This window comes from Trichoderma reesei (assembly GCF_000167675.1).
Source record: "Trichoderma reesei QM6a unplaced genomic scaffold TRIREscaffold_2, whole genome shotgun sequence".
Taxonomy (NCBI): Eukaryota; Fungi; Ascomycota; class Sordariomycetes; order Hypocreales; family Hypocreaceae; genus Trichoderma; species Trichoderma reesei.
In genome coordinates, this window is record NW_006711149.1 from 1,447,979 (window position 1) to 1,718,848 (window position 270,870).

Below are 270,870 nucleotides of genomic sequence, written 5' to 3' on the forward strand. Positions count from 1 at the left end.
ATGAGCACAATGGCTCAACCCTCGGATCGTAAAACGACTTGATACAACCTGGTGATGTATATCGCCGGATGATTACAGAGAGCGTGGACAAGGTACATACTCGCTATAGGGTCGACGTAGCTGTGTGCGAGTCACTTTCGTCTACACAAAAAGCACTCGGGTTTCCTATCGATCGTCAAAAGAAACAGAGTTGCCTGAGCGGCATACAGATATTCGCCACAAAAGTCGAGGCTTATTGCCTGGACTCTGGGCCTACGCCGCAGCCAACGTGCCCACGGCGACGTGCACTCCTGGCATCGGGAGTGCCTTCACCATCTCTAGTAGAGGGAATTCAGATCAGCAGACACGCTCGATTCACGTTCGAGGTGATGATCAATAACAGGGGGGAGTCTAGACGAAGAGAAGTTTTCGACTCCCTGGAGGCGACGATCTGGGCAATAAGGTATGGAGATCTGCCATGAAGCAGCGTAGTTTCTACGAGGATTTGAAGACTGATATAGTTGGTAGAGTTTCCAATGAAGCCAAACAACGTTGGGCGACGACATATCAAGCGACGACGAACCAGTTGTTCAACAGAGTCAATACCGGCTGGGTGGTCTCGACACGTCTATCAACAGATGGCTACCTTACCCATGTGCGACCATCCAGGTCGAGCAATACGACAAACAAACTCGAACTGGAATGACAAGGATCCTTCCCATTTGTGATGACTCGATAAGGAGATCACGATGTTAGCGAATTGCCTTCTTCGCCTATCACGACTCCATGTTCTTGAGTCTCTCGTGGAGGCTCACGATGGGTGACCCTCGAGCAACCTAGAGCACTTTACTCTCAAGCGAACATTTCCTCTAAACAAACACTTACAGAAAGCCAACCGCATGGTGTATGGCAGATACGGTTACAGACCATACGCAAGACGTACGGCAAGCGAGCACCGACACTTGATGGCCATTTCCAGGAGATCGATGAGAGACTGGGAAATTGTTTTGAACAAAGGCATCTCACGTACATGTTCTTCGTGGGTCCCCAGAACTTTCGATCCAGCCTCCAGGGATCTGTATCTACGGCTCTCCATTCAGGCTTCAAGGACGACAGTAATGATGGATCCCGAACTTCTCAAGGAACAGCAAATGCGAATACCTCCGCCAAAGAGGACAGCAGTACCGATATCGTGACCCGTGCACCGACAGAATGAGGCACTTGCGTCCATCTACAACATCGCCTCTTTCCCCGATATTGAAATGCGAATCATTCGGCATGACGAGAACGCGAGCCTTGGGCAGGTCCAATTTTCCCAAGGGCCCTGTTGGAGAAACGGAAGGGCAGAGATCGGACAGACAATTGCGAAGTCGACTCTTCCCTCTATTCCAAGAGCACAAGACCAGACATAAACAAGGGTCCTATGACTATTGCACACTCGAAACAACTCCCCAAGATGGTCTCGACACAAGGCGAAAAGCTCATCTTACGTTTGGACTTTGGAAAAGATCATTGGTATCCCTGCGTCACGACCACCCATCAATTGACGGTAAACATCAACGACGGCGAAGCATCAGACGCAGCATTGAAGCGCCTCTCAAACGCTATCAACGTCATTAGGCAAGAGCTGGTCTAGGCAAAAGAGCTGATGCGGCAGACACTCACACGATTTCCCTCTTGTAGCGGGAACACGTCCGTCAGTCCCCCTTCGTCTCCCTGACAGCTGCTCTATGGAGACTCTTCTCTCTTCAACATCATCACCCGAGCTATTGGCCTATAATTACTGAGACAGGAGGCTTCGAGACTCCATATTGCGAGGGAGTTTTGCGCAGTGATTACCAACGTGACAGCTCCTCTTTAAAGGGTGGCAATCTACAGACCTCAGACGAAGGCATCTCTCAACAAAGGACTAATATGGACAAGACAGCAACAGAAACGAAAGTCAAGCAATATGAGCAACACCAACCAATTACTTCTGTTGAATTGCCAAACGCCATCTCATAGCAGACGCTTCACAGAGCGCGCAAGGCGTCCACATGACTAGGGAGAATTTTACAGCCCTCTTGAGTTCGCTGTGAACTACCTGTCGCCTTTTCCTGACGAAACCATACATACCGAGAGACCGGAAAGGAACGTTGTCAATCCCTCGGCGTGGTCTACAGGAAAAACCGTGACCGTTACCGCGCAATGTGGACGAGTATGGCTCGATGCATGCATCGAGGGCAATCAAACAGACTGATGACTCGGCGGTTTTGTCTATACAGAGAGATGGACAAGCATTGTTGAAGTGGTACGTTTGCTGATGTTTTTTTCTCCAATTTTTCCTATTCACTGATTCTTTGCTCTTATAGGTTCCAGGCTTTATACTCTCTGTCTTGATAAGTACAACATGTTTACCACTCCGAAGCAACCATGGGGCAAGCATTCCCTTTCATCGACACGCGGTGCCTTTCGACTGGACGAGAAGAACAGTGGGATCTCGATGACCCCCAAGAAGAATCTTCCGCTGTCGAGAGATGTCAAAGACACAGATGCTCAGAGAAGATTCGAAAACACATTCAGCAAAGCATGGCTCCCAGGACTTGCAGACGCCTATGACCTACATCAACTAGAGCGACATATTTGGATGGATTAGAGGTACAATGGAAGCCGAGGCATGAGAATGGACACACAACTCCGACGCCGCAAAGACTGCAGCTTCAGAGCCTGCCGCTGGAGAGGTCATGTTGGAGAGAAAGAACTGATCAAATACACCAGCGCTGGACACTCATCCAGCGCAATCCAGGAGCACCTAGCCCTACACTCCACGAAAATGATGGCCATTTCTCTTCCCATGAAAAAGGGAAAGCTAATCGCTGACGTACAATACTGGGAAGACAGATTACCTCTTTGGCTCTTTGCTTGAGAGTGTATGAAGAGAAGAGCAGCACATTTCTTTACCCAATATATGGCGAGGAGGCTCCTGGATATGGGATATGAAGCGCATTTTCCTTGGGGGTTGTCAGCCGGAAACGAGTTGCCCTCGCAACAGGACAGTTGAACCACATGTCTACACTAGGCGGTGATGTCTTCCATCACAAGGCATGTCGACGACGATGCGCTATTCCGCTCCAGTCTGCATGGAGAACAAAGCCAACGATCAATACTCCGAAGAGGCCTCCTGCCATTCGTCAACATGATGAGGCATGATCTGCACAAAGACAAAAGACCCTATGTCTCGACCAACGGATGGGAAACAATAGCATCTTTTGATGTGAAGCACGGTAACGACCCTCTCGACGCCTTAGCATCCGAGAGGAATTTCCTTTGAGATAGTCCATCCCTCCCGACAATTGACTTACTATGTAAGTACACCATTATCCAGAAGTAACAGAGGCGAAGTCTCAAGCCGGAGTAGCTAATGTTTCGATAATAGAGACGAACGAGCAATATTAGACGGGTGCAAGGATGGCGTCTTCAGAGATGCCGAATACACACCCTGGGCTCCGACTCGGCTCGCTGCCGGTTACTGACTCCTTCCAACTGGAGGAAGCGTGGTGCGTCTTCAGCATCACGTCCCTCGAGACGTGGGCATGGGCCAGGCTTCTGATGGCCGGGTCCATGGACCCGGTCTCCAAGATTGAGTGCGGGCTCTGTACACTTTTTCAGTCTCTGGCAAGGGGACAATCACAATGCGAACAGTCTTTCACGCCTTCGCTACAACGCCATGTTTGTTCAGAAGCAGCTGCTTCCCAACTCATTGACAGTCATCGGCCATGTTTCAATTTGTGGCCGCGCAGCCTTCAGGGGGGGGGGGCTTAGAGCATCCGACGGCCAAAGGTGCCAAACCAGAACTAAAGACAGCTCGAGGATGAATGAGCTTCACAACAACAACATCTATCGAAATAAGAGGCCCAGAGGAACAAACTTACCAGGGCCAAGAGAACGACAATGGGAGAGGTGAAGAGCCATGTGTACGAATCTGCGCAGCATAGTCGGATGATTACCAGGTTTCCAAGATTGCCACCGTCTTCAGCTACTGAGTTCAGCTACTGAGAACCCTCCTACAGTATCTTAACAGCAAAGGAGAATACACTTAGTATGACGAACTACGGCACCGAACAACGGCCTTCAACAGCTGCTGGCCAGACTCCCTGATACCGACTTACCTGGTGCTTCAGTCTGCGCATTTCGCAACCGCCCCTCAGACTCACTTGGCTTGGGCCCAGGTGAGTTCAAGGAGTCTTTTCCTGCTTCTCAAGCCAAAACTAACTTTGTACAGTTGACACTCATCTGAGCGGCCGTAAAGAGCCACTATCTGATTTCCTCAGCTTAGCGACGAACTATCGTGGAACCAGCGCCATGAGTCCGAGCAGAGAACCCCCCATGGACATGGACTCTTGCCCTCATCTCCATCAACGCATCCTCTTGACGCATCAGCTTGGTTGCTGTCTGCATGTTCTACAGCATTGCGTCAGCAAATGCAAGCCACGAAGGATTGAGAGAAGCATCAGCAAGCCGGCTGTGGGAGAAACGAAACTGAAACGAAGAGGCCACGCAAAGCCACATCAGCAAATCATCCATCGTGATCATGGCTCAATTACAGACCCGTTCTGTCAAGCAATGAGGTACCACAAATCACACCACAGATCCATCCGCCCATATAATGCACCGTCGACAGGACCTTGCCCCAGCAGCGAAGGAGAAGAGAGTTGGGCAAGTCTCGGGGTCTGCTTGCTCGCGAGATGGCGCAGATCATCAGAGACACCAGCAGCGGCGATCCAACATTCTTCCGCGAGTCGGATATCTATAATGACCGTCAGAAGAATTTTGCGTCAAGGACTCAAGGGTCTCTCCGCAACGCAGCCCTGCATCAGGCAGCTTCAGGACAAAGATCTTTGCCACTACATCAAGCTTGACGACGACAATGTCTAGGCCGTCTTCTGGACATACCCATGGTGTGAGACGATGTGGCACTGGTTCGCTGCAGTCTTTCTCCCGCTATCAGACGACTTCATCAAGCATACCGACAGCCTAGAGAGCTCCCTCCTAGTCTGCATGGGGAGGATACAGGGCCGTGAGACAAGACGCTCCTCTTTCAAGAAGCAGTCATGCTGGGATACACACTAGCCTTGAATACATCAGCGAGTCATTGCCCTCGCACGAAGAAGAAGCCTTCGAAACAACAGGGGCATGTGCATGGTGAGGCAGCATTGCCTCTTATCGACTATCACCCTTCAGGCTCTCCTGAAGACATCTCTTCGCAGCACCATCAGCGCCAACAAGGAGGAACCAGGCGCTTTTCTTGCTAGAACATCAGCAATTCAAAGTGCCGCAACAGAATGCTCCTCACTTCACTCCGAGGAGTGGGCAACCCCAGCGTCACACACGGGGTTTGGGGGGGCCGCCATCGCAAGTCTTCTTCTCTACGCCTCATCAGTATCATATTCCAGCCTCGTGGTATCGACAAAGCATGGCCTGCGATTGGCACCATCATCCGCTCATACGATGGGTAAAGTAACGGAGTACCCCAGCCTATTCAGGGCCTTTGCGCAGTCCCTGGACTTTGGGACTATGGCCTCGACTCTCGCCGTCAAGCCCACTCTCAACCCCATGTCTCTCCGCAGAGGAATGCTTACCAGAATGAAGCTGCCGAATGGGCGGACGAAGTTTAATAGGCGAGGCTGCTGACATACCAATCACTCATCGGCATGCATAATGGAGGAAGCCCAAACGCAAATGCACCTGGGAACGTCCAACTGATACATCATCGCTCGCACGTCAGAGATTTTTTTTTTTTTTTTCAACAAGGACAAACTTCAACAACGGTTCATCTAGCCTCCCAGCGCCCACATAACAGCCAGGCAGGCAGACAGATAGGCTTTACAACAGCAACTATTCCTTTCACTCGTCGTCATCTGCTGTTCAATCCCACGCGGAACACATCAAGCGAATCATGCTACTCCATCCTAGACTTCATCCATAGGTAAGCAACAGAAAGATGGTCAAGAAAGGCACACCAACCCTGCAAGCTTCCCGATATATGGATGGGCACGTCGGCTCTCCTTTGGTCAATGGAATCCTACCTTACAAACACGAAAAGGAAAACCAACAACATACACAATGGGCAAAAGAGCGCTCCCATCGTCGCACTTCCCAACTGACAAATGCGTCTTATACAACAATAACAAACAAACTTGTTCGCGACCAACCCCCCGAGGGAAACCATTCCTTTGAAACTCTCGGAAACCTTTAGCACCATCGACGACTACCCAAGACCACCGAGCAGAGATTGTCATCTGCGAGCTTGTTCGGTGTGAATCGCGCAGTACCAAACAAAGATTATGAGCGCACTCCTTGGGTAGAGAGAGAGACTGGCTTTTTGTCGACGGTCCATATTCCGGGGCTTTGACATTTTCAGAAGAGAGAACGAATGGCTCTCAAATAGAAATTGCCGACGAATTAACGAGTTATCAGAAGGGCGATAAAATCATATCAATGTTTCCACGCGATGGCGCCCGAGGAGTAGCCTGGCTACCCGGGCCATTCTATACCTGTTGAGTGGTCCCTACTCTGATGAGTCGGGACCGATCCACAACACCACAGGCCTAGAGCCGCGATCCGTTTGTGGTTGTTTGTTTGTTTTCCTTTCTTCTTCCTTTTAGCTACTCTTTCAGATAGGAAGAAGGTCACATCTTGTTGCCCACTTGTCACTACCAACTTAAGCAAGCATACAGAGCAACTCATATCATTTACCTCATCACAACCATACAAGGCGTCAGAGACGTCTGCAATTCAAAGATAGCTGGGGGGGAGAGAGTCATGGTAGCAAGCACATTAGACCAAAATAGTATTATGCATTATGATGTCCGATCTATACGGTGATAGATGCCAGGCTAAATCCAACACGCTCATGTATGTATCCACTGTAATGCCAAGAATATCCAGCCCATAAGCACTATCCATCGACTTCGTACCAGGGGCATTCAGCTCATTGTTCTAAGAAAGGGTATCTCATGACTGCTTTTCACAAGCACCAAGGCCCTGATGCAATCCGTCTAAATCTCATTCTAATCTTTTCTTTGCAATAGGGCCCAACCGCAACATCTCAAATCGCCATCAGGAAAGCAAGGCCCAGGGCACCAAGAGAAACCGACAAAGAGACGCTGCCGGAATCCTTGCCGTCCTTGTCGGACGAGCTGTCTCCCGAGCTGCCGCTCTTTCCGCCGCTGGAGCTTCCATCCTTGCTGTCGTCGTCGTCGCCGTCGTCGTCGTCGCTGCTGTCATTGTCGGCAATCTCGCCACCATAGGGCTTTCGGCCGGGGGTGACGCTCCGGGCCAGCGCAGAGGCTCGCTTCTTGTAGTCGGCGAGAGTCTGGTTGGCCGAGGGGTTGACGATGCCAACCATTCCACTGGCGCACTCGTTACCCTGGGAAGAGTAGAATGCAATGGGGTCCGTTCCGTTTACCTCCACGCGGAAGACCTTGTCCTAATATTGCATGTTAGCACGTGCATTGAAAGAAGTGACGTTGGGTTACTCCTTGTAAAAGGGACAACGTACCGCTTCGCCGCTGGATGTAGGGAAGAAGCCGGAGAAGAATCCGGTGCCGAGCTCGAGGGGAGAGCAGGGATACCGGTAATCACCAGCGACCACGGAGTGGTTCTTGGGCTCGAAAACAAACTCCAGAATGTCGCCATCAGATGCCTTGACGGTTGAAGGGTCGAAGGTGTTGTCGGACGTGGCCGTGATCTTGATGGTTTTAGCGTTGGCCAGATACGCCAGAGCAATGGCTGAAACGAAGCTCTTGAGAGAAGGCATTCTCGATGCGAGTTGGCAAATACAAGTACTTAATCGCGACAGTAATGACTGAGATGCTGGTAGGCAAACAAGCGACGAACCCAATTGCTGGATGTCAGAAAAGGGGGGGAGTGGTTAGAGCGCAATGCAAGCTTACTGCTTCACGGAGGAGAGCAAATGAAACCCAAAGGGAAGCGCTGACACCGGTCTTCTTATACAGAAGCCGACCCAAAAGGCCCTGCGCAGCTCCCTCTCGTATCGCACGTTACATGTCGTGAACACGAGGGTCCATTTGCGCAGATCTTGGAATAAACACGACAAACAGGCCAAGCAACGGAGCACCAGCTGGCCAACGAGCGTCTGACCTGTGCTCAAATCAGTCTGCGCCACGCAAAGCCCCATGCACCCATGCATGTTTAGCTGTGTATGTTACCGCCATATTGGGAAAAGACCGCCGTGTTGGCATAGGAGTGTCTTGGGGGGCCGAGGCAGGGAGTTTGCCGTCACTGAAACATCACCGTCAGTGCGATGCGATGCGATGCGATGCGATTCTTGCTCTGGAAGATTCTAGTCGCCAAAGGGGGGGCTTAGCTGTAGCCCAGGTTCGCGTCTGCTGTCGTGACAGAAACAACCCGTGTCGCTTCTCATCCAACAGTCAACAGCCTCTAAAAAGACTTCAACAGTGGTGAAAAGTTGCAGTCTCGTTCCTCACAGCCATAGAGCGAGCTCGGTCCAGTAATAGAGCCAGTCGGGACATGGTATGTAAGGGTAAGCATCGGGCAGCGTCTCACCGCATCGAAATAGCATCAATGGCTAGTTTCCTGGTACCTGAAGATTATGTGACGTGCCAAATTTAGCATCTAGCTGGTTTTTTCCCTCTTCTGGCGCCAATAGCTATTATTACCTACACACGCATGAACAAGTCGGCCGCTAGCCGGCCTTCGCCCGGATCTCTCATGTGGCTGTGGTGCTTACCTAGTGAAATGAATCCTTCTGAGGCTGATACAACAGCTTTTGGTCACCGAGGACCTCGTGGGTTCGCTTTGGATGGACTCATCATAATCGTACGATGGAGTTGCTCGTCGGCAGCCTCGTAAACGGGCTTCGGCGACTCCTCTGCCCCTAGCTTCAGGAGGTCGCCGGGTGGCAAACAGGGACAACCGCGTTGCGCCCGGGGGATTTGGTGGGGAGGCGCCGGGTCTCCTGGCCGGCCGGGCTTGCATTGCCATCGGAGCGGGGCCCTTCGCCGGCTTCTAGTACCATCGCCACGCGGATCGAGTGTATGTAGCACGGAGGATGCTCCGATCGAAGGGGGGAGGTCACCATGGAGAAGGGGGGAGGAGGGTGGGGGTTTGAGAGGTTGAAGGTAGTACGGCAGCTGATATCTGCCACTTGGCATGCTCTGTCCAATCCTCATAGCCTTCCAAACCCCGGCAGCGTTGGTCCGCGCAGCAAGAGGAATGTAGCATCGGCCTTGCGCAGCTGCGGCAAAAGCCGTTGTCCAGTCGCTCCATCCGGAGCCCCGTTGTTAGTGTCGTCGATAGGGCAACTTCACGTGGAATAGGGGTGCTCTATCGCTCCATTTGGCAAGACTTGTTTAAGCTTTTGGATCCAGATCGGCTGCCGGGCCAGAGTCGATTTGCCTGTCCAGGCCCTTTCAGATCACACCAAGTCGATATAAGATTTGCTGGCTTGGACGAGCTTGTTCAGCTCATACGTAATCAGGCGCTTCAGCCGCTAAGAGAGAGCCGAGTGTTGTCGCTCTGTTTTCCGTTTCTGGGCCTTCTGCTCACTCACTCAGCCCAGTTGTGGCGCCTCCTTGTTCGTACTGTTCCTTTGCCTGGGCTGTCAGCTCTCTGGCTCCTCTTGCCGAGGTGGCAGCGGGCAACAAGAGGCAATAGCAGTTGACAACTCCCGAGCTGGGCAGCCAACTGAGGGACGAGCCAGAGAGGGCGCAAAGTGCAGACGAGGCAAGGAGGAGGAACTTTATTTTCAGCAAAGATGGTGGCTCAGCCCCCAAAAACCCGGGTGGGGTGTCGGGCGCTGCGTCGTCGTCCGTCGACTCCTTGGACCGACCGAGGCAGTTCAACCTTTTGAGAAACGCAGGCCGTTGTTCCGAGAGACCAGAAGACGCCGTTGGCTTGGCCACACATGGCGACTCAACTCAACGCTCGCCGTCAACGTGGAATGAGACTAGAGTCCCCGGGACACAGTCACCCCCGCGACTCGAGTCGACTGGCGTGCGTCTTGCCTGAAGCAGTTCGTCGCGGTGGAGCAAGTGCTTGCGTAGTCGTGTTAGATCGTCCACTCGTGCTGCTCGGGAATCCATGGTTGTAGATGCAAGCTTGGCAGCGAAATTGCGGTCTCCCCAGTTGTCACCAGATAACGGCATCGTCTTCAATTGCGAGGGGAGCAGCCAAACCCGCTGCTGCGTTTCACGACCAGCGCCCCCTTGCCAAGCTAACGTGCCAGTGGGAAAGGCGCGCGGAACGAGCCCCATGGCATGCAGTGTGATAGGGAGCAGCAGCGTGTCGCGGCTGAATGTGAGCTCGAGCTGGGTCAGCGTATCATCGTGGGGAGACGCCGGGGTGAGCCGAGATGAGGAGCCAATCTACCTGGCACTCGGAAGCAGATTGAAGTACTAGGTATACTGTCGTTGCCAGAGTTCCTTTGATGTACAGTACCTTGGTAGACGATTTGTAGCCATGTCGGTACCCGTTCGTATGTGTGGACTGATGTCAGATGGAGAGCGCGTCAGAGCAGGAGCTGAACTGACAGCAGTCGAGCAGGAGATACGAGGAGACGCAAGCAAGAGGGCGAGAAGCTTTTCTGCGTCGCCAGGTGTTGGAGACATCCGCAGCGGTTGGGTGAGCCAGCGACAGCCGGCCAGGAATGTGAGATGCAGGGAGTTAGGGTAGACAGTGTCAACTCACAGGCTGGTCCAGCCCACTGCCAGAACACGCACGCACACCAGAAGCACACCCAGACAGACACCCGCAGCCTGGCGATGATGTGATGGAGGGCTTCCGCGCTCACCATGACCAATATTGCAGCGTCTCGTGATCAGGCGGTTACGAGGCCAGGCACCTCCAGCGCCAGAAGGTTTCGATGGGTGGAAACCTTGGGAGGTCGAGCAATCGGCGCGTCTGAGGGACCTGAGCAGGATAGACGAGTACCCGACTGGCAGGTAGCGGGTTCGTGATCACCTCATCAGGCACTGGGTCCCTCCAGATTCCGCCCAGGGCAAATTACCTATGGAGGAGCGCCAGGCTAGCATCAGGCGTCGACCCGTCAAGTCACTTAACCTCCGAGCACGCGCTGGAACAACGTGGCAGAGGGGCTTCAAGGGTCTCGAGCGCTAGCCCGGTCGCGAACATGGAGTACTGAGTACAGACCAAACTTGTACCGCGAGACGTCAGTTCAAGTGCCTCCGAATGAGATTTGGATGATCTGACGCCTCAGGTTCCAACAAGGTAATACCTTCCTCCCTACTGCGTGCTCATTGCGAAGGGGAAGGTACTACCTACCTACTTACTGTACTATGTACTCTGCTTCGCGCCTACCTTACCTTTTCGTACTCGAGTTCCTTCCAGGTCTGTCACCGCGACGTTGGAGGGTGGGCAGGCGGCCGTTCCTTCCTCGGAACAAGTGCAATGTAACTGCGGATGAGTGGCGTTTTTCATCGCGGTCCTGCTAATCTGCTGCCATTTCTTTTTTTCTCTCTCATCTCCCATGATAACACGAACCCGCAGACACGATTCAATTTTAACACCCCGGACCCGGACCAGAGACCACATGGCAAGCCAGCCGGGGGCCAAGAGTCCGCCTTTCTCGAATCTGCACTGTCCTGGGCTGTCGGAACGCGCCCCGGCTCCCGCATGTCTTTGGTGACCCGACCTGATGAGGTACGAGGTACCTGGTCGAGAAAACTCCCTCTCTCACTTCATGACTCTCGTCGCGACAACGCGGGCCGTTCGCATCTCGAGCTCCCCTCGACAGCTGGAGTCCGTGTGTCTTCGCACCGAGCTCGGAGTGCTTCCGCAGGGAGGGCGCCCACTGGCTCGTTGCCTGCTCGAAAACTATCGGGCTGGTGCTTGCAAGCGCGCGGGCACCAGCTCAACGAACAGAAACCCAAAATCCTTTCCTCCCTCTGACGGCTCTCTCCTCGCCGACCAGACACAGACATGGCGTCGCTAGGGCTAAGCAGCCTCTGCCCCGCCAAAAAAACGGCGCTGGCGTACCAGCATGGCTTGTCAGAATCCAGTCTGTCGGGAGTGTGGCTCCAGCAAGGGATTGTCTCATGATCGCCCATCTCTGCGTGCGGCGCACGCTCCGTCAAATGCTGTCACACCGAATCAAGTCCGCGTAACGACGGAGCTTGCTCCAGGTTGCCCTGTACTGCATTCTTGTACTGTGCGCGTGCCCGCGTGAGAGAGCGACATATCTGACCTTGCCAAGTACAGCGCACACAGAGAGAGAGAGGGCAGGGAAAAGCGGCCCTGTCAGTCTGTCCGAACGAACCGCAGGCACGGCATCCCGCTCGCACTCCCATCCCAGCTCAGCCCAGCGCTGCTGCTTTCTGTCACCCTCCGCAAAAAGAGGCACGACGATATTACGCCGTATTTCGCATGTCCACATCACCTCTATTGCGAGCAGGGGAGGCTGGTTTGACCAAGAGGGCAGTCTCGCAAGGGGGGGCAAGCGCACAGCACAGTCAAAACCTGGCGTTTCTGCCAGGCCCTGCTCTGGAGCATCTCAATACTACTACTGGCAGTTTTTGTGCGCACTCTCTGGTGCATGTACGAGTAAACACGCACCTCTACATATTAGATCCCGGACCCTCGACGAGACCCGCCCAAAGCGCCCACCATCGGGCACTGGGCTCCCAAGTGACGTGCCAGAGCGGCTAGGCGACGTCTCCCCTTTGATATCCGTCCTCCTCGGGGGTGCTTCGCAGCCCTACCATGGCGTCCAACAGCTGCTGTGCTCCCTTCTAGCAGCCCTCTTGCCGCTACGCCACGAGAAGACACTGGCCATCTGCACGTGGATCAGAGGCGTGGCCGCATGCCTTCCAACGACGCAAAGGCGAGGCCGTGGTGATATGGATGCTTCGCTCGACGAGGTGGCTTGCGCGCTGCAGAGACGTGGGCGGCATCGTCGACCCGTGAGTGGTGCATCTCGCCCCAGCTCCCAGAGACCCGACATCCATGGAGACACACACGAATTAACGTGGGCGGGCTAGCCTTAGTACGAAATTCTTTGTGGAGGCTGGAACCTCTCCATGTACAAGTAGCTGCATTTTGCTATCTGGGGCTGTCTGGTCGCCCACGCTGCCTCTCTTTTAGCGCGCTTCCCGTGTCCAACATGGCCATCCATACGGTACGGGTATGAGACAAGAGGGCCTGCTACTACTGCTACTTACTATTACTACTGCTACCTGCCTGCTACCTGCTTCTAACTGGGGGTACAAGTACGCAAGACAAGCAAGGAGCTCTTCTATTTCAGACTTGCCAAGTACATCTCCCGATTTGCCGCCTAATAAGCTACCTGGGTCCCCTCCAAATTACCTCGTCCTCATCCTTATATTATATCGGAACCGGGGACTCTTGAGTGCGTGTGCGCAAAGTGAGCTGTGTGCGCCCCGGCCGGGTTCGTTTCGTGCTCTCTCCTTCTTCTTCTCCCCGCTCGCTGCCCGCTGGGATAGCTCGTCTTATCGCCTTAATAAGAGGGCGAGCCAGGGAGGAAGAAGACGGAAGCAAGCAAAAGAGAAGGGGAAAAGAGGGATCGGGACAACAAGACGGCCAGGCGGGCGTATGCCCATGTTCGCCCTCGTTTCTCGGCTGCCGATGTTCAACAGCTCCGTCGTTGGAGGATCCGGATGTCCCTGAACCCATTCCCTTCGGGGGACTTAGAAGCAGACCCGTTTCCCTCATCTGCTGCTGTCGCCGTCCAGGGCCCGCGACTCTCCGGTGGATCTGCTGACCTTGTTTTCTCAATACTTTTTTTCTCCTCTGCCCTGGACCTCTTCAACTTTTTTCTACCCTCTCCCTGTTGGCCCCCTTCCACCACCGTTGACATAATATACCGTTACCCAGTATCCCCCTACCAAGCTCAAGGTCATGGTTGTTGTGGCTGTCGAGTATATGGATCTCACCCTCTGTTTGCTTGACGAGGCAACTTATTCAGACCCCTCCAATATCTCCTCCGTCAGTATATCCCACAGCCCAAAAAGCCCGCTGTCAGCGCCGCATAATTACGCCAGCTCCCGCCCTCCCCTCCCCCTTGCGGACCTCCATCCTCAACAACTTTCTTCCGGACTCGAGCGATAGGTCGCTACTTATGCGGCCAAATCACATTGGGCCCTAAATGTCAACTCCTGCAGTAAGTGGTTCACTCGGTGTATCAAGTTTCTCCCCCCCTCTTCCTCTCTTTCTCCTCTCCTCTTCCTTTCCCCTCCCCCTCCCTCCTCTACCTCCCTCCCAAATCACCGCTCGCTTCGAAACAGTGGCCGACTTACCTCTCCCTTCTCTCCCTTGTGTTCACCACAGCAAAAAGCCAACCTCGCTCGCATCCGAGATAACCAGAGAAGATCTCGGGCTCGGAGGAGAGAGTACATTGCGGAGCTCGAGCAGCGCCTGAGGGCGTATGAACTATCCGGTGTCGAAGCAAGTTCCGAGGTACAGCTCGCTGCCCGACGAGTGGCTGAAGAGAACAGACAGCTTCGGGAACTCTTGCACAAGCACGGCTTCCAAGACGAATACGTCTCCTCGTTTCTCCTCCAGCAGGCGGGGACGTCTTCGTCAACGGACCCAGTTCAGGCGTTGCAGCAGATCATCACTCCTCGACGGCCCGTGGCGCTGGAATCAGGCGTGCCCTTTGCCATGCCGAGCCAGGTGACGAGGGAAATGGCATCGGGAAGCTTATCAGCGGCCAGCGCGGCCCCCTGGGACCCTCAGCAGGTCGCAATGTCGCCGTTTGCACATCCTCACGTTGCGGCTCAGCAGCCAGTGGTGCCGCCAGCGCAGCATCCTTACACGTCGCCAGTCTTCACCGAGGGACCAGCGGCCTCCCTGAGATCGTCGTCCTTCCAGCAGATGAATCCTTCAACATCGCTACTCGACGACGTGTCCCAGCACAGCGGGACTACTCAGCCTTCCGTCGGGGAAAATCCCGCAGCGATGAACTACATCCATATGAACCCGTACCAAAACCCTTCAGCCCGTGATTTCCCCCCTGGACCTCCCCCGCCCCCGCCTCCTCCCGGCGGTGGCTATTATTGATTTAGCAAGAGAAACCGAAGACGGATTTACGCACGACGACCCATTCACATGTACGAGACGATCAGACGGACTACTCGAGCAAAGACTCGCGCCGTCCGCGAGCACACGGCACTCCATCGGCGTGGTCGTATGGACTACCACGTTATTAGGGTGCCCCATCTGCCGGATGGGTTGGACAAATCAAACGACCGGCTCCCAGTTACAATGTGCGCAAAGGCACGAAACTGCCAACAGACGGGCCAGGCCAGTACTTGAACGAACGTCGTTCATGGTCATACGCGATAGCTTGGATATACGGAACGGTCTTGACATTCAACAAGTGGCCAAAGGATATCTCAGATGTTTCCGGGAATGATCCACGATATACCAGACGCCAATCATATCCACCTATGTGAGGCTCAAGGACCCCAAGGTTGAAAATGATCCACGGGATAGCCTTTGGGGCATTTCGATAGGAGACAATGTGTGTCTGAAGGCAGGACCCATCCAAGGTTCCTGGCATCGAGCTGGGGAGCAGGCAGGCCGACTACAAAGCACATAAGCTGCCAACGCTGCATCTTTGTCTTCTTCAAGGCAACTCGAGCGAGGTCCATTTGGGTAGCACAGGAACAATGGTCAACGGCAGAATGGTTGGCTGATGGAAGATGAGAGATGAAGAATGCAGCAGAGAGAAATCACGACTTTGATTCTGGTGCTTGCTTGTAGGCAAGGTGAAGTAGACGTGTGAAGCTGCGCAGTGTATTATAAGTGGCGAGTCGATATACCCCGAGGGCGATGGAGTTGATACGGAGCCGGGCGGCAACCTGTTGGATATACTAGGTAGCTTTGAATGATTACTTGGCCCATCCGTTGCTGAAGGATGGAAGACTGTCAAGAGTACTAGTCTCCCTTGTCTGCTATTGCTCCGTCAAGGCAGTCTGCTTACCATTTGGAGCAATCTATTGTCGACCTAGTATATATTTACTGGTACTACGTCAGAGCAGATATTGGGGCTAGGCGAAAAGGACTGAGCTTTACTAAGTACCCTACCTACGTAAGCTACCTAGGTAGGTAGTCTGCAGGATCAAGATGGTTTATACGGCCTGGGTAAGATGCGAGAGGGGAAGTAAAGGCGCGCTGACGGAAGGAGTAACTTGATCGCGCGGCTAAACGGCTGGGAGAGAAGGCAAACGAGCTGAGGGTCTAGAAGGGTAATGTTACCGCGAAGATGGGATTAAGGGTGTATGTGTGGTGTGAGAAACGTACCGTTATCGAGACTTGAAGAGTGTTTGTTGGTTGCAAGGTGTTGTGTGGCTTTTGAATTGGCTGAATGGAGATGTCTATATTGATAGTACCTGATGGTTTGTCTGACATGCGAGGGTTCTTTTTGGAGGACAACAGCCCATGTACATTCTAGCAAATGAGAAACCTGCATGATTCCAGAGTGCTTATTTTGAGATATTTGCCTAAGAGGGGATTCGAGTAGAGGGAAGAGATGGCAGGAAATTCCCGATTAGTTGGACTGTAGGGTAACACAATGCACGCAGAACTGCTGCTGTGGTACTATGTACTGTAATCTAACCCTAGGTAGGTACCTTAGGTACCTAACATATCACTGGCCATTTGATCCAAATGCAGCAGAATATATATCGCAATACTTGATTGAGAGAGATGCTCATCACCTCAGTGGCATGGCGCCTAAATCAAACAAAAAAACAATTCATCACTGCTGTGCCCATCAACCAAAAAGACGTCCTGTCCAATATCCCGTAGCCCCGAACCTGCACCCGCAAAAACATGGATCTCCACTTGTCCGAGCAAAGAGCACGTGCCCGGCGCTGCCCCGACAAAAGCTCGGTAGTTCGGAATCGACCCGCCATGGCGTAATTCCGCCCAAGCCATACCTTTACCACCCGCCACTAAAAATCTACATCATCAGCCCGGCCTCGGTCTTCCAGGTTCTTCTACTACAAATCCCGTTGTTCTTCTCTCGCTTTGTTTTTTCCCTTCCAGCGCACACTCCCTTTGACTTACCGCATTCTCCACAAGATCTGTCAAAAGCAATAGACGGACTTCATCGCGAGAGCAAAAGGCATCGGCAAGATTGAGAGACAATGAGAGGAGGTGCGCGGCCGCTGAGCCGGCTGAGCTCGTCGCCGGCGTGTTGCGCCAGGAGCCGACGATTTGCCAGGGCGTTTCGGGTGCAGTCGGCACAGCGGATGGTCATGAGAGCAGGGCTGAACGGCGGCATCAGGAGGTTGCCCGGGACGAGAGACGAGGAATGGACGTGCTTGGGGTCTTTGGCGACGAGGAGGGCGATGGCGACGGTGTCCGACCGGGCGGTCGAGAGCTGGGGGCCGCTGGAGGAGTATGACCGGCGGGTGGAGGCTGGGATTCTGCGCAACGACGAGCATCAACGAGGTGAGCCTCCCCAAATTTGAACTCGACGGCGAGCTTTTCCCGAGGACACGTACTGACTGGGTTGCCCATAGGCATCATTGAGAACTTGCAGCACCTGCACAATGAGCTGCGCAACTACCGCGCGCCCCCCGTCGTCCACCCCAGCCTCGACGACCTCAAGCCCGCCAAAAAGTCCGTCTTATCCTCGCTCTTCGGCGGCGGCGGCGGCGTCAGCAGGAGGGCTACGATCAAGGACATTCCCGAGAACCTGCCCCGGGGCCTGTACCTCTACGGCGACGTGGGCAGCGGCAAGACGATGCTCATGGACCTCTTTTACGAGACCCTGCCGAGCTCGGTCAGGTCCAAGACGAGGATACACTTTCACAACTTTATGCAGGATGTCCACAAGAGGTTGCACAAGCTGAAGATGCAGCATGGAAGCCATATTGACGCCGTGCCGTTTGTGGCGGCGGACATTGCCGAGCAGGGGAATGTGCTGTGCTTTGATGAGTTTCAGTGTACGGATGTGGCAGATGCCATGATTCTGCGGAGGTAGGTTCTCCTCTCCTGGAGACTCCGACTTCATGCTTGCCATGAGTGCTGACAAGGCGATCACAAGGCTACTAGAATGCCTCATGTCTCACGGCGTGGTCCTGGTGACGACGTCAAACCGGCACCCAGACGACCTCTACAAGAACGGCATCCAGCGGGAGTCTTTCATCCCCGCAATCACGCTGCTCAAGAACCGACTGCACGTCATCAACCTCGACTCCCCAACCGACTACCGTAAGATCCCGCGGCCGCCGTCGGGTGTTTACCACACGGCGCTGGACCAGCACGCGGCGTCGCACGCGGAGAAGTGGTTCCGCTTCCTGGGCGACCCGGACAACTTTGCGCCGCACTCGGAAGTGCAAAAGGTCTGGGGCCGCGAGATCTTTGTGCCGCGCGTCAGCGGGCGCTGCGCGTGGTTCACCTTTGACGAGCTCATCCGGAAGCCCAAGTCTGCGGCGGACTACCTCGAGCTGGTGCGCAAGTACGACGCCTTCATCGTGACCGACGTGCCGGCCATGACGATCCGCGAACGGGACCTGGCGCGGCGCTTTATCACCTTTATCGATGCCGTGTACGAGGGCAACGCGAAGCTGGTGCTCACGACGGAGAAGCCCCTTGCCGAGCTCTTTGTCTCGCGGGACGAGGTCGCCGAGACGCTGCTGCAGGCGAACCAGAGCAACAGTGCCGCGGACAACAAGGACGCGACGCGGCATGTCCTGGAGAACATGGAGCACAACGTCGAGAAGCTCAAGGACACGGGCCTGTTTGCGGGCGAGGAGGAGGCCTTTGCGTTTGCGCGGGCGCTGAGCCGGCTGAGCCACATGGAGAGCAAGGAGTGGGTTGAGAGGGGCCTTGGCTTGGAGAGCCAGGGCGGGAAGGAGGACAAGGATAGCTGGACGAAGACGAGGAGTCGGCAGATGGAGGATTCGATGTGATTTTTTTTGTTTCTTCTCAGTGAATGCTCTTTGGTTGTGGGAGGAGTGAAGAGGTTGTGTAGGTATGTACTTGGGAGTGTGGCTGTCTTTGCTCTTGTTTCGAATACCCTGAGCGGCATTTTTTTCTTTACTTGTTTGAGTATCTTGTTCGCTTAGATGGACGGGAGGACATCATGGGTAGATACACTTGTCGTGTACGAAGTATATGTATGTATGTATGTATGTATATGTATCTGGGCGATGTATGAGCAGCATAGACGGAGCAGAGCGAACATGCAGATTGACGACTCGAGACAAGTGATTAATGATACTCTAAAAAAAATCCTTGAGTCTGCAAATGAATGACTGGTAAGATGATGGGTTTGGAGATCTAGTCTGAAGGCAAATCTCGACAAAGTACGACGCCGCTATTCAGGTTTCATTGACCAGAGACAAGTCTTTGAAGTCGGGGCTATTTCTGGATGTGAGAAGCAGGGAGGGAGGAAGCTAGAAGAAGAAGCCCTGTGCGGGAAACGGCGAGCAAAGATGCCCGTGACTGATACATGGCTATTTCGTTTACCTGTAGTTGAGACGGCGGAAGAGGCCGTGGATGGGCTGGATTCGAGGACAACGATGGAAGAGGCCGCCGATATGGAGCTTGACGGCCGTGCACATGTTTGCAAAGGGAGAAAGCTGCAACAGGCACAGGGCTTTGGGCATCGGGTATGGCGAGTTATAGGAGGGATCTTTGTGTGTTTTGTTCTGGAAGATGGGGATACTTTACTCGAAGAGAGGTACGGAGTTGTGGTAAGACGAGGCGGAGATGCCTGCTTTTCTGACAGCTGGACTCGTGTAGATTTGCTGGGATTCCATGCAGACAGCCATTGAACCCTGACATGTACGTAGAAACGCTTTGGTGCTCAAGGGCAACGGAACAGCCGCCTATGTACGTATCATCAAACCACACAAACTATCTATAGCAAACAGACAACATTCATTTACGTATGTACATCATGACATAGGTCCTTCCTTTGCGGATGGCCTGAGATGCAACTGATGCATGAGGCGCGGGACGACGGGACGGGCAAGGGCCAGCCTTGGATCCTGACGGGGATTCATTGCTCTGAGACACACCGACACGACACACGGCATGGAGCTTGTAAGCCAAGGGCCCCCAGGGGGGGGGGTTGTTTGTTTCGATCCTTGATTGCGGCTGAAGTGATGGGCTGACCGAGCAGGACTGTTTCCTGTTTTGTTCCTACAGGACTCTTGTTGTACGTACCTAAGGTATGCAGAATTGACTGTGGCCGCACCGCACTGCGGCGAGTAAAACGTGGCATTTCTTCTGCAGCAAGGATTGATACCTTACCTAGGTAGACCGAGTGTACTAGATATTGCATGGGCTGAGCAGCAGATACTAGTATGTACATTGTCGAATCCTTAGCGAGAGCCGGGAAGGATGAAGAAAAAAAAAAGCGCCTATTCCCGCCCTCCACGCGCGAATTGCCAAAAAGAGCGTGTGCGCGAGAGGGAATCGCCTGTCTCTTCGGGGGTGGTGTTGGAAGGGGATGGGATTGCACGGTCCCCTTTTCTGGTATATTTGCATGCACTCGTCCGATCTGCCCCCGCAGGAAGAACGAGGGTGTGTGTCTTTGTTTCGTTTTCTGGGTGACCTCCGGCCCGAGAAGCGAAATGGGCAGAGAGAGCGAGACGGGTAGTAATACTAGCATTGAGTGTTTTTTTGAGGGAGGATGCCGGAGAGTGTGTAAGTGTTGGCTTCGTTGTGATGCGTGCGATGGCTTGATTCAGCCTTGGATGTTAGTCCAGGGGAGGTGAGTGAGCGCTTAAGGTGACCGGATGTGGCGCGAATTTGGCTCGCATGTCCCTTGGATGTTCTATAAGCTTCTTTTCGTCGTCGCAGAGGTTTCCCCTTTTTGCGAGTGCCGAACAAGACGGGTGCAAGAGGGGATACTAGTAGTAGGTACCTACCTACATATGGCCTTTGAAGAAAAGAAGGGATACTAATACAGTAGAGAGAGAAAAATGGCGTACTTGCCAGGGCTGCATAGGAAGCACCACTGTCACGACGCAGCTTGCACGCCAAGGCGGAAGGGGACTGTTTCATGAATCCTGGCTAGCTCGGGAGCGAGTAGAATGCTGGTGGTGTTTAGTCGAGACGGGCAAAGCGAAAAAGAAGGTGAGTGAGGTCATGGTAGGGATTGAAGATGGGAGAGCTGGTCTGAGGCAGAAGAGGGCGAGGATACGAGACGGGAGCGCTCCGGGGGAGGGGAAAACGAGCAAGATGCCGTTGTGGTCGTCTGGGGCGGATGTTGGATGCTGGATCACTGCGTGCTGGTTGGTGTATCTGTGCCCGGGAGGGAGTGGTAATGGACTTCTCTGCAGCAGTGAGCAATATCCGGATGACTCTGCGTTGGTCTGGGTGCTTAACACTGTACAGTACAGTAGTACTGATTCGAAATCGTTGCGCCAGTTGACAAATCTGAAGCCACCCATCCATCCATCCATCCTCGTTGGGACGAAGCAGGGGAGCAGCGCATTATCGCAACCTGCTGAAGCCCGAGTACAGCTACCAGGTCCACCGTCACGCAACTGCTGCCCGTCGAGTAATGATACCTGCAGGCCGTTGTCTCGAGTTAACAAACAGCACAAAGAGCGAAACCTCGTTCGACAGAGCAGAACAGAACAGCACGACTGTGATCCGATGGTCCCGTCGTGGGCTGCGGCGGATATTGCAAGGGGAGACGAGCCAGGGAGAAGGCGGCAAAGGGCTCGATAACGCCATGATGGATGCGGCATGGCGCACCTTGACTTGCACCCCTGGCATCACAAGTAAGTTCTGCTTCTGCTTGTGCTTCGGTATCTGTACAGTACCTGCATGGATCTCTCGTCTTGGCTGCGTTGTTTCTGAGAGCAAAAAGTCAAGCAGACAGACAGGGCAGGGCAGGGCAGGGATTCATGCAAACCTATGCAGGCAGGGCCCGGGGTCCGAGTGACGAACTGGGAGCCAAGCAGCGCGCAGGCCGCCGCCGCACGGGCCAATGACAGCATCCGCTGCTGCATTCAGTGGCTGCGGTTCCTGGATTAGCGCATCCTGCCAGGGGGGGCCAGCAGCCAATGGCGGCGCCGCGGTGCCTGAGCCAGGGGGTCGCCGGTCCCCTGTGCGGATCCTGGCGGGCTTCCAGGCCTGTGGAGAGAGCTTTTGCAGGCTGGAGTCTAGGTACTGAGGTGAGCTTGGAGGGAGAAGCTGGGCCAACTGGGCAGCTGGAAGCTACTGTACCGACGGTTCAAGTTTGCTTGTTTGGTCGACAACGGCGCTGATCCTCATATGGGCTGCTTGTGGTGACAGGGAGGGGTCAATCGGCGTCTAATGCGCCGTTGGTACTCATACCCGTACTATTAGCATTTATCATAGGAGTACTGGTACCAGCTGTGTCAAATCGACTGGAGGCTCGACTGTCGGTCATGCAGCAGCTCTTGACAGCCCGCTGCCGTGCACGAATGCACAGCATCAAATCTCGTGTTCCCGCTGCCAGTAACTGCCAAGTACCGGTACAAAGCCGCCTCTCGAGCTGCTGCAGCTGCTCCGCCGGCACCTCTGTAGTGGAGTGCCTGCCAGCTGTGGCCTCGGCTGGTGATTCGCTCCAGCCAGCCCGCCTCTCGCAACGCTCATGTTGGGCGCTTGCACGGCTGCCAGGGCCTCGTCCAGATGGGGGCAGCCCAGCAGCGCGGCCAGGTACCAGTACCTCGTATGTACTCACGGAACCCTGCCCTGGACACCTCGACCTTGAACTGAGGTGGCCCGCCCAGGTTCTTCCCCAGCTGCCGCTCGCTCGCTTCCTCTCGCCTCTCCTCTTTTTTTTTCCTTCCTTTTCCTCCGCCTCTCACCACCACACAGCATCGCCTCTGCTAGCGAGCGATTGTGCAGCCTGGGCTCTGCGTCAGTTCCCCTCGAGAGCTGCGCTCAGTCCGTCCATTCATTCATTCGTTGATTGATTGATTTCGCCTTGCGATCCAAGCCATTCTTTTCAGCAGCGCAGCCGTCAAGCACCTCGACTCCTCTGTCTGGTCGAGTCTTTGTTCACTCTCTCTGGCTCATCTCGCGCTGCCATTTGCATCATCTCACCAGTCATTTAATCTTGAGTCAAACCGGGGCCTAGCATTGTTCCGTCGTCTTGCGCCTCGACTTCAGCTGGCCGTGGTTCCCTCATTTCCCTCAGCATCAGCATTCCCGAGACAATTTGTCTCTCCCCGCCGTCGAAGGACACGCTCCTTGACTCAATAGTCACCACCTTCGTTCTCCCTCCAATTGCTGCCGTCCGCGTTCCAGACGGCGACTTTCCCCCCAGCCTCGTTCGACTTTGCAACTCAGTCGCCAATATATCCAGAGGCTGCGGCGACCACTCACGACGTTTTCTGCTCGTGAAGCCAAAACTCTTTCCTCTTCTTCCTTCCTTGATACCCCGGACATCCCGCCTCACCGTGTCTGCAGCGACACTCTGGACAAGATGCCCAACTCTCACCGGCACTTCCACCGTCACCGAGACATTATCGACGACATCGAGAACATCATCAATGGCGTCAATCCCGACGACGAGCCTCATCGACAGAGCCCCAAGGTTCAGGCCAACAATGTCGAGAGAGGTAAGTACCTAATGGCTCTTTGACTCGGATGGCCCGAGGGCTTATTCCATCCAGACTTGTGTTACCTGCTTGACATGCTGACTCCCTCCTAGAGCAGTCCACCGTGGTTCAGGTCGTCTACAAGACCATGAAGCCGACCTTTTCTGGCCCAATTGGTGGTTACGTGACCATCCACTCGACACCCCCGGCCAAGGAGACTCCAAAGCCTGAACCTACCCCTAGCAAGAAGCCCGAGGTCAAGGAGACGCCCACCCCAAAGGAATCCCCCAAGGAGACGCCCAAGCCAAGCCCGAAAGAGACGCCCAAGGAGACTCCCACTCCCAAGGAATCCCCCAAGCCGACGCCGACCCCGAGCCAGGAAGCAAAGGCGCCCAAGGAGAGCTCTGCCGTGCCCAGCGCCATTTCCTCTCCTCAGCAGAGCCCCTCCTCCTCCGTCGATGATCTCGCCAAGGCTACCGGTTCCCCCACGCACGGCTCGTCGCCGACAACGGTGGCTGTCGACGGCAATCGAGCTCACAGCCCCTCTGCCTCGGCCACTCTGGACCCGGCCGCGGCGTCATCCCCCAGCAGCGTCAGCGACTCCAGCTCCAGCTCCGGCACCAGCGCCGGCGCCAAGGCGGGAATTGCCCTGGGTGTGCTTGGTGGTGTCCTCGTTCTGGGATTGCTCATCTTCTTCCTCGTCAGCCGCCGCAGAAAGCAGGCTGAGCGCGAAGAGCTTTCAGGTGACGATGAAAAGGCCCAAGCGACGCCTCCTCCTGCTGCTCCTGCTCCTGCTCCTGCTCCTGCTCCTGCTCCTGCTCCTGCTCCTGCTCCTGCTGCTGCTGCCGTTCCTGCTGCTACGGCCGCCGGAGCTGCCGTCCACCACCAGCCAATTGCGGTGGCTGAACCAAAGCCCGTTGCACGCGCACTTACTCCCGAGATCTCTCCAGCACCGTCACCCGAGCCTCTCGAGCCTGTTGAACCTGTCGAGGAGATGGTCCGTACAAACCCGATTGCGCCGCGCATCAGCCTCCGGCCCGCCTCCCAATTCGGCTGGGACCTCGAGAAGCAGGCCGCCGCGGGAGCCGAGGCTGCCGCCGTCGGTGTTGCTGTGACTGGCAATGCTGCGGATCGACCCGACACCAGCCAGAGCAACAACCCTGCGAATCCCTTTGGCCAGCAAGCCGAGCGTGTTCCCTCTCCTGTCCAGGACCCTCCCGCCGCTCGTCCCACGCCCACGTACAAGCCCTACTCGCCCACCGTCGCGTCCATGAGCGACAAGGCGCCGACCCCGGAAGTGTCGAAGGCTGGAGAGGCTGCGGTGGCTACTGCGGCTGTGGCCACCACGGCCGCGGTCGTTGCTGCTGGAGCCGCGACGCTGACTCGCAAGACGTCAATCCGAAACCAGAACTCCAAGGCTCCTGTTGACCTGACCGTGACCACCAACCTCGACACGGTTCCCCCAAGCCCCGTGGGTACCGACTACAGCGCCTCGTCAGCCTCTCCCGTCCCTGGCGCTGCGCCTTCGCCTGGTGCCGCCGCCATTGCCGCGGCCGGTGGCCCTGCCAACTCGACTGTCCACCGCGTGCAACTGGATTTCAAGCCCACTCTCGAGGACGAATTGGAGCTCAAGGCCGGCGACCTGGTGCGCCTCCTCCACGAATATGACGATGGCTGGGTGAGTACTTTTCTTGTTCTTCTTTTACGTCATCACTGCTCCAGCATTTGCTAACCTCACATGAAAAATCAGGCGCTTGTCATCCGTCTGGATAGGTCCCGACAGGGTGTTGTCCCTCGCACGTGTCTATCTACCCGTCCAGTGAAGCCTCGCCCGCCCCAGGGACGTCCTCCCGTCCCGGCAGCCGGCGGTCCCCCTCGCGGAACCAACTCTCCCACTGGCCAGCGACCGATGACTCCCCAAGGCCAGCGCCCAATGACGCCCCAGGGCATGCGCGGTCCCAACGGCACTCCCAATGGAGCTCCCAGGATGGGACCTGGCCCCGGATCGCGCCCCGCCTCGCCTGCCGGTCCGAGGATGAACGCCAACGGAAGCCGACCGCAGTCGCCCATGGGCCGCCCGATGAGCCCCGGGCCAAAGTTCCAGGGACCTCCCACCAGCCGCCCCCAGAGCCCCAGCGGAATGAGCCAACGCGGAAGCCCTCCGGTTTCCAGCCCATTGAACCCCAACTCGTCGTCGCCCGCATCGTCACCGACAGACTCTCCGTCGGGACCTTCAGCAGGGTCCATCGGCAGGAAGCCTGTTCCCGGCCAGGCCTATTGATCGGATAGTCAAGGCGCAGATCATTGTACATTTGCCATCCGCGTATTGGCCTTGCGCACAGATTTTTGGGCGTCGACGCAACATCTGGGTAAAAAGGGGCGGTGCTGGGCGTTTTTGAGAGGTATCTACGCGCAAAGCAAGCATCTCGGCGGCAGACTGGGGATGTGAGATTCCATTTCACTTTTCCATCTGCCGGCTGACTTGGTTTCTGCCTTACGGCCTTTATTTTCTCTTGTTTCTCATGTGTTGTCGATAATGGTTTTCTATTTTCTCTCTTCTCTTCATCATTCTATACGGCTGATCTCAGCATTTTCATTTGACCTGTGTATATACCATTCACATACGCAAAGGCTTAGCCTCGCTCTCACCTGTTGTACGTACTTTGGACTGCGGTGCGGTGGCAGGTGGCCCAACACCGGGTCATGTTGAGAGGGCGTGTGTGACACTGTTACAAGCAGGACTTGAGCCCGGCCAATGGCTGACTTGTATTCTATCTCTTCACTTCTTCTTGACCCCTTTTACACTCCCCCTTTTTCTTTTACCTTTTCACTTTACCACTCGATCCCACGGGATGTGACGAAGCTGCAGAGTTGGACAGCACTCATGTTGAAGATTACGATGGCAGGAAGGCAAGTCTATATGACCCGATGAGGGGACTGAGACGTCATGGAACGATTATGTGTTGGCCAGGAAGATCAAGTCCATAGTTACTGATATCAAGATGACATGTTCAAGATTTTGGGGTCGGTGCTTCTTTGTGATTCCGTGAGATGAAATGAGCGACGCCTTCTCGGTTTATATGTGTTGTTGGTTCGGAAGAGACGGTGCGTCCACGTGGGCTGAATGGAGAAGAGGTGAGGCTAGTGAGGCGAACCACGGGCACGGATCAGGTGGTATCGGGGTGATGAGGTTGGCCAACGACAATAGGCGTTGGTTGGGGAGGAAGGGGTCGAGTAATTTCCCAAGGTGATGATGGTGAGGCACTTGAATGGTAAAGTGAAGCCTTTGTTTGCGTTGGATGGTGAGATTGGAGATGTTGGCTTGTTGTAGTATTGAGTACCTGAGCAGGTCGGTAGTAGTAGGTATGTGATGCCTGAGGCAAGTCGTCAAAGAAAGGAAGGCATCGCGATATCGCGCTTTCCTTCGAGGATATCTAGTGTCTTCACCGCTATCTTGGTACATATGAAGGTTAAGTTATTTACTTAGGTTATTGACGAGTTTCGATTATCAAGCAGACAAGCCTCGCTTGGATAAAGCATCTCGGCGAAACACGTCACATTGTTGACTCTTTGACAATATAACCATTCTTGACCGCATGCAAACAAGAGTCATCCAATCTCCCCGCCTCAACAGCTTCCATCAATCAATCGAATGATAAGATACCTAACCTCCATCCCCAATCCCATCCGTGCGTTTTAATCGTTCTTTGCCCCCCCTCCTTGGCATCGGCATCAAGGCCTCGCAGCACCATTGATGGCCGACATTGTTCTCTCAAAGCAGAGAGCATCAAGACTGGTCTAGACCATCGCCTCTTTAAAAACCAACTCTATTCTCGCCAGTGTGTTAGTATTGCGATATATGACTGCATCGCAACTCAAATAGAGAGAAGGCTAACCCGACTTTCTCCTCACGTTTCACCAGAAAAACAGAGAGGACGCAGAGTCCATGAAACTAGGACCTGGGGTTTTTGACGCACGTTGAGCGGAGAGGTCAGAGAGTCAGGATAGCTGCACGCACGGATTCTCTTCTTTTTCTTCCACCCTCCCTCCCCTTTTTCAAACTTTGCCCACCCGACTGTTCATCCCATATCCCCCATTCGTCAATCTCAATCTCGTTTACAGGCCAGGTCCTTGTTCATACGGTACTTGCGTTTTTTTTTTTTTCCTCGAGATTTTTGGTTCTCGTGGGGGCGTTCGTTGTCTTTAGGCTTGGACAGCTGACCCGGACCAGCTGCCACCGCACTGTCTTTCCTCCCCCCCGTTTCCTCGTGCTGCATGCATGTCTTGGTTTTCTCGGAAACTTGTTTGCTCCACCCCAACTGTACTTGTTTCTTCTTCTTCCTCTTCTTCTTCATTCTCGAATTCTGGGGGGTGTCTGTGTGTGAGGCCCAGTGACTGGACTGGACTGGGGATCCTCGTGGGCTCGGGCTATTAAATTACGGGGAAGCCTGTCATTCCTTTTGTCGTCGTCGTTTGTCGTCGTTTATTTCCCTTTCTCCTTTGCTCATGTCAATCACTATTTAAACCGTTTTTTTTTTCTGCCACTGGGAAAACAGCTTTCATCTCGAACCCACCAGACAAACGGCACAAAACCACCAAACAAGATCGATTTGACACTCATATCCTCCATCATGAAGTCTCTCTCCGTCCTCCTCCTCACCCTGGCGTCCACCGCCGTTGCCGTTCCCGCAAACAAATACCTCCCCGTCATCACGCCGACCCCCGTCGTGGCTCGTCACGTCCCAGCCGTCGCGGTAATACATCCCTCTCCTCCTTTTCCTCCTCCTCCTCCTCCTCTTCCTCATCCCCTCCATCTCCCTGGCTTCAATCGCCTCTCTCACGACAACGACAACAACAACAACAACAGCACTAACACTGACAACAACAAGTCTGCCCCCGCTGCTCCTGCCAACGACGATGGAACGACGTGCGAGCAAATCACCCTCGGTGGCAACGGCAAAGTTGGCAAGACCACCCTCGAGGGAAAGTGCACCAACAACAAGGGCGAGTGGTGGAAGACGAGCATCAACCTGAATGAGTGCATCACCAACGTGGGCGGCAAGTTGCAGTATCTGCCCGAGTGAGTCTTTTCCATTCTTTTTCCTCACCCCTCACTCTCTCACCATAACTCTCTCTTTCAATTGTCCGTTTACGACTTGAAAGTTGGCAAGTTGGGGTGATGCATATGCTGATTTAATCCTGTGAATGAAAAAGTGGTGGCTTCGATGCCTCGTGCAGGCCGTGCACCATCGACACCGTCCCCGGCGGCGCGGAAATCAACCTCAAGTGCAACTGCCTCGACTGGAAGCGCATTCCCAAGTTTACTTACCTGGAGATGGGCGACCGCGGTAAGTTCTGGCTTCTTTTGTGTTCAATTCTTCTTGATGGCAATTAGAGGGGGCAAAATGCTAATGTGTGGCAGTTGATACTTCGGGGGCTGTCAAGCTGGTTGATGGGCGCTTTGTCTGCGGTGACCGCACTGGTGACAAGAGCCCCCTCTTGTAGAGTGAGGATAGTTTTAGAGGCTTTCTTTACCTAGGTATAAGAAAAGGGATGAGGATTGTACATGAGAAATGGATAGACTGATATGATACTGGGAGGTGCCAGCCTTGGCCGTACATATGAAGAGTACAAATGGAAGCTCGATTGATCTATATAGATCTGATTTCTGGGGATCGATAACATCGTCTTGTTAATTGAATTCTTCACTGTTCCATTGATCAATGATATCCCGTTCCCGACTCGTCGCATTTATGTTCTTCGTGTGCTCTCAGGCCAAAAACTTTGACCTTTCTTCTTCTGGGGGGATTCGGTTTAAGTCTGCTGCAGATACGGGCTGAGGGAGGACTCGGCGATTTGAGTAAATGCCATCTTGGAAGGTTTTGTGAAGAGAGTTGCGTGAATTGGGCTAGTTTGATGGTATCTTGGGTGAGAATGTTTTGACTGTTTCTTTTTTTTTTCTTTTTGCATATAGATGCATGCAACAAGGATGAAAGATGGAGATGGAAGGAAGATTGCTTCTTTTTTATGGATTGCAGAAGAAGTTGAAAATTGGGCAGTGACTTGACAGGGGGATCTAGGGTAAGGATAAGGGGGGGCCTTGCTGGATGACAGCCGGTAGTGCTGATATCGGGATGTCTGAGGTGTCAAGACACCTTTCATTGTGAAAGCCGTTTCGAGTACCTCGTCTTTTAACGTCCTTCTACTAGACCTATATGAATCTACTTACCCACTTATACATCTATGACGCAAAGATGTGCTGCAAGTCTACCAAGACACCCATCCTTCTCTTCACTCGTCCACTGGGCAAGGCACGCCTGGAGATTATGCTCGAGTCATGGAATAATTAGGTTAATACCTAGATACTGTTATCAGGTTTAACGTGGGAAAATTTATCTTAACTGATGGATGTTTATTTTCGTGATTCGCCAGAGCCTCATCTTGTTTTGGAACCTCGGCCGCGTGAGCCTCTTTAGAAGCGGACAGCAGGGCAATCGAAAATCGATGAAGTGTGAATTGCTCAAGTACGTAACAATGACCAGTAAAGTAGGTAGAGAGAGATCCGATCCCTTGATTACCTTACTGATAGGTGCGAGGTCGAGAGTAGCACGAGTATCAAGGAACGGAATAAGTTTCAGCGATGCTCAAGAATACGTTCTACTAAGGTAGACGAGATATATGTCAAGACTATCTAAGGTAGTGAGCATAGCCCGAAAGCCAAAGAGTCTCCTTGTATCGACAAATGTTGCTGCAACGCTCCTGCATGACTCCAATGAGCAGACAATCTCACCCTTGCTCTCACGAATCCAGCGAAGAGACGCCTATTTGCAGGTCCAACGCCCCCAAACCACGTGCCCCTCTGCCCGTCACGGCGACTTCGTCATCGAGATGAACATCCTGTAAACCAGAATTAGCCCGATGGTTTGTTACATGATCTACACAGCCCGGTTAAGTCGAGAGCAAAGAAATCCCCGAAAGGCGATGCGGTGCTTACCGAACCTCGTCTTGAACGGCGTCGAGACGCTCCGTCATCTTGTCCTCCATCTTCTCAATTGCCTTCAGCACACTGGTGGCGAGCTGCTCGAATTGCTCGGGCTCGCGCTCCTTCTCGCGCTGGAGGGATCTCTTGACATCCTTGACATGATCCTGGACCAACTTCTTCTGCTCAGGACTAAAGTCGTCCGCCTCCTCCTCCAACATGTTCAAGAAGAGGTTGGCGGGATGCCAACGGGACCAGACTTTGACGCCAGGAATCCACTTCGTCTCACTCCAAGTGACGGAGAGCAAGTCATCCGAGGCGTTCTTGAGCCACTGGAGGTACTTTTGGTCCTCTTGCTCGTTTATCCATTTCGCGAGCACAGTCTTGGAGCGCGGCGGCATCACCTTGAGCTTGTAGGGGGTCAGGACAGCTGAAATGTCGGCGGACAGCTCTGGCGTCCATTCGTCATCGCTGAGACGCCGGAGGATGGGCTTCATTTCGTCCATGACATCGTCTCGGGTGATTGTCCTGGTTATTGTCTTGATGGTGCCCGGTTCGCCAGAGGAATTCTCTGAAATGATATCTGGGGCCGAGAGATCTAGGGATGAGAATTCTTGGCCCATGTCGTAAGGTATGTCAAGTTGAGGTCTTGTTGCTTGTAGAGTGGCCTAATTCTCGAGAGTAGAGAGTGAGTTGACGAGAAGAAAGAAAAAAGAAAAGAAAAAAACGACGAGAGGAAACAGGGCAACATGGCAAACGCACCAATATATACCTAGACGTGGAGAAAATTGTGTGCCAGCTGTTGACAGCCCGGCAGGGCTGGAATGTCAATTCACTGTGTCGCCAGCACACGAGCTTATGGATCTTCTTCACCTTCATATTGCTTATCAAAAGCAGTTCTCCAGCCTCCTCGCCATCACAGATCAACACCTCAGTAGTACCATCCAGATCTATCTATCTACTCACTACTGCTACTGCTCAATGTAGAGGCAGATATCGACATGCTCTGCTACTCCCTCTACGGTGCTACCTAGGTAGTAATACTAGGTACAGGTCTCTTTATACATATTTACTGTAAACCAACCATATCCATAGACTACTACTCCCTTGCCAACACCCTACTCTGTGTTTGTAAACTTGAGATGTTGACAAAATCGGATGGCCGCCTTCTTGAAGAACCCGAATATGAACCACAGGCACGAGACGAAACCTGGTGTATCTATACGCTGGCCAGTCTCTGCAACGAACATTCTGTTGAGCCCACGGAATCCGAGCTATCGAGTAAAGGCTTCGGTGGGAGGAGTATATCGCGTCATTACGATCAAAGCCGTGATATTTAGAATGCTCACGTCCTTCCGATATCCGATAGGGGCGATACATGTATTTTTTCTATTAAAGGACGATGTGAGCAATTGTGTGATGCCCAGGAAACAAACTTTGATGATATGAAGTTGTCTCCTCATAGGCAGTGCTTCCAAAGGCGAATACTAGTGGCAAACAATCCAATGGTCCCTGCATCAAAAAGACAATCGTCCTTGTCTTGTTTTCTCTCTACATGCAGCGATCTCATGGACGTTACCCTTAAAAAGGCACACGGCATTCCCCCCCCTTTCTCATTGCCCATTTCTCCTAGTTGGTTCCGCTCTACGCTGAATTTGGCCCACACATTGTGAGCTATAAGAAGCCCATTGTCAACAGGTGAAATGAGACGGCGACCTTGACGCAAACGAGATGAAGTGTGAAAGAAGCCCGTCTTTGTGGCATCTACCGTGGTATGTATTGTATTCTTCATAATCCCCATACGCCAAAACAATAACTCGTTGCCAGACATGTTGGCCCTCCTAAACCAAAGATTATAGCTTTTCTCTTACTCTTGTACAGGACCAAGAACCATGACACTATAACAGCGCACCTGCGGAAAAGCAACAAGGGCTGCTCTGAAAGAAGACTCGCCAGACGACCTAAACCAAGACCGAAAAAATCCCCCCCCCTTTCACAGAAAGTAATCCGCCACCGGCTTCTTGGCAGGCATCCCCCGCGAGTCCTGCGGCGCAGCCTGGAACACGCGGTACCGCCGCGCAGGCCCGTACTTTGGCCCGCTCCTCGACTCGACGACACCGCCTGAGCTGCGGCCGACGTCGCCGTTCGTCCTCTGGAAGATGCCCGTGCCCGACTCGTCCTCGGTGAGCTCCAGCACGGCGGCGACGTTGCCGCAGCGGTAGCAGTAGTTGGGCGCGGACCAGACGGTGACGATGGAAGCATCAAACATTTCCTTAAAACCTTCCATGACAAGCTGGTGCGCGCGGGCAATGAGGCTGAGATCGTTGCGATGGTTGAAGACCTTGACGATGTCGGCGCCAAAGAGGAACCCGGCGCCGCGCGGCGAGAGGCCCCAGCCGTCAATCTCGTCCGGATCGGACCACAGCAGGTCACACATGGCGCCCTCGTGGGGCACTTCTTGCTTCCGGTCGATGAGCCGAATCTTGTCCACCGTGTCCACCAGCGGGCTGAGTCCGCCGTGCACGCAGAGAATCGCCCCCGTGGGGTTCCCTACGCTTCCGCTGCTGGATCCGGACGCCCCTGAGCCCGGCGGGCCGGTCTTGTCCGGTGTGCCTTTGCTGGGGGCATCGAGCTTGTCTAGGGGCGAACTCGGACGGGGCTGACGGGGGAACCTGCTGATGATGGAGCCTGCCTGGTCGCACACTTCGATCTCGGTGTCGTCGTCCTCTGGCGAGCCGGGAGACAGCGTGCTGGAGGCGCCCAGGACGATGGCGCCGAGGGCGAGGTAGTCGAAAACGTCGCAGCAATAGCGCCACACGTTTGCGCTGCCGTACTTGCGCAGGCACTCGTCATAGAAGCCGTACACGGTCGTGATCTGGCGGGACTCGTGGTTGCCGCGGATGAGCGTCATGCGGTCTGGGTATCGAACTTTGAGGCAGAGGAGGAGGAGGAATGATTCGAGGGAGTAGAAGCCACGGTCGACAAAGTCACCTAAGCACGAGACGTCAGCAGACATGGTGGCGACGGAGGATGAGGTCGGCGTCGTGAGGAGCAGCATACCCATGAAGAGGTAGTTTGTGTCGGGCACATCGCCGCCGACGCGGAACAGCTCCATGAGGTCGTGGAACTGGCCATGGATATCGCCGCATATCTATCGTTGCAAGGCGCATCTGGTAAGCATCCGTGTCTCTCGGTGTGCGTGTTTGTGTGTGTGTGTGTGTATGTCGATGGACTGACTGTTACCGGCGCCGTCACGGTGACGACGTTGCCCTCCTCAATAAGAAGCTCTCTGGCGCGATGGCAGAGCTCTCGAACTTGGTCCTCTGGGATGGGACGGCATGAGCGCAGTTGCGCGATCGCTCTACAGGCGGCAGTTAGCAGGCGCAGCGAGTCGTGGGCCAGCGGCTGGCATGGGATGAATACTGACTTGTCGAGGTCGCTCATGATGGGACGGCAGAGAAAGAGAGAGAGAGAGAGAGACGCCGCACGGAGGAGCGCCGGTCGAGCTGATGCGATTGTCGGAGAGGCGCAACAGATGGCTATGACATGTCGCGAGAGAGGCGAGTCTGCTGGAGCCCACAGGAATCGCCGCCTGGTGGGAGCTGGCAGAGTCACGCGAGGCGACAAGACACAGGCTGGAGATGGGAAAACTGAACTCGAGGCTTATCGCGTTTCTCACGAGGTGCTGCGGCCAAAAGAGGTTGAGACTTGCGCTGCCTCGGGGTGCATCGAAAGTGGCATGCCGCTTAGCCTCGTTGGCTCTAGCACGGCCGCTGTGATCGCTGTATTCCAGCAAACTCCAGCGGCTGCTTTAGCGCTCTGCAGGCCTAAAGCCCGGGATCGTGGGAGCTGAGATTTAGCGGGTTTTTGACTCCCGCAGTCTGTAGGTTGAACTCTTACAGCGACAAAGCTAGTACTAGTAGAGGAACTACGTTGTGCCGCGCTCCGAGAAGCTGCTGCTCATCCCACTAACAGCGCAGCCAATCAGCGCCCGCGCAATCATCGAACGTCAAGTGCCGATCGTGCCAGGCGCCTTTTTCTGCTGGCAGCTTGTCGAGAGCCCGGTTCCAGCGGGCCATGCGGTGCTTGTAGGAGCACAATTGGATGCGCATCGTGGGTTCTGGAGGATCATGCGACAACTACCAGGTGAGTCGTGCTCGATACATGTACTCGGCGTTACATGAAGCTATAGGGCACCTGCGTGTCGATACATAGTATGGGCATCACGAAGCTGGAGGGGCACAGCTAACAGGTTGAGCGTCTTGCAGCATCAACCACCACCACCACGACCCTCACCACCACAGTCAACCAATCCCCCTGACAAAAAGCCCGAGGGGATTCGCTTCCGCCATGCCGCCGCATCTTCACCCCCGGTCGCGCATGACCTCGTCGCTCTTTGCCACGACGCTCGTCGCCAGCTTCTTCGTCGTTGCGCTGCCGCACCTGCTGCCCTGCCCGGTGCCGCGCACAAAGTACGCCGACGGCGACATCATCATTGACGAAAACGGCCGCCGGAAGCGATGGAGGAGGAGGGATGCCGAAGCAAAGGACGGGCTGGTGCAGTTTGGCCAGGCGGCGGACGACGAGATTGAGCGCGTGACGAGGGAGTGTCCGGTGCCGAAGCCGGGAGGCATGTTGGGGGAGTGGCTTGGGTTCCATGCCACGGATAGGACGAGGGAGAACAGATGACTTGATACCACAGAAGAAAAGAAAGAAAAAAGGTCAACTTTGCAAAATTCGAGTTCGCAGATGGTTACGTGAGTGCATGGTGGATGGGAAAGATGAGGACCTCGACAAGGCTGGACAAGGCTGGGATGGGTTGGGGAGAGGATGAAGATACACAAGAGGGCCGTCTGCCTTCATTGTCGTCTCTCGATCTGCTCAACAGTGATTTAGGGCCTCAACAAACGAACCTTTGCCTCGTGGACGCCATCCATTGCTGCCAACTTGCAGGCATCACCACCCCAGCAGTGACTGAAACCACAGAGAGACAACCCCGGCGTCAATCACATACTTCCTCGAGACACATCGCATCTTGGCTTCGTTTTAGCGAGCAATCTACTGGCAACCTTAATGAAAACCCTGTCTGCAACGCTCGAGTCAAGCAACTTCCATCCACAGCTCCGCGTGGTTCATCAACTTTCTATGCTCATCACAACCAGCCCTCAAGCCCATACGTCGTGACGCATTGGCGCGACTCAACCCGCACGGCATCGTCACCAAAGGAAAACCACCCACTCACAGCCTCTATTTACCGCCATCCAGGCTCTTCTGGATCCTGCGGCTTTGCTCGTTGCCGGTCGATCTCGCGTCGGAGAATCGCCAACATGAAACCGGCCCCGCGTGTCTCGACTTGTTTAACCCCGGACAGACAGCAAACCCCCCCTTGCCATATTCAGCTACCTGTTTTCACTTCTGCGACGGCCTCACCTTCACCATCCAGCGTCTACTGCCACACTAACCAGTTTACTACTGTTTAGGCATTCTCGTCGCCTAAAGGCGTCATGTTGCGATACTTGGGCTTAGTGTTTGCTGGGCGGTCTTTTCTGGGAACGATTCGCGTTTCGAGTTGATTGTGCTCGACTCATGAGACTTGCTCACGCCTTACCGTACAGGCAAGCTATGCACATGGATATACGACCCGCGAGCCTATTCAGTCCTCTTGATACGCCACTAACAGCTCACAGAAGATACCTAGCTCTCATGACCATCACCGGACATCAACCATGACACCACAGTCAGCGTACCACTCCCAGACCAGGGGCTCCCTCTCCCTCTCCAGCCAAAGTAGCCTCCTGGATATCACCACATCCGGTCTCAGAACATGAGCCTCACACAAGCCACAGCCCCCCCATTTGGCATCGCTAAGCTTTCCCAAACCCTGGACGAAGATGGACACCCCAGAAAGCTTGTCTACGGCATCCTCCGAGTGTGATGCTCTCTCCACGAGGGTGTATATCATGCCCTGCCCTCCCTCTACCTTTCTCGGTTCTCTTCTCTTCTCTTCTTCTTCAGGGTCGCTGGGCTTCACTCACCTTGACAATTCATTCTTCTTTCTTTTCCCGAACAAGAGCTGTGCTCTGTTTCCATTTGATTTCGCTTCACTTACTGCTTGATCAGCCTATTCCTCCTTTACTATTCTCTACCCTTTTTCGTCTATCCATTTCTTAAGACTCTTATACACAAAATTCAAGATGAAGCCTTCTTCAATTCTCCTCCTCGCGGCCGCTGGCCTCTCATCGGCTATGCCAACCCAGCCTTTCACCAAGGACACCGCCGTCCACAAGGCCCGCGACACCCGCTCCCTCTTCGGCCACGCCATCCACGGCCTTGGAGCCCGGAATCTGGTCCCCCTCAACGCCAACACGGCCGCTCCCCCTCCTGCCGCGCAGCCCGATGTCATGCAGGAAGTTCCCGCGCCTACTGAAAAGAAGGCTGACGATGCTGCCGCTGCTACCACCACTACTGCCGCTGCCGCCACTACTACTGCCGCTGCTGCCACCGAGGTTGCCGCCACTACTGAGGCCGTTGCCACAGAGGCTGCTACGACCACTGCTGCGGCCACCGAGGCTGCCACCACGACGGAAGCTGCTACAACTACGGCGCCTCCGGCTCTGGAGACTGGATCCGTGGCCATCGGCAACGGAACTGCAGGCGACAACGGCAAGGGCAAGGGCAAAGGCAACGGCAAAGGTGACGGCAAAGGTGACGGTAACAACAATGGCAAAGGCAACGGCAGAGGCAACGGAAACAAGAACAAGGGCAACAAGAATAACAACAACAACAACAACAATGATAACGGCCTCGGCTCCTTCATCAGCGGCGCCCTCTCCCAGCTCGGTCTCGACGGGGTCCTCGACGCCGGCGCCATTGACAAGCTGAGCGCGGGCGACCAGATTTCCCTGCTCGCGCAGATTGTGTCCCTGCAGACGATGAAGGACCTGCAGATGGTGGGCGGGAAGGATATTGTCGTTGTGCTGAATCAGGGGTTCAAGAGCTCTGGGCTCAATGTTGGTATGTGTTCATCTTAGAACCCCTCCTTTGCTTTGGTGACTGGTGATTTGCTTTGGTGTTTTGGATTAGGAATAAGTGCTAATGTTTGGTTCGTTATTTAGTTATCAACGCGTAGAAGGATGCGAGGATATGTGTGGTGAGTAATTTGGGTAAAAAGGATGCTTGAGATGAGAATGGCATGAGGATTGAATAGGGACACGGTTGATCTCGGGCATAGTGATGTAGAATCATGACAACGATTTGGAAAGAAATACAGAATTGTCAGTAACCTTGTGTGCTCACGCAGTGATGAAATCACCTAGCCTTCAGGCAAGCTTGACCACTTGTATCGCCTGATACTGTGCTGTTAGATAAGGAGACTTTCACCAGGCTAAACACGGCCCCTATGTAATCACCTACGCATACCGTGTACAAGCTGAGGATCGATAGCAAGTATTGATCAATGGTCAAGTCACTCAAGGACCCAGATCGTTTGACGAGTATCAGCCCCACGGATGTCTTGCTGTTTGGATACGCATATAGCGAATCTCAGTATCAACTGAAGCATCTGTTTGTTACCCCCAAAGCCAAATGTGCGTGATCAATTCTGCTTACAACAAGTACCGTGCCATTCCCATGTTCCCTCTTGATACGACATCATGGAAAATTGAAATAGATGAAGACGGTTTAAATGAAGAACGCCTAATCAGACCCGGCCCACGGTCTCTCAAGACACAATTTGCAGTCACGACACTCGTACGTGCGCAATTCAAGGCGAATACCACAAAACCAAAGCCATCACACATCTCCAACAAAACCAAAAACCTCAACAGACTTCACACACACACACACACACACACACACACACACACACGAGAAAACCTCACCAACCAGACTCCCTAACCACCTCCTCCTCCACCCTCCTCCTCGCCACCGCCTCCCCCTCAATCCTCTCCTGCACCTCCGCCAACGCCCTGATCCTCTCCTCCGCAAGCCCTCTCCGAATCCCCTCCAGCTGCACCACCATCGTCTGACAATCTACCCTTCTCGCCAGCTCCGCCAACTTGGCCAGTTCATTGCCATACGTGGCGTACAGGTCGGAAATTTCCCTGTGGCGGTCGTCGGGGTTGCACTTGGGGCATTTTTCGTGCGAGGTGAGTGTTTCGATTGTCTTTTCGCAGCGGTTGCCTGAGGCGTTTGCGCAGCGGGATTGGTATGAGATTGTGTTGTGGCGGCAGGAGTATTTCGTTCTGGTGACTTTGCACATTTTAAAGGGAGAAGGTTGATGTTGATAATTTGAGGGAGTTGGAGGGAAGGGTTGGGGGTTTATGTTTCTTGGTGGTGTGATTGGTGTAGGATGGAGGGAGTAGGGTTGATATGAAGGAAATTGGAATGGGGTTTGAAATGTCGTGAGCAGCAGTTGTTATAGGTAGCCAAGATAGCATAGGAGAGTGAGAATGCCCTGAACGGTAATCTGTGAATGAGCCCACACGGAATCTGAACATGAGCAAACAGAGCCGAACCCGGTGAAATCAGGGCATGATATGCAGTCAACTGAGCCCAAACAGCGCCATTTGTGATGCTCATCCGGAAAGACGTTCTCACAGCGACACAACCGATCTCTTCAATGAATCCTAGAGTTTTCTTTTTTGAAGAGGGGAAGTGTACATTAAAGGAGAAGAGAGTAGGGTGTCAATCCAAGATACAAGTGGCCAGTTCATGTATGCTCCAATCCACAGTCTATATCGCCATAACGCCAATATTCAAGTCAAATGCTGAGCGAATCTACTCGCTATGCTTTTACCTGCTGATTCCTCGGTTTCTTGACGCTTCCCCATTCGATGCCTAGGGCAGCCACCAGCTGGGCACAAGTCAATGCCAGCGCAACCAGGAAGATGTGAGTGCAGGCATAGTTGTATGCGTCAACAACTGAAGAAACAAATTCTGATGGCACGACTTTGCTCAGCTCAGTCGCACCGCTCTTGATGATCGTCTCGGAATCCAGCCCCGGCACGTCTTTCAAATGGGACACGAGCAAGGTGTTCAAGACTGTTTGGCCAACGGACAAGAAGACGGCCCCTCCAAGCTGCTGAGCAAAGAACAAGATGGAAACACCAGTGGGTATCTCCTTTTTCGGGAGCGTGGCCTGGACAGCAAGGTTTGCCGTCTGGAATCCAAAGCCCAGCCCGAATCCTGCGAGAAATTGGTAGCCAATCCAGTGAGGGGATCCAGTGGTTGGCTTGAAAGTGAACAAGAGGCCCTCGCCCACGGCCATGATGCAGGGAGCTATGACCAAAGCCGGCATGTAGTACCCAATGCGCTGCGTCAAGATCCCAGACGTGGTTACAGCAACGACAAGGCTCAGCACCAGAGGAAGCGTATAGATGCCAGATCGCACAGGGCTGATGCCATGTGTGGTTTGAACTAGACAGCCGCGTCAGTACCAAAGCTCGTGAACATGAGGCGTATACACTTACACCACAAAGGAATAAAGTAGACCAAGAGCATCATGGCGCCTGCAACAAAGAGCATGTAGAGTGTTGCACAGAGCAGGGTCCTCTGGCTAATGACCTTGGGAGGCAGCGACGCAGTCTCTGGCATCTTGATCTGGACAAGGGCAAACGCCAAGGCGCACACTCCAAACATGATGAAGAGCAGGATGATTCTCCAGCTGTTCCATGCGTATACCGAGCCTCCCCATTGCAGAGCGAGCAAGAGGCAGACAGTGGATGGGATGAAGAACAAAGTGCCGAGAGGGTCGAGGCGGAGAATTTGTTCTTTGACGGAGGCGGGCGCCTTGGGCTTCGAGGGAACCCTCAGGAAGAAGAAGAGGAGGATGAAAGCGACGACTCCGACAGGCAGGTTGATGTAGAAGCACCATCTCCAGGACGCGTTTTCTGTAAAGGCACCGCCCATGAGAGGGCCAGTGATGCTTGCAACGCCGAATATGAGACCGAACGAGGCTGTTTGAGTAAAGAGTTAGTGTAAAGAACGCATACTCGAGCGTCTAGGGAATCTAGCAGTACCTTGAAACATGGGGCGCTTCGCAAGAGGAATCAAGTCGATGGTTGTAAGTAGAGACCCCGTCGTGATGCCCGCAGATCCTACACCTGCGATTGCCCGTCCTGTAATCTGTCAGATGCCTCATACTTTGTAATGCTTGTCCTCATTGTGACGTTGCGTACCAGCAATAAATACAGACGAGCTCGGCGCAGAACCACAGATGGCAGAGCCAATCTCAAAAATGACAATGCACGTCAAGAATGTCCAACGCAAATCGTAGAAGCGGTAGATCCGGCCCCAGATCAGTTGAAAGGCTGCCGTTGTAAGCATGTACGACGATCCATACCAGCCAATGTCCGACAGGGAGTGGAAGTCGTCCGTGATTGTCGGAATGGCAGTCGAGATGATGGTCCGGTCCAGGGCAACGAGGAACATGGACACGAAAGCACTGACGATGATGAGCCAGAACTTGAGGGACTTGGGCTTGTAGTTGTCCTCGGCGCTGTCAGGGGCCGGTCCCTGGCGCTTGGCTGCCTCATCGTCATTGTTGGCTGGCTGTGCAATCGTTTGTTCCTGTATCGGACTGGGCTTCTCGTCGCTGCTGAGGTCAGCCGTGGTTGGCGTGTTTGCAACCTCTGTCGAAGATGCAGAATTTCTCGGCAGCTGGATGGGGGCCGGTGCCTCTTCCGCCCCGACCTTTTCTTCGGGAACAGTCATTGCAGAGGAAGGATTCGATCGTGTACCAGATGTCGCAGGCGTACTCGGACGAGTCGAGATCCTTTCTACTGTTGAACGGGACAAGTTGTGCTTGTTGGACGAGCCTTTATGCTTGTCCAAGGCAGAACCGCATGGAAGACTAGTTTATAGGGGAATGCTGTTTGCATTCTTGCACGCCTACGGGCACGCGTACCCGGCATTGCGTCCAACCGGGCCCTCGACTCGGGCACGGTCGGGGCAAGGCAGCACAACAAAGAGCCAGACACTTTACATATCTGCGGTCTGGCTGTTCTTCGGGGCCGTAACTCGGAGAGCCTCCCTGACTTACACGCGACGGCCAGAGACATCGGACACGTAACTGGGCGCTAGTACGTGTTGGGCGGGTGGCGTCCTGCTCTCGGTCCCGAATTGATGCCCGAGCTGGATGGCATCAACCCGTATTGACCGGTAAGACCGAATATCTTTCAATTTGCCGATGGTTTGGGTGCACATATGCATTGGGCGGCGATGGTTTGGCAAAGACGAAGAGAGAGCGTCGGCAGGAACAAGTTGTTATAAGAATACGCGTACTGCTGACGGGCGTTGAAACGTTAGTCAATCGTCTCAACGGCAATAGATACAAGCTCTATGCAGATGCCACTTGATCGTTCTTGTGAAGCATTGACGGCGAAAGGAGGTGGTACCAAATAGCATGTACGTACTCAGCCTGCTAGGGATCGTCACATGTGTGAGAGACACGCTTTCAAGCAACCATGTAATAATCCCTCGTTCAGCGGGTGGCTTTGGCAGAGAGTCGAAGCGACACAGAGGCTCTATTGCCTGGTCATTTGAGCGAGGTGATGAAAGGTGTAGAAGCCGAGTTGCATCATGATCGTCTTGGTTTCAAAGAGCCGAGCACTGCTCCTTCCTGTTCTACAGAGTACCTACATAAGGTATCGATAGGAGTCGATAAGATAATCCAGCCCACAAAATTCACAAATACTTTGGGTCAGGTACCTACCTAAGGCAGTATCTGTAATCCTCCTCAGACGAGCACCGACAAAAGTCACGATGCCGCTTCGCTCAGCTCTTCTCTTCTCTTCTTCTTCTCCCTCAACACACCGAACCCAAAGCGATGCTCCGTCTGCCTACCTAGTCAATCCTCGTCCAAACAAGGTAAAAAGCGGCTACCACCCAATCTCCACCGCCCAGCCAGCCACGTCTGCCATTGGCCCTTCTCGCTGCAACGCCAATCAACCCCCCGCTTTCTCTCTCCTCTCTCCCTCGTCTTCTCGCCCTGACCGGCGCTGAACAAACCGCTTCCACCAAAGTTCAGGTTCTGGACCCGGGTCCGAAACGACGACCTCGCAGCCGACGGCGCCCGCCGAGACTCAGCCCTACAGGCGCTGCAAAAGCCGGTGGAAAACGGCGCTCCAGAGCAGCCCATCAATCTATCCAGCTGCATGCAGGGTTGGAGGACGCCTGTCAGCATCCGCCAATCAGTCCGTGCCAGCGTCACGCGGGGACTCGCAGCTTTCGTCGACTAGTAGCCCAGAGTATTGGCCGAAGGGCCTCTGGAATGCCGCTGGATCGGCCCTGGGACCTCCAAGATCGGACATTTTCTTAGCAGCCGCTCGCTGTCTTTCGTTTCCTTGGCTCAATGTCTGCTCAAGCCTTTACCGGCCTTGAAGGCCCCGGCCCAGCCCCGCCGCCGCCACCCGTCTCTCAGGGCCGGCCTCTGCACCACTCGCCTCAGCAGGCGATTGACCCGGCGTCAGTCAAGCTGACCAGAGGCACCAGCTGCGTCCTGTGTCAACAGCGCAAGGTCCGTTGCGACAGGAACAAGCCATGTGCCAACTGCGTCAAGGCCGGTGCAGAGTGCCGGGTAATTCCTCCACAGCCTCCGCGGCGGCGGCGCAAGAAGCTGCAGGAAAAGGACTTGATCGAGCGCCTGCGCAAGTACGAGAGCCTCTTGGCACAGAATGGCGTCAAGTTTGATGCCATGGACCCTGATTATAGGGGCGATGGCAACCTTGGCGACGATGTGGACGACCTAGAGACCGATTTTGAGGGTCTAAAGACTTCCCCAGAAGCAGCCTCCGGCAATCATGCAGGCGGGTAAGTTGGTCATCTACAAGAACAAGAACTACTAGTATACGCAAGGAAGTGAGATGTGATAACAGGCTGACACAAAATGCGTAATAGGTCTCATGAACCCGGAGCCTGGTTCTCACTTCACAAGGAGGTAAGCCTTCTTCAAGAATTAACCTCGCCTCCGTCATGTCTTGATCTAATTGCAGATATAGTTCAGAGCTAGTGAGCAACTGCTCAAGGACTCGTCTGAGGATGAGGACGAGGTCTTCAACAAAAAGTCCTTTATCCATTCCGCTTTTGACAAGATGTTTGAAAACCAAGACGGCTTTCCATTCATCATTGGAGGCTCCTTTGCCCCCGTCACGCACAGCCACCCTTCTGCCGTCCAGGTGCTGCAGTTGTGGCAGATATACATTGACAACATCAATCCTCTGCTGAAGATTACCCATGTGCCTAGCATCCAGAGCAGAATTATCGAAGCGACCTCGCGAATTCATGCGGCCCCCAAGAACATTGAAGCCCTCATGTTTGGCATCTACGTAATTTCCATTCACTCTATTGAGGATGCCGAAGCTCAGAGGATCTTTGGCGAGACGAAACAGGAACTGCTGGGCCGGTATTTCCCAGCGCTTCAGCAAGCGCTGGTCAATGCCAGTTTTATGCGGACTCCGGATCCATTGACTTTGCAGGCGTATCTTTTGTATTTGGTAAGTCTATCTTCTATCCACAACAAGGGGTTCTTCTCTTGACAATGTACATCTGGTTTAACATCGTCAACGTATTCCTCAGATGACCGTTCGGTGGTTCATAGACCCGAGGCAGGTGTTCTGCATGATGGGCATCGCTGTCCGCATCGCTCAGAGGATGGGCCTTCATAGAGACCCTGACGGGTATGGCCTCTCGCCCTTTGAGGTTGAGCAGAGGCGGCGGCTATGGTGGACGCTTGTTTCCTATGACCGTCGCGTGGGAGAGATGACGGGCTCGACGGTGACGGCGCTCACGTCGGGCTGTGACTGCAAGAAGCCATTGAACGTCAACGATTCGGACCTCCACGTCGACGGCAAAGAGCCCCCGACGCCACACACCGGGCCTACGGAAATGCTGTTTGCCCTGACACGCGTCGAGCTCTCCATGGCAGTGGCGAGCAACAGCAACCGAGACAGTTTCAAGCTGCACGCGGACAAGAATGGTGCCTCGCCCCAACCTGGAAAGCTGCCGCCGGTGACGATCCGCCTTGCTGGCCAGGACCATCCCCCATACACCCTCGAGGGGTTCTGTGCTCACATGGAGGGCACGTATCTGGCCCATTGCGACGCCAAGATCCCCCTCCACTTCTTCACCATGACGATGACGCGAGCGGCGCTCTGCAAGATGCGCATCATCAACTATCTTGTGCGCAGGCACAATGGCGAGGCGATGCCGCTGGACGACGTGGAACGAGACGCGCTCACGATACAGGCCATCAGCTGGGTGGAGCACGACAATGTAGTCATGTCGGCGGAGAGCCTTCGGCCGTACAGATGGTACGCGATGCACTACTTCCCGTTCCCGGCGTACATGTTCCTGGTCCAGGAGCTGCGCAAGCGCGTTGCGGGACCGCTTGTCGAGAGAGCCTGGGCGGCCATCGAAGCGAATTACGGACTCAGGGGCTTGCTGTCGAACCTTCACAGCCCGATGCATGGGGCCTTTAGCGGCCTGTTCGTCAAAGCATGGACGGCGCACCGCGACGCCCAGCGAGCGGCAGGGAAGGACATGCCCACACCGCGCTTCATGGCCGTTCTCCAGGAGCACGTCGAGGCGAGGCGAAGGGCGCGCTCGGAAAACCGCTCGGACGCTGGTCAACAGCAGCCGCCAGTGGCCTTTCCGCGAGCACGCTCCCGCGAGCCGTCGTCAACGTCGCCGATGGAACACGGCGCCATGATGACTCCGCCAGTGGACCAGAGCGGCGGGTTTGGAGCCACCCAGCCGACCATGGCGCCGCCGAGCACCGCGTCTGGGGACGACGGAGACATGGACTGGTCGTTCCTCATCGCGGGCTACCAGGACGCCGACACGTTTCAAGGCTTCAGCGCCCCTAATCACGGCGGCTTTGGGAACGGCATGGGCGGGTTCGGCGGGCCCGGGGGACCTGCAGGCCATGGAGGGATGTTTGGGAACTAGAGCGGGAGCAGCATACGCAGTATTTGCCCTGGGAGAGCGAGATAGGGAGGGGAGGAAGCGGCAGTTTTTGACTGCTGACATAGAGTCGGGGCCAGTCTCTCCCCCCTCTTCTCTTTTCTCCTTGGTGGTCATTCTTCTTATCGCTTTGGAATACGATCTATGATATCATCTAGTTAGAACATATGCACAGCAAGGTAAGGAAGCAGCAAGAGCATCATCACTCAAACCACAGCAGTTGTTATTTTCAGCGCAGTCAGACTCTAATAGAACCCTCCACTACCTACTTTGCATATCATCCTCCGAGCTCCTCGTTTCACCAAAAGACCCCGCCATAAGCACTCGACTGTCGATCTCGGCGTCGCCTGTCCGCTGTGCCACGCGGAAGCCACGAGCTGTCCCGACCACCTCGCGTGTTTTGAAGTTCGGCAGTCCCTTGGGGAGACAAGGGCCAAAGCATGAAAGATTGCAACTCCGTTTCCCAAACCTCTACCTAGCCATTGACAAAGTGAATTACCTAGGATTAGAAAACTCCGCCGCGGACTCGCGATTTTCCAAGTCGAGTTATTACAAGGTGAAAGAAAAAAAAGGGAGAGAAAAATAAGAATCTTACGCTTATTTCCCTATTGGTTGAAATCAAATGCCGTTTGTGACAAGTGTGAAGCCTCTTCCCCCCCTCCTCCCCTTTTCCCCTGTCATTGAATTGCACCAAGAGCGCGGTAGCCCGGCTTTTTATTGTCTGGAGGTGGATGTCCCTTTCTACCTACTTGGGTGGTCTGGTGACATACCTATCCTAGTAGTTAGTACCTTTGCCTGTGATTTGTACGGTACGATATCTTATTACTCTTTTTGGTATCTTGTCTGTGATTTGCGATTGCGTTATGCCGTCGCATCAATGCCTCTTGTCCCCCCCCTCCCTTCTAGTACCTATTCAAGGTTGCACTACCTACTTATTATGTTCATTTGACCAGATTGGGCTTTCATGGCATGCCATTACCCTTTGATAGAGGCGTGCGTTGTTGAAGCTCAGTTTCTCATCAGGTGCTCATGTTGTATTTCTATGCTATGGCATGAGGTGAGGTTAGGTAGGTAAAGTCGTGAAATGAGATGGAATGCGACTCACCTTGGGCCGGCTTACAAAGTAGGTAGGTAGGGTAAGGTAGAGTGACAAGGGGGCGGGGGGTATTGTTCATTCAACCGATTAATTCTCCAGAGGCATAAGCAACCTTTGCCGACAAGAGATATCAAGTTCAAGAGATGGAAACTTCAAGAGTAAAGAGTTGCACTGATATATATTTCTGAATAATTGTACGTATATGCAAGGTTGTTTATTCTCATCGGCGGAGGAGGTGGGATGTAAGTCAATGGAAGCCAAGGCAAAGCGCAAGGCAAAGGGTACCTTACCTTACCTTACCTGACCTTACCTTACCTGCAACTTACATATATACAAAACTCTCCTCCCCCGTCAATCCGGCCTTTGTCCTTACTAGGAAGCATCCAGATAGAAAAACGGCGAATATCATCCCTGTAGAAACACGTCAGTTGTGACCTATCCGGTCCGTCTCTCCCACATGCCGGTCCGAGTCCTGCTTAAACGGCAGTTTTCGTCTTACATACTATTACTTGCCTTGCCTTGCCTTACCTTACCTTTGTGATACTACCTACCATTCCAAAAGGCTACCTAGTAGTGCAACTAGAACAGGTAGCGATATTTCCACCCCAAAGGTTAGTTTGATGTAATCACAACAGCACGTCGCCTCATCTCGTTTTATAGATGTACCAACAGAATCCGATTTCCATTCCGCGCTCATGGGTTTTCTTTTTCTTTTGTTTCTTACTCAGTTTGTTAAATTCTTTGTTCAGTCGTCCTTCTATTCAAAGTAACAGGGAAAGTTTGAGATAAGTGTGTTTTGTAAGAACGTTGTCGTTGGTTCGTTCATCAGGATGAAACCGAGTTCAAAGGGGGGGGGAGGGGGGGGGGGGGAAAGCGGCCATACACGGACTTTAAGGTGGACAAAAGAGGTAATAAATCGAACATCCGGGGAGGGCAAAAGGCGTGTGTGTGTATTTCCGGCAACCCGATCGTGTCACATTGGGACATGCAGTACTCGTGGGAATAGAAGGCATGGTACTTACATATCGGTAGGGAGGTAGTAGGTAGTATGTACAGTGCAAGTGCATGAATCTTGGGTATCATAGGTACCTTACCTACCTACGAGGCCGGGGGTGGTTTTTGAACACTATTTTTGTCCGTAACTGTGGCATTAGAGCAGGCTCTGCTAACAGACCTTTTCATATTTCTACACAAGGTCGCTCTGTTACCGATCTTATACTGTTAGCGCTCTGAAATTATGTTGCAGTGCTGTTTCCTATTATTCTTTGGTAGGGAATACTGTTCTAATATCTAGACTTTCTCTGTAAAACAAGATAAAGGCTATGTTGGCAGAGCCAGGTCTAATGCCACAGTTATGGATAAAAATAGTGGCTGCAGGACTGTTCAAAAACCACCCCCGGCCTCGCTAGTAGCGAGGCTGCATGTGACGGACGTGCGCGGGGAGATATACTCAAACCCTCAAGTATTCCCGTATTGCATAAATGATGATAAAAAAAACAAGGAAGCAACGCAAGAACCAAGCAAAAGAGAACCATCAAGCGAAGCTACTCTCTCTCTCTGTATATATATATACCCCATTCCCGGCAACTAGCGAACCCTCATCCCCATAAACACCTCCCAGAGACGCTATGCAACAATAGAATCATACCAAAAAAAAAAACGGTAATACATTAAATGTCCCTAACCAGGCATCTTTGACATTCAACTCGTTGGCCCAGGTAGGCAGTATTATTGACACAACAGGGATTGGAAAGTGGGCAGCCCAAGTTGGGGTAGGATTGTTGGCCCATCTCGTGGTAGTAGTACATACATACAATGTACTACCGGCACGGGGAGGGGGGGAAACAAGAGATGCGTTTTATATCCGGTTTTGCAAGGCAGGTCCCGGAACGAAAGCGAGATCCAAAAAAGGGTTTGTTTGTTTCTGCATGGGGGTTCCGGGGGGGGGGGGGGGTTCGCTCCCAACGTTATTACCGTGCTTCTCTATCTACTAGGTATCTATCTACATGTACTTGGGTATTCAAACAACAGCCAAATAGGTACTAACATCACAGGTAAATCTACTCTGCAAAAGAAGAGAGTATATAGGGAAAAGGAGCAAACGATAGCAACGTCTTAACAAGAAACCATCTTTAAGGCATTGTACCACGTAGACTACTAGCAACAAAGCCTCTAGTAGTAGAGAGTAAAATTAGCCTTGCTTTTTTTTTTTTTTTTTTTTTTTTTTTTTTTTTTTTAAGTAATCCTATTTAAACTATAGCATATTCCTATTTAAACTATAGTAGTTTATGCCTATATTAAAATTATTACACCTATACTACTAATTTTATAACTGCATACCTATTTATAATATAAGCTTATAGCATATTTTATAGTCTATACTATAATACTAAGACTTTATTAATTTTAGCTGTTTTTTTATATAAAGCCTAATTTTTAATACTATAGATATTAATATTATAAAAATAAATCCCTAATAGCTAAGAGATAGTTATTTAAATATACTGCTATCTTTAAAGCTATCTTAAAGTGCTAGTCTTATAAAGATTTATGCCTTTTATAGCTTATTAGTGTTAAATATACTAAAGGCATTACTAGTATTAAATATACTAAAGGTATTACTAGTAGCAGAAGTTAAAGAGTTTAATAAAGAGGATCTTAATAAGGTTATATTTAATGCCTTAAAGTAGCTAAGGCTATATAACTTTAATAGTAATATTAATTATCTTAATAATCTAGCCTTTCTTTTATAAAAAGAGATACTATTACTGCTGCTGCTATATATTAAAAGAGTATTAATACTACTGCTTATATATACTATACTATTATAATAAGCTAATAAGGTTATAAAAGTTTTATAATAAGCCTAAGAGGCTATAAAAGCTATATAATAAGCTATAAAGAATATAAAGTTATTACTAAAGCTAGTAAAGGCTATAAAGTATTACTTCCTTATTTTACTATTATTAATAATATATAATATATTTAATAAGCTTTTTATATTCTTATAAACCTTTTATTACTTTTATAGCCTTATTATTTAAATATTATAATCCTTAAATCCTTAAATTATTAATAGTAAGTAAACTTTAATATATTATTTTCTTACTTATAACTATACTAGCAGCTAGGCTTTATTAAGTATTAGAATTTAATAATTATTAATATAAAGAATAGATTATTAATATTAAATTATAATATTAATAATAAAAAGAACTAGCTAAAAGTAGTCTTATTATATAAGCTATACTAAATATAACTATCTGCCTTTACTTAGTCTTTTAATATATATTATATATTATTACTAAACCTTAGCTTAATAATAATAAAAGTGTAATTTTATAAAATATTAAGCCCTTTCTGCCTAAAAAATAACTAGAATTATTAAAAATTTAACTAATAGCCTTACTTTTTTTTAAGACTTTAATATTTATAATAATAAATAAAGAATATGCCTTTAAGGCTTAAGCAGTCTCTTTACTACCTAAGCCTAGATTAAGTAATTCTAGGATAATAACTTAAAGTATTATATTAAGCTAAATAATAAAATAAAGGTAAAAGGAGTTATATAAACCTATTCTTAATATAAGGATATATAGTATTAGTTCTTAAAGGTCTTTAATATTAATAATACTTATAAAACTAACTGTTTTAGTATATTTTTATTTAAGGCTATTAGTATTACTAACTAGAAGTTTATTACTAATTTTATATTTAGTTTTATTAATTTAAAAAAAGAAGATAGCTTTTTATAGCTTTATAAAAAATTAAAGCAGCTTTATTAAGAAATCCTAGCTTTAATACTATTTATAATTATTATTAATAAGGAAAAAGCGCTTAAAAATGCCTTAACTATAATCTTCTTAACTTTATAGCAGTAACTTTATATTTACTATATTAATATAAATATATAGGTATAAATTTAAATATATTAAAAAAGCCTTAATAGCTATAATAATAATAATAATAATAATAAAAATAAAAATAAAGGTAATATTCTTAAAGGTAGTTTTTATAATAGTCTTAATAATAACCTTATTATTTAAGCCTTTTATATTATAGTAATATAATAAGAAGCTAAAGCTGCTAAGTGTTAAGCAGTAAGCTTATAGCTTTTAGTAAGCTTATAGCTTTTAGCAAGCTTATAGCTTTTAATAAGCTTATAGCCTAAGAAAGAGCTAATATATAAGAGTATGTTTTTTAACTAAAAGCATATTATCTTTATTAAAAATAAAAAAGAGTTTTATTTAGCTTAGGCTATAATAAAGTTAATTTATATTATAATATAAAACTATATTTTATATTATATTTTAAAAGAATATATACTATAGTAAAAATAGTAGGCTTATTACTTTATTAAATACTATTATAACTTTAGTTAAAAAGTTAATAGTTTTATAAAAATAGCTTATAAAAATATTAAGTCCTTCCTTTTTATTAATATTAGTAATCTTTTATATTTATATAATATAATCTTTTAAATAATAAAAAAGAAAAAAAGGGATTATAATAATAATATAGCTTAAATATAAATATAGTAATACTAATACTTTATTTAGTAAGTAAGCTAGCTTAAAAATATTACTTTAATAGTTAAATATATTAAAGTTAATCTCCTTACTTAGCAGTATTAACTTACTATAGCTATAATGCTTTTAAATATTAACCTAAACCTAAACTCTCTGCCTAAGTATATACACTCCTTTACTTAATAGTATAGCCTCCTATATAGCCACTTTATTTTTAATAAGCTTTAAAATAGTAAGGCTTTTTATAAAAAAGATATTTACTTATAATAATAGCTAGTTAAGCTGCTAGTAAGATTCCTACCTATTTACTAAAAGATTTTAACTAACCTTATATCTTTTAAAATCTTAAAAAGCTGCTTTTTTATATATATAATTTTAATATAGTTTAAAGTTTTTATAGCTAACCCTAACTCTTAAATAATAATAAAATGCCTATATTAGTAACCCTTAAGGTAAAGAAAGATAAGAATAATAAAGCTGCATTAGTATTATTACTAGCAGCCTTATTATAAACTAAGGCATGCCAGCAGCCTTATTAATAAGCTTTAATATACTAGCTTAATTTTTTAATATAGTAAGTCTTATTATAATATAAAATAAAGGGCAGTAGCAGCTTGCCTTTATTATTAGCTTAGGCTTAAAAATATAAATAAGGATATAAGTAAGGATATAATTATAGCAGTAGTAATAGTAAGGCTTTTTTATAATTATTTATAAGTTTTAAATTATAGCTACTTATATAAAGATTATAAGTAATATAAAAATAACTAAAAGCTATTACTACTACTGCCTTAAATAATAATAATAATAATAATAATAATAATAATAGTATTATTAAAAAAGTTATTATTATCCTAGCTACTTAGCTAGTATTAGCAGTTTAAGAGGATTAAAATAAGCTAGCCTAGTTATAACTATATATATATTTAATAAGAAAATAAAAAAAATGCTATTTTTAAATAAATTAGCCTGCCTTAATTACCTAGTCTTAACCCTTATGCCCTTCTTCTAGTAATATCCTTTTAATAGTAATAACTGCTAGTATACTATACTATATTTTAGTGTATAGGCATAGACCTTACTACTTAAGGGTGTCCCTTTAGTTATAGTATAGACTACTATAGTTTAAATAGGAATATGCTATAGTTTAAATAGGATTACTCTTTTTTTTTTTTTTTTTTTTGAGATGAGGTATCACAGTATGTAATAAAGGAAAGCGGTCCAAATTTGGTACGGATTGAGAATGGATGGGCAAATGGGGTACCTACTAATGGGACCGGGATGCCCTTCATGCTGCGAGATCACGCACGTTGACTCTGATCACATCCACTCCCCTTCATCCCATCCCACAGCCCCCCCCCCTCCAGCCAAGCGGTACCTAGGCACCCAAGGTATGACCAGGTTCGGTCGGCAGGGCTTCGAGTAGTACTCTGGTAGGTATTTAGTATCAAATAATACCCAGACCTGGTACTGCATGTAGTGCACCGTAGATCAATATAGTCTCGGGACTGGCGTAATGGAGTGCCTTTTTGATGGATCGATTTGAGTTGTTGATATGTATGTATATATTGCTTCTGCTTTACTCGCAGACAGGACAAGCACGCCAAGTATGGAACCCGCGACACGCGTCTGTCTATCCGTCTTCAAATGCACAACTCCCCTGGTATGCTAACACCTCAACCGATGCCTGAAATGAAAAGAAAGACAAGGAAACCCGTTTTCCAACAGAAAAAGACATCCGTAAAGACAGACTTGTGAACCCCTCTCTCGAAATTTCAGATGTATCCAGTGAGCCAAAGCGCCAAGATCAACAACAAGAACAATGGGGGCGACAGCTGCATTACCTGTTCCCCCTCCCATACAGACAAGGAAAAAAAAACCCCCTTTAGTTAAGGATGGGTATTTTTTTCGTAGTCCTTCCTGGAGATACCATGCACCCTCCCAGGGCACGTATTCCGGTTGAACAAGAAACACAATACAACAGGAATGAGCAAAAGGAAACGCCGCAATGCCGGACCAAGCCCCAGAATCCAAATCAAGTCAGAAACAACAGGAAAACGCCGTTTCTTTCGTCCGTTCCCAAAAGTTCCATGTATCGAGTCCCCTCCCGAAAACCTAGCGCCGTAAATCAGTGCCCCCCCTTTCGGAATGCCCTCTTTTATCCTCTCATGATGCAGTCGTGTTCCCGGTCAATGCAGGAACTGTGATGTTTTTTTTTTCTTCTTTGGTCCGTGTGGTTGTTTCGTTTCTTGCGGTCGAGGTGTCAATGAGATTAGTAGTTTGTTTTGGGGAGGGCGTGTGGTGCGGCCCCTCGGCAGTAGACCGGAGATGGGGGGGAGAAATTGCCAGCATGAGGTCAGTCGGATAGCTAGTAATGTGGTGCCTCCCCACCGTCTAATGCTCGTCCCGTAACCTTTTTAGCTCCTTTTCCCACTCTCCTCTCTTCTCAATCGGCGATAAGTCTCTTGAGAAACCAGTGCTTGTCTTGTTGAATCCTAGGCAAACACGTTTACCCCACTCAGGCAAAGAAATGTTGAGAGGGAAGAGGAGATGAGAGGGCAAAAAAACCGAGGGTTTAGCCCGCTGAAATGCTTGGATAGGTATCGTTTGCGAAGCGGCCGGCGGGTGGTTCGAGCTGGACACCGCCAATGCAGTCATGCTTCAACTTTGTGTCAATGCGCGTATCGTGCCGGGAGTGCTGTTGTCTCCTCCCTTAGCAGCTTGACAAATTCCACCCTTCTTCTTCTCTTTTTTTTTTGTCCGTCATCTTTTTTTCCCATTTGTGATGGTGATCATGAGGTCGTCATTTTTTGCTTATTTCTTCTCCTTTTCTTTGTTTTTTTTTTCTCCTCCTCCGTTTCCTTCACAACGGCTTCTGTGCCCAGACAATCCCCCAGTCCAGACGAGCATGTACCTTGGTGTTATCCATGGCCATGAGCGTCTCCTGGCACAACTGCCTGGCCTCTTCCTCGGTGATGCCCAGATCTTCGTGCCGGATGAGCAGCGCCGCGGTCCAGTCGATCAGGTTGTCTTGGTTGAACATGCCCATCTCTCGGTCTCTTGATCGCCGCCCCCACCGCCCCAAAGGAATCGGCGTGTGCTGCTCCTGAATGTTGACAAAGCCCATCTGCCGTAGGACTTGGGGAAGCGTCGGAGGAAAGTAGAGCTGCCAGCCGTACTTTTGCGCAAAGGGGCCGTCGTTCACGAGGTCGTAGAGGCGCTGAACGGGGTGGTCTATCGCTGGGGTGCCGTCTTCCCAGGTTACGGGTATGAAGAGATCATGACACTCAATCCATCCGCCGGGTTTCAAGGCTCTGTTACAAACATGGTCAGATACTGCTGTCTTGTTCACGAGGGGTCAATCAAGGGAGGAGGGCAGGGGTTGCGCATAGGGGCATTGTCGTACTCGTAGGCTCGTTGCAGAAACAGCTCGGGGTGGCGGACTGTTTGTATGACTGATCTGGTGTGAATAAGGTCGGCGCCAGAGTAGATTCTCGTCCACGGCCGATCTGCGTCGTCGAGATCTTCCACCCGGAACTCGGCGTTTGGCGGTGACCAAGGGGGCTGGATGGCGGAAATGTCGGTGCCAATGACGCGAGCACTGGGAAATCGCTCGGCCACTGTTTGTTGCAGCAGAGTTAGTTTACATGAAGTCGACGCCAAAGCAATGCAATCGTAGTGCTGCGCTTCGTCTCTCAAGATTGCGAAGAGAGGGGGTGAGGGGGAAGGGAGGATACGAACCATCAATGGGCCAAAACCCGGCGCCGGTGCCCAGATCAACAATCTTTTGGGGGTTGTCGCCTATCGGGGCCTTGAAGTACTCGCCGTTGAGCAGGTAGTCGGAGTAGACCCGGTGCTTGAGGTGCTCGCGGGCCTGCTCTGTATCGTCGTTTGGCAATCCATAGCGTTCGTCGAACCAGCCCTGGTATCGCCTGTGGCCAGGAGTTGGTCAGCTCTCATAAACTCTGGCTCGGCTTTCTTTTTTTGTTTTGTATTGTTCCTTCTGTGTCCCCTTCTTGTTCTTCTTTTTTCTCTTTTTTCCCCCTTCTCTCCCTTGTTCCCTGTTCCCTGTTCCCTTCTTTTTCTGGGGATTTGCCACCCAAAGGCTGTCGGCATCTTTTGGGGTCAGGGATTCGTGACATACCTCCCGTTTTTGTATCTATGAACCATCTGGGCAGTGTCGATGGAGGTGAACTCTGAGAAATCCACGGTTTCGGCATAATCCGACGTTGAGTCCTCGCTGGAGCCGTGCTGATCACCACCGCCTCCGGATCCCGGAGGCCCTTGAGAGTTGAGGGAGCTCATGATGGGCCGGCGTGGATACAGCAGTGAAGGGTTACGGTACGATTCAGGGCTATATCCGGAGGAGAGACGGAGCCTGCAGCTGGAGCTGAGGAGGGATGAGGCGAGAAACAGAGACGGAGAAAAAGCGAGTGAGCTGCGAGGCGAGGATGGGGTAAAAAAAGGGTCGACCAGAAATGCCTATGCCAGAAGAGTGACCCGGGCTGATTGGATGGAGGCGTCCACCAACTTTGCACCCGCAGCGAACAAGCCGCTATTTGCAGGCAATGGGCCACAAGCAATGGGCGGAACGTCTCCGGTTCGGGGAGCCAAGGTCGATCTGTTCTAGCACAGAACTGGACGGGCCCCGGAGTGATTTGCAGATGTGGTCCAGCAACAAGAGGAGAAAAAGACGGCTGACCGAGAGAGAGAGGATGCCGTACTATTAAACGAAAAAGGCAGCAGAGAAGGAAAGAAAGGGAAAAAAGAGGCGACCAAAAAAACGAGACGCCCCCCCAGAATGCGGACGCGGACACGGAAAGGGAAAAAAGAAGAGGTCAAAGGCCAAGTCTGCCGGCCCAGTAGGCTGGGTCCGTCACTGGGGATGGATGGGACTCGAAGGGTGCAAGGGCGTTCGGCTGGCCAATGCGAGGCGACACGGGGATGCAGGAATCGCTTGGGATGTGGTCATATAGCAGCAGCTGGCCGTGGCAGAGAGGGTGTGTGAGTCGATGCGGGTGCGGGTGCGGGTGCGGGAGAGGGTGAGGGTGCAGGTGAAAGGTGAGACAAGGCGAGACAAGGCAAGGCCAGGCAAGGCTTCGGAGCCAGAGAGACGGGACACAGGGCCGCAGAGCAGCAGAGCAGGGGAGCAGGGATGCGGAGAGTTTAAAAGACGAGGAATGACGAGGAGAGGACGAGGATGATGCGATGGATTGAGTTAGGGCGAGCAGGCGGCCTGCACGACTGGCCAGAAGCTCGAGTTCGAGGGGGGAGGATTTGGGGATGCAGAGCTGGAGCTGGAGCTGGAGGGACCTGGATTTGGATTTGGATTTGGGGGGGGAACTTGTAGGTCTCGGGGGCCGGATGGCGGGAGTCTGCTCTGTTTTAGCTGGGCCTGGGGGACCTGTTCAAGGTAAGGTACAGGTAAGGTAGGTACAGGTAGGTACGGGTAGGAAGGTACAGGCCCTGCCAGCGCGCTTGTACGAGTACCTGGGCAGAGGTACCGGCGCGGACAGGACCTTTCGAGGCCGAGGGCAGGGAGGATCCAGATCCCTTGGTGGGAAGGGGGGGCGTGGGCACAAGCAGAGCAGAGCAGAGCAGAGCAGAGCAGAGCAGAGCAGAGCAGAGCAGGGCAGCGGGCAGAGCAGAGCAGAGCAAAGGCAGCAGACAGGCGCGAGGACAGAGACGGGAGGGAGTGCGAAATGGGGGGGCGTGGCTCGAGACAGAATAGGCTCCGGTCTTTTGATATGCTGTTGGTCGGTGTCTGAGCCAGAGATCTGGTAGCGGGTGGAGAGCACTGGTGGCTGACTGCCTGCTGCTAAGACGCTACCTTACCGTACCGTTTTCCTGGGCGCCGTGCTGTCGGGACAGTGAACCAAATCGGCGGGAGGGGGGTTTTGATTTGATTTGGTAAGATTAGGAGGGAGGGATGGAGGGAGGGAGTTGGGCGAGAGCTGATTCGATGGAGGAAGGGGGACAAGATTTGGGAGTTTCTTATTCGTGACCGAAGAGAGAGAGAGAGGGCTGCTAAGCGACACGCACGCGGAAGGATTTTTGAGGGCAGATGGCGGGGGGCGGAGGAGCAGGAGGAAATAAGATAGGTACGAATTGGTGATGGCATGGCATGTAGCGGTACGAGGCCAGAATGCCAATGCCAGCACTGTCGAGCTACCTACCTAAGTACATCTTAGCAGCAATGACGGCGAGACAACGGCCAACAGATGCGGTCACTGAATGTTGCCAAATGTAACAGTTTCGATCGGATTGAATAATCACAGAGTAATGCAAAACGGAAATGACCAGATGAGCACGTAAATCACACCCACTAAATTGCAATGCAGCAAGCATTCCAGCAAGCCACGAAATGCCAGCGCCCAAGAGAGGGGTAGGCACATGCACATGTAGTGGTAGTACCTACTACCTGGTAAGTAGTAGCCATGACATGAGGTCAAGATTCCATCTCTGCGCCATCCGTGGCCAAAACTCTGGACCAGATGCGCCGGGGAAAAGCACCTAGCCAACACGCCAATAGCTCCTCCCTGAGAGCTTTCCAAGACGCCATTTTAGTCGTTTGCCTGAGCAAATGCTCCTCAAATCCCCCTCTCAAAGGGCCATCATTTGTATGAGTAGGCAACTGAACGAATGGATGACATACACACACACGGAAAGAGACAAGAGCTGCGAGATGATGGTGTGCGGCCCCCATCATGCGCGGCGCTGCTGCTCCGGACGGAACAAATCAAGTTACTTACCCAACAGCTCACCAACACCAAAATCACCCGTGGATAAGTACCTATTAATCACACAGATTGAACACAACTGCCAAGGCGGTGGACTTTTCCGCCGGGCATCGCTTGAGCTTCCTCAGCGCGGCTCGCTAAAACTTGGAGCAGCACGACCCTGAGGTAGGTACATAGATTTACGTCAAGTTTACCGTGCCGCGTACCAAGACCGACTAGACTCTTAACAACCTACCTTACCTGAACCTCCCTGGCCTAGAAACGAGGGAGTAAAAAAGGAAATCAAACATGCCGAAGCGAGGAGCAGCGGTAACGAACATAGTAACACGACGAGGTAAGCATTGCGGCTGTCGCTTCGCTCGCCAAGCTGGACCGTCATCAAAGTCCCCTGGCGAGGGCTCCCATCCAAGTCGTCTTGGACCAGATGCCTTCGGTGTCGACCAGTGCTAACGTGAACCGCTAGATATCTTAGGTACTACTAGTAGGGAGGGACCAGCCGGCTCACAGCGATTCTGGCCGTCCGCTCTCCCCTTACCTACAGTAGGTTACACTAACAGTACCTAGCTACAGCTCTCAATGACTGTTGGGTTGCATGTATGCAACACGTCCAGCCACCGCTGCCACCGTGCTGGTGCTGCTCTCCAGCTGTGCATCCTTCGCATAGAATCGTCTCCCAAATTCTCGTCTCACGCATCTTACAAGAAAAAGAAAAAAAAAAAAACATCAGGCTCGCACGGCCATTGGACCAGATGTGGCGCACGCAACAAGCAGCCGGACCCGACAGTCTGGTGCGGTGTGTCATGCCCTTCCGGCCTATCGTATAAGACGTCTCGGTAGTTCCAATTCGCTCCAGTCCCAGCGTCCTGCCAGCTGCTGTTTCCGGGGGGGCTGAGCGCAGGTACAGATACTCCCGCCTCAGGTACTTATCGCCGCTGGCTGGCTGGCGGGTTGCATGCATGTGAGCATCAACTGGAGTTCAGGTCCAAGTAAGTATTCATGGGCAATGTTAGCTCCTCCTTTTTTTTTCCTTTCCCTTCGCATTGGTCTGCGCATTGACTCCATCCTCAGTCGTACATGCTTGCAGGAGGACTTGTCATGCGCTTGCTGCCATACTGTAGGTATGCTTGAGGTTCGAATTAGATGCAAATACCCTCAGACCACGACGACTTGAGATTACTTTATATTAACCCGCAGATACACCTGAGTAAGGTAGGTAATTACAGTAACCGGTATAAATACGGACAAGAATGTACCAGCTCCGGCCAACCCACAACAACAGGTCTCGTCGTGGAGACTCATCATTCCATCATGCCCTGCGCAAAATCATTCGGTAGCCGATGCCATGGACAGCTGCCGCGTTGCGACGGGGCAGAAACGTCCAAGCTTTCTGGGCTGGCTGTCTGTCTTGTCGCATTTCACTGCGGAACTGCCGTGTCAAGGGTATCTAGATACCGCCGCATACGAGTACTACATGTACAGTAGGTACCTTACCTCCCTTGCGACACTCAAGGTACCGGCCGCCAGCATTTCGTTCCAGGTTGCATTGATCTGTTTTCGGTCTCTTTGATCCGCCCCCCCCTTCTCGGACCGCTCGCTCACACACTCGCACACACTTTTACTCATCCAGATATTACCGCGTATCACGCGGGAAAGATGAGATGATGGACGGACCTCGAGCCACGAAAGCAATTCAGAACACAAGGACAAAGAATCCCAAAAGAAGCGAACTGATATCGTCCTCTCTTTGTTTCCTCCTTCTTCCCTCTCCAAGCCGAGAGTCGGCAATCACGGGCTACCTACCTACGAAACCAGAATCATGCTTCTCCCCCTTCCCCCCATCCTACCTAATACTGTATGTATGTATATTTTCTATGCCTCGCAAGGGAAAAAACGAAGGCAGAATCCTTCCAACTGCAATTCGCACACCCCCCCGTAAGCCCTTACCGTCCGGTCGGTAATTGTCGTTGGGTGGCACCGGTTCTGCGGGATGTGCGCCGCTTTTTTTCTTTCCTTTTTTTTTTTTTTTTCTTCTCACTTGCTCTCTGCTGCCCTCTTCTGTACTCCTCAGCTAAAGGCTCGGAGATGGAGCCGCCAACTAATAACCTTGATTCATCTGATCAATACAGTAAGAGGAAGGATGTGCAGGGCATGGCCAGCATGGATCAAGGAAAGATGAATCATCGACAGGCTCTTCCGGCACTCGCTTGTTAATAGGTAGGTACTAGTGCATGCTCGACTTTGTTGTTGTATGACTCCCTTTCGGGGCGTTTATTCCATATGGTCAAACTGTTGCGGCCTCTGCGACGTCCGGTTTTGCCGCATTTGCCTGCAAGGCGAGACAAGGCGCCGCAAGCCAAGCTTTTTGCGTGCTGTGATTGTGCTGGCTGGCAGGTAGGGATGTCCAGTACTAAACTGCTACCTGCACGTATCCCTGCTGTAGGTATGTATGCGCAGGCAGTCTGGTAATACAGAGTACTGTACACTGTACAAGTTACTTTTCGTTTCGTCCAGATGCATCTGCAGATGTCGCCTGTCATGTCATGTCATGCCCATGTCCTGTCAAAAACCCTCACCGCCCCTTGTCACGATGCGATGCTCCAACCCGCCTGGTCTCGCGTGTCTGTCGTTTCGTCTCCTCCTCACCTACAATCCTTTACACAACTCCCTCGGCTTTTCACTTTTAAGTCCGCACTTACTAGGTTATTAGCAGTACCTGCATGCAAGCATTCAACTGGGTACTAGTAAAGAAGAGAACCAAGGGATAATAGGAAGACGAGCAGAAGAAGAGAAACAGGGACAAGCTTTAACCGGGTCTATGCAGCAGCGCCCTTGCTCGCGTCAGGCAATGGACGGCTGCCACGCCTGGTCCCCGTCTGTCTGTCTGTCTGTCTGTCCGTCTGTCTCTTCGTTTGACATCCCAATACTGGGGGTTCCCACTCTTTTTCATGTTTCCATCTTCGGCGATCTGCTTGTCGTGGCTTTCTGCATGCCCTCGTCTGCAATGTAACACCTACCTACTACCTCTAGTGATAATAGCCCGCCTGTCCACTCCAGGCTCGGCGAATGATGCAGCGGGGTTGGAGTCGCTCGAGGGCGACGGTGAAGCATCTCCGCTCGTGCCTTGGCTCAGCTCTTCGAGACGATTTGCAAGCAATATTACGGGTAGTACTACTACTTAAAGACGCCTGACACGCTCCGTTCTTGAACATACATAGCTTACCTTTCTTACACTGCTAATCTGGTCTATTATGCCCACGCCGCCAATTCATGATGGTTACCGATGATCCTACATCCTACTACCTAATTTGCACTATTTGTCGTCTCAATCCTGGAGACCCTGCTCTTCACATGTCTCGGCTCGAATCCCATTCAACCTTTCTAGCTCCGGCCGCCCTGTCAGCAATCCTCCATCTGGAAAGCATACCTAGTAATACCTTACCTTATTAGACAGGGGACCCGAGCGTACGGCTGCCTTCTCCCGCGCATGTACATACGAGTCCTGGTGGGTACAGCTAGGTACAGAAGGTAGGTAGGTAGGCTTGCACAAGACGCATATTACTCGTACAGCTAGATACCTGCCTGACCTCGACATCGTACCATGACGAGAAATGCCGGACCTCCCTCCCTCTCGCTTGACTGTCTGATCAGCAGGGACCTCTTTTCATTACCCTCCTTCTTACAGACGGACTGGCAACGAGCTTCTTGCCGTACCCAGATTTCTCTCCCAGTGGTAATGATTGACGATTGCCAAGTATGACTAGTTATAAACCTTGAGGACTTCTGAGCTTTCCCCTTAGCATATTACGAGAAAGCTGTCAAGTGCCCGTTGCCGCCTCTCCTGATGGCCATCTAGCCGCAGTATTATTGCTGGCTGGCAGCCAATGGCAAAGACACACCATCTGTGGGTGTTCCGTATTACGCCTCCCCTCCCTCTCTAGATCTGTTGTTCCTGTATGTAAGCCTCAAGCACGACCCATTACCACGGCCTTGGGCTCAGGTGTTCCGGCCCCCAACGACTTCAAGTTGGTGCCCCCTCCCAGTACGTGACGGAGGAGGAGGGTGTGTGGATCAAACACCGCATCGTCGTGCTTCTCACGGCGCCAATCCGAAACGTCTCCCTTCCTGCGAACAGCGCATCATACGTAGCATTATCATGGAGCCCGAAATCTACGAGAGAAGCGCACCAATAGGCAAGATGTGTAGTACTAGTATATCGAAGCTGACAAGAATGGTTTCGATCTTCCTAGGGGTAGTACATAGTAGTACCACTAACTTTGAACCAGCCGAACGGGCCGAGACAGGACATGCTTCTCCTTCTTGACGTTCGACGGGGATTTCTTGACTCGCATCCATACGCCGACGCCCCGTCTTACGAATCAGACACAGAAACGCCAGAGAAGAAAAGCTGGGAGTTCAAGCCAAGATCTGGAGAGATGGCGTCTTGGTTTTGTTTGATTTCTGGGCGGGCGAACGGGACGGATATGGCGTCCCTTTCGGGCCTGGGGTAAGCTACCTCTATAGGTAGTAGTAGTAGGTATTGACGAGAGTGTGTTGTGTGATTGTTTTTTTGGCGTGTTGTCATGCGTCTAGAACGTTGGATCTCCTTTGCCGCCTTTTCGGACACTACCTCTAGGTAGCAGGTCAGGTCTTGTTTTGGCCGTGCGTTGAAAGTTGCAGCAGGGCCACGCTGAGCTGAGCTGCATGTGGACAGTAAGCAGGACCTGGAATTGCTTGTGTCGGGCTTCTGAACGGCTGGATTCTGGTCGACTGATTCGCAATTGCTTGCTCAACGCCATAGTATTGCATCCAGATTGTCTGCATACTCGAGGCTTCTCCATCATGGCAATTGTCCCGTACCTTCCAGTTGATGACACAGACTCAGACCCTCGGATAAACAGCTTCCAGCTTCCGCCATGCCATGCCCCACCTGCCGGGACCCCTCCATCGATCCTTCCCACTCTGGCTCGTCGCGGTGCGCGTCATTCAATTGGGCGGTTTAATTGCCAGGAACGCGTTTCCTTCCTAAGCTGCAAAAACATCCATGCGACTTGTCGTGAAGCGTGCTTTGACACAACAAAGCGAAAAGAGTCCGTCACTTTTTTTTAATGAGCACAGCATAAACATAGAGAGCATCAGCATCTTTCTTACTGCCCATAGCCTTGTGTTTCTTCTTGTTTGTTCATTTTTTTTCCCCTTCTTCTTTCAATACCTCTCCGTACCTCGTCGCATTGATATGCTGCACATGGTTCTTGTTCGCATCTCTCGTTGGCAGTTTTGAAGCGAGATCCTCCTACGATCCGTGTGCTATGCGCCTTGACGAAGCGTGTCTGACGCCAGGTTCCTCTACCGTCACGACCGGGCTAGGATTGTGCGCGTTTCTCGACTAAATCAAAGGGAAAAGCATAGCATAACATAGCATAGCATACCCGATCTCGACCTCGTTCCACACCTCTTCACATCCGCTCGAGTTTTACGTTTTCGACACGATAGTCATACCTGCCGACTCGAGCCATGTACCTCCCGCGGTCCCTAATCTCCAAGCTCTACTCGCATCTCCAAAATACCCGCCATCCTCTCTCCCCGGCCGTCCTGATCCTCGTCGCGCTCGAGCCGGACGCTCTCTGCGCCTGTCGCATCCTCACCCGCCTACTCAAACATGACTATATTCCGCACAAGATCCAGCCCGTTGCGGGTTACAGCGACCTGGAAAAGGCAGGCAAGGAGCTTGTTGTACCGATGATGGAGTCGCAGGGAGGCAGTGGAGGCGTTGTCATCTGCCTTGGGGTCGGTGGCATGGTTGATCTTGGACCAATGCTAGGCTTAGAACCCGAGGGCGAAGAGTCCCCATACAGCGGCGTCGAGGTCTGGGTCTTTGATGCTCACCGGCCGTGGAACCTGGCCAATGTCTTTGGCGGCTTCCCGCTCGAGCCTGCGGATACGGCGTCGAGCTCATACCAGTCAAGGAGTCCGGTCGGGGTCACAGGGGGGGCCATTGGTCGATCATACAACTGTGGCAAGGGCGGCATCATCGTCTACGACGATGGCGACATTGAGGGCGACCTCACGGCCGAACGCGATGCGTATCTTGCGCTTCTGGACATGCCGGACATTGAGGAGCAGGGCGACGAGGATCTTAGCGAAGACGAAAACGATGGCGATCACGCCGACTCGGGCTCAGAGCATGCTCACGCAGGGCAGAAGAGGAAGAGCTTGAATGAGGAGGAGTCTAGCGATGAGGAGGAATCGCGGCCTCGCCAGCGGCGACGAAGCAATTCCGTACGTATGACACGGTTCTCTGTCGTCCCATTTCTAACACATGCCTTAGTCAAGCTGGATAGCCAGCTCTCCTCGCCGGCCAGAGCACAGAGGCTTGCTGTCGATACGACAAGCTGATGCAGGCCTGTCGAGCGATCCCGTCGAACCTCCATCAGGAGCTCAACCGCCGCCGGCCGCCTCAGCTCGCGCGCTGCGGAAACGACTCCTACGAATGCGACAACAGAACGAAGCCGTCCTACACCAATACTACAGGATGGGGTCATCCTACTCCGAGCCCATCTCAGCGATGATGTACTCGCTGGCCTCCGAACTAGGCCGCGATGACAACGACCTGCTGTGGTTGGCCATTGTAGGGGTCACGTCGATGGAGCTGTACGGAAGGTCATCGGCAGGCGTTGCCGCGCCTGTCCGGTCGGGCGCAGGCGGTAGGCCGTCTGGCTGGTTTGGCGTCCGAGGTGCTCGACTGCGACAGCTCCTGAGAGATGAGGTTCGGAGACTGAACCCTCCAGAGATGACTAATGGGCGAGTTGCTCCCGAGAACAATGGCATCATACCAACCACGGCCAGGAACCCTGAAGACACGGGCATTCGCCTGTCTCCAGAGCCAAGGTTTCTACTGATCCGCCATTGGAGCCTCTACGACAGCATGCTGCATTCGCCCTATCTCTTTTCCAGGCTAAGAACTTGGAGCGAAGCGGGCATCAAGCGGCTGCACAAGCTCCTCGCCAAGATGGGAGTCAGCCTGGCGCAGTGCAAGCAGAGCTACACGCACATGGACATGATGCTGAAGCGCGAGCTGAGGGCGAAACTGTTAAAGTACGGATCGCTCTACAACCTCGATGAGATGGTGCCCGCGGTTGATACGGACGGCAAGGATCGCGCAGGAGCCAAAGATGGATGGGGCTTTGTCCGCAGCTGGGGATGGCGCGCAACTCTCAGTGCCCAGGACGTCGGGGTCGTGATTGGCGCTCTGCTAGAGGTCGGAAAACATGCCCATGCTCTGGACACGACAAACGGAGGGCCGAGCCAGGTAACGCGTGAGATGGAGGACGAGTCGGAGCTGGCTGCCGAGGGCGAGGAATGGGTGCATCGCTTCTGGGAGGCATATGACGCGTTGGAAAAGTGAGTTGCGAGTTGGAAACGAACGTGGAAGACGAGAGGCGGATATGCTGACATGTTGACTGCAGTATCGATGCCCTCAAGGCTGGACTACCGACGGCACAGTTTTTGCACCGCGCAATCTACCGTACCGGGACCTCTCTGATCAACAAGAAACAGATCAAGCACCTCCGTGCTTTCCGCATGTGCGTCGTCAAAGATGGCCCCGACGTCGCGCTCTTTACGCACCCGGCTGCCTTGACGAAGCTGGCTCTCTGGATCGGAGAGGCGCTGGCCGAGCAAGAAAAAGAAACCCAGGGCAAGCTGTCACACGGAGGCCGCGGAACACCATTGGTAGTGGCGAGCCTCAACGAGAAGCGTGGAGTCTACACCGTTGTGGGCACGGGAGGCGGCGGAGGACCGGATACCCTATTTCTAAACAAGGCGACGAAGCAGGAACGGCAGTCAAAGAAGGAAGCCAAGGCACGCAAGAAAGAAGAGGCGCGCAAGGCCAAGGAAAAGATTCGCAAAGAGAAGCGTGCGGCTCGGCGGGCTGCGACCCAAGACAACGACGACAATGGAGACGATGACGAGCTGGAGACGGAGTCCGAGGCCTCTGAATCGTCAGAGTCGGAAGACGACTCGGATGATGAGGAGATGAATGATCGGGGCTACGGTCTCAACAAGTTTGGCAACGCGTTTCAAGAAGTTGTTGCCGAGACGAGCGCGCGTGTCCGGATCGATAGCTTTGAGCACTCGGTTGTGGAGGTCAAGAAGGAAGACTTGGGCGCCTTTCTCGAGAGCCTGAGCGAAAAGGCTGTTGTGGGCTGATTTGCCCCGGCTCGTGGATCTTTGGACGCCCTGATCCGGGATATGGACAGCGAATCGCGGGGTCTTCGAATTCAGGCAACGAACAGTGTTGGAAGGGTACCTATGTAGGCATGTTGCTGTTCTATAATTGTCACTTTGTTTTCTATTATTCTTCTTCATTGTTTTTCGGAAAGGTGTTATAGGGGGGAGGGGGAAAATGGAAACGGCACACATGATATCGAATGGATGAACGGTTTAGTGGAAGGAAGGGAGTTTCAAGGGTGGATGAAGAGACACCAGGTTGAGCGTCGGGGGTATTTTGAGGGTAGCTTGACTTTTATCTTCACAATGAATAGAGGACTATTAGGTATATGACCTTTTGTGTGAGAATTCATTGCTCTGTGTCTGCAGTGCTATGATCGCTTCGATTTGTTTGTAGACTGTGAAAGGCTCGAGGAGCAGAAGATGGCTTAGTCAGCACGATATGACATGCTGCGTCTCAACCCCACACGCGGGGCAGCTGCTGGACCTGCGACTCTCGTCATGTATTAGCTCTACAACCTCCCAACTCCCAACTCCAATCATCAACGCATCACGCATCCCTACCCGACTATATTTCTCGCCGAATCTCGCCTTCATAAACACACGGCCACAGACACAAAGCATCAAAGAGGAACTCGCGCCTTCGACAGATCCCCCGGCCATGGACGCTCCCAGCTCCAACCCTCTTCTGTCCACGCAGAAGAGCTCCCAGCTCCAGGCCGTCCTGCACCCGCTGGTGCTGCTCACAATCTCCGACTACATCACACGGCACACGCTGCGCGAGCAAAAGGGCCCCATTATCGGAGCCCTGCTGGGCCAGCAAAATGGCCGTGAAATCACCATTGAGCACGCCTTTGAGTGCCACGTCCAGGAAGCACCCCAGGTAGAGGGAGGCTACCTGATCAACGCAGCCAAGTTCAGCGCAAGGCTGGAGCAGAGTACGGCGAGACGGACCTTTTGGCCAACGTAAAAACCAGAAGTGCTTTGCTAACTTTTTATTATTCGCTAGTGTGTCTCGTGCACAAGGACCGCAAACTGGACTTTGTCGGCTGGTACACCCTGCTGTCGTCATCAGGCCCATCGCCCACCATCCTGCCGATCCACAACCAGATCCTCGAGAACTGGAACGAGTCTGCCGTCCTGCTTGGCTTCCATCCCCAGGAGGTCCTGCAGCACTCCGTAGGCGGCAAGCTACCGCTGACGATATACGAGAGCAACTACGAGGTCGACGATGTCCGGGGTGAAAACGACGGCGAGGACAAGAAGATGGACGATGGCGAGTCCACGCTCAAGCTCAAGTTCCGCGAGGTGCCGTACTCGGTCGAGACGGACGAGACGGAGATGATTAGCATGAACTACGTGGCCAGCGGCGGGGGAAACGCGACGGCCAGCGCTCCCGCGCCGACGACCAAGGAGGAACGGACGGCTCGTTCCATAGAGTCGAACGGAAAGGGGAAGCGGAGGCTGGTGGAGAGCGAGGTCGAAGACAACAAGAAGGACGCGGCGGTGGATGAGGCCTCTGCTCTTTCGCGGGAGGAGGAGGAGATGCTGGCGTCGCTGACGGCCAAGGCAAACGCCATCAAGATGCTTCACTCGCGGATCCAGCTCATCACCACCTACCTGCAGCGTCTGCCGCCTTCGTTCGTCAACGGAGATGCTCAGGACGGGGGGGAGAGCATGGACACGGACTCCAACAACACCGTCCCGTCGCTCAATATCCTCCGGCAGATCCAGGCCCTGGTGAGCCGCCTCGACCTCGTCATCCCCTCAGACAGGGAGGCCTTTGAGAGGGAAGTACAGAGCGAGACGAACAATGTCCATCTCCTGGGCCTCTTGAACTCCATCATGCAGGGCGTCGTCCAGGCAAAGGACGTGGGCAGGAAGTTTCACGCGATTGAAGCGAGCAAGACTGCGGCGAGGCGCGGCACCATGGACTACTCGACTGGATCGTTTAATCTCTCTGGGACGGGCGATTTGCACATTTAGAAGTGAATTGAAAAAGGGGAGGGGGGGGGGCTTATGGGTTGTTGCCCCTTTTGCATGCTGCTCTTTTTCTCTTTTTTTTGCTGCACTTTGCGAGAGGGCATGTTTTGGCGTTTTACGGTTCTTTTGCAGTCCCTTTTTCTTTTTGTCTCTGTTTTACACAAGACATGGTTGATAGATGGGTCACGCATGAAATACGACGAGGGCTCGTATGCTTTGCCCCGGGTCAATGAACGGAATAAATGAAAGCAGTCGGTTATAATGGCCAAATGGTTGATATCCATCACAAGTTTCCGGCATTCTCACGCATTGTATTGCTCATAAAGTGTTATATCGATAATAACATGGACACTATTTTCACGTAAAAAAAGCCGTAATCGTCCACCACGGCAGAAAAGGAAAACAAAAAAGTATCTACCTAGCAAAGGCAACCAATTCCATTGTACATCAAATAACAAGTAGTCACAGCCCGCTCAAAAAGTGCTCGTGGCCAACCGACTCGCCGCATTCCTAGCATCAATCCTATCCTCGTCATCCTCCTCCAGGCCGACCAAGTTGCCCAGGCCGCCGCCGAGCTTGCCCGCGCCGCCAGGCTCCTTGCCGCCGTCGCCTTCGCCGGCCTCGTCGGGGAGAAGCTTGCTGCCGGCGACGGAGGCGGTGCGGCTGGTGGCGTCCGAGCGGCGGGGGACGCCGCTCCAGGCGTCCCCCTTAGGGCCCTGGCTGGCGGCGAGGCTGGTCCGGCGGACGGTGGGGTGGGCTTCGCGGCCGAGGCGGCTGAGGCCGCCGGAGGCGTCGATGGACCGGATGTCGGCCCTGACGCTCTCGAGGAGGGCGAGGGAGCGGCGCTCGGCCTCAATCTCGCGCAGGACGAGCTCCCTGATTTCGAGGCGCAGGTCGTTTGCCGTCCGCTCGAACCACCTGCGGCGCTCCTGGACGAGGTTCTGCGTGACCCGGCTCGTCTTGTGGAACAGCTGGGTCTCGGTCGTGCGGGCCTCGTCCAGCGCGGCAATGGCCTCGTCCACCTTTTCCCGCCGCACGCTGGAACTGGCCTTGAGGCGGTCGGCGGCGTTGAGCTTGCTCCGCGTCACCTCCTGGGCCTGCAGGTACTCGCGGATGAGGATCTGGCGGTTGGTGAGCGTCTCCTTGACGATGAAGGCGTCCTGCGAGTGGTACTGGAACGGGTCCCCGATGGTCGTCGCCTCGGCCGTCGCCTGGGCGGCGTGGTAGTCGCCGACGGTCTGGATGACTCTGCCCAGCTTCTTGTAGGCGTTTGCCAGGCCTGGGTGCGGCTCCTGGACGTGCATGGCACCGAGCTTGACACCGTAATCAGACTCGGCAAGACCAAGACCTGCCGTATCGCATTAGTAAGGCGGACCAAGCTCTGAACCGTGATGTTTAGCCTACCTCTTCGAGCCTTGACGAGCTTGTCAACCTTGTGGCCGGCATCCATCGTACCGAGGTAAAACAGCTTGACAATGGGACGAGCCTCTGCGAGCTCAGGGGTATCATCAGGAGGCGGGGCGAACTGCTTCAGAATCTTCCTGCGGACACCGGTCGCGGGCTGCTTCCTCTTCACCAGCGGGCTATAGCCAAAGTCGCTTTCCACAAAGAGCACCATCTCGTCGTCCCTCATCAGAACCTCGTTGCCGCAGACGTAGTTGAACCATCGCTGCATCAGAGCCTTGACGCGATTCTCGTCCTCCTCGGTACCGGCGCCAGCAGACGTGATCGGGGGAGGAACAGCGGGAACTAGGGCTTCTGGGTTGGCAGATATCAAATGCTCTCCCAGCTTGACGAATTCGGAATGCAGACGTCGGACATCTCGGTACTGGGTGGTGCGGAATCGAGGCAGGTTTGTCTATGAGAGGGGATACTGTTAGATTCAATCCCATTCTTTGCAGTGAGACGGCATGTCCCAAACTTACGTGGACATCGAATCGCAGTATCGGATCCTTCTTTCCCGTGCGCTCCAGCCCTGTAATCTTGGCTTGCAGCCTGAATTGGGGCTGCGGCGGCTTCCGAGGCTGCTGCTGCGGCTCTTCTGACGGGGCCTCTGTCGAAGCCGTCGACTGGGCAGCCTCCGACTCGGCAGTCTGAGACACAGTCTCAGTCTCTGATGCCGCCGCCGCCGCCACGCCCGCATCTCCAAAGTCGCCCTCTCCACCCGCGGTGGGAGTTATTGAGCCCGACTGCGGAAAGACGTCGTCGCCGTTGGACGGCTGCGGGGTGTACGGAAACGCGGGGACAGGGGCATCGCCAGTGAGGCTCGCGAAGCTGGTGCGGTCGTGCTGGGGGGACGATCCGGGCGTGTTGCCCCAGGGAGACGCCGCAGGGTCCTCGGTCTCGTGTATGGAGGCGCTGTAGTCCATGGCGGTTGCGGTCGTAGAAGCAACGCTCTCTCTCTAGCGGCAATATATGAGGGCGTAGCACACAATGTCCGAGTGATGGCGGGGGTGCCTTTGCGAGGCGCTTTGCGAGGCGAGGATGATGCGGGCGAGAGTGATGTGAGCAGATTGTTGTCAATAGTGAGTCTTGTTCATCCCCGTGAGAGGCGCAGATTGGAGGCACGGCAAATGGCTGGTGCGCGAGGCTTTGGTTTCCGCCTGGGCGAAGCTGCGGATTCAGTTCGGCTACGTAAGTTGATGTTGCGACGACATTCAGAGTGGGGACCGTATTGAATGGCAGCAAGTATGGGGAGGCAGCGCTGATTGGCTGGACAGACGCGGGTTATCGCGCTTGGCTAGACGCTGCGAAGCTCTTATCGCATGGCTGAAAGGGGCTTAGCGCGGGCCAGTGGGGAACAAAAATTCGTTATCGAAGCTTACCAGTGATGCATCTTTCGAGAATATTGTCTTGGCTGGATCATTGCGCGCGCATATCTTGTTCATCAATCGTGGTTTATTATATCCAGAAAATACACAATGGGAAAGAAGAGGTCAAGAGAGGAGGCCAAGGATGCGCCGCCGGCTGATGCTGGTGCCGAGCGCATGGACGAGGACAGCAGCGATGACGAGGTGAGAGCGAAGAGAGAGAGAGAGAGAGAGAGAGAGAGAGAGAGAGACAATGGCTTCATAGGGACAATTTGCGCTGACGGGCCCAGGACTTTGACATGGTCAACGTCGAGTTCGAATGGTTCAACTTTGACCCCGAGATCGACTTCCACGGCACAAAGTCGCTGCTGCGGCAGCTCTTCGACGTCGACGCCAACCTCTTCAACATGTCTGCGCTGTCAGACCTCGTCCTGTCGCAACCGACAATCGGCTCGACGGTCAAGGTCGACGGCAAGGCCAACGACGCCTACGCCATGCTCACGGTCCTCAACACGTACGAGCACCGCGAAAAGGAGCCCATGAAGGACATTCTCAAGTACCTTGTCGACAAGGCGCAGACCAACCCGTCAATATCGGCCGTCGCGGAGCTCCTCGGCGCGCAAAAGCCCGTCGGGCTCGTCCTTTCCGAGCGCCTCATCAACATGCCGTCGGAGATTGCGCCACCGCTGTATACGATGCTCGTCGAGGAGGTGGAGGATGCGCTGGAGGACAAGGAGCCGTACGACTTTTCATACTATCTCATCCTCTCCCGGACGTATCAGGAGGTGGAGTCGACGCTGGACGTGGAGGATCGAAAACGGAAAAAGGCAAAGGAGGAGGCTTCCACCTACCACTTCCACCCCGAGGATGAGGTCCTGGAAAAGTACGCCGTCGCGCACGGCAGCTTCCGGTACACGAAGGAGGACGATGCGGTGGCAGACAGCAAGCGGGCGTTCCAGGAGATGGGCATCAAGACGTTTGGGCACATGATTCTCATTGAGGCGAGTAAATTCAAAGAGGCCGTCAAGGCCGTGGGCGATTATATAGCTGCGCCGCAATAGAAATGGACATTTCAACTTGCTCTAGGTACTCCCTACTCTTCGGGTATGAGCCTCTGCATCAAGTACTCCACCTCCACCTCCTTGGTCAATGGGATGACAAAGTCCTTGTACATGGACACGACGGCGTCCACGTTGATCTTGATGGGCTGCTCCACGCCTTCCAGCAGCGACGGGTCCTTGCCGTACGTCTCGACCTTGAGACGCAGCCGATCGAGGACCTGCTTCTCGACAGCCGCATTGGTGATGGATTCGCCAATGGCTTCGCGGTCCTCGGCCTGGATGAGCTTCGTGTAGTATTCCGGGTCCGACTGGAACTTTGACTCGGCGACAAACTTGCCAAAGTGGATTCTCCGCGACAGGGCCTGCAGGCAGGCAATGTCGCAGGTGGACGTCGAGCCGTAGTTCTCCTGCGCCTCGCCGCGGTCTTCGCGGCCAAAGTCAGGGCACACCTTGGGCAAGAATTTTTCAATGTAAAACTTTTTAATCTTGTCGTTGACGCAGACGGTGTTGTTGTGCAGGATCTTGGGGTAGTTGAGCGGCTTGAGGATGGGCTTCTGGACGGCCTCGGGGAAGTAGGGGTATTCATCGGGCGACTCGAAGCGGCGGATGAGGGACTGCAGCTTTTCCTGCTGGAAAAAGTACCAGTCGAAGAAGCTGAGCTTGCTGTCGGGGATGGAGATTGCGCCGGGCGTGTAGATTGTCTAAGGGCGAAGGGAGAAGCTACGTCAGTAACGCTCCAGACGGGTCGTTTGTTGGAAGCGAATGCTGGTCTCCTGGACAGCCGTGTCCCACCTTGTTGTAGGGGAATTGGACTCGCTCAATCAGATGGAACGTGATTGTGTCTTCGAGGCGACTGGATCAACGCGTCAGAAGGCTTGCGAAGAGCGTGGATCGGGGTCGCGAAAGAGCTCTTTGGAGCTTGGGATGGGACTCACATGAGCTGGAAGCGGATGTGGGTGAGATTCAGCGCGCGCTCGCTGTCGGCCATGTCGACGGCTGAATCCATGCTGAGCAGATGTGACGAAGAAAAGGGGGGGGAGGGCTATCACAAAGGGGATTGAAGTAGACGGCTATGAGTAGGTAGTAAAGAGAAATGACAAAAGTCTATCCAAATAAGCTGACGCCTTGGTGCAAAGAAGCTTTGTGGTATTCTTAGTATTCTTAGTAGTAGTAGAGGCTTCGATGGCTTGGAATGGATTTGGGTCCCGAGACCGGCGGGTGGCTCTGGAGAAAGACTCAGCCGGGCCCCATCTTTTAGTGCAGCCCAGCTTAGTCGTGTCTCGTGCGTGACACATGCCAGAGGGCAAAAAGCTGGGCAAAGCTGGGATAGTATGGCATCAGATGGGTATATAAGACGAGGGATGTAGGTGGACGGCTTTGGCAGCGAGATACAGGTTGGAGAGCTGCTGTAAGCCCTTTTAGATTTACGCGTAAGACGTGAAGCGGTGCTGCAGGACGGCTCGGAGCTGATTGTAGGCATTGTTGCTTGTCTGTATCTGATAGTACTGGCAAATGCATCGTTATCAGTCGACCTCAATGGAGCCATAGATTGGCTACCTTGGATATCATTTGCATCCAATGCTACCTGGGCAATCTCTGCACTCTGTACTTACATAACTCCAGAGCCTTGGAAATATAAGCAGCCCATGGACGTCGATGCCAAAGTCTCACCAAGGGTCCCCTGGCCTGCTTGATCTCAATCTGTCAATGTCATCATCAGAATCCTTCAGCAGCTCCTGGTCCCGTCTTATGCCCTGGAACCCTGGACAAGCCCCAGTGGGGGCATCGAGCCAGCCGCACAGGCAGAGGCTGAAGGTTCCATGGTTCTGGCCCTGTGCGAGAGCAGCGAGCTAACAAGCCAGAATGCCGTACGACAGCAGCTATGTATGCCAGCCAATGTCTCAATGGTCATCAAAAGGGGTCAATGGAGCTTGGGACTTGGTGTAACGACGCATTGAAGCTAATGCAGTTCAATGCGATGGAGGTGCAGAGGTAAGGTAGTGGTAGTAGTAGGCAGGGCAAGCATTTGATGGAAGACGCCGTACCTGAGGTGTAGTAATAAAGCGTGAGGTCTGGTGGGATAAGGTACATGTAGGTATGGATCGGGGCCCGGTATCAATGGATCCGTTACACAGGCGCTGCAAGTAGCGGTACTTGTTCCCGACGGTGCCAATTCGACACCAAAAGGGCAGCTGCAGACACCAACAGCTAGAGGGGTGGCGGCACAGGCCGCTAACAACAGCCGGTTCGCGGCAGCAGTTCAGCAGCTTGGCCCCCGCTTTGCGGCTTGTATCTGTACATGCCGTTGGCCCCCCCGGCTCTCCCCCAGTTCTCGGTTCTTGCTTTTTCTGCGCGTCATCCCAAAATTTCACACCCGCAAGCCAATGCCGGGATTTTGCGATGCAAAGCCTCCGACTTCGTTTCTTCTCTTTTTCTTCCTGCCTGCCTTGACCACGACGAAAATCCCGCCCCTGCCTTGCGCTGCCTCGAGCCCGATCTTGAGCCCCTTCCAGCGCCGGGCCAGCCGTTGAGTAATGGCCGACTCGGAGAGCCATTATGCCTTCGACGATGGCCCCGATGACGAGCAATCCATCATCTCTGTACGTCGCAAAAAAAAAATAAGAAGAATTCAAGAAGAAATTCGCTGCGTTGCGGCGTCGTCGACACTGAGCGCAACAGTCCAGCTAATCAACGACCCGCCTCCTCTCTCCGCAGACCCGAGGCCTCGAGGCCTTTAGCCGAAAGGTCACTGTAACAGCCAGCCAGCTCATGGGCCCGGCCGCAGAGGCATCCGGAGCCCATTACCGCGCCGCCATGGCCGAGGTGCACAAGCAGATGAAGCGCCCCAGCGTCCAGCGCGGCATGTTCTCCATGGCCCGGTCCAGCCCGACGGAGATTGTGCGGTCCAAGCTGTCCACGGCCGAGATCCAGCACCGCGCCCTCACCCACCTGCCCGACGAGCTGCTGTCCAACATCCCCGACCACCAGAACGCCTACTCGCTCTTCCAGGGCTTCCAGGCCAGCTTCCCCGACCTGGCCCAGGACGGCAAGAAGCACCGCCGCCGCCCGTCGAGGGGCCGCAAGCTGCTCGAGGAGGGCGAGGGCACGCCCGCGACGCCGACCAAGCTGGCCCAGCTCAAGAAGGAGAAGACGGCCATGGTGCACGAGCTGGAGCTGCTGGGCGTGCGCAAGAGCATGGTCAGCTGCGAGATTCGTGAGATTGACAACAAAATCGCCAACCTGTACGGCATGCGCCGGATCGTGCTGGAGCGGTTGGCGGGCTTTGAGCAGGACGAGGCGTCGCTTGAGCACGATGGTAGGTTAACATTGTATATGGACTCATCTTCCTCTTTTTTCTTCCTCTAGTCATCTTCCTCTAGTCATTTTCCTTTTCCTCCCCGTTATTCACAGTCAGATTGTTGACCTTTTCTCAGTCATGGATCTCGAGTTGAAAATCGACGAAGTCCAAGCCATTGTCGACGAGGCCGAGGAGCTTGCTCGCAATACCGCCACAAAGGACGAGCGAGACCTGGTGGGCGATGCCGACGACCACGATCCTGAATTCATGTCCAAATCTGTCTACGAAAAGCTACCCGCCACCGAAGGCAAGCAGCGCAAGACGAAAAAGGTTCATCGCCGGAAATCAATGGCCATCCTGCACGAGCACTTTGCGCCCGGATCCAACATTCGCGAAATCCGAGCCCACCGAGATACGATTACTGCCATGGACTTTGATGCGCCTTTTGGGACTTTGGTTACTGCTGCATTGGACGACACTGTCCGGGTCTGGGATCTGAATGCTGGGCGATGCATGGGCTATCTAGAGGGCCACACGGCTTCAGTACGTGCTCTGCAGGTCGAGGATAACATTCTGGCTACTGGTTCTATGGACGCCACCATCAGGTTATGGGATTTGAGCAAAACACACTACAACCCTCAAGGCGGAAAGGAGGTTGGCGACGAGGACGAGGACGCCATTGCCTTTGAGCACCCCGATGCTCAGCCGATTGAGCCGCCAGAGGGCAGCATGGACGACTGCGCGCTCTACACCCTGTCATCTCACGTCGACGAAATCACCGCGCTTCACTTCAGGGGGGATGTTTTGGTGTCCGGCTCTGCAGACAAGACGATCCGGCATTGGGACCTGGAAAAGGGCCGCTGCGTGCAGACGCTCGACGTCATGTGGGCGGCTGCGCAGGCGTCGGCCATTGCCACGACTGACGATACGTGGAGGCCGACCGGCCGGGCTCAAGGAACCTCGGCCGACTTTGTCGGTGCCCTGCAAGTGTTTGAGTCGGCGCTGGCTTGCGGTACTGCCGACGGCATGGTGCGCCTGTGGGATCTGCGAAGCGGCCAGGTTCACCGGAGCTTGGTGGGCCACACGGGAGCCGTGACATGTCTGCAGTTTGATGATGTGCATCTGGTGACTGGCAGCTTGGACCGAAGCATCAGAGTGAGTCTCCCCTATCTCTTACCTATTCTCATTGAGGTATCCCCACTGACGCGAGCCGCAGATATGGGATCTCCGAACGGGGTCCATCTACGACGCCTACGCCTACGACAACCCCGTCACCAGCATGATGTTTGATGCGCGACGGATCGTCAGCGCGGCCAGCGAGGACGTGGTCAAGGTGTACGACAAGGTCGAGGGCCGGCAGTGGGACTGCGGCGCGGGCATTGCCGCGTCCGAGGGCGGCAAGAAGGCCGCCATTGTCGAGCGGGTGCGTCTTCGAGACGGCTACCTGGTGGAGGGTAGACGGGATGGCATTGTGGGTGTGTGGACTTGTTAGAGTATAGGGAAAGCAAAGGCGGCGGCAGCACAAGCGATGTAACGAAAAATCTTGATGTCTTGTACGTTAAATGATGGGTATGGTTGAAGAAGGGGGGGGTTTTGTGTGGGAAAATTTGATGAATATGATGTTATCCGACCTTTTGAGATGTGTGAGTGAGTGTGAAGCTACGACTGATTTTGTACAATTTATCAAGTTGGAAATTGGTAGAAACCCAAGTATTTATTAGGAATAATACGATGCCCGAGATAATGACTTGATAAGATATCGCATCTGTAAGGTAGTTGCAATCGCTGAGCACAAGTTGGTACTCGTACGTTGACGTGTATTGATGCTACCATTTACCCTACAAAAGGTGGAGGGAGAAAATGACCTCAACTTTTCTTACAGCTAGGTACTGGGTAAGTCTTTACCCTTCAACGCCATCGCCAGAGTCTCATACTCTTTCCGTTGGCCACTCATTTACAATTCACATCTCATCTCACGCAATTGTATTCATCATATATCACATCATGTCGTCCCTCCGCGACCAGGTCCTCTCGCATTACCGGCACGCCGCAAACACCATCGCCTCAACCATCTACAATCCTCCTACCCCAGCATCCAACCCTCCCCAGTCCTCTATCCCCCCAGACTTAGATCCTAGAGCTCAAGCCCTACAAGCCCTCCTCCATCGCCAAGCCATCCTCCTCCTCAAACTAGACTCAACCGCCCAAAACGACAACACAAAGACACCCGACATTGACCAGCGCCTCCTCCAGCAGCGCCTGTCCGATCTCGCATCAATCTGCATGACGGCGTTTTACGCGTACCGATTTGATTTGCTACCGCATCACTGGCGATGGATGTACACTGACACATTAATCCTCATGTCCCATTACAAAGTCGTGCAGAGTATCCGACGGGCAAGGTTCAGCGAGGATATGCTGCTAGACGGGGTAGTGGAGGATCTGGACAGGGCGCTGATTGTAGCTGGAGGAGCGGGAGAAGCCCTGGGCAGGACGTGGATCGAGAAGACGCTGGATCTCCTTGAGCGTTTCAGTAAAGAAGAAGAAGAAGAAGCTGCGAGAACAAAACTCCCTCGGAACCACAAACAAGGGCTTCTTCTTCTGCAGCAGGATTCAAGGTTTTCAACCGCCGAACCATATGGTCGACCGACTCTTTCGCCGGAAAAGACGTGTCCCCGGTACGAGAACTGGACGCTGGATCGCTTCGAGAGATACATGAACGAAGACAGCCAAGGAAAGCCGAAACCGATTGTCTTTACGGATCTGATAGGGGACTGGCCTGCGTTTGAGGACAGGCCGTGGAGGAGTGCGGAGTATCTCCTCGAGAGGACGTTTGGAGGGCGGAGGCTTGTGCCTGTTGAGGTGGGGAGGAGTTATGTCGATGAGGGATGGAGGCAGGAGTTGATTTCCTTCAAGGCGTTTTTAAAGAGATACATTGATCCTACCCTGTTTCCCTCCTCCGAGGATGAAGATGACAACAAGCTCGGGAATAATCCAACAAAGGAGGCATCGAAAAGGATCGGATATCTTGCCCAGCACAACCTGTTTCAACAAATCCCCGCTCTGAGAAACGACATCCAAGTCCCCGACTTCTGCTGGGCCGACGTCCCTCCCCATCCAACGGAGCCCTCCAAGCAGAACCAGCCTCGTCTCGAGGTGCCCCAGCTCAACGCCTGGTTCGGCCCAGCGAGGACAATCACGCCCTTGCATACAGACGGATACCACAACTTGCTCTGCCAGGTCGTCGGAACGAAATACGTGCGGCTGTACGCCCCCGAGGAAACAAAGTGGTTAAGGCCGAGGGGCACGGAACACGGTGTTGATATGAGCAATACGAGCGAGCTGGACATTGGTGTGCTCGAGGGCTGGGACGAGGAGGAAGAAGAGGATGATGGTCGTGGTGCTGCTGCTGCTGTTGAGTGGGAGAGCGTGAGGAGGGAGCTGGAGGGCGTGCCGTATTGGGAGACGGTGCTGAGGCCGGGGGATACGCTGGTGATTCCCATCGGGTGGTGGCATTACGTGCGCAGCTTGAGTATCAGCTTCAGCGTCAGTTTCTGGTGGAACTAGAACTACCTTGTGTTTGTACACTTGAGATATTGATCACGACCTCACGAGCTTTGAGTCAGGAATGATGACACTGTCGTGTAACTCATAGAGGAGAGAAATGCTACGCTGGAAAACGCTGCTTTGCTCTTCCTGCGAGCCTTCATCGACTAGCAGGAGGACAACCATTCGCACCACCATCACAACCAGGCTCACAAAACGACAAAAGAGGCAGATTCAAAAAAAGAAAGAGACAGAGACACACACAACCACCATCATGGCATCGTTTCACAAGAACCAAAAGACCCAAAAAAAATCACACCTGCGATCGCGCATCCTCCACGCTCTCCCCCGTCGTCGACTGCGCCCCCCGCCTCGCCTTGGCGCCCGCCTTGAGCGTCTCCCACTTCTCGCGGTACTTCTCCAGCGTCTTCTGCATCTTGCGGTTGTCCTTTTCCAGGCGCTCCATGTGCTTTGTCATTTCCGACAGCTGCTCCTCCAGCTCGTGGTTCTTGCGCACCAGCTCCTCCTCGTTTGCCCTGCCGCTGCCTCCGCCTCCGCCTGCCCCCGGGAGGGGCGAGCCGCCGGGCATGATGCGGTAGCTTTCGGCGAGGGCGAGGGCGGAGCTCTGGGCGCTGGCTTCGAACGTGTGCAGGCGCTTGGAGAGCTTGTCGAGCATGTCCTTGAGAGACTTGTTTTCCAGGCTGAGCTCCTCAATGGTGTTGTACAGTTCCTTTTCCGAGTGCGTGCGCGTGATCCGGCGGCGGGCATGTACAGCGCCAGGGGCCTCGCGGGCGTCGACAAAGTCGTCGTCGTCTTCATCCTGTGGCAGCACGTCACCGTGAGTCGAGGCTTCCAGGCGGCGCTTCTCCTTCTCGGCGTAACTGAGAATGTTGGCGTAAGACATGGTATGGCCGGTAGAGGGGACGACGTAGAACGAATCAGCAGCGGTGTGGCCGTCGCGGACGAGGGCGCGCATGGTGGCCTTTGAGTAAATCTTGGAGAGATCCGGATCGGCGGTGGCAGACGGGGAGGCGCGGGCGCGGGACTGCTTCGTGGGAGACAGGGTGGCGCTGGGAGAAGAAGACGAAGAAGACGGCACGGCGGATTCCGCAGAAGGCGTGGCGGGCTCTTCCTGGATGAGCGGCAGGCCGGCAAAGGCAAGGGGCGCAGAGATTTTGTTGATGAGGCTTCCAAAGGTGTTGTAGAAGCGGGTATAGCCGCCCTCGTCCCTCGCGGGAGAGGCAGTGTCGACCTTTGGCGACGCGCTGCCGCCGGCTGCGGCCGCTCCCTGGTGATGCTGCGATTGCTGGTGCTGGTGCTGGTGCTGCTTGTTGGACGCGGCCGTAGCCATGGGCGGAACCCAGGTCGGGCGGCTGCTGCCGGACTGGCGGTCGATGATGGTCTGCATCTTGGCTTTGGAGGCATCGCGCTTGGCCTGGGGATCGAGGTTTCCGGGCGCTTGGTCGTTGGACACGCTGGGGCTGAGCGGCTGGCCGCGGTCCTTGGAGCGGATGCCCCTCGCCGAGGCCAGGTTGCTGGCGATGGACGACGACATCTCGCGGGGGACGTAGCGGCGCTGCTGCGAGGCCAGCCCGGGCGGCTGCTGGGCCTTTGCGGCCGCGGCCTGCAGAGCGTCGCCCGCCACCGCGTCGCCGTCGGAGGAGGAGGAGGCCTTTTCGGACGCCACCTTCTCGTTGTTGCTGCTGCCGCTGCCGCCACCATCGTCGGCGCGCGCGTGCGGCACCTGCTCCGGCGGCAGCTTGAGGATCTCGGCCAGCTTGCGGTGGTGCTCCTCGAGCAGCTTGAGGGTGCGCAGGGCCTCGACGCTCGACGTCAGGCTGGCGGCGTTGGCGAACTCGCCGGCGGCCAGCGTGTGCTCGCTGATGGCGACGGTGGTGTCGGCGGACTGGCGCGTGGCCACGGCGGCGGCTCGCGCGTGGTCGTGCGCCTTTGTGAGCGGTGAGGCTTCCATGATGGTGATGGTGGTGGTGATCGGTAGGTTAGGCAGGACAGCAGCGAGAGGTTGCTGATGCGGTGTCGTTCACGGGCTGCTTCTTGGGCTTGTCGTTGGGGGGTGGCCTCGTTTCCCCTGTGGGAGAGGCGGCGTCGACTATGAGCTGGACGAGCCCGTGAGGTCGGTTGAGGGTTATTATTTCCAGCTGAGGATGGCATGTGGTTGCATCAGCTTGGCCGGGGAGCTGCAGCTGCAGGCGGTGCGCGTGAGTGCGCGTATTTCGTCCCGCTTCGGTATGACGGCATGCGGTGCGGTGCGGTGCGGTGCGGACGGGCGGTACGTGGGAAGGACAGCGGGTGGCTGCAAGATGGCAGCGGGAGCTGATGTAGCTGGGAGGTACTGTGCGACATGACGGCTTCAGCAAAAGGGCGTTTGTTCTGAACTCGTGATGGCTGTGGCTGGCGCTGGCGAGTCACTGGCATTTTGCGTCTGTTTAGTGGCAGTATCCGTTCTATGACACTCTAGTAGAAGGATCAGTACTAGATAGGTACTAAGGTAGAGGCAAGTCAAGTCGTCTCTTGAATAAGGGGTGATGTGTCTGTATGGACACAGCAGAGGCAGACTGATGTCGTTATGAATGGAACCGCGATACAGGAGGTAGTATCTAGATCTAAGGTAGGTTGGTAGGAAGCAATCGCCCGCTTCAAACAAGCGACACAAGATCGCAACTAACGGGCTTCGGGCCTCTCCATGTCCCGGCCTGATGCTGGTAATACGTGTACTCACTCGTACACGCAAACGGGACAGCTCTAGACTCTTCTTCCAGGTACCCAGTAATAGTGAGGCAAGGCTTCTCAGCAAGCTCCGTCATGTCCGCACTACGAGTAATACTAACAACCAAGGCCGTCGCTGAAACCCCACCTCGACTATCCTCCTCCTGCTCCTCTTCTTCCAGGGGCCTCGTCACATAATCTCGACAAAGCTGCCCTTGCGTGTTTCGTCATTTACCCCAAAAGGGACCATTTCGTGCATCCGCCTCCGTCCCAATCCGGCCCCAATCAGACACAAGTCGTCGTCCGTCTCTTTCTTCTTTCCACTAGCTGCTGCTGCTGCTGCTGCTGCTGCTGCTGAAATTGCGCAGCCTCGCTTTGCCGAGTTGGAAACCGGGGCCCGGTATAAGTTTGAGGACCCTTGATTTCAGGAGTCGGCGAGGCGGCGGGAGGTGCTATTTATATAGCAATCTCTACCTACCGGACCTAGCAAGGTATCATGCTGGAAACGGTCGCGCGACGACAAGAGACAGACGACGGTCCAGACAGCTTCTTTGCCCCCCCCTTCAGTTGCCTCCCCCGTGATAGAGCCTCATTAAACAGAGTCAAGGCCCAACTGCAAGAGGAGTCGAGTGTCTAGACGTCTGGGTTGAAGGAAGCGGGGATTTTGCCCACCGCTTGGCAGAGGCATTGACACTACTCCGTATCATCATATTCACACTTGATCTCAATTGCTTTTCTGCCTTTGCTTTACTTCACTTTCTCCCCACCTCTACCTCTCTTTCTCCCCTCCCCCCCTTCTCTCTCTCTCTCTTCCAAGCGACAGTTGCCTGTCGTCATCTCGGGGTTTTCGACCAACTGTCTCACTCAATTGCCGAGACAAAAGATGGACAACGTCAGCAACACCACCACCACCAACAACAGCAATGGCGGAGGCGGCGGCCTGAGCAAGCTTCTGGCCAAGCGCAGGCGAAGGGCCAGGACGGGAGGCCTAGAGTCGGATGCTTCTGGCCGCGACGACGATGCCGTGTCGATTAACATTGGCGACGACGACGACATTGACGACCGCAGCTTTGGCTCGTACGAGTCGGGCGGTGCAGACGCTGATGGCGAGTCTGAGCGGTAAGTGTGAAATCTGTCTTTCTGTCTCTGTCTCTATCTCTCTCTCTGTCTCTATTTCTACCTATCTTGCACCAATTGCTGCACAACTACCTTCATGTCGTCACCCATGACATACGTTGCACCTACATCATCATCATCATCATCGCCGTCAACACCACCCTCAGCATCAGCATCAGCATCGTCAGCATCAGCATCAGCATCGTCAGCATCACCACCAGACTCCCCTTCTTCGGCTTCCCCAGGCTCTCTTCATTTCATCCCCTCGGCAAAATGACAGGTAGCGCCAGGTACAGGCCGTGTAGCCTGGCATGAGCAGCTCCACGGCCAATCTGCAGTTAATTTCATTCCACCTGTCCAGTGCCTGCACCTACCGACTACCAGCCAAGTACAAGTATTCAATTTACCTACTCTCCTCTCCTCTCTTCTCTCCATCCTCCCTCCTTCTCCCTGTCGCAGCAGCGTCACAGCGCAGACGCACGCTCCTTTCAATAAAGAAAAAAACGCCACATAGCTCGTAACAGCTTTCGGCCTTTTTTTTTACCTCTCTTCTCTGCCTTGTTTGCTGCGTCATCCGACTTCAATTGCTTTGTTTACTTGTCAGGCTTCTCTTGTGTATCTCTTCGACGACTTACTGCCTCTTCTTATTGTCTCCCTGCTCTGCTGCACAAACAAACAGACAAACCCCCCAATCTTTCTGCTCTAGTATTTGTTTTGTTTTTCTTCTTCTTCATCATTACTGAGGGCACTTTGACCATTGTCTCCCTTTTTCGCTCTCGTATTCGCATTTGCGCCGTCCTCATTCGTCTCCGGCCCAGCGTATGCCGTCAAACCCCCTCCAATCCTGACTCCTGCAGACTCCGTACATGCAACCTCAGCTTCTAGCTAACATCAAATCAGGAGCATCTCCCGCCCCCCCCTCAGCCGTGCGACCACGACATCAGTCCTGGGCTCGAGCTCGACGCCCGCCTTGCACGTCACCGACCTCGACCCTCGCGAGCGCCGCCCGTCTCTCCTCTCTCGGCGCCTCCGCCGCGGGACCTCCAGGAGCCCGTCGCCCTCCCCCAATGCGTCCAAGGAGGCTGTAAGCGAGATAGCTGCCCTCCCCGAGCTCCCAGCCGCCGTCAGGACCACAACCTTCCCCGAGAAGCACTCCATCCACTCGCCGTCGCGCCTCACAGCCCTTCCCCGGCCCTCGACGAGCAGCGACAGATACGGCCCCGTCATTGTCAACACGCCGCCGACGCCCGTCGAACGAACAACTCCCGCCGCCCTACACCTCGACAGGAAGCTGCCACCTGTCATCTCGGAGCCTTCTGCCGCTGGGGATGGCACATCTCCCTCCTCCTCCTCCTCTTCCCCCAAAGCCGTAAACTTACATCGAAGATCACAATCGGGCTCCGCCGCCGGCGCCGCCATCATCGGGCCCAGCAAGCTCTCCAACATCACACTCGCTCCGCTCTCGCCCACGCCAGAGAACGGTCAGCCTCAGCCTCCAAACTCGGCGGGATTCTTCTCGTCCATGTTCTCGGTTGCCCAGAACGCTGCAAGCACGATTACAAGCAACATTCAGGGCGGTGGCATTGGGATAGGAGGCAACAAGAGCCGGACGAATCTGCCGGCTAAGCCACAATCATCCCCTGCCGAAGTCGACGGAGCCGAAACCCCGCTGCCCGAGCCTCAGTCGAGCGACGGAATGGATAAAAAGGAGTCGACCACAAAGACAATCGGAACCGGCGACCTGAGCTTGAGTCAACTCGGCATCATGGAGCCTTCAGCAACTACAACCACCCACGAGACGTCTCGGTTTCCAGACCTCAACGATACGCGTGCACGATCAGAGTCTGCCCCGGCCGATACCTTGGCCCGAGGCGGAGACGAGAGCGTCGACGATCCAAACGCCAGGCCCAGGTCGCTGAATGAGGCGGCCAATGGCGAGCAGGAGCAAGGAGCCTCGCAGTCTGACCAGGCCGATGGCAAGGATGAGCTCAAGAGCGATGCACAGAGGAAGCGCGGAAGCTCTACTGCCACCACGCACACGGTCGCGCCGCCGGCCCCAGCCGGCCCAGCGCCCAAGCTTACGGGGTTTGCCATTGCTAGTAAGAAGAGGAACCGCGATTTTCACACATTCTTCAAGAGCGTGCCAGACGACGACTACCTGATTGAGGACTACAGCTGCGCGCTACAGAGAGAAATCCTGGCGCACGGCCGGCTCTACGTCTCGGAGGGACACCTCTGTTTCAGCAGCAACATCCTGGGATGGACGACAACGCTGGTCATGAGCTTCGACGAAATCGTATCCGTGGAGAAGAGAAGCACTGCGCTGGTCTTCAAGAACGGGCTGATGATATCGACGCTGCATGCCAAGCACATATTCGCCAGCTTCACTAGCAGAGACGCCACGTACGATCTGATTGTCAACATCTGGAAGCTCGGCCACCCAACCCTGACGAGCACGCTTAACGGAGTTCGGCTGGAGGGCACCGGTGGCGACAAGACGGAGAAGCTTGACGTCGAGGCCGCGAGCCTGGAGCCGGAGACGCCGGCCGGATCCGATTCCGACGAGGCCAGTGACGAAGGCGACGAAGACTTTTACGAAGAGGACAGCGACGGTGCCCCCGAAGCTCAGGCAGCAGATGCGGGTGCCCTCGCGGGCGGCGATGGCAGCAAACCTGCTCGAAAGGTGTCCGGCGCCGTCGCCCCCAGCGCGGCTCCGGCTGACGGGGCCGCCGAGGGTCAGGCTCCCGCAGGCGGTCTCGGATCGTTCCCGGGTCCTGCGACTCATGCCCCGACGGACTGTGGGGATTCTGACACGCACTACGACAAGTTCCTGGCAGACGAGGTCGTCCCGGCTCCGCTGGGTAAGGTGTTCAGCATGCTGTTCGGCGAGGCGTCTGCCGAATGGATGGGCAAGTGGATTACAGAGAACCAAAAGTGCTTTGACCTGCAGTTGGAGGACAAGAAGGGCCTGGGACCGGACAACCGCTCTCGCGGCTTCACTTACATCAAGCCCCTTAATGCGCCGATAGGACCCAAGCAGACAAAGTGCATTGTCACGGAAACGGTGGACAACATTGACTTTGACAAGGCGGTCACTGTGAGCGTGGCCACGCAAAACCCCGATGTCCCCAGCGGCAACATCTTCCGCGTCAAGACCAAGTACTGTCTCTCGTGGGCCGAGAACAATGCCACTCGCGTGCAGGTCAACTGCACCACCGAATGGAGTGGCAAGAGCTGGCTCAAGGGTGCGTAGTCTTGTCTACTTTTGCCGCATGACACTCCTACTAATATGATTCTGATGATAGGCACCATTGAGAAGAACGTCAACGAGGGCCAGGCTCAGTATTGCAAAGACCTGTTTGCGGCCTTGAAGGCGGCAGTGTCAAGCCGGCCGCGATCGTCCACTAACAATGGCGTCAAGACCAAGAAGAAGGGCAAGAAGACTAAGGCCCTTCAGTCATCTACCGAGTCCGTCAGCACCACTGCGCGTGAAAAGAAGGAAGAAGCCAACTGGGGCATGCTGGAGCCGGTGCGCCCCATCCTGGAGCCCATTGTCGACATCCTGAAGCCGATCCTCACCGGCAACGTCGTCTACGGGCTGCTGGTCGGCTTGCTGGTGGCGACCTGGTTTGGGTTCGGCCTCACGCCCAACAGCAAGAGCCCGGCATCGTACGGGCCTGAACCTGCCCTTCAGAGCGCGTATCGCCTTGCGGCGTACGATGAGATGTGGCGCCGGGAGGACAGCGAGCTCTGGGACTGGCTGGAGGAGCGAGTAAGCCTGGAGCGCCTTTCGGTGGAGCGGCTAAACGCTCGCAGACGAGAGGCAGACCCCCGGACACTGCAAGACAAGCTGAGAGAGGAGCGCATGGACGAGCGGGAAGTAGAGGAGGCCATTCGAGTGACGGAGGAGAAGCTCAAGGTGTTGAGAGAAGTCATGGCGAGGGGCAAAATACTATAACAGCATGGTGCACGCAATCATCGTCTTGTACACCTTTTTTGTTTTTCCTTTCATTTTCTTTCTTCTTCTTTCTGTCATTCCTTCCTTGTTCCCATCTTCTGTCTCTTTTTTGATTCCATGTTTGTCTGGTCAACACATACAGGACAGCGCAGAGCACAGCAAAGTTACATGCACGCAGCACGTTCTCACATCACGGCGTCGTATCATTATGGTAGAGCCCTTTTTTCCTCTTTCTTTTGCGTTTTCTTTTTCTTTCAGTCAAAGTGGTTTCCTCGGTATGTGTACATTAAAAGAGTACGGAGTACATGTTCTTGGGCGGGCCCGAACAGCGTGGAAAAGGCATGAAGCTGAAGTTGTTTGTTTGCCACGAGGGCGTGGGCTTCGTTGTGGGAGGTGCATTTTTCTTTAGGTAGAGGTTTGTTTATGTGAGTGTGTTACAGCGAGCTTTTTGAATTACCAGTATTTCTGTCTCTGTTATTGGGTTTCATGCATGTGCATGTTGGGCAGCTGGAAGTGAGCCGGCACCCCGGGGGAGAGGCAAACGATGTTACCACAAGAAACGCGACTTAGGTATGATGTGGGAATATCGCCACGATTGTGCTGACACGCGCAATCGATCAAGTGAGAGCGCCCCCAAGGCCAGGGAGCAACCAAGACTGGTGGTGTCTAACTCCCATTAGTAGGTATGCATCGTTGGAAGTTTTGCACGGTGGGTAGGATTTTGTTGCATGTTTGGGGGAGGCAGCCTGTCTGTTGACCACGGGCTCGTGGTGTTTTAGGGTATCTACTTTCTCTCCCATTCTGTATGATTCTGCATTTTCCTTTCGTTCAAGTTCGCTTACTAGGTATTTTTGCAGTTCTCTTGTACTATTTAAAAATGGGAGGGAGATAGGATAGGACAGAGGGGAGGGTGATGATGATGTTTGCCTGAATCTTTTGTTGGTGTGGCGTCGGGCTTGCTCCCCACCTTCTTCCGTCTTACATGTTCGAGTCGGGATCGGAGGGAACGAAAAGAGGCCGAGTCAGCCTTGTCCTTGACCTAATAAGGCGCTCTTTTGCCTTACGTACTGTAGTACCTTACTTTTAGTATCGTCGTTGGTGCGCGGACTGCGAACCACGATTGGTTGATGGATTGGCATGGTCTATTGGCTTGTGTTGGCTTTGTGGTTTTGTGGCTTTGTATGTAGATGCCTCTATCCAAGGAACAAGACATGGGAGTTTTTACACGGTCATGGGTAGGGAGGTACGAAAGATGACCTTGTTGAGATGAGTTCGATTGAAGCTTTGGTTTTTGCGATTCGGGACCGAGGTTCGGAATTTTGGATGTATGAAATTCTTGGGCTGGACTGTGACTCTGTAGTGGTCATTTGTTGATGGCTGCCTTGGGGTGGTGGTACGAGGGGGGGGGCGCGAGGAGGATTGGCTTCTGTTTTTTTTTTTTATTGTGTTTCGGTGGTACGGAGCCAGGAACAGAATGGATAAATAAACAAGATACGCAAGAGTACGCGGGGATTTTCGGTGTTTGGGTAGAGAAGATGGTCGGAGAGAAGAGAGCAAGAGGATCGTCCGCGAGGGTTGGGATGGGATTGTGTTTGGGCTGGAAGTTGGACTACCTAGGGTCGATATTTGAACTGTATGTAGGTATGTATGTACTAGTTATGTAGGTTTGGTAAGGTATTCAAGGCAGTCCCTGCAGTGGCAGAGAGATGCAAGAGGAGGAGCAAAGACAAGACAAGGCTGCCATATGATCGTGGCTCCTACCTAGGTAGGTAGGTAGACATGTGAAGAATGGGAGAGAAAAGAACAGGCAGAAGCCAAAGATGTTTGGTATTACCTTACTCTGTACACGGATGTTTTGGACAAGAGAAGAGAAGAGAAATCACCCCACTTGGACTGTTGGACAAGGAGAAGAGTTGACGTGGCTTCGCCTTGGGGGGAATGCCAGCAAAGAGACGCCAAAAGCACATGTATGGAGCACGGTAGCATCACGTCTTACCTGTGCCTGTGCCTGTGCCTTTTGCCCTGCGTTTCGATACATGCGTTGACGGCGTGACTTGTTCTTGGGGGGAGTGCTGCTTTTGCTGCGTTGTTTTGCTTTGATGGGCTGAGGGCTAATGTCGTGTATGTAATGGAAGGGTCATTTAGGTCGGGATACCTGGTAGTGAAGGGGGGTTGGGCCTTGGTTTGTGGTGATGTGGTTATGCGTTGAAGAGCGGTCACCGATTTTGGACCAAGATGGCGGTGGCTGTATCTTCAGTTGTTATTGTATAGGTAGGTACCGATTTCATGTGGTGGCGGTGTTGGTTGTTGTTGTATTGCTGCTGTCTTTGTCTGCTGTTGATGCAGAATTTGGTATCATCAAAGTGACTCCAGGAAGAAGCAAGGAAATGGGTGTGCAGGAGAATATTACCTGTCATCACCTTTGAGACAAACGATTAACGCAGACAGGAATCAATGACAACAAGCAAATGGTTGATACCTCTCAACGTCATGCTGGCTTTTGATGCTAAGGGTCAGATTCTAGCGGCCGTCTGCGCCTCAGCTTTATCTGGGTGTACCTGGCAGTGGCGCAGCTGCCCCTCGGCTAGGGCTTTAGTATGTAGAGAAGGAGGGATGGATGGATTGATTGACATTGCCATTGATCCATCTGATGGGCATTTTGATCGCAATCGATCGAGGCCCTTTTTTACATTTACGATGCCTAGCATTTGACCCCATCGACGGCACGGCATCACGGGAATCGAAGCCAACAGGCCCCGGCGGCGTCGGGCGATGACTAGCATTGGCGAAACAGGGAAAGTCGAGATGATGCCGTACCCAGAGACAAGAGCCGCGTGATGCTCGTGATGCCCAGCATCGCAGAGGTCAAGCCACAGTCGAGGGGGGAAAAGGGCTCGATTTGGGGATGCACAGCGCAGGGATCAGCCTGGCAGCACGAAGCAGGAATTGGCCCATCAGGAGGATGGCCCCCCTCCCACCCTCTCTCCCTCCCTCTTGGCCGCCTTACGAGGTCAACGTCGAGCACATACTGCATCGCATCAGCCGCGGAACCGGTGGGCATGCACCAAGCCGAGCCAGACCATCCCCGGAGCAGAGGAGACACCACCTTGAACCGACCACCCCCCCCCCCCCCCCCAAGAAGGAGGGCCAGACCCCTGCTGCGAGTCCTACTGCTGAGCTGCCAAAAGTCCTAGTCTACAACGTCCTCGTCTCATTCGCCCGTGCCTCTTGCTGTAGGACTGGTTCCGTTACTCGCCGGCCTGCTGCCACGAGCTGCCTCCAAGGCTTCCAGCGTCGCGGCTCGGATTCGACTGTCGAGAACTCGCCCGCAAAAGCCAGCCATGGACGGTGCCTGAAAAGGTTGGCCGCTCATCTCTCTCATCTCTCTCACTCTCTCTTGGCTTGCTTGTTGCCGCTCGCCTTCTTACACTTTTGCCACATTATTCTGCGGGGGCCCCCTTTCAAAGCATCGAATCTCCACACAATAAGGGTCCCTTGGTTGGGGGAAATCAGAAGCCTGCGTCCGTACCTTGCCGTCCGGGACAAGCCAGCATCGACGGACGGGCCTTGCTCTGCCTGCCTGCCTGCCTGCCTGCCTACCTGACCTTACTGCACTGCACTGCACTGCACTGCATTGCGGCAAAGGTACCTTATCCTTATGCCCGGGCCTGGTTTCGTGACGAGGGCCCCGAGAACCACCCAGCACACCAGCCAAGGGGTCGGGCCATAGCTACGCTGCTCCATACTCGTACAATCACAGGACGAGACCACAGACCGCCATGGAGAACAAGAAGGTCGACGACCCTGGCGCCCTGGCCTTACGGCGTCTGGTCCGAAGCCCAACCGGCGGCCGTTTGGGTCCCAGGCGGTCGTCGACAATTGTCTCCTTCAGCAGCAGCAGGAGCAGCAGCTCAGCTTCTTCAGTCACTTCAACAGTCGACGCCGAGATGCCAGCTTCATGTGTGTAAGTCAAAGCAGGAAAAAGAAACAGTGTCATGCCCTTTTCCCCAGCCCTTGCAGATGAGGGGAGCCGACGAGAATCCGTCGAGACGGAGTGGGAGGGAACCGGGTGACCAGCGATTTTTCTTTTCGATATCCTCGTTCTCTTCCTTCTGCTCCGCCTCATCGGCCTCCCCATCTTCTATTTTCTTCTTTCTCCTCTTCCTTGTCTCCCATCTCCGGGTGTGTCTGTGTGTGATCTCGTTGCTACGTGCTGACCCGTCGTCTTTCATGCTCTCCCCTGAAGCTCACGCAACACTTCGAGCGACGAGTGTGCCTTGCACAGGTTCATCGTGTGGGCGGCCGTCAAGCGCAATGCCTGCCAGAAGATGACCCCCGAGGAGCGGCGCGAGTGTCCCCTACTGCGCTGCCGCAAGAGGTTCCCCAACCACGAGCTCATGCTCCAGCACCTGTACTCGTGCGATCACCTCGCCGGCGGCGAGTACTGGTGCTATGACTGCGAGAGGCCCGAGCAGCTCAGCGATGTCAAGTGCAGGCGCTGTCTGGGTCATCCGTCCAAGAGGAGGAAGATTATGACCATGGCCAAGAGCTTCTTCAGCTCGCTGGGCCACAAGCCCAAGTCCCACGGCCTGGCTCTGTCCATGGGCATGGGCTTGGGGGGCATGGGCAGTGTTGGAGACGGTGGCATCGGACAAGGCAGCAGCAGCAGCAGCGGCGGCGGCGGCAACAACAACAACAGCGACAACGCTGGCGGGGGCATGGACGAGCCTCCAAGCTACGACTCGGTCCTCTTCACGCCGCCGCCCCCACCCCAGGCCGAACTCTTCTCGACCGAGATACACGAGATCGGGTCGAGTGAGGTGCTGCTCCCCACTATCCCGGAGTGTGAGACCGAGACAGAGCCCATCCAAGCAGTACCCGCCCCTAGAATGATCCCCTGTCTCCCCCCATCCACATTCCCCATCTCACCACCAGGCTCCCACCCGGGAGCCGTGCCGCTGCCATCGACCATGGAGGCAGGTTTCATAAATTGGAGGCCGTCACCACCATCCCCCCAGACCGTGGCGCCTCAAAGCCTCATGAAGCCCGCCACAGCGCGGTTGGTCGATCGCCCAACCCTCCAGGTCAATACCCACCTGGACCACTACCGCGGCCAGGCAAGTCGACGCAGCAAGGCCCTGGCCCCGAGCTCCTCCGTTCGGTCCACCAGCAGCACCGACAGCACCGACAGCACCGATAGCACAGCCAGCTACAACATCTCGCCCATGTCTGGCTGGTCCAGCGGGTGGACAAAGACGTCCGGCTTCGAGTCTGCCTTGACGTCGCCCGACGACCTCATCAGTCCTCAGAGCCTCCTGCCCACCGGTCCCTTTGTCAGTTGTGGCCACACTCACACTACTACTAATACGGCGGACGCGTCGTCGTCCTCGATGAGGCCAGTCCCTTTTAGCGACTCCGAATTTCAAAACATGGTTGCCAACTCGTGCCCGTCTGAGCTGCCCGCCGACATCCCCATGTTTGATGACCTGCCCACCACCATGGACCCTCAAAAGACGCAGGCGCCCATGGGCTTGGACCACTCCGCCTTCTCCTTCAACACCAATCTCCCGTTCCAGCTGTCACTGGAGCACCAGCTACCGCCAACCAATACCGTCGATGACCTCAGCCTACATGCATTACCACCTCCACCTCACCAGCCACCACCGGCGCCGTCATCCGGTCATCCTCATCCACTGCAGTCTGCCGATGATACAGAGTCTAGCATGATGCAGCATGTCGGCTCCTCCAGCCTCACCACCACTACGCAGACTTTAGCCAGATCAGCCCTGGACGCTCTCCAGATGCACATTGCCGAGTCGAGGAGCAAGCTTGACGACATCAACGAGAACCGCCTCATGGTACAGCTCTGCCAGATGCCTCTGTCGTCCGTCGCAACAGCCGGCTTGGAAACCATGGTTGACCTACTAGAGGGTCGCCAGGCGTCGTCTCCTCTGCACCTCCTCTGTTTCGTCCACATCGTCTTCTCCCTGTCTCTGGTCATTCACGAACAAGAAGCCTCCAAGCACGTTGGCGCTCTTTTCAAGCAAGCGTTACTGTACAGCGACTGGTTCACGGGCGACGATAAGATGCTCTACTTTGAAGTCGTTTATACCTTGTGGAAGCCCAGCGCCGTCCGCGACGAGGAGATTATCGAGCTACTCAAGCCAACAGAGGCTGCCATGTCCAAGGGCAAGCAGCCCGAGCGCTCACTGCCCGAATTGAGGTCCGACCCGCTGATACTGATAGCTGCTCACTTCTTAGATGGTAATGCCCGCCTCTCTCTATCTCTCTCTGTCTGCTTTTTTCCCCCTCAAGGACTATAACGCTGACATTCTCTGTTCTTTTGATGTGACAGAGCTCGAGTACATGGCACTTATCGACAGTAATTACATGGGACAGCCATTTGACTCTTCCCTGCAGCACTCAAAGGATAGCGTCGGGGCGACCCACGATTCACCTTTTGCCATTGCAGCCCGGTTCATGATTGAAAGCATCTTTGCTCATCAGTACTCCCATTTCCCCGGGTTCGAACTCGGCATGGAGAAAATCATTGGCCAGCTCAACTCTGGAACAGTGACAAGCGTACGACGGCTGGAGCTGGAGCTGATGCAAGCTGGAAAGGTAAGGAGAGAGTAGCCGCTTTTGTTTCCAAAAGATGCGATGTAATAGGAGCAACGATAAGCTAACAAGAGGCGATGCATAGACATACTTGCCTTCAGATATATTCTTTGGCGACTTTGTCGAGGTGGTTCGACGACAAACGGATGAGCTTTACACGCTGGGCCCTAATCTTAGTACACGGTCGGAACACCATCAGTGCAGCATCCAGCTGTTGTTGAGCGAGTACAGCAGAAACCCTATTGCCGTGGAGGAAGCGGTTGAGCAGCCGGGGGCTTCCGGGGCGGCCTACGGAATTGTGGGTGTAGTTCCCGGTGGTTTCGAGAGCTACTTTGACGATATGGTGAACCTCAACCCCGGCCCTGGATTAGACGTCGACAACATGGCTGGCGCCCCACCCCTGGAAGTGGCTGAGTGGACGGGAGAAGAGCCGGCATTCGTCTCATCATCATCATCAGCAGCAGCAGCAGCGGGCAGTGCCGCCATAGCCACTCCCGTGCCGCAGATGGACGATGAGGCGCTGATATCGCCCGTGGCCGCGACGCCCAGCAAGGCGGAGCCGTCGGCATCGACGTCGTCGACCAAGGTGGAATCGGACAACTGCTGCAAGATCTGCGGCTACCGACCCAAGGGCGACCCGCGCTGGTTCGCGGGCAGCATGGCCAAGCACATGCGCACGATCCACAGCGAGAACCCGCAAATCTTCCGGTGCCCCTACCCAGGCTGCACGAGCCAGTACAGCAAGCGGGCGGACAACCTGCGGCAGCACCAGATTGAGAAGGGACACTTTGTGGACGACGAGGGGAAGCAGGGGAGGCGGCCGCGGAAGCGCAAGAGACCCTCGGAGGGGGGCGGGGAGTCTTGATGCTCCCATGCTTCTTTTTGCCTTTTCTTTCCTCGACATTCCTCTGTTTGGCTTGAGACTTGACGATTTGCTTTTTACTTTGTTCTGTGTGGGATGGTTTCATTGTGTCTTTCCTTTATACCCTCTTTTTCCTTTCCTTGTTGTCGAGTTGGCTGTTTGAGCAATTGTGGTGTGCTTCTTTTGGTTTGGGAATTTTATAAGACGCAAAGAGCAAGCAAAGGCGTATATATATATACAGGGTGGGTTGGGAAATCCTTGGGACCTAAAGCAGGCGATATGATACATACATGACTTGGTTTTTTCTTGATATTTTCGGGGATTTTATGATGGGCGGCATGGGTTACATTGCACCGTTACACTTATAGTCACAGTTGCAGTTGCAGTTACAGTTACAGTTACACTCGCAATTCAGATTTGTATTTCATGTTTAGCCTGTTACTGTCTGCTTTTCAAACTATGGATACCTAAGGTATCGATGTATGTATGCATGTGTGTGTGTGTGTGTGTGTTTACATGAGCTGACGATGGATCTGATTGATTGGGGTGCATGCCTATGACGGTTTGATTAGGTGGCATTGGGCATCTTTGTGAGATGTGTAGGTAAGGTAGGTATGTACTAGTATGTTCGAGTAAGGTAGGTACATGTAGGCAAGGTAAGGTAAGGTAGCTGTAATATGCAGGTTTTACCCTGCAGGGGATTTTGGGGCAGGGATGACGTAGGGAGGATTATGTTTTACTTGTTGGCAAAGCGGATGCGTGTCTTTTTTTTTCTTTTGTTTCTTTTGGAAAAGAATGGTAAACGTGTTTTTTCTGCCCTTGGTGATAGTTTGTGGTTGGTAACTGATTCTCTCCACGTTGTTATTGTTATTGGTAGGTAATGTTAGTAGTTGTTTTGCTTTGTGGGTTGGTAAGGTAGGTATCTTTGTGCTGTTTATTTCCTTTTGTTCTGTTGTTTATTTGAGGTTGATATCAGGAGAGGAGAAGAGAGAGATGTGGTGGTGTAATGTACCTAGACTGCCTCTGTGTATGTATGTACCTATGTATGCATGTATGGGGTGGCGGTGCCGGAGGTTGGGTTCTGGATTGCTTGTCCAGTCTGGATTCGATGGGACTGCTGACGGGGTAAGGTAAGGTAGGTAGGTAGCCGAAGAGAAACATTTGCACTGAGACGAAGAGAGATGTGACCCTGCATCTATCTTGCCTGTCATCTGAGGGAGCAGAGAGTGATGATACAGTGATAGAGAGGGAGTCAAGTAGAAGCAAGTAATACATCTTTCTGAAGAAAGAAACGCAAACACACATGAACGACATCAAGTACCGCTACTTTGGCCATAAATAGGTAGTGAGACAGATATTGGGCATCTCAGCTGGGATTGCCATCCCTGCTGCAGTTTTTTAATATAGCATGCCAATAGAGCCAGATAGAATGGCATGACGGGAGATGGAGGGGGGGAGGGGGCAGGTCAAACATGCACATACTGAAATGTTTAACCATACGCACATAATGGCGTCTTTACGCATACTATAAATGATGGGGGACAAATATACACACAAAGAAGTGTTTAACCATACGCACCTATCAGCGCCTTTTGACATGCTACTGTATTGGTGCATGACAAGGATGCTGGGCGATTCAACACACGCACACGTACATACATACATACTCGTACAGTAAACCTCTAACCATACGAGCATTTTCATATACATATCTCACTGCCTTACCTGTTAAACCAGTGCCTGTGCTGTGGTTTTGTTGTGCGCTTGTTTTCATGTGCAGTGTCGGTGTCTGGACATGCTGCCATCTCTAACACATAATGCCTGGTTGAACTTTTCCACCCTTACCGTCGACGCTGTGGCGCGCTTGGATCGAGTGCAGCAGGTGACCATGTTTTTTCCCTTTCCCGCGTTGCCGCATTTCCTGGGGAGGCGCAAGGGGGGAGGGAAGGGATCAAGTTGAATGGACCCTTGTTGGCTTTTTGCTTGGGTCCGGCGCGTGGAGCGGCGGATGTGGCGGCACTGTGTAGCAATATCTCTGGGCATCTCTTGGTCACTCAGGTTCGCTGTTATTACTGGATCTCTCAGACAGCCTATCAGGCATCAAGACAGAGGCTGAACTCTTGAATCTTGAAAAGGAGAAGAAAAAAGGAAAATAGAAGCATCGCCAACGGAAAGAAAGAGGGAAAAAACACGTCGGCGATTGGACAGCGTGCTCACGTCAGAAGCTCTCAACTCCCTGGTTTTGGGGCGAGCTGACATCACATGAGCCGCTATGGCGGGTTGGGCGCGTACTGTGTTGGGAACAGTGCGCGTGTGGGACGGCTGCAATTCGACTGAAACGAGAGGTATGACGACAAGAAGGCAGAAGAAAAGCCCTTGCGTTGCTTGGCTTGGCTGAGGTTGACGGGAAGACTGGAAGAAAGGTATGTATCGGTACTCGCTGAACAAGCCGGGCATGATGAGGTACACAGAACACTGGAGGATAGGTACTCATGGACGAGGATGATGAAGATGGAGGGGATGCGCGTTCGATGTGGCGGGCTGATAGGGCTGAGCAGGACGATGGGATGCTGGGCCAGCGGTGCCCTGATCTCTGCACGGCCGGACAGGGAAGCGGATTCTTGTGTAACAGATGGCGTCGCCTGTATGGCTTCCTGTACTGTAGTATCGGCCTCATGCTCGATGACTGCACGGGGAGACGCGCCAGGCGTGCAGATGTACAAGTACATGAACACGCAGCCGCGCTGGCACCGGCATCGACGCAAGTACCGATACTTGCAGGCCACTAAAAGTGGGTGCCGTTGCCTTTTGCAGGCAGCAGCTGGGGGGGCAGTGCCGAAGGGCAGAACGCAGACCCCGGTCGTGTCTGGCGAATCACGTTGCGAGAAGTGCCCGCCCCCCCTACTAGGTAGTCGCTGTAATCAGCCCAGCCCCGTTTGCGAATCCATGCCCGAGGCGGCGTCTCTGTACTTGTATTTGTATTTGTACTTGTACTTGCTCTGGCGCAGATTGACGACAACAGGTACCTTACCTACCCTTCAGAGCCTTGAGAAGGGACCCAAACACGCAGAGAATCAGCAGAGGGATTCATTCATTCGCACGGCATTTCGTCTCCAGACTCAAGTCACTCAGTCAGTGTCTGTAGTCCGTCAGCAGCGCAGGTACTGGAACCATCTCACCTCGACAGCACCCGTCACTTGACTTGCGGATCGGAACCCAACGGAAGCGCCAAAAAAAGAGAGCGAGCAGGCGAATCAACCGAGAAGAGCAGCAGACGAGAAAAAGAGACTGAAAAAAAAAAAAAACAAAAAAAAAAACTTTTGCCCCCCCTCCCTCCATCTGCCTTACCAGATCTCGCTGCCTCTTTTTGCTCTCGTCACCCCCCCAGATCCCCTCCCTCTCAAAACAAACCCCCTCTCCTCTCAACCCCCCCCCAAGGTTCCCCAAACGCACACCAGTTTGCCTGCTCGCACTTCTGTTTTTTTTTCCCTCCTCGTTTCCCTTTTCCCTCGCTGGTCATTCTGCCCACACCTCCTTACCCAGCGCCGCACCTCCACGCTTTGCACGCCTCTGCCAGCCCCATTAACGACACCCCCGAACCAGGATTCCGGGTTTGCTTGGGTGTAGAAGAATTAAAAAAAATATTATTCTTCGAGGCGATACACATACACAGGACAGCGCGCAGGACGAGCGGGAAACTGCAAGCGCTTCGCGATCTCGACGATCCACGGCATCGCTGAAGCGGCGCTGGCCACGACGTTCGCCGTCGCGAGCCATCCGAGTCTCCCCTCGACCCGCGACCGGCCGGCTGACGACAACAACGACGACACGCCCCCCCCCGACTTGACGCCGACCGGGCCGTGATTGCTCGCTCGCCTCGCTCGGGTCTCTTGTCGTCTTGTTGATTGTTGTCTTCGTTTCCGCGACTTCGTGTTTGTGCCGGCCGCTTCGAGCCCGACCGCTCGGTTGCGTGTCTGCGTGACCGCTTGCCTGCCCTCCCTCCCTCCGCCCGCCATCAGCGCCCGCGCCGTGTCCCCGACCGACGACAGCGACAGCCCTCGCCCATCATGGCTGGCCTGGGCCCGTCCGGGTCCAATGCCCACGGCCTGAGTTTCCCCCAGACGGGCTTCCGACGCAGCGCCGCCTTTCCTCCCGCCCACGCCGCCCAGCCCAACAAGCAGTCGCCGGCTCCCCAGGCCGCCTCGCCCTACCAGTCGCAGGCCTACCCGCCGCAGCAGCCGCCCCAGGCCTACCCGCAGCACCTCTTCAACACCACCGCCTCCGTCAACCCGGCCGTCGCCAATGCCTCGTCGCGCGCCTCCAACGTCCATGTCCCCAGCGCCCTCAACGTGCCGCGACAGCGCGCCACGCCCTCGCGCCAGCAGATACAGCCCCAGTCCAACCCGCCGCCGATGCTCTTCCCGACCTCCATGAGCCAGCCCGTCGCCCACGACTCCATCCTCTCGCATCATCAGCAGCACCAGCAGCATCACCCGCAGCAGCATCAGCAGCACCCGGCCCAGCAGGCGCTGGCCGGTCATCCGGGGCACGCGCAACAGCAGCAGCACCACCAGCAGCAACAGCAGCAGGTTCAGCAGCAGCAGGCGGCGGTACAGCAGCAGCAGGCTCAGCAGGTCCAGCAGCAGCATCACTCACAGCAGCAGCAGCAGCAGCAGCATCACCAGCAGCAACCCCATCACCCTGCCTATGCTCAGCATCCACAGGCGCACCAGGCAGCCCATGCTTCTCATCAGGCACACCAGACGCACCAGGTTCACCAGGTGCAGCAGCAGGCACACCAGGCGCAGCAACATCAGCAGGATCAGCTCCATCATGTACATCAGTCCAGGTCTCAGCAGCAGCACCAGCAGCAGGCGCAGCAGGTGCAACAGCAACAACAACAACAGCAACAGCAAGCGCAACAGCAACAGGCACAGCAGCAGGCGCAAAAACAACAGCAGTCGTCGCGGCAGCAGCTCCAGATCCCCCAACCTCAGGCCCAGCAACAGGTTCCCCAGCAGGTGCAGCAGCAGGTCCCTCAGCAGGTTCAGCACCAGGTCCAGCACCAGGTCCAGCAACAAGTCCAGCATCAGCAACAGCAGCAGCAGCAGCAGCACCAAGCGCAGCAGCATCAAGCGCAACAGCATCAGGTTCAACAGCAGGCTCAACAGCAGCAACATGCACAGCAGCACCAGCAGGCTCAACAGCATCAGCAACACCAGCAGCTACAGGCTGCCGCTCAGCAGCCCGAACCCGTTCCCCAACAGCAGCAGGACAATCATGCCTCGGAGGACCTGGACATGGATGGCCAGCAGGATGGGGACGAAGATAGCAGCTCTCTGGCGCCATCCAAACTCATGAACGACCTGGCAGTGACCCAGCCCATGGGAGAGATGATGTCACCGCCTCCCGAAGGTGGCAGTTATCCCACGCTCGAGGCCGTTCAAAAGGCCGTCCTGCGCTACTGCACCTCGGTCGGCTATGCCATTGTCATTGGACGGTCCAAGAAGACGGTGCCAGGTCTGAAAAAGGTCCTGTTTGTCTGCGACAGGGCCGGCAAACCGCCAAGCCGCGTCAGCCCCGAGTTCCGGAAGCGCAAGACTTCGTCGAGGAAGTGCGACTGTCCTTTTGGTTTCTTTGCTATCGAGCAGCGGACCCAGTGGACCATCCGCTACCGACCCGACCCTTCACATCTGCAGCACAACCATGGGCCGAGCGAGAGCCCGTCGAACCACCCTGCAGCCAGGAAGCTTGACAGCAAGATGGTTGCTGCTGTCAAGCAACTTAAAGAGAATGGTTAGTATTCCTCCTCTCGGAACAAGCGCGGAGCATAGAACAAGAAAAGGGTCCATGGCAAGAGGAGGGAACATGCGCCTGTTGGGCAGAAATTCTCGCTAACCGATCCTTGTGTAGGTGCAGGCGTATCCGAGACACTGCAGATTCTTCAGACGGACAACCCCGACTGCCACCTGCTGCCGCGGGACATTTACAACGCCCGCGCCGCCATCAATCGCAATCCGCAGAAAGTAGCGACGGGCCTGGCCGAGAACAGGCCGGCCATCTATACCAAGCCGCTGCAGTCGCCCGAAGACCGCATACGCTCCGAGCTGAGACGGGAGCTGGCCAAGGCTCGGGACGACCTGAAGAAGCTCGAGGAGGAGAAGCAAAAGGAGATTGACGAACTCAAGGCCAAGATGGCGGAGAAGGACAAGCTGATAGAAAAGTTCGAAATGTTTATCGACATTTGCAACGGCAGGGTCATTCTCCAGCGGGAGCGGCTGGCTGGTCCCGAGGGCGGCGCGGCAGCCGGGGGCAATCCCAGTGTGTGAGGCGCAGACATTCTACCTGCCTGACACTATCTGCGTTAGCCTGCCGCCTCGTCGTCGTCCCTCCGCTTGGCGTATTGGTCTTTTGGGACATACAATAAAGGGCACCGGAGAGCAGTCGGTCGTTCCGGTCTACGGAGTCTACATGCAGGCGTTTAGAGCGGTCTGGTTGTTGGTTCATCATTCATTATGACATCTGTTATGCAAGTATATGACGTTGTTACTCTTTTCCTTGTTTTTCCATTTTGGGTTCTTCCATTGCTTCATCCATCATTGTCAGAGGCGATGGGGGGTTTTTCTTCGCTCTCCTTGTTGCATGAAGGCTGTAACACACATGTATGCTGTTTGTGTCTTGAGTTTTTGTTCCCCTTCTTATTTGCTCTTCATGTTCCTTGTTCTTCTTCTTCCTCTTCCTCTTTGCATCTTCTGACTCTTTCTATCCGTTTCACTTTTGTCGGCTTCTACTTGTTTTGTCCTTTTCTCATTCAGTTTCCGTGCCTGCTTCGTCATCTTCTATCTTTTGGGTTTTTTCTTCTTCTTTATTCTTAGGGGTATCAAATAACATGTAAACCGGTTTGACTCGAGATTGCTGAGGAGGAAAGGGGAGAGGAAATTTGAGCTGGATAAGGGAAGGATGGAAGGATGGATGGATGGACTTGGTACTGTCTCTGCTTGGTAGAACTGAATGGACTGATGGATGAAAGACGTATCATTGCTGTTTGGTAAGAGGTGATGAGACGTGGTGGAGGCAAGTGAAATGATAGTACGTTGTACAATTTTGGATATTCCTGGGTTTGAAGCGATGTTGTGCATGTTGCTTTACCGTGAGTTGTTTGGCTTGATGGTGGATGGATTGGTACTGGTTTTTTGTGACCGGGCATTTGGGACGGGAGGCGTACTTTATGCATGCATGTCTCTGATGTGTCTTGATCTCGGGACAAGATTTAGCTTGGGAATGGAGTGGGAGCGTTGATATTGGTGTGTAGAGGTACCTATTGCACATATACAAGGCTGACTGTCATCTCCTCCTATGTTACCAGGTAGTAGTAGCTAGCTAGCTACCTTACCTTTCATTCTGGACAGAGGTGGACTGGAGGTATGTGGCGTGCTGTATTACTGATTTCATAGGAGGTTGCGGGTTCTGATGACTAGATAGTCTGCCCGTCCGTAGCTGGAAAAGGTAGGCAGACTGAGGCGGAATGCATGTCTTAGGGAATGTGGTGTCGAGATAGACTGCTGAGCTGTAATTTTCTTTGTTTCCAAGTGAGGTCGTGTGAATTCAGTGATGGGGCTTGCGGGTTGACGTGATGAGGAGGTATTCATGAGATTACCTAGGCGGAGTAAGTTTGTGGCAATGGTTTTATGGGGGAGAAGCAGTTGTTGTTGCCACTCGCTTTGACGATGGGTCATGCTGTTGAGTTACTACCTTATCATGATAGAAGGCTTAATATCTCGGGCATGTTACATGGCATCATCATCATCATCATCATCATCATTAACGCCACTACCTACCTAAGGGATCTATTTGATTCCATATCACGGGCATTACACGCCATGGAAGAAAAGGAAGAATGAAAGAAAGAAGAAGAGGACCCTGAACGCCACTCCCCCACCTGAGAAAGCAATGCGCTGGCAAATTCACAGCTTTCTTCTTTCTAACCTTGTCCCGCCGCCGCCGCCGCCGCCTGTCGTGGAGGCGATATATTAAATGGTGTCTAGGTAAGGAGCTGTTAAGACACGGAAAGCGGGAAGCGGAGGAACTAGCATGTAGTAGTCTAGGATGAAACCTGAGAAAATAAGGGGTCCTGTTTGCTTGGGTTTGAGAAGTTGCTGGCTGGGTCGGCTTGGGCTTGGGGGTTGGAGCTTGGCAGCTTTGGGCTCTAGTGGGAGGTTGATTTGTGTGTTTGTGTGTGTGGTGCTGCTGCTGTGCTGTGCTGTGTACCTTATGCAGGGAACAGGAGGTTGGGCGAGGTTGAGGTGGGAGGTATCTCGCGTGTAGCTGCGTGTAGGTACCTAGGTAGTAGGTATGAAGCTTCCTAAAGTCTTGAGAGCGTCGTGTCATTGCGCATTATCTGTATGGAGATTTTGTTCGTCTCAAGACACTTTGATAATAATACATTTCTTCAGCAGCGTATCGGTTCCAGAACTCTGCATCGATTCGTTCTGACCCCTGTTCATCGATCGTCTCGCTTGTGTTGAGCATCCCGATTGTCGGTGTACCTTTTTGCAGCAACCCCCCCAGCACCTCCACTGGAAGGTACTCGCCGCATACCGCCGCCGCTACGTCTGCTGCTGCCCAGGGACCGGCCCTCCAAACGTGCATCCTGCATCTCTCCTCTGAACAAACATCCTGCGTCGACTCTCGAGAGCTCCGAACCGCACCGCGATCAGCATCTTCTACCACTTTTTTACTTGTCGAGCTTCTTCCGTTTCCTGCCTCGTCTTCGCCTTCGCCCTCTCGTCCAGCCTCTGCCCCTCCGCGGGAATACCCCTGGCCAAAAAAACAACCCGACAAACGAGCGCCCTCGAGAACTCCCCCACCACCAACGCCATCCTATCCCGACCTCGACGACGCTGGAGATGACCGACTTCTCGACGTAGAAGCTCTTCCGTTTTTTTTTTCTTTTCTTCTTCTTCTTTCCTCTTGCCGGCCTCAGTCTCTTCCACACGCGAAACAGCCCTCCTCGCCATGGAAGTGACCTCGGCCACCGCCCCGAGCCTCGGCGCCGCCAGCAGCAACGGCGCCTCGCTGCCCGCGCCGCCGTCGCCCACACCGACGCCGACGCCCTTCCCGACCATCGACCCCGAACGCGTCGTCGAGCACCTCGTCGCCATCTGCGAGGTCGCCCTCGGCGCATCGCGCAGCGACCTCGAGCTGCCGGGCAACCTGCTGCACAAGGCCTCGTACGCAGAGACCGTCTCGCGGTGCACGCGCTTCGCCAACGACTCCCTCAATGTGCTCTACATACAAAAGGACCTGGTGCAGGCCGGCGCGCTGGAGAATGGCAACGACGCCGCCGATGCGGGCGAGCATAGCAATGGCGTTGCTGGTGAGGATTTCTGTAACTTCTCTCTCTCTCTCCCTCCCCACTCTCTCCCTCCCCATCTATCCATCTCCCTCTCCCACCCCCCCGAAACTCCATCTGTTCCCCCGAATGTTAAAGAAGGGCCTGGTGACATCTGGCTGACATTGCTCTCTCTCTGTCTTTGGTTGATATAGCTCCCGCTACCTACGACTACACCCTCTCGACCGAAATCTCCTCTTCACCCACGACTGTCGCCACTCTGATTTTGCTCAAGGCATCGCAAGCGATTGATTCTTCTCGTCCTCTTACCTCGCAGATATTCATCACCAACCTACCCGGTCCCGCCTCCCTCAATGCCGCCGCCGGAGAGCAGGGCGTTGCGCTCTCCCCCTGGGAGGTGCTCCATTCCCAGGTCCACCACGCCCTGGTGCCCTACTTCGACGCCAACAGCAAGAGTCAGCTGCTGGCCAATGGGTCCAGGGGAAGGGACGTCGATGCCAAGACGGGCATTCCCGTCACCAAGAAGCGCCTCAACGACCTGGAGCTGAGCCTGCTCCACCTGCAGCAGAACGTCGACATTCCCGAGATCTCGCTGACGTTCCACTCGCTCATTCAGAACGTCCTCGACGATGCCGAGGTCACCGGTACGAAGCCCTCCATTGAGGCCATCCCCAAGAACCTCCTCCAGGACAGCAGCTTCCTCAACAAGCTGCAGGCCAACGTCAACACCTGGATCAAGTCCATCCAGGGCATCACCAAGCTGACCAAGGAGACCTCGTCCAACGCCGTCCAGGAGTTCAGCACCGCCAGCCAAGAGGTCAACTTTTGGCTCTCCATGGAGTCTGCGCTCGAGGGCATCGAGGACCAGCTTAGGAGCGAGGGCGTCCTCCTCACCCTCGATATTCTCAAGCACGCCAAGCGTTTCCAGGCCACCGTCAGCTTCGTCGCCGACACGGGCCTCAAGGAGGCCAAGGAAAAGGCGCAAAAGTATAACCAGCTCATGCGCGATTTCCCCCTCGACGAGCTGCTGTCCGCTCCGTCGCTGCTCAAGGTCGAGGAAGCCATTACTCAGATCTTTGCCCACCTCATGAAGAAGCTGAGGGTGTGTCCCTACCCTATCCGGCGAGCACTGAGCTTGGCCCAGGCCATCTCGGCGGATCTCAACGACGTGCTGCTCCGCTTGCTTCCGGGCACTGAGCTGGTCAACATGGGCTACCCAGAGTTCCAGAACGTCATGCGGACCTGCGACAGCATCTTTGCCGCCTGGGAAGACAACATCAAGGAGTTTACGCACCTGGCTCGTATGCTCATCATCCGCAGAAACGAGAAGCGCATCCCCATCAACGTCGAGAAGAACCACTCTGAGCTGGAGTCGCGCATCAAGTACGTCAGCGCATTCCGAGACAACCACGAACAGCTACAGCGGACCATTGTCAACGTCCTGGGGCCAAAGGCCATTCTTCCCGGCGTTACCGACGTCACCGCCTCCTCCTCCTCCACTGCCACTGCCGGTGCTGTCATTGAAGAAATGGGCGACGTAGATGCCGTCGAGGAGGTCAAGCGGGCCTGGGAGGCGCTGCAGAACGTCGACCTGCTCGATGTGACGGACCAGGGCAAGGAGCGGTGGGCGCAGGCCGAAAACCTGTACAATGAGCGCTCGACGCGAGTCGAAAACTCCATCATTGCGAGACTGCGAGACCGCCTCGCCACGGCCAAGACGGCCAACGAAATGTTTCGCGTCTTTTCCAAGTTCAATGCCCTGTTTGTGCGCCCCAAGATTCGCGGTGCCATTCAGGAGTATCAGAACCAGCTCATGGACCATGTCAAGCAGGCCATCAACGGCCTGCACGAGAGGTTCAAGCAGCAGTATGGCCATTCCGAGGCCCATGCCATGGCTCAGCTACGCGATCTACCCCCTGTCTCGGGTGCCATCATCTGGGCCCGCCAGATTGAGCTTCAGCTGGACGGGTACATGAAAAAGGTTGAGGCCGTGCTTGGGCCCGACTGGACTCTGCATGCCGAGGGTCACAAGCTTCAGGAAGAGAGCGAGCTGTTCAAGAACAAACTGGACACGGGCAGGATCTACGATGCCTGGCTGGCCGATGCCAACCGGCGAAAAATCTCCATCGCCGGCCAGCTCTTCAACATCAACAGGGTCAGGTCTGCAGGTGGCATCCTCGAGCTCAACGTCAATTTTGATCCTCAGATCATCACCTTGTTCAAAGAAACCAGAAACTTGACCTGGCAGTCTTATCTTGTTCCCCACGCCGTCACCACCGTGTCCAAGGATGCAAAGCGAGTCTACCCTTATGCTGTCAGCCTGATGGAGGGTGTGCGAACCCTATCCCAGACTCTGCGCCAGATTGGTACCATGGGCGAGGAATCGATCCTCCTCAATGGGTACAAGAACGAGGTCTACAAGCTCATCAGCGATGGTATCCCGCTGCGGTGGGAGTCCTTTGTCAACTCGCACGAGCTCTTCTACGCCGATCAGAGGCAGATCCGCCCCCTGCTTCCCGGAAGCACCGGCTTTGGGCCTGCCAAGAACACGGAGAGCAAGCATGGCATGTTCATCTGGGGCTTTTCCGCGGCTGTTTCCGTGCTTCAGTCCAAGACGGCTACGCTCAACTCCATCTACGCTACTATTGAGCAGGCTCTGAAGGACCTCGGCGCTTGCCCTTACGATGCTGCCGCATTCCAGTCCCATCTCGATACCATCCAGGCTGCTGTCGATCAGCTCAACCTCGAGCAGTATGCCAACCTCGATTTTTGGGTCCGCGGCGTGAACCACAAGGTCCAGACCATCCTGCTGGAGCGCCTCTCCACGGCTGTTCAGGCTTGGATTGCCGCCTTTGAGCAGGATGTCGCCGAGGAGGACCGGCGGAAGCTGTCCAAGGACGACGATGGAAAGCAGGATGGACCGACCATGAAGCGCCTCGTCCTCGAGATTACCATGCGCAACCAGGTCATCTATCTCGATCCGCCGCTGGAGTACGCCAGGGCAAGCTGGTTCCTCCACCTCCACGACTGGCTGGGCATTGTCTGCAACCTGCGCAAGATCAAGGCCACGCGATACCAGATGAGCCTCAACACCGATGCCCAGGAAGAAGCCCGCTTTACCGATCTGCCGTCTCACTGTGCGGATATGCTCCACCGCGTGTACCTGTCTGTCGAGAAGAAGCTCAGGGAAGTCAGCATTTACGTCGACAAATGGCTGCAGTTCCAGTCCCTGTGGGACCTTCAGTCCGACCAGGTCTACGACATGCTCGGCGACCATCTTCCTCGGTGGCTCGAGTGTCTTCAGGACATCCGCAAGGTCCGCACGACCTTTGACACCCAAGAAGTCAGCCGCTCCTTTGGTCACATCACCATCGACTACGACCAGGTCCAGACCAAGGTGAATGCCAAGTACGACCAGTGGCAGCAGGAAATCCTCATCAAGTTTGCCAACCGGCTGGGCAACCGAATGCGCGACATCAACGCCGACATTGAAAAGGCGAGGAGGAACCTCGAGGGCCAGAGCTCGGACACGTCGTCCACCGCCGCGGCCGTCCAGTTCATCACGGCGGTGCAGAGCTGCCGGCGCAACGCCAAGCTGTGGGCGCCCGAGATTGACATGTTCCGCCAGGGACAGTCGACCCTGGTGAGGCAGCGGTACCCGTTCCCCAACGACTGGCTGCACATTGAGCAGATTGAGAGCCAGTGGGAAGCTCTCAAGGAGATTCTGGAAAAGAAGTCCAAGATCATGGAGGAGCAGTCTGACGCCATGCGGGCAAACATTATCGCCCAGGACAAGCTGATCAATGAGCGCATCGGCGAGGTTGTGGCCCAGTGGAACGAGGAGAAGCCCGTGTCGGGGACGATCCAGCCCGATGTTGCCTCTGCCACTCTGACGACCTTTGAGACGCGCATCACGGCTCTGCAGGAGGAGTTCCAGCAGGTCATGAAGGCTCGCGAAGCCCTTGATATCCCCGGCAACAACGACAGCATCTTGGAGGTTACGCTGGAGGAAGTCCGCGATTTCCGCTCTGTTTGGTCCAACCTGTCCACCATCTGGACAAGTCTCAACGAAACGCGCGACATGCTGTGGACCGCCGTCCAGCCGAGGAAGATTCGCCAAAAGGTGGACGACTTGATCAAGAGCACAAAGGATATGCCGAGTAGAATGAGGCAGTATGCTGCTTTTGAACACGTTCAGGGAGTGCTGCGAGGTTTCCTCAAGGTCAACAACATCCTGTCCGACCTCAAGTCTGACGCCATTCGCGAACGGCACTGGCACAAGATTTACAAGCAGATCAAGCCCCAGAAGCGCTTCTCGCCCAGCTCCATGACGCTTGGCGACGTCTGGGATCTCAATCTCACCGCGACCGAAGTCATTGTCAAGGACATTATCGCCCAGGCCCAGGGCGAGATGGCGCTTGAGGAGTTCTTGAAGCAGGTTCGCGAAACGTGGCAGAACTACGCCCTCGAGATGGTCAACTACCAGAACAAATGCAGGCTCATTCGTGGCTGGGACGACCTCTTCGCCAAGTGCAGCGAGAACCTGAACTCGCTCCAAGCCATGAAGCACTCGCCTTACTACAAGGAGTTTGAAGAGGATGCGGTGGCCTGGGAGGACAAGCTGAACCGCGTCCACGTGCTCTTTGACGTCTGGATCGATGTGCAGCGCCAGTGGGTGTACCTGGAGGGCGTCTTTACCGGAAACGCGGACATCAAGCATCTTTTGCCCATAGAGTCTGGTCGTTTCCAGAACATCAACAGTGAGTTCTTGGCTGTGATGAAAAAGGCCAATAAGACGCCCTACGTCCTCGACGTGCTGAACATTCCCAACGCTCAAAAGTCCCTGGAGCGTCTGGCGGAAATGCTGAACAAGATCCAAAAGGCCCTGGGTGAATACCTGGAGAAGGAGCGCGTTTCTTTCCCTCGATTCTACTTTGTTGGTGACGAAGACTTGCTGGAGATGATTGGCAACAGCAACGATACCTTGCGCATCGCCAAACACTTCAAGAAGATGTTTGCGGGCTTGGCTGGCCTCATTATGGATGACGAGGGAGTCATCTCTGGCTTTACTTCCAAGGAGGGCGAGGCCGTGACGCTGAACAAGGAGATTTCGCTGGCCAAGACGCCCAGAATCAACGACTGGCTTGCGCTGCTGGAGAACGGCATGAAGCAGACGCTTGCGGAGCTTTTGGCCAAGGCCGTGGACGAATACACTCCGATTTTCGAGTCTGACAATATTGACCGGGAAGCGCTCGTTGCCTTTATGGATGCTTTCCCCAGCCAGATTGTCGTTCTCGCCACACAGGCCGCCTGGACGACCGCCGTGGATTCGTCACTTGCGGCTGGCGGACAGACGCTCAAGGCTCTCTTTGATCGGGAGGTGCAGGTGCTTCGCGTCCTTGCGGAGACTGTACTGGGAGACCTTGAGGTTATTCAGCGCAAGAAGTGCGAGCAGCTGATCACCGAGTGTGTCCACCAGCGCGACGTGATTGAGAAGCTGGTCGACGTCAAGGCTGATTCGGCCGACCACTACCTCTGGCAGCTTCAGATGCGCTACGTCTACACCCCTGAGGGTAACTTCCTCAATCGCCTGTACATCAAGATGGCCAATGCCAAGCTCAACTACGGCTTCGAGTACCTCGGCGTGCCCGATCGTCTCGTTCGGACGCCCCTTACCGACCGCTGTTTCCTCACGCTCACCCAAGCCCTCTGCCAGCGACTCGGAGGCTCGCCCTACGGCCCCGCCGGCACGGGCAAGACGGAGTCTGTCAAGGCCCTGGGTGTCCAGCTCGGACGGTTTACGCTCGTCTTCTGCTGCGACGACACTTTCGACTTCCAGGCCATGGGACGTATCTTCTTGGGTATCTGCCAGGTGGGTGCGTGGGGCTGCTTCGACGAGTTTAACCGTCTCGAAGAGAGGATCCTGTCTGCCGTTTCGCAGCAGATTCAGAACATCCAGCTCGGCCTGAAGCAGGGCGCCGAGAACGACAAGTCGCAGATTGAGCTGGTTGGCCGGCAGCTGCGCGTCAACGAGAACACGGGCATCTTCATCACCATGAACCCCGGCTATGCGGGCCGTTCCAACCTGCCCGACAATCTGAAGAAGCTGTTCCGCAGCGTGGCCATGTCCAAGCCCGACAAGGAGCTCATTGCCGAAGTCATGCTGTACTCGCAGGGCTTCAGCCAGGCCAAGCGACTCTCCAAGCAGACGGTGCCCTTCTTTGACAAGTGTTCCAAGGAGCTGTCCAAGCAGGCCCATTACGACTTTGGTCTCCGTGCGCTCAAGAGTGTCCTGGTGAGCTCTGGCGGTCTCAAGCGCTCTCGCTTGGTAGACGGCGGCGACCTTGGCGCCGAGGAGATTGTTGAGCCCGAGATTCTCGTGCAGAGCATCCGCGAGACGATTGCACCCAAGCTTATCAAGTCGGACGTCGACATTATGATCAACATCGAGGAGGACTGCTTCCCCGGCGTCCAATATGTGCCCGCCAATCTGCACGCTCTTGAGGAGGCCATTCGCACGCTCGCTGCCGAGCGCCACCTCGTGGTCACGGATCTGTGGATGACCAAGGTTCTTCAGCTCTACCAGATTCAAAAGATCCACCACGGTGTCATGATGGTGGGCAACTCTGGCACGGGCAAGTCTGCCGCCTGGAGGCTCCTGCTTGATGCACTGCAAAAGGTGGAAAACGTCGAGGGCGTTTCCCACGTCATTGACTCCAAGGTCATGTCCAAGGAGGCCCTGTACGGTAACCTGGACTCTACCACTCGCGAGTGGACAGATGGTCTGTTCACCAGCATTCTGCGCAAGATTGTGGACAATCTTCGTGGAGAAGACTCCAAGAGGCACTGGATCGTCTTTGACGGCGATGTCGATCCCGAGTGGGTTGAAAACTTGAACAGCGTGCTTGACGACAACAAGCTGCTTACCCTGCCCAATGGAGAGCGTCTCAACTTGCCGGCCAATGTCCGCATCATGTTTGAAGTCGAGACATTGAAGTATGCGACACTCGCTACTGTTAGTCGATGTGGTATGGTCTGGTTCAGCGAGGACACCGTCACGCCCAACATGATGGTCACCAACTACATCGAGACGCTTCGCAGCGTTCCCTTTGAGGACCTGGACGAGGATAGCGTTGCCACAGGCCAAAGCCCTGCCAAGACGCTGGCCGTGCAGGCCCAGGTGGCTGATCTGCTCAATGGCTACCTGACGGAGGAAGACTTTGTCAACCAGGCTTTGGAGCGTGCTCTGCAGTATAACCACATCATGGAGTTTACGGTTGCGCGAGTGCTCAACACTCTGTTCTCTCTGTTGAACAAGGCTGTGCGCGACATTATCGAGTACAATGGACAGCACGCCGACTTCCCTCTCGAGTACGACCAGATTGAAGGCTTCGTGGCCAAGAAGCTGCTGCTTGCGCTGGTCTGGGCGCTCACTGGAGACTGTCCGCTTGGAGATCGAAAGCTGTTTGGCGACGACATTTGCGCCTTTGCCAACTTTGGCTCGCCGCCTCTGGATGGCACCAGCTCGCTCATTGACTTTGACGTGCTGCTGCCGCAGGCGGAGTGGACGCCATGGCAGAACCAGGTGCCCAGCATCGAGGTCAACACCCACTCCATCATCCAGACCGACGTTGTCATCCCGACCCTGGATACTGTGCGCCACGAGGATGTGCTTTACTCATGGCTGGCCGAGCACAAGCCGCTCCTGCTCTGCGGTCCTCCTGGTTCGGGTAAGACGATGACGCTCTTCAGCGCTCTTCGCAAGCTGCCCAACATGGAGGTGGTCGGCCTCAACTTCTCGAGCGCGACGACGCCCGATCTGCTCATCAAGACGTTTGAGCAGTACTGCGAGTACAAGAAGACGCTCAACGGCGTCATGCTCTCTCCCACGCAGATTGGCCGCTGGCTGGTCATCTTCTGCGACGAAATCAATCTCCCGGCGCCCGACAAGTACGGTACTCAACGCGCCATTTCCTTCCTGCGCCAGCTTGTCGAGCACAACGGCTTCTGGCGGACCTCTGACAAGTCGTGGGTCACGCTCGACCGCATCCAGTTTGTCGGTGCTTGTAACCCGCCTACGGACGCCGGACGTACGCCCATGGGCGCTCGGTTCCTTCGTCACGCTCCGCTTGTCATGGTCGACTACCCCGGCGAGCTGTCGCTGAACCAGATTTACGGCACCTTCAATGCGGCGGTGCTCAAGATTATCCCCTCGCTGCGTGGATATGCTGAGCCGCTCACGCATGCCATGGTGCGCTTCTACCTCGAGTCTCAGCAGAGGTTCACGCCCAAGATTCAGCCTCACTACGTGTACAGTCCTCGTGAGCTTACCCGCTGGGTTCGTGGTGTGTATGAAGCGATCAAGCCCCTGGAGTCGCTGTCTCTGGAAGGCCTCATCCGCATCTGGGCGCACGAGGCCCTGCGACTCTTCCAGGATCGTCTTGTGAATGAAGAGGAGCGCAAGTGGACCGAAGAGTCGGTTCGTCGCATCGCCATTGAGCATTTCCCCACCATGGACGAGGAAAAGGCTCTCGGCGGCCCGATCCTCTTCTCCAACTGGCTGTCCAAGAACTACGTCCCCGTCGACCGGGAGCAGCTGCGAGACTTTGTGTCTGCCCGCCTCAAGACGTTCTGCGAGGAGGAGGTCGACGTTCCGCTGATCCTCTTCAACGACGTCCTGGAGCACGTGCTGCGCATCGACCGTGTCTTCCGGCAGCCCCAGGGTCACTTGATCCTCATTGGTGTGAGCGGCGGAGGCAAGACGACGCTCTCGCGCTTCGTGGCCTGGATGAACGGCCTCAAGGTGTTCCAGATCAAGGTCCACGGCAAGTACTCTGCGGAAGACTTTGACGAGGACTTGCGGGATGTGCTGCGGCGATGCGGCTGCAAGGGCGAGAAGATTTGCTTCATCATGGACGAGGCCAACGTGCTGGACTCTGGTTTCCTGGAGCGCATGAACACGCTGCTTGCCAACGCCGAGGTGCCCGGCCTGTTCGAGGGCGACGACCACGTTGCCCTGATGACGGCCTGCAAAGAGGGTGCCCAGCGACAGAACCTGCACCTCGACTCCCCCGAGGAGCTGTACAAGTGGTTCACCCAGCAGATTGTCAACAACCTGCACGTCGTCTTCACCATGAACCCGCCCGAGGGCGGCCTGGGTTCCAAGGCCGCCACCAGTCCGGCCTTGTTCAACAGATGTGTGCTGAACTGGTTCGGAGATTGGTCGGACCAGGCGCTGTTCCAGGTCGGGCACGAGCTCACGCACTCCATCGACCTAGACAAGAGCAACTTCAGCGCTCCCGACACGATCCCGGTGGCTTACCGCGGCTTGCAGCTGCCACCGTCGCACCGCGAGGCGGTCGTCAACTCGATGGTGTACATTCACTATTCGCTGCAGCGGTACAACAAGAAGCTGCTGAAGCAGCAAGGCAAGGTCACGTTCCTGACGCCCCGCCACTTCCTGGACTTTGTTACCCAGTATGTCAAGCTGTACAATGAGAAGCGCGAGGATCTCGAGGAGCAGCAGCGCCACTTGAACGTCGGTCTCGAGAAGCTGAGGGACACCGTCGACAAGGTCCGCGACCTGCGGGCCAGTCTCGCGGAGAAGAAGGCGCAGCTCGAGCAGAAGGACGCCGAAGCCAACGAGAAGCTGCAGCGCATGGTTGCGGACCAGCGCGAGGCGGAGCAGAGGAAGAACACTTCGCTGGAGATCCAGGCGGCGCTCGAGAAGCAGGAGGCGGAGGTGGCGATGCGCAAGAAGGTCGTGCTGGAGGACCTGGCCAAGGCGGAGCCGGCCGTCGAGGAGGCCAAGGCGAGCGTCAGCAACATCAAGCGTCAGCACCTGGTCGAGGTGCGAGGCATGTCCAACCCCCCGCAGAGCGTCAGGCTCGCGCTGGATGCCGTCTGCACGCTGCTCGGGCACAAGATCAACGACTGGAAGGCCGTCCAGGCTGTGGTTCGCAGGGAAGACTTCATCGCCAGCATCATCATGTTTGACAATGCCAAGATGATGACCAAGGGCTTGCGGAACAAGATGCGCAACGAGTTCCTGTCGAACCCCGAGTTCACGTTTGAAAAGGTGAACCACGCTTCCCGGGCCTGCGGTCCCCTCGTCCAGTGGGTCATTGCCCAGGTCAGCTATTCGGACATCCTGGACCGCGTCGGGCCGCTCAGGGAAGAGGTCGCGCAGCTCGAGGAGCAGGCGCTCGAGACCAAGGCCAGCGCGATGGCGGTGGAGAAGAACATTGCGGAGCTCGAGTCGAGCATCAACACGTACAAGACGGAGTACGCCACGCTCATCAGCGAGACCCAGGCCATCAAGGCGGAAATGTCCAAGGTGCAGTTCAAGGTCGACCGAAGCGTCAGGCTGCTCGACAGCCTGTCGTCCGAGAGGGCCCGCTGGGAGGAAGGAAGCAAGTCGTTTGAGACGCAGATCAGCACGCTGGTCGGTGACGTCCTCGTCGCTTCGGCCTTTTTGGCTTACGCCGGCCTGTACGACCAGACGTTCCGCAAGAACATGGTGGACGACTGGTATCACCAGCTGGACCTGTCCGGCATCCAGTTCAAGTCGCCCAACCCGGTGACGGAGTACCTGTCCAGCGCGGACGAGCGCCTGGGATGGCAGGAGAACACGCTGCCGGTGGACGACTTGTGCACGGAGAACGCCATCATCCTGAAGCGCTTCAACCGGTATCCCCTCATCATCGACCCGTCCGGAAGGGTCACGGAGTTCTTGCAGAGGGAGTGCAAGGATCGTCGCCTGACGGTGACGAGCTTCTTGGACGACACCTTTACGAAGCAGCTCGAGAGCTCCTTGCGATTCGGCAACCCGATCCTGATCCAAGATGCGGAGCACCTGGACCCCATCCTCAACCACGTCCTGAACAAGGAGTACCAGCGGACGGGCGGCCGTGTCCTCATCCAGCTCGGCAAGCAGGACATTGACTTTTCGCCGTCGTTCAAGCTCTACCTCTCGACGAGGGATCCGTCGGCCACGTTTGCGCCGGACATTTGCAGCCGGACCACCTTTGTCAACTTCACCGTCACGCAGAGCAGTCTCCAGACGCAGTCGCTCAACGACGTGCTCAAGTCGGAGCGGCCCGACGTGGACGAGCGGCGGTCCAACCTCATCAAGCTGCAGGGCGAGTTCAAGGTGCACCTGCGCCAGCTGGAGAAGCAGCTGCTGCAGGCGCTCAACGAGTCGCGCGGCAACATCCTGGACGACGACAAGGTCATCGAGACGCTCGAGACGCTCAAGACGGAGGCGGCGGACATCTCGGACAAGATGCGCAACACGGAGGGCGTCATGGCGGAGGTGGAGGAGATTACGCAGCAGTACAGCATCATTGCCAAGTCGTGCAGCGCCGTGTTTGCCGTGCTGGAGCAGCTGCACTACATCAACCACTTTTACCAGTTCTCGCTGCAGTACTTTTTGGACATTTTCCAGTCGGTGCTGAGGGGCAACAAGAACCTGGTCAAGGAGACGAACCACAACGTTCGGCGCGACATTATCGTCAAGGACCTGTTTGTGAACACGTTCAAGCGGACGGCGCTTGGGCTGCTGCAAAAGGACCGCATCACCCTGGCCATGCTGCTCGCGCAGGCGTCGCCGTACAAGATGGACAAGTCGATGATTGACGTGATCCTGGACGACCGGATCGCCGGCGTGGACCTGTCCTCCAACCCGGACGCCAAGGAGGCGGCCTTCCAGGATGCCCGAAAGCTCAGCGTGCTCCGGGAGAAGCTGGACGCCGTCCCGAGCGGCGACTGGGACAGGTTCCTCAGCGAGGAGCTGGCCGAGGCCGTGGTGCCCAAGGTCTGGGACGACGGCACCTCGGAGACGGACCAGGCCCTGTACTCGCTCTTGCTGGTGAAGCTCTTCCGCATGGACCGCTTCGTGCCCGCGGCGGAGCGCTTTGCGGCTCTCGTGTTTGGCGCCGACATTTTCGACATTGTGGAGGACCTCAAGGAGATTGTGACGCAGGTGTCGGCCACGCTGCCCATTGCGCTCGTTTCGAGCCCGGGCTTCGACGCCAGTTACAAGGTGGACAGCCTCGTGCAGAGGATGGGCGTGCGGTGCACCAACATTGCCATGGGCTCGAACGAGGGCCTGGCCAGCGCCGACAAGGCCGTCAGCAGCGCCGCCGAGACGGGCTCGTGGGTGCTCATCAAGAACGTCCACCTGGCGCCGACGTGGCTGCAGAGCCTGGAGAAGCGCATGGAGTCGCTCAACCCGCACAGCGACTTCCGGCTGTTCTTGTCGATGGAGTCGAGCCCCAAGATCCCCGTGAACCTGCTGCGCGCGTCGCGCGTGCTCATGTACGAGCAGCCGGCGGGCGTGCGAGCCAACATGAAGGACTCGATGTCTTCGCTGTCGACGCGGGCGGTCAAGAGCCCCGTGGAGAGGACGAGGCTGTACCTCTTGATTTCGTTTTTGCACGCCGTTGTGCAGGAGAGGTTGCGGTATGCGCCGAACCTTGGCTGGAAGGGCTTCTGGGAGTTTAACGATAGCGACGTAAGGGACCCCTTTTTCCTCCTCTCCATTGTTTTCTCTCTTGTTTAGAATAGTTACTGACTCGGGTTATAGTACGAATGCTGTGCGTTCATTGTTGACGTCTGGATCGAGAGCGTGGCCGGCAACCGCACCAACATTGCGCCGCAGAACATCCCCTGGGACATGATACGGTACCTGGTGACGGAGACGTATGGCGGCAAGATTGACGACGAGGGCGACTTTAGCCTGCTGCGGCAGCTGGTGACGTCTTTCCTGACGCCGGCCGCGTACGATGCCGACCACAAGCTGGTGGACGGGCCGGACGGCGGGCTGCTGGTGCCGTCGGGCACGGGGCTGCAGGACTTTATGGCGTGGGTGCACAAGCTGCCGGAGCGCGAGCCGCCGACGTACCTGGGCCTGCCGGCGAACGCGGAGAAGCTGTTGCTTGTGGGACTGGGGCGAAGCCTGGTTGAGAATCTGAAGAAGGTTACGGGGCTGTTGGATGAGAATGAGAGGCTGGTTACCGACTCTTGAAGGAGGGGGGACGTTGATGATGATGACGAGAGAGATGATGGATGATGGATTATTGATGATGAGGTTTATGAGTCGTGGGGGCACGATTATGGCCTTGTAGACTGACATGACTAGACGGGGGTCGCTTTTGGTTTTCTTTTTCTTTTTAAATCTGCTTTGCTTTTATGTTATAACGAAGGGCAACGAGGTTAGATGTGGTTTCCTTGTGCGGATACCCTAGACGATGTTTCTAGCTTTAGAGTATGCGTATACATGTGGTTTATTCAGACGACTTTTTGCGATAAACTGTCTAATTGGGGTTGTCTACGGACTCCTACGAGGCCCTTGATATACTCGATGGCTTTGACGATGGATATCTTGTGATGGGGTAGGGGGACTTTGCTTGAATCATGCCGGGTTTCCTCCTTCTCTGTGTGCGGAAGTAGTAAGGTATGTATGTATGTATGCTTGGGGAGAAGAGGCTTGGCTTGTATAGTATTTTACTTGTGTCTCCTTATCTGAGCAGCTACCATGTGAGGTATTATTACTGATAGAAACGGAGAAGGGTGATGAATGATGTTGAGTGGTTGGTGGAAGGGTGGGTATGGGTGTTGCTTGTTGTGTTTTTGTTGGAGGGTTGAGGCGAGATGTTTACCTTGTGCATGAGAATGATAGGCGTAGTATTTATATGACGTCCTGCTTCTTTCATAAGATGAATTATAGGGTTTTTTTTTTTTCCCCTTTGGGAATACTTTGGGGGATACTGAATGATGATGTGTTTGTTTGATTTGGATGGTTGAGTTGATTTTGGATTTGATGTTTGGCGGATGATTGGGTAAGAATCAGGTATAGAGAAGTATTAGTGTATGCGCTTTGGCTAATATTCGTTCTTGGAGGTGGTATAGGGTATTGTTTGGTGTTGGTGGTGTGTGTAATTGGCAATTGCGGTGTTTTGGTGGTTGGATGTTTTGTTTAGGGGAGATGGTCTGTGTTATTGAGGTGCTTGAAGAGGGTCACTTTGGTTAAAAAAGGACAAAAGGACTGCAATTGATGGTATCTTGGATATATGCATGCACTGCTTCACGTAGAAATGTATGAGCGTGCATGGAGTGCATAAAACGGCGTGAAAAGACCTAGTAACTGAAAGACATGAATGTCCTTGGGTTAGAGGGATTGACAAGGGGTTCGAAGAAGAAGGCATCCTGTATATCACTGCACTGTCCATCTGTGTGATGGAAGGTAAGGGTATCTGTCTTATTATCTGGCGTCGTTGCCGTGTCTGTCTGTGTACCGAGTTTACATACGTGGGCCTGTATGGGATAAATTACACTGTACCTTAGGTACGGTATGGTTGTATGCGCTGTGATTAGGAATGGGGATGCAAGGGGATTTCCGTTGTGTTACTCCCAGATAAGAGGCCGAAAAGAATGATGGATATCCTGGAAGTCAGGTAGACACCACATAGGTAGGAGATTGCAATGCGCTGCTGGTACTGTATGGCAATGCGTTCGACTAGATACCTAGGTAGGTAGGTAGGTAGGTAGTTATTGTAGAACCGAGGTTATCATCTGCCTTGCACAACACATGAAGGGGCCACACAGGGTGAATCATTGTAAAGGCCAAGGTACGAATAAGTTAGTATCATGATCTTGAATCTTTTTGCACGTCTTGCTGATTTTCCTGCTGGTTCTTCAAGATCGTTCGTTGTTGGATGTACGTCCGGGGGGTGGATGGATGAGGGTACAGGTTTGCCCGTTTCGGCACAGTACATGATACATGCGCGAATGAATGAAAGATGCATCCTTGACGACCAGTCAGAATCGTGCAGTTGCTGCAGCTTGGCCTTGGCTCGACAGGGAAATCTTGGATAGTTTTACGTACGGTACTGTTCAGGTCGACGGCATGCAAGATGCTGGGCTGTTGATTCGTCCCTGCCTGCTGAGAGGAGGCGGCGGAGGCTCTTGATTGAGGGCGAGGGGGAAGGATTTTTAGTGTTGGAGATCGGAGGGGGAACATGGGAGGGCATGTGCATGGTGCATGGTGCTTAAAACCTTGATGGACGCGCATGCATTTCGCTGGGATGATGATGATGGTGGTGTTTGTTGCCTTGCCTTGTTCTTTTTGGTGTTGTGAGGCGTCTGTCGATAGGTAAGGTACATACCGGGTAACTGTCTACAGGCGCTTCTTGGGATAACTGAGACACTGGATGCAAGGTTCGAAGCTGAGGTGCCTTGTGAAGCTGTGTTCAGCTGAGAAAACAAGGTGTGAAGTCTTGACTGCAATTCCCTCTTCTTTTCCATTGTCCAGAAACGTGCCTAGTGATTCCTGTGTCTCAGATTCATGTACAGTCTACTGAAAGGACTACACACTGTGTGTCGACACAAGAGCAGCCAGAAACGGTGACGGCGTTGCGCGTCATTCAGCCGGGCCACTCGTATGACAAGGGTGTCCCTATGCAAGCCCATGGGAGCTAGTCCAATACCTTGAGTAGCTATGGTAGAGCCCTCTTGGTGCTTGTTGTTACCAGTTACTGCTGCTGCTTCTTCTTCCTGGGTGGCGGGATGGAGCTGGTTTTGGTTGGTTTGACAAGGGCAGGCAAAGCTTCCCCGCATATGGATGACGGAGCGGTTGGCTGAGGTTGCCAAGTGGGTGTATGTACAGGAGTGTGTGTGTGTGTAGCGAGAGAGGGAGAAAGACGGAAGAGGAAATACGTTGGAGAAGAAGAAAGCGAAGTGAATTGGTGTCCGAGGTAAGTATCAAACAAGGTGAGTGAGGTGATGGGCGGGACGGACGGTGGGTATACTAGTAGGTTAAGGTATATAAACTGGTGGGAGCCTTGGTTTGCCCGGGGGCTTCTGCTTTCCCTCCTTGCTCCTGTTACTGTAGCTCTTGCATTGTCGACTCTTTTTTGTCTCGTCTCTCTATTTCTTTCACACACACTTCAAACTTTATGACTGATTCCTTCTTCTTCTTCTTCACCACCACCGTCATCATCATCATCTTCATCTCCATCATCAGCACACCGGCACAGATTTGACTCGACAGCCTCCTCCTCCTCCACAGAAGGCAAACAAGACACCATGGCTGGGTGGCAGAATTGTACGATAAACACCAACCCCACGATGCCCTCACCAGCAAGCTGGCTAACCCATCCCGCAGACAACCCCTTTAGCAAGCGGGAGACGCACAGCCGCGGCTCCATCGTCACGTACAAGATCCTCACGCTGCTCTCGTGGCTGCTCTCCGTCGTCGTCTCCGTCTACTTCACCGTCCACGAGCCCCACGATGCCTTCACCGTGCGCCGCCGCATATGGGACCAGAACTATCTGTACCCCAGCGCCTTTACCATGAACCACATTCTCGCCGACATTTACTGGTATGCTAGCTCTTCTCTTCCTTGACGTCGCCCAAATTCAGCAACAAGAGACACTGACAGCTCGATACAGGATCGTCCTCTTCATCCTCCAGTTCGGCTACGTCACGTCCCTCTTCTCCAGCAACGCCGATGTCGTCTCCGCGGCCGCCGGCGTCGGCAGCCACTTCATCCTCAACAACCTGCTGCACTTTGCCTTTGTCATGCTCTTTGTCAACTCGCACTTCCACTGGGCCGAGGTCATCCTCGTCCTCAACTTCATCAACCTCAGCTCACTCTACTTCCGCCACAACACGGTCCCGCGCTTCATCCACGTCCCCGTCGCCTCGGGACCGCTGGCATGGACCTTTGTGGCCATCTACTGGAACGGCGCCATCATGGTGCCGCACCCGCACAGCCTGGTTGCCCGGATCTTTGGTAACATCTTTATCTGGGCCATCCTCGTCTACGGAATCTTTTTCATTGTCACCTACAATGTGAGTCTTGTCCCTTTCTAACAGAAAGTTGGTCCTACGGATACTAACGCTTGCCTCTGCCAGGACTACACCATGGGCTTTGCCCTCAGCGCCCTCTCCGCGGCCATTGGCGTCGCCCAGTTCAAGCGCCAGGTCATTGCCTTCCAGTGGATCTTTGCCTTCATCATCATGGCCATCCTCTTCATCATGACGCTCACCGTCGCCGTCCCCGCCATGTCGGGCAGGGAGTTCCGCTGGAGGCGCACCACCGCTGCCGACCAGGAGCGCGCGCCTCTCCTCAACGAGGGCGCCTAAGCGTCAAATCAAGACAAGCACTTGAACAGCCCCCTCGCCACGTCAATTCATCCGGAAGCAGACGCCCTCTCGGAGGGGGCGGCGCGGTGAGGGGAAACGCTTGTTCCACGGCAGACAGAATCACCCGAAACTGCCTGTTTGCCAAGGCACCAAAAGATTCCATTCGCGGCATCAGTGTGGGCATGGCGCACGAGCCCAGTCGCACCACATATTTTCGTACACTCTGAATCCTCGCCATGTTTTGTTCGGAGTCGGGAGGGAGGGATCCGGGCTTTTTTTTTTTTTTTTTTTTTTTCCCTTCTTCTTTCCCGCGTGTTGCTCTACTGTCGTTGCACTCGTAATTCCCTAGCATAGTGATTTGTACTTCCCCCCTCTCTTGCATCGGTTAGGTACCTCTACGTGATACATACAATTACACACAAGTTGATGCGTGCAGGCCGTACTGTCACCCAAACAGGACCTTTTGTTCCGTGCAGACAATGAATGGTGAAGCTGATCTTGCTCGAGTCGCTCTGGTGCTTGTCTTGGCTTGACGGATTGATGACGTCGACGAGGCGGTGCTTTGGGCCACTGCTACTATCGATAAGCTGCTGGAGCCACGCCCGACGTGGCCGTAGAGCAAACATGTCGAGGCTGTTTGCGCACTGTATCAGTATCTCGATTGGTGTCATGCCTTGGGTACAGCAATACCTATCATCTCAACAAGGCAGTTCTTCAGCCTTGACAAGTAATAATACCCTTGGGGCCTCTTATAGTACCAATCTCCATCTCCTCATGCCGTGCAGCAACAGATGAAGCCTCTCAGGCCATTTCCCTTTCCGCTCAACATTGGAACGGACATTTGCCGCATCTCTCGCATCTATGCCATTCTGAGGAGCCCTCGTCGGGGCACGCGGTTTGTGAAGCGCATCTTTGCTCCGGAAGAGCAGGCGAGGCGGGATTACAGGCTGCAATGCCTCGTCGAGCGTCGCCCGCTTCATATGGCCTCTTTGGATGAGGCACGGGGGTTGTCGGGGATGGTGGACGTGAGCAGTGACGAGATTGCGAGGCGGGATCCGGAGTGGTGGGCGGCTGCTTCGTTTGTTGCTGGGAGGTGAGGCGATTTTACCAACTTTTCACTGCTTTTTCCTCTTACTCGACTGTACAATGAGTCTCATCTTTTCTCTTCTGTTTCTTATGGAGAATAGTTTTGCAATTGGGCGTTTTTGTGTATGGGGCAATGATGCTGACGATGATGACGATGATGTGCAATTTGAACATAGGTTCGCAGCCAAAGAAGCGGCCATCAAAGCCCACTCGCATCGCCGCCTCACCTTTCACGACGTGGTGATTGAGCGCCGCGGGAGGAACGAGGAGCGTCTTGGCAGCGGACCGCCTGTGGCGCGGATCAAGGGCCGGGGAGGGGAGGATGGTGGTGAGGATGCGAGCGCGATGATTTCCATCAGTCATGATGGGGATTATGCTACGGCGGTTTGTATGGCGCATGATCCGAGTGTTGTGGGTGGAGGGGAATGTTGATGGAGGAGTGGTGAGATGATGCATGGATATTGGGAGGTTGTTTAGGTCTGAAGGGGTGGTGATGCTTGTTTGGGAGAGGGTGAAGTGGATGGTTTAAGGGGCCTTTTGGAATGATGCTTGCTTGCGTTGGTTATAGAAGAAGGGTGCTGCATAAGGTACGATACGGTAGCAAAAAATGATATAGTTCCGAGGTTAAAGTATGCAGGAGGATATCATCGTGGAAGCCAGCAGCCAAAAAAAATAGAACAAAAAAAAACGTCGACGTACCAGGGACTCGAACCCTGAGCCTCAGTCTTAGGAGGACTGCGCGCTACCATTGCGCCAGCACGCCGATTGCTTTGGTTTTGGAACAACTGTGGCTCGTGAAGTGCGCAAATTTAGCTTGTCCTATAGAGGTTTACTCTCTTAGCCGATGGCTCGGAAGCTCATGGCTTGAAATTTGCAGAACATTACTCACCGGCCGAGGTTGATGAGATTGCCTGCTGATGAACGATCTACTATGTCAATCTGATGATTTTGTGGGGGGGTTTACTTGGAAGGCGGTGCGGTGTTGGCATTTGTCCTTTTGCTCCTGCCTTGCGATTTGAATTTGAGAGATAATATACCTTAGGTACCTACTTAGAGCATGCTCCTGGATCAGAGCAACCTCATGTTGACTCTTCGCTGCTCATCAGTTCCAGATCGTCTCTTGTGATTCAACTGCTTTCTGTTCCAAGTACTTGGGCGTGCTACGTTTGTATCACAATTTGCCGTCTGTTTCATTCAAACAAGATCGTGCTTCACTGCTGCAGGGGAATAAGGCTTCGATGCTGGAACGGTGCACGCACAGCCTCGTGGTGGTGTTGCGATTATTACACCCTCTTGAAATTGATTCAACAGTTGACTGACCCGCGACCAACAGCGCAGTCGCCACTCCGCCGGAAGCCACCTGCTAGAATCGCGGCAGACACCAGATTCGCGAGCACGCGATAGAGGCCTTGGAGGACGACATGGGCTAGCCAGGGGCTGGATTCCTCGGGACTGCCACCTTGCTCTCCCCTTGCCGACCACCCGGTGCAAGATGCAGTATTACTATGCCGACTTGGAGCCTGTGAATAGTGTTATGTACTATCTCGACATTTGGTTCATGTATTATCGACCTATACTGGTTGCTCATTCATGACTTGTTGGCCCGACGGAAACGTTTCTCTCCCAAGAGGTTCAGTCAAGGCAGCCAGCCGACTAGCAGCAGCTAGAGATCAGCAGATGACGCGCAATTGGACTGGCCGTCGAGCTCGCCTTGTTAGGCCTCCCGGTGGCTGCAGCTCTGCCGCTGCCGCTTGAGCCGTGCGTGTAGGTAGAAAAACGACCGGCGCCGAAGTTGGCCGCCCTTGCTCGTCATCCAATCAATGCCAGCGCCTGATGAACGTCCGAGAGCATCAAAGGACTGGCATTTACCCGCCGGTCAAAGGCGGTACTCGTACGAAGAAGCATACTTAATGTTATTCAAGAGAATTTCTTGTCCGCCCTGCGTTGACCGCAATCTCTCCAGCATGTCAAGGACATGCATGCTCCTACTACTACTATCAACAACAGGGCATGCACCTTGGCCAACGTGGACATGCACGTTTGCATGGGCCAGGTGCTGTATTACTCCATTTCCAAATACCGGTGAGAGCAGAGTCTCAGCTGTCCGCCCTCTCGTATCAGCCTCTCCCCTTTCTTTACATCAACTCTCTGCCCTTCTCGGAAGATACGAAGCAACGACAAGCCCGTTCTCCATATCGGTCAACTGTGGGGGGGTGGCTAGCGCAGGGATTTTTGCAGCCGCGGGTGCAGCCTGCAGTTCGCCGGCAGGGATTCCGACACCCTTACAGGAAACTTGCAAGGCAAAAAGTTGAAAAGCAGAGCCCGGCCTACAACTGGCCTGCTGTAGGGGTCAAAGGGCGATTAGACGGCTTTGCCGTTCAACTGGCGAGGCCCACTCGCGGTGCTCTACCTAGTACCAAGTCTACATCGATCGACTTGCACTTCATCCGAAGCAACTCTCTCTCCTTCAACATCTTCAATCGTCCCTCCAGCGAGCGAGGGCGAATCGTTGGATGACGGCATCATGGACGTCGTTCTATCCCGCCTTGGCACCCAGCTGTTCTCGCCGACCACAGACGAGCTGCTGTTTCGGGAGCCTGCCACACTCTTAAGCCGGTACGTTTCTCGGCACTCAAAGGCTGTCAGCGTCCATCATCTCATCTGCGGCACCATGGCGTCCGCCTCCCCAATTGCGCTATGAAATGACATCCCAATGAAGTGTCCCTGTTCGACTTCATCCTGATCTATTTTGCTAACGAATAGGCATTTGCCTTGCCAGCCTCGGCGTCGACCCCTCGGAGACCAAATGGATAGGCGGCGTCTCTGAGTTTGCTCGTTCTGGTATTCTTCAGGGTGCGATCCTCGCCACTTCAGCGGCTTGGCTGACTTTTCGTCTTATCCGGCATCGCAAGAACTCTGTGCCCGCCACCAGGTCCAAGGCATCCTCCATCAAATGGCCCTACGAAGTCGCGTCGCAGGCCACCCGCATCGCCTCGCTGGTCTTCTTGATCGTGGCTCTGGTTCAGGGGCGGGTGCATCTGCTCAATGTCGTTGCTGTTGCTTACGCCTTTGTCCTCGGCCTGCTCCGTCCCCTCAGTAACGATCTTGCTTGGCGCCATCTGATTCTTCACCAAGTCAACTATGTTCTCACCGCCACCTTCTTCGTCCTTGTGGCCGCACAGCTGCTCCCTTGCATCCAGATCGACACCGACCAATGCATTGCAGATGTCGGCGTAATTGGCTTCGTGTCGTCGCTGGGCGCATCTGTCGTCGTCGCCTTGATCACGCCGCGAGAGTGGGTTCCGCCAACCATCAAGCACGAAATTCCAGGCTACACCGAGCAGAATGAAGAACCCGCCCCGGAGGAAACGTGCAGCTGGTTCAACTACTACTTCACCTATGAGTGGCTGACGCCTCTCGTGTGGAAGGGCACCAGACGAAAGCTTGACATGTCTGGCATCCCCACGCTCGCTTGGTACGACGAACCAATGTATCTCCTCCAGAGGATTCAACGGGCCCGCGCCGTGTGCAGAAAGACGCTGTGGACAGCATTAAAGTTTCAGCGCAGGGAGTTGTTGCTCATGGCCACCTGGGCCGCGGCCGCTTTCACCATGGAGAACGTCTCCCCGTACGGCATGTATCGCCTTCTCGACTACATTGCCAACCCCAGCGCTGCGCAATACCATCCGTTCCTGTGGCTTATTCTCATGTTCGTCGGACCCCTGTCCCGGTCCGTCTTGTTCCAGCAGTACGTCTTCAATTCCACTAGACTGATCGTGCGAGTAAAGTCCGCCATGACCCAGGAGCTGTACCACAGAGCTCTGGCGTCAATGGAGCTGGAAGAGGATCCCTTTGACACCAAGGGGGGGAATGCCACCAAGGAGAAGGAGGCCCAGGCTCAGAAATCGACTTCTGCCGGACGCCTAGCGAACTTGATGGCCGCCGACGTGGACGCTGTCTATCGCGCACGAGATGTCATCTTGGTATCTGCGGGTGTGCCGGCCGGCACCATCATCTCCCTCTTTGGCCTGTACAGGATGATGGGCTGGGTGTCCCTCGTGGGGACGGCCATCTTGCTTTTGGCGACGCCCATTTCCGTTTACATGGGACGTCGGATGTATGGCGCACAGAGGCGGGTGAGGAAAGCCCAGGATACGCGCATCTCTCTCGTTGCTGAATACCTAGCTTCCATCCGCGCCATCAAGTACTTTGCGTGGGAGGACCCCATCACAGACCGCATCATCGGGGCCAGGGCGGCCGAACAGAGGGAGCTCTGGCGGGTGGCCGTCCTGCAGACCATGGTCAACCAAGTCACGCAGTGTTTTCCGTACATTGGCCTCCTCGTCATGTTTGGACTGCACGTCGGCGTAGAAAAGCATCCCCTTGACGCCTCCACTGCCTTTACTGCTGCCTTCCTTGTGAAGAACATCCGTAGAAACATCATGATGGCCAGTGCATTCTCAAGGAACTTTGCTGCCGCGAGCGTCGCCTTTAGCCGGCTCGACAAGTACTTTAATAGCACCGTGCCCCTTGTCCGGTACCCTGTTGGGCCACTCAGGATCGAAGGCGCTTCGTTCCGCCGAAACAAAAAGGCCACATTCCGCCTTGAGGACATCTCGCTAGATTTTGTCGAAGGCGGTCTCAATGTCATTACTGGCCAGAGTGGCAGCGGGAAGAGTACCCTACTGCTTGCGATCCTCGGCGAGACGCATCTAGAAGGCGGCAAGGTCACTGCACCCAGTGACATCGCATTCGCTTCACAGTCTGCTTGGCTTCAGAATGATACCATCCAGGCCAACATCCTCTTCCAAAGCCCAATGGATCGTGCTCGATACGACAGGGTCATCGAGGCCTGCTGTCTCAACATCGACCTCAAGGAGCTGTCAGATGGCGACCAGACCGTCGTAGGTGAGAATGGCACGTCCTTGTCCGGGGGGCAAAAGGCCAGAGTTGCCCTAGCCAGAGCGCTCTACTCCACGGCATCTCTCCTGCTTCTGGACGACATATTTTCTGCTCTCGACGCCAAGACGTCGGCTGGCGTTTGGAAACACTGCTTCTGCAGCGATTTACTCAAAGGCAGGACCGTCGTTCTCGTCACTCAGGTACCCTGGATCTCCTCGCAGGCAGACTTTTCTGTTCTTCTCGAGAGAGGTCAAGTCAAGAGCGCCGAACACAACATTGGCGTAGTGCGTAGACCGATTCAGATTGCAGAGATCCTCGGAGGAGACGACGATGACATCGAGACCGAAACAGTCCAAACAGGGACGGAAACGCCCCCTGAACCCGATCTGCAATCCAGCGGAGATGCTCTGAATGACCCGGCAAAGGTGGCTACCGAAACATCGGCAAAAGACATTGTCAATCAGGAAATGAAGGCGTCGGGCAAGGTTGGCCGGCTGGCGTCTCTCGAATACATGCGATACTTTGGACACCCGCTCTTTGCCGTCTTTTGTCTGCTCGGCCTCGCCGGTTCCAACGTCTTCTTCTTTGCGTCCAGCTACTGGATGGGCATCTGGGTCGAGGCCTACAACAACAATGCCCACGTGGACATTGCCTACTACATGGGCATATACGCCGCCTTGACTTTTGCCGAGATCATCTCGTTTGGCTTCGTCATCATCGCGTTCGAATGGGGCGCGTGGCGTGCAGGCCGCAAGCTTCACAACGACTTCATCCGCGCGGTCATGAGGGTGCCCCTGTCGTGGTTCAAGACGATCCCCATTGGCCGCATCACCAACCGCTTCTCTGGCGACATGGCCTCGATCGACTCGGGGCTCAGCTCCATGCTCCGGGTGACGTTTGACTCCATCATGATGCTGTTCGCCCGCATCGCCGCCGTCAGCTCCATCATGCCCATCTTCATGATACCCGCCTTCTTCACCTGCATCTTTGGTGTTGTGGTCGGCGAAATGTACACGCGGACGGCCGTCATCATCAAGAGGCTGGCTTCGTCGGCGCAGTCGCCCGTCTTCTCCCAGTTTGCCGACACCCTGGCCGGCCTGCCCATCATCAGGGCCCGGGCGGGTATGAGCGAGACCTTTGGCCATGAGCTGGCCGCCAAGCTGCGCGTGTGGTCGGCCGCGGCCGAGGCCAACTACAACTGCAACCGTTGGGTGGCCATGAGGGTGGATTTTGTGACTTCCCTGGTCGCCCTTTTTGCCGGCATCATTGCGCTCTCCAAGGTTGGCATTGTTGGCGCCGGTCTGGTTGGCTTTTCGCTCAACAACGCCAACGGACTCAGTCAGACCATTCTCATGCTTGTGCGGGCCATGAACGATCTCGAGGTGGAGATGCAGAGCTTCCACCGTGTCAAGGAATACGTCAAGCTGGAGCCCGAAGGGAAGGACGATGTCACTTACCCCGAGGAAGGGCAGTTTGCGGACGACGAGAGCCATGTCATTCCCAAGAACTGGCCCAGGTCGGGCGAGATTGAGTTCCGCGACGTCACCATCCGGTACGATCCCGATGGGCCCAACATTCTCACGGATGTCAACCTCAAGTTCAAGGCCGGAGAGCGAGTCGCCGTCGTCGGGCGGACGGGCTCTGGCAAGAGCACTCTGGTTCTCTCTCTCTTGCGGTTTACGCACATTGTCTCTGGGCAGATATTATACGATGGGATTGATATTTCCAAGATTCCTCGACGCAGATTGCGTGAGGCCCTCACAATCATCCCCCAGGAGGCGACCCTGTTCAACGGAACTGTGGAGTCCAACCTTGATCCTACCGGGCGCGTCCCCAAGGAGATTCTCGAAAAGGCGCTGGAGAACTGCAAGGGCATCGCCTCCTTCTCCAGCGACGATTCCTCCGACGAGACCGCTGTCGACGGCGCAGACGACGGCTCCGTCCGCGGACAATCTCAGGGCATTTCTCTATCGACGCCGGTGGACGCCCGCGGAGAAAACTTTTCGCACGGACAGCGCCAGGTCTTGTCGCTCTGCCGCGCGCTCATCCGGCAGAGCAAGCTGATGCTGCTGGACGAGGCCACGGCGAGCATGGACTATGAAACGGACAAGGGCATCCAGCAGGTTCTCCGCAACGAGCTTGAATCTGCAGGTGGGGATCGTACGCTCGTGACGATTGCGCATCGCCTGCGGACTATTATTGATTATGATACCGTTGTTGTGATGGGTGCTGGCAGAGTAGTAGAGTAAGTTGACGTCCTGCAGCTGTACGAGAGAAGAGGATTGAAAAATGCTGACTGAGATTTGGGTAGATATGGGTCTCCGCGAGATTTATACCGCTCCAAGGGCTTGTTTTATGACATGATATACCACAGTGGAGAGATGGAGGAGCTGGAGGAGTTGTTGAAGGAGAGCTAATAGAATGGATATGGGTGCTTTCAACGGTTTAAAAAGGGGGTTTGAGAGTGGCTGTAGGTTTGGATCAAAGAAGGCATTGAAATATGGCTGGGGATATTATACGGTAAAAAGAAGCATTTCAAACACTCATATCGAGTCGTTTCATGTCAGTCGGGTAGACAGCGGTGCTTTATATTTTTTTAAGGAAACTTTGCATTTCCGACGCACTCTCACATTGAGCCGGGACTGCCCTGCGCGAGGTATAAGCAAGTCAGTATCGCGATTTGGATTTTCTGTACATATACCTCAACATGACATGCCCGTCATGAGGAAGTGTCTTGTCTAGAGCTACTACTGCTGAGCTCAACGTGTGTGCAAGTCATTCTTTCGATTGACTGAGGTGACGTTTCGCTGAGAAAGGCATATCCATGGTGAACTGGGTCGTCCTCACCGGAAAGAAACGGGGAGATGAGAAGTTGTGATTAATGGGGGCAGTATTCTTCAATGTCCTTGTAATTCTCAACAACTACCGCCCATGTGCTTTGTTTCATGTGACTTTTGTCAACTTGATCTGGTACCCCTTTGCCCGTTTCTAGATGGCTGAGCCATATATGCGTATCAAGATCAAGATTCGTCTCTCACGAATCGCTCAGGAGAGGGTGCCTGGCTGTCGATATTCCACTGAATCTCCGTGAACCTCCCTCTTGAATCCCTGTTTTCGAAATGCAAAAGCCACGCCGCAGGGCCATAGTGGAACAAGCCCCTGCGAAGCCGCTGATCGGCCGACGGCAAGAAGATGAATGTGTCGTCGCCGTAGTGTGACAGGACATGTTCTTGCTCGGGCCTTCCGTTGATGTTGAATCTCAGGGTGTCATCACCATCACCATCATCATCCGAGTATACCTCGAGGTAGAGAGCTCGAGACTGGTGCCAGTATTTGCCTACGAGGCTGTCATGTCTTGGTTCTGGCGAGTCGGGCTTGCGTCCTTTTTCGAGAGCGTCGACGATTTCCTGGTGGGTTGCTCTCCATTTTGTAGCGGCTCGCTCAGCAAATGGCGTTAGGTCGAGCGGCTGCTGCTGCTGCTGCTGCTGCTGCTTCTCGTCTAATATAACCTGGAGCAGTGTCTGAGCGATCCAGTCGGCAGTGTCCCCCTGAGAGACAGAGTTGGTCAGGACGACAATGACGGACTGGGAGCTAGGGACCAGCATGAGGCAGTGGTTGTAGCCCGCGCCGGCGCCGCTGTGGTAGAAGACTTGCTGCGACTTGGAGCTGGCTCCTATCACGGGCATGGCGTCCATGAGAATGGAGTTGAAGCCGATTTTGCCGAACTGAGCAGGGATGACGACTTTGGCAAAGCCCAAGGTATAGAGCTCGTCTGTTGCAGCGGTGCTGTTCATGAAGCTGTGGCCGGAGAGGACGGTGTCGAGAAGCGCAAGCGGTGGCTTCTTTTCATCGTCTCGGTAGAGCGAGAGGAGGGTGTTTCCCCAGGTGAGGAGATCGCTGACGGTGCTGCGGATGCCACCGGCGGAAGTCATGATGCTGCCGTCGGTGAGACCCATCTTGCCCACCTGGACGGGGGTCTTGTTGTCGTCGTCGAGCACCATGTACGGTAGGGCTAATGAGTCTGGGGGGATCTCCGATGCGATGGCTGTGGTGTGGGAGAGATTGAGCGGGTTGAGGATCCGGGAGGAGAGGACTTTGCCCCAGGACTGGTTTGTGACTCTCTCGATGACTTCGCCTGCGAGGGCGTACATCCAGTTGTTATAGAGCCATTGTGAGCGGATCGGGTGGATGGGCGGGAGGTGATTGCACAGGGGGATTGTGAAGTTCTTGGGGGCAAAGGTTTGGCTGTCGGCGCCTAGCCAGAGGGCGTCGAGACGAGCGAGGCCAGTTCGGTGGGAGAGGATGTCGATGAGGGTGAGCTGGTCTGCGAGTGATGGATCGTGTTCGAAGGCGAGCTCGGGTATGTAGCTCGATAGAGGCTCGTCCCACTTGAGGAGGCCTTCGTGGACGAGCTGCGCGATTGTGGATGACACAAAGGCTTTTGTGAGGGAGGCGATGGGGTATCTTGTGGATGAGTTTGCGGTGAGGCGGCGGTCGATGTTGGAGAAGCCGAGGTTGGTGTTTAGGAGGACGTGGTTGTGGGACGTGACGCCGATGGAGATGCCGGCTGTGCCGCCGATTCTCTTGAGGGCCTGGATTTGGGGCAGGGCTTGGTTTAGGCGGTTTTGTAGTGTTGATGTGGTTGAGGGGACTGGTTCAGGGGGTGGTGGATGGGGTGGGAGTGGGATTTGCTGGGCTGCTGCGAGGAGGGAGAAGACTGATGAGAGGAGCATGGCGGCGGATCTTGACTCAAAGGTGATATAAGTGTAGTAAAGATTATTGAACAAGATGCTTGACGGCTAAATTGCTTAACCCTCGTATTGCGTCGGAACCGCGTAGAGTAAGGGGAGACGATCGAGGCGCACTTATAGGAACTTGGAAGCGTAGGCAAGAAGATATTCCATACACACAGGCACTGACCAGAGAGAGGCATTGGGCTCATGCAAAGAGCATACCAGTGTTGCTCGTGATGCATGAGAAATCAATCAAGACCCAACACAAATCCCTAGGTCGAGGCCATTGATGCGTGGGTTCGGCGCTTAGATGCTCTGCATACCCAGGGCTGCAGTTGGCCCTGTTTCTTGTCCATGTCCGCATTCCTAAAGTGAGCTATGTCAGACTGCTTCACTGATGCCAATGCAAAGTGTGCTGTGTCCCATTTATGCAATATCTTCCTAGGTATATGGGATTCCTAGTAGCAGCTGTTGTTGCAGTGATCCGTGCTCAGAGCCTTGTGACTCTCTGCTTTTCAAGCAAGGTTTCTCTTCTCTCTCGCTCGGCCCCCCTCACACCCGTGTCCATGCTATTTCTGTCAGTATTGTGCTGATATGGGATTCAAGACTTCGCTGCTCTTGTACGGGACCGCCTGGAAAGGGGACAAGACTGCCCATCTCACGGAAACGGCTATTCTCTCAGGGTTCACATGCGTGGACACTGCCAATTACCCAACGGCGTATGATGAGCAGCGGACAGGAGATGGAATCGCGGCCGCTCTCGCGTCTGGTACAAAGCGCAGTGATCTCTTCGTACGCTCAATTCCCTTCTTTCATCTCCCAGCTCTTCATCTTACTGAAAATGTCAATTGGTTTCACCAGATACAATCGAAATTCACACCGGTCTGGGCTCACGCAAAGGACAAGATTCCCTTCAATCCTCATCAGAGCATCGAGGGACAGATAGTCGAGTCAGTACAGCAGAGTCTCGAGCACCTCCAGGTCGACTACCTGGATTCTCTCCTGCTCCATGTGCCCTTCGAAGACGACAATGATAATCTCATTGCGTGGAGGGTATTGGAGACTTTTGTGCCGCACAGGATCCGCTCCCTCGGTGTCTCCAACTTCAGCTTATCGCAGCTTCGAGAATTGTATGCCTGTGCGAGAATCAAGCCCACCATTGTGCAGAACCGCTTCTACAAGGAGACGCGCTACGATTTCGACGTCAGGGAGTTTTGCGCGGAACACGGCATCACGTATCAAGCATACTGGATGCTTCGGCACAACCCGGAGATCATGGCATCGAGTGTCTTGAGTACCGTGGCAGTGAAGCTCAGCGTGGAGAAGGAGCTTGCGTTTTATATCTTAATTCTAGGCCTGGGTGGGACACAGGTGCTTAACGGCACGACAGACCAGGGGAGGATGGTGCAGGACTTGAAGACCGTTGGCGAGGTATTTGGCAATGAGGCACGGTTGCGGGAGCTGCAGCCGGATATTGATGAATTTCGGCGGCTTTTAGCGAAGTTGTCTACCTGAGCAGACTGGCGCAGCCATGGCGGACAATGACCACAAGGATGTCTCCTGGTTCAGATGATGAAGAAAAGTCCACGAAGAATGGAATTGGGTGGCCCTGAAAGGCTGTATCAAACAGAATGGTGTGATGGAAGGCTTTGACGTAAATCTCTTGCGATCAATATTGCTTATATGTTCCAACAGAAGCCTTATTCAGTAAATCATCATCACCTGATGTATGCGAATCACCTGCGTCTTTACAATGGACCGGAACAGCTGTGTCATTCCTTGTGACCAGGGGAATGGTCCGCCATAGATTGGCAACGACAAGTGCCGTGGTGTGTTTATGAGCCATCATTTGTGGATTCAGAATTCGACAATTCCTGCGGGACCTGTCTGGCTTGATGCTCAATGCTTTTGCTTCGGTGTTGCAAGGACAATTTCATAACGGAAAGCAGCAATGTTTTGTTAATGCTCGCAGTTACGAGTGTCTGACAGATACTCGTCACAGGACTTGTTTTCCTCCCATTCGATACTATATTATTGCTTCAATAAGATAGGTACGCGGCTTAGCATCAATATTATCCATCATGACCGGCGGACTTAGCCAGCCAATGTCTATTCTCCAGCTATAATACACTAATAGGACACCTTCTTCCGATAATATACACTCTTATACAGATTTCATCACAGCTCATCCCTTCCAGTCCCTGCCTTTTCTCTGGCTCCCTTCTCCAAGCCCTTCTTGACAATAGAGCTCAGAATCTCATATACGACCTGTGCCGCTGCCAACGCCGTCTCCTCGCCTCTGCCCTGGTAGGCCGGACTTACCTCAACCACATCGGCTCCAACAATGTTCAAGCCCTCGATGCCTCGCAATATCCTGATGAGCTCTCTGGTAGTCCAGCCACCGGGCTCAGGGGTCCCGGTCCCGGGTGCAAAAGCAACGTCCAGCACGTCAATGTCCACAGACAGGTATACGGGATCCTCGGTACCCAGCACTGACATGATACCATCGGTGATTCCCCTGGTACCGATATCATCAATCTCGTCAGCGGAATAACGAACCCAGTTCTGCGCGGTATCGGATTCGTGATCGGCCCAGTCCGTGCCACTGAGACGCGTACGCAGACCGGCGTGGACGGATTGGCCGGATGATGAATTTGACAGCAGACCCTCCTTGTTTGCCATCCAGAACATGGAGCCATGGGTGAACTGCGTCGAGCCCCAGGCAGATGGGTACGCAGCAGGATCCCAAGTGTCCAGGTGAGCTGGTGGGTGTGTTTCGTTCGCTTAGCCTCGTCCTTTCTGATATCTCAGCAGCTTGGGGTTTTCGAAGAAACATACCGTCAAAGTGAAGCACGCGGACTGGCCTGCCGTAAATCTCCTTCAAAGCCCTCAACGCAGGCAGCGCCAAACTGTGGTCGCCGCCGAGGGTGATGATCTTGGGCCTGCCCTGGCTCAGGGAGCTTACAGGGTTCGCCCTGCCGAGGTTCTTGAAGGCCTGCGTCATCTGCTCTACCGCAATGTTGTTGTCAAAGGGCGTGATGGGAATGTCGCCGCAGTCGACAATCTTGGCCCAGTTCTGATAGGGGTTGATGTTGGCGCGAGGGTTGAATGCGCGCAGCGAAGTCTGGCGAGACGAGGCCTGTCTGATGGCCCTGGGGCCGAATCGGGCGCCTGGAGATGCCATCAGTAAGAGCGCCTCGAGTTTGTGTTTTGCACAACGCGAGAGTTAGTTTAGAAAGTACCTGGTCGAAAAGAGACGGCATTGTCAAAGGGCGCTCCGATGATGGCAATGTCGTATTTCTCTTGGGGTTTGGTGAGGCATTTGACATAGTCGAGGTGAGCAAACGAGCCTATGCCATTGAACGACCACTGCGTTGCGTTTATGTTACCATGACTGAGCTCGACAACAAAACCAAGAGATCAATTGCCAGGTTCACAATTCGGGGGTTTATAACACACCTCATGGCCCCATTTGGCCTCCAGCTCTGCCAATTCCTCGCTGCTCCATTCCTTTTCCTCGCCGTGTCCGCCACAGGCCTGGCCCGAGCCAATAAAGGCCAGGAGGTGTATCAACGAGACGAACTTCATTCTTCGAGATAAGGCTTGCTCGAGAATGCCTGCAAGCAGAGATACGATAGACAATGGCCATGCTCGCTTTATCTGGCCCTTGCCTTGTCCATTTATATACGGTCGCCCCCGTCTTTGTCGCTGCCCCGGTCCCGCCTCTTCTCCCCCCCTCACTCTCCCCTCTCACTCGCTCCCCCACACTCGGCGTCAAGGGCGGGATTGTTTATCTGGGGAATAACTAGTAGTAGTAGTAAGAGCTTCACGACAAGGCCCGAGATCGGCAAAGCATAGATAGATAGTCACAAAGCCGGCTTGCATATGGTAGTACTACGACCCACCTCCAGGTTCAATGCCGTGTCTTTTTATCAGGACGTCGTATTGGGAAGATCAACAACCCTCGAAGCGATGCATCAGATGTGCGCCCGACGACCCGATACCCCCAGGGTTATATATATATATGCCTATATATATCTGCATCTCCGCAGCACGACGTGATGTATATAGAATGGATCATCTTCTCGCAGATGTCTTTTTATTTTCCTGACATACCTACCGAAGGGCGGCCATTGCTTGGTCGTAGCATGCCTCACCATCTCATGACCCTTTCACCTCTTTGATTCTCTGCAATATACGCGAAAACAAAACAAATAACTCGACTGAATCGATAGAACGTCCCTCGTCAAGAACATCCCTCGTCAAGACCGTCCCTCGTCATGGCGTCCAATATAAAGTCGGAGACTCCGCCCTCCGTGTCCATATCCCAGTCGCAAGTGGAGGAGAAGCTGCCGGCGCACCCCGAAGAGCAGCACCTCAAGAAGAGATTCAGCCTCCTGTCGGTCGTGGCCTTTGGCTTCACCACGATGAACTCGTGGGTGGCGTTCGCCTCTGGCGTCGCCGTGCCCCTGGCCTGCGGCGGTGGCCCGGGCATCATCTACGGCCTCGTCGCCGCGGCCGTGGTCATGGTCATCATCAACGTCGGCTTCGCCGAGCTTGCCTCTGCGTTTCCGTCTGCCGGCGGCCAGTATCACATCGTCTACATGACGTTTCCGCCGTCGACACGCCGCGTCGCCGCCTTCTTCACCGGATGGGTCAGCGTCATCTACATCATGGCCGGGCTGGTGTCGTGCGACCTCTTCGTCGCGGGGTCCATCCTCGACGTCGTCAGCCTGTGGAACGAGGACTACCAACCCCAGGCCTGGCACACGTATCTGCTGCACATCCTGCTCTGCATCGTCGCGTTCCTGGTCACTTCCTGGTTCCCGTCGGCTGTGGGCAAGCTGGGCGTGGGCATCACGGTGCTGTCGCTCGTCGGCTTCGTGGCCTCGCTGGTGACGCTGCTCACTGTCCAGGAGGTCAAGCAGTCGTCGGACTTTGTCTTTAGGGACTACCAGAACGTCAGCGGCTGGCCCGACGGCTGGGCCATCTTCATCGGCATCACCGGCTGTCTCTGGGCGTACAGCGGCGTCGACGCCCCGACGCACGTCTCGGAAGAAGTGCCCAACCCGAGCCGGAACGTGCCCATTGCCATCATCACCACCATGGCCCTGGGCGTCGTCACCGTCACTGCCTGGAACATTGCACTCATGTTTGTCATTACCGATCTCCAGGCCCTCATCGAGTCCGGGGTCCCGATCCTCGAGGTGTACAACCAGGCGCTCAACTCCAAGGTGGCCACGACCATCTGGGCCGTCTACTACATGGTCATGTTCTACGACATTGTCCTCAACCTCTTTATCTTTTCCGGGCGGACCATCTGGTCGCTTTCCCGAGACGGGGGCGTGCCTTACTCGGACTACATCTCTCGCCTCAGCCGGGCCAGCCCTGTGCGCGCCACGGCCGTCATGCTGGTCCTGCAGATGATTGTCGGCGTCCTCTATGTTGCGTCGTCGACGGCTTACAGCAGCTTCATCAACCTGAATCTGTTTGCGCTCAACATCACCGTGGCACTGCCCCAGGCTGCCGTCCTGTTCCGAGGCCGCGGCATCCTCCCCGAGCGAGCCTTTTCTCTGGGCAGGTTTGGCTACGTGATCAATGCGGTGGCCACGCTGTTTGTCGCCTTCTTCTCCGTCTGCTTCTGCTTCCCTGTTGGCTATCCCGTCACCGGGAGCTCGATGAACTATCTGATTGTGGTTATGGCGGTTGGGCTGGTTGTCACCACGGTTGCGTGGTTTGCGAAGCTGCGCAAGACCTTTACCGGGCCTCGCTTGGAGAGTTACGGCGACGAGACTCTGCATTAGCAATGGTCTGTAACTAAATATGTCCCTTTACCTTGAGGCAAATGTTCTCATCAAGTCTTTTGCTTGTTTTTGATGAAAAAAAGGAGTCCTTGTTCCGCCAGAGCCAGCATTCAACTCTCTTCTGCAAGGACTAATACTGATGCTAATACTGTATGTACGAAATGGTACGGCTCCCGTTAACAAGCGTTGATAATACTACATAACATAACATACATACTATTCCCGGGTTTCCCCATGTTTTCCTCTCCTCCCCCACGCTTGTGCATGACTCGCTCCGCCTCACTCAGCCAATAGACGGCCCATGGCTATCTTTAACCATGCACCCGAGGCTCCTTGACTATCTGGCCAAGGCGAGATAGCAGCAGCAGCCCTCGTGCCCGCCTTTGACGCTGTGCATGAACTACTTCCCATCTCCGCTCTCCTGGAACCAACTGAACTCACCTCAACCTCCTTCTGAGCATCTCGCCTCGTCTGCAGTATACCTTGACGCGCCGTACTTTAATTACATGTACTACTTGTATCATTACTGAGGTACATCTTCTTTACACGACGTTCCACTTCCGTCTCCCCTTGCCGCCGGTGACGCCCGTTCTTGCGCCCACATATAATCTATCACATACAAGTCGTCGTCGTCACCACCATGTCAACGCTGGCCGCCTCCTCGTTGATAATCCAACCCTCGTCAATAATAGTCCAACCCTCGTCATCAATAGTCCAACCCTCGCCCGCTCCACAGCCGCGGGTCGCACAGCAGCAGCAGCAGCAGCAGCGCAAGTCGTCCAAAAAGGGCGGCTACACGCGACAGCGCCGCGGCTGCTTGACCTGTCGGCAGCGCAAGAAGAAGTGCGACCAGGGCTTGCCCATATGCGGGCACTGCTCGCGCCTGAACCTGGTCTGCAAGCACGAGAAGCCGCGGCAGCTGTCGAGTGCCTGGAGCGAAGATGCCGTGGAGGATGATCCCGGGCCGTCGAGCTCTCAGGCACACACCACCTACATGTGCTGGGGCTCGCAGCAGCAGCAGCAGCAGCAACACCCGGTCACTGCTCGGGGAGATCATGTCTCTGAACTGTTGAGGCTGACGAAGATTGCTGAGCCTCTGGACCTCGTGCGTCCTGACGATGCTGCCGTTGGCTATGACTGGAGCTCCAGTCGAAGGACCATGATGCGGTATTACACGTCTACTCTCGCCATCATGCTATCGGCGACCGCAGAGAACAACTGCTTCTTGTCAGGTAAGCTCACCTCTCTCAAAACTGCTCTTCCTGTAGGTACATGTACCTATGTATAGTCATGGAACTGCTTTTGACAACGTGGAAATCTCACTCAGTCTTATTGCCAATGGCATTCGACTGCCCTGCCCTCCTCGACGCAATGGCCGCATGGTCATCAGCTCATCTCGCCCTTCGGGACCCCAGCTTCCACGGCGCGTCTCTCCAGTATCGCGGGCGGGTGCTGGCGAACCTCAGTGCCGCCCTTCAAGAGGACAGCCTCCCCGGGGAAATGTGCCTGGCCGTGGCCATGGCCATGTGCTCCATGGAGACCATCTCGGACGCAACCAGCAGCAGCTGGTCGCACCATCTGTCCGGTGCCGCTGCAGTCCTGCAGTCCAGAACTTGTTCCAATGCGATGATCGGTCCGCTGCAGACAACGACGACGACGACGACGACGACGCCATCTGCTGTGAGCGACTACTGGCTCCAGTCTGTTGAGCGCAGGTGGCTGGTGAGGAACTTTGCCTATCACGACATCTTGATGAGCGTGTCGCTGGACAGGAGGCCCCTGCTTACAGGCGACTACTGGATGTCCCGGGACGATACCATGGCCGATCCATACTTTGCCTTTGCGTCAAAGATCATGCTCTTAATATCAGAAATCAGCGTCCTGAACGCAGATTGCGCGGAATTCAAGGCGTCCCTCGGCGGCGCCTCGACCCTGAAACAAGGCGGCGACCTTGCGCTCGTCCTTGAAGAATCGCCCCTGGATCACAACTACCACACGCCTCTTGAACGGGCTGACAACATCGCCAATGGCCTTCGAGACTGGAAATGCCCAGCAGAGACCGCCAACGCGCCGCTTGCCTTGCTCAGCGAAACATATCGCAGCGCAAGCCTTATATACCTCGACCGCGTCGTACGCCAACACTTTCCACGGCGGGCGGCTGAGATCCTGCCGGAGGGGATTCGGGCGTATGTTGAGTCTGTGTGCCATGTCGCGCAAAAGGTGCCCGAGGGGTCTCTGGCTGAGTGCTCGTTGCTTTTCCCTCTGTTTATTGCGGGGGGCGAGGCACAAGATGCGTCGCATATCGAGCGTATCAGGGACAGGCTGTGCAGTATGAATAGGTGGAGGAGGTTTCGGAATGTGGATGCTTGTAGGGAGGTTTTGGAAGAGGTTTGGGCGAAAAGGGGTGAGTCGGGAGACGCAGAGAGGGTTGATTGGAGGGACATTGTTCGCCAAAGAGGCTGGCAACTTGCGCTTTCATAAAGGGCATGTGCTTATGTGCTTCTAAGGCGATGCTTAACCAGGGTCAAGATCGGTCATAAGGCACGAGTGTAGATGACTAGCTTCTGTATTCTGTCAAGCCTTTGCTATGGGACTGACATTGGACATCTGGGACAGTCATCTTCATATACTTGACTCTAGAGATACCGTCATATACTAGACTCTTGAGATATCTCCATATACCAGACTTTCGAGATGCATCCGACCCTGCCATACCCATGTAGCAGAGCAGCTATTGTAAGATGCCAACAATGCTGTTATATGCCGGCTTGGGGTTGAAGTTTGCGTCAAACAGAAGAGGGTTGGTGCTGGCACGCCACGAGTCCTAGGTAAAGACAGACAGCATCAGTTGTTGCTGCTTACAGTTGATAAGCACAGACAGGGGAAGCAACTTACCTTGTCACTGATGCCCCACACGGTGATGCCGACGCACTTGGAGACGCTCAGGCATGCTTGAACAACTTGGGTGTAATCCGTCGTCGGTGCCCCCTGAATGTCCAGCTCGGTAATGGCCAGCTCGGTGACGGGTACCGTTGCCAGCTGCTGGAGCGCACCCAGCGTACCAGAGCCTCCGCCGCCGCTGAGATGGGACTGGCTTCCTGTAGAGAAGGCTCTCGTGTCAGTCCCTGAATGGCTTCAAGCCTTGGCTCTAGAAAGAGACTCTAATGGGGGACATTTAGGGGTCGTGGCTCACCAATACCGTCAATGGGAACTCCTTGAGAGATCCACTTGGAGACGTAAGTCTTCAACCCGTTGACCTTGCCATAGTTGGCGCGGTCGAGATTGTAGTCGTTGATGTAAAGACGGGCAGAAGGGTCAGCATCTCGAGCAGCACGAAAGGCAATCGAGACAAACTCCTCGCCGAGGAGCCTGGAAAAGACTGAAGAGCGCAGCGTTCCATCCTCGTTGAAGATTTCATTGACCACGTCCTATCGCCATCACACACACAAGTCAGTCAGTAGTTGTCATCCTAAATTTCCTGTCGAATGTTGTATACGGCTATAACTGTGAGAAGTTCCAAGAGGAGGAGGAGCGGACTAAGAAAAGGGGCATGTGGTGTTCAAAACTCACCCAAGCACGAATCTTGCCCTTGTACCGCCCAACCACAGTAGAGACATGGGTGCGGATGACTTGCCGCAGAGTATCCGCGTTGTTGATATTGTTCACCCACGCAGGCAGCTGCGAGTGCCAGATCAGAGTGTGGCCGCGTATCGACTTGCCGTTTTGCTGGGCAAAGTTGACGAGATAGTCGGCGTCTCCCCAGTTCAGCTGGCCTTGGTTGTTCTCGAGCGACTGCCACTTCATGCTGTTCTCCGGCGTCACCTGGCCGAGGTCTGCCTGGATGATGGCCGCGTTCTTTTCCCGTTGGAGGAGGCCGCGGTCGGTGGCGGTGCCAAAGTAGAGCTTGCCTTTTCTCTTGATGAGCTGGTCGATGCTTTGAGAGGCTTGGCGGTCCCAGAGGTCGGCTGTTCGCTCGGTGAGGTTGGCGCGGAGAGCGGCGAGCTCGGGGTCGAGGTGGATGGTTTCGGTGGGGAGAGCGGCGACCAGGGGGGCCAGGAGGCACAAGATGACGTTTGCTTTCATATTGTCCGCCTCAATTGAAACTCAGTGGAAAGATGGTAGAAGTTTCGAGGTGAGAATGGCTCCTAGATGATGCGATGTATTCGGAGGATTGAGTCATGAGCCAGCTTGTCCGCTTGCTGTCTGACATCCATCAGGACTCAGAAAGATGATGCCAATTTATGGAAAATCGTCAAAGTTGTTGTATATCCTTTGATTTTCAATGTTTGATTGTATATGCGTAGCTGGCTAATAGCACATTGCATCCACCTATGTGAGTCCCCCAGATTCAGCCGCCTCGGGTATACACGAAATGTAACCAGGGCCTTTTGGTAGGAAGAGTAACCAGAGAGTTTAAATTTACCTTGTATCGATTTACTGAGGAGTTTAGACTTGTATAGTTGGGAAGAAAGAGCACAACATCGACCTCAGTCAAGACACCAGAGACTTGTGAGAAAGTTGTGCCCACGGGGCCATATGGCATCATTTTTGCCGCAATTAGCCATGCGAATTGGACAGTCAAAGTCAAGAAGTCAATTAACCGTCTTTCCAAGGAACGGCTACCTCTGTTACTACCCTGTCTGCGGAGATGAGCTTAGCATAACCCATCAGACACGCACGGAAAGAGACCTTTGCCCGGAGATTTATTAACCATAAATACTAGGTGCTTTTAAGTCTAAATACCCGGACTGAAATGGCAAAATTGACAGTGTCCTATATAGCCATCTTGACAGTTTCGGTCAAGGCATTGATCTGGGAAAGAACCCCCTCGTCCGAAGCCTAAAGAAGACAAAAGTCCCTTATATGCGGTTGTTACCATCACGGAGATGAGGAGACGGCATCCTGGGGAAGTTGAGACTTGCGCCATCAGGTGACCGGGATACTCGGGGGTTTTAAAGCACAGAGGGATTGTCTGCAGAGTCTTGAGGGCAAAATTGCAGAGACCGTCCAAAGGAGATATTTCTTATGTGGAGGTAAACTGGGAACATATATTCAACGTCCCCCCCTTATGTATATCAAGCACCATAGCGTGAGGAGACTGGAGACGGCGGCATGAACGTTTGATACGAATAGATTTTGTCAATCACGGAATTCTCTCTATTTCGCAGGCGATAACGTATGAATGAACCGCCAATTTCCTCGTCGCGTTACGGCGATGTCTCTGTCAATGCACTCATTGTAGTTGTGGTAACTGAAGCTTTGGTGTGACATACACGAAGCTACATGTACCTACCTTGTAACTTCTATCCATCCTCTCCCATTCCTCGACACATAAGTAGCGGCTACCTTTTCCATTATCTCATTTAGCATGTGCCCATTGATCTATCCACTTGTTTTACCTATATCATTCCCCGACTAGTACTGGCGTTTGTAGGTCACTCTGAAGCTTTGTTTTTTTCCTCATCCTCAAGGTATTCATATCAATCTCGCAGCCTACCATGGGGACAACTGGTCAACACTCAAGGAACAGCCTCGACTTGGATAGCCTTGGATCACCCAAGGCGATAAAAACATTTGAATTTGTCAACTTGTACATCACTGTACTGCCTCGTTTTACTTGAACAATTTCTCCCTATGTATTTGCAACGTCGATGATAGCACTCCATCCTTTATACGCCATGACGGTAGAGGAGCCATCTCTTCCGCAACACTTTATCGGGGTCTCATGGGCTCAAACATTGGCTCCTGTTCTCCGTAATAAGCATGCAAGACATGGGGCAGTGGCTTTGCCCAAAAAAGCCTGAGAGTGAATTGAGCTGTGGCAAGTGAGTTGACTTCTGCCTCTTAGATCTTCTTGAGAGTTTGTTTGTATTATTACCTTCCAGGTTGGTGTTGTAGCACAGGTAGGTACACGTACATGTAGGTACCGTAGGTAGGGAGTTGGCTTGCAGTTGACACCCATGAACTTGTTTAGCCGGCACTCGGCATTCGGTTAGCCGGCACTCGGGGTGTGGCTGGGTAGAACGCCAGACGCGTCGGATTTTGCGAGCATCTGCTTGGATCCCTCGGTGCCCAACACCAAGCAAAAAAGCAACCTGCACAAAGACACACACATATACACACACACAACTGACACACTCTCTTATTCCCTTCTACTCTTACAGCGATTCTTACGAGATCGATAGCAACGCACACCACAAATGGATCCCGTCTTCGGCCGCTCATTTGGCACCTGGGAAGAAGCCGTGGCCCACGTCAAGGAGGTCGGCAAGCTCAACGGCTACGACCTCGTCATCCACTCCAAGCGCCCCAATGCCACCACGATCCGCACCGTCATCATGCGCTGCGGCAAGGGCCGCTCGTACACGTCGTGGGCAAGGCAAGACGTGCACGAGTCCAAGCGGAGGAAGACGACCAGCCAGAAGACGGGCTGCCCGTACCGCGTCCGGGTCCGGCTGTGCGACAAGCCCGGAGGCTCAGGCGTCGCGGCATCATCATCATCGTCGTCGTCGTCGTCGTCGTCGTCGTCGTCGGGCAGCGTCTGGTGCCCGGAGCGCGTGGACAGCGCCAGCGCCAGCCAGCACAACCATCCGCCGCTCGAGCCGGGGGCGACGCCCGGGCTGAGGAAGGACGGCCTGCTGCGGAAGAAGGCCGAGATCGTCTTTGCGTGGAAGTGCGGCATCAAGCCGCCGCAGATCCTCAAGCAGCTGCAGACCGATGCCGACCCCGACGTCAGGCTCATCACGCGGTCGGATGTGTACAATCTCCTTCGTCGCCATCAGCGCGATGAGCGCGAGCTGATTCCGTGACGCCCCATGTCCAACTACGGTACAATACAAGCAGCTCCTGAGCGTGAAAAAGAAAGAAATTCGCTGTCAAGGATCCAGGTCTCTAGAGATGGAGAGTCGGAAGCATCAACAGCTATTGTGGCCTGGACCCTCTCGGCAGTTGAGCTGATCACCATGTTGTTCGCCAAACTTGGCGCTGCTGTCGTTGCCGGAATCCAAGAACTGGACTATTCAGTTATCACTTGGCAATCACAAACGCAATGATTCTCTATCGCTGAGAAGGATTCGAAACCGGAAGTGACGATAGTTGGTATTAGCAACAGAAACCATGGGATCAGAAGGAGAGGGGTACTCTTATGTGCCATGTCGACACATGTTCTAAACATGGGGTTGGGGGCGATGAAGCGACGGCGTCAAAAAGGTCTCAGAGCCTCATGGCCTTCTTTCTGGCTCTCCCAGACCCCATCTCGCTTCCATCGACCCCTGTAATACGACCCTGAGCAAGCCTTTTCAAAAAGAAACAAGAAAAAAAAAAAAAAAGCTGCCAGAAGATCGGCACAGTTCGCAAGCGATGAGGACCGGGGCTGCGCGCTTTGGCGAGCCAGCCATGCCCCTTCTTGTGTCGCCCCAACTGCGATGGTCAATCAGACAGCCTTTTAATACATACAACGCTGTTGCCTTTCGCCCCCCTCCCCGGTCTTTCTAGGTGGAGGCCTTGATAACTACCGAGCTTCATGCAGGCTTCATGATCCTTCATATGCGACTGCTCAACCCAACCACGCAGCAGTGAGTGGATGGCAATTCTTTGCTCAACCTTTTACGCTCTTGATGCATCAATAGCATAACCGAGGTCTGCCGTTTGGCTTTACACGCTTCGCTCTCCACGAGGCTTGTCCTATAGGGGGGAGGCAAAGACACAATCTGCAGTAGAACCACCACCCAGATCTAGCCGATCCATGCGCAGCCTTGCCGTGTTTCACACCAAGACAAGCGTGAATCCTCCTGTGAGGCATTCTTTCCAACTGCCGAGTCCCCGATTGGCCGCCGGCTCTCGTCGTCACGCTGGAAGCGCTTCGAGCTTGAAGACTTGTCGACTTGCCCGCATACAGTATACGGGGGTAGTACGATAATATACCCCGAGTCGCACCACATGGGGTAGCAGCTCGTTCTGCAAGGTCGTTGCAACAGAATCGCCCCCTCTCCAGCTTATATAAATCAGCATTCGTCCTGCCAATTGACTCCCTTCTTTGTTGCAGGTCAATCTGGTTTACGTCGAGGCTCTCGACAAGGACGATGGCGCTGATCAAGGCACACTGGGCCGTGCCCTGCTTGATGGTCAGCGGCCTCGTGTGCGGTGTAGCCTTTGCCATCGGCCACCACTTCTTCTACGCGTCTCTGGACTCGCGCATCGTGCAGAGCAACGCTGAACAGGAATGGAACATCCGCATCGGAACCGGCATGGCCTTTCTCGTCAAAACATGCCTGACGGCGGCTGCTGGCTTCGCTTACACGCAGCTCCTATGGACAACCTTGCGGTCCCGTCACGCAACGTTGGCGGGCGTGGACGCCATGTTCGGCGTGACGACCAGTGCTTGGGAGTTCCTGAATTCGGAGCTCTGGCGAAGGGGTTTTGGATTGGTGCTCCTGGCAGGAATACTGTGGTTCGTCCATTTGCGCCGTCGCCCGGCAGCTTTGTGTTGGCTAATGTGGTCCGTTATCTGTCTTTGCACGCATACAGGGCGTTGCCCATCATTGCCGTCTTCACCCCTGCAGCCCTTACGGTTCAGCCGTCCCAGCAGCTTAATGAGTCGGTACTCGTCCAGCACCTGCCCACCATCAACACGACCAGCCCGTATCCGTTTGCGCAGTGGGGGAACGAGGGCGGTGCCGGATACGTAGCCCCTTCGGTGGCCGTCGCCAGACTGGTCTCGTCTGTCGCTTCTCAGGGGTCCGTCCTCGCTATAGAGGCGCCGCATCCCAACAGCTCCTACTCCTTGAGCTTCTACGGTCCTTCGCTATCTTGTGGTCCGCTGGGAGGCAACGCCACTTTTCATGCTGCCTACGACGAGACTTTCAAAGAAGCCTATGGCTCAAACTGGGGAATGTCGAACCAAGCGGTCACCTACTTCAGTTTCGTCCCTCAGACGGCACGCGACAACAAGACGGGTGAGACAATCATCAACTGGGAGAACAGGACACTGAGTGGTCTACGCGCCATATTCGATCCTTCTGAGGACTTGACCGGCAACTTGGCCACGCTTGACAATACCGCGAAGGTATCAGACACCCAAGCTCGTTGCCGGTTCTTTGTTGCTTTCCCGACATATGGGTCGTTTGCCAATAGAACGATAGAATGCGGTCTTTACAACTCGTCGTACCACGTGGATCTCCGATTTGAAAACGGCAAACAAGCGATCAAGATTCGCAACTCGACAAGGCTCAACCCGGTGAGCGTTGCCACGACCGCTGGTCAGGGCGACCATGTTCTCCCCCAAGTTGCCTATGTATCCATCATGGATGCACTAGGCGGCACTCTCATGGGAAAGATTATTGCCACGCGGTATGGATCTCTTCAGCCGATACGCACTCAGATGCTTTCCACCGTCCTCACTCAAGCCCGCGACATGCAAAACCTGCAGAGAGGGTTCGGAAACACGGGCATCCTAGGAGCCAAATCGGGAAGCGGTACGAATCTTACCATGGCAGAGACCCTGGAGCAACTCGTATCCAACATCACCTTGAGCCTCTTTAGCAATTCAGAGCTGCTGTGAGTCTCACTATCCGCTTCATGGGAATGACGACCCAGTCCCGTATACCAGCCATGACTGACAATCATCAGGAGGAGCGTTGGCAACAGCACGATGGGGAATGTCAAAATATGGACCTCGCTGAACGAGTATTCCTACAATCCGCGCAATCTTTACATAGCATACGGCAGCGGCATATTCGTCACGCTTGCAGTAGTGATTGTTGGGCTCGCGTGCATAGGGGCGTCGTCCAACGCGTACAAGTCGTCCTTCTCGACTATACTGCGGACGACACGAAACGAGGAACTCGATCTGCTGGTGCCTCCTGGGGAGACTAGCGGCGCAGAGCCGCTGTCGAAGGATTTGGCCGAGACGAATCTGAGCTTTCGACATCACGCTCCTCCGCCGGGCGGCGGCGCCAACTCATCATCCTCGACAAAGGGACCGGCAGCATTTGTGGTTGTCAAGGGAGAAGGGCCCGCTTATGAGCAATTGGGCCAGATGCAGGATGACTCTACACTTCAAGCCACCGACACGGCTTCCAGTCGAGATGCAACAAGTCACAGTGGCTAGAGAGTCGACACTGGCAGAACCCTTTGAATAACTACTATCATTGAGCAACGTACAAAACAGAGAGCGCCATTGTGATCCACAGATGGGCATACAGACAGAATCCCCCCAAGTCGTTTAGAGGATTTAAAGAAGAAAAAAGGTGCACAATCCACGTGTAAAGTCGAAAGGGAAGCTTTGCGCTTCGTGGGGAGATTTCCATTCGCCTTCATCTTGGGAGGGACGTAAACAATTCTTACATATATGCGGTTATCGACCTGAGCTGGGTCCTCTCTCGTCCGCCACCCTGAGTGGGTCGCTTTGGGTGAGTCTTCTTGAGCCATAAGGTGGTTACAGTCAGTCTCTTTGTCCGCAATAAGATTACGATTTAGCACTCATACCCCCGATAATACTGCCCCCCCAGTAGAAGAGTTTTCTCTTTCTCTTCGAGGCAGCGGTCGTATCTCTCCTTGCTGCGTTCACCCAAATCTCCTCCTCACAGGATTCCAGACGAGTGGGCGCTCCCAGGATCACCTCGGCATGTTTCCCTTTTACAGCTCGTGGCCGTGGGCGCTGGGTTATCCCTCTGGGAGCCATGGTTTGGCATATCCTCGGGGCACAGCACCAGAGCTTGGATAAGGGGCTGGAGAGGCTGGGCCCAAGTCCGCCCTGAGCTGAGCACTATAAAGCGGGAATATTTTTTTTTTCTTGATACTTGCAGTCTAAAACAAAGAATCCACAGGCTGTTTAACTGGATAGCGGTAGACAGCTAGATGTCGTATACCATTTACGAGATAGAAACAATCTGTCTCGGGTTGTTAAAGTATTTTACCTAATGACTGGGAGCGGTTTGATAAACTCATTGTGAACTACGACCAGTGGGAAAATCTCAAGTTGGGGGGCTGAGGACGTTACTGTCCTTCCTTTCCCTACCTAGTTCAAGAAAGCGGAAAAGATCGGAGCAGGTCTTCTCAGCGCTATTATGACGTCTATACTTATGAACCTCCTTGACATAGCTTCAACCTTCGTCAATCGCAGTCCTACGTGATACTCCATGATATTACAGGAGCCTCCCCCCCCCCCCCCCCTCCCTCCCTCCTTTTTTTTTTTTTTTTTTTTTTACCTTTTTGCAGCAGCAGCAGCAGCACCTTGCAACTAATCCACCATTCTCCGCCTTCGGCACCATAGTTGGCATGTTACTGCAGTGTCCCCTCAAGGCTCTTCACGACCAACAACTCCAGCCATGAGAATAGGCTGCTCAAGAACGTACCACATGTACCACCATACTCGGACCGGTTTGCACTAAGGATCGGAAGGATCATTCTGTGCTGCTAAACGATTGGGGGATGAAGTCACCTGTTATACGTTACGATGCCTCCCTCAAGGGTGGATTGACTTGGGTTTGCTGCTGAACCCCTGAGCTTCTGCCTATGCTGGATGGCTTGTAGTAGCTGGACGAAGTGTTAGTTCGGGCCATCCGGATAGCCGCCGATTCTTTGTTGATCAGGTCCAGTCGATTCTGTATAGCCACAAGTAAAAGGGTTAATTTCATGTGCTACAGAGTTATTTTAGGCTTCTTGCGAGACTCCAGTCGGGGTACACGCATGCAGCGCCCCAATTTGGTTTCATACCTTGATTATACGCACCTCTGCTGCATCGTGAGTTGGATCAAGTGCATGCGACGTTCAGAGATACTCTTCGTCGCGTGCATTGTGGTTTACGTTCCCTTACAGACCTGATGTTTTCTAAGCGGCTGTACGCCAAGGCCTCAATGGATTGTGTCATATAAGATATTCGTCCAGCCCGGTAACGGGGCAAACATAAAAGACTTGGGATATACCGCGTATGGTATTCTTATTCTTTACTGAAGAGTTATCTACGTGCTGTTTCACATACCACGACAACATGCCTTCACCTGACTTTGGCGAAGAAGCCTCTGTCGCTGCTCCCTCGCCGATATCCGTCCATTCCACGCCGGCTGAACTTCAAGTGGCTCAACCGCCAGAAACAATAATTGCCCAAGCATCTGAAGCACCGGATCAGACTCCAACAGTACAAACGGAATCTCATCAGTCTGTGGTTCAAGTCGGGCGATGTAACATAACGGCAGCATCAAGGACAGCAGAAAGGCTCGATGCGTTTGACCTCGGGACACTGGTCCAAAGTCTAGAAGAGGAATCGCGCTCATACCCAGACGCCCGGCTTGTGGTCACCTGTCCTCCCGCTATCGACCTAGTTTTCGACAAGGACTCGGCAGTTACTCCCCTTCAGCCAATACTTGGCGGCTATTTGGCGTTTGCTGTTGCACAGGGCTACGAGAAGCCTATGTTTCAGTTTCGTCTACCGTACCGTCAGATTGCCCCTGAGGCGACCTCTCCCTTTGAAGAAGCCGACTGGAAGATCATCTATAATCCGACTAACAATACCTGTACTTTGGTCCATTCCGTGACTCTTGAGCGTGGAGAGACAATACTCCTGACCAACATGGACAATCCACCTGCCAGGATACATGTACCCCGCGGGCAGCCTTGCGTTCTGAGTAAGGGCTTTTGGAGAGCTTCCGCAACGGTCAGCGGTATGGATGATGTCTCGGAGTATGATGTTACTTATATATTGGTACTCGATAGAAAGTTCAACGTCCACATCTTCCCGGGTCCGGACTTGGGAAGCCGGAAACGAGGAGTGTCCAAAACCATCGAAGACCAAGAGAGGTCACTCAAGCGTCAAAAAATACATCACTCTCCACGAATTGGCATCGACGTACGAGCAAACCCAGAACAATCACTTTGCAATGCCAATAAGTGTAAAAACACCGTTACTTCTCGACGGATAATGAGCAAAGCCCTTACTACGATTCTAGACCTAGAGGACGGATACGTCGCTTCGATATCAGGGTCAGTCAAAGGAGGACTAGAGCCATACGAACTACGCCAACGTTGGAAGTGTCCGAGCGATAAGTACGCGAGCATGTCTATTTCTAGGCATTCAAGAATGCCCGAAGATATTGTTGTGAAGGTATTCCTTCACGACCACCATGGGTCTGATCTTCGGCGAGTTACACGAGCCTGGACGCGGGAGAAGACCACCCTACAACCGTTGGACCACGTGAGTTTCTACCCTTTTCAATCTGAAAACAGCAACTCATCTCATCTGTTTGCAAGAACAATATCGTCAAGCTCAAGGGCTTTGATGCCCGCCTATTGGCCATTCACTACGAGTTTCTTCCTCGATCACTGGTACGTGGCAGTTGGTCGTCTCTTCCACCAGATGATGCCGAGATAGTCTTGTTTCACATGTCGTCCGCCCTTGCGTATCTCGCCGCTCGGAATATCGTTCACAACGACGTCCAGCCAGCAAACATTGCCTACGCCAATAAACGCGCCGTGCTCTTCAACTTTGACCTTGCGTCTCTCTCCGGAAGCGCAGTAGAGGGTAGGTCGCCCTGGTACCTCCCACCAGAGCTCCGTAGAGGAGGGGCCTGCAGCTGCGCAGCAGATGTCTGGTCTCTAGGCCTTACGATGCTCTATCTGCTTGGCAAGATGTCTCTTCCGGGTGACGAGGAGGAATACGGTGTTCGCAGAGGAAGAGAATTAGGAGGCGACGCGCAAAAAGCGTTGGATAGCAGGATGCAATGCATTGCTGAGTGCCGAGCCAGATTAGAGAAGGACGACGCCGTTGAGTCTCTTGTTTTCCAGATGCTCGAAGAAGATGCCGCGTCACGGATCAAGGCAGCAGATATGGAACCAATACTGGAGAGACGAAACTTGAAACGGGGACTAAAGTCATCGTTTTCGTATCATGGATAGCGCGAATTCAGGTTGTTTATGGGGTAAACCAGAGTACATAAGGTACTACCATATAGCTCGTGCGTGTCCAAAAGGAGATGGAAGAGTCAGAAGACCATACATGTGAAGATGTTAGACTGTAACGGGCAATAGGACAATACAAATCTGTCATTTGGTCGCCTCGGTGCACATGAGGGATATGTATCATGTCGACGACGACACTGCACCTCGTGTCTTACTGGCTTGGCTGTTTTCTCATCCGAGAAAGCTGCTCAACTATTTGTATCTCATCGCACCCAACTCTTCCAGCATGACAACCGTGTATAAAAGCCCGATTGTATTTTTCCAATGCGGCCCTCCGATGCCCTACAGCGCGGTTCCGCCACCTTTTCATACTCCGGCTCTACAGTCAGTCGATAAGCATTGTGTCATGAGATCGAACGTGGCCTGCCGAAACTGTCCAGTTCCCATAATGTAGATGCTCGATTTCGACCTCTTGACCTTGTGTTTATTACGCCTGGGGCAGGCAACTGTGTACCTTGAACGCGTGGTGCTGAGACTTTCTCTTTACTCCTTTGCCGACATCCATCCTTGTTGCCATACACTTCGGACTTGGCTTCAGCCTCTGGCTCAGGAGACGTTTTCAGCTTGCAACGTTTATAATCCCTGCTACCGCCATCGCTATCGTAACTCTGGTCACTGTCGTAGTCGCGTCTGGCTCGTTTCGTAGTGGCGCGATCATTCCGCGGTTGCTGTGAAGACAAAGAAGCGCAGGGCTCTGGAGAACACGCGAGAGCGCCTTGCGGTCTCTGACGATTGTAGTCATGGCTTCCTGTATCATCTATAGACCCTGTGCCGGTGAGATCTTGTCCCGTCGCCTGCTGAGTGGTCAAGGGGCTATGAGTGATGGTTGGAGCCGCCAAGCTGTCCTGAATGCGACCTCGATGGTGGCGATCGTCAACCTCAGGGCTTCCTTTGGCATGTTTCCTAACCCAGAGTTGAGCTTTACGTGAACAAGTCTAATAAGAAAGAACACGATACTCACTTGTTTTCGTTTGCCTGTGTTTCTTCATTCCCCACAGAGGCGCCGCCTGGCAGAAGCGGTTGTCGCTTCTTGGCTGATGGACCATCGTCGGCAGTTTCACGGGACGTTGATACTGCAGGTTCGACAGTATCCTTTGACGTGGCTTCTCCAGGTTGCTGGAAGAACAAGACGCCCAAGGGCGTCACGCATGCCGCCATTTCCTCTCGGGACTTTGGATCATTCCACTCTGCTCTCTCCTCCTGTTCGTAGATCCAGTAGCCATAGTCGGACCCAGAATAGGAATCACTGGACTGGGTGGCCCCTTCGCCCTCAGAGGGGTGGCCATCAGATTGCGCATCATGTACTGCATCCGCTTCCCAGCCAAAGGCGATGCCTTTGAGTAGCCGTGCGAAATCCTCGAGGGCACCGGTCTTGCAGACAGCACACACCTTTTCTGCAGCATCTTCACATGGCATTTCTCTATACCTCTGATATGCTCGAACATCAGCCTTGTCCAGCAATTCCAACAACTCCCCCATCCGCTCTTTATTTCTCTGGCTGTAAATTCGCTCAAATTCCTCTTTACTGCCTCGAGCAAGCTTCGCGATTTCCAGAGCGTAGTTGAAGTAATCCGTCTCCCCAAAAATGGGGATTTGTACGGTGTTGAACCGCTCCCAGTAGGAGCCCCAGAGAAGATCCGAGTCTCCCACCCCGTGTTTCTCCCATTTTCTGATATGGCTCATGCGATAAGGTTTTCCCGGCGTCTCAAAGGGACCCAAACCGTATGCGCCTCGTGGGCGCGGAGCTCGAGGGGGACGTCGAGGCATCGCAGGAGTGTAAGTCGGTCTCACCGCAGAAGGTGCTGCTGGAGAAGGTTGACAACACACTTTTGCGGAGGCAACTATATGTATATCGCTTTGTGAATGATGAAGGAGGCAAATTCGAGGATTGTCCGACAAAGCGAGGAGGAGCTGGCAGGTGGAACGGCCGACTGTACCACATGCCTGTCTTCGGGAGATGGGTAACTTTCATCAGGTACCTACTTATATTAAGACAAGGCATCTAGGCCTCTTCCTGGTGCTATTGATACCTTGCGTGTCTTCATTTGATGAGTGACAAGGGCGCACCCAAATCCTGTGTCGAAGTGAAGGGCGTTTGCTCACGCCGGTCACATACAAGGAAGCACTCCGCGAGAGAATCCCGTTGATCTCGCTAGGATGAATCACAGTAGCAGAATATATAGGCATGAAACATACTGTTGCTTAGGGTCGTTTGCTCGCGTGGTTCCTGGTGCCTTTGTTCTTTGTTTGTGCGATACATATATGTAAGTTAGACCGCTTACTTCATAGTAGTCAAAATTGGCATCACATTCCAATGTAGGTAGGTATGTCAAACCGAGCTTCAAACATCCCGCCAGACCAGAAACTAGATCCCAATAGGTCTCTACCTTGGTTCCAGCTTCAAGTCAGGGGCTGCCTCTTTGTCGAGACTTCACATTTTACTCACAAAAGTACTACAAAGTGAAAGAGAGCAGCGAGCACAGTTTGTCTCTACAGTTTTCTATCGAGCATTGTCTGCCAATGTCTGACCAGAAAGAGCGCCTCGCTTCTGGGTGCACTCGACAAGATGCAAGAAGCGACTACAACCAAGTGTCACCCTGGATGGGTGGCGCCGTCCAATTTCGAGACACTTGACCAAGCACTCACTCAGGGGATTGCCGTGCACTTGTGACACACCCTCGTATTCCTGCCATCAGGGATTTTGCTGGGTGGCTAACAACATCTTGCTGAAGGATTTCAGACAGCCGTGTTGGTCAGCGTCTTCCTTTCGCCGTGCGTAGACATTTGTGGTGGTTGCCTCGAGAGAAGTTTGTCTGACAGAATCGGTGCTTGCTCCTTGACCGCTATTTGGGACCGAGTTCGGAGCTCTCCCGACATTGAGGTGTAACAGTCGGGTTGTCTGTGTATCACGGCAGGCGGCGGCGAATCAAAATTGAATAGGGGTGGCGGGTCAAACCAAGACGCGCGCGCGTCCTTGCTGTTACACTACAGCATGTGCAAACAGAGCAGACATGATCTACGCGTAGGTAACAAAGGTCGATTCATCACATTCGCTATGTTTCGTGTGACTTTCAGTTGTTCTCTTCCTTTTGTTTGTTTGTTGCCTTTGTTTTGCTTTGCTGCTTTGTCGCGTGTAACGCCGGCCACATGCAGATGCCAAGAATCAGGGGCTGCGCATGCATTTTCGTCACTGCTTGTAACTATCCAGGTGCCTACAGCCTAGTAGAGCTTTGAGAATCTGATATTGTAACAATCAATAATCAACGGGTTCTCTCATGGATGGGTAATAGTTCTCGTTCTATTGGCGTACTAATTGAATCACTAGGCCTAGAGATCTTGGTATCCTAGCACACGTGTATGTCCATGAAGCCATGATACTATGACGGCGGTAAAAGACTGGTAATAAGACTATTGAGGTCTGGAGACTGTAAAATAAAAAAGACCTTGCCGTATACTGGACCTGGGAGAAGAGTGCAATTCAAAGGCGTTGCAACCTGCGATGTATTACCCATCTACACTCGGCCGAGGTCCGTCAGTATCTGTCGTTACTATACCTCTGATGGAAATGCCATAATCCAGACTTTCCCCGAGGCACAGCCTATTGCTAAAGTTGACATGCTGCTTACAGCACTGCAAGTTGGCCGCCAATCCTTTGGCAGCCAAAGCCGCTTGTCCCCTTTGTGCGTGATCCAGGAGAGGCCGTCGGTGAATCCATAGCCATCGACATGGAATTGACCCTCATTTGTCGCCCTGGTGAACATGCCGATATTTGTGACGATGCTTAAGTCATCACAGGTAAAAGATAGTTGGGATATCGACGAGTTGCCAGTATCAAACGCCTGGATGCGCTGCCCCGTATGAGTCCGCCATAGTTGGATCTTGCTCTTTGAAGCAGAGGCCACGAGCGTCGAATCGTGCGATAGAGCCACCGAGTCAAAACACACATCACGACCCCCCCACATCTGGTGACACTCTTTCGTATCAAGCCTCCATAGCTGGAGGCCGGTGGTCGAAGCAGCGACTATAAGCGACGAATCGTGCGAAAAGGCCACTCCGTTGAACAGCCCCTCTCGATGTCGGGACCTCCTCGTAGACGGTCTAGGCGGGCTTCTGATTTTCAGATAGACCTCACCTGTGGCAAAGTCCCATAAACGAATCCAGGCCCCCGACGTGCTTGCAAGAAGCTTTGAGTCGTGCGAAAAGGTCACGGAAGTCACAGAGCCCTCATGGTCTCCAAGTTCTTGTTCATGCTCACCTCTCTCGACGTCCCATATTGTGACCGTCTCTTCCTGAAGAGAAACGGCCAGATACAGCGAATCATTCGAAAAGGCTAAGCAGGTCATAGGACAAGGTTCTTGGCGCGGAGAGACGTCGGAGACGGTCCGGCCCTGGAATCGTCTCATACACTCGCCGGTATCAGTGCGCCATATCTGGACGGTGTGGCCGTATGAGACAGATGCCATAAACGATCCGTCCTGAGAGAAGGCCACAGAGACTATATGGCCGCTATGGTCAAGGATATCAGTTGCGTCAGGGTTTATAACGGCACCTGCGGCCTCGTTGTGGCGAGCCAATTCCGGCACTAGATTGACCTGCCAGAGTTGGATGGAGTGGTCTTCTGAAGCCGATGCTATGGTGGACGAGTTATGCGAGAATGCCACAGAGGTAACTTCAGAGCCCGGATTATGGAACTCTTGAACGCATTTCATTGCAATGGTGCAGTGTAGCCGAATGGTGTGATCGTCTGAAGCCAAGGCCATGAGTGATGCGTCGTGTGAGAAGGCTATAGCAGTCACAACGCCCGGATAGTCTGCATATTCCTGGATCAAGTCACCTCCTTGCGTTTTCCAGAGCTTCACTGAGCAGTCGTCGGAAGCTGATGCTAAGAGCAACGCGTCATGCGAAAAAGTCATGCACATGACACGCCCCTTATGACTGTCTAGTGTGCGTATGATGCGGCCAGAAAGGAGTTGCTTGATTGACCCAGTGTATTTGGCCAGTGCTGTATGCAACTCGTCCCCTTGTTCGGAGTGAGTAAATGCCAGACAGTTGGCCGTGAAATAATTAAAGATGGTACTCTCATAGTCTTTCACATATATAAGCCCGTCGTTGGCGGTCTGGGCGCGCCAGACAGAAATCACACCGCATTGTGAAACCGATGCTATAAGTGTCGAATTGTAGGAGAATGCCACAGACTCAATCTTCATGCCACCACTGTCAAGTGTTTGGATGCATTGGCCGGACTCAGTACGCCACACGCGGACAGTCGAGTCTCCTGCACCCGATGCCACATGCAATGAGTCATGAGAAAAGACTACGGCATACACAGGACGAGAGTGGCCCTTCAGAATCACGGCCTCGTCTGTATCGATGCTCCAGAGTCGAACAGTGTGATCTCTCGAAGCGGATGCCACACGCAGTGAGTCGTGTGAAAAGGCCACACACAGGACTGATTCGGTGTGGCCTTCGAGGATTTGCATGCGATGATTCCAACGGCTCTCGACTCTTGGCTTGGGAGATACCTGGATACACATGGATCCCACGAAGAGCCTCTTGATGATACTTTCGTCCGGAGCAAATAGAATGACGGAAGAGTACAATTGGCGAGGCTCGTCGATGATGATTTGCAGATTGGCTCGCAGGATACGCAGAGCATCACCTACGAAAGCAGAGAGCTTGCCTTTGTCGTCGTTTATCTGCAAAAGATCAACCAAGTCAGCATTTCCATACATAATGCGAAAGATGTCTCATGATAGGCGCCGCTTGTGATGGTGCTGCTGCTTACCTGAGGAAGAGTTTGTAGGGTCTTCAGCATTTTGATGCTCTCTGGCACTTGATGCATCTCGCTCAACACCTCAAGCCAGTGTAGAAAATGTTTCTCGAGAAACAAAAGAGCGCCTCCATACACGTCATGGCCACCGCCCTTTGCTCCTTGAAGATGGAAGACCCAATGTAGGCATGCGTACCGGACTGCGGCAGTCTGTACCTCATTGCTTGCATCAGCCTCCTCACAATCCATCATGGACACTTCCCCACCTAACGGTTGCAAGTCAGGCTCGAAGTACTGGTTCATTACGTGCAAGCACCGAGCTGCTATTGCGCCATGAGCTTTTGCTTCGTCAATCCAGAAAGTATGCCTCTTCTTCGCCTCTCTCACCAGAAAGTCGCCGAAAGACACATGTAGTGGCCTGACAGGAGCTTCATCTGACGGCGGGATGTCCAAGACAGAGCGAAGCATGTTCAATGTGATGTCAACTCTTTCGAAGGGGAGCCCAAGGAGCTTCGCCAGGACAGGCATCGGTAAAGGACTTCCAAGGAGGACGATGGAGCCCACAATGCATCGGAACTCTTCTAGAAACGTATCGCGCCCTTCTTTTGCAATGCTGGCGAGCAGCTGGTTAAGCAAGAGCAGATAAGCTTCGTCAAGCTTGGTCTCCGGTCTCGTCTTCGAGTTCTCGGCCTTCCATCCCAAGACTTTGCGTAGTTGGGAATTGGGATATCCGCAACGTATATCATCAATGAAATTGCACATCATGGCGGCATAGACGAAGAGCGGGGTTGCCATTTCTGCCAGGGCATCGATGTGATCCTGCCGAGGCCAGCTTTGGTCGAGGGGGGCCCGGCGCTGCTTGGTTCTGTTGAACCTGTCTCTGATTTCATTCAGTCGGTACGTTATCAGAACCTTTATGTCCTGCTTGATCATAGTCCGTGGTATAGCATTGAAAGCCACATCCTGAACCTGTCCTTTGATGTTGATGAATCCTTGGTAGATCGGGAACTCCGGCCGACTGGTGACAAAGACTCTGAGCCATGGCTCAGCAAGGCTCAGGAGACGAAGAATCTCGGTTGCGTCATCCTCCTGCCCGCATTCGTCCAGAGCATCGACAATTATGACGACCTGCTTCCCCTTCCAATTCTCTTTGGGAAGTGCGGATAGAGGCCGCAAGATGAGCTGGTAGAATTGCTCTTCCACCCCCTTGCTGCCAATGCTGGGATCGGTGCGGGCTGCGTCTTTGATGGAATCGGCCATAGCGGGCTGCATTCTTGCAAGTTGATCAGCAATCGTGGTGAAGAACCTTGCCGCGTTCTGACGGTCACTGTGGCCTCGCTTGAAGAAGAAGCTTGCTCCAAGACGACCGGCTCTATACAGTGACTGGGCGATTGTCCGCGAGACAGTCGACTTGCCCGTCCCAAGCATTCCATTCAACCAGAAGATGGGCTTCCCGTCTTTACTACCGGCCCAGTCCAGAATCTGCTGGATCAGCTCGACCCGAGTCCCTGGTAGGCAGGTCGAGTTGTGCGATTCGTCATAGGAGTTAAAGGCAGCGCTCCCTACGATGCAAAATTCGGTTGAACGAGAGTCTGTTATGGCGTCTATCTTTCCATCTACTCGGGCTATCTCATCATGGACTTTGGCCTTGTCAAACCTGGGTTCATACATCTAGGCCGGGGAAAACTGACTCTGTGCTAATCGCTTGCCGATTCTTTCTACCTCGTCGACCTGCGAAGGAACAATCTTCCGAAGGAGAGCTTTTGCGTATGCAGCCGCAGTCATTGCTGCATATCCTTGCCACTCCTTGTTCTTATGCGAGTCGGAGTAGTCACTAATGCCCCTGATGACGAGGCAAGGGAAGTGGTTCATGAGTCCTGCTGCTTCCATCTCAAAACACAGCACATTCTTCTGTCCCACAAGCTTGTCCCTAATCATGGCATCCTTCATCACCTGATTTGCGGAAGCAATGATGCCGTAGTGGACGGCCGGATTGCTCTCTGCTGCCGTTCGCTCATGACGAGAGACCAACTTCCAGGGATCGTCAAGACAAAGTTGCGCGCAGCTGCCAGCGACCGGTGGATGGACCACATCACTGCGAAAGAGCTTGTCGCTGCTGGGATCTGGTCTGCCGAATTCCGGCACCAATCTTTGTCTCTTCAGTAACACATCGTTGATCGCTTCTTCCAGCTGGTAGCCACCAGCAAGTCCTTCACTCTCGAGTGCGCTGATGGCCGTTCGAACGACCGTTGGTGGCTGATTCAGGTATCCGGTGTATTGAAAAGCTTGATCTTGCATCGTCTTGCCGTAGTCGTATTGGAAAACTGCCCCTTTTCCCTCCCTAACCATGCTGACAACAACATCGCCCAGGCGAATGTCATGCTCACTGCTTGGAGCGCCGCCACCGACGCCGACCATGAGCCCGAACCTGATGTTGGGAAAGCTGTGCACCATGTCTCTTGCGACAGTGGCCGCGGAGGTCGTCCCATACTCCCCAGCAGGTAGGACCGCGATTACAACGTTGTGGCCTGCCATACTTCCCAGCAGATAACTATTGCTATCATGTTTGGCGACGTAGCTAGGGCTTTTATGTTCCGAGTCGAGAAAGGCTCTTGCAGCAACCAGCTCCTTGGAAAGGGCGCAGATCCATCCAACTGTATAGCGATTGCGGTCCGGCATGGCAGGAATATAGTAGTAGAGACTGAACCGAAACTGTAGCAAGGCTGAAGTTGCAGATGCTTGATTATCGTGAAGTATGTCGTATCAATGACAGGAGCTGTCAGATAGGACAGGTCAAAGGATTATACATAAACTTTAGAGGCAGTAATGGAATATCTTTGCCATAACTACCTCCCACTCTAAACTTCATCAAGCACAGTTGGGCGGAGATTAGCTGCAGCTATTATCGTCTTGGCTGCATCACTGTATCACTCACAGAGAAGTTGGGTGAGTAAATAGGACGGGTGGCTGCTGATTTATCGGGTAGAATAGATTGATGTTGGTTCCAGTGCAGAAAGGGGGGAGCCAAAAACAGAAACTGTCATTGATATATTCATGCAACTATTGCATTGGTCTCTATGACTCTAACACCATTGTGACCACACGGCCACCACATCCCAAGATTAACTGAGATGGTGCCAGAATAGCACACGACGGGCGGTATTCAGGGGGGAGCCACAGCACTCTCTTCAAACGCCTCGTCAACCAGGATCCATCAGGCGAAATGCCATACTCCTTCAGTAAAGAGCCCCTGACTTCTTCACTGGGCATATCCTTGTGGACCACGAGCTCTCTGTTGAAAAAGCTCGGAGACAAGTGGAAAAGTGGCCTACCATCGTACGGGTCCAGCTCAAGGGAGAGGCCCAGTATCTTGGCCCCTGTCGACGTATCGAAGATCCCAACGTCCCGAGTTGGTGTGATGGCAATGATCTGCGTACCCTTTGCGGAAAATACGGCGGATTCGACCGCAGCCTCGGTGTGGATGACACAGATGCAGCAACCCGTTGAAACGTCCTGAATACGAATGTCCGCCCTCCCAACCTCCGCGTGCGGCCGGATATCGGACGTCTCAATCAACGCCACTTGCTGGCCCCCAGGGCACATGAAGATTGCTGTGATTGCTCGTTCACTGTTGCTAGATACGTGCACGCAGTCGCCGGTGACAGAATCCCACGTCTGCAGCATCGACCAGTACATCTTGGGTTCAGACCAAAAGTGAGACCGTGAGTAAAACAGCCGGGCGTCTTTGGATAAAGCACATGGTTGGAGGGCAAGTTGACTCGGGGGCAACTCATGCAGGTTTCCCGATGACCGCAATTTCTCCAGTGTCTGCAGCGTCTGGACGCGGCAATGCTTGCTCAGATCCCATATCTCGGTGTGCTTCATGCCCAGGATGGCGGCGAGTGGCGAGAAGTCTGACAGTACAACGCCAAACACGGAGCCAACCTCGGATCTCTTTACGCACTTCATGGTGTTCAGATCCCACGTTCCGACGGCCTCCATCTCCGAATGGTAGAGCGTTTGGCCGTCTGAGTCGAGAACCATGTGCCCAATGTTTGTTCCAATGGCACGAGTCTGGGAGGATGCAGGAGGTGCGAGCGGCAAGGCCCAAATCTTGATTGCATCCCATGAATAGGACGCAAGTGTATTTTCGTCCGGAGACAAAGCGACGTACAAAATGGACCTCGTGTGGCCCGTGAGAATGTGTTGCAGGACATGGTTCTTGACATCCCATATCGCAATCGAAGGGTTGTGCCCGCCGCCAACGACGAGCCGCTCCTGATTCTTGGATATGGCGAGGGCCTGGACCATTCCAACCTGGCCGTCAAACTCCTGTTCAGTTTCTCCTGTCTTGACATTCGTCAGGCGGATTTCGCCGCCAAAGGCTCCCAGTACAAGAAGCTCCCCTGCTTGGCAAAAGGTGGCTGTACTGATGGTGATTTCAATATTCTTCAGCTCCTGGAGAATTATGTTGGCATCGGGATCCCAGAGGACAACTTCGTGCTCATCGAAAAAAGCTGCCAATTTCCCATCCTTTGAGAGACATTTGCTCCCCATGTCAAGGGCTCGGTCAAGCTTAACCGTCTTGGCTTCTCTGCGGAGAATGTCAAAGACAGTATACTCGCCAGCCAACGATAACGCATAGAGGTAATCCCCAGTAGGCGAGAATGCCATGGACACGTGCATGTAGGGACGCCCTAGGTTATGGTCCAGCGTATATAAGCACCGTCGATCTTGGAGAGTCCAAATCTGCACATGCCTTTCTCCCATGATTGCGATTTTGCCTTCTGGTGATACGGCAAACTCGTGAGCCTTGTCTGATTCGATATCAAAGTCATGGAGACAGGAGGCACTGTTGAGATCCCAGATTTTGACAGAGCCCGCATGAAGGCCACTGACCAATGTCTCGTTGGAGAGCAACTGAATGCCTACCGGCCTTTCTGCATCTCTGTCTTTGGACTCGATGCTCTGAATGCAAGCAGACCAGTGGGTATCGACTTGTGGCATCCCTTTGATATAAGTTGGACTGTTCGAAGCAAAAGTCTTCCGAACGATGCTCATAGTCGGCGAAAAAACAAGTGCCGAGTTGTAAATTTGCAATGGCGTTTCTTGAATTACCGGCCTGAACGAAAAGACGAATCTTTCGGCGTCTTCGAGTAGTCGAAAAATTCCCTGACTTCCGGCGTTCTGTATACCAAATGTTAGAGCTTACGCAATCGACCTACAATGTCTACGATGCTCGAATATCTTAAGTCTTCGAAAGATCCACAAATGTCAAAGGGAAACTTACATGAGCCATATCTTTCAAGGTTCGGATTCCTTCAAGCCCTTCGTTTAACCTCTCGAGCCAGGCTAACGCCTCGATCCAGTTCAGCATCTTAGTTTCGAGGAACTTGTGCTCGGGTCCTCCGTCTTGGAGCCCCCTTTTCCCTGCCTCTACGTGGTGTATCCAGTAGAGGCATGCATAAGCCACTTCGGGAGGTAAACACTGTCGAATCTTTTCTTCCCGAATCTCCCTTCTGCTCACAGCCGGATCCTGGAGATTGCAGACGTCGTTATGTAAGTTCATAGATAGGAGCTGTAGACATTGACCTGCCAGCCACGCATGAGCGGCTACTTCTTCAATGTATAACCCTCGGCAAGGATCTTGATCCTCAATATTGCTGAATGAATCCTGTTCTAACAAGAAATCCCGGTACGAAAGGTGGAATAGCTTGACTGGCGCATCTCTGGACTGTACGTCCAACACGGAAGACAGAGAGCTGAGTTTCTTGTATATCTCGTTCTCCTGAATCCCAAGCAAACTTGAGAGAGCGACAACAGAGAGAGGGCTTGCAAGAAGAATAACCGATCCGACAATCCTCTGAAAGTCGTCGATGTATCTCTGTCTGGCGCGGACTGGGATCTGACTCATGATTTGAGCAAGGATCGAACGGTATAGATCCTCCACCTGGCCTTGGCCCTTTGTGCTGAATTCGAGTATGTGCTCTACCTTTTGCTCAGGCGTCGCAGGCCACTGATCGTTTCGAAGCATTCGGGATACTGTTGCAGCAGAGATGAAGAGGGGCGTCGCCATTTGTACAAGTCGCTCGAATGTTTCTTCTCCGGGCCAGTCAGCTGGGAGCACTTGGCCTTGTCCCATCTTTTCTGTTTGCTGGTTATATTGCTTCGTGTACTTCTCAATGTCGATTCGCAGATATGTGCGGATGTCGCTTTGAACGATGGCTTCGTCGACACGATGCAGAATCAGATCTCGACGCGGGTTGCCTGAGATGTTGAACTGGAGGGCTATATGGTATTCTGGCCTGCTTGTAAGAAGTATCTTGACTCTGAGGCAAGAAACAACATCATGCTCGGTCAGGAGTTTGATGAGAAGCTTTGCGTCCTCTGGTGGATCGCATTCGTCGAGTGCATCGACCACCACCACGATTGTCGTCGGCTCCGTGGTAGGTTCGGCAGCCAGCTCCTTCAATGGGCGAGCCCAAAGTTTCCGAAACTGAGTCTCCAGCATCTTGTCTCCAATCTCGGGCTCTTCCTGGATAATATCGTAGAGGATCTTGGTAAGTCGGGGCTGTTTGCGAATCATTTGGCTAGCAATTGTTGCAAAGAACCGCCGAGGTGTCCCGCGATCGCCGTCACCTCGTTTGAAGAAGAAACTTGCACCCAGATTGACTCCATCTAGCTTCTTGGTCACCGTCTGCGCGATGGTTGACTTGCCCGTTCCCGCCATTCCTTGCAGCCAGAAGATGGCAGGGCTGGCTGGATCAGCTACCCATTTGTATATTGAGTCGAGTATCTCAAGGCGCGTGCCGGGGTAACATTCGTCTCGGAATGTCTGAGAGTAATCATCAAAAGCCGCACCCTGAGCGATTAGTAGCTTGCTTATGATAAACTCTTTCTGTATGCTCTCAAGGAGTATGCTGTGCGGCAGTGTGCTATTAGCATGTAGAACTTCCGGAATGGTGGCGGTTATACGCACGAGTGGTAGCTCGAAGACTGCCGCAAGCTGTCAATAAGCTCGATGAGCTTCTGTGAAGATGAGCTGGTATGAGAGGTATAGAATCTTTCACAGTCGTCTGCTTTGTTGGTAAGTTGGCGGCTACTGTCGTCGAGATCCTTGACCTTTTTCTCGACTTCGTGGAGCACAAAGGGAGCCACCACTGCCATATTCCTCCTCCGCCGGGCGTACACAAAACCCAGAAAATACAGCGAGCTCACATAGGAGGCGACAAGAGACTCTTTAAGAGCCTCTCGAGCTTCCTCAACACCATCCGGGTCGTGGTCGGAGGACAAGTACAGCTTTTGGTACATGTTGCACTGCAGCAATAACGAGGTGACGGAAGCCAGCCCTCCTAGTATCTGTGCATCAAGCTGATACTTTGATGCAACAGTCTACTCAAAGTAACACAACGTCAGTCTGCATCAGGTTCAGGCAATTCTAGCATGGCTCATACCACAAGGACCGCCCGTACAACAGCCCATGGAAGGGCAGCGTGTACTGGGTCATAGCTGACAGCAACATCCCCAACTGAGACAAATTGATTGAGAGCGTCGATTGTCTTTTCAACGTATGAAGACGCCAAAGTAGGGCTTTTCTTCTCCTTCAGTTGGCGCTCCATTGTCTCTGAGATGCTCATCACCAAGTCCGCCATGACTGTCGGGCAGGTATCAGTCGTGCCATCTTGGCCGACCCGGCTCCCAATCTCGTCAATGAGTTTGATGGCATCTTGATCTTTGGACTGTTTTACCTCCAGAAGCGCACGGCTCCATAGTTCTTTGCTGATTTGATGCCTACTTCTTTGTGTTTGTCCTGCTGTTCCTGGTTGCTCGACTCCTCGTAAGGCTTCTGATGAAGAGGGTCCTAATCGTTGCCATGAGATTAGTGAGCTCCTTGTTTTGCCTTCATTAGTGCACATACGATGTGCCAGAGCGACGGTAAACAAGACATTGCCTGCTCTAACAATTTCTCTGTGAGCTGAAACGCGCCGGAATCTGAGCACCATACGCGAGCGCTTTCTGTGAGCTTTCCAGACTTTCATCGGAAGGAATCGAAGGGGGGAGAAAGATGAAATGAGAAGCGCTTCTTCGACCGAAAAACCGTGAGGAGGCAGCGAGACACGAAACCTGAGTATGCCATATCAAAGAGAAACATGCTTGGGAGAGGAAATATTTCATGCTGGTAATAGCTGAGGATAGCAGCTGAAACTTGCAGATGCTGGCCCATGTGTCGTGACATCATTGGTTAGAACAATACGGATCCATGCAATGAAGAGGAGTAAGAAGACTTCTTTTGGAAGAATTGGTGGGGTTATATGAAGCTGGTTTACGCTGACGGGAAATGTTCCTGACTTCCTGTGCTTGCCGCCAACAGAATTTTATATATCGCAAGAAATTCGATAGGATGAGATGTAGTCTTGGCCTGGTAATCTCCACCTCGGTTGGGGTAGTCATGGGGGAAATGCTTCATAAGTGTTATAAGAAAAGGAATAGATGTGCCAGCCCTCAATTCAGTATAGTGATGGGGCTTGATCGATACCATACCGAGTGTGACTCCATCATTTCTCTCACCTGAATCAAAATCACGATAAGGGTCTCACAAACTCTCACTCCTTCTTACCGACCAGGGGCGACCTGAACCCTTTCCAGAATCACACCAATAAAAGCGTCTGTAACAGGAAGTCTACTCAGCTTTCCTCCGGAGGCCCAACGGCTCTCCACGCTTCATACGCACTCACTATCCGATCAGGCACCGAAGCCATGACGTTGAGCTGAACGGCACTTCTTCAAACGACGGGTTGGCCTCTGAGGTTATGTTTATTTTTCATTCTATTTTCTATGTGTTCTCATTGTAGCAATGTTGCCTGACCTTGTTTGACCAAGCAATCAATAGCATACAATAACTTGACTGGGTTCTTGCTGCTGGCATTTTGCACTGATTGAAGAAATCTTCAGGGACGCCATGAAGCTGGAGAACATGAAATAAGGTCTATCGGCAGATATATCAAGGCAGAGCTTCAGCCAAGTCAATACCGATGTATATAGGTAGGCAAGAGGTGCAGTCCTAAATACCTAGGTACATTAAGTTGTGAGAACTGTTGTCTAAACAAAATCCTCCAGTTTTCTCCAACAAAGTTAATGGCCTGATGGCTCGTCTTCTTTTTTTTTATATTTTTATTGTTCAATTTTCTTCATTGTTTTTATTCTTCATAATTCCTTTTTCTCCTCAGAGATTGTCAGGACATACCTATGTAAAGAAGTAGCCCCTTGCTCTGTTGCCCGAATTCGTTGGCTGTGAATAATGCATGAGTTCACGAGTAATTGCATGCTCGAGTATCTTTGCTAGTGCATCACTTTTCAATATAGACAAAGTGATAAACATAGCGATTATTTGTTTTGACTTTATGACTTTTTCTATACAAGAGGTTATTGTTCTAATTTAAAACCTAGAAAATATACAAGAAAACTTAAAGATATGGAATATTATGGTTATGAATTTAATACTTTTACTTTTAGAAGTTTTAATTAAATACATAAATTATTTTATAAAAAAGGTACAAAGTATATAAATCCTCAATTAGAGCAATATTTAACTCCTTTAGCTTTAGCTATCTGAATCATGGATGTGTTTGCGTATTCCTTGGAAACATATCTGTGTCAATTGCCTTCAGTATAAGTCTAAGAAAGCAAGATAAGGGGCTCATGCTCCGTAGATAATTTACCAGTGGAAGAGATCTGGTAGGGGATTAACAATCCTGCACCCTGACCTACCTAAATATCTTGCGTCCGAAGATACATACAGACTTATTATACCTAGGTACTCTGGAAAATAGGTATGGCCACCAAAAGCTTATATCGGGACTACCTAGAAGGACGCAGTGGTGGCAGCAGAGAGTGCAATCCCCTTCTACACCTACCTAGTCTGAGAAGTAGCAGTTATAACAGTATTGGATATCCATGCTTGATAGGGAGCCAGACTGGGGTGCTGAATTGCCACTCACTGCAAGAGAAGCTGCCAAGTGAATGGCCTCTTCTTGCGCATGGCAAACCCAGAATAGGCCTTAAGGAACCCAAGACTAATTCTTCATGTCTAACTCTTCAATTCCTGGACAAACACTATCGAGAAGGTGAGTAAGTAGCGTTAGTTGCGAATTGTCAGGACTTGACAACACAATATATATTACGCCTGGGTTGTATGAGAACATACGACCCTAACGCATGCAAGGACCAACCAGACAATCAATCTTTTTCTCTCTTCTTTCAGAACCTCCATGACTGCATTGGTTCAAAGCTACTCAATGTCCCGTGTCACTGAATATCTGGCAGCCTGAGTAGCTTTCCCGCTCTTGTAAAGCAGACACAGCGAGGCCAAGGAAAGCATTCATAAACGTGAAAGTTACCTCGCGATTGGAAGGACAGGACGCGGCAAAAGAAAATTGTGGAAGCCCATAGTGGCCAGTGACAGAGAGCAATCCTCGACGATTCCATGGTTCCCGCTCCCGCTCCTTCATCTCCACCAACTCGATAGTACTTACTTTCCGATTAATGCCTCGTTTTGGGTCAATGCCCGGTTAGAAATCAATGAGATGAAGCATGCATGCATCCTATATCAGTCCTTTAGCGGTGTAACATTACATTGATCTCATGATGTAGACTTATTGTGACGATATTCCTTCGGATTGAAGAGGAACAGAGACGTCTTGGCTCAAGGACTGCCAGACTCAGCACCTACCTAAACAGGCAATGGATTAGTGGGCCTCTCGCTCGACCGGTAATGCCGTCTTTCGCGAAGCAGCTCGGACTTGAGCCGAAGACTTTGTTGGAAACCCATCCTTTCTTATTAGACGGTTGATTCATCTTGATTACTCCTGTATGGATGACGATGAGAGAAGTCATTTGAAAAAATCATGTCCTGCGTTGCATCCATATCATGGTTTACATCATCCACATCCACCACCATCATCACCATCATCATCATCATGTGTTATATCAGCACGTGTTCAAGTCTCAGGGGACACAAAGACCCAGATGATCCTCCCAGTTGATTGTTCATGGCCAGGATGCCTCGTCATCTACGCCTCGAGCCCAACTTCCGTCACTACATTGTATCGCCATGTAGGATTCATGCGTGAATTGGGCCAGAAAGGCTAAAGACGTCATGCCACAACGACGAGCCCTCGCTTCGGCTTCGGAAGGATTTCTCCACAAGAATGCAACTCTGAAGCTATCCCTGCCTTGTTCCCCCATGGGCAGCTCTGGGCCGAATACGCCCAAGCCCACGTCACGAGGAATCTCGTCGATCCGGGGAAAAACACAACCTTGATGTGCTACGCTCCGATCAGCGTTTCTTGCTGCTTCTTGAAAACGCCCAACACCGGAGTTAAGCAAAACAAAACCAGAAAGCGACGCTTGCAGATCCAAAGCCCCCCCTCCCCCCCTTGCAGTCCCCTCCCCTACAGTAGACGCCCTTTTCAAAGCTGGGGTAGACGCGCGGTGCCGTGACTCGTCGAGCATGTGATTGATTGATGCCCGCCCTCACAGGAGGACCGGCTTTTAATCCCCGATGCCAACCAGGGCGATGTTCTAGATAGTACTATCCCACGATGGCAGTGGATCCTTGCATGATCCTTCTAGCAGGCAAACAAGGCAAATATCGACTGCTATTGGCACGCGTGAGGGGAGAAATTCCCGCACGGGCCAAATCGAGCGAGCCAAGAGGAACGACTCAGATGACCCTAGCGAAGCGAAGCAGGAGAAGAACCGAGACTCGGACGATGTTGACCACACTGACGCGCAACTATACACATAACGCGACATCAACTGTAGCGGAGATCTTGATGTATGAGCTTGGTATACTCTGTACGCGCTTGTTCAATGTGCTTTCTCGGCGCTTCTTCTCCCCCTGCTAGCCTGGTGACTATTCATGCAGATACCATTGTTGAGAGCGTCACGCATGGTTTCTATAATAACTGGGGTTGCCAGATTGCCGCATACTCTCCGAGAAGATCGGCAGTTGGAGTAAGGAGTCTGAGAAGGGCAATGAGGAGGGCCGGAGTCATCTGCGACACCCGGAGAAACATTGTGGCCAGTCACAAGGATTCCCCTGCCATTGTCTCCCAACCACATCTCACTTCAGTCCATAGGTAGGGAATAATAGCAAGCTTTCAAGATAGTAGAGCGGACAACTCAGCAAACTTTAGCTAGCGCATCTTCTCATATCGAGATGAAGATCCCTAATCCATCGGAAAGGGCACAACCGTCACAGAGTTGCTGGTCACTATCTGATCCGTGCCAGCAGCAACCTTGCGTCAGGCCCGTCATGGGTACAGTCTCCATGAGATATCTTGGATGCAAGGAAACAAGGAGCAGGGTCACAACATGAGCGGAGCTAAAAGTCTCTCATTCCAGAGTTTATCTGAGACTACTGAAGTCTACATGACAGGTCAGCTCAGATCTCACTTGGCAATAAGCAGCCACAAAGGTAGTATTAGCAGACTATGCAGGACTTTATCCGCGACTGCTAAACAATGTCCTGCCCCTTTCGTTATAGATGTTGTTGATACTATTCGCAAAGAGACGTTGCATGGGGTTGGGTGAAGACCTTACAGGGGTAGACACGATAGACTTCAGGAGCTTAAAAGCTCGATGAGATCGCTCTTTTGCTGAGATAGCTTGCTCATCCGGTCGTGCTTCATCATCTTGCTCTCTCTTCCCCCCTTATTCCTCTAGCCAACGGCTCTTCCATCCAGCCATGTCCCCTCGAACAGACCGTCGGCGTTCCGGCCTCCTCGCCTTGGGCCTCGTTGCCGCGAGCCCCTTGGCCACAGCCGGACCCTGTGACATCTACGCATCTGGCGGAACACCATGTGTTGCTGCTCACAGCACCACCCGCGCCTTGTACGGAGCTTACTCAGGCCCTCTGTATCAAGTATCACGAGGCTCCGATGGCGCCACGACCAACATCGCGACGCTCTCCGCCGGCGGCGTTGCCAATGCCGCCGCTCAGGACTCGTTCTGCGCCGGCACGACCTGCCTCATCACCGTCATCTATGACCAGTCCGGCCGTGGCAACCACCTCACCCAGGCTCCTCCTGGCGGAGCTGCAAGCGGTCCGCAGCCCAACGGCTATGACAACCTTGCCAGCGCCATCGGAGCCCCCGTCCGGCTGAACGGCCAGAAGGCGTACGGCGTCTTCATCGCGCCCTTCACCGGCTACCGCAACAACCAGCCGAACGGCACCGCTACGGGCGACCAACCACAGGGCATGTATGCCATCTTTGACGGCACGCACTACAACACCGGCTGCTGCTTCGACTACGGCAACGCCGAGACCAACAGCCTCGACACGGGCAACGGCCACATGGAGGCCATCTACTTTGGCACCGGCGACGGCTCCGGGCGCGGCACCGGCTCCGGCAGCGGCCCCTGGATCATGGCGGACCTCGAGAACGGGCTCTTCTCGGGGTACGACCCGATCAACAACCCTGCTGACCCGACAATCAACTTCCGCTTCGTCACTGCCGTGGTCAAGGGAGAGCCGGGCCAGTGGGCGATTCGCGGCGGCGATGCCACGTCGGGCACTCTGTCGACCTTCTACAGCGGCCAGCGGCCAGCAAACGGCTACAACCCCATGAGCAAAGAGGGCGCCATCATCCTCGGCATCGGCGGCGACAACAGCAACCGTGCCCAGGGCACCTTTTACGAGGGCGTCATGACGTCGGGGTACCCGTCCGACAGCACGGAGAACGCGGTGCAGGCCAACCTCGTCGCCGCCAAGTATGTCTATGACACCTCGCTCATGACCAGCGGCCCGGCCCTGAGCGTCGGCTCCTCCATCTCGCTGAGAGCGACGACGTCGTGCTGCACGAACCGCTACATTGCGCACACCGGCGCCACGGTCAACACCCAGGTCGTGTCGTCGTCTAGCAGCACCGCTCTGAAGCAGCAGGCCAGCTGGACCGTCCGCACAGGCCTCGGGAACAGCGCTTGTTTCTCGTTCGAGTCCAGAGACAGCCCTGGAAGCTTCATCCGGCACTCCAACTACCAGCTCATGGTCAACGCCAACGACAACAGCAAGCTCTTCCACGAAGACGCCACCTTTTGTCCGCAGGCCGGTCTCAACGGCCAGGGCAACTCGTTCCGCTCTTGGAGCTACCCTACTCGCTACTGGCGTCACTTCAACTCGCTGGGTTATATTGCGGCGAACGGTGGAGAGCATGATTTTGACACTACGACCTTGTTCAACGATGATGTGAGCTTTGTTGTCAGCGCTGGCTTTGCATAGATAATGAATGGTATGACAGCGGTGTAAGCGTTGTTGCGAATATTTGGCTTACCCTACCTATCTGTTGTTTGGTATGCTCAATAACATGGGGGACTGAATTGGAAACAATGCTCGTGTATATAGTTGTCAAAAGTAGATGCAAATGACTTTACGCTCGATTGATGGGTCTTTTTGGGAATAATCTCACCACTCAGCGCGGACGTTCCTCCAAGGTGAATCGTTTGTTCGAATTGAATTTACTCAGACCTACCACTAGTTCTGAGCATAAGACTGCCACACCTAGGTTAAAGCAGGAGGGGGCTGAAGTACGGATCACATGTAGTCGAGCCAACCAAAAGAAAAGATCGATGGATTCTCGTCTATGAAGCAATCATGAATGCAGCAATTGATATATAAACCCCCCAAAAGATATAAATCAACGCTCTGTTCAGATGATTGATTGACAAAGGGTAGAAGCTCGACGAAGTGCCAGAGCCTTCCAAGACCACAACTCAACCTTTACACAAACTTGATCGTTACTCAGCCCTAGTAGCACACCTGAGACCATAAGCAAATCTGGGACAATCAATCTACTCTAATCGATCTTACATGCTATCCCAGCTAGGAAACTCGTACTTGCATTATATGTTAGCTGATTGGACACATGTAATAGCCTCGTCTGATAGTCTTGTGTTAGAGACGCTACTGAGTCGCAAGTTGGTTTCTATAAATACCTACCTTCTCAGACACTTACAACTGTTCATGTTGTCAGCCATACAGCCATAATCGGAAATAAATGAGCCCGGTACCCAATCAACGTCAAGGCAGGCTTCAATAGAAGGCTAGTGATATGGATCTTACAAGCTCCAAGTAGCGACATCCGAATTCTCGTATTACTGTATGCAAGTGGCTTCTCTCCAGCTACCGGATTCGGCATGTCATAATTCAAAATCAAGTCAAACCACAAACCAATTACTTCTATACATGTCTACATATCTGCTTCTTGGAAAGGGCTATTCAAGACTTACTACCATTGTAAAGCATCAGATGTCAGTGTATGAGGAATCAACAAGAAATCAATGACAGAGCAGTGTAGTTAGCTCAGTGAGAGATCAGAGCCTGGACGACGGGAAAAGCCCACAACTGGTACTACATACGTCAAGGCTTGGAGCTAGAATGGCGGCGATAATGGCATTGAGACCAAGACAGACTTCATGAGCTCCAAGACAAAGGCATAAAACGCACAGTGGATCGCAAATCGTTGAACTCAAGGCGTGTTTTCGCCTCAACCGTCGGTATAAGAAGCACGGTGGCCATGAGACTGACAGAAAACGCCAAACCGTGCAGCGAAGGACATATAGATATGACTTTCGGGGACATGGCTGCAATGGATATCTATTGGTATGGGTCTCGCAAAACTATGCGAAGTGGCTGCTCGGGTAGGAAAAGACCATGAATTCTTATGATATAGTCGATGCAAGGCTCTCTCAAGGAATGCATCCCAGACTACGCGATATCCAGGCTGCGATCTAGGGATTATTCATAATCGAAGCAAGCAGACCTCGTCATCACGTGTCGTCAGTTGACATCGCACGAGAGGCAACTACCTAGTGGGGATCTCTCCGTTGTCAAGCTCAGTAAAGTCCAGGCTTTTGTTCCGAATTGTAGACGCGAGACGGGGGTTCTGTTGTCACTTCTGTCTAGGGCGGGCTCGCAGGCTACATCACGTCGCCTTGTTGCCTTGTCGAACTGACACAGCCAAGCAACAGATCATGGCTAGTAGTATGAGGGCTTGCGCATCTGTCAATCTGACATGTCGTATAGGACAACCCAGCATCAGGCTAGACATTCATCTCATCCAGGGAATCTAGACAGCTTTGGCCTCAGCTGGCGGCCTCGTTTGAGCACCCCTCCAGCATTCCGCATGTTTCGTCGGCCGCCCTTTGGCGCTGGAGGTTGCGGTACTGAGCCACTGTCCTTGAGGCCGTGGATCTCATTGAATCTCTTCTCCGTCCAGTCAAAGATATTGTCATACTTGAACCCTTTCGATTGGAAGACACGGCGAAAAAGTTGCCGAAGATGTGCGTAATTGGGCTTGTCCTCGAACCGCAGTGACCGCGTGTAGTTGATGTACTTGGCGAATGCATCGGGTAGGCCTGCACAGAGCTCCTCGGCCGATAGGCTTGTCTTCATGTGCTTGACCAGCTCCTGCTTTTCTTTGTCTGTCGCCGCCTTCAGACCCTGCCACGGCAGCGAGCCCAGAGCAAAGTATACTAGGACATAGCCAAGAGACTCGAGGTCATCCCTCCACGACTGTTCTGCATCGCATTAGTCAAGGCAGCGAAAGAACAGCATTGATCGGTGGCTTACCCTGCCCGTTGTGGTTATTGATACTCGCGTATCGAGTTGTACCGCAAAACGGATGGTTCTGGTAACGGTTGTCTCGCTCAGCAAGCCAGTGTTCCTTGGCCAGACCGAAGTCAATAGCATATATTATGTTCCCTCTCCTGCCAACGCCCATTAAGAGGTTGCTCGGCTTGATGTCGCGATGAAGGACGCCTTTGGAATGGATATACTCGACCCGAGAAATGACCTGGTCGGCAATGAGCAGGACAGTCTTGAGCGAGAATTTTTGGTCGCAGTAATTGAACAAATCTTCGAGGGATGGGCCGAGAAGCTCGTGGACAAGCACATAGTATTCACACTCCTGCCCGAACCACAGGACATGAGGAATTCCCACGCCGCCGGCGAGCGCCTCGTAAGTGCCATTCTCATCCTGGAGAGCCTCATAGTCATCGTTTATGTGGGTTAGCTTCAAGGCAACTTCCGTGCCTGATACAAGGTCGATTCCTGTCAAGGTAAGCTGGCGATCCGGTTGGGTTCTGCAAGGTACATGTATGGTCGCGAGTGCGAGGGCATACCGGAGTAGACCATTCCAAAGCCCCCCTCGCTGATCTTGCGAACTATGCGATATCGCTCATTGACGAGTATGTCCTGGACCTGATGGTGAGAATCGTTGCAGTGCTCGATACAAGGGGAAGCATACCTTCATCGTGTTGTCCGCCCGTGTAGAAGAGCGGTTAGGTAAAGTTTGGAAAAAGTGTCACAACAAGTGCTTCTCAGCTCGGGAGCGGCCGAGGGAATGGCTGGAGATGTAACGCGCTGGGATAGCGGCGCTTTGTTTGTCCCCCGCAAGGATGAATGTTGCAACATATGTAGGTACTGCATACATGTAACGTGAGGTCAGGTAGATGTAGGCACCCAACGAGTGGAGTGTAGGTACGTGTACCTGAGCCCGACCTCCAGTTCTTTCATGGCACCAACCAGCTCATGCATGATCCCGCGACAGCTTCGCGTTTCTTTGTCCAGCCCCTTCTTGTCGTGTGCTCCTCCCAGAATACTGCACGTGTTGCTGCAGGTCGCCGATTCGGACAGAACCGTGCTTGGCCCAGCAAACATGGCAAACATCCCTTTCAACCAACTGCCTTATATCGCCCGCTCGTTGCGGTTCAAATAAATGGCCGCTCATGGCGCCGCCTCAGCAGCTCAGAGGAGACGGCTAGCATTAGAATGCTTAGGAAAAGGACGGCCACGACAGATGGCCAAATCAGCAAGAGAACGCGGTACCGCTTGGAACTACCCTCCTCGGTTCTACGACAACCTCTCAAAGGTCTGGCTCGCGCGTCCCGCCTTACAGGAACTCGACCGCCGAAACTCCACTGCACCTCAATCCAAGTCGTCTGTTCCCACTGGTGATTGTTCTAGAGACCTTGCGCGATTTGCGAGAAACGGTGGTCCAGATCTCTGCCATCTCCGAGGGGTAATATATCTGTCAATGCCACTTGTGCTGAGGAAGCTTGTCAACTGACGGAGGGTGTAGTATCCAGAGCAAAGAGGCGCGGCAACGATGGCCAGCACATCCTCTGCGTCCTCGTCTAGTCGACGTACACACAACACGAAAGGGACAGCCCTTGTTACTATCAGGACATCTGCCAAGGACAAGAACTTCGAACAACATCTGAACGACCATGGCGTCTATTTCAGTCATTGCAGGTCTAAAGTGCGGAATATAGACGAGATCCGTGACCGTCTAGCACGAAAGCGGCCGTCGTTGTCACCTTCTCGGTTCTCACAAGGACAATTCAAGACTTTTCGAAGAGCGGATGACGATGCCGTGTCTGAGGACGACATCATGGCCAGACTTATTCCTACCATTTGCGGCAATACCGACATCCATAGCCAACAGGACATCATATTCACCGAGCTCCTGCCCATCACGACCGAGGACGCACCCAAGCCCCAATCTACCCTCCTTGACGGAGCGCACATCCATGAGGTTCACGAGGCCCTTCGAGCCAACGGCCAGATCCGTCCGATGATTGTGCCATCAAAAGACAAGAATGTCCCGGTGGCAGCCAACTTCTTTCTGGAGGTCAAACGCCCTGACGGGAGTTTCCTGGCCATGAAACGCCAGGCTTGCTATGCCGGAGCTTACGGAGCTCGCGCCATGCACAGCCTGCAAAACTACGACGAGGAGAAGCCTGTCTACGACGGCGACGCCCACACCTTCAGCTCGCTGTACTACGGAGGGGTTCTCCATCTCTACTCGCACCACGTTACCGCGCCGGCGACACCCGGAGGGCGGCCGGAGTATCACATGATCGAAATCAACGGTCATGTATTGACAAACAGTCGGGAGGACTTCCTCCGAGGTGTTGGCGCCTTGAGGAATGCAAGAGACCTAGCGAAAGAACATCGCGATAGGCTTATTCAGGCGGCGAATGCGAGAGCGCGAGGAGACATACCACCCCTGGCACAAGAGACTCTCGCAAGCACGGAAGCACTGCAGGATACCGCCTTGAGTCCAAATGTATTTTTCGATTGTCAAGAGCTCCAAGAGTCACAAAACAGCCGCAATATCACAGCTCTTCCATCATTTTGCCAAGATTCGGACGGGTTGGTCCTCGAAAACGGAAAACCCGAACTGCCGACTTTTCTCAACGATGACCAGCAAGACAACAGCCAGGACTCGGTGTCACTTGGTGCGGCCGACCAGCAAACAAGCTTGGCCACCAGCTTCACCTCGAGCTTCAGGTTAGGCACCGACCTGAGAGGCTCCCGCGTTGACTCCAAAAGGTGCAGGAACCCAAACAGTCCTCCAACGAGCCACCCGAAGAAACTCTGCCGAGGTGAAAGGATCAAGGTAGACGGTGGGAAAGGAAAGGATGATAAAGCCTCGTCGTCCAATATGCCAGACGACAACGACGGCGAGTGAGATGCCGAGATGAAAGCCTACAAGTCATGGAACAAGGATTTGTGCGAGGATTGGGACCAAGAGCGCCAGGCCAAGGAGCACTGCGACGGCAAGAAACGGTGATGTGCGGCATGGGAAGAACAGAGTCCAACGTCTAAAGCTGTCCGCTTCTCTGCAGAGTGCTCCCTTCGATCGCACCGACCCCTTCAGTTGTGTTGCCCTTCCTTGCAACACATTACAGCAGGGCATGGCTTACGAGGAGCCATATCACTGTGGGGAGTCCTAGGTAGCAAGAAGAGCCTCAAGGCCCCGACCGCGAGAGGAGGGAAATCACCTATGGCAGGGTCGGTTGCGTATGTGTTCTGGGGCCAGGGTTGACCAGTGGCTACTTGGGCGCTATAAGAGGGAGTAGGCGCATGTTTGCGTCGTCGTCCACGACAAAACTCCTGACTGGTATGAGTACGTAGTTCTTCTAACGACCACGATGATTCAAGGCCGTGGCCAATTCGTGTCAGTCATAAGAACGACGAGGTGCTTTGGCAAAAGGGGTCAGCACGTCGTTTCCCAATCTTGACATGCAAGTTCCCTCGGGCTCTTTCTTCTGCGGCCCTTTGCCTATTGCATACATCTAGAGCGGTCCATCCTTTGAACACGGGATGAAGCTGGAAATGGCTTGCACACCCAGGGTGTACTCTATAACAGAGTTCGGATAGATATGATTGCTGAATGATTGGCGATCTTTGTTGAGCAGAGATGGGCTCTACAGTTGCAGAGAATCTGGACTTCACATCATACACATGAGGCCTTGTTCCTTCTTGAAGGTTATGCCCCATCCTATGATGGCTTTGTACATTAATTGTTGTGTTTCGCTCATTGATTGGTAGCCAACGACAACCGTAACAGCATCGATACTATCTATATTTGTGTTAAACGCGATTCTTCGGACTGGAATTCTCCCGGCTTACAGAGCTAGGCATCTGAACCATCATGCACGCGTTTATTGTCCCAACTGACAACCAGCATCAAATGCTATTCCCGCGAAAAGACGTAACATCGCGTAGACGCGGTGTCAGGAGCTGGACAGGACTCGGACAGCATCAGAATGATGGTAACTAGGTAGGTAGTCTGCGGTGTTTCGAGCTCGTCAATACCTCACCTAGGCACACCTCAGCTTTGGAAGCGATGCTCCGTACGGATGCTCAATGCCCCAACTGTTTTGTCCACCAAACAGATGAGCAGTACTTTAGCGTTGCAGTAGCTTGATATGGGGCATGAAGTAGACCATATCCGTTATGCTGCCACGTCACAGTGCGCCAGCCCGACTCTTGCGCGTTATGCTCCGGTTCTGCAGCTGCAAACTTATAGAAATGGCCAACCACCCACCCCCAGACAAGGGGCCGCTACATACGACTTGGAACCTGCAACATCGACGCCGATCTCGCAGAGCTACGATTCCTTCAATTGAGTATATCGATGCAATACCGGCGATGACTTGAAGAACTTCGATTGGCCGGATACTACAAAACACAATGAGCACGAAAACCGCACCACAGGCTGATGACAGCCGCGTGAACAAGCCACGGACACGGCAAAGAAGCTACAAGCCCGCGCCGGTCCTCGAGTTGCCGGATATAGAAGAGAATGCACCAGAGAGGAAGCGGATTCTCAACGTGTTGGCACAGCGAAGATACAGTCAGTACCACTCCGCTCGGCAGAGGGTGATGCGTCCCAACTCTCTTGTTCTTTGGATGCCGGCTTACACGTGAAAGTGTAGGGGAGAAGAAGCGAATACGACGGCAGAAAGAGAGGAGCAAAGAAGAGAGCCAGGACAACAGCGATGACGGCGCAGCTATTCCATCAGACAAAAACAAGGATGGAGAAGCCGACGTCGAAAATATGCCGGCATCTGATCAGTTTACTAGTCCTTCTTCTGGCGGTCTGGTAGGGACGGAGACTTCACTTTCAGCAGGATGGGTGGCCAGCATGCTCAACAGCTGTAGCGACACATCGATGCCGTTCCCGCTGCCGTTTCAAGATGCCTTGCATACGTCAAGCTTGTCATCCGCAGCAATAACAGACGAGAGTTCAGCAGACGAAGGCTTCCTCTTCAGCAACGCAACAAGCCTCGACGACCACCACCACCTGACAGGCGTGCTCCCCGCCAGCCTCGGCCTGTCACCACCACCACCACCACCACCGCTGTGGGACAACAGCAGCACATCCCCGTCATCCTGCGACGGCAGCTTCGCCGATAGCTACCTGCTCCCCGTCCACGAGCTGACCCTCCTGCGGGCCATCACGCGCATCGCGGAGCGCATCGGCTGCCCGCAGCAAATCTGGGATCTCGGAGCCGTCTCCCCCTTCACGCAAGGCACCGCAACGCCAGCCGAGCAGCTGCCCCCCGCATGGAAGCCCACGGCCTCGCAGCTGCTCGTGCCGCATCACCCGCTGCTGGATTTCCTGCCGTGGCCGCAGGTCCGCGACAGGATGATTGGCATCTTTTCGATGCCCGAGGGGATGAGGCCGCCTCATGCGGCGGGGCCGCTGGCGTTGGTCAACTTTGCGTACGACTTTGAGGATAACTCGGAGGGCGTGAGGGTCTATGGCGGGGATCCGTACGATGCGAGTTGCTGGGAGGTGGGACAGGTCTTGTTCGAGCGGTGGTGGTTCATCTTTGATCGGGATGTCATTGAGGTGAGCAATCGCTGGCGACGACTGAGGGGAGCACCGCCGCTGGCGCTGAAGGGGACGTCAGGTTAGGCTCTTTAGCGGGAAGAAGAAGTTGTGCTCAATGGCATTGCCTGTCACGTCAGATGGCGGGAGGCTGATGCCGAGGGAAGTTCGACCATGTGTGAGCTCCCGTCGAGTGTCTAACAGGCCAACGTTAACCGGTGACACCAGGGTCCACACCCTAGGCGGACGTGGTTGCTACACAAGAATATGATAAACTTGAAACTCAGACGAGCGGGTGCCTGCATCGGGTGTCATGATAGTTGAACAACAACAACAACAAATGTGCTTGTAAGACTCAACGCAGGGGGGTTTCTAGACAAGACTGGAGAGGCATCGTGCATCCACGCAGTCCCTGCCCACCCTGGTTGCCATGCCAAATAGAAAAACGTGGACGTTCGGTGAATTTTTGTCGGTGGATTTCGGAGTTGCATGGCGGACGACTTGGCTTACATGTTGCATGACTATCACTGAGTGCGTTTGCTATCTGCATACGTATGTGATGATAGATGACCTGGTGCGCGTACAGTACTCTGTGATTCAAGTGGCAAACGCGGAATGGTGCATGAATGAGGTTCATCGCTGCTCCGAGGCACAACAAGAGTTTGTGGCCGGCTGTCGTTTGGGTTGTGTATGAGGATAGAAGAGGCAGATGTTTGCCAAGGCTGAGATTCAACCTAGTGAGCAGTGTTTTTACGCACTGTATGGTGGCAGTAGTATCCCGCTTTTGACTTGATGTTACCGTCGGCAAAGCACCCGATCCGAATACGACAACTCGATACAACCCTTGGCCTGACAATTGACAATGTGAACTGCCCGCCGACTATATCATTGGGTACCACAATATATAGCTTACCTCATGAGTCTGGCTCCAACTTGACCGACACGCCAAGTATCAAGTCTACTTCAGCACTTTGAAGTCAAAAAGACCCTGACATTACCTGGGTAGTCAATAGTTGAGAGCACAGTGTACCCGCCATGTCAACACGGATCCAAAGGATGGGGTAGAAGAGCGGGTAAGATTCCAAGATCCTGTCAGACGGAGTTGGTGCACAGCCAAAGTACCCGGTACCTCCCACAGGCGATTTTTTCCTTCTTTTCTTTGCAAGGGCGGGGGAGGGGCCGCTCAACAATTTGGGGGAATCACAAGCCATTGATTTAGGTGCTCACTATATGTACAACAGCATGTACTATAGATGTCATGATTGGATGGGAAAATAGGTAGAGTAGGTATTGACCAGAGCTCGTCTGTTGCCTTAATAGAAAACAACAGACTGCATTAGTACTACTAGTACCTGGCAGGTTAACTAATGGCCAGACTACTAGGCCCCTGCCTCTATTTATAATAAAGGCGGTAATTTAACCTATATTTATTATTAATATATATCTAACTTTTTTAACTTTATAACACTATAACTTTATTAATTTAATTCTAATTAATGCTGTTTTTTAAAAGCATCTTCCTTACTATTTTAAATATATTATAGCTAAATTTAATAAGGCTAGCTTAAAGAATACAGCTGCTATAGCATAGGCTTATTTAAAAAGTAAGATATAAACCTGCTAAATATATATATTATAACTATTATAACTTATAATAATTTTTAAAATTATAATACTATTTTATATAAATAAAGCTTTTATTAAGAAATATATTAAGCTATTAAAGGCTAGCCTTACTTTACTAAAGCTTAATTTTAGCAGTCCTTTTATAGCTTTAATAAAAAAAGAGGAAATAGTAATAGTTATATATATATAATATATTAAAAAAAGTATATTTATACTTATAAAGGCCTGTTTTATTAACTAAGCTAACTTTTTTTATTAATATAAGTTATTTAGACTAGTTAAAGATCTTTTTAAATATTAAATTTATAAATTTAAAAATAGGCATTTTAAAATATACTTTTAAAAAGTAAAGATTAAAGAAATTTAATAAGCTAAGGCTAAGCTAGACCTTACTAAGCTTAACACTTAGTTTAATAAGCTTAAAGCTATTATAACTACACTTTTTATTATCCTTATAAATTTATAAAACTTTAATAAAACTCCCTTATAGCTTAGCTAAATAAAAGGCTTACTAAGACTTATTTCTACTTAAAAAAAAACTAATCTTTAGCTAATTATTTTCTAGCTAGGTAATAAGAAGTTACTAACCTTTATTAATATAATTAGTGCTATAAGAAAAGTAATCCCTTTCTTTCTTATTCTTTTTATAAAAGTTCTACTTAAAGACTATATAATAGCATTAATTAATAAAAACACTATTATTATATAAACCTTAACTAGCTTTAATAATATATAATAAGCCTTATAATAGCTATAATACTTTAATTAATACTTTTTTATATTTAGTTTAAGCTTTAAGGGCTTTATAATTAAAGGCTAGTTTAAGTATTTATTAAAGTTAATATATTTAACTTAAGAGATATTAAAATACTACTAGTAAGGCTATTTTTATTAAAAAATAAAGATAATTTATTATATTCTTTTTATAAATAGATTTATAGCTTATAAGGATTTTAAGTTTATATAGTATTATAATTTCTTTAATATTATGCCTTTTAAGCTCCTTATATATATAAGCTACTTTTTTTAACCTCTTAATATTAATATTTATTAATATTTTAAGTAGTAGTAATAGAAGTTACTTTATAACTTTATTATTACTAGTAGGATAAGTATTATAAAATATAACTTCTTTTATTAATAAGATAAGATATATAAGGCTGCTTTTAAGGTATGCTATATTTATTATAAATTTAAGCAGACTAGTTTATAGCCTTTAGATTTTAAAGTTATTTTAAAGCTATTATATTATAGCTAAATATAATAGCAGAAGCCTTTTTTATTTAGCCTGCTTATATAAAATATAATCTTATTATAATTAATTAAAAAAGCAGTATCTTTTATTTAAAAAAAGCTTAATATTTTAAGCAGCCTAATATAAAAGATTATTAATAGCGCCTTTATATATATAAACTTTATAATAATTATAAATTTATAAAATAAATAAATTTAATAATTTTAAGACTAATAAATCTAGTAAAAAGCTTATTAAATAAAGTCTTACTATTAGATTAAGGGCATTAATAATAGTATATATACTATTACTTAACTTTAAAAGAAAATTATAGCTTAATAATAAGAAGAAGTAAAGATCTAAGCCTAAGTATAGGTTTATAAGTAATAAGGCTAGCTATAATAGTAATAAGTTCTTAAGGCATTATAAGCTAAGCTTAAGCCTTGCCTTTATAGCTAAGCTGCTATTAAAGAAAAAAAGTATTAAAAAAAGGAATACTAAGCTAATTTTTAAAGCTAAAAGATAAAGGAAGAGAGAATTATATTAAAATCCTATCTTTAATAATAAAATAAGGCTAATAAGAAAAATTATTATTATCTTTTTATAATAATACCTCTTAGTATTATTAAAAAAATTCTTAATATTATAACCTAAATTAAAAAAAGGCATTAAATACTTAAAGATAAAGAAAATAACTTAAAAAAAAAAGATAATAATAACCTCTTTTATTTTAAAATAGGCTATATTTTAATACCTTTATTTAATAGCATTACTAGTAATAATAATAATAATAATAATAATAAGAAAAATAGTAAAATTAAAATTATTATAACTTTTAGCTATACCTTAACCTTAATAAATTAATTTTTTAATATCCTTAAGTTTTTTAAAATTAGCACTTTTAGTAATAAATATAATAAAGCTATAAATAAGGAAATTAATATAAATTTAAAGGTATTTAAGGCATATAAGTTATTATTAAAAAATAACTTTTTTATTATTATTATAAGGTAAAGAATTAGCATGCTAAAGTTATAAGTATATTTAATATAAAATATTTAAACTGCAATTTCTCTTTTACCTAGCATTTAACTATAATAAAATTTATATTAAAAAAAACTTTAATAGTAAATTTAGCTAGGAATTGCTTTTTTTAATAGAAATTATTTAATTATATATTTTATTATAGCAGTAAAGTTATAATAGTTAGATATATATTAATAATAGATACAGGTTAAATTACTGCCTTTATTATAAATAGAGGCAGGGGCCTAGTGGTCCAGCCATTAGTTAACCCGCCGGGTATTACCTATCTGCTTGCGTATCTTGGATTCAGGCTGGCAGCGGTAATAATAGGTACATAATACAATCTGGTAATCCATCCCATCGTGGGACTCGGAGTTGGTGCCCATGTCCTTGCTCCGGAGTACGGAATACTCCGACGAACACAGACACACCGGAGCTTCTTCTCAAGCTGCGTCTTTCCACTGCATCAGCAGCGTCATGGATGGTCAGCAATTCATGTCTCGAATCCATGAATCTTCCGAGCTGATTTACACGGCATGGTTGAGTACCTTAGGTATTACTTGCTACCTACCGTTAAGCTGCACGTATACAGTTGAGTTAACCGCGACAATTGTCAAGGTCATGAACCAGGTAGAGTACCTTACTGCTCTCAGATGTACACGTTACATGTACTTTCAACTTCGTGGAGGTCATATCCCACGTTTAGCGGGTGGCGGGGTCCAGGTACCAAGGGGTGTACCAGCAGTCCTCGCATTCTGCAGGTACTATCCCCAGCGTTGTGCACTCTTACATGCGTAAAACGTAAGGTAAAACAAACTTGCAGCCGCCATGCTTGCCATCAGCAAACGGTACGGGCAAATGCTCTCAAAGTCGCACACTGTAGACCCTTCTCGAAACTGTGTCACAACACGCGGCCTCCATTCACTCTCCTCTTCTGTAGGTACCTATCAATAGGCACAATGCACATGCCAGCCAGCGTGAGGCACTTACATGCAGTTCCCTGCTGTGCTAACCTAAAGGTACCTCAAGTCCGTCTTAGCGGCTCGTACCCTGCAAGTACCCATCCTCCGGCCATTCTCAATCGGGCGGGCGGTGACCACCCCTCGGCCAATCACAGCCCCGCCATCTTTCGGAGAGTCGCATCTGTCATTCTCATTGTTCCGCATCCAAATTTCGGCCATTATTCTCTGTTCTTTTTCCTCGACCTTGTCTTCTGCTCTCCCTCTCTTCTTTCACACCCGTATATCTGCCCTCTGCTATCTTTTCGTCCCAGTATAGCAACTTTGTTTTTCTCCCTCCTCTTGTTCTGTCTAATCCTCCTCGCCCTTTGCACCTTACACTCCTCCGATTGCTCTCTCTTGAGAGAAGCTCGATCCTCGACAAACTTGCGACCCGCAGCTCGGCGGACTGTCGGAGGCGTTGGTCGATCCATTAGCCTTGACCCTGCGAGCAGAATTGTGACGCTTTGTTGGACTTTTTGCACGCTGGCATTCTGGTTTCTCTGTCCTTTCTCTGCCTCAGACTGAGTGGAAGTTGGTTTTTGCTTCACTCGTCTACTTCAAGTTTGTGGTGAGTTGACGTCGCTTGTTTCCAGCCAGTCCCTAGCATCTTTGACACTTCCCCTACTGACATCTTCGACCTCCCCCCGATACTAGAAAGACAATCTCTTGCGCATGAGCAATCGAGTTGATTCCTCGAGTGTCTTGACCTAATCGAATCCCTCTCTCCATATCATCCGTTGCCCATCATGCACATCAGAGACTTGGTCGCCGACACGGAGAAGTCCGGGGCTCCGTCCTTCTCCTTCGAGTACTTCCCGCCCAAGACCGCCCAGGGTGTCCAGAACCTCTACGACCGCATGGACCGCATGAACAACTTTGGTCCCAAGTTCATCGACATCACATGGGGCGCCGGCGGTGGCATCGCAGAGCTGACCTGCGAGATGGTCGTCCAGGCCCAGGCCGTCTATGGCCTCGAGACCTGCATGCACCTCACCTGCACCGACATGGGCCTGGAAAAGGTCAACGACGCCCTGCAGAAGGCGTACAAGGCCGGCTGCACCAACATTCTTGCCCTCCGCGGCGACCCTCCCCGTGACCAGACGTCGTGGAAGGCCGCGGACGGAAACTTCCAGTACGCCCGCGATCTCGTCAAGCACATCCGCGACACATACGGCGACCACTTTGACATTGGCGTTGCTGGCTATCCCGAGGGCTGCGACGACAACAAGGACGAGGATCAGCTGCTCGACCACCTCAAGGAGAAGGTGGACATGGGCGCCGGCTTCATCGTCACGCAAATGTTCTACGACGCCGACAACTTCATTCGGTGGGTCGGCAGGGTCCGCGAACGAGGCATCACCGTCCCCATCCTGCCCGGAATCATGCCCATTGCCACGTATGCCAGTTTCCTGCGTCGTGCCAAGCACATGCAGTGCAGGATCCCCCCCGACTGGATGGCCAAGCTCGAGCCCGTCAAGAACGACGACGTCGCCGTGCGTGAGATTGGCAAGACGCTGGTCGCCGACCTGTGCAGGAAGCTCCTCGCCAACGGCATTCACCATCTCCACTTCTACACCATGAACCTCGCCCAGGCCACGCGCATGGTTCTCGACGAGCTCAACTGGACCCCTTCGCCCGAGCGTCCCCTCAAGCAGCCCCTCCCCTGGAAGCAGTCCAAGGGCTTCGGTCGGCGCGACGAGGACGTGCGCCCCATCTTCTGGCGCAACCGCAACAAGTCGTATGTCATCCGCACCCAGGACTGGGACGAGTTCCCCAACGGTCGATGGGGTGACTCTCGCTCTCCTGCCTTTGGAGAGCTGGACGCTTACGGCATCGGCTTGACCGGCACCAACGAGTCCAACCGCAAGAAATGGGGCGAGCCCAAGTCCGTCCAGGACATTGCCACCACCTTTGTCCAGTATCTCGAGAAGAAGATCGAGACGCTGCCGTGGAGCGAGTCCGCCCTCTCCGCCGAGGCGGACCCCATCAAGGACGACCTCGTCGCACTGAACAAGCGCGGCCTCCTCACCATCAACTCGCAGCCCGCCGTCGACGGCGCCAAGTCCAACCACCCCGTCCACGGCTGGGGCCCTTCCAACGGCTACGTCTACCAGAAGGCGTACCTCGAGCTGCTCATGCCGCCCTACCTGCTAGAGGAGATGATCCGCCGCCTCGACGACTTCCCCAACCTGACCTACTACGCCGTGACCAAGAACGGCGAGCTCAAGTCCAACGCGCCCTCTGACGGGCCCAACGCCGTCACCTGGGGTGTGTTCCCCGGCAAGGAGATTGTCCAGCCCACCATCGTCGAGTCTGTCAGCTTCCTGGCCTGGAGGGACGAGGCTTTCCGCCTGGGTGTTGACTGGGCCCATTGTTTCGACGCCGGCACCCCCAGTCGCGCTCTCATCGAGGATATCATGAATAACTGGTACCTCGTCAACATTGGTATGTTTTTCTTTTTCTCCCACTCACTCTTCAACTTTTTTTCTCCATCTTTGGTTTTCTTGATAACTAACCGGGCCGTGTCATAGTGAACAATGACTTCCGCGAGAACAACACCATCTTCGCCCTGCTCGAAGGCCTCGAAGTCAAGGACCTCGCCGTCCCCGCCTCCGGCACCACCACCTCCGCCTCCGGAACTGCCTAAGCTGCCCTCTTCACATCTCTCACTGCTTTTTTTTTTTCTTTGCTTTTGATTATCATTTCGGCGCAAATTTCATTTTCTCTTTAAACGCGGCGTTTGATTCTTTCTCGGTGTCTTTTTCAACAAAAAGCTCACACCGAAAGGCAAGTATTACTATTTGAAAACGGGTGACGTGGTTTTTAAAAAAACGCTCCCGGGCGGCGGGCGCAACGGGAACAAGTGGACAACGGAAGAAAAACCCGAAAAATAACGAAAATCTGGATTTTGGCTTGGGAGAAAAAAAGGAAAGAAGCCCGGTTCTACATTTGGAATGATTGCATATTATATATCTCAACGATACCCCCGCCTGCGGACATTTGTTTTTGCTCTTGTTTTTTATTTTGATTTTTCTTCTTTTCTTTTGGTCTTTTAGGTTATGAGTTGGGTAGAGGGAGAGAGAGCTAGAGAAAGGGGGCCGAGCTTGGAGCAGGAATCGAAGCAGTTGAGGTTGGAGTGGAGATGAGCAGGCAATGAAAGAGACTTCATGGGTGACTGGCTTGTTCGATATGGGTTGATATGCTGTGCGTCTTGTATGTACATGTCAAGGCAGTACCCCTATATAGCACCTCGTATATACATACCTCGCAGAGCATAACCCTCTCGCCCGTTTCCTTCATATCTAGCGTCTTCCAATGGATCGCATCTCGTCAGGCAAAGTGCATATGCACCATGTCCTTTAATGAATATATACTTGGATACAACATGCATGACAATAATACGTCACGTCAGTGTGTCTCAATCTCGTCTTTCTTTCCCATCATAGCCTCCTAATTCCAAAACTTGACAATTACCAAACATTGCTCTGCCAAGTATTACCAAGATGTAGCAATACATCATCGTCTAAGGTAGTATCATCTCCAACAGCTTTCCCGTTTCCTTAAAACCCCAGTGTCACTTTCACCCATTCATCCATACCTAGGTACTCTCTGTAGGAAAGGTTTACTGATTTATCCATCATTCTTATTTTGTACATGCCATTTACAGCATCAATCTAGACAGGCTTCATGACGAATTGTCCTTGCCCCTTTCTTCCTCCCGCTGTATTCGAAAATCCTCCCTCCCCTCCTTTTCCTTGCTCTACTACTACTAATACTACTACTCCCCTGCCCCCTGCCCCCTACAGCCATTGTTATTCAACCCATTCTCCCTCTTCCTCCTCGCCAACATCATAATCCATGTCAACCTGCCGCTCCCGCATGTGCTCCCCCAGCGAGCCAGCATCCGCAGCCCCGTCATCGTCGTTGTTGTCGTTCATCCCAGCCATGGCATCGCCATCCTCCTCCGGCTCCTCGTTCTTCTTGGTGGATCCGACGGGCGGCAACGGGGTATTGACCCAAGCGAGGTCCAGCGTGCCGCTCACGCCGGGCAGTTCTTTTCCATGCAGGCTATAGTAAAACTTTTCGGCAGTCTTGCGATCTTGGAACGATACGTACGTAACGGAAGGCGTGGTTTCCACGGACTCGAATTCGCCCAGGTTCTGGTCCGAGTTAGCAATCCCAGGTCCCGATATCTCTTCCCTTGCCCGGTATGATCTAGAACTCACCAGGAGGAAATGCCTAAGAGCCTCATCCTTGTCCGCAGGCGTAAAGTCAACGCCGGTGACGGCCAGCTTCCTCGGCCGGTTATCCAGTGAATACTGTGCATAGGCCGCATGTCTTCCCACCTGGCCTCTAAACGAGCCGCGGCCGCGAGGCGCGAAACCTCCCCGATCGCTTCCCCGGCCGCGACCCCTGTATCCCCGGCCTCGTGAGCTGTAGCCGCTTCCGTCCTCTGTCGCGTTGGGGTCGATGCCGAGAATCTTGGCCTCCTGCTCCAATGCGGCCAGCTGGGCACGCAGCATCTCCGTCGACGAGGAAGATCCAGAGGCTTTGCCGTCTCCCGTCGCGCCACTCTTCTCTGCTAACCTTGCCTTGAGTCTCTCGCTTTCGGCTCTGTGCTTCGCCAGCAGCTCCTGCTGCTTCTTTTCCAATTCCTGACGCTGTCTCTCTAGCTCTATTCGCTTGGCTTCCTTCTCCTGGTACTGCTTTTGCGCTTCCTCTTGCCTCCTCTGAAACTCTTCCATGTCGATATCAGCCTCATGCTCTGCACCCGGCGCGGCAGATCCATCGCGGTTCAAGTGAGGTGGCACGCCATTTCCACTCCCCGATGCCGCCAAAGAGGTTGCCTTGGCGCCCTCTTCCTTGTACCAAAACACCTTGACGAACCGGTTATCAAATATCACCTTGGGCGACCGGTATGCTGCATTCGCCGATGCCCACTTGTCGTACTTGACAATCGCCAGATGTTTGTACGGCTGCATCTGAACATCGACAATGTCGCCAAATTGCGAAAAGAAGGCGCGGACCTGGTCTTCGTCAAAGTTCTCCTCGGGAATGTTCTCGACAACAATGGTGCTCTTGGTACGATCGTTGACGGGACCCTCTGCCGAGAAGGGAGCTCGCGCGCCCCCTTTCTTGCCGCCGCGGCCTCCGCGTCCACCACGACCGCCTCGACCTCGACCACGGCCCATCATGTCCATGGGGAACGAGTAGGGGTTTGCGCCCATTCCAATCACAGCGTTGCTGGGATCGTACTCTATGAGAAAAGCGAGCGTTAGTCTGAAGGTCTTCCAAGTTTCGAGGTTTCAAGTGGTTTCTCGTCCTACGTACCCTCGACTCCGGAAAACACGGGTGGAACATAGACAGAGTTTCCATGATCATACATGCACTGGTTTCCGCGAGAGCAGTACCCCTTGGTATCAAATTCACGGCAGCGCCCTCTCCGCCGTTGCGAGTTTCTCCCACCTGCCGCAGGCATCTGGGCCATGAACTCGGCCATGCCAGGGTACGGAATGCCCATGGCCTGCATCTGCATGATGGTCTCGAGGGCGCTCTTCGGGTCAAAGTGCTTCATGCCGGGCATGGAGTCCACAGACACGTAGCCGCCCATTGCCGAGTCATCTGCCCTCCCATGGGCTGAACCTCGGCGAGGCTGCTTATGGTGTCTGCCATGGGTCGCGTGGCTGTCGTATCCACCATCGTCGTGTAGCCCTCGTTTTCGTGACGGCGGGTGCGTCGCACCAGTGTATGTGCTCGAGGGCGTAGCCAGAGGAGGATCTGAAGCGCCAATGGCACCGGCACTGGCACTGGCACTTCCACTGGCAACAGGCTTCGGAGGCGGGGGAGCACCTGGCCGATAGGACTTGTACGCGATCGCTTGGAAGACGTCGTCTAGAAAGGTCTTTGGATCTATGATACGCAAGAGCAAGGAGAATCAAGAGTCAGCGCGCCCTTCTGTTCACATCTTGGTTGGCCAGCGCCGCAAGCGCGTCTCGCCCAATACTCCAACGAACCTTCAGTCAGGAAATCGGGAATCTCAGCTTCGCAAAGCTTCCGCACCGACTCGGCGTCGCCATCGTGTTTCAGCAGAGCAATGACATAGTCGGCAAGCACATCGGAGTCCGCATCGGATCTGCACACAGAGAGAGAGAGAGAGAAAAGGAGAGGTCAGCATGGACAGCATGAGCAGGGCAGGGTTCCAGAGGAGCGGCGCGTCCTCATTTCCGGGGGCAGACAAACGTGTTCTCAATGCGCTTGACGATCCAGGTCTTTAGCAGCGGCGCATCCTCTTCCGGGAACAGCATCGTTCGAGCAGGTCTGATTCAAAAGGCAGACAGAAGCGAGGATCGGAGAGAAGCAATGGAAGAAAAGCGATGATCAAAGAACCCTGTCGATGACCATGTATGAGGAAATTGAGTTCTCGAGATGGCGCGTTGAGCGATAGAGACTGTTCAAAGAGACAAGCAATTCGAGCACTCTTGCGTTGACCCAAAAGTGAGCGAGCAAAGGGGGGGGGAAGAGAAAAGAGAAGTGAGAAGATGTGAGAAGAGGCTGAAGCCTGGGTTTTGCTCACTTCCAAGCTTTGAACTTGGCACAGAGCTCGAGGCAAGGCTGCGCCTGACGATGGCCCATGGAAGGTGCCGCTCAGTGGCTTGCAAAGTGGGGGCCGCCACTCGACCAGCTTTGCTTTGCTTTGCTTTGCTGTCTGACAAGCTTCAATTGCTTGCCATTTGACTGGCTCAACAGCTGCAACGTATCTTCAAGAGCCTGGCAGTGACTATCATCTAGACTGCAATCACGTTAATGTTCCTGGCGATGGAATATGCTCACTTTGGACGAAAAAACCCTGGACGAGAGTAACATTGCATTGTGTCTCATTCAGTAATGCCTGGGTATCCGGTTTTCAACTTCTTCCGGAGTTGTCAAGCTACTCATCATCACAAGAGGCTCTAACCTACAACGGCTGTGTGTTACCTTTTCCAACCTTGGAAAACTAAGTCGACACGTATAATGTAGACAAAAAATCAGAATGGAACAAGGACCGTCGATTCGAGCGGCATATACTGTTATAGCCATCTCACTTGTAGACACTCACGAAGACAAAATGCAAATACTTGAAGTCTCATAAATTTCATTCATTCTTCCCCTGGCATAACTACATGCATGATAAGCCGCCAAGCTGGACCTCCCTTGATTACGGTCTCAGCCCAGTATCCACGGGGTTTCCCTTATTTTTTTTTCTTTCAACGGGTATTTTTTTTCCTTCTTGTCAACCGTCCAGTTTTCAAATCAGCGGGGCGGCGAGCCCTTCAAGATGCGAGCAGTGACTCTTGATCTTCGCTAACAGCTGGCTGACATGGTGTGCCCATCTCGACACGAATGATGATTCTATCGGCGAATAAGGGAGCCGTTTACAGCTTGTCATAGTACTGGAGAAAATGTTAGCTTTAGACGTCGACTGGTGAGACGAAAAAGGATCAAAACTTACGTTCTCAACACCGGGAACCTCAACCTTGATACCCTTGCGCTTACGCATCTCGGTGACAATAGCACCGACCTTGGAGGTGGGGTCAAGAGGAGAGCCACCAGGCAGGACCTGGTAGTGGTCGAAGACGGACTGGGGGAAGGCCTGGCCGGAGGTGGCTTGACGCAGATCAGCGTTGAAGCCGAAGGACTCGAGGACGGGCAGGTAGGCCTTGATGTTGAAAAGAGGAGTGCCGGGACGCTGCTCCTCGTTGAAGACGTGACCACGACGGCGGGTCAGGACACCGTAGACACCACCCATGGCAGTCTCGGGGACCTGAATCTCGACCAGGAAGATGGGCTCCTGCAGAGCAGGCTCAGCCAGCAGAGTAGAGGCGTACAGGACACGACGAGCAGTGGGGATGATCTGGCCACCACCACGGTGGATAGCATCAGCGTGCAGAGTAACATCGAGGATGTTGAAGCGGATGGCACGCATGGGCTCCTCGGCAATGGGACCCTCACGGGTGGCCCACTGGAAACCAGAGACGACGGAGTCCTTGATTTCGTTGAGGTACTGGACGGCCTTGGTCTGGTCGACGAGCAGGTTGGCACCGGTGCCGTCGGGGCCGAAGGTCCAGATCTTTCGGGCGTCGGTGACATCCCAGCCGAAGTCGTCAGCGAGGACACGGGCACGAGCCTTGAAATCGTCACGGGGGGCGATCTTGCCGCTCTCGATGGCGTTGGCGAGCTCCTCGTCCATGGGCTCAGCAACCATGTAGAGACGGTTGTGCTTGTTGGGGGACTTGGACAGGGCAGTGATGCTGGACTTGGCCTGGACGGTCTCACGGTACTGGACGACGGGGTCGGAGATGATCAGGGGGACACCGGCGTGGTCGTTCTCGAGGTCGTTCAAGCAAATCTCAAGATGCAGCTCACCGGCACCGGCAACGACGTGCTCACCGGACTCGGAGGTGGAGATGAGGACGCAAGGGTCGGACTTGGACAGACGCTTGAGACCCTCGACCAGCTTGGGCAGGTCCTGGGCGTTCTTGACCTGGACGGAGCGTCGGACGACGGGCGAGACGGAGAACTTCATGACCTTGAGGTTGTGGGCGGTCTCGCTGGTGGTCAGGGTACCGGACTTGAGCAGGAACTGGTCGATACCGACCAGACCGACAATGTTACCGGCAGGCATGTCGTCGATGGGCTCGACCTTGCCGCCCATCATGAGGACGGTACGCTGGATGGCCTTGATGAAGAGATCATCCTTCTTGCCGGGGGTGTAGTTGGGGCCCTGGATGCGGACCTTGAGGCCGGAGCGGACGATACCGGAGAAGACACGACCGAAGGCGTAGAAGCGGCCCTTGTCGGAGGTGGGCACCATCTTGGAGACGTAGAGCATGAGAGGTCCCTTAGGGTCGCAGTCACGGATACCAATGGCGGCCTCGTCGTCCATGGGACCCTCGTACAGGGTCTCGACACGGTACTTCTGGGCGGTGACGGGAGAGGGCAGGTGGAGGATCATCATCTCCAGCAGGGAGTCGGCAGCGGGCAGGAAAGTGCGCATGACGGCCTTGAGCAGCTGCTTGCCCTCCTTGGAACGGTCATCGGGGGTGAGGGTGAGGTTGAGCTTCTCGAGCAGGGTGGTGATCTCGTCCTTCTTGAAGTTCATGACGGCGGAGAAGATCTTGAAGATGGGGTCGAGGATGAACTGGTTGAAGGCACGCTCGAGCTGCTTGCCCTCGTAGGTGCCGTTCTTGGTCCACTTCTTGGTGTGGGGGTTGAAGTAGTTGTCGCCCCAGAGACGCTCCATCATCTTGTTCTTGTCAACACCAAACTTCTTGGCGTAGCGGACGGCGAACTGGCGGACGGTGAAGGCCCAGCCGTGCAGACCGGAACCGAAGGCGACGGTGCCCTTGTAGGGGTAGACCTGGAGGTCGCCGAGGGACTTGTCGAGGTAGGTGGAGATGATGACGTTGACGGACTCAATGGTACGGGAGAAGGACTGGTACAGGTCCTCCTTGGAAATCTGAAGCTCGAGAAGAGCACGGTCGACCTTGTTGATGATGACAACAGGCTTGATGCGCTCACCGAGAGCCTGTCGGAGCACGGTCTCGGTCTGGACGCAGACACCCTCGACGGTGTCGACGACGACGAGAGCACCGTCGGTGACACGGAGAGCAGCAGTGACCTCGGAGGAGAAGTCAACGTGACCGGGGGAGTCGATCAGGTTGATCAGGAAGTCACGGCCATCGGTCTTCTGGCCGACAATGTCCTTGATGTCCTCCTCGTCCTCGAGCTGGCCGAACAGGGAGATGGCGGTGGACTTGATGGTGATACCACGCTCCTGCTCGTCGGCACGAGTATCTGTTGCTCGGGCCTCACCAGCCTTGGCAGTGGAAATGATACCAGCCTTGGCCAGCAGGGAGTCGGTCAGGGTGGACTTGCCGTGATCGACGTGGGCAATGACGGACATGTTTCGGACATTGGTGGGCTTGTCCATCAGCGCCCGGATCTCGTCGACTGTGAAGCTGTCATGAGGGAGCCGGCGGTCAGCAACATGGTCATGGCAAGAGGCATGGCACCGAGGAGAAGGTAGAGGGGAGGGGGAGGAGTAGTAGAGAGCATGAGTTGTGAAGCTCAAGTCTCAGCTAATCCCCCATGAAGATTTGCAATAGTAACAGCACGTATGGGCAGGCAAGAAGAAGAAAGGAAAAAAGTTTTCGGGCATAGGCCCCATAAGGTGAAAAGCCCAGTCGAGACGAATGTCGTGTTTGAGGCTACACACAAACAGCAACATGACAGGCAGAGGAAAGGACACGATGGTGAAGCCCAAGGACAGGAGGCTCAAACGGCAGAGACAAAGCAACGAAATCATCGACTTACTTCACCATCTTGGCGGTATTGCGGCTCGGAGCCTGCCTGGAAAACTTGAGGGTGGTTTTTTGGGTGGTGTAGGAGGAAGAAAAAAAGAGAAAAAGAGCAAAGCGGGGTTGAAGAATTTGACCCCGCGCTTTATGCTCAAGTGGTTACTAAAGAGCAGCTGCTGCGTCAGCACAAGCTCGAGCCTATAAGGTAGCAAGAGAAAAGCTATTGATTGCTTGAATAGCAGTGGCAAAAGGGAAGGGGGGGAAAGACACTCACTTGCTGGTGCAGGAGAACAGCGAATCGATCACTGATGCACTAAAACAAGAGTGAGAGAAAAGTAGAACAAAAAAGACACACTCTTCTTCTCTCTGAGGGGAGGAGAGCTGCGAGGGAAAAAAGAGGGTGGGCTGCGATTTTTATCAGCAAGTGGAGGGGCACGGGAAAAAAAAAATTGGCAGTTTTTTTTTTTTTTTCTTCCCTTGAGGCGCTTGCTGTGGGTGGACACTGTCGGGCTGTAGGTGAGGCAACTCCTAGGTAAGGTAAGGTCAGGTATAGAGTGGCTCAGGTGTGACTGGCACGGGCAGCTTCTTCTGCTGGGCTGTGCCAAACCTTGTCAACGGTTGATGTGAAATAATATTTAATTGATAAAATTGAACTTGACCATAATGGCCATACATAAAGGCTAATCTCTAATTGATTGAAGCAGGCAATCATTCTGCAGTTTCTTGCTATCGATCCTTGTCTGGTGGAGAGGACAAAAGACACCGTCCACCAACCCAGTGGTCCATCTGCTGCAAATCCTGACGCAAAATGCTTCAATGCCAACGCCGGCAAAACTCCACCCACTGCTCCAACAGGGCTAGGGCTCCCATCTCAAACAATCACCGCTAGTCCTCTATAGTCGGTGCAAAAAAGAGGCCGAGCAACGGGGAATAATATTGGACTTGCTCGCTCGCAAAAAAAAAGAAGTGGAGGGCTCAGAAGCCCTCACGGTGATACGGGGCCTAAAACCCGGGTCAAGTCGTTCGATGGGACATGCATGCAATGCCTGGAAGCGGAAGCTGGGAGGCTTATCAGCTGAGCGAGCATGTACTTGTGATACCTAGTTACTCGGTCCTGTGCTTGTTCTGCTGTTGACAGACTTGAATTGCCCGTCCTCAGGCAGGTGGTATCAGTATTAGCAGAGCATACAGGAGGCATCTTAGCTATACCTACCTATAGGTACCTATCATCCATCAGGACCATTAATCAGCAGCAGCTCAATCTCACAGCTCCTCACAGCTCCTGGTGCTTTCAAATTGTACTCATATCGATAACATCACAAGAATGTAATGAACCACCGTAAAATACCGTGAAAGTCGCCACCGCAGCTCCATCCAGCCGTTTTTTCATCATCGACATACAAACAGACCCTCCCAAAGCCTCCATGCACAGAGGAGAAGGAAAAGAAGCAGAAAAAAAAGGATACACACATTAGAGAGTGCGCAACAAATATAGGCACACATTGGCACTAATACGAGCACCAATTTCATCCAGTTTTTGGTGGTGATCGTCGCATTTGTGTGCGCATCGTTGGTTTTCATGTAAGCCCATGTTTACCTTGTTCCCTGTTTTTTCTTTCTCCTGCAAAACCGCTTGAGGGGCTCACAATACGAAGGGGCAAAATGAGCGGGTCTCTTATACCATATGCTTGCCATGCACTCCTCATGCCGTTCAATCATTACTCGCTGATTGGTTGTTTCTCTAGACGGATTGAGATGCATGTTCTGGCTGGATGCTGGCTGATACGATACGGCAGAGGCTCGACGAGGCTGGATGAGGCTTGACAAAAGGCTCTCAGTCATCCGGTGAAAGGTATCAATCAGTGATTACACGAACTACACAGGTAGGTACAGCTAACAGTCATAGCATCCAACATGGGTAGCAACATTATTACTTCCTTGAGCCATCAGCATGGGTGCCTACCTAATCACCCGGATCTAATACCAGTCACTCGCCGTCTCATCCATACAAGAAGACCGGAAGCTTGTGTGTATACATTGTAGTCAAAGAAAAAGAAAAGAAGAACGCCACAAACTCCCTTTTATTATCCCATGTGACTCACACCGAAAACGCCTCTCCATCACCCTCATGACGACCCCAAGATGCGCGAATACGCATCCTCCACCTCGCCCGCCAGCTCCAGCAGCGACACAATCACAATCTGGTGCGTCAGGTTCGGCAGCCTGTCCCTGTGCAGCCCGATCCACTCCAGCGGCGGCGTCGCCTCGCCCATGTCGCGCAGCTGCGGCGTCTCGATAATCGGCGGCTCCAGCGCCAGGTACTCGTACTTGGACTGCGGCACGTTCACCTCGGCCGTGATCTTCTGCTGCTCGCCGCCCTCCCGCCGGCCCTCCTCCGCCTCGGGCACCCCCGTGATCTTGACCGCCGTCAGCGGCAGCTGCCGGCCCCACGTCTCCTCCAGCGACTTGTTGTGCTTCGCCCACATGCCCCGGATGTAGCTGATGCGCGAGTAGTTCCATCCCACCTCCACCTTGCCCTCGAACGCGCTCTTGAACAGGTAGTCAATGTGGTTGCTGTTGGGCGCCTGCCACGTCTGCATCACGGCTTCGACCTGCGGCACCTTGAGGATCGTACCGCCCCGTGACCCCGTGGCCCGCTGCACCACGTCTTCCACAGACATCTCGCTGAGCGTCTTCGGGGCTTCAATGTTCCTGACTCCTGCCAGTCCGATCCGGAGCTGTCCCAGCGTCATCCGCAGCATGCTGTGAATCCGTCGGTCCTCTATGCTGGCCGCAAACCGCGCGTACGCGTTCAGCGCCTCCATCTTGAACACCTGGTGGTCGTAAAACGTGTTGGGGAACACGCCCAGGTTGAGTGCTCGCAGCGTCACGACCACGTCCGTATCGAGCGAGATCGGCGACTTGGACATCGTGTCGTCCTCTGGCAGCTTGGGAGTCCTCGTTGCTGCCGAAACTGAGAGTCGTGGCGCCGTGGATTTCCGTCTCATAAACTTCTCAATCTCCTTCAGCGACAGTTCAAAGTTCTCCCTCCGCTCCTGCATCAATTTCTGTAGAGCTTGGTAGAGCGATACGGCCTGGGCAGCTGATGTCGCCGTGCCAAACACTTGAACAGCATCGCCGACGAACTCTGCCACCAAGCGGTCTCCTCGGCCCTTGCTGCCGTCTCTCACGTTGTACATGAGAAACTCTAGCGAGGTAATGTCCGCAATCAAAAAGGCTTGGTAGTCAAACGCAGCCTTGATGCGTAGCTCTTTGAAGGCAATGGACGCTTGTACAAGGGGCGTCTCGTTGAGTGCTTCCTCCCGCTTCGGCCATTGGATCGAGGTGCGCAGTTTGAAGTGCCGCAGGGCGACGAACCCACTCAAGCGGCCGGTGCAGTCAATACCAATCATCTCAAACCCAAGACAGAGGTTCTGCTCCCAGTCTGACGTCTTCTTGGATGACACCCAGAACTTGTTGATTTGGAAGACTGATTTGCCAATCGCCTGTCCCATGTCGACGCTGACATCGAGAGCCGAGATGGATATCGTGGCCGTCCATGGGAACGCTGCTGTCGCGGCCACCTGCTGGTACCTCTGGACCAGGTGGCCTTGCGATGTCTCCGTGGCCAGCTTCGGCAACGGTGTCGTAGAGTCTGCTTTGCTCAGGTCCTTGGGATACCAGATTTCGCGGAACAGCAGAAAATCTTGCACCTGTTTCGCATTGACCGCAATCTTCATGGGGCTTACGCTCAGGATGGCCGACACTCCGCTGGTCCCGCTGACGTGCTTGCTGTTCATGAACGAAAGGGTGACGGTGTCGACTTCGAAGCTAGCAGTAGATTCCCTCGAGTACACGTGCTGTACCGAGGCTTGGGGCTTGTTAAGAACCCCGGATATGGCAAAGAAATTTCCGTGCTCTTGCGACGAGACCGTGTTGAGCGTAAAGTAAACGTCTTGAAAGCTCGTCGTTGCGGCAACCCGAGCTATGGGCTGGCAGCTCAACGAAAACTCCTGTCTGCAGATGCGCAGACCCAGATTGAGCTTGACGCGACCCAGCATCACGCTTGGGTCCGCAGTGAGAATGTTATCCTCATCTCCAGACTTTTCGGCCTTCATCTTGGGCGGCTCGGGTTTCGGAGCTGGTTCGCTGTCCTTGTCTTTGCTCACGACTTCCTTGACGCTCGACACGATATCCATAATGAGAGGGACAACTGACGGATAAAGAATGTTGCTCGAAGCATCAACCTTGATCTCGCCAGACAAAGCAGGGTTGTCCCGGCCATTGTCGCAATACTCTGCCTTCCATGCGAGCCCAGGACTGCGCAGTACCGCGCCGCTTCCCGAGTCATCTGTACTGAATTGGCCATATTTCCCTGCCAGGGATGGGCGGTCGTTGCGTAGTCGAGCAGACCCATGAGCCGCAGATTTGGCGCTTGATACATAGACAACCGCGCCTGCGAAATCCGCGTCCATGAGCAAGCTCTCCAGTCGCTTGTTGCCGAAGACACTCCGTGAGCTCTCCGTCCTCGGCGCGCTCGCAGGCTGCTTCTTGCCGTTACTGTTGTCTTGCGCGCCCTCGGTATTCCATTGCACTGATGCTCGCCGCACGTTCTTCGCTGACAGGGAAATCGACTCCACCAAGTTTGCCGCAGGGACGATAAAGGCCGAGGTCAGTCTCAAATCCAACGACGCGCCCACGGCTTGGAATGCCAGACGACGAGCATCTTGCGTAGAGAAGTAGGCAATGTTGAAAATGACTTGTGGGAGAAGCGCCGAGTGTAGAGATCGGATGCTCCTGTCCTGGCCCGGAGGCACGGTCTGGAGCTGGAAGTCTTCGATGGCCAGTCGCGCGGATCGCTTGGTCCTCGTGCCGAATTCGATGAGCCTGACTGAGAGCACCAAATCTTCTTCATCGCTCTCCTGGTGACCACTTTCATCTGCAACATTCCACGAAGCACGGATGTTGCGCAATTCGAAGCGATACACGACCGATCCCAGGATGGATTCAAGAATATCCGGATACTCTGGCAGTACCTCGTCATCGTTGATGGAGATACGCGGCTTCGGTTGTCGAAGCTTTCTCAGATATTCCAGTTCGCGCGAAGTGTCTAGGTCCTTGATCTTTGTTCCGAGGTAGCCCAGCACATCAACAGCCGTCGAGGTCGTTTCCGGACACAGGCTCACGTCCAAGTCGTCGCTTCTGAAATTGAACGACCACTCGTCATTGCCGCCCTCCCCAGGGTTTGAGCTGGCGGACACTGTGAAGCTCGCGCCAAAGTTGCCGCACGACCTCATGTTGCCCTCTGTTCCCTTTTCAATGTCGAACCCAACGTGTCTGAGGTTCAAGTGCATCTCTGGGTACTTGAGGACAGGGCCGTCAACCTCATGACGATTGGACGCTCTCAAATATGCTTTGTCCATGGAGAAGAGGACGTGCGCAGTTGCCTCCGTATCAGACTTCAACGACGTCCGGGCAGCAACCTGCAGCCCTGCCAGAGTAAGATGCACCGCATACACGAGATTCGAGCCCGGTTTCTCCTCAACTTGCTTGTCCTCGCTGGCTCCAAAGATGTCCTCTATGTGCTCCTGTATGGCCTTGGACTGCTGTTGTACCTCGTCAATGGCACTTGATATCTGCGGTCGGTTCAGCGCTGTGAGGAGATTGTATATCGCTGATGCATCGAGGCGCATGACTTCGACGGAGCACAGCACGTTCAGGATACGTTCGGCCTTGTGCCCTTGGCTCAGCGTGACCCGTCCGTTGGTAGGTGGTATCTGCAACAAGGATATAGTTCGAGACTCGTTCTTGACGTTGATCTGCATCTCATGAGAGTTCTCTTTGATGTCAAAGTCAAAGATGAGCTCTTTCGAAGAGTTGGCCGCACACGCTGCTCGCGCCACGACGCCCGAGATTTGATACGTGAGAGTCGGTATCAAAGGTAGCCTAATCTCGTAAGCATCTAGGAACGTGGCGATGTTGATCTTGAAACTGGAGGGACGGTTGCCCGTCTCAGCCTCTGGTGTTGTTTGCGGCTTTGGTGATTCTGGAAATTGAGTCTTCAAGCGGTAAATTTGGGCAATTTCGTCTCTGAAGAGAAGGTCGAGAACTTCCATGAGACCAATGGGGTCCTGCTTCACGGCAAGAGTCAGGCTCTGGCTGCTAGCCGTCGCCTTGATCTTGTGCGCAGGCGCTTCATCAACTGATCGCAACTCGTGAGACACACACAAGCTTGGTCTCCGGAACTGTGACATGCCAAGCTGGTGAGAATGGCTATGCAGCATCGAGGTGACGGCATCGCAGTTGATCATCAGGCTAGTGAGAGTTGCGCCATCCGCCGTATCAAAGGTGAGTAGGGACGCTTTGAGTCCATCGCCCAACGTCTTGGCGCTCAGATTGACCGTCTCGAGCTCGATGGATCCCTTGATCAGCTCAAGAGCCAGGTGATATGCAGACGATTTCTTCTTCGCTGCTTTTGCAACCTGTAGAAGTGGCTTCTGTACAGGGAGGGGAACAGTAGGACCCTGGCTCTGGTTTTTGTTGTACAGCCGCAAGATGTCGTCGGCAAGGACACAAAGCTCCCAGTTCAGATTGACACCAGCCTCGCCACAGCAAATGTTCAACACGGTAACAGGAATGGTGCCCAGAACGGTAGTAGCAGGGTCGGCCACTTTTCTCTCAACTCGCGCAGTGAGATCCTCCAGGCCAATCTTGTTTTGCTTCGGCCCCGGATCAAGCACGAGGCAGATCGTTCCAAGCTTGCAGGCGCCAAGCAGAGGATATAATTCTTCATCCGGTTGGTCATCAGTTTGTACATCGCCGAATATCTTCTTCAACAGAAGAGCGCCAGAGACATTGCCCAGGTCCCAGTTTCTCCATTTCTCGAAAGAGCTCACTACACGCTGAACTGTATCCGGTGGAAGAGTCGAAGATTGACCCCAGCACTCTTGTACAAGGCGGGACTTCTCCAGCTCATTCTTGGTATCCCAGATCTGGCGCAGCCGCGTGATCATTTTCCAGGAATCAGTCGTTCTCAAGTGCTGCTTCGCAGATCGTAAAACAGCCGAAGGGCGTATGAGGAAAGAAGGGTCGTTTGTGGCCTCTCCCACCTGTAAGAGGCGCAGGACAAAGTATCGTACGCAGGTGGAATGATGCTCGCTGACTTCTGTCAGCAGCCGTCCCAGCTCTGCAGCAACATTTCCCGTGCGGTGTATCAGGGAAGCCAGATATTCAATCTTGCCGGATGCAGTGCTGCCAACGACGGAGCCAATGTCGGCATCAAAGTATGTTATTTCCTTGGCTCCCAACGAGACTCGGACAGCATCAATCTGTAGCATCACGGCTGCTTGGGGTTTCTGCATAGATGAAAGACGCTCTGAGGCGGACAATTCAATAGAGCCCAGACGGAGGTCCATGGATGTCCTGGAGTCGGCGACGCCCTGCTCTTGTGTGGTTCGTGTCATCAGAGAAACTTTTGAGATCGTCAGGTCATATTGGTCCAGCTCTTCTTCCGCTGGATCGGGCGAATCCAGCGTGGATGAGTTTAGAAACCGAACGTTGATTCTGGGTGCCTTGACCATGATTTCAGACATTTCTCCGTGAATGTGTGCCTCCTTTCTCGACTTGAATATGTCGGTAATAGTGCTGGACTGGAGAGAGTCTAGCACATCCTCAGGCTCAGATGGCTGCAAAGCGGCCAGCAAGATGGTCGCATGGCGAATAGCTTCAGGAGTGACAAACGCACTTATTCCAGACGGGAATTCGATAATGGTACTAGACTGAGCATGGTCTTCACTGAGATCGGCCGGATCGATATCGTTCAAGTCCTTTTTCAGTCGGTTGAAGAACTCGAAATCCTCGTCTTCAATAGGCGGGAAGGTGGCGTCTCGAGAGTCCGGCCTGACGCCCTCTAGAGGGAAGTTTGGAGTAAAATACTGGCTTGAAAAGGCAATAGGCGACTGCTCGGGGTTCTCTTGTGCTGAGAAGTCACCGACAGTGCTGTAGAAGGAGGACCGTCTCCCAGGAGAAGCAGAAAGCCCCCTGTCGTTTCCGGAGCGGGAACCCCTCATAGCTGCGGACCGTATCGACAAACTGTCTCCGAGCCTCGATGGCCTAGGCTTGAGGCGACGGCCGTTCAGCGGACGGACATTGCTACTGCTTGAAGAGCTAGAGAAGGAGAGGAATGAGTTTTGACGAGTGACCCTCCGTGAGCGAGAGCTCATCATACTCGGCGCCGATAGCTTGTCGTAGTCGGCATCGACGAGGGGAAGGGGGGGTGGGGGCATGCACTGAGCAGGAGGATCGACCTGCTCAGGAATGAAATCGCCGCCTGTTCCGGGAAGGATAAGGAACGGCGTCCGGTCTGTACGCTGATCCTCGCGGCGAATCAGGTCTTGCTGTAGTTTGCGTTCTTCCGAAAATTTGTATTTTCTCCCAACAGAGGCGAGCCGAACGTCCGTCTTCAGATATGCCTGAGTCTCGACGGGGTGCTGGGGGCGTGACTTGTGCCTCGCTGCCGATTCGGCGTTGACGCACGAGAATTGGACATTCGGTATGAGTATGTTCGCACGCTTAGAGTAGTGCGATCGGGCCCAGTCGTTGCTGTTGACGTTGATGGCATCGGTAGAGAAGCAGAAGACGCTCTCTTCCACGTGTATCCAGAGACGGACTGACTGAACAGCAAGTCGTACAAACGTGACATCGTAGAAGACCAGAGAGGAATACGGGACCAGGGCGTTTTCCACATCGTCAAAAGTGAAGCCGAAGGCCGGCGCTGCTTTGGACAAAGAGGCCAGAAAGTCAGTTGTGCATTCTCCAGCAACTGCGCCGACAGAGACATCCCAGTTGCACAGGTATGTCGGCTCGGCTGGTGGCAGGCCAAAGGTGCGGTGACCAAAGACGCGGATGCCATCGATGAACAGCTGCGTATCAGAGGTGGAAACGCTCGCCGAGTCCAGGTTGCTATCTGAGCTGCCCTGGGACAGACTCAAGGGGCTGAGATCAAGCTCCATGTCCATGTAGTAGTTTGTGAAACGCAGGTCCAGAGCTAGAGAGGCCAGCTCGCCCTGCAAATAGCGCTTGGCTGAGTAGATGTTTGTTGGTACCAAGAGGCGAGGATCGTCCAACTTGATGGCCAACATGACATCGAGGTCGTTAGACTTCTTGGGAGGCGGGCGAACAGCCGGCAGCTCGGCATCTGGGTTCTGCATCTTGGCCTGCAGTTGCTCCTGATATTCGTCCTGAGTCTTGAAATGCACGTGTTCGCCAAAGTAATTGTCCTTGAGGACCATGAAATATCGAACCAGGAATCCGTAGAGGTAGATGCAAGGTGACTGGGCATGGACATCTAGAACCAAAGTATCCGTGTTGGCGGGCGACGTCGTAGCATTGTACTGATAGCTTCCGACAACCCCCAAGCCCTCAATATGACCCAGATCCGTGGACTTGACAAAGCTCGCATGCGTGTTGGACTGGGAGGCATGAAGTGCCAAGTCAAGGGTGTCTGCTCGAATGTCGAAAGGAATACTGTTTCTGCTGGGCCGAAACTTGTCAAGGGGTATGCAAGTCTCCGCTTTCAGCTCAGGGCTGGCAAGAATCAGATATGTATTGTCATCCATGGCCGTTGCCTTGTCAATAATGTTCTCATCGTTAACATTGAGATATATCTTGACATTTTGCAAGCTAAGATGGAGGTGGTAGAGGAAAGGGGTAAAGACGAGATACTCAGGGGGCGGCCCTACTCCCCAATCGTCGACCAAGTCAACAATCAGAAAGATGTGATCCCTCAGCAGATACATGTCCATGCCGTCACAAGCCACGTTGAAATGCCAGTTACGCAGCGTGTTCCACGAGAGGGGGGTTGACAGATCGCATGAGATTCGCTGAGGGCCGGATCGCCAGAGCAAGTCATGGTTGACACTACTCCACAGCTCAGTAGTCGGCAAATGAACATTCAGCTTGGTCTTGAAGCCAGTTGAGCTCGCGACCATGTCCATGCAATATCGGACTGTCGAGTTCTGGGGGACCTTGAACTCGAGCCAGCCGGCGGGGCGGGCCTGGACAGCTTCGCTTTTGGAGTTCTTTTTGCCTCTGTTCCGCTGCTTGCGCGTATTGCGTGCCGTTTCCTGCTTGACGAGCCGCTCTTTACCACGCCAACGCCAGTTCTTAGACTCTTCCCGTATGGGAATGCGCAGCGTGACTGTGTCATCGAGCTCCACCAGCAGGTCAAACTGCGTAGGCACTCTCCATGCGCCAACGGGAAGCGGCCCCGCGGCAGTGCCATCTTTGCAGAGTGAGGGCACGAAAACGCGCTGCAGGTCGGCCCTTTGCCGATCGGCCCATGGTCCGTAGTTCATCGTCCCCCCTTTCACCGAGATCTGGACTCCCCACGCTGGCGGCTCCGATCCATTGATATTCAGAGAAGGGTCCATTTGCCTCTGGCGATGGGCATCCTCGGTCACCTTGCCGACGGCATCCCAGTACACAGTCAACTGGCAGGCAGGGCTGTCAAGGATGGTTGAAACGGCAGCATACTCAACCGGTGCCCAACGAGTCTTGTCATCAATGTCCTGATCGTCGAGATATCGTGATAAGCCTTGCCATTGGATGACGCCGGGGGCATGTGCTGACACAGCGCCCCTTACAGTCCGGGCATCGCTCGAGAAAGACTCGACAGATCTTCGCCAGTACGGCACCAGGTTTCGCAGGGAGCTGAGCGCCTTACGCCTCTGCTGACGAAAGAATGACTTTCTGGGGGCATGATGCGCCTCATGGGCAACGCTCTCCCGCTCCCGTTTGGCACGCGTCGCCTGATCTTCTTTATAGTCCAGGTTGTCCAGCATCTCCACGACGGGATGTTCCAGCTCAATCTTGAATACCTGTCTGTATTGATCCACCGTCGTTGTCTCGGTGGCATCAACGTCTCCAGACAATGAATCGGCTTTCACAATAAGAATTGCCTTTGTGTTGTCATTCCCAATCACTGCCGCAGCCTTTTGGCATTCGATCTGAATGGGAAAAAGCTTCAGCATGAAGGGCAGTTCAAGAACTTCATCATGGTCGCTCTCCTCGCTACTGCTGCTGCTGCTGCTGGAACCCGTACTGGGTCGGCTTCCCAAGTCCGACCTCCCGTTTCCATTCAGCGGTTTGTTGCCCTTTTCTCCGGATTTCGGCTGTCGTTCGGAAAAGTCGTCGCGGTTTGCGTTTCGCGATCGTAGCCCTGCGTCTCCTTTCTCGTCAAAGGTCCCTGTGCTTGAGCTCGAGCCGGACGAGGTTGGGTTGATGATACCGGCAAGAACCGAGTCGTATGCCGGGCTGCGGTTGTAGACAAACCACTCCACGCCGACAAGGTTCACATTGATGCGGCATGGTAGGGTCGGGGATGACACCTTTTCTGACACTATGCTTTCCTTATTTCCATTGGAGGCAGATATGGTGACCTCTCGCACGCGGCGCAGCCAGTATCGCCAGGTGATGTCTCCGTGCTGCACCAGAAAGGTTTCGTTGGAGCCGTGATATCGCAAGCCCGTGAAGAAGATGCGTCCGGCTAGCAGTGAGACCTGGAGCGCCTGTATGTCGAGGTATATGCGGTATCGATGCCAGGTCCAGGTCCTGATGCCGTAGGAGACGATGGAGCCGAACAGTCGGTTGAAGTACAGCAGGAAGAAGATGGCGAGGATCGCGGAGACGATGATGAAGACGAGGAATTCGCTAAACGGAGGCACTCTGTCAGCTTCAAGCCCAGCACAACGGCCAATCCATCCCTCTGTGATGCCTCACTAATTGAAGCCCGCCATCTCGACTACAGCTTCGCACAGCTTCCCCACGCCCACCGGCTATCCAAGGTCATTGTCCGTCGCCGCCGCTGTCCGAGAGTCGGGGGCTATCGCGAAGGGCGTCTGTCGCTGCTCAATGCCCGAGCACTGCTGCTGCGCATGGCTCTGAGGAGGGCGGTAGTAGTATGGACTGTGTTCAGGAGAGAGATGGAGGGTCTGGGTGTCCTTCTTGGCGGTGGAAGTCTGATGAATCGCTGCGTGTTGGGATAAGGTAGGTATGGACCTCTAAGGCGTTCATCAATCCGCCCCGAACCTTGAACATCACCTAATAGTACCACGACCAGCTCTGGGCTCCGTGCTCCGTACTTGTAGCTCCATTTCCCCCCTACATCCGCTGGAGCTGCCCGCTAAATCTCGTCTCCAGCAGGGGTCGCGCGCCGCAGGTCCACTAGCGGCCAGTGGAGCTCCCTCTACATGCAACGAGCTGCATGTGCACATGCGTTGTGCATCATCTGAAGGTACCTTATGTATTTCCGCGCCAACCGCTGGTGGGCGGGTACCTGCCCCGGTCCAAGCTCCGGCCGCGACGCCCTTGTTGTGCTAGCAATCGCTTGGGAGCAGACCAACGAAGCACCATGACAAGTCGATCTTGCGTCTCTCTCTCTCTCCAAATTGGCGAGCTTCGTCACACGTGAATCTTCCCGACTGCCTCTCCTCCCTACCTTTGTTCTCTTGCACATAGTACTCGCATCACAGCTGCCGTTATCGCAGGATTTGCCGTGTCACAGCTGCAGATTCGCCCCTCGCCAGCGCAGCTCTGCAGCATAGCCATGAGCTGAACAGCTGCCAGCTTCTCCCTCCCTGCTCTCTCTCCTCTCTCTCTCTCTCTTTCTCTCTATACCTGGTTCTGGCTCCCCCCTCCCCCAGGTCTCCGAGTCGCCAGACAAGTCGCGTCGTCGCCATCATGCCGGATTATGGCACCGGCCAGAAGTTCACCACGGCCACCACTGTGGTAGCAGGCGCCGCATCTGTGGTCGCAACGGTCTTGTCGGTAATGTAAGCCTCGTGCCTCTCTGTTCTGATGCCGCTCCTTGTCAACAGACTCTAATCACGGCAACAGCTCGATATGGCTCCAGGCAAAGAACTATCGCAAGCCGCTGCTGCAGCGCTACGTCGTCCGCATCCTGCTCATGGTTCCCATCTACTCGATCGCGTCGTGGACGAGCATGGTGTCGCTGCGGGCCGCCGCCTTCGTGGACCCGATCCGAGACATCTATGAGGCGTTTACCATATACACCTTCTTCCAGCTGCTCATCAACTACCTGGGCGGCGAGCGTGCCGTCATCATCATGACCCACGGCCGGGCCCCGGTGCATCATCTGTGGCCCATGAACCATTTTCTGCCCAAGGTGGACATTTCGGATCCGCATACCTTTTTGGCCATCAAGCGCGGCATCCTTCAGTATGCCTGGCTCAAGCCTATCCTGGCTCTCGCGGCCATCATCATGAAGGCTACGGGCACCTACCAGGAGGGATACATCGGAGCCAAGTCCGGCTACTTCTGGAGCGGCATCATCTACAACATCAGTGTCACTGTCAGCCTGTATTCGCTCGGGCTGTTTTGGGTCTGCATGCACCGAGACCTGGTTCCGTTTCGGCCCGTCCCCAAGTTCTTGTGTATCAAGCTCATCATCTTTGCCTCTTATTGGCAGGGATTCTTCCTGTCGATCCTTGTCTGGCTCGGCGCCATCCCCGACGATGTTCAGGGCTACACTCGCGACAACCTCGCCGCGGCTATACAAGACGCTCTCATCTGCGTGGAGATGCCCATCTTTGCTGTAGCCCACTGGTATGCCTTTTCCTGGCACGACTTTGCCGACAATCGCATCCAGTCGGCTCGCATGCCGCTCAACTATGCCATCCGGGATGCCTTTGGTATCAAAGATCTCATTGAGGATTCCAAGGAGACGTTTAGGGGAGACAAATACCGCTACCGAGTTTTCGACTCTGGCGACAGGATCATGGCCCACGAAGACTCTAGGTCAAGATTTGCTCGACTACAGGAAGGCATGCGGTACGAACGGGGTGGCAAGGGGAAATACTGGATTCCGAAGCCGGGCGAGGTGAACGCCACGTCCCCATTGCTGGGCAATGGTAATGGAAATGGAGCGTCCAGTTCCGCCCGGGTTGACCAGCTGAATGAGAACACGCACGGCACGTTTGAGGAGCCAGAGATTGATCCCGAGGAGGACCACCTGTACGCCAAGGCCCGGGAGCTGGAATTTGGGGATTGGAATGTAAGTCTGCCGGCTTCTTCTTCTGTGAGACTATGCATGTGCCTATGCTTACACCATCGGTTTAGTACCCAGTCATCACTGCGAGCGAGCCGCTGAGGGAACGATATGCGTCCTGGGCAAGCAGCTCAGAGACGGGGATTCGCTCCTCCCCACCACACAATTCACAGCAAGGACGCGGTAACAGCAACGCAGCTGGCTCAGCACATACATCACACCAGCAGGGCCAACAGACTGATTCAGATCAGCCACCCCCCGTGGTTGTTGTCAAGAAGAAGAAGAAGAAGTCGAAGAAGGCTGCTACACAGCCAGAACCCGCCCCGGCCGACTCGCCATCGACATCCGATCGCGAAGCCCAGAGCAGCACCAAAGCAACAGCCGCAGCACCAGAGGGCTACGACGGATACCAAGGTCTCGCCGCGGGGGACAACGACGAGCCATGGGCCTCGGCCGAGCACGAAGATGAGCACCGCCATACCCCCAGTTACCAGGTTTCTGACTCGGAAGAGTTCCGCAACGTCTGGGGCGGTGATAAATAACCTACAGCGGCAGTCGGATTTCGGGTTGCGTTTCGCCGTTTGTGCCGCGGAAGCAAGAGGAGGGAGGAAAGAAGACAAAGGTTGTAGGAGCACATTCACATCTACCTTTATGTGTCTACCCTGGGCCAGACAGGCATAGCGAGGCGTTCTTTTGGTTGTCGGAAATAATCCAAGGGGGAGGGTTGGAAGTGGACATACCAGCTTGCATCTCCCGCTTTTTGTTCTCTGTTCTTGATGTTACGGAAATGTAACAGTTATATACCAGCCGCTGTTTTGTCCAATGAGCACTTGTTCCGTTTGCTGTTGCGATTTGACTATTTCTCGTCCGTTCTCATGTCCTCTAGATACACGTGTTTTATAAGCCGATTTACTTACTCCATTCTATCGACAAGACACCAGACACATGTTGAGGATAAGCTAGGTAGGTCCTTTATAGCGAAAGAGGCAAAGGTGCTTGCTTGCAATATACTGTCATATCCTACCTTATGTACTACGTATATATATATATATATACAGAATAATCATGATCCAAATCTTGCAATCCAATATCTACAACTCCGACACGCTCCCCTTGTACATAGCCGTCAACATCCTCCTCGCATCATCAACACTCACACTCCCTGGACTCGGCGGCGTGGCCCCCGTCGTCCAATTCTTGGGCTCCGCACCCAGCACGAAATCCAAGCTACCCCCCTCCGCAAAGACATCGTACCAGCTGACCCAGCTCTTGTCCCAGGCCTCGCCATTAACTTTGAGCGACTGCACATAGTACGCGTCCTCGCTGCCGCCCGAAGTCGTGATGCTGAGCGTCTTGCCGCCGCCGCCCAGCGAAATGGTCAGGTCCTTGAACCAGGGCGAGCCGATGAGAAAGGTGGTCTGCCCCGTCATGGGGTACAGGCCAATCATGTTCCAGAGGAGCCACGACTCCATGGCGCCGGCATCGCTGTTGCCGGGGAGGCCGCCGGGCGTGGGCTTGTAGTACGATTTGGCGATGAAGCGGCTGCGCTGGACGGCGAGGTCCTGCCTGTTGACAAAGTTGTACAGGTAAGGGGTCGTGAAGCTGGGTTCGTTGCCCGGGTTGAAGATTGTGTTGCCAAAGGCGCCGTTGCCCGAGTAGACGCCGGGCTGGAAGGTCATTTCTAGGCGCTTGACAAAGGTGTCCGCGCCGCCCGAGTACTTGATGATGGTGTCGAGGTCGTGGTGGGCGTTGAACGAGTACTCCCAGGGAAGGGCTTGGTAGTAGTAGTCTGCCCAGTAGCAGCCGCCGCAGGAAAGGGGGTCCTGGGCGAGGAAGCCGTTGGCGTTGCGTGGGCCGAGGAAGCCCGAGAAGCCGAGAGCCGTCATGTTGGTGTTCCAGTGGTTGCGCCAGTTGTGAGATCTGTTGAGGTACTTTTGGAAGTCGTTCTGCAGACCGAGACCGTTGGCGACGGTGGCCACCGCAAAGTCGTTTACCGAGCTGCAAGAGGCGGTTAGGCACACGAGGTGAATATTGCAAGGAAGTGGAAGTAGGGCTTACTATTCAACAGCACGGCTCACAGATCGTCCATACGTAGGAGTAATGTAGCCGTATTTGAGCCAGTCTGGCAGGGCACCTCGTCCCTCCTTGGTCGAGCTGGTGCGGTCTCGCGGATCATTGTTGTTCGGCGGAGCGACTTCAGCATTCTTGACCATGGCGGCGTAGGCACCCTCCCAGTCGACCTTGCCACGCACACCCTTGACGAAGGCATCCGCAAACACGTTGTCGCAGTTGGAGCCGCCCTGGACCGCGCCGTTGAAGAAGGAAGAGCGCGCATCTGACACGTAGCCTTCGTGACGATAGATGTCGATCATGGATCTTATGAGCTCCTCATGATAGTTGGGCTGGAGGATGTGGAGCAAAGGGGTTGTGCAGCGATGCTGCCGAGTTGGTTAGCGACTCATGTTTCCAAGCCTCAACGATGGAAGACAAAAACCTACTGTATCCCAGAAGGTAAAGATATCATCGTAGTAGGGCTCCTGGGATTGCCACAGAGGGTTCTCGCCCGTCTTGTTCGTCGGCAATAGATGCATGAAATACAAGGCGGTATAGAGCTGGTTGAGCTTGGTGACGTTGGTTTCACTGGTTGTCACCTTTTGCAAGACTTGCGAGTTCCACGCATCTCGCGTTCCCTGGCGAACCGTCGCAAGAGACGTTCCGAGGGGAATCTCAGCCTTGACATTGGCACAGGCTTGCGCCTCGGACACGAACGAAACGCCAACCCGGGAGGTCACAGAGCTCTTCCAAAAACTGAAAACGGCGCCGAGTCTGGCGGTCGTGGAGCTGTAGCTGGTCTTTTGACCATACTCGACCAGATTGGCCGAGGTTCGGTCCGCTCCAAGAAAGGTCTTGTACGTAGCTGGCGAATCAAAGTAGCCACAGAAATGGACTGTCCAGGGGGCAGCTCTGTTCCATCCCTGTATTTATCGCAAAGAGTAAGTCTTCACACCAAGACACCAATAGACATCATACTGGCTCACATTATCATAGGTTCCATTGCCAGTATAGTAATAATATCCGGCCTTGGTGTCATTGTGAACATTGATGCTGCCTCCCAGGAAGTGCTGTTCCAGGCCCTGTCCACGGTAGGACGACAAAACGTGGGAGACGTCAACAAGGACATTGCGAGCTAGGCCATTGGTAGGGAAGGTATACTGAAACATGCCGGCCTTGTTGGTGGCCGCCATCTCCAAGACAGTTCCGGAGCCAAGGCTTGCTTTGTAGTACCCAATCTCCGTGACATCAGGCGCGGCACGGGTGTCGTTGATGGCATCGCTTAAAGGGTTCTGCACGGCTCCAAGGACAGGCATCTGGGAGACGACGCCGTATTTCGGAGCGCCTCCGGTGCCGCTCTCATGGAGCATGGTGAAGCCCGTAAAGTTGCCATTCGGCAGATAGCCAGAGTAGGCATCGGTGCCCGAATAGAGATCAGGACCGAGCTTGACCATGCCCAGAGGACGGGAAACGCCTGGGAACGTGTTTCCGCCATTGATCGTTCCCGTCTATACAGAGTCAGACCGCGTTGGCTCGATATATGAGATGATATTCGGATAGCCACTTACATCGGTCAAGACATAGCCAGCCAAATCTACAGAGCGAATTGCAGCGGATTTGACCAGCGGAGAGACCAAGGGCAATAATAATAGTAAAGAATACATTGCGGCTATCAGTGTAGACAATGCGAGAAAGTCAAGCATCCTGCCCGCACAGACAAGCCGTTGCGCGCGTCCATGACGCTGGCCTTTTATATCGCTCGGGAACCCTTGATCCAGACTCCCTCCTCCCCCCTCGACAAAGCTCGCAAGGGCGAAGAAGCAACGCGATAATGCGTGCTCCGCACGAAAAGCCGCAACAGCGGCGTGGTTGCAACCAGGCATCACGAAAGCACAGTCACGTTGCTGTTGGGTCAATCATGAGTGGGCGGCGTCGGAGAGACAACGTGGGATGTGCATGCCGTCTGAATGGTCCAGGGTCCCGGGATCGCGTCGAAATAAGAGAGCGCTAGTCTCAGGGCCCGAAGGATCGGCGAGGGAGAGGCGGTTCTTGAATGCCGCTGTGGCACAGCATCAACACTATCAACCCAATCTCGAGATAGATACCTCAGAATAGTCCGACTATCGGGCGAGATGCCGGCCAAGGCATTGGACAAAGAGTCCCAATGCACATGCGTGCTTTTACACAACGCAAGGAATCGCCAGGAGACACCAGGGGACGCAAGGCAACGTAAGAGAAAGTCGTGTCAGGGCAGAACGTGCCGAGACACACTGCATCTCTCTGCCAGGGCAGGCAAGACACGGCGATAACAAGCCGCCCTCGAAGTAAACCTCCATCCAGTGTCCTAAGCGCACCGGCGCCGCTCTGGCCGTTCCCAGAGCCGTTCAAGCTGGTGTTGAGGCATCATCAGAACAGAGCACGCGCCGCCTGGGTACCTGGGATTCAGCCGGCAAATGAGCGTACGGCCATGTCGCCTGACTTGGGACGGGCAGCCAACAAAGGGCATCACGGACGATGGGAGAGGCTGGCAACGGGCCTAGATCGCATACACAATAGAAGGGTCGAGCCTCGAGGCACTTTGTTCTCGTGCCGCAAGCTCAAACCAGTCAGGCCCAGGAACGCTGTCGTGGTTCCGGCTCGGCAGCAGATCCCGTAAGTCGAGGCTTGAAGGCATCATCATTGTTTCCGCTTGGTGTCTCTTGACCAGCTGTTGTACAACAAGGATCTCGTATACCAGTAGTGATGAGTGTGAGGTACCTAGCCAATGCAGACGGGATGTATGTATCCCATGGCCACCACGATCCTTCCAACGGCGCTTCGATAAAGAGTAGAGTTACCCTAGCGCTTGAAGCAGCATCACCAGATGAAAGAGTGAACGGGCCAAAGCACCAAAAGGGAAACTCACGAGCGCCGGAACTAGTAGTTCGTCACTGGCACATGCTTTTGTTCTCTTTTGAATGCAACCTGAAAATCATTTGGCAGGGGTTTTGTGCCATCGGCCAATGTCGTGTGTTCCGTTGCTCAAACATGGGGAAATAAGCCGGATTATCGTGGGATCGGGTAATAGGGACGGGCCAATCCCGCTCGCTTGGCCGGATCAACGTAACACCGGTGGCGCACAAAAAGTGGCTTACCCAAAAAAAGCGAATTGATCGAGTCAGTCGACAAATTCACACATGGCGACAATATTCAACAATCAATTAACGACTCTCATTTGCCAGCTCACTGCTCATTTTTAACTGATCATGTAACTATATCCTAGCAGGTGCGTGTTCATTGCAGAGTCCCTCTTTTTTCTGCATACCTGACCGCCTTTGCCTCCGACCAGCACACCTCAAGGCGGTCTGCCAACTTTTGTCGATAACGCGGGCAGAATCCTGTTAGGCGTATGTGCAGCTGCTGCATTCCGCCTTTTCTGCCACCAGCCAGACCACGATTCATCTCAGGGCTGCCTCATCGCCGAGCGCTCGCTTCTCACGGCAAACCGGGCGATATCGAGTCGCCGGGCCCGTGTGCGCAAGAGACTGACCGCCAATCGCCGCCCGTCGAGGCCAGTCGAGCGCAATGGGTCGCAAGCCGAACCCCCTCATTCTCGAGTACTTTGTCCGCGGGCCCAAGCTCAACGACAACAGCAACCGCTATCCTCACACCTGCAAGCAGTGCGGCGAGAACTTCCCCAAGGGCCGCATCGACAGCCTGACGACGCACATCACCAAGAAATGCCCCGCCATCTCCGACTCGGACCGCATGCGGGCCTGCCTCGAGCTGCACGGCATCACCACCGCCAGAGCCGCCATTGACAGGCCTCAGGGAGGCGCTCCCGTCAATGGCCAGCCGACTGCCCAGCTCGCGCTGCCTCAGGGATGGAGTGCCCTCGAGACGCTTGCCGAGGCATCCCGCCAGGTCGATCTAAACGAGAACAGCCGCGGCCAGAAGGTTTCGGCATCCGACAACACCGCCAACCCGACTGCTAATGGCGGTGGGTTCGTGCCCGATCGACTAGAGCTGCAGGAGCAGTTCACCCTCGACAACCCTCCCACGACTTACGACAGCCGTCCGCAGACGAGCACCAGCTTCAAGAAGGGCTCGCATCCGCAGCCGTCGCCTCCTCGATCATCCTCGGGCACAGGGCCCGACCTGGCAGCTTTTACGGCCACCGCCGCGGGCAAGCTCCCGTCACCGACTCCTGAGCTCTCGCCGGAAGAGCGTCTTCAGGCTCTTCTCCCCGCCAGCGAGGCATCACCAGATACAACCAACATATCCGTGGCGGTTGCCGCCACAGCCCGCTTGAATCCAACCTTTCTCGACCCCCAGCTCGTCAACACCGACATTCCGCCGCCGACATCGTCTCCCCCCATCGTCGAGGCCCATCAGACAACGATCGATTCAGTGCCAGTCTCCTTGCCCACGTCATTATCCGATACAAGTGTTTCCCAGCCCTGGGGCGAAATGACGTACCTGACCACCACTACCCCGATTCCCCTGCTCACGGAGAATTCTCCCGCGCTGCCTCTCATGAGCCGCGGCGGCGTTCGCATGGACACCAGCGATGGGCTCATCAACGGGAGGGCGCGCCATGCACGATCGAGATTCACTCCCGCGAGACGCAAGGAGGTACAGGAGGTGCGGAAGATTGGCGCCTGCATTCGGTGTCGGATCCTGAGAAAGAACTGTGGCAAAGGGACACCATGCGATACCTGTCGCAAGGTCCTGGCGCCCCGCGTCTGGAGGACTGGCTGTGTCCGCACTCGCCTGCACGAACAACTTGACCTGTATGCTGCTGGCGTCCAGGTCGTCTTGTCTCAAAACCGCATCAACCTCATCAAGGATCAGCTGAAGCTCACCAACGATGGAAGCCTGATCGAGGTATCTCATTTTCCGGAAGCGGGCAAGAAGATTGTCTTTGGGGCCTTGGTCTATCCCTTGGACCTCAGCGAGTCACAGGCGGAGACTCGTGAAGAGGACAAGCGCCCGTTTCATCAGGTCATCATGATTGACCAAGATTCAGAGGACATCCCAGCAAAAGCCGAGTCGTACATGCGAGATGTGCTGACGACATTTATTGAGCGCGAGCCGTCAAGATTTATGAAAGTGACGCTCGAGGCAGCGTGTCAACAGCTAGCAAAGGGAGAAGACGATCTTCTCAGAAAGGCCCTGGAGCTGTGGGGCTTGGTGGAAAGCATCGATCGGGAGCGACAGTGGACGATACTGGAGAAACCGAGTGCCGAGGGAGAAGAGCCGAGATGGATAAAGGAGGCACAAAACGAAAATGACGCGGATATCTACACCATGATTTGCATGCAGCTCAACGCCGCGGCGGAACGAAAGGCCAACAGCACCTCCAAGAGCCTCCTGAACCACATGGACAGGCTGCTCACGGACAGCAAGACAAAGGTCGGATTCAAGATCTATCTCACCGCCATCATCTTCCTCAACTGCGTGGAGAAGTCGACCTGGGCATTCAAGGCGTGGGAGCAAGACCACCTGCGTCCGGGCTGGCCCCTTGAGCGGGATCCTAGCGTGTTCACACAACAGGGCGGCAATCTGGCCGGACTGCTGAAGATGCTCCTGTCTATCCGCAAGGCCTTGCCTCAGACCATGAGGGGCGAGGATGGCAAGTTGACCGTGCAAGACAAGGACCCGGAAATCACCGAATACTTTCGCACCCTTGACCTAGACTGTAAGTTGTCCCTCGTGCCATTGGCGCCGAAGACAGCCTACCTCATACTAACCATGTTGTAGACGACACCATCGAAGCCCGCCAAAAAAGCTCGCAATTTTCCCCTGCCGACTCACGCTCTCTGGAACTTGCCTTTTGTTCCCATCTTTTACTCCCCAACTCGCCCTAGACGCGCCTAACGAGATACGAGACTATGACTTGATGCGATTTCCTACTCTCTTTGTTCATAATCTAATTCCCGATACTGCCACCATTTAGATGATTTAAACGACCTTGCCCTCAATGGCATTAAGAAGATGTCCCCGTCTTCTCACCTGCATCTCATTTCTTACTTTGATTTCTTTGACCATTTCCAGAAAAACAAAAACAGGGCAGAGGCGTATCTAGAGGGTGGATAGCAAAATAGCGTACCGGCTGTACGCAACATAGATGAAAAGAAAAAGAGCAACATGGACAAGAAATATAGAGGAAACAACATATAAGGGGGCCAAAGTTTAACAACAACGACACATGAAGCGCATACCTTATATCCAGACCCCCCTTTTCATTGTTTTCCTTATCAACCAAGTTCGCATGACTCGGCGTTGGGTTTCATCCCCCCCCATGGTTTTCATGGGCTCTGTTCAAACTTCTTCTTCTTCGTTGTTCTCCTTTTCTTTCCCGTTTCGTTGTTTTCCTGCGTTTCTTTCTAACGGCGAGGCATAATAGCATGATAGATGGCCGGATGGTTGGACGGACGGACGGACGGACGGACGGACGGATAGCCACTTCTGTTGTTCTCTCCTTCTTTAGTACCTACCTACACATGGGGTGTCATATCCCCCCTCTTCTCTGTTGTTTGATCTCCTTTTTCTCAGTTTCTCAGGTTTCGGTTCTTTTCTGTACTCTTATCCACCTAGATAGAAGCGAACGGCGCAAATCTGGCGTGGAAAACGCTGGGCCGGCCTTATTCGCGATTCTCGATATCTTTTGAAGAAAAAAGATAACTTAATGAGACACATGAAGACACGAGACGGCTTCACGAGGCCTCAAGTCAAATTCAAACAGTGTCACAAATGGTTTGAAACAAACAGATATCATATACCCTCTTTTTTCTCTACCTTCTTCACAGCCCTATTTCCAACAAGAGTCATTAAATTACTCGCTACGCCAATCTCCCCTCATCATCATACTTCCCCAGAGTCACAAAAGAAAAAGAGGGAGAAAAGAAAAAAAGATCACCGCCCCTCAAAGCCAAACTTGGCCGTTGGCGACATGCTCCCGCTATCCACCCTCGACACACCGCCCCCCGTCCCCACGCGCTTCGGCTTCTTGAAGCACGCAAACTCGTTCTTGCTCGCCTCCCTCAGCTTCTTGAGCACGTTGCGCATCTCGGGCAGCTCGTTCTGCAGGCGCGCGCGCGCCTCGTTGTCCGTCCGGCTGTCCAGCTCCTGGTAGATCTGGCTCTGCAGCTCCGACGCCCGGTCCGTCGTGTAGTGGCTCAGCGTCTGCGCGATGAACTCGACGTCGAGCGTCGCCTGGATGAGCGCGCTGAGGGAGTAGCGCGAGCGCTTGCGGAACGCGTCGAGCAGCTGCAGCGACGTCTGCTCCAGCAAGAAGGACAGGACCTGGGGCGTTAAGGAGGCGGCCGTGGTGGACACCTGCGAGTGGACGAGCACGAGCGTCAGGAGCGTCTCGTATACGTATGGTTTTGCCGCCTGCGGCCGTTCGCCGACTCCGGGGGCCCAGTCGGGGTCTGCGAGCCCGGCGTGGATGATTTCGCGGAGCTTCTCGGTGGACTGCTTGGTGTAGGACTGGAAGAGGCGGGCATCAATCTGGCCGAGCACGTCTTTGATGGTCTTGGACTCGTCCGTAAGCTTGACGGAGAATGCATTCTCAAACTGTGAGTTCAGGTTGGGGACGACTTGGGATCGCAGAGCCTGCAGATTGCTCAACGTAAGGAGCATTCGGACATTCTATACCTCGTTAGCTACAGGAGCGAGGACGATGAATGGAAGAAGGAAAGGGGGGAATATCGAGGACTCACTCGGTCTCCAGCATCAAGCGTGCTCTTGCCCACTGACGAGGCAGCAGAGGTGCCTCCGTCTTGGCCAATGGACCACTCGTCGTCCGTCTTCTTGACGGATCGCTCTGCATTCTCCACCATGCCGCTCAAGGCCTTGTACAAGGTGCTGACATACTGGCTCCGGACCATCTGGAGCAGCTTGGCCGGTGGCGGCAGGACAATATCACCGGCGCCCGGCTTCGACATGGCCTCGGTGATGTAGAGGATCTTTTGCATGCCACTCAGAAGAGCGCCCTCGAATGCGGCAAAGCTGGCAGGCATCCGCGTGACATCGCCCGACTCCGCAGACGGCAGCCAGTCTTCAATGTACTTCATATTCTCGGCGTCACGGTTCCAAGCAGCGCAAAGAGCCGTCACACACCGCTCTCTGGACACGCCGGTCAGGGACTTGAGCTGCTCCAGGACTTGATTGTTTCGCGAGCGGATGGGCTCGATGGTGGCGAGGTCGGACGCGCCTGAGCCGACCAGTCCCAGCATCCTACAGAGATAATACACTCCGCTGATAGAGTTGGACCAGGGGGGCCAAAAGGCCAGCTTCTCCCACGGCTCGCCCTTCTTCGGCGACGAGGGCGGCGGGTTGTTCGGATCAAAATTGAATCGCGGATCCCGTGTGGAAGTAGGGTTTAGGGAGCTGCCATACCCCCCCGCGGATATCGGAGAGTGAGGCGATATTGGCAGCGGCGAGAAGACCACACTAAGGTCCTCAGGGGGCGGCGCTGCGAAAAAGTCGTGAATGTGCCCGCGGAGCAGATCCACCAATTCGACGATGCCCTTTTCGATATCCGCAACATTACTCTGCGTCAGCTGATGATGGATCCGAGACTCGTCATTGTAGCCCGTGGGCAGCGTCTTCTGTATCCTGCCTTCAATGAAGCCCTGGGCAGTCTGCCAAAACTCGAGAAGGTCCCCAAGGATGCCCTGGGGAGATATCAGGCTGCTCAGGAAACCAAGCATCTTCTCCCACAGCTCAATCACGTCTGGGGAGTCGCTGTGCGTCGGCTTGGCTTCAAGACTCTGTCGACCCAGTGTACGTAGATGAGTGGCCACAGTTCGGCTTGTGGGCTTCTCGGTGGCTGCCAGTCTTCGGCGGAGCACCTCAATTTCCGCCTTTGTGCGCTCGGCCGTTGACTGAATCTTGGTTTTCAGGTAGTCGTGGCGGCTCATGAGCCACACTCGTATCGGGCTATCTTCAACGCCGAGTTCCAGCAAGAGGTTGATCATCTCCATGTGCTGCTCCGGACTTCGGCCAACCTGAGTCTCGGCTTTTGACAGCGTGTGTGAGGCAGCCAGCCGCTTCCACGCATCCCGCTTGAAGCTCTGGATCTGGTGATCAACATCGTACCACACTCGGGCGGCTATCATGATCTGATAGAGCTGCTCGTCGTCGGGCATTTGGCGGTCGATGTTTTGCGATAGGGCGCGCGCGTCGTCTGCAAACTTCCTGGCACGGTTGTATGCCTCCACCAGGGTCTCGTAGTCTTTCCTCTTGATGCAGTCGGCTATGATGGTGCTCAGCTCCAGCGGATCCTTGAACTTGTTGACGTATCGCTGGAAGGCTCTCAGGTGCTCCTCCTTTTCTCTCCCTCCCAGGGCCGGACCCCATACATCTTCAGCCTTGGCGGAAACGTCCAGCAGGGGCACCTTGATGCCCAAGACACCATATTCGCTTTCTTTGATTAAGGCATTCTTCTTTCGAGAGTCGGTCGAGTGAGCCAAGGGGTTGTTGAGGCCACCCCTGCCACCACGTAAGCTCGTGCGACTAGCATGGCGTCCATGGACCGAAGCTCGTCCGCCGGCCTCCGTTCCGCGGTACTTCATCTCTCTGTACACATTGTCTATGGTTGCCTTTGCCTTGACGAATCTCTCAAAGTTGCTTTCCACGAGCACCTTGAGCGATGCGGACTTTTGATCAATCGACTGGGACAGGATGTTCAAGCCCTCGAGCAGCGTGCGCGTGTCCGCGTTGGCGTGTACCTGCGATAGGAACAGGGTGGGGGAAAAGGTGGTCGAGGACAGCATGAATCGGTTCCCTAAGATGCCATCAGTCTCAAGGCGGGTTGAAGCGACGCCCTGGGAGACTCACGAAGCCGCACGTCATCCTGTGCCGGGAGCCCGATTTCTCTCAGCGAACGGACAACGCTGTCGGTGGTGCCTAACGGGTCTGGCTCGTCCTTCAAGGCCAGGTTGTTGACGGCTCCCTTTGCTGACGCGACTTTCCCATCACCAGCGGCCGCCTCGAGCGCCTGGTATCGCGACTTTTGGCGGCTGTGCTTCTTCGTATCAGCCTCGTCTCCGGACGAGTCCTGCTCGTCCTTTTCTGCAGGCCATTCTGAGGGGTATGACGTGGGCAGCTGGTAGAATTCAAGAATTGTCCGTTCGTAGTCGGACATGTTGGCGGACTGGGCGCAATCGCAGGAGACGGAGGATGAAGCTGGGGAGCTGCTGACGGTAGGTAGGTAGGTATCAAGGAGTGGAAGCTCAAGAGGTAGAGACAGACGTGTCGGGATTGTGCCTCCAGGGGATCAAGGGCTACGTCTGGCGAAGCGGCGCAGCAACCATTGCCTTGGCCGAGGCTCTTGTAGCTCGACGATGCGAGCAGCAGCTGCTGAGTGGGATGCGATGCGACGAGTTGAGTCGAGATGCAAGATCAGAAGCGAGTACAGCAGCCTCCCGCTACTGGTAGCTCCAGCGATACTACTAAGGTAAGGTAAGGTAGGTACCTAGTTAGACGTACCCCGTATCTGCGACAAGCCACACGAGGCTCGACAGCTGCCGACACCAACCAGCCACAGGCCCTCCAACCATCGGCCACCAGCCACAGCAGCCTTCTTAGTCATCCAGCCAGACTCATGACGCACTGGCTGTCATTTCGAGCGGTCGCAGAATCTGGACTGATACTGGCAAAAAGAGGCCGAGGCAATGGAGAAAAGGAAAAAGAAAGACGGAAAAGCGTCGCCCATGCCCAATCAGGCGTAGCTCGGCGCGCGCAGCCGCAAACCGACCGGCTCCGAGGCGGCAGACCGAAGCGGCAGAGCGCAAAAAGCGGCGCAGTGAGGGAAATTCGACGCCTGCGCCACAGCAACCGTGGCTGGTGCTCCCCACCGGGCCGCCGTTCGAGCCACTCGCAGCGCAGCAAAGCAGGAGGAACCAAGGCTGGAGCGGTGCATATCGCCGGCTCTTCAAGGCTCGCCCATGCCGAGACAAAAATCTTTCGGATGAGGCTTGTCTCTTTTTTTCCCGGTTCCTCTTTTTCTATCTGATCCCCTGAGATACTACCGACCAGCCGACCGTGATTCTTCGTCCCTCTTCTTCCTCTCTCGTTCCTCTCCGCACTGAGCTGCTTCGGACGATCTCTAGACCCAAATCCTCACAATGCTGGCCATCCGCTCCCTCTCCAGCCCTGCCAGGCAGTGCCTGCGAGCAGCTCCCCGCGCTGCCGCCACCTGGTCGATTTCGGTATGAGGCTTGCGCAACAAGGAGGACTCGAGGGCGATATTGACTGACACGAGGTCCAGGCCAAGCGATTCTACTCCCAGGAGCGAGTTGCCAAGTACGAGGGTACCAAGGATGCCAATGTATGTTCTCTCGCCGCACAATACTCCGCCTCCCTCTGCCATCCGCGGCTCTTTTTGTACGACATATCTCGTCTCTTCGACGTCGACCAGAAATCAAGCCGAGGATGGAGGAATGGGAAATGCACCCCAACTGCAGAGCTTGGGCTCGCGGCAGTTTCTCGAAGACGGAAAAAACGGATGCTTACTAGGTCGATAATAGGGCAACTACCTCGTCAGCTTGATCGAGGGTGATGGTATCGGCCCCGAGATTGCTCAGTCTGTCAAGGACATTTTCTCCGCCGCCAAGGTACGACAACTCAAGGCTCAAACTTGATCGCCGAGGGATCAAAACGGCTAACAATGGTGTAGACCCCTATTGCCTGGGAGCCCATCGACGTCACCCCCATCATCAAGGACGGCAGGACCGCCATTCCCGACGCCGCCATTGAGAACATCAACAAGAACAAGATTGCCCTCAAGGGTCCCCTGGCCGTACGTGCACCACGACTTGCGCCGCTGAGCGATACATCTTTACTTACGAATGCATGCAGACCCCCGTTGGCAAGGGCCACGTCTCCCTCAACCTGACGCTGCGACGAACCTTCAACCTGTTCGCCAACCTGCGACCCTGCCGCTCCGTCGCCGGCTTCAAGACCCCGTACGAGGGCGTCGACACCGTCCTGATCCGAGAGAACACCGAGGGCGAGTACTCTGGCATTGAGCACGTCGTCGTCGACGGCGTCGTGCAGAGCATCAAGCTCATCACCGAGGAGGCCAGCGAGCGCGTCCTGCGATTCGCCTTCCAGCACGCCGAGTCCATTGGCCGCACCAAGGTCCGCGTTGTGCACAAGGCCACCATCATGAAGATGTCCGACGGTCTCTTCCTCAGCGTCGCCGAGCGCGTCGCCAAGGACTTCCCCAACATCGAGTTCGACGCCGAGCTGCTCGACAACACCTGCCTCAAGATGGTCACCGACCCCAACCCCTACAACGACAAGGTCCTGGTCATGCCCAACCTGTACGGTGACATTCTGTCCGACATGTGCGCCGGTCTCATTGGCGGTCTCGGCCTGACTCCCTCGGGCAACATTGGTGACGAGTGCTCCATCTTCGAGGCCGTCCACGGTTCCGCCCCCGACATTGCCGGCAAGGGCCTCGCCAACCCTACCGCCCTGCTGCTCAGCTCCATCATGATGCTGCGTCACATGCGCCTTAACGACCACGCCAACCAGATCGAGAAGGCCATCTTTGACACCCTGGCCGAGGGCAAGGCTCTGACTGGTGATCTGGGCGGCAAGGCCAAGACCCACGAGTACGCCGCCGCCATCATTGAGAAGCTGTAAATGGGGGGGAGGGAAAGCGCCCACCTTTGTTACCTTGATACCTTTGATCGCCTCTACTGCAGCCGCAGAACCACGCAAGCCTTTTCTCCATCCCACAATCCGCCATTCACACGACCTCATCAAGCACTCATCCACATAGCTGGGGTTCCCTCCTGCATAAATTGAAGGGCCCCAGCTTAATCGCCAAACTTCTTCAAAAGTCATATTGTCACGGTCTCTTCCAAGATGTATTGATTCATAGCAAGCATTCAGTACCTTGAGGACCCGAAAAAAACATCTGGGGAGGGGGGGGGAGGAAGGAAGGAAGGGGAAAGCGGTTTTAGAATATGTGTGTATTGTTTGCCAAAACCTACCTACTAGAAACATGTGCCTGTACGAGCGAGACTGCGAGCTTCGTTGGTCGAGTTTCGCTACGGCATGGTAAATATTCAAACACCCAAAAAAGAATAACAATTTGAAAAGATTATGGTCCGGATATGCGTGACGGGCGTGTTACATATGTGTGTCTTGTCCACTCCATATGCTGTACGTTGGTAAATTGGTAGGAGTGGTGTCGAACTCGTTGGCTACCTGATATTTCCTACATAGGTAGTAGGTAGGGCAAAGCAAGACCATATCAACGGCTTCGGCATTCCCCGTATACAGATCTCATACTACTAGGTAAAACTGCACAGAATAAGCACCTTGCACACATCAGGCAGTTGAAAGAAAGAAAAATCAGATGAACGAATCAAAATGAATGAATGAATGAATTCGAAATAGAACAGCGAAAGGGGGCAGCTTAGGTAATTGTCCCGTTTTCAATCACTCGTCGAGGCCTCATCTGAAATGACGTCGTCTAGATACCTCAGAACAGTAGGCGATACCCTAGAACCAACACATGATATCAGAGCATCCAGTAATGAAAAGGCAACACAAATGAGATGTACTTGATAATATAAAAAAAAAAAAAAGAGGAATCGACAGACAAGAAAGGTCCGTTTTTATGAGTTTGTTGACAGTATCTGATCTGTATTGTTAATTCCAAATCTTTTGGTAAACAACTTGCCCTGGTTGGCTTATGAAGTCATCCCGCAGATGTTTTGGGTGGCACTGCATTGATTAGTGGAAATCGACTTTGATCAATGCATGACTTTCCATCGGGGGCTGTATGTATGTACAGTACATGAGGAATTTTTGCCATTGAACTTGGTTATTATCACGGGAATTGACATGCGCAATCACTTCAATTATTTGTAATGATTGCTTGCATTGATCAAGATCAAATGTGTACCAGTTTCGGAATCGAAATTGTCAAGAGATGCATTTGTTGTTGGGTATCCGAGTCTGAAACGACTGAAGTAAAGTAAAAAAAGAAGTAGAGAAGAACTGTTCGTATGCATACAAATACAGGTTTGCCCCTCGCAGTCGTAGTCGAGACAGATGATGGTGATGGTGTCGTAAATCGTGACGTCTCAGATCCCTTTGATCCAGCCAAGCCAATCCGCTAACAAGTACGCCCTTGTCCCAAATATACGCCACAAGAAGAAAACAAAATCAAGCCAGGACTGGCAAAAATCACATCCAGGTATTCCCAAACTCCGTGACAATGCAAATAATCCAACAAGGCCCCGTTCAAGGCTGCCGTGGTCGCGTGGTTGCTCCTGTCCCATGTGGCTGTGCAGGGCCAACCACTTACACAGCATCCAGCCCCGTGTGATACCAGAAAGACGGCACTACATCATCTTTCCCCCCTCTAGCCGAGAAAAGACAGGCCAAAGAGACCCCTGCTGGATCCCCCGTCGAGCACTGCGCAAGCCTCCATCTCATCGTCGGCCCAGCGCTTCTGGACGGCGCCGGGTCCGTACACAGAGCCTCGCCGGTTGGGCCGGCTCGGATAGAAGACGTGCATGCGGTAGCACTCGGTGAAGCGCGCCCACTTCCAGTCGCGAGGAGACCGGCAGGATCCGAGCTGGTGGGTGGCCCGGATGACGATGCGGTAAGACGTCTCGTCCGCACAATGCTCGATGGTGATGTCATAGTCCATCAGGCACAAGCCGCACGATCCCGGAGCCTCGCGGCAGGGGACGAGGCCGTCGTCGCCCGCCGCCGGCTTCTTCTGCAGCTCGGGGATGGAGTGGCGGAAGGGCGACGCCGCGGCGAACAGCGACGTGTGCTCGCACAGCTTCAGGTCGCGCGGGCCGGTGCAGCTGCGGAAGTCGGCCACGTCGGCGTCGGCCACGGTCAAGACGTAGGTGCGGCGCAGGAACAGCTCGTCGTCCATGATCTTGGCCGACGTCGAGCACCGGATCGCCACGGCGTCTCGGCGCTCGCTCTGCTCGACGCACAGGTTGGCCAGGGGGATGCCGTGCTCGGGCCCGTAGAAGTGTCTGTTCATGGCCAGCCGAGCATGGGTGTAGCTCAGCGTAAAGGGGTTGCCGGCTGGCGCGAACCGATCTCGGCTCACGCACTTGCCCGCCTTGAGGCTTTTTCCAGCAGCAGCATCGTCGACTTCGACTTTGGAGTGAGGTCCAGCGGTTTCCTGGAAAGGGTGAAGCTTGTTGCAGACGTGACAGAGGACGGTCCCCTTGCCCAGGGGGTCTCTTTCGATGTTTGCGAGAAAGTCTTGCTTCGCAGACGGCGAAAGGGTCTTGTACGTGTGCGGAAACAGCGCAAAGGTGCTTCTGCAGGCGAGCTTGAAGCTGAGGGCATCCGATTCTTGCAGGTGGTCTCCAATGAGGAGCAGAACATCGGATGGGACGTTGAGGATAGGAGTTCCCTTGGGGGCAGCTTCAACGACTGGAGGCGTAAAGGCACGAAACCAGCCACCTCTTGTCCAGAGGTTGGTAAGGAGCTGATCCATGATGTAGAGGAGGCGAGGAGAGACAGATTGAGGGAAAGGGGGGGCTGGTTAGGCGTCACAAAGGGCGGGGCTCGTGATGCTGAGTTGTGGTGTTTTGTGTAATGAAGCCGTGCAGCTGCGCTTGAGTATCGAATCTCGTTCCAACGTAGCCGTGATAGATAGGAGTCAAAGAGGTCAGGGGGATTCGAAGAGTTGCAGACAGTGAGTAAGATGAAGAAACAAAAAAAGGGTCGTTGTCTGGCAAAAGAGGAGGAGTGAAAGGAAGAGACGATGCACAGGCTAAAAGCTCGAGAAAAAAGGACTGGAGCGGACGTCCGGCAAGTTTATCTCTGGCTCGCAAGTCGGGGGTCTGGCAGCGTTGCGTATTGCCCAAACGGGAAGCGGGTGGGCGCAGCAGGGGGGGTGCGTTGGCGGATTGGCAGAGGCCAGCAGGTGCCCACAGGGAGTCCACAGGTGCCCACAGGCGTCCACAGGCGTCCACAGGTGCCGAGAGACCCCCTGTAGCCCCCCCCCCCCCCCTGTGGCCTGGCAGCTTTAGTGGATAAACTGCGTGCACGCCCTCGACTCCTGTGACGAGGAGCATTGGGAGTGCGAGTACCAACTACATGTACAAGCATGGACTCGTTGTTTGCCAGCATGAGGTGGTTCGTGCAGATGCAGCAATCTTCTGTTGTACAAATGGTAGTAAATCAACCGAGCAATCAGTGACGTTTGTGCTGTGCTCCGTGTACTGTCGAATGTAAGTGTACCTACTAATGTAGAGGGTCATACCTGCAAGGCCAACTGCATTGGTTTCTATCTGCATGAACAGGATGATGCAGCCACAAACTGTCTATAGGTAGGTAGGTAGGTAGGTAAGTACCTAGTAGGTAAGGTAGAAAAGCAATATTGACAGCACAAGATGTGCATGGCGTCGATAGATCAGAGACAACAAGTATCTGATACATCGTTATTGTAACCGCATAGAGATGCAATCCTGCAAGAGACGACCAGCTTGTTGGGCACTCTTTATCCGTCCACTCAGGCCTCAAAGGGTGGCAGCCCGTAGGCAAGACAGGGAGGGTTTCGGAACATCGCATGTCGACTCTGCAATTCATCAAGAACCCTCAGAGCTGTTTTTCTGTAATGGGCTCTCGAGCTAAACAAATTGCCTCGTCTATAGATGCCGCAAAGTATTCACTCTTTACAAACGATGGACATTCTTCAATACATATCTGCAGATGCCACATCCGATGCAGCGGCCCTTGTCCGGAGCCACTGCTGACGGGAACCGGGCGCGTAACGTGTGCGCAGCGAGTGTGTGTTACTTGTAACCTGTCCTTGCAATATTCAAGACGATGAAACGAGCGATTAATGGATTGAAGTCCTCGCTAATAACCTGATTGCTCTTTGTAAGGCAACTTAATCTGCCACTGTCTTTGAATGTGATGCCGCATTGGCTACGTAGTCACGGGAGGCTGTCTGCAGTACCTATTACAGCGTCTCTGTACGACTTCATGTCCCGCGATACCTACCTAGATTCCTGAGGCATCTTGGAGGGATACCCGATACCTAGGTAAGGTACCTTAGGTACCTACAGAGCAAAGTGAAGGTACCTTATACCTATCTAGCCGATGAGAAGATGCATTGATTCAAAGTTGAGCAAGCGCAAGATAAGGTACCTACCTTACCTACTAGTATTAACAAAAGACCACCACTTCGGATGCGATTTCATGCAAGTCGCAGGTCATGCGTCGTTGCTGCCCTCTACAACCAGCACAACCCCTCTTTCCAGCAGGCCAATAGCAACAACCTCCAACTTCATGTTTCTTCTTATCACCACCTCAAGTCAGTTTGGTTCCGCATTCAGCGCCCAGCACTCGGTACCAGCATCATCATCAGCAGGGCCACCACGCTGCACCACCCTGAATGTCTCTGATCTAGCGTGTCTGTCTCGGTATCGCTCGTGTCTGGGGTGCATCTACTACTACTACTACTACTACTACTACTACTACTACTACTATTCTGGCGCCCAGTTGCGTTGCTCGCGTGCGCCCCCGCGTCTCACCGGAAGCGGCATCTCGACCTCGAGCTGGACCAGCTGAGCCCGTCTGATCGAGGCCATGACGACCAAGACTCCGATGATTGTTCGCCTCCAGGCCTTGATCTCGACCCTGGGCCCTGGCGCCACAAATCAATGACCCGGCTTCCCAGCTCTTTCAGCTCCTTCAGCCGTATCGATTGATGCATCAGAGCTCTCCAGCCTCCCCTGCTTCCGAGGCGCTGGTCTAGAAGCATTGCTACGACACGGCAGCCGGACGGCTGGCCATACTACTAGTAGCGCACAATGTCTCACATTCGGGCGCAAAAATAGAAGCGTCAACGGGGCAGAAAAGAAGACTCTGAAGAGCAAAAGGCATGGAGCTCCACTGCTCAGGTTCTCCATGCTCGGGACTCCAGACTCCAGACTCCATGCAAGCCTCATTTGCACCCCAGAAATTCCCGGTGGGTAGGACAGGTTGTGGACAGGGATGGTCCAGCTTCAGCCCATCTCCAGCCGCGTTGGAAAAAGTATACGACAATGAGAGGGGATGGGTCTCAGAGCCTCGCTCCAAGAATACATACCTACTTGCATGCCGACGTGGGAGCCATAGACCTATTACCTATTTCCTCCATCCAAGCTTTCGGTAGCTGTCCCGCAGCCCACCGCGTTTGGCAGAATCCTTGCAAGGGCTTGGCTGTCCCGCTCTCCTTGATCTCGAGCACATGCCCGTTTACTTCATCGATGGCCAGGGATCGACGACGGCGCCTGCTCTGATAGTGCTGTGCCCGGGAAACGACCACAACCCCATGCAAGGAGACATGCAAGGACGATGTTGCACGACAATCGAATGGAAAACGGAAACCCACAACGACGTCAACAGACAATGCCCGCCTCTCACGTGTTGTTCTCGGTCTACAGCGTCATGCCACCAACGCGGGAACAGGGGAGCAAGCCACAATCACAGCATCGCCGTGGGGTGGGAGACGCTTGATCTGCTGCCCTCCGACACTCCGGCTACAGTCACGTCTGATCCATTGGTTCAGGAGACACTGCAGGCGCAACAAGGCTGCCGTGCTGCCGCTGCTGTGCGACAGAATCCCTCTCGTGCGAATTTGGCCTGCAAATGGGCGGCGACTTCCGATGGACATTACCAAGCAGTCTGAGCCGCGTTCTCTTCCCGACGTGCGCTTGAAACCATCACCGGTGTGAAATCCTACGGAAATATTGGCCCAGTGCTACCACCAACTACCTCTCACGGCCTCCTCTCGATTCACATTTCCCCGCCCTTATCCCATTGCATAAAGTCCAACGTTTCAACCAGAACGGATGTGTGGGCCGTGACGATGATGGCACGGGACTGCTCGTCGAGCTTCTCGGCAGTGGCTTCAAAGTGGGAGCCCTCGAACTGCACCAATAAGCAGCGATGCTACGTGCCGGTATGCGCCTATCAACGTATGTACCTTGCCAGCAACAAGGACTCTTGCATATCCGGAAAATCCAGACGCCCATGTCATTGGTCAGAACGTATTCGAATGCATACATACTTGCCCGTACGAGCACATACGGTATTTGTTACAGTCTGCTCAGGAAGTAGAGCGACGCTGGCTGGTGTCCCGACGAAAGTCCTGCCGCTCTGATGACGACCACGAATGCCTCCCCCTGTGACGCATCCAAGCATCGTGGGTCTCCTCATCCGCCCGGCTTGTTGTTCATCAACGGCATCCAGCCGCTTCGCTCATCGGGCAGCCATCGGTTCTCCACCACGGAGTCATACGGAACGATTGGGCCCTCGACAATCGAAGCATTGCCCCGATTGCCTAGATCCATCGAGGCAACAATCATGATGGGCGGCTTCCTAGCCGTGTTGGATCGGCCAAGCCCCCGAGGAGTGTGGCTTAGCTATTCGTCGTCCAGTTCACAGATCGCTGTGAAGGCGACCAGGGTGATTCGGTGAAGGCACGCCGTTGCGGCTTTGATCTTTCCACTCATGACATAACTCGCCGAATCAGTCCTTCGGAACTCGTTTATTTGTCATTGGCCACACTGTCGGGTGTATATTGGCAACGGGGACAAAGTATATGAGGATTCATCCACTTACACAAAAGTCGCCGGACATTCATCTACATGCTGCAAATACTTGGCACACGAACAGACCCTCTTTCCGTGTGATCCAGGGCTCGTATGCTTGAACAACTAGATATTGCATCGATCAGTCGGATGGCCCTGGTCGTTGGTCTCTGGCTGCAGATCCGACGCCCAGCATTCCCTGTCTCTCAACAAGGTATTGGCTGGCTGATGGTGCATGGGAGGCCTCGGCGCGTCTGCTCCCGATTTGCCTGTCAATACATACATCTGAAGCACGGCAATCAAGCATTGAGACTCGATCCCGATGAGTGTTGGGACAGGTTAAAAGGACACAGTGCTATCATCGGTGTCTGGCAGCAACCTGGGTCGATCCTTGGTCTGTTGGACCAAACAACCATCTACCAAGCATCAGACATGCGCACTCTGTTATCCGCTCCATATGGTTCAACCCACAGGATGTCGAAGCACCTTCCCACGTCGAAACCCATGCCATCAACACAGCAATGTGTCTCGCAGACTGCCAATCTGTACCAATCGGTCTTCTCCATCAAAAAATCTGCATAATACCCCTCTTCCCTGCCTCTTGCTGAATCCTTCCTTGACCACAAGGGCGTGTCTCCATCCAGGACATCACATCATAGCCCACGCAATGCTTGACAAATGACAGGCTTTGCCCCCTTCTCTAATGAAGAGCCTGTTCAAACCGTCTTGATGATTGGAAAATCTGCAAGCGGCCTGTTTCATCACACTCATTGTGACGACACTGCCGCCGAGTCCAATGCGTACTCCTCAAGACAAGGAAACTGTTCCCCCTTGCATAACATTCCGTGACCTATGCCCACATCGACGCTCACTACATACAGTCCAAGACTCAAACCTGCGTCCCAATCTGTTTCTCCGAGCACCTGCATAGCGATATCATTGTCTGTATGATATCCACTGATGCTCGCATGATAGGCCAGAAGTCTTGACCCCTCTGTATCGCAGCGACTCCCCAGCCCTAGTAGGTAACTACACACACACACTCTCTCTTGCTTTTCAGTCGATAGCGCATATAGCATACGTTAGAAGAGGGGGGGGGGAGGGGGGCAGCGTTCCCGGGGTCCTCCCTGTTTTGCTGAATCTCCGTGGAACTCGCTTTCAATCGTGTTTCCCTCCGCCTACTCTCGAGAATCAATATCATGTGAAGCGTACAAAGATTGGGTTGGTGTGAAAGGATACTGTCTCTCTGCGAGTCAAGAGTATGTCTTTTCTTTTTCGGTTCCTTCTTTAACCTTTCATCTCAGTTCTCTGGATAACACTCCCCACCTGAAAGAGGGAAAAAAAAAAAAAAAAAGAGAATGGACGTAAAGAGTACGAATCCAGATTCATCGTGGACAGGACCCTCGTTTACGGCCATGGCTACCTTCGAGGCTACCCGATAGGATTCTGTGTCCAAGACTCCTCTGGACACGAAACATGTCACCTGCGTACAGCGTCGTCACTACAATCACATCCACACACAACATGGCCCCTTATTCTTATTTGAGAGTCCATTATCTCAACTCTTTCGTTTTGCACATCTCTGCTCCTCTCCTCGATGATATAAGCTAATTCCCCCAATTGTGCCTCCCCTGAATGATCCTCCCCTACCCAAGAGTCGGGAAAAACGGGGGCAGAAAAAATGGTAACGCGGCATGAACAAACTTCCATATGTGTGTGTGTGTGTGTGTGTGTTTTTTCCCCCATCCCCCCAACCTATCCCATGAATGTTCGTGCGTGCTTCGCCCGATAGACGCCTGTGCTGTTATTATTCCATTGTATGCTTCCCTGTCCCGCGCAGTGGTCCCCCATGTTCAGATTTGGTACCTGGTATATGGACAATCAATTACTCCCGTCGCGAAAGGAAAAAAAAAAAAAAAAAGGAGCGGAGATATCATAGGAAAAGAAGGCCGAGATTCCAGTGGTTTCATAGAAAAAAAGGTATTGAAATCAATGAAGAAGGGCGGCGCCTCTCCTCCTCACAGCCTCCCACTGCGAATCTCCTTTTCGAAAATCTTGACCCCCCAAACGTCGTAGAACTGCAGCGGTCCGACCGTCTTATATCGAAGCCGTGACCCTCCGTTGAGCGCTTCGTCATCGCTGTCGCTTTCCGAGTCCAGGCCGTCCAGCGACAGAGGCTGCAGCACGTTGTGGAGGCCGGGGGTGGCCGTCGTCAGAGCCTTGCCCTTGCTCTTGCCCTTGGCCCGTTTGTCGTTGCTCTGCTCGTCCGGCGCCTCGTTGGACTCGTCTGACGGCCGGATGACGCGATCGACCCGGTCGTCCTCCATGGCAATCCACTCCAGCTTGAGCTCGGGGTAGTGGGACAAGTTGTCGACGATGAACCTCAGAACCTCTCGAACAACCCAGATGCACGTATCGTTATTACGGAAGTGGAGAATGTTGATGGCTCGGAGCTTGACGAGACCCGAAAAGTATTGCATAAATATGTGCTGTACAAGTTAGCTTTCTCTCCCAGCATGCTACAGTGACTTTCCACCATCACTTACCACGGCCTGAATGTTCATGCTCAGTGCCAACTCTTCGAGGTTCCGCCCTTGCGTGCAGATGAGAATCATGGCCTTCTCGTTGCAATCCCAGCGGCTGCTGCTGGCTTCGTCCTTGATCATGAGTCGCTTGAGCTTGCCAATGTGCTTCTTGAGTACGAGACGACGAATCTGGTCCATGGTGGTGAAGCCTGGCAACGCAGTGCTCTCGGGCTTGCTCTTGGGGCTGCGCTCCAGCAGGAAGAGGTCGTGGATTTCCTCGAGCTGGGAGGCAAAGGCGAGGAACTGGTTCGTCACATGGTCGGTGAAAATGTTCCTCAAAGGCAGCGGCCGCACCCTGTTTGCCTTGGTGAGGGAAGCCCAAATGGCCGTTTGGTCGCCGACGTTGAGGAGCGTCAGCTGTCGGAGAGACGATAGATTGATCGTCTGGGACAAGACGGATGCCTTGACCGGCACAAGATAGATGCTCAGAGACGTGAGCATCAGACCTCTTGTGAGACGGACATAATCCCTCATACTGTTGGAGTTGCTGCTCGCTGCGCGCCGCTCCGCTTCGTCCATCTCCTCCTGAATAACCTGGATCTCGTTTTGGACGTCCGCGAGCATGGCACTGAAGCCCCTGAGCTGAGCGTCAGCGTCCTTGATCTGTGCATAGCCCAAGGACGAGCCTCCTGAACGCAAATCCTGGATCTTCTGCCCCACAGCCTCAGTCAGATCTCGGAAGTAGCCGAGTTTAGTCAAAAGGTTCTCAATGTTGACTTTTGGCACAGAAGATTGACCAGCAATGTCAGCTTTGTGGCTGTCATGGACCTCTGTTTCCCTGGGCGCCTTTTCAGACGCTTCGGCTGCAGGAGTAGGAGTAGTAGAGCCGGTGGAGCTGCCAGGCTGGTAAGGGTCCGTCTCGGAGGCATATCCTTCAACGGCCTTGACCTCGGCGCCATCCGACGGATTTGACTCGTCCGACTCTCCAAAGACATCATCGACAGCTTCGAGATGAGCAATGTCGATATCTTCGGGGGAGGTCTCGCTGTCTTTTCTCTTTGTCAGTTTGCTAGTCGAGGCCGCGCCGGATAACGTAGCTTCATCTGCCCTGGCGTTGGACTCTTCTCCAGCTGCCTTGGTCGAGGGAGCCGCGGCAGCCGCGGCCACTGATGACTCGCCCTGGGACAAGACACCGCCGGTCGAGCTTGTCTCGCCCTCGTTTGCGTGACTCGGCTGGACGCTGGGCTGGGCCGAGGACTCCACAGATTCTACGTAATGCCGAGCAGCCTTGGCAATGGTATCAAGCATATCCTGCGCTGCAGCGGTGGAGCCGGGAGATCCTCCCGTGATGGTCATGAGTTTGCTCGAGACGCTCTTGATAGACGCAATGAATGCTTCCCTGACGTTTGTCGGCACAGCCTCTCCCTGCTCCTCCTTCTCTTCAGTCTCCTGGATAGGCTCGTCGCTCTCTGCCGTGGGCGCGAGAGGAAAAGGCTGGAATATCCGAGCAAGCACTGATTCTTGAAGTCTGCGCTCCTCGAGCACGCGGTTAGTTTTGTTGTCGAAGGCGCTGCCAGAGTTGTTCTGCTGCGAGGCGGGAAGGACCTGGAAGTCGTCGTCGACATCGGAATCGTCTGCGTCGGAATCAGGCGGCTGCTTACGCGCCCGATTCGCCAGACTATCTGAAAAGGAGAGTTGCAGCTCGGTAAGTGTCGAGCTCGAGTTCCGGATGCAGGCGTTCAGCTCGCCCACAATGTCGAGATTCTCAATATCCAAAACACTCAGACTCTGGAGGTTCTTGAAGCCCGAAAAGGTGGAGGGTTCCTTGGCCCCAGTCACGCGTTTCCCTGCTTTGCTCTTCGATGCCGACTTGTACGACGGCGGGAGCAGAGCAGGCGGGGGCCCGCTGACAACCGGCGGCGCAGGTCCCGGGGGTTGGGGAGACAGCAGGGCGAGCGGCGGGATGCTTCCCCAGTGGTTCGTCGGCTCCGGCTGGGGATGAGGGTCAATGGAGACGGGCAGCGGTGGCGGTTGGACATAGTATGAATCCCCTGCCTGCATCCGCACATGCAGTTTCTTCAGGGATGCAATTCTGTGCAGCTCACGGTAGACGGGCCTGCTGAGCTCCACCCGGATATTCCATCTAGTATTGTCAAGACTTAGCATACTTGCTGCGCTAGCAACGAAAGCCGGCCCTGATGCTTTCGCATCAAAGGGAGCAAGGAACGCATGGCAACTCACCGGAAGACCTCGAGAGATCGAGCCTTTTTCAGTGTGAGATGAAGGAGCGTGTTGAAGAACTTTCCGCAACTAGCACTGTACAGGTAGGACTGGTAACAGCACTCGCCCTTAACGCCAGCGCTGAGCGTGTCCATGGACAGATCCCTCAGGTGTTTGGCATAGTCGTAGTTGCTAGTGGTGAACGTATCGAGTCCGCCAGCTAGACCATCGATGGGGGAATCGAAGTTGAGGTCATCATCGTCGGGGAAGATGATGTGAAAGTTCCTGTACAGCTGAGCCGAGGCAAGTTCGTGAAAGCGACGCGAGACGAGGGCGAGGCATATCAGATCGCTCTGGGAGCACTGGACAAGACGGCCCAACGGGGGGACATTGTAAGCATAGGAGCCTTGGGCATAACGGGATTCTCGGGCATGTGGGCTTGGAGTCGTGGGTTTCATACGTGAGAGATGATTTCGCGCTGTGTCTCTGTAGGCAGGTCGAAGAACGTGAGTCGCTGTCCCATCGGTCTGAGCGTCACCACCTCGTCGTTGCCGTCGCTCGTGGCCATTGTGTGGATTCGCCGGGCGAGCGGCAGCAGGCAAACGAGAGGGGGCGACGCTGGGAAAGACGAGGCGCGCTCCTCACTGCCGAGCGCGATGAGGACAAGACGCCAAGCGTGAATATCCGGATGGTTGGCGAGACCTGCCGGCGAGAAGCGCACAGGGCTGCCCGATGCGGAGTGGCGATGGAGGCCACGTTACGAGGGCGGAGGAGGAGTTTGCGACGCAAGAGGGCGGCGAGTTCGCAGGCAGGTATCAAAGACTGGACGCCGGGGGGTTTTCCGGTAGCGATACTCGGTGGTGATGCCGGCCTAGCTGTACAGGTTAATTGTGTTGATGCGATGGTTGAGGTCGCGATGATAGCAGGGACGGTCGGGAATCGGAGAGGAGAAAAGGCCGAGCTGAAGTCGCAGAAGAAGAGAAGAAAGACGTAGGGAAAAAAAAGAGAGAGAGGGAATAATGGTCTGGACTTTCGGCCTGCCAGACGCCGTTTGTCGGTTCGAGCAGAGGCGCTTGACGGCGCTTGGCGAGACTCGAAGGCGTTGTCGTTGTTTGTCCAGGTCCGCGGACGATGATCAAACTGAAGGCTGGCTGAAGGCGGGCGCAGGTGGAGGAGCCTGAAGCGATGAAGAATCAGAACCTGGACTTGCCCGAAACATGACGATGGGCCAGGCGGGTAGAGGGGCCGGTCCAGCGGGGTGGATGGGCCACAGGGCGATGGTTTAGGCGGGCTGGCGCTAAGTCTGGGAGAGTTTGGCCCTGTAATTATGGGGGGGTGGTGTGCTGGCGCCTCGCTTGGCGGGCTGAAGGGGGGGGCTCGTTATAGTGGGGGAGGACAGGGAAGGCGCACGTGTTCATGTACCCGTACCTACATGTCAGACCGAGGTGGTATCGCCGAGTTGAGGTGCGCGCTCAAGAGGGATCATTGAGGGGAGGCAACAGCGCGAGTCGGGCTGGCTGGGTGGACCTGGAGCGGCTGAATAGGTAGTAGTGCTAACACGGCCTGGAGTTGGTGCGAGTCTGCAGGTACCGGTACCTGACGGGGTTGGTCCTTGATCGCGATGTCTCTGAGAAGCGTCCTTTACAGATGCCTACTGAGTACTAGGCAGTAGTTGATCTTTGTCACCAGACAGGAGAATGGGTGAGAGCAGCTCTATTGTGCAACAGTATCATTGAATGGTCAGCATTGAATGGGAGGCAACTGGATAGAAGGAGCGTACCTGAAGTTGGGCGGGCGTGCTTCATCACCCAACTGCCAGTGCCTGTAATCAGGCATACAAACGGCCCGGTTGTCCATCTTGGCCTCTCGGTGCATCTCAGGTGAATATTGAACGCAGCCCAAGTAGTAATAGGAGACATATTGAGAGTGTGGATGGCTCAGCTGACGGAAACAGTCAATCTCCTGAAAAAACAGATGAATACAGCACCACCACCACCAAGAACTGAATCTGCAAGTCTTTATCGACGTGCTTGTCGTCAGTACAGTATATATGCTGCTCGCTAATCTTATAGTCTACCGTCCATTCTGTATGTATCATCTAAGACATACCTGCATGAGGTGAGTCATACGCACATGGCCCTGGTCAGTAGGGCATGAGTAGTAGATGCATGAGCCAGACAACAACATACGACGAGATACAGTAAGCTGGACGATGTACAAAATCGTCTTCTCTCAACGCAGATGCTCTTTGCTGGCATTTCATATCAGCTCTTTGACAATACTCGCATAAGAAGAGACTCTCGGGCACTACCTAGCCACTACAGTAGATAGTATATCTACAACTCTCTCGATCTTGACATCAGACATTCCTCAACATCTTATACTCGTATGGCTTCATAGACGGGAAATCTCCAGCCAAATGCAATGCAGCCCGTTTAGGTAATTGCCGAACATGGCGCCACTGGCCCTGCTTTAGCCGCCCCCCCATAAGGGACCGTCCATCTGCCAACCAAAAGAAGGCAAAGAACCAGCATCTCCTCCTCTTTTCTCTCCTGCAAGCAATTAAAACACTTCAATTCGCAATTCGGGATTTGCCATTTCCAGACTCCCAGTATTAATGAGAAACTTCCCCTCCTCATCTGCCTAAATCCCGTGCAGACTGAACATCTCACGCACCTCACGTACCGACTACTTCTCACGGTGGCCACTCACACCTTGCTCAGCACGGATGTCGGCACCATCGCGACGTATCCGTGATATTGATGGCCTCAACCCCCCCATGAAGCGAGTGGGCTGTGCAAAGCAGACGATCTGGCGCTGTTAGTCGGCACTTCAAATCAGCTAGTAGTACTAAGAGCAAGAGGGGTCTGCAGGTGAATCCTACATAGGCACAAAAATAGGTACAAGAATAGCAGCCCGTCTCGTCTGTGGCTGTTGAATTCTCCAACAGTTTCTCGATCCTCCCGCTTTCGTCCACCGGTGCAAATACCGCTCCCTTTTCTGCCTTGTCGCTCTTTGATGATGATGCGTGGATAACAGCTGAAGAGGTCGGAAAAAGAAGCAGGATTTTTTTTTTCTTCTCTCTGTTCTTTGGCCTTTTGCTTGTGCGTCTGCGTGTTCTTTTCATTGCATCGCTTGTCATATTCGTCTTGCGTTACCATCTGTGACTCCAAGCTGGGACATCCGCTCGCTCGCTTCTTGCCGCCGCGTCAAACCCCCAGACTTCAATTCCCAGCAAGCTCGCCTCCAACTGTCTATCGACCAGAGCTGTCACGAGGAAAGAAATAAGGAAGAGGTTCGATTGAGGGAAGTACCCAATACAAAGAGACCATCATCAACAGCGCCATGGCCGACACCGAAGAACCTCAGTTCAACACGCTGGCGGAGAGGATCGCGGCCCTCAAGAAGCAAAACAACTTCAGCAGCGTCGGCACTCCTGAAGCTGCCCGCAAGAAGCCTCCTCCACCCCCTCCGCCTTCTGGACGGCCCGCCGCCGAATCGCGAAGCCAAACTGCTCCCGTCGTAACGGTCAACGGCTCGACCCGCGAAACAGCGCCTCAGCAGCCTCCGAGACCTGCCAGACCAAATGCCGATGCGCCGCCACCGCTGCCTCGTCGAAACACGCAGAATGTGAGCTCGCCGGATGCCTCAGCACCCCCGCCATTGCCGTCGCGGACCAGCTCCCACCAGGCGTCTCCAGCGCTGCCACCGCGACGAGCATCGACCATGACTGTCCCCAAGCCTTCGGGCCGGCGCAATTCTGCTTCGTCCGAGGCCTCAATGCAGTCTACCATGTCCTCCCTGTCTCTGACCAAGACGATCTCCTCGACCACGAGCAATGGGTCCAACGGAACTGTCGTGCACAAGCTGCCACCGGTCTGTGACATGGCCAGCCTACCTCCTCTCCCACCTACAAGACGGGAGCTGGAGGCCAAGGCCAAGGAAGAAGCCGCTGCCAGGGAGGAGGCTGCTAGGCAGAGCGCTGCCAGGGTCACGCCCAGCCAGTCAGCTAGGCCTAGTCTCCCCCCCAGGTTGCCGTCAAGGCCAGCCAGGCCGCAGTCCCAGTCAAGCACCGACGCTGTCCCCAAGCCCGTGACGGTTCAGATCCGTGGCTTCGGGACTCGAACGGAGCCTCCACGGATGCCAACGAGGCCCCGGATTGATGCAGCAGCTGATGATGTTCCGCCCCGAATGCCAGCAAGACCCAAGGTCGACGCCGCCGATATCCCTCCTCCGGTTCCCCTGGCCTCCCGGCCATCCATGGCCCAGATTCAGGCCTTTGCCTCCAAGGCACCGCCCGCGCCCGTGGTATCCAATGACTGCTGGACGTGCCGAGACTGGAGCGGCCCCGATGGTGTGGCCGCCCAGTACCCCCGACAGGGGCTCCCCCAGCAGGACATTGTTGGATACCTTGCCCGCGTTCTCTGCGAGCCGTTTCCGTCATACAACGACAAGGCAAGGGCCATCTTCACCTGGTTTCACCACAACATCATGTACGATACCAGGGCCTTTTTCAGCGGCAACATTCAAGGCCGGACGCCCGATGAAACCATACGGTACGGCGCGGCTGTATGTCAGGGGTATGCGGAAACGTACAAGGCCATCGCAAACAGGGCCGGCTTGGAGTGCGTTGTCGTTGGCGGTCACGGAAAGGGATACGGCTACACTGCTTTGAAAAAGGGCGAAAGGCCTCCACCGCCCGACCCGACTGGCCATGCATGGAACGCCGTCAGAGTCGATGGTGGTGTCTGGAGGCTCCTGGACGCTTGCTGGGGCGCCGGCCACATCTGCGGAGCCAACAACCTATTCAAGAAGGAGTTTCACCCAGTGCAGTTCACAAACAGCAGCGAGCAGTTTGGCGCCACCCATTTCCCCTCGGATCCCAGGCACCAGTTCCGCAACGACGGCCGCACAATCACTTGGGAGGAGTACATCATCGGACGTTCGCAGGGCGAGCCGGTGGAAGCCTTTGGCAACTGTGGCCAGGAGGGCATCGCGGAAGACTCCATCGAGCCCGCGTCGAAGCAGATCCCCGTCCACAGCGGCCAGGTTGTCCGATTTCAATTTTCCAAGCTGTGCGAGCACTGGAAGTCGGAGACGCACGGCCAGGGGAAGCCGCCGTTGTTCCTGCTGCAGATCCACGGCCTCGACGGCCGCAAGGACGACATGATTCCCATTGAGACGGATGGCTACTGGCACTGGGCCGACGTCCATGCGCGGGACCTCGGAGCGCCGGGACAGTCGGTCATGGTGCTGCAGCTGACGTCTCTTGACGGCCAGGACGCGCGAGGCGTGACGGCCCAGCAGTTTCTGTCCAAGAAGGGGCGCTGTGCCATGGCCTGGGCTGGGGTCGCCAAGTGGGATTTGGTCTGAAGCGACAATTGCGAGGGCTTGGTCATTGCCACCCTTTTACGTATACGAAACATGTGCTGTTGATTGCTCGATTCGAGCCTGTTTTTGGTGGATCAATCAAGGAGAGACGAGAAACGTCTTGGTAATGAATGAATGAATGGGATCTATCTGAGAACTTACAGCTGGAACATTGTGTCTGATGATATCACGCCTTGCCTCATCCTTGTGGCATTCAATATTCACAAGCATCAATACAAGTATCTATTTGCATATGAAACAACCAGGAATACTTCCTGCATACTATATCTCTGCTTCATCTCCCTCTCGTCTCATCATCTTTACATTAGGTGCCTGACTCTTCAATATATCCTACCCTACACACACCCCAGCCGTGCATCTAACCCACCTTCTGCACGCACTTGATCTGGATCCACAGCACTATGCACACTCCGTCTTCTTGAGACCCCGTTCTTTCACGTGCACACCCCCTCCCTTGCATGCAGAATGACGAAACGCCACTTTTTCTTCTTTCCCGCTTTCCGCATTTCCCCAATTCTGCAGCTTGTCACTTTTTCTTAGTACGTGGCAGAAACGGGCAAATCAGGGCGCTTCTTCTCTCTTCAATTCCATCTTCAATTCTTACCTCTCTCTCTCCCTTTTGACTACGTTGCCTTTCTTTCTCGATTCTTTCCCTTCGCGATTCTTTGTAACTGTTGATTGAATAGCGCGTTCGACTCTGATTCGCGCTCTGGTAGAGGACTGAGGCGTCTTGTTCGTCTTCTCACGCAGTTCCCTTTCGCGACTCCGAGCAGCTCCTCGTTTCGCACCCAAGCTCCCAGCTCTCCGCGAATCGCAAAACCAACGACCCAACGAGCGAGCAAACAGAACAATCTCACTCTCCAAGACGATGCGACCAGCCGAGTCCTCCATTCTTTAGCCACTCCCGACCCCCCTCACCCTCCGCCAACATGGCGCCTTCAGCCTCATCCTCCTCCTCCTCCGCCTCCTCCCCCACCAGCCTCTCCCGCACCGAAACCCTCAGCCTGGCCTCCCTCTCCGCCGCCTCGCTCGCCATCCTCCTCAACACCCTCCACGGCGACGGCGAGCCCCTCATCGCCTCCCTCGCGCTCTCCCTCGCCGCCTTTTCGCTCTGCTACGCCATGATCCGCTGGCTCGGCCCGACCTTCATCAAGGCCGGCTTCCGCGGGCGCGATCTAGGGAAAGTCAACAGCGCGGAGCTGCCCGAGTGCATGGGCGCCGTGTGCGCCGCCGTCTATCTCATCGCCGTCATTGTCTTCATCCCGTTTCCGTTCTACAAGGATATCGTTGCGGCGACGAGCGGAGGCGGGAATCGCGATGTGGTGGTTGAGATGGAGCGGTATGCGAATCAGGGGGGCCGTTTCCTGCATCGGTTTCCGCACAACAAGGTGAGATGGACCAGAGAGACGGGTTTGACAGTTGATGCATGCATCGCAAACAACTCGAAACACAGCCTCAACTCCTCCTCCTCTTCCTCCCGGTGGGTATATATATATACACAACTTAGGAAGCTCACCCATGGTATAGCTCGCCTCCTACCTCGGCGCCATCATCTCCCTCCAGACCATCGCGCTCCTCGGCATCGGCGACGACCTCTTTGACATACGCTGGCGCCACAAGTGGTGGATCCCGGGCATCGCCTCCATCCCGCTGCTCGTCGTCTACTTTGTCGACTTCGACGTCACCTCCATCGTCATCCCGCTGCCGCTCCAGCCCCTGCTCGGCGAGCTCTTCGACCTCGGCCCCCTCTACTACGCCTACATGGCCTGCGTCGCCATGTTCTGCCCGCAGAGCATCAACATGCTCGCCGGCATCAACGGCATTGAGGTATCCCAGTGCCTCGTCGTCTCCCTGCTCATCGCCTTCAACGACTGCCTCTACCTCTTCACGCCGTACCCGCACCCGGCCACCGACTCCCACCTCTTCTCGCTCTACCTGCTCCTCCCCTGGATCGGCGTCTCCGCCGCCCTCCTCTGCCACAACTGGTACCCGGCCCGCGTCTTCGTCGGCGACACCTACTGCTACTTCTCCGGCATGGTCTTCGCCGTCGTCGGCATCCTCGGCCACTTCTCCAAGACGCTCGGCCTCCTCCTCGTGCCCCAGCTCTTCAACTTCCTCTACTCCACCCCGCAAATCTTCGGCCTCGTCCCTTGCCCCCGCCACCGCCTGCCCAAGTTCAACGCCCGCACCGGCCTCCTCGAGCCCTCCGTCACCCCCTGGACGCCCGACCGCCAGCCTCACCCGCTCGTCGCCCGCGCCCTGCTCCTCCTCCACCGGATGCGCCTCCTCCGCGCCACCACCACCGCCACCACCACTGTCGACAGCAGCAACGAGAAAGGCAGCACCACCATCTTTGTAGAGACGACTAACCTCACTCTGCTCAACCTCTGGCTCGTCTGGCGCGGGCCCCTCAAGGAGAACCGCCTCGCGTGGGAAGTCACCCTGCTGCAGCTCGGCGTCGGCCTCTTTGGCCTCTTTGTCAGGCACAAGCTCGCGCTGCTCGTCTTTAAGGAGGACAATTGGGGCAGCACGGGCCAGCATTAAGAAAAAAGAAGTGGGAGTTGAAGTAGTTTGGCTCTGATGATTTCAGCGATTTATATTCTCGCCAATTTCCTACTACATCTTCAATGTACATAGTTCAGTCCATCTCATCCCGTACAAGGGAGGCAATCAAAAAGGACCACCACAGTGCTTTCAAGACTCAAAACTTTCCCTTTCCTCCTGTCTGATTCGTATAGCACCCTGAATCACCGTAGGTCACTATAGGTATAGTAGTTGGAATAGAGCCCTCAAAAAAGGGCAACCTTGAGAATCCTGTTTCTACATCAAGTTGCTCTGTCGGCTTTGTCTGTACCGACCTGCTTCCCTACAAACTAAACTCCTTCACCGGAAAACCCTTCCGTTGGAGATACCACTCTTCAAACACCGGGGGCAAGTAAGAAGAAAAAAAAAAGTTCCTTAGAAACGTTGGAATTTCACATGAATCATCATCTCAGACCCAAGACCCATCCGAGCACACATACGGAGTACAGGCCACAAGCATCCATCATGCCATCCTCCCGCCAAGCAGGGAATCGTTGCAAATAAAAAAAAACGAAGAAAGACAGTTCCCACTCCCCGTCCTATACCCATCTTCCTCCTATACCATCGGGTCCTCCCGAACGTCCAGTTAAAATTCGTAATGATGAAAGAAGAGGCAAAGCACATGAAAAGCGTTTGAACAAGTAGTAAAAGTACACAGGAGCCCTTCACGCCGACCCCCAAGTAAAGACCTGGTTTTGTGAAATGAGTTGGTGGGAAAAAAACCAACCGTGCCCTGAGGTTACGCCCCTCCTCTTGAGAAAAGAAAACAAAACATCAGAATGTCCCCGAACTGAGTGTCCAGCATGCTCCAATTTTTGTATATCCGGAGCGTTAGGTTGCCTAGGTTGGCTTTGATTTTGCTCCAACCCGGTTCAAACCAAGAGAAAAGTTCCGGACTATGATTGCATCATAGTCAGGTTTCCGCCCTCTTGAACCACCTTATGGCTTGACATCCTTGTAAGATGTCTTATCTTTCATGTCCCAAGCCCTCTGCCCTTGCCCCCAAACGCCTGGTAAAAGAAAGAAAAAGAGAAGAGAAAAAAGGATTAAAACTAAGGGGCAAGCATCCGAATTGCCCACTCGCCTTGTATTGCAACAAACTCCGACGTCCCGTTTTTGCTCCTTGAAGCTAGTATTGTTCTTGGATTGGAACAAGAGACACGTAGGCCCAAGAGAGTATGAAGATAAAGCACTAGCATTTTCGGCTTTCACGGATGGCCGTTGGTAGACAGAGTGACTGCGCTCTCGGCCTTGTCCGTCGTGGCTGACTCCGATGCGTTCTCCACCTTGATCTCATCGACCTCTGCTGGGCTGGGCTTTGTGGAGATGAGGCTCAGCGACGGCTTCACTGCTGCCTTGTTCATCCTGCTCTTGGTATAGTCGCTCAAGCTCAATTTCTTCTTGATTGGGCTTGGGGTCGCGACTACTCCGTTGGCAGCTGAGCTGATGCTGGAGATGATTGCCGACTGAACGGTAGAGCTGCCCGCAGATAGAGGTGTGGTCGCTGTCGCAGATGGGGTAGAGACCGTCGTCTGGTCGAGCGCAGGTAAGGTGGGCAACTGAACCCGCAGCTCTAGTCCCTTCGGTCTTTCCAAGGTCAAACTTCTCTCACTCGAAGGATTGGGTGCTTCCGAGGAAGGGGCCGGGAGTGCGTCGGGTACCCGTTGATCTGCGTCTTGTTCCAGTGGAGGAGGCGGAGGTGGAGAAGAGGAAGAGGGTGGCTGTTGAATGTCCGCCTCGGCTTTTGGCAGGTCGAGTTTCTCATCCACTTCCGCTACATCAACGTCCATGGCGTCCGCTGGTGAGGGCCGCGAGGAAGCGGAAACGGAAATTTGCTTGTGGTCTACCTCGGCGCGCGCTTTGAAACGATTGTTGAGCAGCCGTTGCGAAAGAGAAATGATTCTCTTCTTGCGACATGGAAGAGCCGACGGCTGGCTGAACCACTCGTCGTCAACGGGATCCGTCTGAATGCCCATGTCACGATAGGCAGACCGCGGGGGTGCCGAAGACTGCCTTGGGGGCGATTGTACATCTGCTGAAGATCGGTGGGGTGCCGCAGGCTTGGTGTGGCTTCCGAGATTCGGGGATATTGAGCCAGCGGGCGATCCAGATTTGCTCCGAGAGGTGGTGCTGGCGTCAGCATAGCTGCCAATGTGAGGCGTCGAGCCGGTCCGAGACTTTGATTTGGAGGACGTTGACGTCGTCGTCCCGTCTGACACCCTTTTCTTCTTCCTCGGCGGCTGCTGCTGCTCTTGCTCCATACGCCGGAAAGAGTCCTCGACCATGGCTACTTTGCGCTTGTCACGATCTGTAGGCTCGGTCAATATCCCCAGTTGGTCAAAGGAGCCCTGGCGCAGCGGGGTTCGATCTCTGCTAGAGGGCTTACTCCGCGCTGGCACTGACTCGTCTCGCTTCGCACGATCCTCGGGGCGCTCGTCGATGTGACCCTCGCTGGCTGCACGGCTGTTGGTAGCATGGCCAGTGCTGCTTGGCGAGATGGTGTGAGCTTTTGTCTTGCGCGGCCGTTTCTTGTTGCCGCGCGACTGGCTCTTGCCGTACAGATAGTGTCGATGAAAACGTGCAAAGGCGCAGTTATTATCCAGATCACACGCACAGCCTCCATACTCTGACAGTATCCGGTCGATCCAGTTGGAGATGGCCGTGTACTCCGACTCGTCGAGCTCAAACTCGTCTTGCGATGCGCCATCATCGTCGCTGAGGCCCAGCAGGTGTAGCCAGCGTTGGCAGACACTCTTCTCCAGCCGAAAGTCCCACGGCAGAGTAATCTGCTCACTGGGCGGGATGGCTCGGTCGCTAACAAGCCAGAAGTGGTATTCCGACTTGTTCGTCAAGAATGTGTCCAGTTGAGCGTTGGGCTTGCAGCTCCTCCGGACATAACGGGCCAGGGATCCCTCTTTGCGCGTGTCGATGTAAAGTGGCAAGATAGGATGGAAAAAGACGAAGGGAAGCGGGGAGGAGAGGTCAGCCCACAGATTGTCACTGTCGGCGCAGTAGTCCTTCTGGAAGCCAATCTCGCCATTCAACTCAATGAGAGGCACGTCCTTCTCAATCGGCGATGTCGACCTGAGAGAGCGCCAGCGCAGGGTGGTGCCATTGTCCAGCGACTGGGTGGCATCCTTGATCTCCAGCTTCGGCCGCTTTCTCTCAAGTGCAGGCACGGCCTCTTGGAAGACCTCCGAAGGCGTTCGGCCGACTTCTTTTTCCAGAGCAGAGGACGACTCTACCCATCGGATCAAGGCGCCGGGAATGGCAAGACTGACAAACTTGTTTGTCCGTGTATCAGGCACGTCGTTGTACATGGAGCAGAAGCCCTCGGAGTAATGGTGGATTTGAAAATCGTCGGGCAGGTCGGGAGGAGTCGTGGCCGGACTCGGGGGGTGCGTGGGATTCGCCCGGTGGTTCCCATACGAAGGGCTTCGCTTCGAAGGCTGGGAGCTCACGGACAGGGAGGGTCGGTGAGAGGTTTTTGATTTCTTGGAAGGGTGGTGGTGGTCGCCACTATGGCCGTGCTTCCCGCCCTCTGCAGCCCCGTGGTTTCCATTGAGAGGAAAATCACTTGGCTTGGGTTTCTTCTTGTGGCTCTTGGAAGGCGGTCGCTTGGCTTTCTTATCAATGTTCTCGGGCTCCACGATGGAAGACCTAAGCCGCAGCGTGCGCTCAATCGCCTTTTGGCGATTCAGCGGTCGGGGCTTGCAGTCAGCACAGGAGTGAGAAAAGTCCTCACGGATGGCTTCCTCCCGGTTCTCCGGGTAGAAGCAATCAATGTGCTGCCATGTGTCGCATGTCTCGCAGTATATCGTGTTGCCGTCGTCGTCGGAGAAATTGCAGATACACTTGATGGTGTATGGCTCTTCCTCTGGCGCCTCCATCTTGTGGGCGACATCGTCGGGGCCGGTTGAGCCCGCGGGCGCGATGTGGTTGACCTGGGTGGAAACTGCGGCTTGCGTCGACAGCGAGGCTGGCTTGTCTGTCATAGTCCAAAGGAGGACCACGCAGGGTAGTCGATGTCGCAAGGGATGCGTGGATTAATTACAGTCGCGGTCTTGAGGGCATGACGGCGCCGGCCAGGACGCGCGCCGGACGGGTAGACTGAAGCGTCGAGCAGCCGAGGATCGCGACCAGCCGCGTCATACGCAGGGGGCTGAAACGAGGGCGCGGTCGAGTCGTGAGCAGGCGGCAGGCGGCGTCAGGGCACCTTGAGGCGTCGTGGATTGTTGGCTTGGGGATCGACTCAAGGTCGCAGAGGCTTCTGGCCGTCGAGGCGTCAGTGAAGGGAAGAGGGAAAAAATCACCCAGATTGGCGAGGACGAGCGGAAGAGAAGGCGAGGGTCAAGAGCACGACGATGGGGAGTTGTCATACGCGTCGAGGGCGGTGGTCGGACACTGAAGGGCGTGAAATGTTTCTCGCCTCGGTCGTGGAAAACTCGAACACGAGCGGGCGGGAGGCGACTGGATTGTTGGTCGAGGAACTTGGTGGCCAGGCCGGGCTGCGAGAGTGGGATGCGGAAGGGGGAAAGGCGGCCTCTTAAAAAAAGAAATAGGAGGAGAATGGAGGCAGAGGCGATGCGGTAGCGGCTGGTCTCGACAGACGGTCGTGATTGATCGGGCTCTGAAGGGCAAGGGATTCGTCAACGGCACCGGCAACGGGGGGGGGGATGATGGAGGAGGAGAAATGGGAGGAGCGACAACAGAGACTGGAGGGTGTCTGTCTTTGCTGCAGCCAGCGCGAGACGAGTGCGGCGGCACCCTCGAGGTACGTACCGGCCAGGGTGTCCAATCGTGCAGCGTCGCCGGCCAAGGCCTCGTCCAGACCAATCCGGCGTCGAGGATTCCGGGCCCAGGGCAGAGCACAGTAGTACCCAGGCGTAGTGCTCCGTAGCAGCAAGCAGAGAGAGCCGCCCAGAGCGGGCAGAGGGCAGAGGGCAGAAGGGCAGCGAGGCCGAACTGAGGGGGGCACTTCGTACGAGGACGGCACCGCGGGAGAACCAGCAGTGGCAGCAGCCCTCAGTTCTCTCTGGCCGCCCGGAAGCCGAAGCACTGCGCTGCGCTGCACTGTACTGTACAGTACAGGGCCAGTTAGTGCGTGCGAGTGCTAGCCGCAGTCGCACTAGCAGCCCGGCCCAGCAGTTAGTCGCAGCAGCAGCACCATCGCCCTCTCTCTGGCCCTCGTCCGCAGAAAACCCACATCAGCCATTGCATCCAACTCTGCAGAGCGACACTCATCTCAGCGCCAGGCGACAGAGGCCACAGGCGCTATGCCCAACGGCGAATGGGCGGTGGGAAGCGTCTTAGTGTCGGTGCATGGATGGGCCGTGGGCGTGCGAGTACCGGTACTGGAGTGCTGCGCCATGTGCCCGCACGGGGCGGCGAGCGCCTTGTACAGGTACGCAGCCCTCGCGGCGGGCGAACATGTCCGCGCTGGTACCAGTCCGCCGTGGCTGGGTGCGGGCGAGAGACTGGGCGGGACGGGGGGGTGCGCATGTAGTGACCGGATGCTTTCGTAGCAGTGGTTCGCGGCGCAGGCTGCTGCCTGAGGCACCCAGCTTCTTCAGGCTGCAGAGATGCAGTGCGGCTGGCCCTCCCTCATCAGGCTGGCTGGGTACAAAGGAGCATGTACCGAGGCTGGCGGATGAGGGTGACGCAGGCCAGCGGGAAAATGCCAGCGAGGGCAGATGACGGGGAGCTGGCAGACGGGTGGGCGAGAGGGGGGAAGGGGCAGCACATGTGAAGAGATGAGGGAGAAAAATTGAGTGTGCGCAGGCATGTAGTATGCGTGTGTAGATGCGAGTGCGGTCTGGAGCAGGTTTGGGGTGGGTAAATCGGGGGTGGGTAATGATGCGAGAGTCTCTGACGACGCTGCGGTTGGAGGAGGTCAAGTCAGCTATGGATGTAATGTAATAATATTATGGACCAGGTATGGCAGGCTGTGAGTGTGATGCGGCGCTGAGAGTGTATGCAGAGTGCTTGGGGTTCCAAGGAGGGCCGGAACAGGATTACTTGAGACAGGAATTGGGCGCATGAATAAGCTCGCGAGCACACGACGATCAGAGGAGAGGAGAGAAGGAGAGGCGGCTCACCAGACATCTCCGGCTGGACAAGGCCAGCAGCCTCTCGAGCTGTTGCATCCAGCATGTCGGAAGGAGATGGCGATGCTTTCAGGGCACCGTGGATGGTTTACAGCAGCAGGATTCAGCCGCAGCTCGGCGAGAGAAGCCTGCCGGTGCTGCTGAGCCGGGCCTTTGTGCCTCAGGTGTCATATTGGCGGGCTGCATACATGTAGTATGCGACTGAAGGGGGCGGAAAACGACGAGGCAGAGAGCAGGCGAGAAAAAAAGTTTCGGACTGGGTGTGAGGGCAGAATGAATCAGGTAGGCGGTCTGAATCTGCGATGGCTCTGATCTTTGTGCGTTTGTTCGTATCTTGCATTGGCTTCTGTCTTCCAAGTCAACGGGGTGATGGAGTGAGTTGGAGCACGACAGCGAGCCTGGAAAAAGAAGTTTTCACCACAACTCATATGGCCGTGATTCAGCCAAAGCAAGCAAGGTAGGTATGTTCGTTGCAGCACAACTTCACGGGGAGCCCGCCCTGCGCTGCTCGACCTTAGCGCCCGCTCACTGTAAATTCAGGCACATGCGCCGACCGAAATACATAGAGCAGCCCGTCCATGGCGTCACTGATGAGCGAATGCTGAGCGAACCAGCCACACCTCACCTCACACTCACCTGTTGAGACGGGATTTCTCATTCGGCATCTGCCTCGAACAAGCTTCCGTGCTCCGAAGTTGGTCGTTTGCAAGGTAATATATTCGTACTGTGTCTGGTGTGGTTGCAGTGAGGAGTGGTGCGAATTCTAACGCTTGAGAGCGCATGTACATCGACCCAATCAGTATGAGGCGGGAAATTGTTTCATTAATTACATAGAACGCTGGCGCAGAATAATAAAGTTGAAGAGTGGACTTGTCGGATGTGAGAAAAAAGGAAAAAGATGACAGTGTCGGCAGATGCTCCATCTGGCTGCATTTCTCCAGGTCCTCTCAAGGTTGTTTGGTGCCAGCTGTTGGAGGAGCACTTCTGGTTTGAGAGCCAGGCTGGACGAGTCCGAGGTCTCTGCGCTTGCGAGCAGCGTTTGATTCATGTATCTGTACTCGTACATTCATGAGAGACCACTCAGGATGGAAATTGGAAACTCAGCAGCCCTGAATCCCGTTCTCGGCGGGATCGCGAAGTTGAGCATCTGTTTGCCACTGCTCCAAAACTACGAATACTACTTTGTACAGGTACGAATGATAACGCCGACATCACTCCTGCAGAGATCTTCCAGGACTGAGCATTGCTCTGCGCCTATTCACACACCAACAATGAATGGGAATCTGAAATCCCGCCCGAGCAGCCAACACTCACGCCATCCTCGTACTCGTAAATGGCTCTAGCAGGCGCCTCACTCTCGCAGGTCAAAACCCGCTGCTCTTCCCTTTCCAAGCGGGGAACATGCCTACACTAGGGAAACCACCAGAAACCGCCTCTACCTAGTGTGAGCCTCAACGCTCGCCATCCCAGTCATTTTAGACCCTGCCAGCCTCCCAGAAGTTGATATCTGATTGGCCACGTCTCACGAGCAGCGCGCAATGCTAATGGTGCACTTGCGCGGCGCGCCAATCGCGTCGCTCCAGGATATGGTTAGCGAACCGGGGGCAGATTGGGACGAGAATCTGGCCAATGAGGCTTGCAGCGCAATTCATAGTTGCTACGGGTTTTGACTCTTGTTTTTGTTTTGTTTCGTTATCATTGTTCACAGCGTGTTTCTGCTCTAGATCGTGTGGTTTCGTACGCAGATGGACGTCGGGTGAAATTGCGAGACTGCCCTCTTCCTCCCCCATGACGCGCGTAAGACAACATTTTGGTCGCATGCGTTCATTTTGACTGTTCCACACGTAGCACTGGCACAGCCGAGGGACAGAGTCGTACCCGGGATTTCTTCCAGTTGAGGGTCTAATACAGGGAGATTGCAGATGTCACAAGATTCTGCAGGCGCGGGCTTATCCTTCTCCTTTGTGCGCCTTCAAGGCCGATCCTCCGTACACCTTCTACTACTCACTCAAACGCACACCAACCCCAACCCTCATATCGCTCCTCCATCGTTCGCCTTCCGCCTTCCTCATGCCACAGGCAAGCCTGCGCTCACAATGAAAGCACCCAAAGGGATCAAATCAAAAATTACGCCTCCAATGGCCCCGAAGGACAATTGAGCGCAGGATGACTCCGCGATGTGCAATGCAGGCCTCCCACACTAGTGCCCCGAATTCTTGAGCTCGGGACACTGAAACAAGGTAAGTATGAAGAAAAGAAAAGAAGAAAAAGAAGATTGAAAATGCCGGCCGGCGCGAGATGGTTTTATAGAGCTAGGCGTGGCCCGTGCGTGCACTTCTCACTTTTGGCTGCCTAAGGACTTGGGTGCCTGAGGCAGAAGCCGCGGCAGCGAATCAGCGCAGGCTCCCTTCGCTTGTCAAACGCCCTCATGCAAACGCCGTGCTGCAGGCGAAAACAGGGAAAAAGAGACGGTGAGGCAGAAGGTACCTACCTCAGTAGATCGCTTCTCACTTCCTCTGTGTTCCGTAGGCAAGAGCAAAACCAGCAAGATGTGGCAGGAGAGAGTCATGGCCTCGCTTCACTCGGCGTATTGAAGCGAAAAGGCGACAATCACAGTTGCTGGAGATAATACGCACGAAGCAACTGCGATGGAGATTCGATCCAATTCAATCGATTTCCCAACCGCGCCTGCCCATGGTGAAAAATAGCGGCGCCCCAGGTCGAAGCCACTCACAGGAGTACTTGCCAAGCTTGCTCTCGATGTGCAGGCACCGCCTTCTCCGCACCATTCGGATGGCTTTCCTGCGCAGCCAATGTACCTCTACCGGGCTGAGCGCCTGCAGGGAGTATCGGCGCTGCGTCCAGCGTTATCTTTGCGCCATCCAAGTGGATCCCTTGTCTGGCAATCCGGCCAATGACGGCGCCAAACTGGTCCCATGACGCATCCAACCACCGCAACAGACGCAGCACGGCAGCAGGACGTCCCGTGACGTTGAGCCAGTCAGTGCCATGATTTGCGGCGCTGCCGTCACTGCACATGTACACGCCCAGGTACCTGCCGCATTACCTGAGCCAGCCTCACCTCTACTCTATCCTGCTCTACCTATCGTCTGTTGCCTCAGCCAGCTTTGCCTTCGTTGTAACAAAAAGCGACATCCCGTCCTGCTCCTGATTCATTGCCATCTTTCCGCTGCTCCATCCTCAGCTACACCTTTGACTGTGCCATTACCTGTAACGATGCGTTTCGCTACTACCGTCGCCTGTCTGGCCGCCTGCCTCGCCGCTCCGGCCACGGCCCTCGCCATCTGGGGCGACTCGGCCTCAGCGCTCAACGCCGGCCTCAAGGTCCCTGGAGAGAACCCCATCGAATTCTGCGACGGCAACCGCGCGAATGATCTTATTGAGATTCAGAAAGTCGATCTGGCTCCCAATCCCCCGAAGCCGTAAGAATCTGCCCCAACGACCATCTCGCTATCGCCAAACTTGCACTAACAGCATCAACAGCGGTGCGACGCTTCTCATCACAGCGACCGGCGACGTCAAGAAGACCATCACAAAGGGCGCGTACGTCAAGGTGACCGTCAAGTACGGCCTCATCCAGCTGCTCTCTACGACTGCGGACCTGTGCGAGCAGCTGGGCAACGTCGATCTCACTTGCCCCCTTGAAGAGGGTCAGATGACCATCACGAAGAGCGTCGACCTGCCCACTGCCATTCCTCCGGTAAGGCTCCGCTGCCAGTCTCGAAAAACGATGAGCGGTTTGCTTACACTTAGTGACAGGGAACCTACAACGTCTTTGCCGATGTCTACTCCGACGATGACGAGCAGATCACCTGCCTGAAGGCGACCGTCAACTTCCCCCGACCAGGTCTGGCTTCCTTCCAGAACCCCGAGGAGCTGTAATTTCGGCGTGTTCTGTGATGGGATTATGATCGATTGGCAATTTGCAACGATGGAAACGATCCGGCTCATGATTTCAACCTCCCTTGACGGTTGTGTGTTTTGTTAATGGCATTCTACGACTGTGTTTTCTGCTCTCGGCGAGTTATCTTGTTCTCCTCGGGTGACTATCCAGTTCGGTTCTTCGGCACATTGCGGCGCTCTTGTTTGCTACCTCTAGAGATTGCGTGCGTTTTTCCTCTGATAGGCCCTTATAAAACTATACTCTGACACTGTATCCGAATACCTACATACTTGTCTAGTGCTATCCGCAGTGATTTGCCTTGTACCTTGGTTGGGGTTGTAAGCTGCTGTGGATGCTGCGAAATATTCGCAGTTTTTCTCGAAGATGTTTGTTGATTGATTCTGTGTACAATGGAGGCTCGTTGGAGCCTTACTGAGTGACTTGTTGGCCGAGCAGCTTGGGCGCTTTGGCTCTTTAGCTATACTCCTGGCGTTGTAGACGGACATCGGCAGCTGTGATGCCTCGAAGCTCTTCCTGTTCGCAAACCCGAGTATAGCCCTTGATCAAAAAGTATTTCTTCGACCTCTGAGCTGAACATCATGAATTAAGACTCTATAGCTTCTGGTATCGCAATCCCTCGTTGATGCTCGCTCCACGCATGACCCGTGCTTTCGTACTTTGACCCGGCATACTACACGAAATGATCACTCTCCAAACAGACGGCGCACCCGTCTCAGCACGCTGTCCTTCTCGGGGTCGTAAGGGTGATCTTTGCTTGGGATTTCGAGGACGGTAGGGAAGGCGGCGGTGTAGGAATCAACTCGGTGTCTTATCCGGTCGGCAATCTATCGTTCTCATCAGCATGCTGCATGAACCGATGGGCGTCATTGTCGATAGCCTCAGGGCGAAACTGACATGCTGGTTGATCAGGACGATGCCAATGTCTTTTCTCTCGGTGAAGCTGTCAAACGCGGACTCGATGGCCGCGGTCTCCGTCTTGTTGTCGACGACGAGGAAGTTCTTCTTTGCCTCGGCGCCGGTGGTGATGTGCTGTTGCAGACTGGTGTGAGAAGAGAATCGCTCCGGCTACACGGTTCGCAGAGATGAGGGCCTCTGTTTGTTCATCAGGGTGGGACTTACGCCGATGCCTGCCAGCAAGAGGCCCGTTACAGAGTCCTGTGTCAATGGAGCTGCGGTTAGTACCTTATGGCGATGACGATGATGCGAGACACAGGTTCCCGGAAAAGGCGTGTGTTGCGCGGCTTTGAGCGTTGGAAGAGAGAGAGAGAACGGATGACTTGCCTCGTCGCCGATGACGGCGAGAAACTCCCGGTCTTTGTAGTCTGCCTGAGAAGACATTGCGAACGACCGGACAATGGGGGGGCTGTTGTGTGTCTGGTGATAGGGGAGGAGATGGAAGGTCTCAACTGGAGCTTCAGCCTGGTATTACCGCTAAGAGGTTTAGGTGCTTCCAGCACGTTGTCGCTGAGTGGCCCCGCGCTGAAGTGCAGTGGTGAGGGAGCGGGTTGAGGGTACTTTGGGGGGAGGTATTGCCGGAGGGCACAAGTAGAGCCGATGGCTGCATGTGCTGTGTTGATTTCGGCTGATTAAATCACCTTGGAATACAGCTGCGACAAATTTTGAACTCATGCTTAGCATATGGAATCTTCTTCAATAAGTGCAGTGGTATGTTATCTGCAAGCGTAAGGTATACATAGACGGTCTCTTGTTCTACTATTACCCTCGATCAACCATGAACGGACTTCGCAATAACACAGCCTGGGTACATGTACCCGGCATCAGCGTACCCATCAGATGTCACCGCCCTTGCGCTCTGCAGCAAACAACGGCGCTAGGCTCCAGGCGGTATTTCCACAAGAGCTCATCAAAGTAAACATTTCGCCGTTCAGTTCTCTTTCCTTCTTCCTCTTCAACCACCAACCCGTGGCCGTTCTTTTCCCTTCTTCCGGCTCACGGTGCGTTACGACACCGAAGTCTCCGTCGCCTGCGATCAAACAGCTGCGCGAGACGTCCTTCGAATCTGCCCGTGTCAGGATGCCTCGACTCGTGCGGCGGCGGTCGCTCTGGGAGCGCATCACGTCGATGCTGAATCCCATGGACTTCTTGCTGTGGCTCTCGGAGGAGCTGGAGACGAGGGACTGGGACTCGAAGCTGGCGGGCACGCAGCTTGGCTTGGGCATGAACCTCGTCTTCCTGGTCGCGCGCGCCAACTCCGGGGCGTCGTCGGAGTGGTCGGACAGCGACATCTTCAGCGACGAGGCCACGCCCGGCCTGCTTTCATACTTGGTAAGTTGTGAAGGAAGCCGTCGCAAATTGTCGCGCTTGAACCACTGACGCTCCCTGCTCTTGCGACAGACTTTCCCGATCGTTTGGGGCCTCGTACTCTTCTCTTTCGTCAACGCGGCTTACGCCATGACGCGAACGCGCAAATACCGACTCTTCGAAGCAAACATTGAACAAGCGCCGGCAACGCCCTCTGCACGACGAGTCCAGCTCCAATCATCCCCGGTGACGACATCCTCGCCGCTGCGATACCTCGCCGACAGGCTCACGTCGGATTCTGCCGAGTCGCGAGCACATCCGGATAAGAAGCGAGATGTGTGGGAACTCGCCGTATGGGACCCTCTGCCCATCTCTCTGCGGCTCGTTTGCTTGTTCAGCCCGGGGCACGTTCTGGCCTACCTCCTCTTCCTGCCGCTGGAGCCGCTTGATCCCCAGCCCAGTGTGACTGTGTTCAACACCCTCCTCCTGCAGGTGGTGCTCTCTGGACAGATGCTGTTCCTCTCCTCGCGGTTCGCGCAGCAGGCAAAAGACAACGCCATCATTCAGAAGGAAGTCATGAACGAGTACAACACCAAGTTTGTTCATCCGCGCATTCACCCCGTCGTCCGAGATGTGGGAACCCAATTTGCAGCCGAGCACACCGCCAAGGGTCGTGGCTTCGTCGAGATTGGCACACCGACAACCTTGATCAGGAAGTCATATGCTACGCGGGCCACTTCTCAAGCCAGCGCCTTTACCACCCCGTTTAACAGCCGTGTCAGTGCCATGAGGCCGCAGACTTTCAGCTCAACGGTTCCCAGGCACACGGAAGCCACTCCCACCACTTTGGACCAGCCTCGCTCTACTTCTACTTTCCGACAGAACATGACGGTCGATGATGTTTCAACTCCAACCCCAGCCCCAACTACAATGACGGCTCCCGTGCCCCTCTCGGCTACATCCGCAAACAGCACCAACTTTGGGGGTAATATGGGCATATACAGTCACAACAAGTCACCTCTCAAGAAGTCTATTAGCCTCGGCACGTTTGACGGAGCAGCCTCGCCCCGAAACTCGCGAGAGATGGCGGCGCTAGAGCAGCAGAGGCATTTAGCACAGCCCGGTAGTCCGACCAAGCATGCCGATTCGCATCGACCCTCGAGCATCAACGGCAGAGGCGTATCAAACCCCTATCCCAGCACGACGCCGAATAGGTCAGCACAGCAAGACAGGTCTATTAGGTGGTAGCCTTCTTTTTAAGTTGGCCAACATGCGACCACGCGTATGGCGCCTCCGACGCAATGAGTCATCATGTCATACAACACAGTACATCATTCGAACTTTGGGGCGATAATTCTTGTCTTTGGATCGAGTATAGTAAAGCATATCTTCGGCGTTGGGGTTTGTGTTTGTATGTGGATCTATTCAGGGGCGGGTTATGGGAACCATTGTATGAAGAACAAGGAGAGTCACCTCACTTGTATGTGATAATGCACCGTTCTTTATTCTGAAAGTCTAAAGCGAAAGAGCATGGTGCCAATTGCCATCGACAACTGCATCTTTCAGCTACGAAGTACACAAATGATCTGAGTTGATGGTTCGAGTCAACAGCCACGCGTTCTTGCCCCTGGAGTCGTGAAAGGGGCGGATCTCGCAAGCACGATGGGCTGCTCCGTTGCCTCACCTTCGTTGCCGAGGCTCATTGTTTGGTTTAGTATATTTTGACGCCAGCCTCTTTGACACATTCTGGACCTGGCAGAATGACACTCACGCAACGCATCTTTACTGCCCTCGTCTTCTTTCGGCCGTGGTCGAGGAACGATGAGCCCCTCGCGGCGGTCCCGCGGCGATTAACCATCGGTTCATGGTTATGGAGACGGCCGATATATCTAACTTCACTGACGATTTTCGCTATCATCACGCTGCACTTGATCAACAGCAAGATGTCGTATTTCTTACCGCCCAAGATCTCGGACGCGGCCCCTCGAAGATCAATATCCACGCCCCAGACATCCTCCTCACCCGCGTCCAAGAAGCAGCAGAAGCAAAAGGAGAAGCAGTCGCAGCCTCTCGCGAGAGCATCGACGGAGCCTCGACGCTCCACCTCCCTGGGAGGATGGATGAAGAACATGCTGCCGAGCCAGCGGCCGGAACGCGGCGGCACGAGCAGAGGGCAGGGGTACTGGGAGCAGATGGAGAAGGAAGGCAAGACGCGGCCTCGACGGCGCGTGACGGATAGCCAGTACAGCGTGGGGGATGTCTCGGTGGACTCGGAACACATTACGCGTTGGAACGTGCCCAAGGACCTCTCGGAGGATGGGCCGCGTGTGTTGCCCAAGACGCCGCCGCCGCTGGAGCCGAAGCAGCAACGGCGTGTTGTGGCATCCAGTTTGAGAACCCCAACGTCGCCGGTTGACAAACTGCTACCTGGGAGCTGGAGGTGGAGTCCACAGAAGGGCTCTGAGGACGATTTCTCCGTGACGAAGTTGGGAGGGGTCCTGCAGAGGGACAATGGTGATAATGATAAAGGCAGTCCATCAGGAGGTGGCGGGCCCCCTGAGCCGTGTCTAGGCACAGCTGCAAAGACTGCACCGAACGGGAAACAGCCGCTCTCACATGAAATGCTCAGGGCCAGGAGCAAGGCTCGCCGGCTTCAGCGACAGAGCTTGAAGGAGAGCGGAGACTACCTTGGCGTGCAAGGCGTCAATCCTCATACCGGAGAGCCCGACGCTCTGAGTCCAACCGATAGCAGTGCTGCAAGCATAATCAGCCATCAGGAGACTGTCCACAGCGTTATGAGTACTTGGCGAGATATGTGGAAGCACAACCGGCATCACAAACCAAAGGGCCCACCCGGTCACGATGAGCATGTCAGGGGTAACGACGCTGCCCTTTCGAGGTCTCAAAAGGGAAAGCAGAAGGTGAGAGACTTGGGCAAGGCGGTCAGGTGGAAGAGGCGCGAGTGGTCGTCGTTGCAGGAGCCGGCCTTGAGCCCCATTGCTCAGTCTGTCAAAAGTGCATCACCTAGCTCCCGTGAGTATTCTTTTTGCTTGAGCCCATTGTTTCGTCGTCTATTAATCATGGTTATTGAAAAGGGAGACCGTCTCATGCTCAACGTCCGACTCTGGCTATTCAGCAACCATCAGATGTGGCTACTGGGGAGCCGGTGCTGGGTATCACTCCTCCTCATGCCAAATCTCTCCCAACAAAAGCATCTGGCAATCACGAGACTTCGTACCCGGAGACCAGCGCCTCTCCCGCCCGCAGCTCATCCACTTCGACAGTCATCCGAACACCTCGTCGGCAGAGCCTGGCAAATCCGCCCCCTAGTATTTAGGAGTCTCAAGGAGGTCGATCTGGCCTTGACAACCAGACCCTACAAGCGAGCTCGACGCCTGACAGCCAACCCGAGACGTTGACTTTTTTAGGCATGGGAGCCGAAAGGGACATGGACACGCCGCGCACCAAGGCGAGCATGACGCTTTCGGCAAGCCAATCTATCCAGTCGACCCCAGCTTTCTACCGAGGGTTCGATCTCAGGCCCATGCTAAACGTCCCGGAGAATGTGGTTATGGCACGCAGCCCGCATTTGTGCCCGACAAAGTTAGGAGGGCCGACTCCTTTGATCCATCTCGAAGAAAGCCCGTTGGGAGCAAGGTTTCATACAGAGCCCACAAAGACACTCAAGAGGCTGGGGAGACACCGGTCAAGGGCCAACCAGAGCCCAACAAGCGATGGGCAAGCCATCGGAGCAAGAGCGGTGAAAGGCGTGAAAGGCCTGAAGACGCTGATATCAGACACGCAAAGGATACAAACAGCAACCGGCCAACCGCAGGAGAGGCCAGTCACCCCGGGGCGTTCCGCGTGCTCCCGTCACGTCCAACGACGTATCATGAAGATGGACATCAAACAGGGCATGCGAGCGCTGCGAGACGGGGTGCTAATGTCGCGCACTCAGCGGTCAGAGCAGGTTCGCCATCCACCGAAGCCAGGCAGAGCGCAACACCGACAAACGAGCAATTCCCCGCGCAAGTCTCCAGACAAGAGCAACGAGACCGAGCAGCCTGCATCCACACCCACCACCATCACTACTGGCTACAGCCACCCAGCGTCTCCCTTCGACTACCACCAGGAGGCATTGGCAGACCATCGCTGTCCACCAACAATGGCCCGGCTCGACGGCTCCAGATACAGAGCGCCAGCAGCGATGCTGTCGAAGCACAGCTCGGGAGACAATCCTACGAACCCACACATGAGGCCCGAGCAGAGTCACATCTCGTCGGCAGGAGCCATGTCGGCAGGCGAACGACAAGCAGGCATTACATATCTGGAGGAGGCGCACAAGGCAGAGTCGGCAGAGGATTGCCTGCGCAACAGGCGTTTGATCAGGCTTGCGATGCTAGCTCAGGACGACAGCTCGTTGCACAAATCAACGTTTATACAGGGGCCAACGTTACTGGCTTCGACGCCATGCAAGAGGTCATCGATTACGAGCCAAGACTTGCAGGAATTGGTGATGGGGAGAGAGTTGATGGGGACAGTCGCGAAGTTGGCAGGCGACCAAACGCAGATGCACGATCGCCTGGAGGAGCACCGGTGCCCAGAGAACCGAGACGAAGACGACACCGAAGATCGTTTGCCAAAGGACCGGAATCTCAACGAAAGTGATGCCCCGGACACGAAACCAGGGGACGTGGACAAGGCCGACTCGGAAGAGCAGAATAAAGCTACCGGCTGGGAGCGTCTTCTGGGTTGTCTTGAAGCTTGGGGTCGATTGTACTGGTCCACCGTCTGGCCGATACTGGATCCCCGAACGCTGCGAGTCGAGCACGACGGGCCGCTTCCCTTTTGGAAGGCCTGTTTGCTGATAGCGCTCGCAGTGCCGGCCGCGGCTGTTGGCTATGTGGTTGTTGTGCAGGCAGTCAGGCTTGTGGTTTTCCTAGTCTGGCTGTTGAGTTATGTGGATGATGGGGTAGCCGTCTGGGCTTAGAGATGGCTGTGGATGGCGAATTTTGTGGTGTAAAGGCTGCTTTCGGAGAGTTTTGCCGTTCTGCAGTGTTTGGATCAAGAGGACTGTCGTCGGGATAGTGTCGGCCGGAGACGTCGCGAGCCAGTCTTTAGCCATTGGTAATGAGTATCGTTATGGGTTTGGTTCTATCTGTGTCGGTCTGTCTGTGAATGTCTGTCGTGCTCTTGAGAATTGGGCATGTGTTGAAGACGATGGGAGTGGGAGTTGATGTTGTAGATTTGTCTTGTCACGCTGAGAGGCTGGAGTTCTAGAAGCATTCGGACCGTCTCCATATTGTAGATGTCAATACGGAGCAGTCCAAGGAATACCTACCTAGAAAGTACTACCTTGATGAGTGAAGTATCTCAAGGTCCATTTCGGCACAATGCCGCCGGTGCTGAGCCATTACGTACCATGGCCTGCGAGCTTCTCCATTGTGTGGTAACAGATTCCCACTTGTCGACCCCATTCAGAGCGTTCAGCCCTTGTAGTATCACGCTACAAACACTGAATCAGAGAGCTCTTTCAGTCTCCATCATATGCCCCATGCTGACTGTGTTCTGTGCAATAATCAGTATTAATATACATATAGAAACACTTTAGTTTTGAGATGAGGAGACATTGAATGACAGCTCAGCTTGTAGTAGTGCATACAGACACACGAAGCTGCACACACATGATACCTGACAAGATAGACAAGAGAACATTCTCACCCCCTGTCTTCCATCCCGCAATTATGTAACCACCCTCGCAGCCAATGACGTGCACGCATTTAGCAATCGGGCGCTGCCTCTGGCTGGCAAGTGTCGGCTTTGCCAAGGACCCAGAATGAGCGCCTAGACGGCATTTGTTCTATTTTGCGGGGGGGCAAAAAGGGAGGGTCCGCCGCCTCTTTGCAAGATTTGGCGGATTTGGATGCGAGTTTGGAGTTGCAGCTCCGATGATCGGAGAGGCGGCACCGGAGCAGGAATCGGACGAAGAGAGAGAGCATTAATAGCAGAAAAGGGAAAGCTTTTGAGAGTCGGATTCGAGGGAGACGAGATGATACATAAACAAGTCCGGCGACACTTGTCTTTTTCTTTTTCTCTTCTCTCTTCTTCTCTACTCTCTACATTTTTCTCGTTCCTTCGTGTCTACAACAATTGCGGTGGCCTTCTTATCTGCCGGCTTTTTGATTGTAAAGCGGTGAAATAATACTAGGAACCATCACCAACGGGAAGCAACTGGTTTCAGCTGAAGCTTCGGCTTTCGAGCTCCATTCCATCATCGCCTTGTCTACTGCTTATCAAGGCTTTTTTCTTGCTCCGTGGTTCCCCCTCCTTTTTTCGGGGTCCTGAAGTTCCAAAGTCTGAGAAGGGAAACGTCAACTTTTTTTCTTCCTCTTAATTCTTTGCCTCCCCGTCTTACATCTTCACTTCCTTGTCTTCCTCCCTCTTCTTCCACCAAGACACGGGACCAACAACCGCGGAACAGCAAACCATACAAAATGCCTGCTTCAGTAGGAACCCCCCAGACTCTCTACGACAAGGTTCTCTCGAGCCACATTGTCGATGAGAAGCTCGACGGCACAATTCTTCTCTACATTGGTTCGTCTCGTCTTGTGTTCTCTTCTCTTCTCTTTTTTTTTTTTTTCTTTTTTCCCTTTTTTGCTGGGGTTTGAGCGTTGTTCTGAGCTTCGGAGCTGACTTTATGGTGGGGGAAATCTAGACAGACATCTGGTCCATGAAGTGACATCACCGGTATGTCCACGCCCCCATGATTCCACACAGATCGATACGGTCTCGCTGCGAATAAAGATGGTTTTGTTCCGGATATATATATATCAGATCGACTGACGCATCGCCTGCAGCAAGCTTTCGAGGGCCTCAAGAACGCCGGCCGCCAGGTCCGCAGGCCCGACTGCACTCTGGCCACCACCGATCACGTACGTCTCCCTTTCCCAAAAGTGTTCTCTCTGGCAGGGCGCCCATATTCCAGGACCAAGGTAGCTAACGTCAGTCTGGCCTGGTAGAACGTCCCGACCACATCGCGAAAAGGCATCAAGGACATTGCCTCCTTCATCAAGGAGGAGGACTCGCGCGTGCAATGCGTCACCCTCGAGGAAAACGTCAAGGAGTTTGGCCTGACTTACTTTGGCCTGGGCGACAAGCGCCAGGGCATCGTCCATGTCATCGGCCCCGAGCAGGGCTTCACCCTCCCCGGCACCACCGTCGTCTGCGGTGACAGCCACACGTCGACACACGGCGCCTTTGGCGCCCTGGCCTTTGGCATCGGCACCAGCGAGGTCGAGCACGTGCTGGCCACGCAGTGCCTCATCACCAAGCGCAGCAAAAACATGCGCGTCCAGGTCGACGGGGAGCTCGCGCCCGGCGTCACCTCCAAGGACGTTGTCCTGCACGTCATTGGCAAGATTGGCACCGCCGGAGGCACCGGCGCCGTCATTGAGTTCTGCGGCTCCGTCATCCGCAGCCTCAGCATGGAGGCCCGCATGTCCATCTGCAACATGTCCATCGAGGGCGGCGCGCGCGCCGGCATGGTCGCCCCCGACGAGCACACCTTCGAGTACCTCAAGGGCCGGCCCCTGGCGCCCAAGTTCGGCACCGAGCAGTGGGACCGGGCCGTTGCCTACTGGAAGTCGCTGGCCTCGGACGAGGGTGCCAAGTACGACATTGACGTCTTCATCGACGCCAAGGACATTGTCCCGACCATCACCTGGGGCACCAGCCCCGAGGACGTCGTCCCCATCACCGGCAAGGTCCCCGACCCGGAGACCTTTGCCACCGAGGCCAAGAAGGCGGCCGGCCGCAGGATGCTCGAGTACATGGGCCTCACTGCCGGAACCCCCATGGAGGAGATCCAGGTCGACAAGGTCTTTATCGGATCGTGCACCAACTCCCGAATCGAGGACATGCGGGCGGCCGCCCACGTCGTCAAGGGCAAGAAGATTGCCCCCAACATCAAGCGGGCCATGGTCGTCCCTGGCTCCGGCCTCGTCAAGACGCAGGCCGAGGCCGAGGGCATCGACCAGGTCTTCATCGACGCCGGCTTCGAGTGGAGAGAGGCTGGCTGCAGCATGTGCCTGGGCATGAACCCTGACATTCTGTCGCCCGGAGAGCGCTGCGCCAGTACCTCGAACCGCAACTTTGAGGGCCGTCAGGGAGCGGGCGGACGGACTCACCTCATGTCCCCCGTCATGGCTGCCGCTGCTGCCATCACCGGCAGGCTGACTGATGTCCGCAAGCTGGCCGAGTACACCACCAGCCCTCACGTCCAGGCTCGTGTCGGCCCCAGCGCACCCGTGGAGCCGCCTCACGTCGACGAGCGCGTCGAGGAGGATTCCGACGAGCGAGAGGCCATTGCCGATCAGCCCCTGGATCGCGAGCCGCACACCAACACCATTGCAGCCAAGATGGAGTCCGCCGGCATGCCCAAGTTTGAGACGCTCAAGGGCATCGCGGCGCCCATGGAGCTGGCCAACGTTGACACCGACGCCATCATCCCCAAGCAGTTTCTCAAGACCATCAAGCGAACCGGCTTGGGATCGGCCCTCTTCCACAACCTGCGCTATCTCCCCGACGGCTCCGAGAACCCCGACTTTGTCCTGAACAAGGAGCCCTACCGAAGGTCCAAGATCCTGGTCTGCACCGGCCCCAACTTTGGCTGCGGCTCGTCGCGAGAGCACGCCCCCTGGGCTCTGCTCGACTTTGGCATCAAGAGTGTGATTGCGCCGTCGTTTGCCGACATTTTCAACAACAACATGTTCAAGAACGGCATGCTGCCCATTCAAATCTCCAACAAGGAGCACCTCGACGCCATCGCCGCCGAGGCCCGCGCCGGACGAGAGATTGAGATTGATCTGCCCAACCAGCTGATCAAGAACGAGGCCGGCGAGACCATTTGCTCTTTTGACGTGGAGGAGTTTCGGAAACACTGCCTGGTGAACGGCCTGGACGACATTGGCCTGACGATGCAGCTCAATGACAAGATTGTCGAGTTTGAGAAGAAGAGGAGCATCCACACGCCTTGGTTGGACGGCACGGCGTATCTGAAGCGCGGCAAGGATGGCAGACTGGCTGCCAAGGCGGTTCCTGTGCCCAAGACGAATCGCGGTGAGGAGAAGAAGGAGCCTCTGGAGTGGTGATTTTTTTCACTTTCTCCTTCGGAGGGGTTTTTTGTCATTTGAAGTTGCTGTCCATGTTGTTTTGTCTTTTTGATTTTTCTATGATATCTCAGGGACTAACTAGTATTTACGCCGAGTCTTATCATTAAAAGCCCAGTGCGGGTTGATAGGCGATTGGGATGATATGATGATGGGTATGGACTAAAACATGGTCATACCGGCCGAGGGCCATGAAATGAAAAGCATTGCGTCGATTGTGCGCTTCTATACAATTCAGTTGTTGTTCTTTTTCAACAAGCTCGCTCGCTAAAATGATGTACTATCTCTCAGTCCAAGTAAGGTACGGTAGAGATGACCATGCCCGTATCAACCAAACCTCTGTATGTACATCAGCCAAGTCATGGTAGCATCAGAGATACAGAACGATCAGAAGGAATCCTTGAGAATGCCAATATGCACCACAAAGCCCGCTTCGGGCCTCAACTCTCGAGGCATCCTCTCCCCCGGCACCCTCCACACGCGAAAATGTTCCCGAAAGGCCGTCAGCCAGGTATTAAAGACGTCGTCGTTGCGCAGCTGCTGCGCGACGATGCACAAGCACGAACGAAGATTATTCTCATCATCATCAGCAGCAGCAGCAGCAGAGGCGTCTTGTTGTTGTTGTTGTTGTTGGTTTCGTAAGTTAATGTCTTTGTTGCGAAGGGCGCAGATGTCGACGCAGGTTTGGACGAATGGCTGGATGAGGGCGTAGTTGTACACGCAGTCGCAGGAGACGAGGGCGTCGAAGGAGGATGTTGTGCGGGAGTGGGTGAGGGCGGGTGTTACTTGGGAGGTTTCCCAGTCGAGGACTTCAAAGTGGATGTCTGCCGTTGTTGTTGCTGTGTTGCTTGGATGAAGGGGGGTTGATGATGATGATGGGGGAGAAGGGGTTTTTGGTGGTGCTGTGCTTTTCTTAGATCTGCTGGGATGGGCCTTCTTGGATGATGATGAAGAGGAGGGTTTGGAGGAGGAGGAGGAGGGGAGGTTTGCGGCGAGGTTTTGGAGGAGGAGTTTTTGGACGTAGGGCTGATCCGTGAGAATGTAGCGGGCTGCGAGATGGGAGAGGGAGAGGGCGTTGAGGGGGGAGATGCCGCAGCCTAATTCGACGATGGATGATTTTGCGAGGATGGGGGTGAGTGGGTTTGAGGGGGAGGAGAGCCACTCTGCGAAGAGGGGGGTGATTTTCCAAATGACTTTAATACATATACATATATATATATATTCACTGTTAGCTAACATAGACTCGGGAGAAGTTGTGGGTTGGTAGATAGGTTGTGAATTTTGAGGGAGAAGGGAGAGAGGATGAGAGGTGATGGTTGGGGGGGGGACAGGGGGAGGAGGAGGGGAACTGACCTGCGCCTGTGGTGCCGCCTTTTCGACTCGATGCGAGGATGCCGGGGGATTGATGAATAGTCACGTCCTTTCCGTTGAGCTGGATCTCTACTGTGGAAGACTGGGGGTCGATGAAGCCCAGGTTTTCGAGGGGCGGGTTGTTGGCGTAGAGGAGGAATGTCTCTATAAAGGAGGGGGGGAAGAAGTCAGTTCTATATCTGTTGCAGGGACCACGTATGGAGAATAATCATGTGGCAAGGATAAAGTTTAGAGTGCAATGTACCTTCGTCGGGGTCTTGGATCTCATCTTCGAGATTGGAGAGAAGGTCCTGGAGGGAGTTGGCCATTGATGTTTTGTTATCTTCTCTTGTGTGTGTGTCTCGCGTATGTGTAGGTATATATCGTGTGCATCGGACGAGGTTCTTTCTCCTGCAAGAGTTTGAAAGAAGAATAAAGACGAGAGTAACAGAAATTCAGCTAGTGAAAACGCCGAGTACACCCACCACTGCTTTTGCTCAAAATGTCAAAACAAGCACAATGGACAAGTCTCGTATCAGTGAGGCAATGATGTCGTGGGTTATTATTTCCTCAATCACCCTCGGATGACCAAAAAAATGCTAGAACCTAAGGTATACAGCCCAAAATCCACTCCCCTACAGGGTAGGTAGGGTAAGTCAGCTTTTTGCTACAATTTAGGTAGGTAGAGGAAAAAAGAACGACGAGTCTCCACTTTATGCCCATCTGCTCACAAATTGGAACGATATAGACTGTCGCGGCTGCATGGCATGTCAGATCCTTATCATATTAGAGGTGACCTCTTGTTTGATTCAAACCCTTGAGACTGGCTATTACGGATGTACCGGAAGAGATATCAACCTAATCTGTATAGGTACAGAGGATACATACATACAGCCGTGACTACCTGAGGTAGCAAACACCACCTGGACGAGTTATCCAGAGTCCATCATCTCCAGCTCCTTTCTATAAGCCAAAAATCTACAAGGCACGAATGAGGCTGTGTAGCCGTCACGCAACCAGGCAGAGTAAAAAATGTCAATATCATATACCAAACTGCCTGATTCGCCGTCGTGCACAGCCCCTCCACCAAAGAAAAACGTCATGAGCAAGAATAGGTAGGCCCTCGAGGAAACGGGGTAACGATACAAGCGGGAAAACAAGCAACCTGCTGTTCTTTGTGGGCAAAACATACAAGAGAGCTTTCCCCCAAAAGTACCAGTCGCCTAGACCACCGACCAAAAAAAAAGACAGAAACAGGAAACAGAAGCTCGACAAAGGGAACGAAACAGCACCCGGGGGACAGTTACACCAGCCCGTCGTATAAAGACAGCGCCGAGACAATCGTCTCGTCTCGTTTGCTTCCCTCCTTGAACTCCTCCATGTCCAGGCTGCCGTTCTCGTCCTTGTCCATCATGCGAAAGATCTTCTTAACACGCTTCTCGGGTGTATCCTCGTCTTCGGGTAGTTTAACCATGGAGCCGACCTGTGAAATCATTAGCCCACTGCAAAGCACCCGCCGGGCCTGTTGATTGCGCACCATCTTGTAGATTGCCTCTACAATCTGAAGCATCTCGTCGTAACTGATCTTGCCGTCGCCGTCAATGTCGTACAGCTGAAACGCCCAGTCCAGCTTGTCCTCCATCTTGCCCCGGCTGGTGACGCTCAGTGCGCAGATAAACTCCTTAAAGTCGATGCTACCAGACTTGTCGCTATCGAACACGTTGAATACATAGTCGGCAAACGAACTCGGGTCTCCAAATGGGAAAAACTGCCGGTAGATCTTCTGAAACTCCTCTTTGGAGAGCATGCCCGAGGGGCAATCTTTCAAGAAGCCTGCACGAGAACCTTGACGTTAGAACCCGCTTGAAGCTTTTTTCTTTGGTTTTCTCATCTTGTGACGACGCATGAGGGGCTTCCCATCATGCCGCCTGAATGCAGACGAGATTGAGGGAATGAGGGGTTCAAGCATTCTGCACCCCCCCTGTCTCGGGTCCGGGAGTTGCTCACCTTTGTACCACTGCTGCAACTCCTTCTTATCAAAATGAGTCGACTTCTGCAGCTCGGCGAGCTGCTCCTGCGAGAGTTTTGACTGCCTATAATCGTGAAGCACAAGCAAATGTCAGCCTCGGCATGCGTACAGCCCGTTCCCCTTGTTGATGTGCCTGTGCCAGTCAACTCCGCCGGCGGCCAGCACATGTCCATGGCCAGCCTCCCCTTGCTCTCCCCCTCCCCCTCTTTCCATGCCAATGCATGCTCGTGCGGTTCCTCTTCCTCGGCAACATGCAAACTCAGAGACTTGTAAGGGGTTTTCGCGCAGGCCCACTCACGATTTGCCCATGATATTCTTGGGCCGGTAGAAGAGAGGATTTGAACGGATCGGAACAGGAGACGCCGCTTGAGTTTTCGGGAGAAATGGCGGGATTGGCGAAAGGGCGGCTACTTCCGCGGAGGTAGAGGATATCACGAGAGGCGCCGCGGTGAGGCTATCGAGTAAAATCCGAGGTCGCGGGTGAAATATTGCGCAATCGACCGACGGCGGTGTATCTCGTCACAATTCGGCGCTGGACAGGGAGCCAAAACAAAGATCGCCAATGCGCTCGTTCTCGTGCTCGCGCTCGTACTGGTGCTTCGTCAGAGAGCTCGCCGTCGCTCGTCTCGGGGCGTCAGTCGTCGTAATGGCTTCGAGACCTCAAGGCTGCCAGCAAGCATGAGTACAAGTCCGGGCAAGATGCAGAACAGCAGGCCCAGCAAGGAAGGGCAGAAGGGCGAGGATCGATAGACCCAAACGGTGCCGAGAATCTGAGTCTGCAGGGACAAAGAAGGAGGCAGAGAGGGAACAAACTGGTCTGGGAGGCAGTACAAGTAGATGCGGCGGGTTGCACGGGGCAGAAGAAAGAGAGCCAAGGTACGACGGCGGATATGCTCCCAACAAACGGAACGCGAACGCCCACAGCAAGGATGGAAAACTGGTCTAAAAACGGCTTCTTTTTTCGGCACAGCGTAGCCAAGAGACGTGGCTGACAGTGTCAGAGGCGAGGCAAGCAGAAAAGGAAGAAAAAGGGCCGCGGTCTGGAGGCGCGAATCGGAGCCAGAGGCGGGACGATGATGGCAAGTTTGGTAGCAGATAAATTGGCGATGATGGGGGAAAGCGGAGGGACTCGGTACGACCAGACAGAGGGGACCAAGCTGTGGCTTAGCAGGAGCAGACACACAGAGGAGGGGCCACCGTATGACGCCTGGCTGGCTGTTTCTTGGTTCCGGGTCCAAGTGAGCCGCATAGCCCACCCGCTAGGGGGAGGGGCTTCAGAGGCCTTTAGGGAGGTCTTTTAGGGGCCGTTGATGCTGAACAAGCCTGCTGGCGCGCTGACAAACGCTGAAGCACCCGCCTGGAGGCCCCCCCGGAGGCTGTTCCAAGGTTAGTAGCGGGGTTTGGGCAGCGCGCACCTCGACCTGGAGTCGCTCGGATCGGAGCCTTCAGACCCGAGAAGTGGCAGCCCGACCGGTCAAGTTAAGAGGAAACTGCGTCCACCGCTACCTACCTACGACTGAGGAGCCGCAGGGGGGAGGGACGGAGGGAGGGAGACCAGTCTGACAACAAATGCATGCTGTCGAGACAGATGACAAGTGATGCGGATAATGAATGAATGCCGTGCAAAAAGGAAAAGAAACGGGAAAAAGGAAAAAAGATGGGGCTTCACCGGGATTCGAACCCGGGGCCTCCTGCAAAGGCGATTCTGAAGAATCGGGGACTTCAGGTGTTTTCCCGAAGCAGGAATCATACCACTAGACCATGAAGCCAGTTGTAGACTTGAACCCATCGCTGGTTGCAAAGCGGGGAAAGTAATCTGCCTTATATAGCCAATCTCTCCCACTTGACGCAGGCCGCGGATTGGCTGTCTGTAATGCCTTATGCACCCTCTGCTTTAGATGGTTTACCTAACCTGCAACAAGATGCGAATGCTCTTGCCTTGGCTCAACATCAGATACAACGCGTCAAGAAAGTTACAAGAAGTGTTGAAGCTCTACCAATGGTCAGCAACGTTTGTTGTTGAGTATTTCCTGCTCATCAGGCATTTATCGAGCCCTGGCATGGTTTGACCGCTGGACTGGTCGCTTTTCATCCAACATCATAGCAAATCTTTATGGTATACAGAGTGCATTTTCATCGCCATGCTGCATCATCTGAGCCTTCCCTCTCTCCGCTCTGCTCAGTCATCCGGAACCGGCGTACCCGGCAAACGCGTCACGCGGAAACCTTCGGGCTTGTTCAGCACCAGCCTCTCAAAGCTCTCACCCAAGTCGCGCTCGTGCTCCTTTGAGGCTACAAAGCCAGCCGGGGACATAGATCTCGACAGCGACGAGGATGATGCGAAGCCTCGCCAGCCGTCGAAACTCACCCCCATAGGCTCCGAGGAAGAACCGCACAATGCTGCTCGATCCAACATGGGCGCCAAGCCCTGGCACCAATCTACCCTGCTGCCGGCGCCGAGGAAGGGAAACCCTATTCATAGCCGATAGTGGAAGGACTATCGAGCGTTTCCGTCCCTTCGCAAGAGCAAAGATGAGGTTGACGATAGCCCGGACTCTTCCGCCTCTGGCAGCCGCTCCGAGTCTTCGCCCGGGATCTCGTCCGAGAGCAGCGAGCACTTCCAAGGGTTGATGGGCGATCTCAAGCTCGATGCCTTTGACTCGGACGCCTCGATTTTAGGGGACTTTGACCGTCACCATCGGACAACTTCCTCCTCGTATCCCTCTCACGGGAAAGCTTCTACTCGAATTCAGTCGCCAGAGTCAATGTACCGCCCCAACAGGCTCAGTTTTACCAACCTATCACGCTACGGCAGGGCCAATGACCGACTATCGAACCTCCGGTCAACTCTGGCCTCAGATGAAAGCTACGACGTGACCATGAACACCACCGTCTCCGACGTCTTGACAGAGGCCGACACCGCCATCGCCGAGTGGCAGGACCACCAGCAGCTTCGGCCAGCAGAAGCCTCACTCCACAGAATCCCGCTCTTGGAGAGCACGGAGATCCTCCCCGGCGATTCTGCCTCCCAGCAGCCGAGCCCCTCCGGAGGGCATCTACCATGTGCCAGTCCCGGCTCAGCGACTGGCAGATTGACTTGGCGGAGCGGCAGTCCCATGAAGAATCAGTACGATGGCATTCACGAAGCGAACAATCGGCACCAGAGCCCCGATTCTACCAGGCAGCCGCCGTGCACGCCCGCGAACCAGAACCCGCAAAGGCCGTCGAAGCGGAAAGCCTCCGTCTTCTCCCTCCGCAGCCGTACGGGCTCCATATCCAAGCACCGCAAGTTTGGTCTGCGCCAATGGGCCAGCAGCGTCTATCAGCAAGGGAGCAAGAGGCTTGCTACCCGGCTCAAGTGGATACGCCCGGCTCGGCGGGATCGGGGGCTGTTTGAATCGTGGAGAATGCGCCATCGCGGGACAAGC

At 53.7% G+C, this 270,870-nt stretch overlaps 62 protein-coding genes across 62 annotated transcripts in view; 36 read left to right on the forward strand and 26 right to left on the reverse strand.

Annotated features, from left to right (window-relative positions):
• Positions 1-7,066: 7,066 nt before the first annotated feature.
• TRIREDRAFT_55443 (uncharacterized protein) lies at positions 7,067-7,777 on the reverse strand (the record flags this gene model as incomplete). Its single annotated transcript, XM_006962349.1, has 2 exons — positions 7,067-7,447; positions 7,520-7,777. The coding sequence occupies 2 exons, from the start codon at positions 7,775-7,777 to the stop codon at positions 7,067-7,069; spliced, it is 639 nt and encodes a 212-aa protein (XP_006962411.1).
• A 5,343-nt stretch (positions 7,778-13,120) lies between these two features.
• Positions 13,121-15,348, forward strand: TRIREDRAFT_120215 (uncharacterized protein; the record flags this gene model as incomplete). The annotated part of the gene is made up of 3 exons (XM_006962127.1): positions 13,121-13,141; positions 13,852-13,962; positions 14,164-15,348. The coding sequence occupies 3 exons, from the start codon at positions 13,121-13,123 to the stop codon at positions 15,034-15,036; spliced, it is 1,005 nt and encodes a 334-aa protein (XP_006962189.1). The 3' UTR covers positions 15,037-15,348.
• Positions 15,349-17,333: 1,985 nt separating this feature from the next.
• TRIREDRAFT_55508 (uncharacterized protein) lies at positions 17,334-18,902 on the forward strand (the record flags this gene model as incomplete). The annotated part of the gene is made up of 3 exons (XM_006962128.1): positions 17,334-17,436; positions 17,508-17,967; positions 18,035-18,902. The coding sequence occupies 3 exons, from the start codon at positions 17,334-17,336 to the stop codon at positions 18,900-18,902; spliced, it is 1,431 nt and encodes a 476-aa protein (XP_006962190.1).
• A 4,505-nt stretch (positions 18,903-23,407) lies between these two features.
• TRIREDRAFT_103861 (uncharacterized protein) lies at positions 23,408-25,803 on the forward strand (the record flags this gene model as incomplete). The annotated part of the gene is made up of 3 exons (XM_006962129.1): positions 23,408-23,543; positions 23,636-25,200; positions 25,273-25,803. 3 exons carry the CDS (start codon positions 23,408-23,410, stop codon positions 25,801-25,803), a joined length of 2,232 nt encoding a protein of 743 aa, XP_006962191.1.
• Positions 25,804-28,153: 2,350 nt separating this feature from the next.
• On the forward strand, positions 28,154-29,027 carry TRIREDRAFT_72183 (cyanovirin-n domain-containing protein; the record flags this gene model as incomplete). Its single annotated transcript, XM_006962130.1, has 3 exons — positions 28,154-28,602; positions 28,737-28,870; positions 28,945-29,027. The coding sequence occupies 3 exons, from the start codon at positions 28,154-28,156 to the stop codon at positions 29,025-29,027; spliced, it is 666 nt and encodes a 221-aa protein (XP_006962192.1).
• Positions 29,028-30,388: 1,361 nt separating this feature from the next.
• Positions 30,389-31,124, reverse strand: TRIREDRAFT_103863 (uncharacterized protein; the record flags this gene model as incomplete). Its single annotated transcript, XM_006962350.1, has 2 exons — positions 30,389-30,419; positions 30,517-31,124. The coding sequence occupies 2 exons, from the start codon at positions 31,122-31,124 to the stop codon at positions 30,389-30,391; spliced, it is 639 nt and encodes a 212-aa protein (XP_006962412.1).
• A 1,393-nt stretch (positions 31,125-32,517) lies between these two features.
• Positions 32,518-33,945, reverse strand: TRIREDRAFT_55868 (serine/threonine phosphatase; the record flags this gene model as incomplete). Its single annotated transcript, XM_006962351.1, has 5 exons — positions 32,518-32,590; positions 32,676-33,056; positions 33,246-33,492; positions 33,562-33,652; positions 33,739-33,945. Coding segments are annotated over 5 exons (999 nt in total), but the record flags the coding sequence as incomplete, so codon positions are not given.
• A 906-nt stretch (positions 33,946-34,851) lies between these two features.
• On the forward strand, positions 34,852-35,190 carry TRIREDRAFT_103865 (uncharacterized protein; the record flags this gene model as incomplete). Its single annotated transcript, XM_006962131.1, has 1 exon — positions 34,852-35,190. The coding sequence occupies one exon, from the start codon at positions 34,852-34,854 to the stop codon at positions 35,188-35,190; it is 339 nt and encodes a 112-aa protein (XP_006962193.1).
• A 1,505-nt stretch (positions 35,191-36,695) lies between these two features.
• TRIREDRAFT_103866 (uncharacterized protein) lies at positions 36,696-37,630 on the forward strand (the record flags this gene model as incomplete). The annotated part of the gene is made up of 2 exons (XM_006962132.1): positions 36,696-37,515; positions 37,617-37,630. 2 exons carry the CDS (start codon positions 36,696-36,698, stop codon positions 37,628-37,630), a joined length of 834 nt encoding a protein of 277 aa, XP_006962194.1.
• Positions 37,631-39,095: 1,465 nt separating this feature from the next.
• Positions 39,096-41,265, reverse strand: TRIREDRAFT_74953 (uncharacterized protein). The gene is made up of 4 exons (XM_006962352.1): positions 40,680-41,265; positions 40,521-40,619; positions 39,966-40,457; positions 39,096-39,918 (listed from the first exon to the last, which is right to left on the reverse strand). Exons 1-4 carry the CDS (start codon positions 41,212-41,214, stop codon positions 39,287-39,289), a joined length of 1,758 nt encoding a protein of 585 aa, XP_006962414.1. The 5' UTR covers positions 41,215-41,265; the 3' UTR covers positions 39,096-39,286.
• Positions 41,266-42,853: 1,588 nt separating this feature from the next.
• TRIREDRAFT_55759 (N-terminal binuclear Zn cluster-containing protein) lies at positions 42,854-45,075 on the forward strand (the record flags this gene model as incomplete). Its single annotated transcript, XM_006962133.1, has 3 exons — positions 42,854-43,311; positions 43,505-43,994; positions 44,077-45,075. Coding segments are annotated over 3 exons (1,947 nt in total), but the record flags the coding sequence as incomplete, so codon positions are not given.
• An 8,875-nt stretch (positions 45,076-53,950) lies between these two features.
• TRIREDRAFT_2399 (uncharacterized protein) lies at positions 53,951-55,392 on the reverse strand (the record flags this gene model as incomplete). Its single annotated transcript, XM_006961895.1, has 4 exons — positions 53,951-54,401; positions 54,494-54,707; positions 54,829-55,019; positions 55,232-55,392. The coding sequence occupies 4 exons, from the start codon at positions 55,390-55,392 to the stop codon at positions 53,951-53,953; spliced, it is 1,017 nt and encodes a 338-aa protein (XP_006961957.1).
• A 7,946-nt stretch (positions 55,393-63,338) lies between these two features.
• TRIREDRAFT_55467 (uncharacterized protein) lies at positions 63,339-66,032 on the forward strand (the record flags this gene model as incomplete). Its single annotated transcript, XM_006962134.1, has 3 exons — positions 63,339-64,103; positions 64,153-65,225; positions 65,291-66,032. 3 exons carry the CDS (start codon positions 63,339-63,341, stop codon positions 66,030-66,032), a joined length of 2,580 nt encoding a protein of 859 aa, XP_006962196.1.
• A 682-nt stretch (positions 66,033-66,714) lies between these two features.
• TRIREDRAFT_55180 (uncharacterized protein) lies at positions 66,715-68,039 on the forward strand (the record flags this gene model as incomplete). Its single annotated transcript, XM_006962135.1, has 2 exons — positions 66,715-66,991; positions 67,063-68,039. The coding sequence occupies 2 exons, from the start codon at positions 66,715-66,717 to the stop codon at positions 68,037-68,039; spliced, it is 1,254 nt and encodes a 417-aa protein (XP_006962197.1).
• A 313-nt stretch (positions 68,040-68,352) lies between these two features.
• Positions 68,353-70,529, reverse strand: TRIREDRAFT_45050 (vacuolar sorting protein). Its single transcript, XM_006961980.1, has 3 exons — positions 69,962-70,529; positions 69,441-69,894; positions 68,353-69,384 (listed from the first exon to the last, which is right to left on the reverse strand). Exons 1-3 carry the CDS (start codon positions 70,403-70,405, stop codon positions 68,510-68,512), a joined length of 1,773 nt encoding a protein of 590 aa, XP_006962042.1. The 5' UTR covers positions 70,406-70,529; the 3' UTR covers positions 68,353-68,509.
• Positions 70,530-70,957: 428 nt separating this feature from the next.
• On the forward strand, positions 70,958-71,907 carry TRIREDRAFT_55172 (uncharacterized protein; the record flags this gene model as incomplete). Its single annotated transcript, XM_006962136.1, has 2 exons — positions 70,958-71,050; positions 71,137-71,907. The coding sequence occupies 2 exons, from the start codon at positions 70,958-70,960 to the stop codon at positions 71,905-71,907; spliced, it is 864 nt and encodes a 287-aa protein (XP_006962198.1).
• A 32-nt stretch (positions 71,908-71,939) lies between these two features.
• TRIREDRAFT_120219 (chorismate mutase) lies at positions 71,940-72,913 on the reverse strand (the record flags this gene model as incomplete). The annotated part of the gene is made up of 3 exons (XM_006962353.1): positions 71,940-72,608; positions 72,700-72,760; positions 72,843-72,913. The coding sequence occupies 3 exons, from the start codon at positions 72,911-72,913 to the stop codon at positions 71,940-71,942; spliced, it is 801 nt and encodes a 266-aa protein (XP_006962415.1).
• A 1,528-nt stretch (positions 72,914-74,441) lies between these two features.
• Positions 74,442-78,772, forward strand: TRIREDRAFT_74962 (Hypothetical protein; the record flags this gene model as incomplete). The annotated part of the gene is made up of 5 exons (XM_006962137.1): positions 74,442-74,507; positions 74,623-75,223; positions 75,342-76,360; positions 76,422-76,632; positions 77,298-78,772. The coding sequence occupies 5 exons, from the start codon at positions 74,442-74,444 to the stop codon at positions 78,770-78,772; spliced, it is 3,372 nt and encodes a 1,123-aa protein (XP_006962199.1).
• Positions 78,773-79,064: 292 nt separating this feature from the next.
• TRIREDRAFT_55679 (uncharacterized protein) lies at positions 79,065-80,723 on the reverse strand (the record flags this gene model as incomplete). The annotated part of the gene is made up of 1 exon (XM_006962354.1): positions 79,065-80,723. One exon carries the CDS (start codon positions 80,721-80,723, stop codon positions 79,065-79,067), a length of 1,659 nt encoding a protein of 552 aa, XP_006962416.1.
• Positions 80,724-82,361: 1,638 nt separating this feature from the next.
• Positions 82,362-86,607, forward strand: TRIREDRAFT_120223 (uncharacterized protein; the record flags this gene model as incomplete). The annotated part of the gene is made up of 3 exons (XM_006962138.1): positions 82,362-82,597; positions 83,495-85,839; positions 85,900-86,607. 3 exons carry the CDS (start codon positions 82,362-82,364, stop codon positions 86,550-86,552), a joined length of 3,234 nt encoding a protein of 1,077 aa, XP_006962200.1. The 3' UTR covers positions 86,553-86,607.
• Positions 86,608-90,331: 3,724 nt separating this feature from the next.
• On the forward strand, positions 90,332-94,035 carry TRIREDRAFT_120224 (uncharacterized protein; the record flags this gene model as incomplete). The annotated part of the gene is made up of 4 exons (XM_006962139.1): positions 90,332-90,516; positions 90,838-92,816; positions 92,908-93,173; positions 93,256-94,035. The coding sequence occupies 4 exons, from the start codon at positions 90,332-90,334 to the stop codon at positions 94,033-94,035; spliced, it is 3,210 nt and encodes a 1,069-aa protein (XP_006962201.1).
• Positions 94,036-103,047: 9,012 nt separating this feature from the next.
• TRIREDRAFT_55417 (dynein heavy chain) lies at positions 103,048-116,411 on the forward strand (the record flags this gene model as incomplete). Its single annotated transcript, XM_006962140.1, has 3 exons — positions 103,048-103,408; positions 103,579-115,898; positions 115,971-116,411. The coding sequence occupies 3 exons, from the start codon at positions 103,048-103,050 to the stop codon at positions 116,409-116,411; spliced, it is 13,122 nt and encodes a 4,373-aa protein (XP_006962202.1).
• Positions 116,412-119,470: 3,059 nt separating this feature from the next.
• TRIREDRAFT_103886 (uncharacterized protein) lies at positions 119,471-120,533 on the forward strand (the record flags this gene model as incomplete). Its single annotated transcript, XM_006962141.1, has 4 exons — positions 119,471-119,489; positions 119,550-119,766; positions 119,837-120,239; positions 120,303-120,533. The coding sequence occupies 4 exons, from the start codon at positions 119,471-119,473 to the stop codon at positions 120,531-120,533; spliced, it is 870 nt and encodes a 289-aa protein (XP_006962203.1).
• Positions 120,534-121,324: 791 nt separating this feature from the next.
• On the forward strand, positions 121,325-122,051 carry TRIREDRAFT_56081 (uncharacterized protein; the record flags this gene model as incomplete). The annotated part of the gene is made up of 3 exons (XM_006962142.1): positions 121,325-121,492; positions 121,532-121,626; positions 121,796-122,051. 3 exons carry the CDS (start codon positions 121,325-121,327, stop codon positions 122,049-122,051), a joined length of 519 nt encoding a protein of 172 aa, XP_006962204.1.
• Positions 122,052-124,549: 2,498 nt separating this feature from the next.
• TRIREDRAFT_55747 (uncharacterized protein) lies at positions 124,550-128,938 on the forward strand (the record flags this gene model as incomplete). The annotated part of the gene is made up of 2 exons (XM_006962143.1): positions 124,550-128,766; positions 128,833-128,938. Coding segments are annotated over 2 exons (4,323 nt in total), but the record flags the coding sequence as incomplete, so codon positions are not given.
• Positions 128,939-129,541: 603 nt separating this feature from the next.
• Positions 129,542-131,254, reverse strand: TRIREDRAFT_55782 (uncharacterized protein; the record flags this gene model as incomplete). Its single annotated transcript, XM_006962355.1, has 1 exon — positions 129,542-131,254. The coding sequence occupies one exon, from the start codon at positions 131,252-131,254 to the stop codon at positions 129,542-129,544; it is 1,713 nt and encodes a 570-aa protein (XP_006962417.1).
• A 594-nt stretch (positions 131,255-131,848) lies between these two features.
• On the forward strand, positions 131,849-132,769 carry TRIREDRAFT_56093 (uncharacterized protein; the record flags this gene model as incomplete). Its single annotated transcript, XM_006962144.1, has 2 exons — positions 131,849-132,046; positions 132,116-132,769. 2 exons carry the CDS (start codon positions 131,849-131,851, stop codon positions 132,767-132,769), a joined length of 852 nt encoding a protein of 283 aa, XP_006962206.1.
• A 663-nt stretch (positions 132,770-133,432) lies between these two features.
• On the reverse strand, positions 133,433-134,842 carry TRIREDRAFT_55179 (Arginase/agmatinase/formimionoglutamate hydrolase; the record flags this gene model as incomplete). Its single annotated transcript, XM_006962356.1, has 4 exons — positions 133,433-134,016; positions 134,093-134,425; positions 134,497-134,623; positions 134,714-134,842. The coding sequence occupies 4 exons, from the start codon at positions 134,840-134,842 to the stop codon at positions 133,433-133,435; spliced, it is 1,173 nt and encodes a 390-aa protein (XP_006962418.1).
• Positions 134,843-135,534: 692 nt separating this feature from the next.
• On the forward strand, positions 135,535-137,058 carry TRIREDRAFT_55723 (amino acid transporter; the record flags this gene model as incomplete). The annotated part of the gene is made up of 1 exon (XM_006962145.1): positions 135,535-137,058. One exon carries the CDS (start codon positions 135,535-135,537, stop codon positions 137,056-137,058), a length of 1,524 nt encoding a protein of 507 aa, XP_006962207.1.
• Positions 137,059-137,698: 640 nt separating this feature from the next.
• TRIREDRAFT_120228 (uncharacterized protein) lies at positions 137,699-139,660 on the forward strand (the record flags this gene model as incomplete). The annotated part of the gene is made up of 2 exons (XM_006962146.1): positions 137,699-138,290; positions 138,347-139,660. 2 exons carry the CDS (start codon positions 137,699-137,701, stop codon positions 139,537-139,539), a joined length of 1,785 nt encoding a protein of 594 aa, XP_006962208.1. The 3' UTR covers positions 139,540-139,660.
• Positions 139,646-141,309, reverse strand: TRIREDRAFT_120229 (glycoside hydrolase family 10). Its single transcript, XM_006962357.1, has 4 exons — positions 140,629-141,309; positions 140,252-140,486; positions 139,954-140,156; positions 139,646-139,882 (listed from the first exon to the last, which is right to left on the reverse strand). The coding sequence occupies exons 1-4, from the start codon at positions 141,139-141,141 to the stop codon at positions 139,790-139,792; spliced, it is 1,044 nt and encodes a 347-aa protein (XP_006962419.1). The 5' UTR covers positions 141,142-141,309; the 3' UTR covers positions 139,646-139,789.
• A 1,949-nt stretch (positions 141,310-143,258) lies between these two features.
• Positions 143,259-143,867, forward strand: TRIREDRAFT_103898 (uncharacterized protein; the record flags this gene model as incomplete). Its single annotated transcript, XM_006962147.1, has 1 exon — positions 143,259-143,867. One exon carries the CDS (start codon positions 143,259-143,261, stop codon positions 143,865-143,867), a length of 609 nt encoding a protein of 202 aa, XP_006962209.1.
• A 1,272-nt stretch (positions 143,868-145,139) lies between these two features.
• On the forward strand, positions 145,140-147,166 carry TRIREDRAFT_55855 (uncharacterized protein; the record flags this gene model as incomplete). The annotated part of the gene is made up of 3 exons (XM_006962148.1): positions 145,140-145,507; positions 145,585-146,613; positions 146,686-147,166. The coding sequence occupies 3 exons, from the start codon at positions 145,140-145,142 to the stop codon at positions 147,164-147,166; spliced, it is 1,878 nt and encodes a 625-aa protein (XP_006962210.1).
• Positions 147,167-149,047: 1,881 nt separating this feature from the next.
• On the forward strand, positions 149,048-150,948 carry TRIREDRAFT_103900 (uncharacterized protein; the record flags this gene model as incomplete). The annotated part of the gene is made up of 2 exons (XM_006962149.1): positions 149,048-150,247; positions 150,280-150,948. 2 exons carry the CDS (start codon positions 149,048-149,050, stop codon positions 150,946-150,948), a joined length of 1,869 nt encoding a protein of 622 aa, XP_006962211.1.
• Positions 150,949-154,580: 3,632 nt separating this feature from the next.
• TRIREDRAFT_35137 (uncharacterized protein) lies at positions 154,581-158,350 on the reverse strand (the record flags this gene model as incomplete). The annotated part of the gene is made up of 5 exons (XM_006961945.1): positions 154,581-154,859; positions 155,139-155,270; positions 155,595-155,950; positions 156,227-156,707; positions 156,797-158,350. Coding segments are annotated over 5 exons (2,802 nt in total), but the record flags the coding sequence as incomplete, so codon positions are not given.
• Positions 158,351-158,452: 102 nt separating this feature from the next.
• On the reverse strand, positions 158,453-159,460 carry TRIREDRAFT_55666 (uncharacterized protein; the record flags this gene model as incomplete). Its single annotated transcript, XM_006962358.1, has 1 exon — positions 158,453-159,460. One exon carries the CDS (start codon positions 159,458-159,460, stop codon positions 158,453-158,455), a length of 1,008 nt encoding a protein of 335 aa, XP_006962420.1.
• Positions 159,461-159,856: 396 nt separating this feature from the next.
• On the reverse strand, positions 159,857-165,540 carry TRIREDRAFT_120231 (uncharacterized protein; the record flags this gene model as incomplete). Its single annotated transcript, XM_006962359.1, has 7 exons — positions 159,857-161,968; positions 162,072-163,716; positions 163,761-164,173; positions 164,236-164,642; positions 164,700-164,905; positions 165,399-165,447; positions 165,513-165,540. The coding sequence occupies 7 exons, from the start codon at positions 165,538-165,540 to the stop codon at positions 159,857-159,859; spliced, it is 4,860 nt and encodes a 1,619-aa protein (XP_006962421.1).
• A 3,989-nt stretch (positions 165,541-169,529) lies between these two features.
• On the forward strand, positions 169,530-171,062 carry TRIREDRAFT_55319 (glycoside hydrolase family 54; the record flags this gene model as incomplete). Its single annotated transcript, XM_006962150.1, has 1 exon — positions 169,530-171,062. The coding sequence occupies one exon, from the start codon at positions 169,530-169,532 to the stop codon at positions 171,060-171,062; it is 1,533 nt and encodes a 510-aa protein (XP_006962212.1).
• Positions 171,063-172,895: 1,833 nt separating this feature from the next.
• On the reverse strand, positions 172,896-174,038 carry TRIREDRAFT_55049 (casein kinase 1, delta subunit; the record flags this gene model as incomplete). The annotated part of the gene is made up of 3 exons (XM_006962360.1): positions 172,896-173,359; positions 173,412-173,891; positions 173,963-174,038. Coding segments are annotated over 3 exons (1,020 nt in total), but the record flags the coding sequence as incomplete, so codon positions are not given.
• A 601-nt stretch (positions 174,039-174,639) lies between these two features.
• Positions 174,640-176,316, forward strand: TRIREDRAFT_103907 (uncharacterized protein; the record flags this gene model as incomplete). The annotated part of the gene is made up of 2 exons (XM_006962151.1): positions 174,640-174,861; positions 174,922-176,316. The coding sequence occupies 2 exons, from the start codon at positions 174,640-174,642 to the stop codon at positions 176,314-176,316; spliced, it is 1,617 nt and encodes a 538-aa protein (XP_006962213.1).
• A 1,508-nt stretch (positions 176,317-177,824) lies between these two features.
• TRIREDRAFT_74971 (uncharacterized protein) lies at positions 177,825-179,055 on the forward strand (the record flags this gene model as incomplete). Its single annotated transcript, XM_006962152.1, has 2 exons — positions 177,825-177,987; positions 178,070-179,055. 2 exons carry the CDS (start codon positions 177,825-177,827, stop codon positions 179,053-179,055), a joined length of 1,149 nt encoding a protein of 382 aa, XP_006962214.1.
• Positions 179,056-184,601: 5,546 nt separating this feature from the next.
• Positions 184,602-186,502, forward strand: TRIREDRAFT_55055 (methylenetetrahydrofolate reductase; the record flags this gene model as incomplete). Its single annotated transcript, XM_006962153.1, has 2 exons — positions 184,602-186,300; positions 186,387-186,502. The coding sequence occupies 2 exons, from the start codon at positions 184,602-184,604 to the stop codon at positions 186,500-186,502; spliced, it is 1,815 nt and encodes a 604-aa protein (XP_006962215.1).
• Positions 186,503-187,667: 1,165 nt separating this feature from the next.
• Positions 187,668-190,160, reverse strand: TRIREDRAFT_55519 (uncharacterized protein; the record flags this gene model as incomplete). Its single annotated transcript, XM_006962361.1, has 5 exons — positions 187,668-188,015; positions 188,082-189,112; positions 189,187-189,765; positions 189,870-189,988; positions 190,096-190,160. The coding sequence occupies 5 exons, from the start codon at positions 190,158-190,160 to the stop codon at positions 187,668-187,670; spliced, it is 2,142 nt and encodes a 713-aa protein (XP_006962423.1).
• Positions 190,161-190,972: 812 nt separating this feature from the next.
• On the reverse strand, positions 190,973-194,543 carry tef2 (elongation factor 2). The gene is made up of 4 exons (XM_006962362.1): positions 194,467-194,543; positions 194,209-194,354; positions 191,345-193,853; positions 190,973-191,285 (listed from the first exon to the last, which is right to left on the reverse strand). The coding sequence occupies exons 2-4, from the start codon at positions 194,214-194,216 to the stop codon at positions 191,268-191,270; spliced, it is 2,535 nt and encodes an 844-aa protein (XP_006962424.1). The 5' UTR covers positions 194,217-194,354; positions 194,467-194,543; the 3' UTR covers positions 190,973-191,267.
• A 1,775-nt stretch (positions 194,544-196,318) lies between these two features.
• On the reverse strand, positions 196,319-206,040 carry TRIREDRAFT_120236 (uncharacterized protein; the record flags this gene model as incomplete). Its single annotated transcript, XM_006962363.1, has 2 exons — positions 196,319-205,916; positions 206,024-206,040. The coding sequence occupies 2 exons, from the start codon at positions 206,038-206,040 to the stop codon at positions 196,319-196,321; spliced, it is 9,615 nt and encodes a 3,204-aa protein (XP_006962425.1).
• Positions 206,041-206,722: 682 nt separating this feature from the next.
• On the forward strand, positions 206,723-208,799 carry TRIREDRAFT_120238 (seven transmembrane receptor, rhodopsin family; the record flags this gene model as incomplete). The annotated part of the gene is made up of 3 exons (XM_006962154.1): positions 206,723-207,022; positions 207,087-208,263; positions 208,329-208,799. The coding sequence occupies exons 1-3, from the start codon at positions 206,931-206,933 to the stop codon at positions 208,797-208,799; spliced, it is 1,740 nt and encodes a 579-aa protein (XP_006962216.1). The 5' UTR covers positions 206,723-206,930.
• A 549-nt stretch (positions 208,800-209,348) lies between these two features.
• TRIREDRAFT_55733 (glycoside hydrolase family 92) lies at positions 209,349-211,973 on the reverse strand (the record flags this gene model as incomplete). Its single annotated transcript, XM_006962364.1, has 5 exons — positions 209,349-210,255; positions 210,316-210,695; positions 210,756-211,232; positions 211,296-211,817; positions 211,878-211,973. 5 exons carry the CDS (start codon positions 211,971-211,973, stop codon positions 209,349-209,351), a joined length of 2,382 nt encoding a protein of 793 aa, XP_006962426.1.
• Positions 211,974-213,873: 1,900 nt separating this feature from the next.
• On the forward strand, positions 213,874-216,158 carry TRIREDRAFT_103917 (uncharacterized protein; the record flags this gene model as incomplete). The annotated part of the gene is made up of 3 exons (XM_006962155.1): positions 213,874-214,363; positions 214,454-215,989; positions 216,052-216,158. The coding sequence occupies 3 exons, from the start codon at positions 213,874-213,876 to the stop codon at positions 216,156-216,158; spliced, it is 2,133 nt and encodes a 710-aa protein (XP_006962217.1).
• A 1,048-nt stretch (positions 216,159-217,206) lies between these two features.
• Positions 217,207-220,444, reverse strand: TRIREDRAFT_55945 (exocyst complex subunit; the record flags this gene model as incomplete). Its single annotated transcript, XM_006962365.1, has 3 exons — positions 217,207-217,944; positions 218,016-220,084; positions 220,138-220,444. 3 exons carry the CDS (start codon positions 220,442-220,444, stop codon positions 217,207-217,209), a joined length of 3,114 nt encoding a protein of 1,037 aa, XP_006962427.1.
• A 982-nt stretch (positions 220,445-221,426) lies between these two features.
• Positions 221,427-222,951, forward strand: idh2 (isocitrate dehydrogenase, subunit 2, NAD-dependent, mitochondrial; the record flags this gene model as incomplete). The annotated part of the gene is made up of 5 exons (XM_006962156.1): positions 221,427-221,510; positions 221,576-221,629; positions 221,829-221,915; positions 221,978-222,100; positions 222,160-222,951. 5 exons carry the CDS (start codon positions 221,427-221,429, stop codon positions 222,949-222,951), a joined length of 1,140 nt encoding a protein of 379 aa, XP_006962218.1.
• A 1,735-nt stretch (positions 222,952-224,686) lies between these two features.
• TRIREDRAFT_103920 (uncharacterized protein) lies at positions 224,687-225,793 on the reverse strand (the record flags this gene model as incomplete). Its single annotated transcript, XM_006962366.1, has 1 exon — positions 224,687-225,793. The coding sequence occupies one exon, from the start codon at positions 225,791-225,793 to the stop codon at positions 224,687-224,689; it is 1,107 nt and encodes a 368-aa protein (XP_006962428.1).
• Positions 225,794-231,901: 6,108 nt separating this feature from the next.
• On the reverse strand, positions 231,902-235,196 carry TRIREDRAFT_55279 (uncharacterized protein; the record flags this gene model as incomplete). Its single annotated transcript, XM_006962367.1, has 5 exons — positions 231,902-232,372; positions 232,430-233,538; positions 233,602-234,500; positions 234,710-234,990; positions 235,089-235,196. The coding sequence occupies 5 exons, from the start codon at positions 235,194-235,196 to the stop codon at positions 231,902-231,904; spliced, it is 2,868 nt and encodes a 955-aa protein (XP_006962429.1).
• Positions 235,197-237,704: 2,508 nt separating this feature from the next.
• TRIREDRAFT_74987 (uncharacterized protein) lies at positions 237,705-240,001 on the forward strand (the record flags this gene model as incomplete). The annotated part of the gene is made up of 2 exons (XM_006962157.1): positions 237,705-238,726; positions 238,760-240,001. The coding sequence occupies exons 1-2, from the start codon at positions 237,974-237,976 to the stop codon at positions 239,999-240,001; spliced, it is 1,995 nt and encodes a 664-aa protein (XP_006962219.1). The 5' UTR covers positions 237,705-237,973.
• A 947-nt stretch (positions 240,002-240,948) lies between these two features.
• TRIREDRAFT_55534 (uncharacterized protein) lies at positions 240,949-242,563 on the forward strand (the record flags this gene model as incomplete). The annotated part of the gene is made up of 2 exons (XM_006962158.1): positions 240,949-241,407; positions 241,547-242,563. 2 exons carry the CDS (start codon positions 240,949-240,951, stop codon positions 242,561-242,563), a joined length of 1,476 nt encoding a protein of 491 aa, XP_006962220.1.
• A 786-nt stretch (positions 242,564-243,349) lies between these two features.
• On the reverse strand, positions 243,350-246,597 carry TRIREDRAFT_74989 (uncharacterized protein; the record flags this gene model as incomplete). Its single annotated transcript, XM_006962368.1, has 1 exon — positions 243,350-246,597. One exon carries the CDS (start codon positions 246,595-246,597, stop codon positions 243,811-243,813), a length of 2,787 nt encoding a protein of 928 aa, XP_006962430.1. The 3' UTR covers positions 243,350-243,810.
• A 5,268-nt stretch (positions 246,598-251,865) lies between these two features.
• On the forward strand, positions 251,866-252,836 carry TRIREDRAFT_45085 (uncharacterized protein). The gene is made up of 3 exons (XM_006961981.1): positions 251,866-252,152; positions 252,214-252,430; positions 252,490-252,836. Exons 1-3 carry the CDS (start codon positions 251,947-251,949, stop codon positions 252,610-252,612), a joined length of 546 nt encoding a protein of 181 aa, XP_006962043.1. The 5' UTR covers positions 251,866-251,946; the 3' UTR covers positions 252,613-252,836.
• Positions 252,837-253,317: 481 nt separating this feature from the next.
• Positions 253,318-253,972, reverse strand: TRIREDRAFT_55204 (uncharacterized protein; the record flags this gene model as incomplete). Its single annotated transcript, XM_006962369.1, has 4 exons — positions 253,318-253,458; positions 253,529-253,663; positions 253,754-253,803; positions 253,912-253,972. The coding sequence occupies 4 exons, from the start codon at positions 253,970-253,972 to the stop codon at positions 253,318-253,320; spliced, it is 387 nt and encodes a 128-aa protein (XP_006962431.1).
• Positions 253,973-254,584: 612 nt separating this feature from the next.
• TRIREDRAFT_74997 (uncharacterized protein) lies at positions 254,585-256,144 on the forward strand (the record flags this gene model as incomplete). The annotated part of the gene is made up of 2 exons (XM_006962159.1): positions 254,585-254,920; positions 254,990-256,144. The coding sequence occupies exons 1-2, from the start codon at positions 254,669-254,671 to the stop codon at positions 256,142-256,144; spliced, it is 1,407 nt and encodes a 468-aa protein (XP_006962221.1). The 5' UTR covers positions 254,585-254,668.
• Positions 256,145-261,390: 5,246 nt separating this feature from the next.
• Positions 261,391-264,045, forward strand: TRIREDRAFT_75000 (aconitate hydratase; the record flags this gene model as incomplete). Its single annotated transcript, XM_006962160.1, has 4 exons — positions 261,391-261,490; positions 261,612-261,643; positions 261,754-261,828; positions 261,916-264,045. 4 exons carry the CDS (start codon positions 261,391-261,393, stop codon positions 264,043-264,045), a joined length of 2,337 nt encoding a protein of 778 aa, XP_006962222.1.
• A 405-nt stretch (positions 264,046-264,450) lies between these two features.
• TRIREDRAFT_103930 (uncharacterized protein) lies at positions 264,451-265,742 on the reverse strand (the record flags this gene model as incomplete). The annotated part of the gene is made up of 3 exons (XM_006962370.1): positions 264,451-265,256; positions 265,417-265,578; positions 265,679-265,742. 3 exons carry the CDS (start codon positions 265,740-265,742, stop codon positions 264,451-264,453), a joined length of 1,032 nt encoding a protein of 343 aa, XP_006962432.1.
• A 756-nt stretch (positions 265,743-266,498) lies between these two features.
• Positions 266,499-268,700, reverse strand: TRIREDRAFT_75001 (calcium sensor protein). Its single transcript, XM_006962371.1, has 5 exons — positions 268,274-268,700; positions 267,741-268,108; positions 267,421-267,506; positions 266,951-267,246; positions 266,499-266,896 (listed from the first exon to the last, which is right to left on the reverse strand). The coding sequence occupies exons 2-5, from the start codon at positions 267,749-267,751 to the stop codon at positions 266,717-266,719; spliced, it is 573 nt and encodes a 190-aa protein (XP_006962433.1). The 5' UTR covers positions 267,752-268,108; positions 268,274-268,700; the 3' UTR covers positions 266,499-266,716.
• Positions 268,701-269,583: 883 nt separating this feature from the next.
• Positions 269,584-270,870, forward strand: part of TRIREDRAFT_120248 (uncharacterized protein) — a gene marked incomplete at both ends in the record, with an annotated part of 1,413 nt that continues 126 nt past the window's right edge. The window contains 2 exons of the mRNA XM_006962161.1: positions 269,584-269,930; positions 269,991-270,870. The exon at positions 269,991-270,870 is cut by the window's right edge and continues 126 nt beyond it. Coding sequence (XP_006962223.1) covers positions 269,584-269,930; positions 269,991-270,870 — 1,227 coding nt within the window. The remainder of the gene's footprint in view (positions 269,931-269,990) is intronic.

Bases quoted from the DNA above. Each gene is read 5' to 3' on its own strand.
- TRIREDRAFT_120229 (XM_006962357.1), bottom strand. From the start codon at position 141,141: ATGAAAGCAAACGTCATCTTGTGCCTCCTGGCCCCCCTGGTCGCCGCT. The intron at 140,157-140,251 runs GTGAGCCACGAC...CCTTCTCTACAG, and splicing joins AGTTCCCATTGACGGTATTG to GAAGCCAGTCCCATCTCAGC. The intron at 139,883-139,953 runs GTAAGTTGCTTC...GTCTTTACCTAG, and splicing joins TGTGGGGCATCAGTGACAAG to GACTCGTGGCGTGCCAGCAC.
- TRIREDRAFT_74953 (XM_006962352.1), bottom strand. From the start codon at position 41,214: ATGACTGTTCCCGAAGAAAAGGTCGGGGCGGAAGAGGCACCGGCCCCC. The intron at 40,458-40,520 runs GTACTGCTAGAT...TTACTCAAACAG, and splicing joins GAAGCGCCCCATGTTTCAAG to CCTCGTTCGGTCTCATATTC. The intron at 39,919-39,965 runs GTATACGCCTCA...GCGGCTGTCTAG, and splicing joins TATTCCTTTGTGGTGTAAGT to TTCAAACCACACATGGCATC.
- TRIREDRAFT_75001 (XM_006962371.1), bottom strand. The intron at 267,247-267,420 runs GTGAGCAACTCC...GTTCTCGTGCAG, and splicing joins GTTGCAGCAGTGGTACAAAG to GCTTCTTGAAAGATTGCCCC. The intron at 266,897-266,950 runs GTGCGCAATCAA...ATGATTTCACAG, and splicing joins TAGAGGCAATCTACAAGATG to GTCGGCTCCATGGTTAAACT.
- TRIREDRAFT_45050 (XM_006961980.1), bottom strand. From the start codon at position 70,405: ATGGACTACAGCGCCTCCATACACGAGACCGAGGACCCTGCGGCGTCT. The intron at 69,895-69,961 runs GTAAGTTTGGGA...CCCCTCTCATAG, and splicing joins TACTGCGATTCGATGTCCAC to ACAAACCTGCCTCGATTCCG. The intron at 69,385-69,440 runs GTAGGCTAAACA...GCGATACGGCAG, and splicing joins GCTCGTCAAGGCTCGAAGAG to GTCTTGGTCTTGCCGAGTCT.
- TRIREDRAFT_45085 (XM_006961981.1), top strand. From the start codon at position 251,947: ATGCGTTTCGCTACTACCGTCGCCTGTCTGGCCGCCTGCCTCGCCGCT. The intron at 252,153-252,213 runs GTAAGAATCTGC...CAGCATCAACAG, and splicing joins GCTCCCAATCCCCCGAAGCC to CGGTGCGACGCTTCTCATCA. The intron at 252,431-252,489 runs GTAAGGCTCCGC...ACTTAGTGACAG, and splicing joins TGCCCACTGCCATTCCTCCG to GGAACCTACAACGTCTTTGC.